Genomic DNA, 278,258 nt, shown 5'->3' with positions numbered 1-278,258 from the left:
AGGAATTTCCATCTTTTTTTTTTCCTAACCTGAATAAGGAAAAGTTTCCATACCTCATTTCATTTTCTTTTGTTTTTAATTTTTATTTTTCTTTTTCTTTTATTTTTTATTTTTTATTTTCTTTGCTTGTCACAATAAAAATAATAAATAATAAAATAATATAATATGATGTGATATCTCTTCTCTGTGTTTCTCGTCTCTGTGTTTGTCTGTCTTTCACCTGCAACTTCAACTGCACTGCAAGGATTGATCCATTGATACCGTCGTGTGTGATGGATCGGTGTTCCTGGTCGTGGATTCTCCGTTCTCTTTATCTGCATTCACTGGAGATCCTCCTTTAGCCGGTACTACAACTTGCGGCTTGGTTGCTCAGAAATTTTCTGAAAGTCGATATGTTTGCGACCTCGCTGCGAGCAGTGTGATCACTCCAGATTCCGAATAGAACTAGAATTTCCTCCTCTACTTCCCAACTCCATATTCTCTTCTTTTTTTGTGCCTTTCCGATTTTCCCGATCGATCTCTCTTGCGTTTCTCAATTCCTATACCGACGGAATTAGGTCAGATTTCATACGATTTCTGAGTTATTGTCTCCCCTAGGTGAATTCTTTGTTTCGATTATTTTTTTCCATTGAACCGAATACACCATCCATCGATTGATCGATCTATCTATCTTCTGCCGAATTTTGGTAAACAGAAGGGTGCAGAGAAAGAGAGAGAGAATTAAGCTCCTCTTCTCGTCTTTTTGTATTCTGATTCAGTTGCCTCCAAAACTCTGGCTTTTGAGGCCCAACTGTAGATCTTCCTCCTTTTTCTGCTGGAATTTGTACAAAAGATTCAGGAAGGTCCGGTTGATGAAATGAGCATCAATTAAATTATGGAATTTAATTATTTTTTCAGACCTGAAGCGGCTTAGATCTTTGGTTTCTTCAATATTGGTTACAGTAGTGCAGCTCATGCTTTTCTAGCTTAGAAACGATTCTGTGGCCTTTTATTCTTTTTCTCGATAACGAAATTCTTGTTCGGTTCAAATCTCGATCTGCAACGATATTGTTGAAGACGTATAAATTGAGGGGTTCCCATTTCTATGGGTGGGACGTTTTGAAGAATGCCCGGGGCGGGACAGGCCATCGCACATGCTGGTCTTCCAAAAATGGAAGCAAAGAACGCAGCTGAGAACGAACAGCGTTCGGGTAGCTCCAATCCTGTTAAGAAATCCGGGCCCGTAACCATGGATCATGTGCTTCTGGCATCACAAGAAACTAAGGAAGAAAGGGAGCTGAGGATCCGCAGCTTGTTTAATTTTTTCGATGTCGCAAATATTGGATATTTGGACTACACGCTGATTGAGGCAGGCCTATCAGCACTCCAGATACCAGCTGAATACAAGTATGCAAAGGAGCTCCTAAAGGTCTGCGACGCAAACAGAGATGGTAGAGTCGATTACCAGGAGTTCCGGCGATACATGGATGACAAGGAGCTTGAACTTTATCGCATCTTTCAAGCTATTGATGTGGAACACAATGGATGCATTTTACCAGAAGAGCTCTGGGATGCACTCGTGAGGGCAGGTATACAATATTTTCTGTGCTCTACTAATATTCTTTGTGGTATCTTTCTCTACTCTACCCATACATTGCCATAAGCTGTTCATTGACAAGAGCACTTATTGCATGATCATTGTCAATATTTGATGCAAAGAGGATTAATTGAGTGATTATAGGGTTTATGTTTTATATTCCAAAGCAGGGAATTATGGTGTATGTAGAATTTGGGTGTTAGTGTTATGGTTTAGGCTTTAAAAATAGGGTCTTACTGGAGACTGAAGTTGAAAGTCCATAGGAAATTGGGGGGGGGGGGGGGGGCTAAGATTTTCTGTGCTATCCAAGCATGTATGGTGATGGTTCATAAATGAGTTCAAATTGATAAGAGGTATGCAAGGGTTTTCTTAGGCGGTTATCTTTGTTCTTTGTTTAAGGGTTGTCAATTAATGTTTTTAGAGAGGTAATTATGATTTGAGATGGGAAATTTAGTGTTGTGTTGGTGAAACTAGCAGAATTATAGGTGGAGTACTACAGGTTCAGCAAATGAAGGAAAACTTAAAAAGATGAAAATATAGATAGGTAATAACTAATAAGTTAGCTTTACACTAGTCAGAGCTATAGGAATTATAGTAGAGGGTTAAAAGCGTCTTACATTTTAGAGATTGGGAGTATAGATTTAAGGTTTAATAAGAGACTGGATTGTTCTTGGGTGATGCCAATGCCTACCCCTGATAGATCAACTGAGCAGTGAGAGACTGGACAAGCATCAAAGATGGCATATTTCTATCAAAGTTGCTGTGACAGTTATCTTGCCCTTGGGACTGAGGGACTGGGCAATCCTATGTTGCCCAGCTGCCAGCTATAAGGATTAGATTATTCTTGTCCGTCCAATACCAATATGGATCATATGGGCCAACCACTATAAGTCTATAACCATGATGGGAGAAAATTAAAATCCATAAGGGGAGAAATAGTGAATAGCAAATTGAGTTGTTCAAGAGAAATATATGGGTCTGCCCACATCTTTTGGTAGGACTAAAAAGAAGATGTTGAATGGCATTTTGGAAAAGGTCCAAGCAGAAGCTGCAGGGTAGAAAAGCAAGATTCAATTTCTGGGCTGGGAAGAAGTTTGATCAAACCTGTGGCAACTGCTGCTCCAATAGATGCCTTGTCTGTTTTTAAGCTGTCGCCATTACTATGTAAAAAGCTACATTCCATAATCTCCACATTCTGGTGGAGTTTGGGGGAGAAAAACTAAGACATTTAGTGGATCAGGTGGTTGAAACTGTGTGAAAACTAGGACAACAGGGTGCATGGGGTTTAGAGATTTTGAAAATTTCTCAAAGCTCTTTTGGCAATGTAGGGGTGTAGAATAGTTACATAACCTAATGCTCTCTAGGTTAAGGTTCTCAAAGGAAAATATTTTCAAATACTGTTCTATTTGATGCTAAGCCAAAGAGGTAATGCCTCATGGGTATGGAAGAGCATATACTTGGCACATGATCTATTGAAGGAAGGTCTATGTTGGAGTATTGGAGATGGTAGTTCAATGAACACACCATGCTTGGATCCCATTTCTTCAATCCTTACCTATATGTTTGGTTGTTCAACAACTATCAGCTGTTTTTTTTTTAATTAATATATATATATATATATATACTAGCATAGTTGTCATGGCGGTTAGGCGACCCAAGGCGGTGGAGAGGGGCAAAGTTTAAGGCGACACCAACTAGGCGAACAAGGCGTCCAAGGCACCTGGACGCCTAGGTGACGCCTTGACAACTATGTATACTAGTAAAGTTGCACGTTCAAATGCACGTGTTTGCTTTTTTTCATTTATGAATCACCGAAATGAACACCCAACATTTTAGATGTTTTACTTAAATAATAAAATTGTTTATATAAACAAACATTATCTCTTATTTCTAATTTCTAATTAATAATAATTATCTCTTATTGAATTTATCTGAAAAAACGTGAGAAAACTGAGTAGGGAAACGATTGGTCCCTTAATATTTATAAAAGAATAATTAATGTAACATTGAGGGGGGGTTTATTAATGAAGTAAGAATTTAATTTAGCTGAAAATTATAATAATTAATAATTAATGAAGGGTATTTTCAAAATTATAACAATTAATTGAGGGGGGTTATCGATTGTTCAAGGAATAATGGATAATATTGTAAATTTTTTATTATTTTACTCTCTCTTTATAATTTATAATTTCTAATTAATAATTAATAATAATTATCTCTTATTGAATTTATCTGAAAAAATGTGAGAAAACTGAATAGGGAAACGATTGGTCCATTAGTTTTTATAAAAGAATAATTAATGTAACATTGAGGGGGGGTTTATTAATGGAGTAAGAATTTAATTTAGCTGAAAATTATAACAATTAATAATTAATAATTAATGAAAGGTATTTTTTTGGGCTTATTGATATTGTTGAAGGGTGTTTTTGGTATGAAAAGATTTGCCATGACTTTTGAGTTTCTACATTTATAATATAGTATGATAGTATGATAGTATGATAGTATGATATAGATATATGGGGTAAAGATCCCCCACGACGCCAGTGTTCGGGCAAAACTGCACACCCCCACCTGAAACACTGTAGCACATCACCTCTAAAAAGTCCTAAATACCCCCTATTTGATGAAGTTTCCTATTCTACCTCCCTCCTTTGCCCGAAACTGCGCACGGGCGTCAGAGGGAACCCTCTATATATATAATCTTAAAGTAACCTAAGGACAATCATAGCAACTGTATCCTACATTCCTACCTACTGCATAGCTCTACTAGCTAAAGTGAAAGTGGAGCGAAGGCACTTCCATGGGTAGGGAAGATTGAAGCTGTTCCCTTTGTCGACTATAGCACAACATTAATGACATTAGATCGACTAGTACACAACAATATCTCTACTAGTGAAGAGTGGCAGAGGTCGACTAGATTTTGAGTTGATTGATACCACCAAGAAGACAGGGAAGAAGGATTTATTGGGGCCTTGTGTCTTACTAACATCTGGAAGGTAATCATCTTTAGACATTAAGTCTTGTGGGATGGCCTGATAAGATTATGTGGAATTTTTCAAAAACTGGTGTGTTTTTGGTGAAACTGCATACTGCATACCATCATGCTCTGGGGAAAATACAGAGATCATAACTTCCAAGACAGTTGAGATGTCAAACAATGATGACAGAGCATTCTGGAAATCAATTTGGAAACTCCTTCTGCTGCCAACACTAAAGAATTTTATATGGAGATATGTTCATGATATGCTTTTTGGGGCTCCAGTATCCTGGACAGCCACCTAGGAAGACCTCTCTGTACAGCCCTATTGCAGATCAAGTGGGGCCCAAATTTTGTTGGCAGGTAGGGTCCAGTATCCTCTGTGCTCATATATCAAGTTTCATCCAAATAGAGATGGCCCAAGATCCCATAGAATCTTAGATGGTGCTTGACAGTGTTAGACCAAGTATGCTTGTCTCCATCTCCCATTTGTAAGCTTACTGACAAAAAGGTCTTGGAGTGGGAACACTGTTTAAGTTGCTTACCCCTTGTTCTGTTCTTCGTCACAGTATTTAGGATATTGAGTGCATGGTTTGATGGGTTTTACATTCTATTGAGACATTGATAGTGATGCATATGTATAAAATTGGGGTCTGCCAGATCATCTCTTTTTTCAGATAGCCCTCAACTGTAGAATTTTCAGTTGGTAGATCCCTTTTGATTCAGTTGTTTCAACTTATAAGTCATGGCAGTTTCTGTTTTGCAGGGATTGAAATTGACGAGGAGGAACTTGTGCGCTTCGTAGAACATGTGGATAAGGACAACAATGGAATTATTACCTTTGAAGAATGGAGAGATTTTCTTCTACTGTATCCTCATGAGGCCACTATTGAGAACATTTATCAGTACTGGGAAAGGGTATGTCTTGTAGATATCGGGGAACAAGCTGTTATTCCAGAGGGCATCAGTAAGCATGTCCATGCAAGCAAATACTTGATTGCTGGGGGAGTTGCAGGAGCCACATCTCGTACTGCAACGGCTCCTCTTGATCGACTGAAGGTGGTTTTACAAGTTCAAACAACTGATGCCCGTATTATTCCAGCTTTAAAGGACATATGGAGAGAGGGTGGTTTCGTTGGATTTTTCCGAGGGAATGGACTAAATGTCCTGAAGGTTGCACCTGAAAGTGCCATAAGATTTTATACTTATGAAATGCTGAAGAATTTGATTGCCGATGCTAAAGGAGAAGATAAAGGTGATATAGGTACTTCTGGGCGCCTTATTGCTGGGGGTGCGGCAGGTGCAGTAGCGCAGACTGTTATCTACCCAATGGATCTTGTGAAAACCCGATTACAGACTTTTGTTTGTGAAGGTGGAAAAGTTCCAAAACTTGGGTCTCTGACAAGGGACATCTGGGTTCAGGAGGGTCCTCGAGCCTTCTATAGGGGCATCATTCCATCTCTCCTTGGGATTATACCTTATGCAGGAATAGATCTTGCTGCGTATGAGACCTTAAAGGATATGTCAAAAACTTACATTCTTCGTGATAGTGGTAAGATCATCCATAGAGCTCTCTTGCTGATGTTTGCTTTTCCATTCAAATTTATTTTTCTGCTTCTGCTCCATAGCAATTGTTCTGATATGGTTATACATTTGTTGTTGAACCCTGAAATATATAATATTAAAGAACCTGGTCCTCTCGTGCAATTGGGGTGTGGCACAGTCTCTGGAGCCCTTGGAGCAACGTGTGTGTATCCATTGCAGGTTATCAGAACCAGGCAAGTCAGTGAAGTATGAATGAAACTTGCATTTTTTGTATATGTTGATGTAGTTCAAGTTATCCTTGCTGACACCGTGCATGGAGGCTAACTCATCTTATGTTTTCAGATTGCAAGCTCAACGTTCTAATACAGATGCTGCTTATAAGGGAATGTCAGATGTATTTTGGAGGACCCTCCATCATGAAGGTATTAAGGGATTCTACAGAGGAATTTTTCCAAATCTTCTTAAAGTTGTGCCATCTGCAAGCATTACTTATCTTGTTTATGAGACCATGAAAAAGAGTCTAGATCTTGAATAAAGATTTATGTAGCTTTACCATGATTGACAAAGCTGACTGTAAAGTTGACAATTCTGGTGACGACATTGATGATGATGATAATGGCAAGAATAAGGTCACTAATGGAGAAGTTCATATTATTATTTCGGTTATATGACACCTGGTGCTTTTCCGGTCAGAATATGAGGTACATGGTTGTGTAGTAAGAAGCTTTTGCAGGATCGTTTGAGGCTTTGAGCTAGTAAAAGTGAGAAATATCGAAAGTTACATTAAGTTATGGCAACTGATCATCTTGTGATAGGTATAATTCTTTTCTTTTCTGATTTTCTCCTTTTGTACTTGCATAGCACTATAACGAACAGAATGCTGCAGTGGTTTAGTATAATTTTTGGCTCTCATTATCTAGGTTAAGCATGTCAAACATTGCCATCTTATCATGGCTATTACTGGTAACTGAAATTAGTGGCTACTCAAATTGGTTATCTCCTGTGTTCGTCCTTTTTTCTTTAAGTATTTCTTGAGCAGGAAGGCCAAAGCCCATGGGCAAGAAAAGTATGACTACCAAATTGCAGAAAGGAGTATCTGAAATCCATTAAATAAATTACTAGTTCGCATATATATATATGAAATGAAACTAAAACCTAAAAAAACCTATCAATGATTACATCAATAAACTTCTTCTAGAAGGTCAATCTATTTATCAAGAATCATCTCAGTTTACTTTCTATCAATCCTAACGGAAATCAAGAAATGAGGATTATGGAGAAACTGACTTGACTAATTGGCCAGGGTTGATAGGGGATTGATTCAAAAACTAAATTTTTTAGTTCAAGAGCAAGAGGTTTTTGGATCAAGAAATTTAAGAATATGAGAACGAATGATTATTGTATCAAAGAGTTAACCAAAATAAATCAAGAATTGAAAGGCTTCTTTTCCCATTTGGGAACAATAAAAAAGGGTACGGAATAAAGTGTTGGATTGGTTCAATCCACTCTCTAAGCACCTGATAGCAGCAGTTCGACAATGTAAATGTAATTTCTTCAAGATTCCAGAGCTAAACGATTGATTGGGAGATATCCAGGAAAGACTTTTTTGGAGGGGGTGTGGCGGAGGAATTAATGAAAAGCACTGTGTCAAAAGTGTAACCGTGAAGAAAACCTGGTTTTCAAATTCTAAATTCTTCATAACCAGCCATCGTGTAATAGGTATATATAACTTCTACTATCCCATGTATTTGACTTTACAGAAGATATTAGACTATCTATGGTTAAGGTATCTCAAATCAAAATAATTCTTTTTAACTGATAAGAATCTTTTACTTGGAATTGTGAACTAGTTGAAGAAAACAGCTAAGATGTTTCTGATCCTTCTGGTCAAAAGAACACAAAGGAATGTCAAATACTAATCATCTGGTTTTTAGAATTCTAAATTCTCCAATCACCAGCCATCATATGATTCATAGATATAAACGAAATATAATTCTTACTTGTCCATGTATTTGACTTTTAAAAGATATTAGAGCATCTAATATGAAAGTGTATAATGTAATCTAAATATCCAGATTATTGATCTCAAATGTAAGAGGCCCCATGATGAAATCTGTGATCAGATCTAAGATAAAGGAAGTAACCACGTTGTTAAGGGAAGAAATCGGATCGATGGAGGGGAGGGAATAGAGATGATGTCAATCTGCTGGGGAGGAAGAAGAGAAGAAATCAGGTTTGGGATACCAACCTTGCATGCACTACTCAATGACACCAAAATCCTTAAAAAAATGAAAAACTTATTCTTTACTCAAATCATCTCTAATTGATGGGGATTGTATTACATATATAAAAACTTCTAATATTACTAAATTGACTCATAGAAGGACTCCTAATCACCTTAACACACTCAATAAAGTAAAACAAACTCAAAAAAAAAATTATTTAGTTATTAAGTATCTAATCTAACCCAAACTCATAACTGCTAATCCCATCATAGTTGTCATGCCTAGGCGACCCAAGGCGTTAGAGGGGTCTAGGTGCAAGGTGACACCACCAAAGCGACCAAGACGTCCAAGGCACCTGGACGCCTAGGTGACGCCTTGACAACTATGAATCCCATGTACTAATTTTATCCCCACTTTATGAGCTTATAAATTAGGCCCATTACAATGAAATCCAAAAAAATAAAAGGCCCAATCTATAATATAATTATCTAGAGTTCAATTTCTGCCCATTGGACTGCCGGCAGCACCTTATGAGCCTCCCAAGCTTTGATGTAGGCCTCCATACGGAATTAGTGCCAAATGCAACTGCATCAATTCCCCAAGTATTGAGAAAACCTCGCCCTCGAGCTTTGTAGAAGGGCAAAAATAGAAGAACTCAGGAAAATGTCTCATGCTCACTCGTATCACGAATCAAGTTCCAACGATGAAACTTAGATGTCGTATCCTCATCATGAAACATATGAGGAATAACAAACTCAATATGTAGAACATCCATCACAATAGTAATCTATTGTTTCTCCACCCATATTAATCATCCATATCGTCCCCCTTTATCGTTACTTGTTTTTCCACATCAAAGTGGCATTCTTCTTGTGTTGGCCCTTTCCGCTCTTCATGTGGTTGCACTATTGGTGTCGCCTCCTTTGGTTCTGAGGATACTTTGTCAACCAATTCTTTCAAAGCAAACGTCTGTCATAGATTAGAAGGCTTTAGGATGTACAAATTGCTATCGCAATCTACACCTCTTTGCTCTTCCAACCATTGCCGACTAACTTTAATGATGCATTCAAAAGATTCAAATATCTCATAATAAACACCATCACAATATTGAGAAATTGATAATTCGACGAAGACATCATTTTCAACTTCAATTATAATTTCGTTGGTCTTTGATAACATCTCCACCACAGACTATGAGATGAAATTGTCACTCTGCCCATCATCCATGAGTAAAATAGCAGGTTTTTTTGTTGGGCAAGTAAACTATGATCTTAAAAACGTAGGTATCTTTGGCCAAGTTTGGCTCTGATACCAAATAATGCAATCTAAAATCCAAATCATGGATCTCAAATGCAAGTAGGACCAATGATCAAATCTGTGATCAAACATGAGATAAAGGAAGTACTGCATTGTTAAGAGAAGAAATCAGATCGATGGAAGAGGACGTAAAAGCGATGAGGTCGATAAGGAGAAAACCAAAGAGAAGAGAAGAAATCAGGTTTGGGATACCAGTCTTGTATGTACTACTCAACAACACCAAAAATCTGGGGAAAAAAGTTTGTATTCTCTACTCAAATCATCTCTAAGGCTATATTTGGAAGGCAAGAAAAGAAAACATAATAGGACAAAAGTCATGATGACAGTAATGATGAGATAATATATCTATCTCTCTTCTCTTTTTCAAAAAAAGATCAATTTTTTCCTTTTCTTTTCTTTTCTTATCTTGGCTTTCAAACATATCCTAATTGATTGAGGTGTATTACATATATAAAGACCTTCTAGAATTCATAAATTGACTCATAAAAGGACTCCTAATCTCTGAGAATCCATTGTTATTATTCCTTAGCTTCTATTGGTGCATCATTTTATTTTGTTCTCAATTGGAGATTATAAACTTGTTTTCTTTTTCAGCAACTGCTAGCACGAATTATTCTGCTAAAACCAAATTTCATTCAAGTTACTAAAATATGGGTCCTGTTCTTTCCACGACCCGTCTTAACTAAGACGCAAATGCCTGGCTAATGCTTGTTAGATCAGATCAAAATCTTCTCGGTATTGTTTCTCATCTCAGAAACTTGGGGTTTCACTTCTCCAATTTCCATTTCAAATGCAGCATTTTGTTTTCTGGTGGTAGCCAGATTCAGGATGATTAAGTTCACACTTTAGTGATTACCAGCAACTAAAATTGCCCAGTTCTTATTGTAAGTGTATGTCTTTCACTCGCTCTTCACCTGTCCGTGTGAGTGTTCATCTGTGTTTCAGCAACCTGATGATGGAATTGTATAATTTGGCTTTGTTGGAATATGTAATCCAGAATACCGTGGGGGTATTCTGGTCCTTTTGGGGTAGTTTTATTCCTATGTTATTAGGTTTAAGTGGCTGCTCTTATAGAGTCAACTAGTTAGGGGTAATTATGTCTATAGTTGGCTATGTGGGTTTTAGTCCCACAACTCCTAGTTCAGTCCCTTTGTAATGTTCCCCTCTATGTATAATAGAGGGGCTTGCCTATCAATGAATACAAGTTATTATTCTCTCATTCTCTCCTTCTAGCCCACGATTCTGCCAACATGGTATCAAAGCTGGTCTGATCTCGGTTAGAAAAAGAGAAAAAACCCTACTCCATCTCTCCAATCGACCTCTCCTTCTCTCTCTCTCTCTCTCGGCTTCTCTTTCTCTGGTTTTCTTCTTCTTCTGCTTGTAAGGGGGCAGCACTAATGAGGTAAAATCCCTGACCAATGATTTAGTTGCTGCCCTCCTCCATTCTATCTACTTTTTTATAGTAAAATACTGTTGGAATCATCTTTGCGATTTGGGGTTTTCCATAATTTTTTGGAGATCGACTTCCTATTACTATTGAAGGCTGACCTTCCACCATTGGAGCTCCCTATGCACCCTTCTCCAGCCCCTTCCTACCCTATTCCATTATCCTCATTCCTTATTTCCTTTTTCTCCAAGTTTTAATTAATTCCAGCCACCATACCCTAATCGATCTCAACTTGTTAGGGTTTTTCAAAACCCTTACTCCAATCGATTTTGGTGTTTCCTTTTTCAGATGCAGCTAATTTTTTGGGGGTGATTCCCTAGAACTACAAGCCCTACTCGACCTAAGTTTGGACCCTTTCTGATGGCTGGATTTGTTTCTACAGCAAAATTCCTTAACCTGCTAATTTGGTTACCTGCCAAAAACCCTGACTTTCAGGTTTCAGTTTTTGCTAATTTTTTGAGGCTAATTACTCCCACTTCAAGGACCAATTGACCTCAATATTGCACCTATCCAAATTTTTTGAAAACCCCTACCCCAATCGATCTCTTCTTTTCAGGGTTTTCCAAAACCCTAATAAAATCGATTTGGGCTAGGGATGTTTGCTACTGTTCAAGTGCTTTGGAGGTGGTTCTAACATTAAAAGAGAACTCTCCTTCATCAGTTCAAGGCTTGAAGAAGGTCCTTTATGCTGGTGTAGTGCTGTAATGTTGTAATGCTGCCCTGCTCAACTTCTGCAATTTTTTGGAGTCTCTCCCCTTTGAAGATCGGGTCTCACTCTTACTAGAGATTGATTGTTCACCTTGGAGGTTCCATTCTAGCCATGGTATAAAATCTCGCGAAATATCGGCGATATATCGCCATATTTCGTGAATCTCGATATGTCCGAGATACGAAATACTTCCGAAACATAAAAATACAATATCTCGTCGATATATCGTGATATATCGACGATATATCGCGAGATATTGTAAAAGTGACAAATGGTGTCACACTAAGAGCCTTATAATTCCATATTTCGCAGCTCTTGGTCGATATTTCGACCGAGAGCTGCTGAAATTCAAATTTTCTCTCTTCTTCCTCCCTTCCAAACCTCATCCAAGCATTGTTGAAGCTCCTTGTCGCCGGGAAGACGTCGGAGGGTCATCTAAGTTCATCATCCAAGCCTATTTTCATTATTTAAGGTAAATTCTATTTCTCTAAAACTATTTTTTTTTAAAAAATTTTGTACAAATGTTGTTGGATGTTGATGATATTAATATATGTTAGACACCGGAGGCCGATCTACAGCCTCACGGTGTCAAAATTTTTTTCCCATATGTATTTTTTTTATTTTTTTTCTGGTTTTAAAAATTCATTTTCCTACAACTAAAATAGGAAATAATTACGGGTAATATGACTTAGATGGTAATGAATTAAATATATGTTAGACACCAATGGCCGATCTACGGCTTCACAGTGTCGGATTTATTTTTCTGCTCTTAAATAATTCTTTTAATTTTCGAAAATTAAGAAAAATATATAAAAAATTAAAAAAATAGAAATAAATAAGGAAAAATATGAGTTTTAAGTTTAAAAAATAATGAAAAAATATGAAAGTTATTTCTATATGTTTTGAGATGCATTACATGTATATTAAGTTTACTAATTTTTGGTTTTGTTGTGTTAGGTCAATACTTATATTAACATTATATATAAAAAATTGGTTTTAATTATGTGAAAAATATAAGGGTTAGGGGAAAAATATTAAATAACTATACAAGTGTATTAGTAATCTAAAAGTGTCAATTGAAGTGCATCTACATTAAGTTTTTTAATTATTTGTGTTACTTACATTGCAGTAAACAAGTATCATTATGGCGGATCGTGATAGACAACGTGCGAAGGGCAAGCAAAAGGTGGGGGAAAGTAGTCAACAAAGGGGGCGGAGGAAACAAAGAGAACAGAGGGAACAAGAGAGACCAGCCAGCCAGCATAGGGGTGACATTGCATGGTTACATGGTACTCCCATTGATGGGGATAAGAGAAAATCTATATGTAACTATTGTCACATGCAATTTATGGGAGGTGGGTCCAGTAGACTTAAACAACATCTGACTGGAGGATCTAAAGATGTTGTAGGTTGTCATATGGTCCCTACTGAAGTAGCCAGGGAGATTGGTGATAGTTTGAGGGGAAGAAAGAAGAGGAAGACTGACAAGCAAAGGATAAGAGAACAACTTGAGGATACAATGAGGAGTTCGATGGGAGGAGGAAGACGATACAATGATGATGATGATGATGATGATGATGACTCCTCTGATGATGATGACATTGTAGTACCTGATGACATACAAACAGCAGAGGAGGCTAGGGATTTTAGGCGGACTGTTTCAAGGAGTAGAGTAAGTTTTCAAGATGATCAGCAGAGACAGAGTAGGGGGTAGTGGAGGAGCTGGCAGTTCTGGAGGTCCTAGAACTTTGAATCCTTTTAAAAGATCACAAAGTGTGAGGGCAACCCCAACACCTCTACCAGTACCACCATCAACATCTGATCCTAAATTGCATAAGAAGAAAGGAAGCAGTCAACCCAGAATCAAAGGAGCATGAAAGGGGATGAAGGGATTGGTTAAAGAATCAATAGCTAAGTGGATGCTATACCATACCATCCCAGCAAACACTGTACAAGGCCCCCATTATGATACCATGATAGATACCATTGCAGAGGCTGGCCCAGGATTCAAGGGCCCCACCCCATATGAGGTAATGAATGTTTATCTACCTCAACAAAAGAGTGAGATTGATGAATACATTAGTGAGATGAGGAATATGTGGGAGACATATGGGGTGACTATAATGGCAGATGGATGGACTGGGCCTACAAGAAAGTCCATCATCAATTTCATGGTTTATTGTGATGGGAGGACAGTGTTCCTCAAATCTGTGGATGCATCCAAAGAGATAAAGGAAGCAAAATATATTTACAGATTGTTAAAGGAAGTAGTGGAAAAAGATGTGGGTATTGAGAATGTTGTTCAGATTGTAACGGACAATGGAAGTAACTTCAAGTTGGCCGGTGAGAAAATGATGAACAATAGTAAGTACCGGCTCTTCTGGACTCCTTGTGCAGCCCATTGCATTGACTTAATGCTAAAAGATATGGAAAAGTTAAAGTTGGTGAAGACTGTGGTTGAAAGTGCCAGACAAGTTACCAACTTTGTATATAACCACTCCTATGCACTCAATCTATTGAGGGAAAAATGTGGGGGTGATTTGGTTAGGCCTGGCATCACAAGATTTGCCACCAACTACATTGCTCTCAAAATCATTGAGACAAAGAAGGCCGGGCTGAGAAGCATATTTGCTTCTGAGGAGTGGTTTGAATGGAAGGGTTCCAATACTGCAAATGGGAGGGAAGCACAAACAACGATGTCATCTGAGGACTTCTAGACTAAACTAAGCAAAGTGGTGAAAGTTTTAGAGTCAGTAGTTAAAGTTCTACATGTTGCTGACTACGCTCTGAAGGGCCCAACCATGCCAGTCCTATATGCTGCAATAGACTTGATGAAAGATAGTGTCTATAGTGTGGCTCCTCGCAGTAGCAAACACTTCTTAGATATCATAAATGCTCGCTGGGAGAATCAACTTATGCATCCACTGCATAAGGCTGGTGAGTAAATTTGTTTTATGTTTACTAATTCATAGTATTATTATTTACTAATTACCTATGCATTTGACAATACCTCTATTCTATATGTCATATTTCAAAGATACTACTTGAACCCTAAGTATCAATATAACAATAGGCTTGGGTTGGAAACTCAACTTATTGATCTTTGTGAAACAAGTAGTGAAGAAGTTGGAGCGATGGTGCACTACAAGCAATTTGCAACAATGAAGTGAGTTCATTTGGAAACTCAACTTATTCATGCTTTCAAATAAGTAGTGAAGAAGTACTTACTAATTTTCCACATGGGTGTAGATCAAGGTATTTAGGGATGCATTGGGAAGTTTTGGAACTGAGACTGCGGTACAAGGCAGAGCACGTGGTGATGCTGGTAATTCTTTTAAGTTTTAAATTACATATGTATTGAAATTTGAAAGTTGAAAGTTGAAACAGCATTTGACACATTTTTTGTTGTAAACTTGTAATGCAGCTGAATGGTGGGTGTTGTATGGGGAATCGGCTGAAAACTTAAGAAGAATAGCAATTAAAGTCCTTGCCCAAACATGTTTTGCATCTGGTTGTGAGAGGAACTGGAGTACCTTTGCACTCATCCACTCCAAGAGGCGCAACAGATTGGGGTCCCAACGTTTATCTGACATGGTGTATGTGCACTACAACTTGAGGCTGAAATCGCAACATATACGCATGGGACATGTGGGACGAGGGGCACCATTGATCTAGTGACATCTTTCAAGTTGACTCGAGCGATGAGGACCCTATTGTGGATTGGGTGAGGGATAGAGGTGAGCCGTGTTGGATGAGGAGGGAGGTAGGCCCGACCCCATGATAGCTTCCGAGATTGGTGCCGATGTGGACGAGTATATGGTGACGAGGGTCGATACATGCAAGGGAAGCCTCACCCATACCATTCCAGCCCACTGGTGGCAATGTTGCTGATGATGAAGACTGGTCTAAGTCCTCAAATGATGATGATGATGATGGTGATGATGGTGATGCTGGTGGTGGTGATGGTGATGCTGGTGGTGGTAATGCTGGTGGTGGTGATGCTGGTGAAGAATTTGACGGCATGCGAGAGCGTTATGTGGTAGGCCAGGAGGCCCAGGATACAGCACCTGTAGAGCCACTCCGATTCATTAGAGAGACACAGTTTGATCATGCCACACAAGATACGGACCACGGAGCACGTGCCCCCGCACCCCCACCCTCGAGAGGCCCCCTACATACATACAACAGGAAGCGTAGGGGTCGACAAACACAGTTGCAACCTGATCACATGGACATTGATAACCTATCTAGCTCTGTTGGTGGTTTGAGTATGGGTGATAGGGAGGGAGGACCGACTGGACATTGGCGTGCCCCATCTTTTGACGCACATGCCACTCCATTGGCATCGGATTATGGTGCATCACAACCTTACGGTGGATATGGATATGGATCATCATCATATGGGCGCTTTAGTGGGGTAGGGGACTATGACTACACCCGATCCCGGGGACATACTTGGATCATCTTTTGTAGATAACATCTTTGCATACCCTAGTGGACCTAGCTACCAACCTCACCACCATACATGCATGCCAATACCATCGCCTCTTGCGCGGCGCCAACATCATATCACAGGATCATCTTCTTCACGGATGGATCGATTGGTAACCCTAGTTTATATCCTAGGATAGGTTAACTACAGTATGTTGATGATTCCATTTACGTGACACTTGTGGATGACTACACTCGTTTCTTCTCCGATTTTATATCGTGGTCCACATATGTCCTTCAAACAGAGAGCAATGGACGTCGACTCCAGCGAGGTATGAGTGGGATTGATCCAGGGGAGGCACAAAGAACTACTATTAGCGCTTTAGCACTTGTAATTTGTAACTTAAGTTGTGATTTCATTAATCTATGTGTATTTAACTATTTATACATTAGGGTCGGCGACCGTATGTCAATCAAGGGTGCAAGCCCAAAACACCAATTTGAATTCACATTTTTACAATTTTATGGTTTAAATGTGTTTATTAAGCTTAAATAAGGCTGTCCATGAAGTTTCAGGCCTAGATATGGCCAAATACCCCCCGAGATGGACCCCCGAAATGTTGCAGAAAAAATACAATATTTCGGGCATATTTCGCGATATCTCGGATATTTCGGATATCTCGGTAGGCCCGAGATACCGATATATCGCGAGATATAATACTATGATTCTAGCAACCTTGGTCAGCATCTATTACAGGTCTACATCAGCAATTACAGCCCCCTTTCCCTAATCGATCTCAATTTCAGGGTTTTCTAAAACCCTAACAACAATCAATTTTAGGGTTAGGGTTTTCCTATCAAGCTCATATTTTGAAGAGAATCTTATACATATTAGAGGAGTATTCAACCCATATTTCAGCATCATTCATCAGTTATTTTTGGAAACAATTCAGGTTCATTCTTATGGCTCGAATTTTCCAATTATCAACCTATTATCCTTGTTCTTATGTGGCTGGCTGCTTCAACTACCTATTGGATCTACTGAGTGATTATCTTATATTTGCTGGTTCTATTGAGTTTTACTACCTACCTTGTTGGTTCTATTGATTGGCTTCGTAAGCATGACTGGTTGACATGTTATCTGCTGCCTTTATGTGGACTCTCACGCCCTATTATTGAGACTGAGTATCCTACTATTGGAGATCGAATTTCTTTCATTATTGAAGACTCGAATCTACAACCCTGGAGACCAGCTTATTTGGGATTACAACAGTGTGTTCCATGGTTATTGGTTGCAACTACGAACCTATTCTGTTATGTGAAGCTTTTTTGGTTCATATCCGGCTTACTTTGAGAGCTTGATCCTAACCTTATTCACTAATTCAGATTTGATCCAAGTTTTTTGTTGAAGCTTCTTACATCCATTGCTGTCTAGATATCTTCGTCAATTCTATTTAGCATGTGGGAGTTTATGGTTTGGAATTTTGCACACTGGTTCTTCCTTGTGTGAAGATCGATCAAGTTTTTGAAGAATGGTGCCTTCTCCTTCTAAAAATCAGACCTGTTTTTTTATAATTCAAATCTGATCATTGGTGTTTTGGAATTAGTTTGATCGATTGAAAAAGGTTGAAGATTACTGTGTTGCATTGTTTTTGTCCATGGTTCATTATCCCATTGCTCTTTTCACTTCATCGCCTCCCAAAACATACCTTTGGCATATACCCATAACCCCTTTGGAAATTAATGGTATTCTCTAATTTGCCATTTCTTCCTTTTCCATTACCCTTAGCATCTCTTGAAAAATTCTAGAATATTATGTTTTTGCCCTATCTCTTACATCATCTCTGTTATGTCCACGTGTACTACACGTGAGGAGGGGATTATGTACAGTACACCTGCAGACATTGTAGAAGCAGAACTTGCAGGAACACTTGGTGCAAAACATAGAAGATCAGAGTTTTCACCATTGCCAATGGGTATCTACTTTGTTATTGGGTTGAGTTTGTTGTAAGGGGGAGATTGAAGTATTAAAGTATTGAAGATGTTTGGTTATTGCCTGCCTATATGAGGTTCTACAGTTGGGTTGATTTTTTCCATTGCTTGATCTTTTCTGTTGCTTGATTCATCTGCTTGCTGCCCTAGTTGCTTATCTTCAAGATTATCAGTCAGAGATTCATCACTGGACAGCTGTTAAAGATTGGTGAAAGTTTGCTGCTCAAGTCTGCCCAGTTTTTTAAGACCTATTTTTTTCAAGTTCTTGAAGATTTATTTGGGAGCTGCATTCATCTGTCAAGCTGGATTCTGCTACAACTTAATTTTTTCCCTTTGTTTGTTCAAGTTGGGCATTAGTACCTTGCATGCGCCAACTTGAGGGGGAGTGTTAACATTATTAGAAGTTATTTTTTCTTTAGTTCAAACTGGATCTTCTTTCTTTGCTTATTTGTATAATCCAGCTTGAGGGGGAGTGTTGGAATATGTAATCCAGAATACCGTAGGGGTATTCTGGTCCTTTTGGGGTAGTTTTATTCCTATGTTATTAGGTTTAAGTGGCTGCTCTTATAGAGTCAGCTAGTTAGGGGTAATTATGTCTATAGTTGGCTATATGGGTTTTAATCCCACAAAGCCTAGTTCAATCCCTTTGTAATGTTCCCCTCTATTTATAATAGAGGGGCTTGCGTATCAATGAATACAAGTTATTATTCTCTCATTCTCTCCTTCTAGCCCACGATTCTGCCAACAGGCTTTAAGTTCTAGTGTTCCCTTGGAAACTGAGGTTGTAAGCTCTTATTTTCTAACTTTGACATTCTTGGTTCTAGAGTTTGATGCTTCTGATAGTTTTTTTTTTTTTTAGGTAGGTGATGTGGATAAAACACAGAGGCTTGGGTTAGGCTATATATGTTTTGGGCCTTTGGTTAATTTTTATTTTTTTTTTTCGTAATTGGCTACTTTGATGAGCCTCAAATATGGGTAGGAAATAGGAATACATGATTTACTTTATTAGCTTAGTTTGAGTCTTTTATTTTTGATTAGTGTTTTAGTTAAGATGGATAGGACTCTTTAAGTCCAGCCTTATTTTAAGCTGTTCTCATTTGTTCTAGACTGAGTTTTAGTAGCAATAGATTACCTCCAATGTAAGCTATTGGCTAAAGGAGTTTTAAGCCTATTTAAGCATATGCAAGGGCTATGCCTTTTACATGAGTTTGAATGAAGCTTTCAACTAAATTGGTATGTGGATTTCAGGCTAGCTCTGCTGGATTCTGGAATGTTTGCATCTGTGGATTTAGGTGTGGTGTTGCTGTGGATTCAGTAGCATGTTTCTTGTTGTGGATCAGCAAGGTAATCCGGTGAATTCCTAGTTTCTATTTCTGTACTTAACTCTTACCAACTGAAACAGGTCAGTATATCTTCTCCTGTCCTGCACATACTTTCTAATTGTGTTCTTAGATTATATTATACTGGTGGTTGTGTTTCCAGTTCTGAAACTTCAGAACCGAGTTTGTTGATCATTGTTAGGATCCGTTTTCAAACGCAGTATTCAAAACCCCTTGTGTTGATTTCAAAGAGCCCTTCTCATAGCAGGATTTTATGAAATCTTCTAATTTTGAATCTGGTTTTCAGTTCTGATTTCAGATCTACCAATCGGATTACAATCCTTATCCCTGGTTTCTAATTTTTATTTTGATACTGTTCATCATGCTCCGATCCCAGGTCTGATTCTCAGTTTTTATTTTGGTGGATTGATTTATGGGTTGTGTTCACTGCTTATCCTTCTATTAGATATCCTTAAACCTGTCTGCTGTTTGATCCCTTTTAATTACTGATCTGATTCCTTAACGTCTGAGATTTATTCCCTGTTCTGGAAACCCTAAATCTTGAATCCTGTCTTCAGTAGGATACCCCCATACATTCAGATCAGGCCAGCAGGTTTGTCCCAAATTTTGATATCATATTCTCCTTCCCAAATAGAGGATCGACCAATCTTTTGACCAGATCAGAGCCCTTGATCTAATATATTTACATTCTTCTGAAATCTGGTTTCTTTACTGCGATTCTGGTAGGCTCCAAAGAAAGTTGAACTCATTATCTCATAGTTGTGAGGTGTTGCTCTTTGCCAACTGAGCTTCCCCCTTGGGGTGTTGCTTCCAATAGTTGGTCATAGACTTTGACCTAAAATTGGCATCTTCCTCTGCTTTGCTCTGGCTCCTTTCGGTTACAAGGGAAATTAGAGGGAAGGAAAGTGAAAATTTTCAAACATAAAAAAGGAACTTCTGTATTCATTATTCAACATAATTTTATAAACTCAAAATTCTTATCATATTTACTAGTGCTATGTTTTAGATGTAATTTTTAGTTTACTTTTTATTCTCAAGGGATTTGGATGCAAAGTAAAGTGAAATTTAATAACTAAATATGGAATGATTTGGAGTTAGTGATATAATCATGTGGGGTAATGATTGCAAAAAAAATTTAGGGGGATAGAGAACGTTACCTGGTCGTGTGCGGTGCGCAACTTTTGCGGCCAGACATTAGACTGTGAAATGACTGTCGTGCCCTCATGGATTTCCACCTTTTCATGTGTGCAAGGTGGTCATTTCCTGGGACCCTGTATCTAGGCGCAGGGGCTATGTATCGTATGTAACCAGGTAGCATTCTTTCTCCCTTTGGTTTTTTAGGATTGAAATTTTCAGTTCACTTCCCTTTTATTTCCCTTGCAATCAAACAGAGCCATTTTACTGGAGATGAGTCAACATGGTCAAACCCATTTGATCTGTACAGCTGCTTATCAAAACATGCAAATGCAGATAAGCATATTGTATGCTTTGAAGGAGTTGTTGATCAACTTATGATCAAGCTTCAGGGAAGGAAAGGGCTTGCATGTACATCCAACGGTCCGATCTCATTGATATGGACCGTTGGATGCAGCAACTGTTAGGTGTCGACATTTCCATCTAGCACTACCGCACTGCCACACTTCAGGGAATTGGAGAGGATTATTTTTCATGCTTTTTCATACATCATGTTAGTAGGAGCATGAGAAGTGGTGTCACACGGTTTCGTATATGGGATCGTCTACATGCAAGGGAAGAGAGAGAATATGAGAAAACACATGACACTTGTGAGTGCTGACCATCATTTTCCCAAAACATTATTAATACTTTGGGAAACTGTTAAAAATAGTATTTAATTCTAAATTGATTAATGGGAGAGGGATGGGTATGCTAGTTGTATACCATATGCGCCCCCTCGAGTAAAGGCTTCTACGGCCGGTTGACCAAAATGAGGCTCATAAATTGCATGAGCAGTAGGTGTTACATGTAAAGGGTCCTGTACCCATGACTCTTCTTTCTTTTTTGATTACCTTCCTCGCGTATGCATAAGACTGAATCCATTTTGATTTCTAAAAAGGATTACTAATCCTTAATTTTTCAAGGAATCCTTCATCAGTGGTTGTGAATGATTGCTTTTTTCAATCTTTTAGACCTTGGTTCTTTAGGAGCAAGTCAAAAAGATTGAGAAATATAACCATCTGATATGGTCCGGTTGTGGGTGAGGAGGGATTTGAACCCCCAACACCATGGTTCGTAGCCACGTGCTTTAATCCTCTGAGCTACAGGCCCCACCCCGGTTCCACTGGATATGTTCACGGGAGTACGTTCAAAAAGGAACTTTTCCTCTCCTTAGCCATTTCGGGTTAAGAAGATGTGAATCCGCCATTCTTATAGAGAGAGGCGTGTTCTGAGGCGCTAAGCCTATGTTACATGCAATAGTACCTAGAATTACTACTGAAAAAATATATCAAAGATCGTTGGACCACGCGGGTTCACCGTACATAGGGTGCTATCCTTTTCCCTTGATTAATACATGAGGATAACACATATGATCTGATACCATGTACAAAGCATGTCCAATCATAGTAATTGGGTAAATGGGGTCAATCCGATCATAACTATTTATCACTTAACCTATAGGATGTTGGATTTGGGTTGGATAAACTGAATGGGTTCGACTGGATCGAAACGCGTTTAAAACTCTGCATTTCCATTTTTTACCGGTTTAAACATGTTTTGTCGTATGTTTTCCAAACATATAGGAAAAAACAGCAAACGACAAGCACTCACTTTTCAAAATGCATTTAAAACACGTTTAATACACGTTCCTATTTTTTTTTGGGGGGGTTTAAGACCTTGGACTTATGTGACCGTATCTCTCTCTCTCTCGAACTCTGATGGACCTAATTCTTTCATCAACATAAAGATGACTCGAAGGGTTACATTTTTCATGATATCACCTTCAACTCAAAGTTAATGCACGGATAACGAAATTAGAAGCATGTATTTTAAATAAAAAATTCCTCAATGTATATGAGAGTACTGCTGTTTTTTTTTTAAAATATGAATGTTTAAAACCCGTACCATTTGGTTTCTGGGGGTTACCGTTCTCTTTTTTTACAGTCTATTTGCAGTTTTTTACCGTTTAAAACCCGTATCGTAAGACTATTTTTTTGCCATTATCGTTTTTACTAACTATGATTGAAACCGACCCCACTAAGTGGAGAACCCAGTGAGGCATCCGACAGTTGAGCCCAGCCATCGGATGCCTCATTAAGCACTCATTGGGCAGGATGCTCATTAAAGAAGTTCTGAATGGGAAAAGAAGCCCACTAAGATGGTGTGCAGATTCCTACACACCATTTTACATCCCACGGTACCAGTGGTTTCCATACTCTCTTTCTCCTTATTAAAGGCTTTCCCTATTGGACGATTATCACCCACCCCTGTTACAGGAAACTACAATTTGGTGTCGTATCGTTCCCTCTCCGTTTATTTGGTTTAGAGTGGGGTCGAAAAATCCATACCTTCTTCTTGTACTCCATCCCTCTCATTATCCCATTCAATTGGATTGGATTTTTGTGAAAATATCTTCCCTCTCTAGTTGGTTATGCTGCTTATGCCTTAATAACCAAAAAGGAGAGAATGCTTTGCGTATGGCCAGTCTAAAAAGGTAAGGAACTCTGGTTGTTTTATTGTTATCATGGTTGCAGGGATTTCAAAATTTAAAAAAAAGGTTATAAAGGTTGGGCACGCCGGCGTTAGACCCAGCTTGAATCTGTCTTTCTCCCTCCTATTATGGAAATGATCTCTTACGCTCTCCATCCCACCTTCTCCATTTGGCATAATTGCTGGCTCTAAAATGCTAATCGTGTGCCATAATTATCAAGGTGGCAAGGTAGATGAAGCGTTGGAGAAGGTCCAAAATAAAGGCGATACCAAAAAGGCAGACCAAGACAATCAAGGAGCCTGGACGCCTAGGTGTCGCCTTGATAACTATATTGTGTGTCCAACCCTCTCCCTTTCTTTTTAATTTTATTTACAAAGATACATTTAAAATGGAAAAAAAAAAAAACAAAATAAAACAAATAATGCACTAATTCATTAAAGGAGAAAGTATTCGTACACCGGAGATTACCCCCTATTAACTCCAAATAATGGGGCAGGGGATGTTTATGTCACTTTGAATGGGCATTTAACTGCATTTTCACAGCCGTGCATGAAAGCTTTTACCTTCATTAATGATAAAATAAAAATAAAAAAGAACAAAGAAACTCCAAAGCGTTTTTTTTTTGGGTAAGCAAAGCATGGTCTTTGAGAAACAAAATTCCTTGTATGGTAGACACCATTTGCAAAAGTAAGGGTGGTTGTTCCAAACATGGTATTAGTTTTTCGAAAATCGGATCACCCTAAATCAAGTCGGATCAGACGAAATTGTCCATATTTTTTCATAAAAAATTGATTTTTATAATCTTTTTATCCTTGTGTCATACCAATGGATCGGTATCGGATAAGACCAAAAATTAGGATCGACATCAGCCGATACCAATCCCGATCTGATCAGGGCTAATCTGCCAATCCGAGACAGATACTACGAACCCGGGTCCCAAAAACCACTTTCCATTGAACAAAATGGGATTGGCCAAGCACCATCAAAGACTCGCCCAAAACAAATGCAGTCAGACCAAGGCATGGCCAATCCCCCACAATATTCCTAATATACTGAAAGCCGCCTAATCTTACTCTAAACAAGGCCGTGTAATAACTAACGATATTAGGACCAATTTTCCTTCACTCACGGTGAAGAGAGAATCTCTTCATCATCACTTTTGATGGTTAGATGGAACTCTTTGGAACAATGTCCAGGGCATTTCAGACCTTCATTCGTTCATCGTGTAAGGGGTGGAGAGAATTTTATCAACAGCTGTAGTTTAGTGTATAATTTAGTGTTGGCTATAGAGTCTTCACTCTTGAACCCTGGCCTATTCAACCAAATTACTGAATTAGAGTTGTGAACTAGTGAATAAGTTGCTTGGTAATGCTACCAGGAGTGGGCCGCGTTGTGAAGCCATCGTTTAAGCCTACCCAATAACCTGAGGATAGATTACCTATATCAAAAAAACTCTATCCTGAATGTCAATTTAGAATCGAAACCAAAATCAACCGGAATCAAATCAAAGTAAATTGGTTTGATTTTGGTTTCCAAAGTTGGAAATTTTTGAGGTTTGACTTGATTTCGATTTCATGCCTAAAATTGTTAAATTGACCCGAATTACCTATTTTCAAACTGAATTAGGAATCGTATCAGTTATATTATTTTTTATTTTTAAAATATATTTGACGATAATTTTTTTTCTCATTTTAATGTTTGGAAAAAAATTAGTGGATTATGATCTTAACAAGTAAGGAGTTTTTAATTGGTGAAGATGTAAAAAAAATTGGCCCAACCATTTAAATAGGGCCTAAACTGAATATGAAATCAAATTAAAACCCACCACTAAAGAAGCTGAACACAAAAGCGAAACAGAACCAATCCGAATCATTTCGGTTTTGAAAATACATTATTGTTCTCGGTTCGGTGTTTCTACATTTTATTTCTTAAATCGAACCAAAACTGAACCGAATAACCCAAACCGAATCGTTTGACACCCTACTCCGTATGCCCTAGAATCTCGTGATTCCACTACATATATATCCTACTTATACCCTCATTGCTACCCTCTTACTTCTTTCTACCTTCGGCGCCAGCGCTCTGAACACAGCAAGTGATTGTCAAAGGAGTTTTAGGGTTTTCAAAGGTCACCCAGTCTCTCTGCAAACATGGTGAGTGCTTCTGTATTTACTTTCTTCTTTGGATCTGAGATGATCTCTAAAGATTTTTTGTTCCTGGATTGATTACTACTCGTTACGTAACATATGGTTGCATATTTAGGTTTATAGAGTCGTTTTGATGTTCACGCACCAATCTTACTGCGCGTGTTTGTGTTTTCTTTTTCTGATGGTGACTTTTTGCGCTGTCAGGTTCTCCCCAATGACATTGATTTGCTCAACCCTCCAGCCGAGCTTGAAAAGAAGAGGCACAAACTTAAGCGTTTGGTGCAGTCTCCAAATTCATTCTTCATGGTATGTACATGTTGTTACAGTTGAATCTCTCTTCTTTTTTTATGGTTTAAATCTGTGATTGATGGTAGATCTCCTTAGACGACAAATATGACTAATAACCTTGTTTTATCTTGAAGGACGTGAAATGCCAAGGATGCTTCAATATGTGAGTCCTTTGAATCGTCTTCTTCTTCTTTCCTTTTTATTTGATCTAGATTACTTTTTTTTCCCAAATCAACTTTATTTGATGAATATGTGCTTCGATCCTGTATTAATGTTCAATCGTGAATTGCAGAACTACCGTATTTAGTCACTCCCAAACTGTTGTGGTTTGTGGGAACTGCCAGACGGTCTTGTGCCAGCCGACGGGAGGACGAGCTAGGCTCACGGAAGGATGCTCATTCAGGAAAAAAGGAGACTAAGTGTTGTTCTGCTTTTTCCTTTCTCAGTTACGTGCTAGTTGAGATCGTATTGGTTAGTTTCGGGATGGAAAAGAAATGCTGAGCTTTTGATTTTTGTCCTATTATGAGATTTTGTTCTAAAAATTATTGACATTACTTTCAACACTTGGTGTCTCCTGTAGTCTTGTTTGGTACGATGGAATTGGATTTCACTTGAAAGTGCAATTAAATATATTTCCTTGATCCTCTGGTTTTTTTTTTTTTTTTTTTTGTCTCCATCTTCAACTCTTTTATTTATTATTTTGTTCTCTTCCGATAATTATTTAAATTTTACTTTTGAGTTTGCTTTAAATATGGAATCAGGATGCCGAACCTTGTTTGGGTTGGTAATTCTGCCAAAATGCCTTGCAGATCTCTTTGTTTGCACTTGAAGTTTTGGTACAGTAGCTATTTAGCCGGTACTAAAGCTTATGTTGTTCAAAAAGAAATACGTAGTGCTTGCTCTGTTAAAACGATTCTATGGTTGTCTGCCTGTAATATCATGGAGAAAGTTGCTTTACAAGTAACTTTGGGAAGTGTCATAGCAAGGCTGACACCCAAATTGTTTTTGGCTTCTCCTGTATTGCTTTACAAGTAACTTTGGGAAGTGTCAACCAATTCCATCTAAATTTGGGTATGATTGTTAAATGTCCTTCACTCTCTTCAGAGTTGGGAACTCTGTGTTTGTTATGTTGGGGGGAAGGAGTGGGTCCTTTTCTGCATTAATTTTTTAGGATTGAGGGTGTTAGAGGGATATCTTGTTATCCTCAAATGTTATTGTTAAGAATTGAGGTCTGGTGGAAGCTTTGATGAGATTGTTGTGCTCAAGTTGACCATATGAGGTTAACTGTCTTGACCCCGGGAAAGGGACATTTGAGTGACCTTATTAGGCTTGTTACAATTCTATCATCTATCTAATCATTTGTTCCATGGACTGCTTCAGTTCTCTCCATTCTATGAAGATGGATGGATGTATGAGTATTCCTCTCACCATGGAAAAAATGTTGCGTTATGTAGATAGTTTTTACATGAACCAAATGGTGGCTAATGTTGCCTAGCTAAGTACAAATTTAATTGTGATAGTTCTTTTATAATTCCAGGATTGTGAAACCAAAATGTTGTGTTAATTCAGCACTGATTGTAATGCACATTGGTAGATTGTAGACCTTTGTAGATTGCAGTTTACATATCATAGATGAAGTTAGGACTTCAGATGGGGAAGCATGCATTTTTATTTGGTTTCCATCGTTCTCCATGATGACCTTAAATATGGGCATTGCCCACAACTCAGTACAGAACTGGAATAAACAATTCAATGAGTTTCAGATGTTCTCATTTTGGATTGTGATTGTATTTCCATTTATTCTATGGAATTGACTTTAAATGTGTACGTAATGCAAGTATCCAACTTTGATGTTTTCCATTAGTTGACTGTACTTTTGTGGGCATACTATTTGTTTGAATGTGTTTGTCGCTATGTTAAATCAAATCAGTTACAACTTTCAAATGGTTGTGTGTGAACTGATTTATTAATCTAGGCAATTGCTGAACATTCTTAATAGGCTTATCTCCCTCTCCCCATTTCTCCTATTTGCCCGTTAAGCAGTTGAACATTCTAGATATATATTGGGATAGTTAAAAATATAGAGTTGTCTTTTCTCTCTTCTTGAGAACATCCTGTATTTCTTCTGCTCTGTCACCCAATTTTGCATGTGACTTGGCTAATCAAATCTTTGATTTGTTTATTTTTGGCATTGATGTGGGAAATGTCGGCCAAATGGTAGTGATGGCACCCATTTTTAACCAGCCGGACTTTGTCATTGACTCATTCTCGTTGACCTTCTGTCTTGGTTGTCTTAGATGTGTAGGGGGTGTGCGCATTTAACCTCTAGCTTCGATTAATCCCCTGCTTGTTAAAATAGAGTTAGATGGCGAGGATAAGCCGACTTAGGTCATTTGCAAGCATGAGTTTTACCCCTTCACCCTGATGTCTTTTTTGGGGTACCTGAACTGGATGAGTCAATTGTTGAAAATCTGTTAAATTTCTGCTTAAAGTCTTCTTTTGTGTCATGGATACCTGTTATGAATTTATATGGTTTAAGTTCTGCTTCCGCCCCACTTATGTAACAAAATTCCATCCAAATGTTGTTCCAATCAACCTTGACTGTAGGTTCCAGTAAAAGAAATTGGTCTCTTTGGCATTAATCTTAAGTACAGTTTTGGTCAAAATTTTGTCGGTTAGGGAAGAATTTCTGGTCATGTAGGGCTCTTTAGGGTTGGATTTATATCGTCTTGGTCCCTATATTCTCTTTCTGAGATGGCTCGCTCCATTCCGAATTTCTGTTGGCAGATCCAGAATTTTCTAACGAGGCTTGCAAATTGCAATCCTGATTTTGGAATATCCAGAATTATTAATATTATGTGATTTTAGGAGTTTAGGTTGGGAAGTATTGATAACCCCATTGACCAGTTAAAGTAGAAACTGAATATGCAGACCCCATTGACTCGTTAAAGTAGAAAGGGCAGACTACGGAATGAGATGGTTGGAATGTATATGCTATGAAGCTTTAGGCCAATTTTGGATAGCGGTGAGAAGGGTTGTAGAATTTGTGGAGTGTCAGTGAGCTAACTTTAAAAGGAACGAAGAGAATCATTGTAGCATCTCATTTTCATGTTGTTTGATGTTAGAGAGAGAGTTAAGTTGCAGATGAGAAGGGCAGAGTAGCTGTGGAGCCTATTCCTGGTTTCATATCCTTTGCTTGTAATTCTATTTCTGATATTGGTTTCTGTAAAATCGGTAATTTTTTTTTCTGGTTATCATAGGTCCTGCATTTTAAAATTTTTTGGTGAATTAACAACATATATCTTTTAATTAGAATAGATGATTCTTGAGCCTCGGTTGAATGGAAGGAAAGTGGTTCGGTTTGTTGGTATAAATGCCTGCTGGTGCAAGAATTGTTGGGGTTTGAGGTACTGAGAATAGACGTGTTTGCAGAGATTGAACGAGCTGAGCTAGCTAGGCTTGAAGAAGAGGATCTATGATTGGGGGATTGAGAGACTGGAAAAAAGATTCAGGTAGTGAGATGCTACTGGGAAGGGAGGAGGGGAGCAGCAGGGGAAATATAGGAATTTAGAATTAGACAGGGGAGGTCAGAAGTTGGGGAGTTTTGGTAAATATATGATGTATATAAAGGGAGTTAATAGCAATATTTCCTATTTTGGTATGTTTTGAAATTGCATGGAAAAAGGAAGGCTAAAGATTTAACAAGAATGTGGGCTTTCTTTTTTTCTTTTTGGTATGAGAAATTAATAATGTAGGCTTCCAAGTCCCTGTTAGTGTTAAATAGAAATCATATTGGCAACCCTATAATGATCTTTGTAGCCTTCGGATACCAGTGCAACTTGTGAAATGCGGGTGCTACTATAAGAGGGCCAGCTATCTGAGCAAGTAATATTGGGAGCGCACCAATAAGGTGGCTGAATTGCAGTGAGATCAATTCATGGGAGGGAGGTAAGAAGGGAGAGAGAGAGAGATTACTTGTTTTTGAACATTGGTCATTAGTTATGAAGATACAACTGGTGGTGGAACTGGGCTACAGATGTGGATACAGGTAGGCCCCAAGATCCCTCTCTACTCAGTTGTCAATTCTCATCCTGAATGAAGCTATCAAGTCGTAGAATTGAGTTGTGAAAAATCTATTAAGAAATCTACACAATATGATGTTAGAAGAGCGATGCACTCTGCTTTCTCCGCTTGACACCTTTTATTTTTTAAGATGAGATGGTGTTTCATTTTCTAGCAAAAGGATCCTCTGTTTTAGGTTTTTCTTTTGTTTGGTGGGAATAACTCCCTTCTATCCTTGTATCTCTCTCTATACGGGGAAGGAACTTCTCCCATTCCGATTTCTTTTAATAAATAGTTTTCTGCTCAAAAAAAAAACTGAGGGGTTCACAGAAATCCATAACTGCCCTGTTTTTGAAAAAGGTGGTGCTGAATGGGTTCTTTTTGTTCTTTTTGGTTTGTAGATTGGTGTGATCAGTAAAAATTGGATTGAACCAAAACTGTTTCCGTGTGATGTGCAGTCCAAGCTTAACAACGCCACTTTCGGGCATCAATTGGTCTTCAAGTTCAAGGATACAGTCAAAATTTCATTCGAGGAAGATCAATTTAGCAAAAGTGTTCCTTGAGAACCGGAAGCATAAATTTGAGACCATAATCCCACAAGGCCATAGCTATCTTGAAATAGGGAATTTTTCGTAATCTGAAGACCAAAAGTCCTTAAATACATAGAATAGGCGAGTGCTTCGTTTCCGAGGTGTAGGTGGCCGATGTTTTTTTTAACAAATTTTTGTTTTTTTGTGTTCACTGGATGCTTTATGCCTTCGTGTAGAAGGCAAATGAGAATGATTCGGGGTCAGAAATGGTAATTTCACACATAAATATGAACTTGCCAGTGTATCAAGGCTGCAAAACCTGAAAGGGACTTGTATGTCCAAGATTGGAATTTTGGGGTTGGAAGTTGTATTTTATGTACCAAATAGAGTTGGTTTCTTTTGTCTAACTAATTATTTGCGGATCATCTGGGCTTGGGACTAGTGAGTAGGGCTGTAAATGGATCGGATTCGGCTCGGATAGTGTTATATCCGCATCCGCATCCGATTAGCTATCGGATGGATTCGGATAGTGTTAAACATATACGGACACGGATACGGATCGGATATTTTATCCGTTTACATGTAAATATAGCTTTTCGGATAGCTATAGCCTATCCGTATCCGTATCCGCATCCATTTAGCTTTCAGACGGATTTGGATATTGCTAAACGGATACGGAAATGGATTTCGGCTATTCATTTACACCCCTACTAGTGAGATCACAATTTGCAACCATCTGATTCTTTACAAACTTAGAGCCCCAAAAAGGGAGACACGGGAGTGGGGGGTGGGTTGCTGTTGAACAACTAGGATCAAACTCATGAATTATGGTATAGGGAAAAAAAAATGGGAAAGAAAACGCTTCCTGGGCGCATGCGATATGTTGCACCTGCCTAAACATAGGGGTGTGGGGTGTGCAAAATGACCGCCACACCACTAGATTTTTCGCCTTTTAATGGGGGTGCAACGATCATTTCACGCACCCCCAATGTCTGGATGCAGCGGCAACGCCTAGATATGGCTAATTTGTATTGATATTGATATATCGATCCCAATATTGTGAACTGAAACCTTGAGAACACTCCAAGCTGATAGGCCTAAGAGCCAAATGTATTTGATTATTGATATGATAACAATGATATGGAGGAATTGGTGGGGTAGAATATTCTTTTTTTTTGGTAGATGAAGTAAGTGGAAGGGTGGAGTCTTCAATAAGATTTAGTCTTCCAAAGGAGTGGAAGTGATTAGTGGTTGAAGATATTAAGTAAGATGGAGTCTTTCAAGAAATGTATAGTGGGTTTTCTCTAAAAAGAGAGAAAATGAACCCTTGTTGGAAGAAAGAGAGTTAATGGGTTTTCTCCAATGAGAAAAAAAAAACAAAGTAGATAAGAAGTTCTATAAAAAGATAGAGGTGTTTAATAAAAAGAGTTAGTGTTATTCCTAATTAGTATCTAAGATTAGAGGATCCAAGTGAGAGTTACAGAGGTACAATGAGGGTGCAACATGTGTACAAGGACTAAGCGATGAGTTAAGATTTGAGGTATGCAGAGTGAATGGAAGATGAGAGAAGGGTGTACATGGGGGCTTGGGTTTGGATATCAAATCGCAAGGGTTGTACTATATTCTCTTCTCTTGATTCATAATGAAAGTGGAATCTCACTCCATGGACTTGAGCAATTTTGTTGAACTACGTAAATCTTTTGCCTCTTCTTTTTTGTATGTGCTTGTTTTCTTTGTGTTATGTTGATATTGCACATACTTTGATTTCGTGCGTTGTTCGCATCGCTAAAAGAAAGTTGGAAAAGTTGTTTGTTTTTTCAACCCCAACAAGTGGTATCAGGCCGATGGTTGGCGATTGAGTTTGGGGTTGATAGAGTAGGTCGTTGGTGAGAAAGCATGATGTTGTTGAAAATGGTGGAGATTTCTTGAAAAAAAAAAAAAAGAAGGGTATTGTTATTACCTTGTATTGCCAAGGGAATGTTGCATTTAGTAGAATAAAAAAAGTGTGGTGGGTTCTCGTACAACATGGTTTAAAGGAAGATGATGTCTTCTCAAGATGAAGACAGAGGTCCAAGGATTAAAGAGGTATTATTGATGAAGGTTCGACCATTCGAGGTACTAACACTAGAGATGTATTAGGTGAAGAATACGGCTAAAATGATGAGGTGTCGGTCATTCGAGGTACTAGCACTAGAGATGTGCTTGGTAAAGAATGAGATCGAAACGATGAGTGTTCCAACCATTCGAAGGACTAGCACTAGAGATATGCAAGGTGAAGAATGGGGTTGAAAAGACTTTTCAACAAGTCTCTAGGGGGCTATGATAAAAGCCAAGGTGGATATTGTTGGGTTTGGTGGCTTTTATCTAGACCAGTTGATGGGTTGGTTTAATGGTTTAATTTGGGTTGTCTATTTGAATGGAAGGTGGAGCCTTTCAAAGTGAGTTTTCGGATCTGACTCCTCTCCAATGCACTTGTGCGCCGCACGGCGTGCAACACGCATCGTGCGGTTGTGGAGCTTCAATCCATACACCAGCACACATCCCGATATGCTGGCATGTCGATCAAGGCCTCTCCAGTCACCCGATGTGCGCTGCACACCGTGCCACATGGGAAAGAAGCCCAATCCCGTGAGGTTTCTAAGGAGATGAAGTCTTCAATAAAGTGGAGTCTTCCAAGGGAGTAAAACTAATTAGTAGTTGAAGACATTAAGCAAGGTAGAGTCTTCTAAGAGACACTTTGGAAGAAGTATGTAGTGGATCTTCTCTAAGAGAAGAGAGTGAAACCTTGCCCAACAAGATAGAGGAGAGAGAGTTAGCAGGTTTTCTTTAAAAAGAGAGAAAACAACAAAATAGAGAAGAATTCCTATAAAAGGATAAAGATATTTACCAAAGAGAGTTAGTGTTGATCCAAGTGAGTAGCCAAGATTTGAGGATTGAAGTGAGAGTCCACGAGATACAACGTAGGTGCGTAGGTGCAACGTGTGTACAAGGACTAAGCGATGAGCCAAGATGTAAGGTATATAGAGTCAATGGGAGATGAGTGAAGGGTGTACATGGGGCTTAGGTTTGGGTAGGGGTGTCAACCGGTGGGGCTCAGTCAGTCTCGATCGGGCCTAGTCGGGCCTCACCAATTTTACAGGCTGCACCATGTCCGACAGTTTAGGCATTCGGGCTTACCTAGGGCGAGCATGGTACGGTTTCATTTCGGTCGGTCGATGTTTGGTCTTTAATCGAGGCAGTCTTATTCGGGCTAAACAGGCTTAAATCGGGTCTAAATGGGCTAATGAGCCGTTTAACTCTAAACAGTCTCTAAACGGTGTGGGCTTAGTAATTGACATACAACCAGAATTTTAAGTTCAAACCATCACACCATTGGGCAGTAGTTGTACACCTCAACTCAAAGTCAAATAAAACTGATCCCAACTAAAATAGCAGCACAACACCGAATAGAAGCACATCGAACAAAGTAAGTAGAAGAAAAATAATAGCAGCACAACACCGAATAGAAACACATCTAACAAAGTAAGTAGAGGGGATTAAAAAAATAGCAACACAACACCGAATAGAAACACATCTAACAAAGTAAGATCTAAAAACTAAAACTAAGCCTCATCTCACCTAGGTTAAGTGTATCTAACCAATAAATGTCAAAGACCAACAAAGAAACAAACAAAAAAAAAAAAGAAAATTGGAGGAAAGGGGAGGAAAAGTTTATAAGTTAAAGGGTTGGGCTGTAATAGGGCGGTCTAGGTCGAGCCTGGAATCGGTCGGTTCGATCAGATGCCCGACGGGCTAGGACCCACACCGGGACCGCCTGATTTAGTAATCGGGCTGGTCCAGGCCGGGCTTTAACCGGGCGGGTTAGGTCGGGCCGGGCCTGGAATTGACACCCCTAGGTTTGGGTGTTAAATCACAAGAGTTGTACTCTTTTTTCTTCTCTTGATTCAAAGTGAATGGGATCTCACTTCGTGGACGTAGGCGGTTTTGTCAAATCACATAAATCTCTTGCCTCTTCTTTTGTTTATGTGCTTTTTTCTTTTTTTTGGGTGTTTTGTTGATCTTGCACGTACAAATTTCATGTGTTGCTCGCATCGTAAAAAGAAAGTTGGAAAAGTTGTTTGTTTTTCAAACGGCAACAGATATTGATATAGTAGTTTATATAAATTGTCTGTCTAGGCATTGGGGTAGTGCACTGCACGTGCCCATGTAACGTTCTTTCTCTCTTAATTTTAATATAAATATTTATTTTTTACAAAAAAAAAACAAAAAACAAAAATCACTTGTTGACCATATTGGCAGATACATATCCGTGTGCAAATTCATGGAGGGCAGAGGCACTGGGCGTTAGGTTTGACAATTGTACACAGCAGGAGCGAGGCGGGGGGTGAGGTTATGTGACGAGTGGCCAAGTGATGACTCGTTCTCCTCTTCCTGGTCAGTTTCTACTTCATTCTCGTCGTTCGTAAGGCATTAATAAGTCCAAGCGAAACCTCAAATCGCTGGAAAAGACCGGGGGTGGATTAAGTGGGGTGGGGCGTGTTAAAGGTTAAAAGAAAGTTGAGAGAAAGGTAGACACTGACCATTGAAAAGGTAACTTACACCTCAGGAGTTCAGGTTTTCCGGTCCTTTCTGAAGAATCCCTTTATAATCATAGTCATCTTATATCTAATTTTATGGATTATTTGGAGCATTATGGAGCCATGGTATTATGATATAAAGATTCGTCTATTCATCTATTGGGGCAGGAGGGGTGGGGTGGGGTGAGGGTCTCTCCACTCGACAAGACAAGACAAGACAAGACTAGACTAACCAGACAATTCAATAAGGAACCTCATCATCTCCTCTTCCGATGGTTTTTAAGACTCTATTACTACATTAAGGTCGAAAGAGTCATAAAAATATGAAAAGAAATTACAAAAAAGGTGCTGTGTTAGGCAACTTGGGCAGTGGTGGGACTTTAACTGGGAGTTTGGACTAATTAGTTTGACTGTACTGTACTCCTCCTCCTCCTCTGTCTTGGTGTGTTGTGTTGTGGCGTGTGTGTGTGTTCCACTGCCACTGCAACCCCACTTCCAGTGGTGTAAGTGCTGTCACCTCTACCTTACGGGTCTCTCTTAATTTGTTTTCCTTTTTAACGGAATAAAGGGGCGTGGGGACTGATGAGGAAGTCTCCCTCCCCACTCCCCCAGTCCCTTCTCCCCTCTCCCCTCTCCCCTCTCCCCTCTCCCTGCATGTTATTTTGATTATTCTATCATTTCTTTTACTTCCCAATACCCAATTCTGCTTTCCACGTAAGTACTGCGTTTTTCCCTCTTTTCTGTTTGGGTTTTGGGGCCCTAAATGCCATCGATCCAAGATGGGAGATGGAAGATATTGGAGAAGTAATAGTGATTGGCACTGTGCCATGCATTGCTTTTGCCCCCATTCAATCAGTCCTCCTCAGCATCGTAATTAAGAAATGGTTAAAGAACAACCTAAGCTGATCAGGCCAGAGGTTAGCTTGTGACTTTGTGAGAGCTCTTACGAGTAACATTTTAATCTTGTCCACTACTCACTCTTACTACGTCGATCTGTGGTGTGGTGATCCTTAATTAGTGTCTGGGCTTCTTCATGCCTTCTTTCATCACTTGTTCAGTTGGCCAACTTTTAGATACACCGAGTCATGCTAATGCATGCTTGGGATCCAAAAGGCTAGCTTAGCATCTAATTCTCTCTTTCCCCCTTTTGATGATCACTACAAATAATTTATTAGCAATTATAGATTGAATGGAATTGTTTCTACCTATGTCCTTTCATCTCTTGTCCTCACATATCAAGTGAGATATTATAAAGATATGTGCCCTATTTGCTTTGCACATGGAAAAAGGGAGTTTATTTATCTAACACCTCCTCCCCCACCCCCCACCCCAAAAAAAAAAAAAAAAGAAAAAAAAAAGAAGAGGAGAAGTAAAAAAAGAAATTTGGATGTTTGAAGTCGCAAGTGAAAGTAGGTTCATGTTCTTAGGGTTTGGGTTTTTTTTTCTTCCCCAAAGATGCCTTCTCAATGTGACTATAGTGTAGTCCTCAATGGACACCTTTGCATTATGCATATGTTTTGTCCTAATCAAACCCCACAAAATGAATACTAACAATAAGGGATTGAGTTCCCTATCCGGCTGCGTAGTGTTCACTAGTGACTCCTTTTGTCTCTCCCCCCCTCCTACAATAGAAGGTGGATATGTCAATATTTCATAGGAGGGGAAGAGATTGAGAGAGAGAGATCTTTTTTCCTAATTATTATTATTATAAATCGAATTTGTCAACCTAACCATTGTGGTAGCAATAGATTTCCCTCCTTGAGGTTGTAGTAAATTCTTTTTCGGGAAAAAAGACTGTCCAAGAATATAGTTCCTATGCCCAGACACATGATGACCTAAAATGATTGTCCTGCCCTCTATCTTGTGTTCTCATTGATTCAGTGTTGGCACAGGGCCAGAGACCCTCGGACAGAAAACTCTTTCTTTTATTATTTATTAGAAACCAGCTGAGGATGCAGGGACATAGCAGAAACAGAAAAAGGATCCCACCACCAAGATAGTAGGATAAACCAAAAAAAAAAAAAGAAGAGGAAGAAAAACTGAGCAAAAATCATAAAAGCTGCCATGCATCAACTTCGTACTAAAATCCTAGCTGTCAATAATTCTCATGTGCGCAATCAGAATTAATTCCCATTTACTAATCGACCTGCAAAGGGCTTCTTCAAAAGATCGAGCTTTGGCTTCGAAGGCTCTCCTATTTCTTATCAATTTTTATTTTTTTTTAAAGAAAAATAAAAATCTCTTCTTGGTTCATGTTAACTTTACGGAGCTTTACTATCTTCCAAAACGTAGGAATGTCTTTTGACTCTTATGTTGTCCATCGCTCTCTCTCTCTTTCTTGTGTAATTAGTAGTCTTAGCTAGGTTACGCAGCTTTGCAAATAGGGATTAGGGACCTCTAATAATAAGAATCATTGACTAAGTTAACATTAGACAAACCCAAATTGACAGCAGGTTAATGAAGACAAAAGTCACAAATACTCACACTTGCACGCACATCCACACCCACGTACGCTTCCACATACAAAAGCTTAGTCAAAAGGGCTGTGTGCTAATAGTCTCTTAATTCAAATTCCAACAAAGCGCGCTTTCACTCATCTTTTCAATAACTTGGTGCCCGCCCATTACCACCCAATAAAAATAAATTTTTTTACTTGCCTAGCTTTTAAATAACCTAAATCTTTTTTTCTTCCTGTGCCACCACCACAAGACTTGCATGCATGCATGTTAATTTGACACGTGATGCCCAAAAAAAAGAAAAGAGAGCCATAAAAAATGAAATGAAACAGTGGCCAGCCGGGAATGGGATTTATCATTTGTTTCCTCTCCTGGGTGAACCACTACCGCTGATCGACCCAATTTCTTGGTCCAGGGACTCCAGACCCACTTTGAGGACTTCATCAGTTTAATTAAATAATAAAACCAGCTGACAAAAGAATGATAATTAAGGGGAAAATTAAAGCCGTGTTTGGTATTATGCATTCTTGAAATAGTCTCAACAAGAAAATTAATAGAGAAAAATCGGGGTTTATAATGCGTTCTTGGCCCATATATAATCTATTCAATGAATACATCATACCAAACATATATAAGTCTAAATTTGCACCTTATCTTATCTTATCTTAGTTATTACTTTCATGAAATTGATGATCGACCTGACTTGCTTTCTTAATAATTTGTTTGGTTTTTTCATGAAATTTTTCCTAATTAAGGCTGCTAGCTCCCATCTAATTCATTGTCAGATAAGAAATTGAAGTTCAGTAGAGGTAGGTAGGAAGAAAAAATATTTAAGTAAAGCAGCAGCAGCACTAGTACTAGTAACTAGTGTACGTACGTGTTGGTTTAAGTAAAAACCTTTAAACTAATTAAACGAGCCTCTCGGTTCGAGGTTTGAAAGACCTAGCTAGTAGACCTACTTCATCATCATAGTACGTACCAATATATATTACCATACAGTAGAAACCCATTTCCTGATGAAGTATAGCAAAAATTAAACTAAATAAAAAAAAATAATAAAAAAAAAAAAAAAAATATATATATATATATATATATATTATAAGGAAATATGGATTAATGCATGGGACCATATATAAGAATTGAAGAGGATGATCGAGATGGCTCTATTAATTAATTTGGTCTAAGGCTACGTTCTCAGTTAATATTATATTATAATATCATTAATTTGTATATTATGATGGATCATCATCGATCAGCAAATTAAATTAAATTAAATAGGTGTTGCGCCTATATAGTAGCTAGATAGAGTTCATCCATTCATGACACTAGTTTGTTGTTGTTGTTTCTTCAAGAAAAAGCAATGCCCTGGTCATCATGTGTTCCTCTGATCACATGCAACCCAATAAACCTTTTTCCCTCCCTCGCTCATTCCCGTACCTCTATAATATTTATGCTCCCCTTCATGTTAATAATATGTTCTCGATCATCGATGATGATGATGATGATCAGGAGAGCTAGCTTGTAGGACAACACCAAACACTGCAAAATAAATAATAAATAAAAAAAGAAGAAAAGTTATTTCCATGGGGGTACCTCTGGATTTTTGAAAAAGCTAGGTTGATCGATCAGTGAGAGATCGATAATGGTTTGTTTTGTTTTGTTTTGTTTTGTTTGTGGAACTTATCATTAATTCATTGATTTTTAGGGCTCAAATTGGATGCACATGCCTAGCTCTCCAAGTATATTATATTATATTATAATACAACCACGTACGTACCACACCATTTAATTACTAATATTAAGTAACATGCACATATCATCTAACTAATTGAAACCCTAAAATTAATAATTAAATAATCTCTCTCTCTCTCTCTCTCTCTCTCTCTCCCTCTCACACACACATTCCCTGCAAGTTAAAGTTCCCTCAAGGCTTGTCAAGATCAATTGGCTATATATCTCTACTAAATTCAGATATATTATTATTATTATTACATTTTAATTATATACATATATATATTGATGAATTGAAGCCATGCCATATGAGAAAGAAATGGATAAGAGGAGCTTGTGATGCAGGTTCGTCACCGAAATGGGCCTATTTCTTTAGAAATAAGTCTAGGGTTGAGTTATATGTATGTTGGGCCTTTGATCCCATGGATTTTCTATGTAATAGGTCACTTTTCTGGGCCTAAAAGAGGGATACATAGGTTGCATACGGGATTAGCCCAATATTTAGTCTATTTTTATGTTTTTAATTGAACCGGTTTAAATTGGTTGCATCCAATTGGTTCAATTGGTCTAATTTAAGTGAAGTGATCCTATTGGCTAAGAGGTTCTTATATCCTATTGGCTAGTAGGGAATCTTCTTTATTTTAAGTAGTTTAAGTTGTTTTTAAGTCATTAGGACTCTATTTTGAGTCTATTTTAGTTTCCTAGTCAGTTTAAGTTATCTAATAGGTTAGGGATAGGATTAGGCCATTCCTTTTTAGTGTCTAAGTCTATTTTTGAGTCTTCTATATAAGTTTGTAAGGGAGGCCAGCATTGAACACGAATTTGATTAATGAAAAGCTTTTTGTTTGCTGCCATAGCTGTTGCCCTGCTCTGTTGAGTGTTGCTCTGTTGAGTGTGCATCCTTGTGGTTCTATCAAGGTGGAAAGGGACTGGTGGAATCCGGTTGACTCCTTACGCCGTGACGGTTGGGAGGATCTTCTTCAATTCGAAGGTGGTTCTATCCTTCACATCTGTTCAAGCCGCCGTGGAATCTCCAGTAAGTTTGACACCCAATTTCTTCTTCTAACCCTCTAATCCTTTCCCCCAATTGATCCCCTTTATTTTTTGTTTGAATCCCATAAACCCTAACTCCATTAAACCCTAGATCTTGCTGTCCAATTTTACAGAATTTTCAAAACACTTAAATAATACCTACATTATTAGAGTCCTATAAACCTGCCTAGCCATACCCCCTAAGCCCCCTTTCCATTATCCTAACCTAAGCCCTAGATTTGACCTAAAACTACAATTCTGTCCTACTGAAACTGCAGAACCAGCAGCCCCTTTGTTTCTTGTTATTGGTCCTGGTTTAATTGGCTTCTAGTAGGGCTTTACCTTATCTAGAACTACATTAGCTTGTCTCTCTCTCTCTCTCTCTCTCTCTCTCTCTCTCTCATGCTCGATCGCATTGGGAGCTAGGGGGAACGTATAGTATATGCCCCAACACACATCACCGGCCGTCATGATTGGAATGGAAATTTAACAACAAAACAAATTAAGGGGAACGTATAGTATATGCCCCAACACACATCACCGGCCGTCATGATTGGAATGGAAATTTAACAACAAAACAAATTAATTTATGTATATATTGATCCGGCTTATTGGGGTTAATGGATTTCACATGATTAGCTAGAAGGAGGATAATATATAAAGAAGCTAGGATACAATTAAGGAAAGCCTAAATAAATTAATTAATTAAATAAAATTTAAGATTCCTAGTCATGTGTGAAATAGCCAGCTTTGATTAATTAATTTGATTATCTTTCTTAGTCATATACTTTTGAGGTAAGTGTGTAGTATAGTCACTCACTAATTAGTCATATATTATTATTATTACTATGTTTTGAGAGAAATAGTAGATATACCAAAGGGATTAAGAAGCGGAAGAGGGGAGGTCTTCTGCTTTTGGAGAATGGATCATCTGCACGTATCCTACAACAAGTGAACGTACATCTCAAAGTCAATCATATTTTAATTTTATTTTCATAAAAACCTTTTCTTCCTTTGTAAATGGTAAAAATAGGATAAGTGGTTGGTTTTCACATGTACATTCACCCGTCGATACGTGCAGAGGACCGAACTTTTTGTTTTTTGGTAAAAAAAGAGGAGAGGTCTTGTAAAGGGAAAAAAACGCATGCATGCATGCAGTGGTTGATCTGTATCATCCATACAGGCCAGGCCTGGCCTGGTCTAACTTCCTGATGAACTGGGTGGGTTCATGTACGTTCTGTATCATCCATACAGGCCAGCCTTGAGTACTTATGCCAACCGATTCCATCGACTTCCTTAATTTCCTAAAGGGACCTGCAAGGTGGTAAAAAGATCAATCGATCCACGCCCACCCGGCCCTCTCAATTGGCAATTTCGGATCAAATTCATCTCTATCCTCTCTAATTAGGAGATGATCACCCAATGAATGTTCAATGAGACATCCAATGACTGGGTTGCCTGGCACGTACACATCCCCGCGCGTGCTCAGTCAACTTTCCCATGTAGCCCTGCCGGATCCCATTTATTCACAAGATAAGGACATTGTTGATTGTTGATGAATAACGTTAAGTGGATGAGAAACAGAAAAGAGATGGTAGAAGAGGAGGTAACGTGCAGATCGTTGATATTAATTGAATCTATTCTCTCACCGAAGAAAAAGGAATTAGAGTAATTATTAAAGTAATCTCAAACGGATTAATTAAGAGAATAATTATGAGGAACAGTATTAATTAGCATTGAGACTAGGGCTGTAAACGGATCGGATTTGGCTTGGATAGTGCTATATCCGCATCCGCATCCCATTAGCTATCGGACGGATTCGGATAGTGCTAAACGGATACGGACATAGATACGGATCAGATATTTTATCCGTTTACATGTAAATATAGCTTTTCGGATAGCTATAGCCTATCCGTATCTGCATCCGTTTAGCTTCCGGACGAATTCGAATAGTGCTAAACAGAAACGGATTTCGGGTATTCATTTACACCCCTAATTCAGACTTGAGAGAACATGTTCCTCATGTCCATTTATATCGCTAATATATTGCCACCGGCCATTAGTACCTTTTCTTTCCCCCCCCCCCCCCCCCGGGCCCCATCAATTGAAACTCATTGTTAGGTAGTAGCTACTAATGAGAGAGAGAGAGAGAGAGGTGTTGTGTTTCCCTGAGAAATTAATTTCGTTCAGATAATAACTCAATTGCCCCTCAGAGTGAGATTATAGCTAAAACCAATTGAAAGAGGGTGGAAGAATGGAGTCCGGTGAATCTTCACGTACATGAGCGTATGTGAACAATTCACAGCTGTTTAGATGGAATATTCTCATAGATTAGATTCTATCTGAACGGTTGTGAGTCGTTCACGTATGTTCACGAATGTGAAGATTCCCCACTCACGGAAGAATGTAGATTGAACTTATCCCAAATTCCCAGTGAGTGATTGGTTTTATCGAGGGACAGAAATATAAAGCCCGGCCCAATCCCTCTTACTTGAAGAATAGGGGCCGAATCCACCCCTAAGTCCTTGGTTTTAGATACCGTTTATTCATACCTTGCACTTATCATATTTTCTATCTATTTTATATATTTTGTTTTCTTTTGCTTGGCATTAGACGCCCATGAATAAATAACCCTCTGTCTACCAAAAAAAAAAAAATTTTGTAATCTCCCCAACTCCCTATCCCTAGCATTTTATCAGCATAGTACTCGATTAAAGAGGAGAGAAATAGGAGTGCAACTGAAACTATGAAATTATTCTTTTAAACCTATACATTATAGAAAAAAAAAAAAAAAAAAAAAAAGGAAAAGAGAAAATTCAAGGATACGACTGGTACTTCTGGAGATCCAAGGGTATCTGATGTAAAAGATCATCAGGGGTATATTACAGGCTTGAGGTTCCCCATCGTATTTAAACGGCTAACGTGCAGCTTCGAAGGAACAATACCCATTGATTCCACACTCACGCAGTCTCTTAAAACTCTAATGGAGAGGAAGAGACTACGACGACAGTCTCTCTTCTCTTCGTTCTAGAAATCCCGACAACCCTCAACCACTGACTGAGATTACACTCTCTCTCTCTCTCTCTCTCTCAGAGAGGCACACACACAGTTAACCGACACACAAAACAGAGTCAGACATGAATTTTACCAACCCGTCTCAGCTGTCTCTGTTTTCGTCATCTTCTCCTAATACCAATAATAGTGATAATAATAATAATAACAATACAATGTTACTTCAGGAGGTGGAGAAGAAGAGCAAAAAGAAACAGCAGCAAGAAACAACGGGAAGGTTTCTTGGTGTTCGACGGAGGCCGTGGGGGAGATACGCAGCAGAAATAAGGGACCCTTCTACCAAGGAAAGGCACTGGTTGGGTACCTTCGATACCGCAGAAGAGGCAGCCTTGGCCTACGACAGAGCCGCCCGTTCCATGCGGGGCTCACGCGCTCGCACCAACTTCGTCTACTCTGACATGCCACCTGGCTCTTCTATCACCTCCATCATCTCCCCCCACGAAGCAGCAGCCCAGCACCACCTCCTCTCCACACTCTTCGCCCCTTCGCCATACAACAAGAACGACCCCACCACGCACCAACTCTTCTTCGATCAGGACTTCTCCTCCTCCTCCTCCTCTGCCACGGCTGTCGTCGGAGTCGGGGGCAGTGGTATTACGGGTGCGCCGGCTGATCAGTACTCCCCCCATGACTCCCACCCTTACCATCTCTACGATAGCACGGACCTTCCTCCCTTGCCTTCTCAGGTTTTGAACAATTCGAATTATTTCGGTTCCTCCAATTCCGTTAACCTACCAGTACTTGTTTCAGGTTATGAGATGGGACAGCAGGGGAATTGGTCCTCCGATTCAACTTCAACAGGTTTCTTTGGGTTCACAGATACACAACAGCAAGAAGAAGTAGTGAATAGTAATAATGGGTTTGAGTCGGTGGGGGTGGGGAGTTGTGATCAGACGTCGTCGTCGTCGTCGTCGTGCTTTGGTTTTGAGTCAGGAGAGCTGGTTCGTGACAGCCCAGTCTTGGGGTTTGGGAGGATGCCACCACCTGTTTGTGTTTCTGCTGATACAGATACAGTGCCCCCATCCGTCGTTACACATGATCATAGTTTCGATTTGGGTGGTTCCTCTTCTTATTTCTTCTTCTGATGCATTTAATTATAATAATAAATATTGTAACCTCATCATCGTCTGCGCTGCGGTTTAGGTTCTGTCTTTTCTCGTTATTGACCGACTCTGTCTGTCTGTCGTTACTCCTTCAGTCTATAATATTCGTCTTTCCCTTATCGTGTTTATTTTGCAATTTTGCTTACACCTCCCCCACACCCCCCCCCCTCCCCCCTCTCAAAAAAAAAAAAACACTCTTCTTTTACCTTCTTCCTGAAAGAATCAAGAGTTATTGGGTTTTGGCATGATTAATTTGAATTGGTGAGAGGTGGTGAGCTCATCGATCAGCAGCTCTAACAAACATTGCTCAGAAATGGGCTGATGTTTGATCGGGGATTAATATACTGCATGGCTGGCTTACTGTTTTCCTTTCTGTGTCTCATCCACCCGAAAAAAACAAAACAATTCTTTCTTTGTGTCTGTAGAGCAGCTTTACAGACTTGAGACAGGAATTAAAGATCATGGATTTCTTCGTAGAACGCCGCCAATCATTAGGCCTGAAAAATGAGTACTTGTGGAGCAGAGTTATTTTAAAGGGGGTTTCCTTCACTGTCAGACAGGATTGGCCGGAGGCAATACAGATCCTCTAGGGCGCAGCGGCCTGTGCGGCCAGATACACCATCGTTTGCAATGTCTGTCTTATCCCTATTTGGACAAGACGCTCGCAAAGGTAAGGCGAACATTGTGCACGGCGATGTCTCTGGCTGCACAGGCCGCGCGTAGTAAAAAATAACGATCCATTCCACTGGGAGGAGCTTGGCCCGTATTGTCCACTCTAAAATCTTATCATCCCTACTTTATATTATGTAGGGAGGGAGGGATCCGAGTAGCAGATCAGATCCTATGATGCGAGCACATTAGTGGGAGTCACTCCATTAGTAGTGGTCGTGGCTGCTGCGTAAGGATCTTTCTCAACTCTTTTTTTTTTTGGTGTGTGTGTGTGTATGGGGAGGAGGGGGGGGGGGGGGAGTTAGTTAAAAGAAAGATCTTTGCCAACTTCAAAATACAAATAGATTAAAGACGATGTGAAGAAAAAGCACAGCATCATTGGAAGTCCAGATGCTCGCAGGCACACCCGAAAATACCAAAGAATACCCATTTTGGGACCTAAACTGTTATTTGAAAACGAGCACAGCGAAGGGAATTCTAGGTAATTAAATTAAGGGCGGAAGTTCTCTGTGTAACAGTGCAGGTTGTGCCCAGACACATAGGCTGTCCATTTAGGGGGCAGGGTGGTCATTTGGCCCACCCTCATGTGTCTGGGCACAGCCTGCGCTGCTGCATAGAGAACTTCCACCCTTAGGGCAGCCCATGTGTTTGGGCACAGTCTGCGCTACCGGAGGTTCTCTATGCAGTAGCGCAGACTGTGCCCAAACACATGGGCTGCCCATTTAGGGGCAGAGTGGTGATATATATATATATATATATATATGGTTGTTGGGATGGATGTTTATTACTACCCCTCTACGGCCGAGCCATCTGGCTCTGGATTATGGATACATCCCATTTTTCCCCTCTAGTGGTTGGTCATCCTCATGCATGCAACTCTTCCATTCGGCCATTGTGGAAGTGACCTTTATCCCCTGAGGTTTGCTGACCGGTACGGTTGTGCAGTTCCTCTCATAGAAGGGGCTGAAATGATCATTTCACCCCTGATCGAACACACTGCCCGGGTGGGATCCACCCCCCTTTTATTAAAGGCACTAGGGAACCGTAGGTGATAAAAATTCGATATTCTCACCCTATTAAACCTCCTTTCAGCACCTTTTATCTGATGGATTCACACCCAACATTGGATCAACTTTGAAGGCCCATTTTTAGCCCAAAAATATATTTTGAAGGCCCACGTTAATGGAAACTTTTTTTTAAGCGGGAAAACACCCCCAACCCCCCTACATTGAGGGGGTGGGGAAATTTATTCATATAATCGTGGAGTATACACCGGGGGGTGGGGGGAGAAAGACACATCTCCCGAATCTATGGATTGAAGTTGGGCCAAGCCAAATTGTCTTACACGATACAAACAATGTCCTCGTGGCCAAGGAGTCAACAATGTTGTTATTCTCACTTAGAACAAAGCTAAAAGCACAAGATACAAAATAAGAAGACAAATGTATGATGTCCTCAAGGATAGGCTTCAAAGACAGACACTGCTGCAATACCACCTTGCAAGAGACAGATAACACCCTTGTTATCATTTTCAAAAATAACACATCCATAGTCTTCTGAGATGGCCTCTTACATATTTTGAAGGCCCATGTTACATGGAAACTAGACAAGCATTATCAAGTGTTTTTTTTAAGAAGAAAATGATCATAGACAAAAATTAAATCCTAATGAACGTTGATTTATGCCAATAAACGTTTTCTGGAACTTAATTTGTTTCCAGATGATCTAAAAAAGGCAGTACTGAGGAGAGGGAGAGCCTTAGAGTAGAAGGGGAAGAAGGGAGAAAGAGATCTCGATCCTAATGGCAATCGGATCCAAGAACGGATGGTTTAGAAGGAGGAGAAGCTTGATTGAATTCCTCCATTGCTACTCTAATTGCCTTAACCAACGTTTCTTTCTTCTCATTGTCTAGCCCAGAGTTGAGTTCCTCTGTACGTATGTGTCAAAGCCAACACCCGTCCTTTTATTAGTTCTATAAACTCCCTTCTTTGTACGTATGTGTCAAAGCCAACACCCGTCCTTTTATTAGTTCTATAAACACCCTTCTTTACCCTTTAAATGGTTGTAAGTGGGACAAGTAATGTTGGCACTAGACATGTAATGTTCATATGTGTAAAGGAACTCAACTCGAATGTTTCATCTCATTTCTTTTTTTGCCCGTCAGATTCTTCTCCCTCGCATAATATTCATTTCAATATCTATGACTCTATCAATTGTTTTGTGCATATATTTTAATTTAGGGAAAGAAAACACTACCTGGTCATTCATGTGCGGTGCTCGGCTCCTGCACTTAGACATAGGACCGCATGAAAAGACTGCCATGCCTTTGAGGATTTTTGTCTTTCCATGGGAGGCACAATAGTCATTTCACATGGCCCTGTGTCTAGGCATAGGAATGTACACCGTACACGATCAGATAGCTTCCTTTTCCCCTTTAATTTATTTCAGACTTAATTATATAGAGTTTAATATCTCAAAGCATAAGGGATTTTATTGCCTCAGTTGTCCCGCAAAACTTTCTGGCAATTTGACCAGCAAATCGGTCTGAACCCTAAAAAAAAACAGTGTATAATTCACGGTTCAAGTAATTGGAATCTGGCAAAATCCTAAAGAAGGTACTCTTGATCAGCCAAGATCCAATAGGCCAGAATCTGTTCCGATTCCTTGAATGGTTTGGATTTGTTTGTGACTTCAACGGACTAAACACAAATAATTGTTACGTACACGACCGACCAATCATGACCTATTTCCATTTATTATAAACTATTCAATAACCTAATTTTTTTTAGGCTAACAAAAGTTTTTCTTAATTATCTTGTGGGTCCATGATACATTATTGGTCATATATGCATACTTATTTAAGTCATTTGGAAGGTCATGTGACAAATTTGGCAATTAACATTTAAGGATTGATCTTTGATATGATATTAGATCACATATTAAGTTTCGTGTCTAAGTTAATTCAATCATATATATCTTTGTAATATAATATTTAGTAATCTATTCTTGAATTGCCATCACCCTCCCTCCCTGTACCACCATCATCATCATTATCACCATCATAAAATTTTCTATTCAAATCATAGTGGAGTCTTAACAACCAAGAAATTATTTGAGTCGCTCCTACAAGAATTATCCGATGAGCCCACTTTATAAATTGAAATATTTGTAATTGTCAAAGATATTCTTCACTTAGTTTCTTATTTTATAAACAACTCCTTTTCGTTACGTCTTACACGGAACTCCTGAATCTAACTGGCATATTTTTCTGTCTTACAACTTTTCAAAAAGAATATGGGCAGCTGGTCCTCTGGGCCTTCAAACTGAACTCCTCCAAGGACAGAAGAACATTAGGGAGGCCTTATTTTCTCAATTGATCCTTAACTCAGCCATTTCTAAAAGAGATGGGGACCGGTGACTTAATATTGCAAGCATCACTATTTATTTCCTTTGGCATAACAGGAACCGAATCATCTTTGAACATTAGAAAACCCATCCAACAACAATCATCCTATAATATCAATAGATGGGTTTTTGACAACCAACTTGGATGTAGCTTGGGTGACAAAGACTTACTTCCATAGGATGAACAAGACCCACACACCATACAAAAACATAGTCCACCATCTCTTGAGTTCTACTTGAACTTCAATACCCAGGACTCCAGCATCTTAATCACAGATGGTAGCTATAACCCAACCTCAAAACAGGAAGGATGGGGATATATCATAATCCGTAATCATGAATTATTTGCATCGTCTATGAATTATGGAAATGCAAGGACAACCCAGAAAATGGAGTTCAAAAGACTCAAAAGGAGGACTCCAAAATACACCTTTATTGGAATGTAAGAAACTGATGATCTGGACAGATTTTGAAGAGCTGAAGAATTGAGTAACTTGCCCCGATGCACATCCGTGGCCTTGAGAACTTTATCATCTCATTTTTTTATATTAAAATCCTTCATGATTTATCTAAAAAGTCTGTGACTATTATTAAACAACCGAGACATTTTATTGAGTCTGTAACTATTATTAAACAATCGAAACATCTTATTCAGTCTGCCCATAATCTGGCATACTATGCTAGGAATGTACAATTATCATTGGATTGTATGACAAAATAATATTGCTATTATGTTTTAATTTAAAATTTCTCTCATCAAAAAAAAAAAAAAAAAAACCACTGTTCACTCATTGGTTAGATATGTCCATCAATGTCGTATTACACTTTGGCCTCATTATATTAGAACTTTGTATTATTGAAGCTTTGATTTTCAAAAAAAAAAAAAATTCAAATTTTGAATTATATTATTACCTCTGACAATCACCCTCTACTTCCCCAACCTACTCTCAATATAAAATTAGAGAAAAGACAATGTACGACCTCTCACATTCTCTTTCTTCTTGACATGTGAAACCTCCTATTGACAAACATTACGACCCCACTCCCATCCCCCCATTGGTTGGGCGTGGGGATTCCGTCACATGTCAGTGTGTAGGTCCCCTTTCCTAAAAATTAAGATTATGATGTCATGAATTACAAGAAAGGTTGTAACTTGGATAGTAGTGGATGGACCTAAAGATTCTTTCTTTGGGCTTCCTATTGGTATTGACATACCACAGTCAACATTAGAAAACCCAGGTTTCACCTTAAAAAAAAAAAAAAATTTGGGGCATCGGTGCCTAAATGTTCAAACATCAAACATTAGTGCTCGAGTACAGTTTTCCACCGATGAGGAGGTGATAAGAAAGAATACGCATAGATTACGATAATCTTTTTCTTATGATTATTTTTAGATTCAACTTGTGGTTGAGTACACTATGACCCTCCCCAGACCTATGGCAGAAACCTTGTATTAGGTATGCGGTTTTTTTTTGGGGTGCTGTTCTTTATGCCACGGCACAGAAAACATTCTTCCTTTTCTTTATTTTATTTCGTGAGAATAGAATGACAAAATTACAATTAACACCACAAGGAAGGAATTATTGAGTGTAGATATGGAAGGTGCAGGGAGATGGGTTAATGAATCCGTCTCAAACTCTCAATTCACTAGGGAGGGAGAGGGACTGAGTGGCTAAGAGAGAGAGAGAGAGAGAGAGAGTGGTGTGGGGTCGAGTCATGAGACTCATGAGACTCACGAGATGAGATAATAATTTGGGAACGCGTGGGGGTGGAAGGTTCCAATGTTCATTCGGGAGGGACTAGAGAGGGGAGGTGAGAGAATGGATTCGCTTCACAAACCTCCCACTGCCAACCAAGGAAGTAGTAGTAGATCCTAAATCCTCCTCCTGATCCTGGACTTTACTTTTAACACCAAAGAATATTTTTTGAGAGTCTTGGAAATTAGTACAGTTTCCAGATTGGCGCTGGGCCAATGGATTCCGAAGCTGGAACTTCGACTCCTCGAACCCCTTCTCAGGTTAGGGTTTTCTGTATCTCTCTTTCTAACTCATACATGTTCTGATCTGGTTTCTAATTCTTTTTAGAACTTCTTGATTCGATCTGTTCTGTGTTACCTTTAGCCTGAATTGAATGAATTTGGATCCCTCGTAAACGCTCCGAGAGTTGCTTGGTTTCTTTCGGTCCCGCCCTCCCCCCCCCCCCACCCCCCCAAAATCTCCCTTCCGCATCCGCTCCTTTTAAGTTTAATGTGTTTCTCTTTATAACGTATAAGTTTTGAACCTAATTTATTCGGTTCCAGTACTCTGAAGACATTGATACTTCTACTTGTTGCTAATGATACTGAGTAAGTTTTAAAAATGAATTCGACGAGGATACTGGGGGGAAAAGCTGTAGAAGAATAGAAATCAAGAGGGGAAACCAAATGCAAATGAAGCCAATGTAGGGTACACCATCAATTGGAGAACGAGAAACTGAAATTTCAGTGTGATGATTTGACTCATGTAAATCAGTGTAACTACTAATTGATTCACTCCCTAATCATGATAGCATTTTCCAGTAGGGCATTGTCGAGAATGGCCACATGGCAAATTCCAGACTCGAATTCGATCATTTTCCTCCTATATATGTCCATGCATCCATTTGTTAATCATTTTATACACCATTTGGTAGTTTAAAAAAAACATAAAATGCAATGCTTCATTATGCCAGAAACTCCGTTTTTTGGTTGAAACTTGACATGTGAGTGTGGGACTATGGAGTCCACGTGTTGACCAAATTTCAGCCTCATACAACTTGCCATGCGACAAAAATAGTTCCACCAACCTGAGATTCCTTCCTGGTTGGACCAACTAGAAAACCTAATCCCATAAAGCAACCTGGGGCTTTCCCACCTCGTATGTGAATTTTGCTTACTTCGGCCCGCTCCAATTGTTCCTTTTCCAGCTTTTCCCAAGCAATTTGAATTTACTAAAATAAGTGATGAGTGGTTTAACAGTCACACCTTCATTGTGCATCTAGCGTTCTTTTATTGCATTAGAAGTATTCTTTTATAAAATTTGTTTTCAACTCAATTAAATTGCACAAAATATTTACCTTTGTTATTATTGTTCAGAAAATATGTTGGCATATCAAGTGTCCTATATGAACACTTCCTCTTGAACTAAATATAGATTCTTCTTTTGGTTTCCGTACAGTTATCATGGAGGCACATCTCCAGGAATTTGATATTAGCATACCAAAGCTTTGGTGTGGTCTATGGGGACTTGAGCACTTCGCCTCTCTATGTTTACAAAAGCACCTTTATTGGGAAGTTACAAAATCATCAGAATGAAGATGCAATATTTGGTGCCTTTTCTTTGATTTTCTGGACCCTTACATTGATTCCCTTGATTAAGTATGTCTTCATCCTCTTGAGTGCCGACGACAATGGGGAAGGTGCGTTGTAACTGAATGTCTTTAATAAATCTTGTTGTTTTGACTAAAACCTCTATTCGATCTGACAATCTTTCTATAATCAGGTGGAACATTTGCTCTTTACTCGCTTCTTTGCAGGCATGCAAAGTTTAATTTGCTTCCGAATCAGCAAGCTGCTGATGAGGAGCTTTCTGCATACAATTATGGGCCCTCATCACGGGTTGTAGCCTCCTCACCATTGAAACGTTTTCTTGAAAAGCATAAAAGGCTCCGAACAGCTCTACTTCTGGTGGTATTATTTGGGGCATGCATGGTTATAGGTGATGGTGTTCTCACCCCGGCAATATCAGGTACTAATTTATTTATTCTGAAATGCTCTGAAATGCATTAGCTTCTCATTTTGTACCTGCCATTTTAACATGATCCCATTGTCTTTGGCATTCTGATAATATGGTACTGTTTAAATTTTTAAAATTTGAACTTGCATAATGGAAAAGATGGGAGTGTGTATTGCCTTCCGTGAGCAATGTCACTCCATAACTTGGCATTTTCCATTAACTCATTGATCCAGAACTCAGTCATTGAAAATAACTTGGGAATAGACCAATGGTAGAATAGCTTATATATAGTCCCTGTCACATGGATCCTGTCAGTGAGGTGTACTTGGCATTTTGATCAGATTTTTTTATGAAATATGTGTTGATCAGATGGTTATGAATTATGATTGTCCCTTGGTCTCTATGTGTTTTCCTATCAAAACTATCCAATAATTGGAAGGTTTGGATCAACAATTGGTGGCATTAAGTACTGGAAAATCTTTGGCTGAAGTTACAGGATTGTTATAGTGGTCTGAGGCCATGATAACTTGCCAACAGTTTCATGATAATAGGATCAGGGACACTGTAGAATGGGCTTCATAGAAGAAATTTGTCAGACCAAAAGATAACTTGATTAGATGGCCAAAACATGCTTAAATGGAGTGAGAGAAGATCTGAAGAATTAGACAGAGATCAGACAGTCAAAGATTTTCAATGTAAGCTGATTTGTGTCATAGTTGTCAAGACATCACCTAGGCATCGCTTAGATGACCGCCTTGGCATCCAGGTGTCTTCGTTGCCTTGTTGGTGTCGCCTTGCATCCAGGCCCTCTCCAACTCCTTGGTTTGCCTATACGCCGTGAACCCGTGACGACTATGATTTGTGTATACCACCATTTATATGGGACTTTTACCCAAAAGAAAATGGGGAAGGGGAAGAAAAGGATGGTACCCATCCAACTGTAGTTCCAGATCCTTGTAACGCAATGTCTTTTAGAACAATCATTTTCTAGTTCGGTGCATATACCGTCAGGTATTGTGTCATCATGTACCATGATAGAAAATCATGTATTGGGTTTTTAGGTGGCCAGTGAATTCATTTTGCTTTGATATTCTTTTAACCTTGGTTACCAGTCCACCAGTCCACAGCTCCTCTTAGTGACTTCTATTTTAATGCACATACTGTTGCTATCTGTACAGAGAGAGTTCTACGGAATTTCAATAGTGTTGATAATTATGTTGTGCTTTTTAGACACTGAACCTTGGCTGTGTTTCACAACCTGCAGTTTTATCAGCAGTATCAGGGCTGCAAGATACTGAACAAAAACTAACTGATGGTAAGTAGTTATCCCAGCTCTTTACTTGTCTGGTTCACTGTTTCTTCTCTACAAATTAAACCTGGTACACCGAATGAAAAGCTATAAATTGAATTTAGCTACCTCTGCAACTTTAATAGTCTTCTAATGGTTTATGATGTTAATCCATCCAGGTGAGATGTTATTGATTGCCTGCATCTTGTTGGTGGGCTTGTTTGCTCTTCAGCATTTTGGCACGCACAGAGTTGCTTTTATGTTTGCACCAATTGTTATTATCTGGTTACTATCTATTTTTTCCATTGGCTTATACAACACAATACATTGGAATCCAAGGATTTTGTCTGCAATTTCTCCATATTACATCATTAAGTTCTTTAGAGAGACGGGCAAAGATGGATGGATTTCTCTTGGAGGTATTCTCCTTTCAATCACAGGTATGTAAGATCTGGGATCCAAGTAGAACTTATCAAGAGTACTGTGAATAAAATGAAGTCATTCTTGCATCTTGTAATAATCCGCACATGTGGCTGATTTTTTCATTGGTCCCACCAGGTACTGAAGCTATGTTTGCTGATCTGGGGCACTTCACTGCCTTGTCAATAAGGGTAGGTCTAACTTTGGCTTCTTTTTTGGCTTATCAAAGGAAACATGGGGTCCTCTGCTATATTATTTGAGCATATTTGCAGTACATGTTTCAATTATTTGACCACAAAACCTATTTTACTGTAATATGATGGACTGATTTCAAGAGGTCAGAAAACATTTGTTAATCAATGTGGAAGGAAATATAAATTTTTTTATATGACAAATGCTTATGAAAGCCCAACCAACTTGATTCTCAACACGGATCTCCTATAGGATTCATGTGTGCTTGGTTTACAGGGTCCATTATGTTAATTATATATGTATTCATTTTCCTGACTGAGATTAATCTCACCATTGCTTATGCAGATTGCTTTTGCATTTGTTGTGTATCCCTCTTTAATAGTGCAATACATGGGGCAGGCTGCTTTTCTCTCTCAAAACCTCACTTCAATTCGTATGAGTTTCTACGACTCAATACCAAGTCAGTTTCTTCTCAGTTAAATGGGTCTTCTGCCTACTGTTATTTTTTGCATCTATTCAAACATTAGATTCTTGATGCAATGTTTAATCTCTATCTGCTGTCAATGCTTGCTTTTTTTCACAGAGAGTATATTTTGGCCTGTCTTTGTGATCGCTACGCTTGCAGCCATTGTTGGGAGTCAGGCTGTCATTACGGCTACTTTCTCCATTATCAAACAATGTCATGCTCTTGGTTGCTTCCCACGAGTCAAGGTCGTCCATACCTCAAGACATATATATGGCCAGATATACATCCCAGAGATAAACTGGATCCTCATGATTCTTTGTCTTGCTATAACTATAGGATTCCGAGATACAACTTTAATTGGAAATGCATATGGTAAGTCCATTTTTAATGAAGCAGCAGTGTTGCATTTTAATTATTTCATTATTACTGTTGAGAGTATTTGCACCCGGAAGAAGGTGAGAGAGTTCATTGTATTCTCCTGGTATCTCCCTACTACTACTGTCAAACCAGGGTGTTTGTTTCTCCAATTACCCAGGACAACAGATCAATAAATTACTGGTCTCTGATCCATGTGCTTTTAAGACATTTGAGGGCCATTTGTCATTTGAGTCAATTGTAGCCCAAAGAAATTCTGTGGGATCCATCAATTGCCAGGTTCCTGCTCATTGATGTCTACCAATAGGAAGGACAGCTTCAAGTACCTCAACTTCATGTATCTGCTAATTTGTTTGGTTAGATGAAGTGGTATTATCCTTTGAGTTAGTTGTAGTGTTAAGAAATTCATTGTATCAAATGGTGGATTCCCAGCTGCAGGATGTCCATGCATATGACTGATATGACATAGGAGCAGAGAGGATAGCTTTCCATCTTCACACTCTAAATTTCCTCAACCACTTCGATTTGATTTTTATTGGTACATTTAAGCACTGATTCTCAATTGTCTTTTGTTATTCAGGCATTGCTTGCATGACTGTGATGTTCGTCACAACATGTCTTATGGCACTTGTCATAATCTTCGTGTGGCAAAGAAATGTTGTATTGGCTGCTGCATTCCTCCTCTTCTTTGGGTGTATTGAGGGGGTTTACCTCTCAGCGTCGTTCACCAAAGTACCCCAGGGAGGATGGGTTCCTCTTGTACTCTCAATCTTCTTTATGGTTGTCATGTTTGTTTGGCACTATGGGACTCGCAAGAAGTACAACTTTGATCTGCACAATAAGGTTTCTCTAAAGTGGCTACTGGGGCTGGGCCCTAGCCTTGGTATTGTCCGTGTGCCAGGGATAGGACTTATCTACTCGGAATTGGCAACAGGGGTTCCTCCCATTTTTTCCCATTTTGTCACCAATCTTCCTGCATTTCACAAGGTCTTGGTGTTTGTCTGTGTGAAATCAGTCCCAGTCCCATATGTCTCACCTGAGGAACGCTACCTCATTGGTAGGATCTGTCCGAGGCCCTACAGGATGTACCGGTGCATTATAAGATATGGGTACAAGGACATCCAACGGGATGATGGGGACTTTGAGAATCAGCTCATCCAGAGCATTGCAGAATTCATCCAGATGGAAGCAGTAGAACCGCAATTATCGAGCTCTGAGAGTTCATCATTGGATGGGAGGATGGCTGTAATAAGCACGAGATCTCTCCAGTCAACCTCGAGCTTGGTCGTTTCCGAGCAAGAGGACTATGGGGTGAACACCACCATTCAAAGCAGCAAATCAGCAACCCTCCAAAGCTTGAGATCGGCCTATGAGGATGAGAATCCACAGATCAGGAGGCGTCAAGTGAGGTTCCAGTTGCCACCAAACCGAGGTATGGATCCTTCAGTGAGGGAAGAATTGTTGGATTTAATCCTGGCAAAGGAGGCAGGTGTTGCGTATATAATGGGGCACTCATATGTGAAGGCCCGTAGGTCATCATCATTTCTGAAAAAGCTGGTGATTGACATAGGGTACTCATTCCTCAGGAAAAACTGCAGGGGCCCTTCTGTGGCACTGAACATTCCTCACATTAGCCTCATCGAAGTTGGCATGATTTACTATGTGTAGCTTTGATGGACACAATAGATTACAGTTAAAGACCAAGGAGTGGATCTCTATTTGTTTTTGGGAAATGAAGGATGTCTGGGGTTTTTGTAGTGGAGAAAGGGTGGGAATAAATATAACTCTGGATTCCGATCTTTGATAAAAAAAAAAAAAACGATATGCTCATTCCTCGATTCTCTCCGAAACATTATTGTATATATATTCACATAGCTCAGCACAGCCAATAAAGGTAACATCCGAATCAATCGTAGTTTAATTTATAGCTAGATGTGATATTTAGGTTGAGAATTGATCTCCATTTGTTTTTGTAATGTTATTGTCACTTTGAACTCAATCTTAGCTTAACATACATTCCCCCACGTTTTGAACTTGAAATGTCATCAACGATAAGGGTGTGTGTCACATGGATACGCTCTAACTGGAGGCTTGTCACAATCTTTGTGACATGAGTTGGTACCCATTTTTGTGAAAATGGTTCCTGGCCTAAGGTTAACTTCAAGTTTTGATCATTGACGTCAATTGAAATCATTCACTAGAGAAGCCTTTTCAGTTCTTTCCAGGAGGGCTTCCATCTTGAAGACAGTAAATCTTATTTAAATTTATACTAAAAGCAAAATACTTGACCGTAATGCTCCCCTTCCTGCCCATGTGGCTCATCTACTTAGCTCTATAGAGTAGGCTTAGTTGGCTTAGTTTTAGTCACCACATTCTTTGGATTAAGTTTTCTTTCACCCATTGTCTTCACCATTGGTGACATCATGATTAAATTGAAATCTTTTAAGTTCATCATTAATTTCCATTCCGTATTGGTATGATGTTTATGAAAATACCCTTAGCCAGTCCATTTAGAGGGTCAGATCCCAAGGTTGAAAAGAAACTGGGTTCACATTTTTTGATAAATTAAAACCTAAATTAGAAAATTTGATAATATTCCGTAGGATTTTAAGGTGGCAACTAGATAGATTCAGCTGACTGGAATTTCTAGTTTTCTCGCCCCAAGCTGCGGAGGTTCATTAACAAATAAAGTGTCAACACTTTCCTTGATTCCTTCACAACCGAACTTCACTATGTTCGATATTTTCCTCTCAAAAATCTACAGTTTTCTACAATTGTTGATGTGCTAAGTGTGGCTCCAGGCTTCAATTTAAAAAAAACGGCTGCACTTAACAGCAAGTGACGAAGAGGTGGCGAGCAAAGCACTTTTAGCAATTCAGAGATCGCACGTTGGTTTTGGAAGTTCACAGGTTCCCCAAGAATTTTGAAATCGGAATGGGGGGGGGGGGGTGGGGTTATGGTTCAATCACTTCTTGCCAATCCTAAACCGGATCAGAATCAGTCTCAACAACTCAAAAACCCTAGAATCAATAGCTACAAAACGGTCAGAATTAGGATCTATCACGGTCAATTGCAATTTCAATAGATCCAATTCCGGTTTTTGAAACTATAGGTCGCGTAGGTTCTGCACATATTACCGGCCCATGACCATTGCATCCACAGTTGGATTAAAGCCTAATCTGCCATTCACTGCCAGTTGGCATTTCCTAAAAATAAAATTTCTGATGTTGCCCTGATGGACCGAAACAACTTGCCAAATAAAGTGAGGGAAAAGGTTTTTTGAAACAAAGATGATGACACCCTCTCCCCTCCCTCTAAAAAAAACAAAACTGGCTTGATAGAAATTAGGTTAGGGGTCCATAATTGGCTCCGACAACTTTGATGAAAATAATAGATCAGTTACAGCTTTAGCTTTCTCCGTTTTCTGGTACAAGTCCAGCAGGTACATTAACATTTAGGTATGGGTACAGAAGGACCAGCAGATACATTAACATTTAGGTATGGATACAGAAGGACCTAACCAGGACAAAACCTTTGACTGCACCAGTATTTCTTAAAAAAATAGAACTTGGTTAAGGTCAAATTCACTGACAGCAAGCAATAAAAAAGATTTTATTAATTTAGTTTAGTCAGAAGCATACCTTGTTGAACTCTTGAGAAGAAGCTCAAGATCTGACACACGAAGCACTTACTAGGGTGGTAGCGGCCTTTCTATAGCAGACTGCCACTCATACACAGCACTTCAACTTGTGCAAGAGGGTATAGATTAGGTGGAAGGGGAAAAAAAAAGAGTTGATTTACATACAAGGGAAAACCCTGAATACGGTTAGCTGTCAGGTTGCTCAGATTTCAAGGTAGCAGCACCTGAAGATGAGGCACAACTGCCATTCTGGAAGTGAAAGCTGCCCATTACAAGAGAGTCACTTACCAAGCCGACTTTGTCATCACCAAAGAGTGCACCTCTGAAGACATTCCGGGTGCTGAAAAAGTTGGGGTTTGCAGAATAAAAGAAACCAGATCATCAGATATTGTATCCAGAAGGTTTTACTTTGGAGATTGGCAGTATCCAACAAAACATAATCACATACCCATTTAAACGATTATTAATTGCAGTCAGGTCCTTGGAAGGGCTTTGATAAGCATGAGTGCTCTCTCCTACGCATGCATAATAGCTTTTAGAGCTGTGTGAGATGAGAGCATCCATCTGTAGACAAAATTTAACAGCAAGCTGAAGCAAAATATGAAGTAAACAAAACGAAAACGAGAAAAAAACGATGGGGATGGCGAGGAAAAACTAAAAGGAAAAGAACTCGCAATTGAGAATTAGTTTTGTTGCGTTAGTGTGCACACACATGGCAGAAAGCTGATAGATGGCCAAGCACATCCATGGCAGGATGGAGAGATTTTTTTTAGACAACACTACACTGAGGCTTTATACTCTATTCTGTATGATGCATCAAGATTATGTAGTAACCAACATTTGCAGTCTCAAAATGCTTGTGGTCAATAACAAAGGTTATCAAAGAAGACATGTAAAGTTATAGTCAGGTAATCAAATAATGATGGAAGAACTTGTAAATATCAAACTGGTCAAAATTACTTGAAAAGAAAATCTGCCACGATAATGGCTGCCTCCAGTGAACAACCAAATGAAGTTCATCTGTCATTGCAACAAATAAGGATGAAGGTTTCTGACACACCAGAACCTGGAAAACTTTCTAGCATGCCAGCAATATAACTCCCCAAAGGCATTCAGTTAGAATCCAAATTCAGTGGATAAGACCATTTCATGATCCACTCATAAGTTGAATCTCAGACCAATGTGACTTCTCCATGTGCCATTGGAATGCTTTGAGAATTGTTTTAAAAAGTCAATTGAGATACTGAGATCCGGGACTGCTAATAAAAACGAGGGACAAAGGACAATAAACAATGGACCATGCAGTTTGAGATAGAGCACCGTATTTAAAAGGTAACCTATCCAAGGGATTTCCCAAGATCCAGTGATCAGACTGCAAAAATATCAGCCTGCATGACAGAAAATAGCCAATGCATAGAAACAGTTCCAGAAAAAGGTTGTTCCTGGAATCATTTCTAAAGGATTAGGTCCCATGGCCGGAAAAGAACCATTCCACTATGCTTTTGCTTCAGTTCTGGTATGTTTTCACTTAATTTCAACATGGAAGAACTCCAATACCCTTAACACATGCAGGCAACATGTTTAGACTGCATACATGACACTATTAGCATTAGTGCAGCAAAGTTTTCTTCGCACAATAAAACCATGTGAAGCAGCCATGCTCTGTAGAAGTTTGAGTTTGGCAATGGAGGACACAGAAAACTATAGCATTTAGTTCAGGGCGGTGCAGCCAGCTAATCTTAGATTCCAATCAAGGAATCAGAGATCAGATCCACTGCTCCACAGGCCCAGACCTAAAATATTTCATGATAAAGGCCGCTCACTTGGAATTGATCAGATCAGTCCTTTAGTAATCTTATACTTGTCTGATATTTTTTGGTTTCCCCAATCCATCATCAAGGAGTTGGAGTCCCTTATGTCCACCTTCCTTTGGAAAGCATCTGACTCCTATAGATTCCTTCACACTTCCAGCTGGGCCGCCGTCTGTCTTCTCAAGGATGAGGGAGGTCACGGCATGCAAAGAATCAAAATGGTTAATTCAGCTGGAATTCTGAAGCTGATCTGGCAGTTGTGGCTAAAAAGAAAAATATTTGTGTCGGCTGGGTCTTCTTTGCAATGATTCTATTTGGACTGCTCTTTCCACACTTGATGCTTCATGGGTCTAGCGCAAGATTCTATAGCTTAGATCTATTGCTCTGGGTGTCATTTCCAGTCACATTGATGACAGCGCCTCTACCTTCCTTTGGATTGATCATTGGCACCCTATGGGCGTCCTCCTTCACTCTATTGGTGCCAGAGCTACTTACAATTTGAGACTTCTCAAGTCGTCTATGGTTGCATACATCATTAGTCATGACGTTTCCCAAACCCCCTGGCCTTCTTCCTCTCCCCTGCTTTCTGCTATCTGGAATGCCTTGCATTGCCTTTCATTGCCAAAAGGCCTCGTGGTAGGGGATATAATGTAGTATGGAATTCATCTTCTTCGGGCCTATTCGGGTCTAAAGATGGCTTGGGACTTCATCAGATCTCATGGCCCCTTATCTGTGCCCTTAGCGCAAGTTAGTTTGGTTTAGAAGCCACATCCCTTGTCACAGTTTCACTATCTGACGAGGCCCTCTCCTACTGCCTCCCAACAGTCTTTTCTCATCCACCATCAGATCCTGTCTCTCCTTCATGCTTTGGAAGATGTGGAACATCTCTTTTTTGCTCTCCCTTTTTCCTCTTATATTTGGAAAGGGCTCCTCCCAGAATGCTGACCAAGAAGTCAAAGGATTCTTTCATTTGTGAGGGAATGGATTTGGGTGGATATGTCATTTGCCGGTAATTCTTCATGTGATGTGGTGGGTAAGCTTGCCTTTAGTGCCGCTATTAACCATATTTGGATGGAGTGTAATCTCAGGAAATGGTCCTCCAGTTCCAGATCCTTCCAGTAGAATTGGGACACCATCTCTTGCCATGTCAAGAGCAAGCTAGCTAAGGTCTCCTCTAACCTCTCATTGTCTTGATTCCCCAAGGAACATGCATATTGTTGTATCCTAGGGTTTGCTTCTCCCTCTTCCTCCTCCCTGAGGATTGGGTTTTGCTTTGTTTGTATTGCAGTTGTATTTTGTTTTTTCTTCGTCCCCTTTTATAGGGCAAGGTTCAAGAACTCGGTTTAGGTACAGGTTCCGCCCAGCCTAAAAACCGAGTTGGTGTAATTTTTTTTTTTTAACTTGAAGGCTGATTTTGGTGGGTTTTAGACCTAGTTTGGGCCTGAAACTTGGTACTCAGCCTACTTTAAGCCATTTAAACAAGATGGCAATATCATATTTTGCAAAAACAATGTCCAAATAGGAGTTTTACTTCGGACCCTAGGTTGGTAGGCAACGACGTACTAATAGGCCCTATTCTACCATAATTTAGTAATTGAAAGCAATCAAATTATACAATTAATATAAAACAACTTAAATAAACAATACAAATATAAAAGTGTACAATACATCAATCTTAACATATTACATATATCTCTATCATAAACCACCATCGAAAATCCTAAAAAATCAGGTCAAATGCATACTTCTCTGTCGAATTCACCGACACAATCGAGTTCTGGAGAGATCTCGACTGTCTCAGTCTTTTTTTTTAACCCGAATATTACCTAGGACGGGGGGGACGTACCGCCTTACCCCAAACCAAAGGAGCAAAACTCTCACCTCAACTCAGAACCCGACCCATACAATCAAAGACTCTAGAAAAAGAACTAATTCCGTAAGACTGGCAAGCCAGCCCTGTCCTCTCGTAGGATCCGCTAAATCTCCCCCAGTGGCAGGCTGCCACCGTGGTAGGAGATGGAGGAACTGGAGTCGCAAGCTAGGTTGGCCATCCAATCAACCGTCCTGTTACTCTCCCTGAAAGCGAAACTGACCACAGCCTGAGTAGAACCAAGCAAGGCCAAGACTTCCTAAAACCAATACCAGCCTCTCCAGAGGTTACACCTGTGGAGTCTAAATATGTACATTATAAAGGTAAGTTTGGTCCAATTCGGTCGAACCGAAATCTCGAACAGAGATCTCGACCGAGTTGGGGTAATATTTCATTTCGCCTTAAATCTCGACTAGCTTTTTTCAAAAAGAGAGATATTACCAACGATGAGTTCTTGAACTATGTTATAGGAGCTCTTATATCTCATTTCCCTTTTGGTAATGAGTTCTTTATTTCACCTAAAAAGACTGGTTGATTTCCTGGTTTCAATCCTAGTTAGCAAATTCGGATTCTAGAATTTTTCGAACAAAGAATTATTCGGAATAATTCGTTTTGTAAATTTAAGAATTTGGTCAAAAAAAGGGTCAAAGAAGCGGACAAAATAAAATTCAGATTCGAGAATTATTCGTTTTATAAAAAAACTAATTTGGACAAAAAATTTGGATGTTATTTTTAATATTTGTAGTACATGTTTAACATTATCAACCAATTATCATATGTGCATAACGTATAAAATGATATAAAAATTGGGATAACATTTGTTTCATTAATCAAAAAGCATAACAAAGATTAAAAATCATAACCAATAGGATCTCCCTGTAAGGATCTCAAGTTAAACTTTGGGATGACATGCTATTCTTGACTCTATAATTTTTCTTTGATAAACCTTGACTATATGATTATGATTAAAACATTAGGTCATTTTTTTTACCTAAAATTAAAGTTGAGACCTTTGAATTGCTCATAGATATTTTATTGAGTCAAGTGTGCCAAAATGTTTGTTCTTAACGATTCTATGGTTTTAAACCATCAACAAAAAAAAAAAAAATTACAGTTACTCGACCATTTTTTCTGCTACTGACTCTACAAAGTTCTAACCAAGAATTTCTAGAAAAAAAAGACTTCTAACCAAGAATTACATACTGGATAATTAATTTTTATCTTTTTTTAGGCAGTCATAAGTTTAGTTGTTTAATTCGCTGAATAATTCCCGAATCCAAATCTCTTTTTTTTTTTTTTGTTTACCAAAAAAACAGATATTTTTTTAATTTTTATAATGGCCGAATAATTTGGATTCAGCGAATAATTCGGTAAGTCTCTATATATTGCGACTTTTTCCAAATCTTTGAGTCCAATTCAGATTCAGACGAATAATTCATAAAATTCGGATTTGGCAAATAATGCAGCGAATGAAACAATTAGGGTTTCAATAGCTTGCATTGGGGAAAGGAAGAGAGAAGAAAGAGAAGAGATAGGGGCTGTTATGGGACTGTAAACAGTACCCATGAATAGTAACTGAAGAAAAGGAAGAGAGAGAAAAGAGGAAGACTTCTAGTCTACACAAGTCAAATCCAAATTCTGTATTCTATTCCATCAACCATCATGTAGGGGGGAGGGGGGAGGGGGGAGGTTACATATTTAAAAGAAAACAAGAAAATCTCCTAAATCTAAAACTATTAAGTAGCAAGACTAACTTAACTACTAAGGGCTTAAAATAATTAACTAAACAGAATTACTGAAGCACAAATCTTTAAGATAACTTGGGTCCCACACAACAAACCACAATAGGACTCTTTAATGACTAAACTAAAGCCAACTAAATCCCCTAATGGATCTCACTACCAACTAAATATCTATTTTTGTACTCTTTTAGACCCCCCCCCCACTTATAAGCCTTATACTTCAGCCCATTACAAATAAAATCCAAAGAATTAAACGCTGTATTAAAATAGGACTGATGCAATCCCAGGGTTCGAAACCTTGTTGGGGTCGAAATGTGCCCACCCAAGTAACATACAACACAAATGATGAGGTAGATGGCAATCACATAATTAATTGCAAGTTTAAAATCCTTCTACAAAGGAACAAATAGTCTTGGGACAATAGTAATTAATTAGAGGGAAAAAGAACTCTGTCCGGGAGCACTGTCGTTTATCTCTCTCCTCTCCTTGTGAAAAGACATTTCTACCCCCTTGGTTGGGGGTGGAGATTGATAGACACTGAAAACGCTGGCATAGGTCGCGCTCCCGAACAGAGAACCACTTCCCTTAATTAAAATAGAAAAGGATGATCTTAGAAATCTATGAGTGGAAATAGAAGTGGAATAGGGTAATAAAGGAAGGGCATAATGGAAAACCAGCACCAAATGCCTTTATGTAAATCAAAAAACAGTGTCATCTTCCCCATTTGAATGGTTAATATCAGCGGTAAAACCATTTCCCAAGCAAATCGACACTAATCCCTTATGAGACCTCGATTCAACCTGGGATTTTGGACCTTGAGTAGTTACTCACTGACTTATCAACTCCGACCAAGAAGATATGAGATAATTAACAAGAGAAGGGTTTATCCATTCTTGAAACTGCATGGTGGCAAGAGTATGTCCAACTGAAATTCCAGATCAAGTCCATACAGGAAAGGAGATATTTGAGGTTGAAGTTCTAGGGGATGAATCACCCTAAAGTATGACTCTAACCACCAAAATCTGAGGGGAAGGACAAGGGATGAGGGAGATTCGAAACCAAGTTGAAGGAACCAATTGGTACCGTTAGGGCAGGGTACTGTGGGTATGGGTTAAAGGAACTCCAAAAGGAAAGAAGATAGAGGGAGGGAGCAGGTTATATCCTAAATAGAAGAACTAAGAAAGTAAGAATGAAGAGATGAGAAAAGAGCGCCTAACAGGAGACGTTCCAGATTCGTAGGAAAGTGAGAAGAGAAAGAGGGGAGGGCGCACAAGCACAGGCCACACATGCATTCAAACAAAAATCAATTTCATTCCATTATCAAATCTGGAAACTTCATTGTAATTACAGCATATATAAGAAGTTAAAACTACTAAAAATTAGAGACCGACTCCAAATATGAACTCTAATAAACTAGGAAACTACTATCTCCCTACGTAGCTATCTCCTACGAAATAAAAATCAAGTAAAACAAGGGGAAAAAACGCTACCTGGTCGCGTGGCTCCTGCGTCTAGACACAGGTGGGCATGAAATGACAACCCTGCCCTCATGGAAAGGCAGAAATCTTGCTGCCCATGATGCTTGCACGCATGCTCCTATTGGCCCCCACACTGGTGCAGGGGTCACACGACCAGGTACGTTCTCTTGCCCATAAAATAAATAGAAGATTACAATACATATCATCCTAATAAATATCTAATTTATCCTCCTAGACCCAACCAGATCTGGATCCGGTTCTTGGTCTGGGTAATTTGATCGGATTCGGCCAATCCATGAAAGTGATACTGCATCAAGGACCAATTTTTGGATTGGGCCTGCAGTAACTACACGATCAAGCTGCATCTGCATAAAATAGAAACTACTGCACACTTTAAGCAAAGCATTACAGGTGCATGTCCTTAAACTTTAATCGAATCAACGGGATAAAAGTATGGGACAAGAAAGTACATGCTGTCAGTGTATAGTTCCCTCTTAGTCTCTCTCCTCTCTCTCCCCACTTCCCTCTCCTCATTAAATATGTGGGACCTCTTCTCCCTCATTAAATATATCATTTGATACCCACTATTGGCTTGGTGTGTAAGATGTCAATATAAGCGGACAGCGTGTAGATCCCTCTCCCTAAAAATATTCAAGAACTTAGCAAGTTCTTTTGGACAAAAGAAAAAGTTGTCTGGTAAAGACAATTATTAGATAGTCATAAAAGTAGCCAAATAAAGCAATAGCATACCTTTGATGACCGCAGCGGAGAGACATAGACATTATGTGCTGCAGACACTTTCTTCGGGGACATATCAGGAAGACTTGGGAATTGAGTTAACCGAGGTGAACCAGGACATTGACCTACTTGACAAACAAAGAGGCAGTTAAGAACTTTCTTTTCTTTGATGTGTGACTTTGTTGATGCATGGAGAATGACATGCAAAGGAAAGGATAGAACATAAACTGACAGAATCCGAGAGGGTGTACCATCAGCATTATTGTTAACTTCAGGGACCCGGTTAGCTTTTGGTGTTGCACCAGCAGGACCAAGCTCCACCAGCAGAGGCTTTACAGCCGGAATAAATACTTCATTATAAAATGTGATAATATCAACATGCTCCTGCTCCATTTTCTGTTTCCAAAGCATAATAAGGGTTAGAGTTTACACAAATTGAAGGTTAAACAGTATTGGGCCAGCAATATACCCCACAACGGCGTGTTGATGACCATTCGACAAATACACTGCGAAAAACTTGAGTTTTACATTGGGGTTGCTTCCTATAATTGTAAATGATTTCCTTAAAGGTCAGGTTTAATTGAGAGATCTGCAAGCCACCAAAATGAGACCAATTATAGCAGAAGCATAAATTTGAAGAACCCAAGCTCACACAAGCACCCATGTACATACCTTTGCAACTCCATAGAGACTACAGAGGATGATCTGGTCAATGTGCCTATTAAAGAAAAGAGTTGTCCGTTGATTAAGGATTTGTTGTACAAGACAGTAAACACTCTCCCTTATTTGTTGAGACAGTTGTAATCTTTCAACCAAGCCATTGATTCTGACAGCTGCTAACTTTACAATCTGAGCACAAGGTCAAAATACATAAATATCAAATAGCAAAGAGATGGTATTTAATGGCAAGATAAAGTAACGGATCCAAGGTCAGTGAATGAAGTCTCAGAATATCAGTCAACAGTGTTTTACTTGGCTCCTCCGTTGTCTCAGAGACATCTGATACTGAGACCCGGCACTTTAGCTTAATAAGGACAGCACTAATATCATAATCATTAAATGTGCATATTGGCAGCTCACAAAAGGTTGAGATGACATCTGTAAAGCGAGATCCTCACTATACATGGCAGCATGCTCATTTAACATCCATTAAATAGCAATTTTCAATTGCTAAAATATGGTTATAAGTTGGAAGCTCTGCAAACAAATAAAACAGGAATATAAGATCTAAATTATATGAGTGATGTGAACATGGTCAAAATACCCTATTGGGTTCACTATGGACCCACACAGATACCAAATACCCAAGTTACAAGGAAACGGTGGCAATTCTGTAATGAACTGAAGTTATCAAGAGGGAGTGGCAGGGATGCAATGAACAAATAGGGGAGGGTCACTTGATAGACTAAGGCAAGGACACAAGGGGAACTAGTATTTATTATGTAGGGGTACGCTTGGAAGGGGAAACAAAATAAAGGTAGAGGGTAACAATGGAGCAAGGGGGAAGTAACATGTAATGGTCCTTAAGGAGTTATTTTGTGAAATAGGAAAAGAGAAGGTATCGTCTTCTACCTCAAGACGATACAACAAGGAAACGGAGCTGGACTCAAGAAAGATGAGAGAACTCTCTCAAATCAAATCTGCTTGAACTGAAACTTCAAAGGCTGATTCACACCTAATAATCCCCTTGAATGTGATCATTAGCAGGACTCAGAATCAAGGAATAAAAAAGGTATTTATTTCGGCAACATGTTTAGGCAGTAAGACTGAAACGAGGTGAGGTATTGAGTTGATATCTTACATGCAAGTTTTCAGCAACCAGACTGTATAGGTACTTTGGTAGGGTCGTCCCTGGGATGTCTACTATCATACCAAATACAAAAAAGAGAAAGTTGGGGATGAGGAAGATCGTTAAAATCCTATTCAGCCCAACAGGTTCGTTTGCAGCAAGGGAAGAAATAAAACCACAATAATATTGAAAGAATAGGAGGGAAGAGAGATAGAGATAGAGATAGAGCACGAAGAAAGGAGGGGGGGGGGGGGGGAGAAAGCACACAACCAGTCACACAGGCACTCAACAACTTGCTATTCAATTCATTCTCCAATCTACTCCCACGATGGGGATTACAAGCATATTTAAAGAGAAATAAAAGACTCCTAAAAATAAAAAACCAACTCTCAAGTAGAAAACTAACTCAATATGGAAATTAAAGCAATTATGAAACCTGAAATCCAACGTATGTAACTCTAACTAAAACTCGTAATTAAAAATTACAAAGAATCCCAAAATATAATAAAATCCTAAGATATTCTACTAGACCAAAACCCAAATTGGACCCGGTTCTCGGTTGCAGTTCTCAAACGGTTCGGCCCAGTCCAAGATAATGCTCCTGCATCAATGCGGAGTCTAAACTATATACACTTGATGCAGAATCAAGGTTCAAAGTGCAGCATCACAGGAAGATTTTACCAGAACTTAGCTTGCAGTTACGGTTTGGACCTGTTTTCTGGTTTAGTACTCATCTATGGTTCATACCTGGTTCACCCAATCATTGGGTTATCTTAAGAGTCTTATTCTTTTATTCTCTTATTAGAAAGTTGTTTAAACAGGATAGGATATTGCTTATAAGTTCCGTCCTGTTTCCTTCAGTTTCCTTTTCAAGTCCTAGTAGTACAAGGACTCTTCCATTACAGCTTGCGATAAGAGGGGTTTCTAGTCTAGGTTTTGTTTTAGGATTTTCCTCTTCTGCCCAACAATGACTATATAAGCATGTACTGGGCTAAGCCCTGCCAACGATTTTGACTTTAATTGGCTTTAGCCTTTTGGTTCTATGAGATTCAGAGCATACTCTGCTGTTGGAATCAGTAGAAGACCTGGTGGAATTCCAGGTTGGGTTACAGGTGGGATTCCTGATTATATCCTTCTTCTATTCTCTACCTTCCTCTCCAATAGTTTATGGTTCTTTCTCATTCCTGCAACTTAATATTCTATAAGAACTCTTCAGTTTCTTGTTAGTTTTTATTTATTACTTGATCTGCTGAGTTTCTTTTCATTATTCTCAAGAATACTGTCATCGGATTACTGATCTTGTGCTTTAATTTCAATTCTGTTCCAATTTTCAAAACCCAATTTATTTCCGGTTTTCCTACTTGACTTCCAATTCTTCAATTCTCAATTTTCTGATTTGAAATTTTGATTCTAAAGCCGACCCCATTTAGTTGAGATAAGGCTGAGCTGTTGCTGTTGTATATTTTGATTCTGAGATCAGTTATAACATCAGTAGACTAATCTGAAATTCTAGAATGAAAATCTGTTTTCAAAATCCTAAATTTCTAGTCGATTTCAGAAGCGTCCTTCAATTACACTACTACAAATCATTATTTTCTGATCTGGTCTTCTATATCTGATTTCAGATTATTGTTTTGATTCCTATTCTCTGTTATATCAATCTTGAATCTAAATTTTTGAACCTTATTTTGAATCGGATATTCTGCTTATTGAATTCTGCTTTCTGTTTGAATTTTAGTTTCCTGATTCTGATAGGAAACTTGCATATCTCAGTCGCTGACCATCAAACTCAGCCCAAACTTAACGGGATTATTCACGCAGTTGAGACAGGCCTTCAACCAGAATTATACTCAATCAGACCAATATTTACTGAGTTACACTTCTCTTAAATCTGGTTGTTGTTCCTATCCTGAGATTTTGGGTTTTCTTCTGGTTTTCTAAAGCACAACACTTAAAAGGATAAAATTCCATTAGCACCCATTGTAATAGTCTGGATCATTGTAACAGATTTTTTTTTTTATTTATTTATTTTGGGCGACAAATAGAAATTTTCAAATACAATGTTAGACTCTTTTGGCCTTGAATAAATTATTCATTTTTCTTCTTTCTAGGTAAAATATATATTAATGAAAAATAGTGCTAATATGGTTTACGTTGTACATTTCCGGAAAGTAAATTGCTACGCATCCCACAACAGCATATCTAAACAGTGCTCAACAGTCAAGTAGTGAACCAGATAATACCGAAGATGTCCGTAGTTATAAAAGGCATTTCTTCTTTTTTTTCTTTGTAATAAAAGCTCATGTTTCTCTACGAAAGAAAAAGAGTTGTAAGCATCAACTACAACAGTTTTTTTTAAACAAGGGATTTTCTTATTGACACCCCTCAAGGTGTCAAATAATTTGTAACCTAACTTTTTTGCCGTTTTAGTATAATATACAAATTTCCCAATGAGGACAAATATTGTCATTTCACATGTATACTCGAGAAATGTGCATGGCAATGACTCCTTTTGATAATGACATAATGATATGCCACTTTCATATTATTTTTGAAAACCCTTTATACCCTTAACTTAAAGAACTTGAATTAAGACAATGAGAAATTAAACGAAGGCATTATGCTCTAAATACACCTATAGAGGTGTCATTCAGACACACCCTTTAAATCATTACCTTACTAAAGAAAACATTGATCCCTGTCTCAGCACATGTCTCCTCTCCTCCTCCTGGATTTGGCCGAGTCGGACTGCAAATAAATTCCCAAATTCAAAATACCCATGAGGGTAAAAGGACTTCAGAAAAAAAGAAAAAGAAAAAAGGATAGATTAGTTTTCAGATTGCAATATGAAACCTTTACCTGGCAAAAGCAGATTGTAGAGGTGGTGGTAACTTTGATTTTAGACTGTTGAAGGCTAGCAGACGTTCCTTCACAGGCGATGTGAAGGAATTGCGTTCTACCAAAACATTACGATAATCACTACATGCTCTTTTTGGAGACCGGATGTCCCCATTCTGACCTGGGGAAAAAAAAAGAGCGATGGATTGGAGGAGACCTGAATGAGAACTTTAATAGTTAATTTAGCAAATCAAAATCCTAGCTATTGCATCAGCCTTTTCTTTATTTTGGACACTCTACCAATGCAGAAAGCAACAGAGAAAAACATTAAAAAAATCCACTCAGGATTTTATGGTGACAGCCTTTAAAATCTAAGGGCCTCTTTGGTATCACTTTTCATTTTCATTTTGACACAAACATTTTTACAAGTGTTTGGCACAATTTATGGACTCTATTTCTATTTACAAAACATCAAAATAATAGAAAACACCCCCAAAATGATAATGGACTCAATCCATTATGGATTATGGGCAAAAACCATTTTCCATCATTTTTTCGCTCAAGTAATACGCACGTGCTTGTAAGGCAGAATAAGTGAGGGTAAAATAGACATCTTGTTTTGATTTTAGAAAAACTCTTCCTTCTCCTTCTTCACCTTCTCCGTCTGTGTGCCGGTTCTTCCCACATCACACACACCGTCACCATTCCATTTATACTCTCTCAGTCCCCTCTAAAAGATCTCTCTTGCTCTCTACCTTCTATAAAGACTACAACTTTCTTTAAAAAAGTCTCTTCTCTATAGAAATAAGTAGTAAATAAAATTCTCCATCTCTCTCACTTCCTTCCCCTCTTTAAACGGTTTTACACACTCGAGACCTTTCCTCTTTTCCAGGTTTCCCTAATGGCGACAAAACCAGCAGAAGAAGCTTCGGAACCCCTGAAATACCAGGTAATGGATAACTTGTTCTCTAGATAACCATGCTTTTTCATGTTCACCAATCTCAACATCTTTTCTGTTTCTCAAACACAGGTTGAGATTTTTTTTTTTTTTTTTTTTTTTTTTTTTTTTTTTTTTCCGGACATGGGTTTTGAAAGTATCGATCCACTGTGAAGGCTGCAAGAGAAAGGTGAAGAAGGTGCCTCAAAGTATCGACGGCGGAACAGTGGTGCCGCAATCGATAAGAATGCCTGAATTTTAAGAGAGGACGATGGGCTGATCAGAAACTGAAATTGAGATTGATGTTGAAGCGAGATGAATGAATTGAATTTAATCCAAAAAAAAAAAATAAAAAAAAATGAAAGAATTGAGATTGGAGGAGTACCCTTGGGAGGTGACGGTTGGGAAGCAGCGAAGAGAGGAGAACGAAGGGGGAGACATGGAAGGAAGGGGAACAAAGGAACAACACTGGCGGCACAAATTAGGAGAAAATCGAAGAAGAATTGATTCCACAGTTTCGAGTTGATTTGGGAAAGAACATGGATGATGGGAGAATTTCTTCACCTATCTATTGTGATAATTATTTACACATAGATAGTTACCAAACTCATTTTTCATTCTACAATCTATTGTGTTTAGTAGTTACCAAACAGTTTTCATTTTTTATCAAAATGGATTTTAGTATTGATTTTTTTTAAATAGGCCAAAATGAAAATGAAAAGTGATACCAAAGAGGCCTTAAGAGAAGATTCGCTAATTCACAGAAAAATATGCACCTAGTTAGGGACAGATAACAGGATCTTTAGATGAAAAACAAAATGAATAGCTACCTGATGAAGTTTCATGCTTCTGTAAAGAAGGCAGAGGGGGCAAACCTCCACAGGAGATATTATTGAGCATCGCAATTGCATCCAATGATGGCATGGGTTCTGCTAATAACCCCATTCGGATTATTTCTGCAGAAAGGGCTGGCCTTGCAACAGTTAGAGAATTGTACATTGAGGAACCCTTCTCCCAGACCATGCTCTCCAACAGTCTTTCTTCCAAAGAATTAAGATGTCGCCTCAACTCTCTCGGAAGAGACTCTTCATGTCTAATGAAACTCTCAATCACTTTGCTCAAATCAAAAGCTGTAATGCCAGTCCTCTCCAAGACTGCAGGAAACAACATGGTAACTGTCTTGTGTGTAGCTAATACCAGTTCTGCCGAACATGCAAGCATGCATCTATGAAACCTCTCATTGGTTAACAACGAGGTTAAGTTACAAGCATGCAATATTTGAGATTCTGCAGTACACATTGCTTCCAAAACCCTATAGTATAACTTCAAAGCTTCCATTCTTCTCTCTTGTGCCCATATGCTGTCCATCAGATTGGCACTTGGAAGACTTCCAGTACCAGGCCGTTCTGCCAGAGAACTACTTGGGAAGATGGCCTCCAATATTAAGTGGGCCCGCCGTGTTACATCATTAGTTACATCCCTATCACAGGATGAAAGAAAGCGCTGCAGTTCTGCTGAGGGAGTTGAAGGAAGTTGAGAAATGACGGTTCTGAGCCACTTTGCAGTTGTCATTGCTGTGCTTACTGGCGTAGGTGCCATCTTCAAAACACCAATATTACTAACATTTGCAGATGACGCAGCAGGAGAGCGTGGAGGAGAAAGTGGACTAGTTATAGTCTTTGATGGGGATGTCATAGAATCAAACTTCCGCTGCGTAAATTAGACACAGTAGCTTGGTTAACTAAATTGAAAATATTTTAAAGTAATATTTTGTAATGCAATGCTTTTGCAAAACGCACCTTGAAACCACAGATATTCACTGCACCCCCTGACAAGCTCCCTGTACCCAGTAAACTGTCATCCTGGTTAACAAACATCCTCTCATCCAGTTCACCCTTATTACGTATTGCATCATCATAATCTTTCTCTAGAATGATTAAACTTGATGACAGAGAAGACTCCTCCATTAGATCTTCAAAATATGTCAATCCATCTGTGCATTCAGAAAGGTAAGAGCTTGAGCAAGAGGCAAGGAAATTCTAACATCCCCTAATGAAATAATCAACTGTTCAAATTAGAAACAAAAAAAAAATAGTACAGAATGACCTGTATCAATATTTGCTAGATTCTCAGATTTACATTCTGATGCCATAGTGGGGTTTTTCTTCAAAATATCCACTATTAAATTATTGGCTTTGTCCATTGTTCTCCTCAACTCATCTTCTGAGGTATCATAAATGTTGCAAAGAGATGCAAGAAGGTCCACACCTTTGTTTCCTTTTCTAACTGCACCAAATATTTAAGGTAAGCACCTGTATAAAACTTAAAAGAAACAACGACAAAGTCTGGGAAGGAGGGAGGGACATATTTCAAATAGAAACTGCCAAAATTTCATGCATATTTTGAAGTAATTACCGAATCGAGGGCAATCATGGATAGAAAAATTCCTCAAGCGTACAGGTATGTGAAGAATCAAGATAGCCTGCCACAAATTTTCCACAGATATTAGACTTGACTTCTTTTACTTCTGTTAAGTAACAAGATCAGTTAAGTGCGCCCCCCCCCCCCCCCAAAAAAAAAAAAAAGGCGAGAAAGATCTTACTAAAATTAAGATATGGAAGATTCTGTAGAAAAATTTTACGGATTCCAGTGATTAATGATGTACAATGCAAGAAAGTAACTGACCAATATAGCAACCAATCCATTTGTACAAGTCACAAGGTCCTTGAACCGGCTGAAAGCATGGACACGGAGTGCCAAGAACAGCAACCATCCAAACCGATGATAATCTGACACATAGCTTGTAGATATCTGCTTACCTTCACTTTCCTCTCTTGTCAGGAAAAACTCTCTATAAGCACGTTTGTAGTACCTATGTAGCATGAGATAAACATTAAAAGATGTTACTAGGCACAAGCTTCAAGAGCAAACCAACTAAGATAAAAGGTAAGTGTATTCTTGAGAGCAGAGCAACAAAGTAATGTTAATAATATAAAGTCAATGCAATGCATCTTTTGCCAAAGCAGACGACACAACAACAGGATTTTCAAAGACAAATGTAGTAGTAGCATTGGGATGCTCCTAAGGTGTTTGGTTGAGACACAACAACAGGATTTTCAAAGATAAATGTAGTAGTAGCATTGGGATGCTCCTAAGGTGTTTGGTTGAGTATTTATAATCATGCCAAATTCCAACTCCTAGATGTTCTTTTAAGTAAAAACCATGAGATTTCTTGAATTGCAGCCCATACACACACAATATCTCAAGTATGAAACCATATATTTCATTTGATCCTTTGTGTCCCACCAAATTAGACATGTCTACGTACTACAGGTATAGAGCCACACAAAAGACATCAGTATAAATAGGGTGCAAAACAAGCAGGGGTGCCAAGTTAAGCCTAGACTAAAGTAATCCTCACAGTAATAGTAATGTAGATCAGAAGAACAGGAGAAAGAGCAGCAGACCAGCAGGCCTTTGGCTGTCGGTTGTGTCAGAACTTGATCAAGAGAATGAGCCAATCGGCTAGACCACTACAGTGTCCAGTTCTGTTGAAACACTTTAGTTCCTTACTCTATGAGGGCACTTCAAGCTAGCCAATTGATGGGACAAAGTTGGAGTCTTAAAAGTTTCTCTTTATTTTATTTCTTTATAATTTTATTTTATCCTTAGCTGGAATAGGCCTAATGTTAGTAATCCAGCTTAACTTTATCTTAACTCTTTATCCCTATCTTATCCTATCTGTAAGAGTGACTTGTATTGAATTAGGGACCTTCTCCCTAGCTATTTTTATCATTTCTTTAGGATAAACTTACCTGTAATTCAATCTTTATGTTATCCTATTACTGGCTAGCAAAGGCCATAAATACATGTACAGGTGATGCGACCATGGAATCTAAAACCCCAATTTCGGGTCGCTATGGGCCCATCCAAGTGTACAATAGCCAAGAATTAAAGAATGATGGCAATTCTGTAAATAAACTAAAGATTGCAAAGGAGGGTGCAAGGGGCAGGACTAAAATCACCATAGGAGAAGTTGTAAGGAAGGACATGCATAGTCTAGGTCTTGCACCAAGTATGACCTCGGATAGAGCCTATTGGCGGGCAAGGATCCATGTAGCAGACCCCATTTAGCTGAGATTCTCCTGACTTGCTAGGCTGTGCCTCTTTCCTCTTACTTTTATCTTGCTTTCTTTCTTTCTTTCTTCCTTTTTCTTTTTAGTTTCCATCTTTCATTTGTCATTTCTCATTTTGCATTCCTCATTCTCATTTCCAACTCCTCTTTTCTCTATCTCCTCATTACCTCTTTTTTTTGGGTAAATTACACGACACCCCCTGGTTTTCAAACGAAACTCAACTCACCCCCTGGTTTTTGAAAAAACTCCGTCCCCCTCTACAGTAACAGTGTTACCTTAAATCAAACCAAAAGGTGAAATGACAAATTTAACCTCAGCCAAAATAAGATAAACAATGACATTTGAGGTACCCAATGTTTGTAGAAAATGCATTTGAGATACCCAAACCCTTTGAAGGCCACAATCGACCGAGAACCTTCTAGTATCGCCCTGCCGCTGCCACTGCCTAAAGAATCTCTGCCGGTGAGCTCTTGCACCTTAGCCCTGAACTCAGAGGCAGTGGTCTTTACCATTATAGGGTTTGAGATGTACACAACCTTGATGGGTTTTGATTTTTTCTTTGGTTTGGCCCTTTTGCAGCTCTTGCTGCTTTGATGAACACTGATTTTGAAAGTCTAAGAAGTTCTTGCTCGAGTGTTGTAGCACCGCTGCCTAACTTCCATCTACACCCAATGCTCTTACATCTATTGTGCCTTCTATGGAGATTTATCTACAGGAATCAAGTTTTATGGCTGGTGTTATCAAGTTCCGAAACTGTATTCTAGCATCATCGATTTTTGAAATTAATTTCAATCCAGCCAGCAGATCTCTTTCTATCTGTCAGGGACTTATTCATCTACTTGGTAAGGCTACTCGATCAAGATTGAAGCTGGTCTGAGCAACTGATTATGTACTATAAGAAATATCCAAACAAGGTTTGTAATACTCTGTTTTCAAGTTTTTTTTCCCAGATCGATATCCTCTATCGTTTATGATCTGACCAGAAGATCTATCTCAGTTTTTAGGGGATTATTACCCCTTTCTTGAAGGCCACTCGATCCGAGTTTGGTTTCCATCTGAACCCCAAATCTTATTTTATTGCAAAATCACCAAATTCTGATTTTATTTACTTCAGATTTGCAGTTTTTGGGCTGCAGTTTATATCAGTTCTCTCTATATCATTGAACGTTTGTGGGGTTTGCATTCCCTACTACTGGTCTTCATATTTCCAGCCTTGAGATCGACAAGTGGCTGGGGAAAATCCGTTGTTGCAGCTTCATTCCATCGCTTTTTTTTCTTTCATTTTATGTTCTGAAATATATACCCTAAATCCCCCTCTTTGGTCGCCAGAACTTGCAGTGTTTCGGCAAAGGGATCTCAATTCTACCCAGAAAAACAAAGTAGCGTCAATTTTTAGATCTTCTTCTTCGATGCATGGCTCGACTGCACTGGCGGAGATAGAGTTGCAGGTTATGTGAGGAAGAGAGTGGTGTGGGGAAGAGGATAAATTTTGGGGTTTTTAGATCCAAGGGTAAAAAAGTAACTCTACACTGGTCAAGGGTAGTTTAGGGATTTAAATTTATTTAACTTGTTGACATCATCATTTAACAGCATAAAACTAATGGTTGGGACTAATTTGTCATATTGGGGTCTAATACAGCGGGTGATTTGAGTATTTTCAAAAACCAGGGGGTGATTTGAGTTTCGTTTGAAAACCAGGGGGTGACGTGTAATTACCCCTTTTTTCTATTTAGTCTTCCTTTTTCTTGTTTGTTTTGGATCCATGTAGCCGACCCCCTTAAGTTGGGATAAGGCTGTGTTTGTTGTTGTTGTATTGCAAAGGAGGGTGCAATTTGGTAATAAAATAGAATCTTAAAGGGTCAATATGGTAGACAAGAAGGAATGGCCATGGTAGGAATTACCAATTAAAAAAAAGGGCAATCCTGACACTAGAATGAAATAAGGACAGGAACAAGAATTAAGAACAAAAGAGGGGGTATTCTAGGAAAGAAAAGAATTATGGCGGCATTTAAACATTAGCACCAAGTCATCTTCTTCCCCACAATATCAAGAAGCAACTAGCGGTAAACCAGCATAGGAATAGGTGTAAGATCTCAAACAAATAGGCTTGTATTGGCTCAAAATTTCAGGGAGGGATTGATATCTCAATGCTCTATTGATTCCAGTCCACAAGCAGCTAGAGATTTGATTAAGAAATTCTGAAACAGATTCTAGCAGACTAATGAATACAAGACCTGATAGTTAATGTAGTTCATACACTCCATGCGGATACTGATTACAAGACTCCACAGGATGGGTCGCCCAACCTTAGGGTAAGTAGTAAAATGGCATACCCAGTGCACGAGGCTCCCACCACTGCAGGATGTGGGGTGGGCATTTCGGTTCTCTTGGGCTGCAACTACCTCCAAGATCATGGAATCACAGGAATGGACGAAAGAAGGATGTTATCGTGAATGGTGTAAGCTCGATATTAGCTCCTTAGGCTAATATCGAGATAGGTGAGAAAGGGTGGTTCTGTCTAGCTTTAGAATTTATTTTTTATTATGTTCTTACTGTTTTGCCCTTACCACTTGAATATAATGAAGTTTAGTGGGAGATTGCACATATCATGTAACTCCCAAGTTGCATCTTCTCCTCTCCTCTTTCTCTCGATTCCTCTTCTTCCTCTTCTTCTTTTTCTTCAGTTATTGACATGGTATCAGAGCTGAAGTACAACTACAGTAGTGCTCTCACGAGAAACACGAGAACCATAGAAAAAGTTTCAGACAAAGTGGCAACCTTGTTACCATCAAGAATTTGGTAACGGACTGAGTCAAATTCCTTCCCAAGTCCTCCTAAAAACCCCATAACAGCAAGTTGCTCCAGCTGAATTTGCATTTGTTCCACATCAAATGTAATAGGAAGTAGGGAATTAAGCCCTCATACATCCTCTTAAAATCAGCAACATATTGGGTCAAAGGACGACCCTTTCTATCAACCCTGTAGAACTCTTGGGACAAATCATAAATACGGGAAAGGTTGTTTTGTCCAGAATACAAAATATTGAGGTACTCCCACAACTCCTTCACTGTATCAATGTGTGTCACCAAATCGACTATTTGGTGCTCCATAGAATTCAGCATCTGTCCCAAGATCCGAGCATCAACTGTGTCCCATACTAGATCATCATCGGGCTTAAGTTTAAACAGGTGATCCTGTTGATCACGTCCCGTCAACACCAATTTAACAATTTTTTTTCCATTGTTGAAAGTTGGTGATCCCCTCCAATTTCTTCTCAGTGATACGATTGGAGGAGGAAGAGAATATCTCTTTAGTCATTACAGATTTGAAACCATCACCCATCATGTACTATCGGATTGATGAAGTGAAGAGAGAAGTCCCAAAAAATTCTCGAAAGGTGTCCAAAAATCGATTCTCTAAAAACCTAACAAAAATCGACTTTCGTTTTTTCTCTCTCTAGAAAAATTGATCTCGAACCTTGACAAGTGCTGCCGATTTGAAGCTTGAGCCTCCAATGTAATCTTCACTCCATCCAACTCCTTCAAACACTTCCACAAACAGAAAAGGAGACCTAGTTCTTAATTTATGCCACGAACTAGTCTCTAAACAATCCCAAAATATAGCATATGGTGTTGCACCCCTTCAAACAAAGAGTAGAAGAAACCGCAAGGCCTTTAAATCCTCTAACACACTTCAATCTTGGTTGTAGACTGTAGAAAAGAAAAGAAGGATCCAACCGAAGACTGTAACAGTACCTACAACTCTGATACCATGTCAATAAATATTTTTCTGCCCCTTTTGCTGATTTTATGACTCAACGTGGTATTATTCATCAGTCCTCTTGTGCGTACACCCCACAACAAAATGGTGTAGTTGAGAGGAAAAATAGACATTTAATGGAGGTTACCCGTTCTCTTTTATTTGAGATGAAAGTAGCTAAATCTTTTTGGGCAGATGCTGTTTTAACTTCATGTTACCTCATTAATCGCATGTCTTCCTCTGTTTTACATTGTAGTATTCCCTTTTCCTTATTGTTTCCTTCTGTGCCTTTGTTTGTTTTACCACCACGAGTATTTGGCAGTGTTTGTTTTATTCATGATCATCGTCCTAGTGTTTCCAAGTTGGATCCTAAGGCTCTTAAGTGTATGTTTGTTGGTTATTCTTGCACTCAAAAGGGTTATTGTTGTTATTCTTTTGAGTTGCGCAAATATTTTGTTACTGCTGATGTTTCCTTCTTTGAGTCCATACAATATGATAGTTCATCTTTTACTGTGTCTGATTCTATTGTTCGGTCTATTATTCATCCTGTTTCACAGGCTGCCCCATCATCGGCACCTCAACCTGTTGTGTTTCAACGTCACCAATGGAAAGTATGGGCTCCCCCCACTCCTAAGAATTCTGCCATGTCTACTTCTTTGCCGGCAGATCCTGCGATAGGTAATGATCCTTCTCCTTTGGCACAATGGCACTTCCTTCTAATCTTGATGTTCCTATTGCTCATCGTAAGGGGGTTCGGGCTTATACCCAACACCACATTTCTAACTTTGTTTCCTATGCTGGTTTGTCTTCCACCTTTCATTCTTGTTTACACACTGTTGAAAATCATCCTATTCCTAAGTCTATCACAGAGACATTATCTAGTCCTGGTTGGAACGCTGCTATGAATGACGAATTGTTGGCATTAGAGGAAAAACAAACTTGGGATCTTGTTCCCTTACCTTCAGGTAAATCTGCTATTGGCTGTCGGTGGGTGTATATGGTAAGAGTGAACCCTGATGGATCCTTGGCTCGTTTGAAGACCCGCCTTGTGGCAAAGGGCTATGCCCAAGTTTATAGTGTTGATTACTTGGATACATTTTCTCCTGTGGCAAAGCTTACCTCTATACGAATTTTGATATCTCTTGCTGCTACTTACCATTGGCCTTTATATTAGCTAGATGTAAAGAATGCGTTTTTGAATGGAGATTTGAATGAAGAAGTTTATATGGAGCAACCTCCTGCGTTTTTTGCTCAGGGGGAGTCTGGTTTGGTGTGTAAGTTGAAGAAGTCTCTATATGGGCTAAAACAGTCACCTAGAGCTTGGTTCGACAAATTCACTGAGGTTGTGTTATAATTTGGCCTGATGAGGTGTGGTAGTGATCACTCTGTATTTTTTCGTCATTCTGATGTGGGAAAATTATTTCTTGTGGTTTATGTAGATGAAATAGTTATTACAGGAAATGATGTTTCTAGCATTGAAAGTTTGAAGGTACACTTGTAGCAGAAATTTCAGACCAAGGATCTGGGAAGGTTGAAATATTTTATTGGTGTGGAAGTTGCTCAGTCTAAGAAAGGAATTTTGCTCAGAACGAAAATATGTTCATGATCTTCTTTCAGAGACAAGAATGTTGAGTTCTAAACCTCTAGATACTCCTATGGATCCTAATTTGAAGCTTACTATTGATGATGGTGATGTCTTGTCTGATCCTGAGAAGTATAGGAGGCTTGTTGGGAAGTTGAATTACCTAACAGTGACTAGGCTTAATATAGCCTTTCCTGTTAGTGTAGTGAGTCAATTCTTGTCTAATCCTCGAACATCTCATTAGGAGGCTATTGATGCAGGTTCATCATAGAAATTGGCTTATTTCTTTAGAAATAGGCCTAGGGTTGGGTTATATACATGTTGGGCCTTTGTTCCCAAGGGTTTTCTATGTATTAGGCCACTTTAATGAGCCTAAACTAGGGGTACATAAGTTGCATACGGGATTAGCCCAATACTTAGTTTATTTTTATGTTTTTTTAATTGAACTGGTTCAAATTGGGTTGCATCCAATTGGTTCAATTTAAGTGATCATGTGACTTGGTTAAGTGGTCATGTGACAACTTAAGTGGTCATGTGATGTAAGTTGGGCTGGATTAGGACTCTATAAGTCCAGCCATGTTTTGAGTCTATTTCCTTTAGTATTCTAGTTTCCTAGTCAGTTTAAGTTACCTAATAGGTTAGGGATAGGGTTAGGCCATTCCTTTTTAGTGTCTAAGTCTAATTTTGAGCCTTCTATATCAGTTTGTAAGGGAGGCCAGCATTGAGTACGAATTTGATTAATAAGAAGTTTTTGTTAGCTACCATAATTGTTACTCTGCTCTGTTGAGTGTTGCCTTGTGAGTAATATCAAGGTTGTCTTGTGAGTAATATCAAGGTGAGGGATTGGTGGACTCCGATCGACTCCTTGCATCTTGTAGATCGGGAGGTCCTTCTTCTAGTTCTTCAATCTGCTACTGTTGGAGATCAGTGTTAATTCAAGTAAGTAGTTTTATAATTCTGCAATTTCATTCCTCTTCTTAATCCTCCACTTAACCCTAATCGATCCCCATAACCCTAGCCTCACTCTAAAATCTGTCCAGCCTTATCCCTCCACTCGATCTCAGTTGCAGCCCAATCTATCCATCAAAACCCTAAATCCAATTCTGCCCTAAATTGCAGAATTTTGTAACTCATCCAAACCCTAACTTCTTTATACCAAAATAACCCCCTAGACCTGCCCATTAATACCCTATAAACCCCTTTCCCAAAATCCAACCCTAAACCCTAGATCCTGAAAACACTCCATTTTTACAAGGCCGCTAACCCGAAACCCTAGATTTCCAACTTCATCCAAATCAATCCAAACCTACACCAATAGACTCCTAAAAACCTGCACATCGTTACCAAATAAAACCCTAGCTCGAAACCCTAACCCTAACCCTAATTTTGCCCTAATTAACCTGAGCTGTCCCAATCGGCCAGCCTTGTTTGGTGATCCTATTACCCTGGTTCCTAGTGGGACTACTGCTACCTAGGACTTCATTAGCTATTATGCATGTAACCGAGTATAAATGAAGAAAACCAGAACCGAGAATGAAGGAAGAAGCGAGAAAGAGAAGAAGATGAGGAAGAGGAGAGAACTGTTAAATTGACCAGTCTCCCTCATAATTCTTGTATTTATAATCTCAAATTACAATAGAAAGGGGAACTCCTAATCAGATTAGGAATTCTTAATCATGATAGGATTCCAAGTTACAATAGGAAAAGAACCATGAAATAAAACTAGAACTAGAACTAAAAACTCAAACTGAAACTAAGACTAACAACTCACAGTAGAATTAGAACTTGACATGGTTAGAAACTAGGACTCCAACTAGGACTAGGAAAATGGAAGATACACATATCAACCAAATCACTGTTCATGTGAATAGTATCACGTGAACAGTACTTCAACACTCCCCCTCAAGCTGGAGCGTACAAATCATCTAGACCCAGCTTGGTACAACTTCGACGAAAAGCAGGTCCAAATAGAGCCTTTGTAAACATATCACCAAGTTGATTGGTAGTAGAGACAAACGGAGTAGCAATTAACTTCTTCATAACAGCATCCTGAACAAAGTGACAATCAACCTCAATGTGCTTGGTCTTTTCATGAAATACAAGATTACTTGCAATACAGATGGCGGCTTGATTATCACAAAACATTTGCATAGGCTGAGTAATGGGAAATCCCAATTCTTGGAGCATGGATTTTACCCACATCAATTCAGCTGTAGTATGTGCCATTGCTCGATATCTTAGCTCTTTGTTGCTTTAACTAATCCAGATTAGTAGTCAAGGGTTGGTGTATCTGCAGTTCTTCAACCATGCCCTTATAACTGGCAAAATACTCATTCAAGATTTTATCTCCTTGTTGAAAGGTAAAAAGTTTCTCATATAGATCATAGATACGGGAGATATTCCTTTCTTGAGAGAAGCTTTCACGCAAGTTATTCCAGACATCCTTAGCAAGAGTGTGAAACATCACATTGGAAGCAATAGCAGATTCAACACTGTTCCAAAGCCATATCTTTATAAAAGAATTTTCACGCATCCACTCCTCATGAGCTGTAAATGTGGTAGGATCCTTAGGATCATGATTAGGAAGATTATCTGTAATATATTTCAGTTTGCCCTTGGCATGTATGTAAGCTTGTATTGCTTGGGCCCATAATAAATAATTTGAAACTCCAGATAGTTTAATGGTGGTAATCTGTACTTGGACATTGTCTGATGGTGGTTTAGGATCAGCCATCAAGTCCAAAAAGTAATAGCAGCAGCAAAGTAATCGGCTCTTGAACAGAACCTAGTTAGGTTTAACAGAGAAACCCAAAAAAAAAAGCAGTAATATTCCAACCAGCAAAGAGCAGATAGCAGAGAGCAAAACACAAACAACTCTTACTTAGGTTCTCGATTAGGGTTTGAAAATCTGAGAAGAGTAGCAGAACCAATCGGCTGCAGTAGGGTTTGTAAACCAAAAAGTAGTAGCAGTAAATAGGGGTTTGAAAACCCAAAAGTAGCAGCAGTAAATAGGGTTTGAAAACCCAAAAGGAAGCAATAGAGAAGATGAACTGCAGGGTGAATCTGTAAGAGAAATCAGATTTCCCAAATTAATGGATCAATTGGAGATAAAATAGCACCTGATATAAAAACCCTCAATCGGTTACTGCAGGAAGTAGTAGAGAAAAAATTAAGTTGAATCTGCAGTTTTCAATAGTAGAGAGGATCCACAGATTTGGATCAGTATTATATGTAGAAGAAGTCTTCAACAAAGGCAGCTTCAACTTAAGGATCTCCAATTGACCTAAGAACTCAAGTAGGTAGTATTAGTAGAAACCCTAGTTTTCACTTGAAAACTCCATCTAGGGTTTAACCCATAGCGATATGCAGCAATGGGTTCTGCACCCCTTGAAGAGAAAAGGCTTTAGAAGACCCTCAAACCAGAATCGCAGATCACTTCCAATCTAAAGATGATGCTCTGATACCATGTAACAGAGCATAGATGAAGAAAACCAGAACCGAGAATGAAGGAAGAAGAGAGAAAGAGAAGAAGATGAGGAAGAGGAGAGAACTGTTAAATTGATCAGTCTCCCTCATAATGCTTGTATTTATAATCTCAAATTACAATAGCAAGGGGAACTCCTAATCAGATTAGGAATTCCTAATCATGATAGGATTCCAAGTTACAATAGGAAAGGAACCATGAAATAAAACTAGAACTAGAACTAATAACTCAAACTGAAACTAATACTAACAACTCGCAGTAGAATTAGGACTCGACATAATTAGAAACTAGGACTCCAACTAGGACTAGGAATATAAAAGATACACATATCAACCAAATCACTGTTCATGTGAATAGTATCACGTGAACAGTACTTCAACAATGCATATTTTATGCTATCTTAAAAAGGCATCAAGACGTGGTCTTCTCTACAGTGATCATGGCCATGGGTAGATAGAAGGTTTTTCAGATGCTGATTAGGCAGGGTCTCCAGTTGATAGGAGGTCTACTACAGGTTAATGTGTGTCTGTTGGAGGGAATTTGGTGTCCTGGAAGAGCAAGAAACAGACAATAGTAACTCATTCCAGTGCAGAGTCAGAGTACAGGACTATCGCACATGTTACCTGTGAGTTGGTGTGGGTGAGACAGGTGTTGGCTGAACTTGGCATTGTTGATGATTCTCCAATGAAACTGTGGTGTGACAATCAAGTTGTTGTCCATATTGCTTCAAATCCGGTGTTTCATGAAAGGACAAAACACATTGAAGTTGACTGTCATTTTGTTCGAGAAAAGCCACAACAAGGGTTGATTTCTCCTGGTCATGTTCGTACAGGAGAACAACTTGCAGATGTGTTCACAAAGTCTTTGGGGAGTGCAAGAGTGGATTATATTTGTAACAAGCTAGGCATGGTTAACATCTATGCTCTAACTTGAGGGGGAGTGTTATCGTGAATGGTGTAAACTCGATATTAGCTCCTTAGGCTAATATCGAGATAGGTGAGAAAGGACAGTTCTGTCTGGCTTTAGTATTTATTTTTTATTATGTTTTTACTGTTTTGCCCTTACCACTTGAATATAATGAAGTTTAGTGGGAGATTACACATATCATGTAACTCCCAAGTTGCACATCTTCTCCTCTCCTCTTTCTCCCGATTCCTCTTCTTCTTTTTCTTCAGTTATTGACAAAGGAGAAGGAAAAGAAGAGGAAAATAAATAAGGAGGGAGAGAGGAGAACTCAACCAAGGGGGAATGAGAGAGGAAAGGAGGGGAAGAAGAAACAAGAGACTAAGAACAACAAAAAAAAGAGAAAGGGGAACCAGTTTGCAGAGAAGAGGGAGAGAGGGAGGGGAGGGCGCACAAGCACAGGCCACGCAAGCAACACTCAAACCAACTTAACTTTTCCTTCTTCAAATCTAAGTCCCAATAGTAGGGTACATGGATATAAATAAAAGAAGAAACCCACCTTAAAACGAAACCCATTCTAGTTTGGAAACTCAAAACAATTATGAGACTAAATCCTACGTAGCTATCTCCTACTTAAACTACCCAACTACATTAAAAGATAAACTGTCAACCCCAATATAGAAATAAATAAAATCCAAAAACATCCTCCTAGACCAAATACCCAAATTTGGACCCAGCTCCCAATCTGAGTTCCCAAACGGGTTCAAGGCGGTTCAACCACGTCTCTGAGTTCAGCTGTGGATTCAGTGTTTGCTTGGTGGATTCCATGTAAGGGGGCTCTGGTGGATTCCTAACCTGAAACTAGGTGGATTTCTGGTCAATTATCGTGTTTCTTTCTTGTTTCTTCTGTCCAACTTCAGTATAGATCTATCCCTTTCTATTGTCTGAGATGGTATTAAATTGCTATTCTGATTCTTTGATATTCAGCTTCAGATATGAAAGTTATCCAGTCGATGGATTAGTTCTGGGCTGCTATTAGCTTTCCTAGTAGCTAATGCAGGTCAAAAGAAGGATCAGCTATGGTGGACTTTAGAGACAGAATAAGAGAAGATAAGGGGCTGTTCCGGGGTTGCAAACAGTACCCATGAACAGTAACATAAACAGTAAGGAGAGAAAAGAGAGGGGGTGAGTCAGTAACATAAACAGTAAGGAGAGAAAAGAGAGGGAGTGGAGGGAGAAGACTACAAGGCCAGCATTCACACACCAAACTGGTAAGGTGGAGGTGTACCCAGTGCACGAGGCTCCCGCCACTGCAGGGTCTGGGGAGGGTCATAATGTACGCAGCCTTACCCCTGCTTTCGCAGAGAAGCTGTTTCCAGACTTGAACCTGTGACCACTTGGTCAGAATGGAGCAACCTTACCGTTGCACCAAGGCCCACTTAATTCATACCATTAGTTCAAACTAAACTCCGATGTAGGGCTACATGCATATTAGTAGGAAATAAAATTCTTGAGAAATAATAATTCTTAAACTAGGAAACCAAAATCAACTCAAACAAGGAAACCCAATATTCTATTAAATGAAAGATTACATGATTATCCCATAATAGAAATAAATCTAAAGTATCCTACTAGATAAACGCAATCTAACCTAATTCTTCTAGAAAATTTAAAATAGAAACAAATAAAAAAAGGTGCCAACTTAAAAGAAGCTGGCTTAAACATTCAGACACAATATACTTAACTAAGAAAGACACTTTCTATACTAAATTAACTTCTTTTTTTTTGGTAAGATACTAAATTAAATTACTTAACAGCATATGGGACCCACACAATCTTATCTATATATTTAATCTCATATACTCCCTTAAATCCTAACTTCTGGACTTATAAAAGAGGACAATTGGCCCAATTGGTCCGATTTGACACCATTAACTGTATTAGTAGAGCACAAGGACTTCTCCATAACTCCATATTCTGCTGCCAGAATTTTTTCCATTTCTGCAGGCTATACAAAAAAATCGGAAAATCCAGATTATGGATCTCAAATGCAAGCAAGCCCAATGATCAAATCTGTGATCTGAGATATAAGAAGCAACTGCGTTGTTAAAGGAAGAAATCAGATCGATGGAAGGGGAGGGAAAAGAAATGAGATCGATCTGCTTAGAAGGAAGAAAAGAGAAGAAATTAGGTATGGGATACTAATCCCATATGCACTGCTCAAAAACATCATAACTATTTAAATAGAAGTTAACTCACTCACCAAGGGAAGACAGGTACACAAATAATATCTCTGTCCCCGTCCTTGTTTGCTATACTTATCTATGCAAATCCTCCATATGCAAGGACTTGTAAATCTCATAAGTTTCTAAAAACAATATTCAGGGAAGAATAACATAAAAATAACAACTGAGGAGTTGAACAGGAAGTGTTTGAATAGTTTATGAAAATTGTACAAGAGGCATGTTCCCCCAAATCCTAGAAAAAAGAAAGGGTAAGTGTTGCACTGTATATTTTAGTAAATAAAAAATAGAAAAGTAGGAATACAAGGGTACTCACTTGCTTAGAAGGCTCAAGTGCACAAAATTGGCCTGCAACTCCTTTGCCTGGTTCCAAAACAAAAAACGCAGAATATGAGAACAATCCTGAGAAAGAATTACACATAAACATGCATTTTTTCAGGTAAATAATATCAAGACCCTCTAATTTCTATACAATACCTCAAGTCTCTTCTCCCAATCCGCACCATAGTGATTACTCAGAATTGGACCAACCTTGAGAAAGAACTGTGGCATCTCTTTAAAAAAATCAACAACACTACAAAGCAAGAAATGAAAGATAACCAGAATAAAACTAGGAAATTTATTGATTAAAGTAATGCCAGTGAATATGAGAGGGTAGCAGTAAGATACTTCAGCTTAGCAACTCTTAACATCTGGCATAGAGTAAATCCATCTTCATCGCTCTCCTGCTTCGCTTTCCCAGCGTTCCCTTCACCCAGTCTCTTCACAGAGTACAGAATGAAGGCAAACCAAAATCGTTCAATTTCTTCCGGCTAACAGGAAAACAGAAAACAACTCTCGATTTGAGTGAATATGAAAACAAGTACAAATTCAAAACATAAAAAAACACATGAACTATTTTATCAGGCGAAGAAGAGATGATTAGTCGACCGTAATGTTAGGCTATACCGTTCCACTCCCAACGGCTGAAATGTTTGCTAACAGAAGGTGCTTGCTTTCTTTGAACAATTCCGTAGCCTTTGTAAGCGTGTATCCGTCCAGTGATAATCCACTCTGTATCCAGATCTCGAAATTTAGGTCATTGTCAACGTCAAGGGGAAAAAAAGGCAGTTAGAGTGAATAAAAGACGCGGTTCATAGTATAGATACTGCCTCTTTAAAGTGATATCTTTTGGGGGGGGGGGGGTGTGGGGAGGCTACTAATTATAAAAAGAAAATAATTAACCTTGCAGAGCTCTGTAAAACGAGCTTCCATGCCACCACTGTCATCGGAATGCAAATTAGCCGTAGAATTCATGGGTTTAAGGTCTTCCATTTTTTTCACCACAGTTAGGCAGATAGATTCAGACTAGCTCTCTCTCTCTCTATCTATCTCTCTGCATCTTTCTGTCTCAGTCCTCTCTTGAATCCTGTATCATCTATCACCATGTCTTGATTATAACAACGAACGATCACCAACAAAAAACCATGAATTTGAGGAAAAGATCAAAGCGAAGAAAGGGCTCACAATCTGAATGTAATGAACCAGTACAGATCTACGATCTGTTTAAATCTCTCCTTTCTAGATCAACGGACGAAAATCTGCGAGGAAATAACAGCAAAACCCCAAACAATAAGACGAATTCGCTATCGGAAGTCGGCGTCTCTGATCGAATAGAGCCCAAAGGATGAAATAGGTCCAAAGCTTTTCAGAGTTGGAAACACAAACCCTCCTCTCTTCCCTCCCTTTTCTCTCTCTCGAACTTTTTTCTATTCTCTCCTCCACCTTTTGGGAAACCCTCCGTGTGCTCGCGCGGGAAAAAACCAACATGACATGGCATGCATCTCATGTCATGGCTCCAGTGATATGAGAAGCACCACCGCATTTACAGTCCCAATGAAAGATGGACACGTGGTTATGATTACAGTTGTTTTTTACCGCCAAATTTCCGGCTTCCTCGCCTATCGCTGTGAAATCTATCGTTACGCTACGCCCTTATGCACGATAGCACGAGGGAGTGCAACCGGAAACCCTAAAACTGGGGCCGGGGAACTCAAGAATCTCGATAGGAGCGAATCTCCTGAATCCTGATAGGGTTGGGCATTGTCTCAGGGCCCACCAGTCTCGCATGTGTACTTCTCTTGCTTGATTGACACCTGTCGTTTTCCATCCCTTATTCGTAGTCGTATGGTTCTGTAACTTCAGTTCTTCACACCCTAACCATGATTCTTCTAATAATCGGAATCGGAATCAGAGTTCGTAGGTTGGATCCGATTCCTGATTCAAATTAAATTTTTATTAAAAAAAAAAAAAAAAGAGTCAATTTATAGGGTTTAGGTCGATTTCAGCCGATTTTGACCAATTTTGGTTCCTCGATTAAACAATGGAAGGAAATGATGCATTTAATTAGTAGGGAAATCGAAACCAGCATTTGAGGAATCCAAGATAAGTTGTTGGATGGCCTATTCAAAATAGAATAAACATCACCCGATCCTGATTCCCATCAATTTTCTACCTCATTATGTAGATCAGAGGATCCGAACTACGAGCGATAAGAATTGCCCATTAATCCACCTCATTGTTACGGTTATATGATATTATTGTGTCAGTAATTTGTATATCTCACTCACAGTTAATGTTTTAAATGCTTATGTATCGCACTATTATGCTTTAAATGCAATTAATCATCCTTACAAAATGTGATCATGACTAATATTTTACATATTTTTTTCCCCTTTAGATATATATATATATATACATAATTATAAATTGCCTTCCCTCTTTACTAATAAGTTTAAGTGCAAATTTTTATGTCAATTATTAAATAATCTATCATTTTGATCTTGGGAGGAGATGAGAGAATGACCGTTTAAGCAACATGGGCAAGCTATAACTGTCATGTGGCTGTATATTTAATTTGGTACTCAAATTTTAGCATCATGTAGGATCCTATTTCTCTTTTTTCTATTACTAGCATAACCGCTTTGGATCCATGTCATATTTAGTTGGGATAAGGTTATGGTGTTGTTGTTGTTGTTGTTGTAGGATCTTACATGATTACAGAGAGAGCACATATGTTCTCATATTCATTTAAGTGCTTAAATTTTAACTTCATGTAGGATCCACTTACCCCTATCTATATTTAAAGGGGAAAGGGGGGAGGGTGGGGAACTGCAAACTAAACAGATTATAGAGCAAGATATATATATATATATATATATATATATATATATATATATATATATATAAACATGCCTTTTAATATATAGATATAGATCTTAGTAAAAATAATGCATGGTTTAAAGCTTATAACAATATTTAGCCAAAATATAGGAAAGCAACTTCCAACCATATGAATAGGTAGTGCTCATCAACATATTAAAATATAGTGGTTAAAATTCCAAATGTGAAATACGGTGGGTTATTCTTATTTCTAACTAACTATTATTATTCTCATATAAATAAACCTTACTTTTTTAATGATAGTGATGCGACATAGAATCCCCCAACCAACCAAAAGCTGCCATGTAAATGTACTGGGACTGAATCCGAGGACCAAGCCAAGCTATCATAGAACCGAGCCAAACTCAAGGACTGAGCCGACCTGATCGAACCGAGCCCAGGGACTCCAAACCGAGCACCGGGGGCGAGCATCACATTCGTCGACCACTGAGCCGAGCACATCAAGCTTGGTTGAAAGGGCAATCTTCACTGAGCATGAATGTCTAGTCAAGCCCCAATCCAGTCTAAGGCCCGAGCTGAGCCAAACGGTGCGGCACCAAACACGGCCGAGCACGGAGGCTGAAGGAGAAGGCCATCACCCTGATCACCAACACGGTCGAGCACTGAGACCGAGGCCTAGGCCGAGCACTGAGGCCACGGCTGCCCGAGGCCGAGGCCGAGCACTAAGGCCGTGATAGGGCATAAAATCACCTCACCAATTAGAAGCTGCCATGTGACCGACCTGAGGTCAGTCCAAGAACCGAATTGAGCCGAGCAGGAAATCGGGCCGACCCAGTCTCTGATAGATCACCTGACAGAGCCGAGCTCACACAAGTCAGCCGGAGCTGAGGCCGAGCTCGCACAAGTTAGCCATAAACTCCTTATCGAGCATACACAGGACAGCCTAGGCCGAGGTGACTGCCGAGACCAACCTACCAGGCCGACCTCCCAGGCCAACCTCCCAGGCCGAGCCCTCCACCAAGGTCATCATAATGACCCACCAGGAATTGCGGAGCCATGTCAGCGCATCCCAAGAATCATAGGATAAGGATCGAGTCACAATCCCAAAGCGATACGAAATCACGCCAAGTATGGACTCTTACCTTAACAAAAGTTCGACCCCGAAAATGACTCTCCACTTCGCTCTACGCGAGAGAGCCTTCCAAAAGAAGAACTCCTACCATACTAAGACTCTCCCAACCGCCTCACCCCATCCACACTCTATAAATACCCAGGTATGGAGCACAATTCCACATCTTGCTTTCACTATGCAGTTACGCTGTTGCATTGGAGACCTGACTTGAGCGTCGGAGAGTCCTTGGCCGGAGCCACACCGGCTCTTTTGTGCTCATAAGTTGGTTTTTGTAGGCTCATCCGTGGGCAAACTGGGCATCGGAGGTTTTCACCCGCAACAGATAGATATCGATATACCAAAACAAATTCATTACTTGTCTTTTTAGGAATATTGGTAGAATAAAATTCATTCATTTCAATTACTATTATAATCCTGAGTGCAGTTTCAAGTGAATGAGGAACCCCCTCTTTGGAATCTAACAATAGGTTGAGGGGCATTTATGACATATCACCCCTTCACATGAACAATGATACGTAAGGAAGTGTGCAATTTCATTTTTGAGCTGATATTGCACACAACTTTTTCCTTATAAACAGTATGTAAAAACCATTAGGCAAAAGGTTTCATGCACAGCCGTGCATGGTGCACGACCATACCTACAATCATTGGATGGGAATGAGAAGCTTTGTACTAGACATGATCATGCCCATCAAACGGTTGAAAATACGACCATGCACCATAAAAGGCCGTGTAGGAAACCTCTCCCCAAACCATTATACACATACTTTTTAATGATATTTCCTCAGAAAAAGTATAAATTATGGGAAAGAGAGCTCTAATTGGAAGCGTGTGGTGCGGTGCCTCTATGCCAAGACACGGGGGAATGCAAAATGACTGAAAAGATGGAATTTTTTTAGGACAGAATGGTCATTTTGCATGCCCCTATATTTGGACTCTGGTCGCAAGGGCAGTGCACCCAAGTAGCGTTCTTTCTCCATATGAATGTAGAGCTTCACAGATTTATTATGACCGTCTTCATATTAGCTGCATGTATATATTACTTACATCGGACACACTTTAAAGGCACTTCAATCACATGTTTGGGCCAAAATTCATCTCGCCTAAGTAAGTATATGCTGTAGCCTGTACTGTACCGCAGGGACTAAGGACGGCCACTGATATAGACACGAATTTTTATCACCTACAGTTCTCCTGCCCGGTACGATTCTCTAGTGTCTCTAATAAAAAGGGGGGTAGACCCCATCCAGGCAGTGTTTGATCAGGGGGTGGAATGATCATTTCAACCCCCTATGAGAGGAACCGTACAACCATACCGATCATCGAACCTCAGGGGATAAAGGTCCGACTGAGCGATACCGATAGTGCCGCAGAGGCTGTTCTAATCGGCATTAAATTCGCTGCTAAAAGAACACACTTCTCCCTCACATGCAGCTTCTGCCATAGTATACAACCAGGGTCTAGTGGCGGTCTTAGAGGTGCTTGAAAAAGAGTCCACCGCCAAAAACACAGCCCTCGATCAATTCCACAAGATCCTAAAAAGTGCTCAGACCTGAGGTCACAAATCCACTGTCCCAACGTTCAAAAACAATTCTGATTCGCCTCCTCTCAAGATGGACGTTTTTTGGTGCTCAAACGGATGAACATCATTCCAGATTATTGCTAAATTGGTTTCATTAGTGCCCATCCGTTGTAGAGAAAAGGGCTAACATGGTAGTCCCAGGTTTAATGAGGCCGGACATGACGTGAAATCAAAGGAAAAAAATCCAAACACACCAATAATTTATCCTAAAAAGCGCTTGGTGCACTTCCTTTCATGTACATCCATGCTCCTTGAAACGAATTCACCGAATTTAGCATAGATAACACTATCAAGGACTGATTGCTCTAATAAATTTTATTTCTTTGAATCAATTAAGCTGAACAAAACTTGAATAACTGGAAAGGGAAATTTACAGTGGGCGCTTCATCCAAATAAAAAATTAAATACATCAGTCAACGAAATAATGCCTTCCACACGCTTGCTACCAGCTTCAATGACGATGAGCCGCCGCACCACTGAAGAAAAAGCAAACGATGTTACATTCAAAGAATGCTCTCTAGAAAAGAAAATGCAATAAAAAAAAAAAACAAAAGAAAAAGGATCTTTTCTAAATCTGCACAGAGGAATATGCTATCACAGCTAGAGGGTTTCCTTATGAGCACCCGGGAGGGGGTTCCTTATGGAACCATATGTGCCTGCCTGTGCTTTGTACATATGCACTCTAAAATTTGATCTCCTATTTTCAACTTTCCAATATCAACGCGTAGCTAGCTAAGCTAGCTGGGCTGTGTCTAAATAAATAACGTGCTTGGGTTTCTAAACCTCCTCTACATACAAAGGGAGTTATTTCAAGTTTCCAACCAACTTTCTGCATTATGAAGTAATATCAAATGATTGCTTTTGAAATGAAATAAAAAAGATCCATGTGTAGGAGCAAAGGAGGGTTACATAGAGATCGTACAAGAAACCCTTTGTAGTGCTGACATTCCTCACAAGCAAATTCATATTATTAGCATTGTAAGAGATTCATATTACATGTAACTGTACAAATTTTCCGGTGTACCTGGATCAGATAGACGCTCCATAGTGTCATGCAGCAAATCAGTACGCAAACATGTTTGACATCGCCTATGAGCATTGAGGGGACTATTCGCCTCGTACACCAGTTGTAGTGCCTGATATCAAATTCCCACAAAAGATATCCTTGGTGAAAAACTGCTTTGCAAGACCCTGAGCCTACACTATAGGGTATTAAGCTACCAAATATGTTTTTTTTTGATTGGCTGCAGCAACTGAAAAAAGTATTGTGGACGCCAGCTCGATATACAAATAATCACAAATTTAAACCTGCGGAAAAAGCCCTAGGCCTCCCCCCCCCCCCCCCCCCCACAAAAAAAAAAAAAAAAAAAAAAAAAAAAAAGGGGCACTAGCTTTTATTTTATACATAAAAGGGGGAAAAAGATCCAGCACACACCCTCACCCAGAAGTAGACCCCCGCAATTTTTTTTTCCATGTGGAAAGGTGATCTGAAAATTCTGACCCTTGGATGTTTAGGAAATGAAGTGGATTTTCCACATCTCAAATTTCAGACCAAGATTCAATGTATCCTCTCATATGTAGGCAGGCCCTCCCATGTATATCCATGCACCCCAAGGTAGTTCTTTGGTAGTCCTTGATTTTTTCAATACCTAGTTTTGCCATTTGGCAAATTCGGAATGGACTGAAATTTGACAGATCCAACCACTCCTGAACTGCCACATGCCAGTTACTGGAGGGTGTGCAGACTGCTGAGACCCCGCTCTAAAGGGTCAATTAAGTGTGATATTTCTTTTTCCCTTCTATGCAAGTACTCATGCAAATGTAAGCAAACACAGATATTCACAAGTGTGTCACTGAAAGAGAGGCAGTTCAGGCACAGTTGAAACCCACTGAAAAACCTATGTACTGTCGAATTTTTTACTAAACGTTGTATATAATGCTCTGCGAAAGCTAGGGTAAGGCTGCATACATTATGACGCAGTGGCGGGAGCCTCATGCACTGGGTACAGCCCTTTGTTGTATATAATGCTAAACAAAGCATCATCTATGACGAAAATTTCCAAAACTAAGAGAATGCAGGCAAATCAGTTTCAGCATCTCTTTATCTAAAATATATAGTCTAATGAATGTTGTTTGTATTATTTATTATCGCAGTGTTTTAACCCTGTTTGTTTCCTAGTGAGGCATGCACCCTAGTGACAAATCTTGATTGACCAAAAGATGACATTAGTCATTTGCAATTTTTTGTCTTGTGAGTTTATGTAATATTATTTGCATTTTTTTGCAAGGGCAGTAAGTGGAATATAATATTTTCCTGTTAAAGCATGTCTAGTTGCACACTGTTGAACCCTAGAACCGAGAGAACAACGAATAAAGTTGAGAGCGTGGTTGAAAGCTTGGAGTTGGAGCCTGAAGGAACAGGCTAGAGCTTAAAGGAAAGTTCAAGGTAGGGTGGTTTTATTTCCTCTTTTCTTTTCTTCTGTCACCCTCTTCCTTGTCCTCCATCTCACACTCCTTTTCTTCTTCTGCCACTATAGATGCCATTCACAGGTCCCTCCTTCCCCTTCTTTTTCTTCTTCGATGGCTCTGTACTCCAGGTCACATCTTTGTGACTGGTTTTCATTCCCTCCCCCCTTTCCTCTCCACCTTATTCTCTCTCCCCCCACCCCTCAAAAAGAAATAAATAAAAGGAAAATACAAAATCCCTTCCTCTTATTTATTTATTTCAGCAGGAATCAACTGCAATTTCTGTCTCATCTCTTGGTTTCAGGGAGCAAGAGTTCTCTAGAAGTGTTTTCAAGAACTCTATCAGTAAACATTTCTACAGAAGTGGAACGCGTTTGGTAGCATAGAAGTGTTTTCGAGATCCTTCTCCTTCATTGTGTCATTCCCTCTGCAGCAAAATTATATTGTTACTTAACAACGGCTGCTACAGGGGAGGTTCTCCCCTTTGGCTGCTGCTGTTGTTGTGTGCTTTGATGCTTGCTTGCTGTTGGAATATGTAATCCAGAATACCGTGGGGGTATTCTGGTCCCTTTGGGGTTAGTTTATTTATTATGTTATTAGGTAAAGTCGGTTATGTGGGTTTTAGTCCCACATCGCCTATTTTAGCCCCTTGTAACTTTCCCCTCTATTATAAATAGAGGGGCGTACCTATCAATGAGAAAGTAACATTCTAAGTCATTCCATTCTCTCTTTCTAACCCACGATTCTACCAACATGGTATCAGAGCTGGTCTGATCTAGGTTAGAAAGAGAGAATGAGAGAATGGAGTGACTTAGAATGTTACTTTCTCATTGATAGGTAAGCCCCTCTATTTATAATAGAGGGGAAAGTTACAAGGGACTAAAATAGGCGATGTGGGACTAAAACCCACATAGCCGACTGTACCTAATAACATAATAAATAAACTAACCCCAAAGGGACCAGAATATCCCCACGGTATTCTGGATTACATATTCCAACACTCCCCCTGGGGGTACAACACGAGGACTTCCTAGGAGGTCACCCATCCTAGTACTGCTCTCGCCCAAGCTCGCTTAACTGCGGAGTTCTCATGGGATCCTAACACTTGCTTTCTGCAAGTGATCGACATTGTCTCTTCTTTCTCCTGTTGCCATGGCCTTGACACTGTTCACATTACATCTACTGGTAGGTCTAAGAAGGGATGGAGTTACGTTGGTCTAGGGAAGTGCAGAACTAGTGCTTCTCTTTGGTGCAAAACCGAGGGGAGATGCTGAGGTTTAAGAAAAATGACACAAACATGATAACCTATTCCTTTATCTTCCTTTTGGATTTGGAATTGGTTTTCTAACAAATTGTTGGAGCTAGAAGGTTCCATTTATATGTTATGAGTTTTGGATATGAAAATCATTGTGTGATGTGTGTTTGGGTGTATTAACATGTGTGTTAATATGGTAAGTATTTGATGTAACCCAAATTATTGAAGAGGTACAGTTGAAGAAAGAACAAGGCATGCTGATTGAATGAAGAACTGTTGAAGAAGGTCTTCCAAGTACAGGTGACGGTCTTCCGTGTCTTGAAAGATCAAGGAGCTAAAAGCTACATCAAGTTGAAGGATTCTTTTAAGAGACACCATTAGGATTGGATTATATTTGGAATATCTTTGTAATCCTAATGTAATTGATCAACAAGATGTAGAAAGCCTAATGAACGACATCAAAATGGACCTAAATGGAAAAACCAAGAAACTAGGTGATTTAATTTAGAAAGATGTCTAAGTCTGTTGTACATGGTCTTCCGTGAACAGGGACAGACGACTGAGCTTAATTGGCAGACCAAAAACATTCTAAATCTAAACTCATGCACAACCGAGGCTTACAGGTTTATGTCTGCAGACGACCATCGTGGCCTTCTATGCGATCTTTCGTGAATGCGGTCTTTCATAACCATCATCCGTGCATGTCCGAGAGTGACTATCTCGAGTCTCTACAGCCACGGTCTTCAGCGACTGTCATGCGGTTTTCTGTGTGATAGTGTTTAATGATGCATGATTAAGAATTTGGAAGTCTTTGACTCGTCATTAAAGACCACTTGGACTCTAATCACTTAAGTGGAACTCTTAAACATCTTCACTAATGTTCAGCAGCTCCAACAGCTAGTTTTTCTTAGAAATCATATGTTGAACATTGGAGACAAAAATGGTTTAATATTTCCAACCATATTGAATTGAAAGTTGTTCTCCAATAGCTAGTTTTTTTTTCTTTTGGGTGAATAAGAAATTCATTACCAAGAAGGAAAAAAGAATTACAGTGCCCTCAAAGGGGAGCAATAAGACAAAAAATAAGAAAGGCCCCTAGCCTCAACTTGGCGGGCCAGGGGTAACAAGGGAGACAGAAGAGAGGCCCCAGGAGACAACAATAAGCCTGTTCCTTGGGATGTCAAAACAAAAAGAAGGAGGGGCTGACGATAGCTTCGCCTTAATATCAAAGGAAATGGAATCCCAAATCTGTTGGTAAGATCTAGAGTTGGAGGTCCATTTCCTAATATTACGCCCCATCCAAATGTGGTTCAAAGTAGCACAAAAAACAAACTTCCCGACAGTATCACATAGAGAACGGCAAGCAAAGGTCATGTCGATCCAAATCCATTCCCTGGAGAAAGGGAGAATTCTTCTAGGGGAAGGCCAACATTTAGCTAAGATGCTTTCTAGATTGCTGCTGCAGTAGGGCACTCGAAGAAGAGGTGATCTATGTCTTCCTCATTGTTCCAACAGAGGCAACACGAAGGGGAAACTGGGATGTGCCGATACCAGAGAAAGGCTTGAGTAGGGAGACAATTGTTGAAGATCCTCCAAACAGTAAAGCAGTGTCTAGGAATGTGATGCTTGAAACAGAGCAGCTTTCTCCAAGAGACGAGAGGACCCTTGTGCCGAATGATGTCCCAGGCCGATTTGGAGGAGAAGAGGGAAGGGTTGCTGGCCAACCAAAGAACGCAGTCCTCGCAGCCAGGAGTCCTTCTGGAGATGGAAGGGAGATCATTCCAGATGGTGGCAAGGTCCGGAGAGGTAGTGGGAGGGGGGGCCCAGCCGGATTGATCTAGAATGTCAGCCACCAGAGAGAGTCTGTGAAGGCCAGAAGCATAAATGGTCCGAGGAGTAATCAGGGGGAGAAGGACTCCCTTCGGATGCCAGTGATCCAGCCAAAGATAGGAAGAGAGACCATCTCCAATCTGAGATTTGATGACATGGCCGACCAAGTGGCGAGAATCTAGGAATTTGCGCCAAATCCAATAGCTAGTTTCTCTTGGGAATGAAAGTGGAATTCAAATGTTCAAAAGAGAAGCTTAGCTTGACTCTAACGGCTAGTTCGGTTTGCCTATTTAAAGGTGGAGCCACTTGATGTCAAGAATCAATACAATCTACAGCAAGCTGCAAAGTGTGCAAATTGATCTACCATTTTGAGTAAGCTGTTTGCTCCATTGCCAACATCATCTTGAGAGTTGAGAGACTACTACTGCTATAACTGTGCTTAAATGCTTGATCATCTTGAGAAAGGGCTGAAAAAAGAGCTATAACGTGTTCAAGTTGTAAAGAGAAAAACATCTTGTATTGATTTTTTTTTAAAAAAAGGTGTGCTTAAAAGTATTACAGTTATCAGGCTTGAAGAAAGAAACCATTTTTGTTGTAAAAGTTAGCCTATGTGGCTTGCAAAGGAAATCCTTGGCCTGTGTGACCTGGGTGGAAATCCTTGACCAGGTGGTCCGGGTGCTCAATCTGAAACAATGATTGGGTTGGTGTAAGGGGTTGATTCTTGTCTGGGAAAAGAATCGGATAGTGGAGAAATCCTTGGTCCGTGATCGAGGTAGTAGACGTAGGACAATTGGATCCGAACCACTCTAAATCCGAGTGTGCATTGTTCTCTCTCAATCTCCCTCTTGCACTTAGTCTGCATCGAGCTACTAGTAATATCTTCCATGGTACTTTCCTTGTTTGTTTCTTATTTGTTTTGTACGATTTGCCATTGTGTGATGTCATTAGGATTAGTATTGGGTTTAAGTTTTACAGATTATATTTGGTTTCATTTGGTCACAACTTAATTCACTCCCTTCTTGGATTTGCATTCGATCCTACACAAATGAAACCAGAATCTCATAAGAACCGACAACAATCGTAAGGGAAGCACAACACGACTGGTTATCAGAAAATACACCGTGGAGGTAATAATTTAAAGGAAGCTGTGGACATCTCCAAAAATGTGAATATTCTATACAACCAAAAGCCACACGTTTGCCTTCTGGTGTAATCCCAAGTTCACACACCCTTAATTTGGATCGCTTGGGCTCCCAAAGTGATAAATTTCTAAATATAACAGAGTTGCAAGTAGTGGCAATACTGTAAATTATGGTAACAATTTAGGCCCCTTTTAAGAAGAAACAGAATCAAGGATGTGATAAGAAATAAAATTTGGAAGTGAAGGGGCTTTCTGGAATTTTCAAATAAGAACAGGGACAGATTAAAACAACTTCAGCAAGTCCTTTTAAGAAGAAACAGAATCAAGGCTGTGATAAGAAATAAAATTTGGAAGTGAAGGGGCTTTCTGGAATTTTCAAATAAGATCAGGGACAGATTAAAACAACTTCAGCAAGTAACGGGCTTTTAAGTAAATCATAAGGATTCTGTCCTTGTAATTTTTCAAAGTTTGGGCAATCTTCAACCTCTCGTTAACACAAACCAGTGGAGGCTAAAACTAATGGAAAAAAAGCTGGACTGAATCCAGATTGGGCTGAAACTATAGGGATGGAATCGCCCTGCCCTGGTGATCAGTCTTCAACCAGAAATTATTGAACTTATAGGGCTTTAAGAGCTGCAATGGAAAAAGTTGCAGAGATTTCAAGAAAACAGAGAAAGAAGTAAGAGGGATGATAAAACAATAGAAAACCAGTAACCAAACAATGGAATTAAGAGAAATCAGTGACAGACACTTATGTACCAGATTTGAGTTCAGTCAGATTACCAGATAAGCAACTATGACGAAAACTAAGTTTCAGAATAATAGTGAGAAAACAGGAGTCACCTATAACAAGCAAGAAAGAACAGCAGCAAGGATAAAACAAAAAGAAGAACAGGAATACCAGGGAATAAGAATGGAAGAGAAGAAGGAAAGGGGGAAGGGGAATCGTACCAGAGAGGAGAAGGGGAAAGGGTACCTGTCGGCCAAGTCGGCAACTCACCAAGCACACACATACACATACAATTCCACTACCGTAGAACCAACTCAATCTCTAAATTTCATTCCTTTCTCAAATCTGTCTTTCCAATCATTGGGTAGAAATATATAAATTAGAAATAAAAGGAAATAAAGACTTCTATTCAAACTCAAAAACTAAAATGGAATGGATCTCTACCACTTTGAGTAAATAAATAAACTACTACAAGCCCTTATTAGACCAAAAACCTGGTTGGGCCGGTTCTGATTGGGCTTGGGTTTCCAAACTCATTCGTGTTGGTCGAACTACTCTAGTGCCACCGCATCACCTTTGTTTCTGGGTTGCACAGAATTGCAGAGAGAGAGAGAGAGAGAGAGAGAGAGAAGCTACCTCTGGCATAGTTGTCAAGGCGCCAAGGCAAAACAAGCCAAGCGAGGAGATAAAAAACCAAGGTGACAAAGCGCCGCCCAGGTGACCAAGGCGACACCAGAAAACAAGGCATGAGAAAGGCGCCTGGACGCCTAGGCAACGCCTTGACAACTATGACCTGTGGTACAGATGGTCGTTTTCGTTTCATCATCACTCAAGCATACGTGAGATAGTATCGAGTTGTATTGGGAAAAACCTGGATTTTCCCCCTTTTAAAGTGTCCTTCGAATAGAGAAACAATATTATTTTTGTTTCTCTGTTTCTCAAATTTTGTGTTCAAGATGTCCAGTTCGTTCCACAAGAACAGAAAAATGAACAGGCGTTACAAAATGTGTTTCTGTTCTATTATTGTTCCTGAGGAACAAAAGAAGAGCAGAAACACATCGCAGGAATGTTATCAAACGCAGCAGTAGTGGCTTGAGAATGGCAGGAAAAACATAATAGGCTTTGGAAAAAAGATCCAACCCATTCTCCAAGCCCAAGGGCTTACATCTGGGTCCAAACAAGGCCTAATGATGGTAAATATGTTAGTTGGGGAATTATATGTCTTCAGGGGTATATATGCACTTTTATTTTTTCAAATATGATATTTAAAGGTTGTCAAATGTGGGGCCCATTGTCCAAAACCTGTGTTAGTCTATTAGGAAGTAACTGAGTTTTATTAGGAAGCTTATTACAATAATTCATGGCAGATCCAAGGAGTCCAAATCTGGTAGAACTCAAGTTCTTTTTTTTTTTTTTTAAATTTAAAGAGTTGTTAATCCTCCCCCCCCCCCCCACTTCAATTATGGAGTAGAATCTGATTTTGGTTTTTGAAATTGAGATTGTTGTCTCTCTTCTTGCTCTCCTCTCTCCCCACCCCCCAAGATTCTGATTTCACTCTCTTCAGATTTGTTTTTCCTCTTCCCTCTCCCTATGATCTCCTTTCTTTCCCTTATTCCTGTGGCACCTTGCTAGCAAGTTCTTTTCTTTTCTTTCTCTTCTAATCCTCCCATCGATCTCCCTTCCACGCTTTCTCTTTTATTTTCTGTTTCTGCAGTATTTTATTGGAAATTCTCTCTGCCCGAATCAGGACTGCCACAAGCATTGAAGGGTTTTTAATGTAGTCCTAGATAGGTAGGAGACCTACTAGGAGCCAGATAACAGGATCAATAGCACAAGGGGTTGCTGGTTCGAATGGACAACACTAGGTTTTAGGTTAATTCTAGGGTTTAGGATGGGAATTTGGGAATGGGTCTTATATAGGTTTAATATGCAGGTCTAGGGTGCTTTTATGGCATATAAATAATAGGATATGGGAAGGCTTTAAAATTCTGCAATTCTGGACAGAATTGAGTTACAGGTTTTGGGTTTTAATGGAGTGGAGGAATGGAGGCTGTAGGGATCTGATTGGGTCGATGGGAAAGGATGGATTAGGTTAGAAAATGAAGAGGGGAAGGATATATGCAGGAAACTAAAATTACTTACTGGTTTGATCTCCTTCAAAGGCAGCAGCAACAGCTTGAAGAAGCTCGATTGAAGAAGAAGAAGAACCTCTTGGTACTGGACAGACGCAAGGAGTCACAGCAGTCCACCCACCCTATCCACCTTGAGCTCCACAAGGATATACACTCACAAAGAGTAGCAGCAATGGCAGCAAGCATAAGGCCAATTTTTATTAATCAAATTCGTATTCAATACTTAGCCCCCTTACAACCTTATATAAAAGACTCAAAATCAAACTCCTACATTAAAAAAAAAAGGCCTAACCCAATCCTTAACCTATTGGGTAACTTAAACTAACTAGGAAACTAAAATACTAAAAGAATAGACTCAAAACATGGCTAGACTTATAGAATCCTAATCCAGCCCAACTTACATCGCATGACCACTTAAGTTGTCACATGACCACTTAACCAAGTCACATGATCACTTAAATTGAACCAATTGGATGCAACTAATTTGAACCGGTTCAATTAAAAAAACATAAAAATAAACTAAGTATTGGGCTAATCCCGTATGCAACCTATGTACCCCTAGTTTAGGCTCATTAAAGTGGCCTAATACATAGAAAACCCTTGGGAACAAAGGCCCAACATGTATATAGCCCAACCCTAGGCCTATTTCTAAAGAAATAAGCCAATTTCTATGATGACCTACATCAACTCTCCCCAACTTGAAAAAATTCGTCCTCGAATTTTGCAGTGATGGGGGAGAATCAACATGTGATCAGCAACTTTGACCATCCCCAAACAAAATTCCGATGAGGCAGGAACATTGGGGATAAAGTCTTCAATGCATGGAGCTTGCTCTTCGAAGAACCATGGTGGCATAACAAACTCTATGTGTTCTTTCTTTGAATCAGCAGCAACTGTCAATGTCTCGTCCATAGAGCCTTTAGTGTTAGCAACATTCTCATCAAATGCATGAGACACAAGCTCCACCTCTTCAAGAATAGCATCTTGAAGGTCATTGTTTTCCTTTGGAATGCTCTCAATCAACTTTTCATCTTCTAATGTTTCAGCTTTGTCTACTTTGTTCTCTTCAATGTATACCTCTTCAGTAGAATCTTCTACAATTGTGTTTTGGACCTCCACATCAATTTGATGGCCGAGCTTCTCAATTATGATCTCAACTACTGGTGCAGCTTGGTCTACTTGAATTTCTTTAGCTATCGGTTCTTAAATCTCTTCAACACAAACTGCCTTAGTAGAATCTTCTGTTGGTACATCCGTCATTGGTGAAACTTCAAACACAGTCGATGCGACTTGTGTTTGAGTTGACATGTTCGGCAGTCCCTGTGGCTATACAGTCGATGTGGTCACCTTTGGTTGTAACCCTTTTAGAGTAAACAAATGGTATAGACGGTGTCGATCAGGTAGGACACACGACTTGTTTTCAGGTTCAATCCAACCTTGTCGCTCGTCCAACCAATTACAACCTACTGCAATAACGCTCCTTAGAGATGGTACCGGCTTACACCAAGCACCGTCAGAGTATGAGGAACACTCAAATTCAACAAAGACTTGACCGGTAGGCATGATGCAAATCTCTCCTAACTGGGACAACATATCCACCACAGATTGTGAAATAATGTTGTTACGTTGCCTCTCATTAACAATTAATATGGTTGTGCTCCCATTGGGTAGACGAACTCGGGTCTTAAAAATGAATGGAGGTGGGTCTTTCGAGGCTTGGTTGGAGCTTCCCTCCACCATAGCTCTGATACCAAATAATGTAGTCCTAGATAGGTTAGAGACCTACTAGGAGCCAAATAACAGGATCAATAGCAAAAGGGGTTGCTGGTTCGAATGGACAACACTAGGTTTTAGGTTAATTCTAGGGTTTAAGATGGGAATTTGGGAATGGGTCTTATATAGGTTTAATATGTAGGTCTAGGGTGCTTTTATGGCATATAAATAATAAGATTTGGGAAGGCTTTAAAATTCTGCAATTCTGGACAGAATTGAGTTGCAGGTTTTGGGTTTTCATGGAGTGGAGGAATGGAGGCTGTAGGGATCTGATTGGGTCGATGGGAAAGGATGGATTAGGTTAAAGGATGAAGAGGGGAAAGATATATACAGGAAACTAAAATTACTTACTGGTTTGATCTCCTTCAAAGGCAGCAGCAGTAGCTTGAAGAAGCTCGATTGAAGAAGAAGAAGAACCTCCCGGTACTGGACAAACGCAGGGAGTCGCAGGAGTCCACCCACCCTATCCACCATGAGATCTACAACGATATACACTCACAAAGAGCAGCAGCAATGGCAGCAAGCATAAGGTTAATTTTTATTAATCAAATTCGTATTCAATACTTGGCCCCCTTACAACCTTATATAAAAGACTCAAAATTAGACTCCTACACTAAAAAGGAAAGGCCTAACCCAATCCTTAACCTATTAGGTAACTTAAACTAACTAGGAAACTAAAATACTAAAAGAAATAGACTCAAAACATGGCTGGACTTATAGAGTCCTAATCCAGCCTAACTTACATCACATGACCACTTAAGTTGTCACATGACCACTTAACCAAGTCACATGATCACTTAAATTGAACCAATTGGATGCAACCAATTTGAACCGGTTCAATTAAAAAAACATAAAAATAAATTAAGTATTGGGCTAATCCCGTATGCAACCTATGTACCCCTAGTTTAGGCTCATTAAAGTGGCCTAATACATAGAAAACCCTTAGGACCAAAGGCCCAACATGTATATGACCCAACCCTAGGCCTATTTCTAAAGAAATATGCCAATTTCTATGATGAACATGCATCAGTACTTCCTGCACTGATTATCATTACAAGTCAGTACATATTAAGATTAATTCTGCTAGTAGAGATCTGAAACCGTGCATTCTGAGTTCTGTTCACTCATCTATTATATCTGTTATGAATTCAACATCATAATCAGTTTGGTTCTGCTTTCTTTTATTGCTTCTTCTTTTTCCTATTAATATTCTTTAATTCCTGGTACTGTGATAGAACCAATACATCAGATTACGCTATTTGACAGTTAACTCAGATTTATCTTATCTGCTAATAAGCTTCATAGTTCACAGTTTTCCTTGCTGAAATCTAGTTCTGTTCTTCAGATCCTGTCTAGTAATCAAGCCTTTGCATAGCCATCACACTTTTCCATCCTGGATCTGTCCTGCAGTTGGGATTCACATATTCCTAACTGGGATTTGTGGAACTAGACTGCATTTACTGTTGTTTTGATGATTGGCGATGTCACTGTAAAAAAAAAAGTTGAAGTATCAGAGAAAGAAGGGGAACAAGAAGAAGAGGAAGACGGGACAGATTTATGAGGAAGACAAGGTTTCTTAGGAATATTTCTGATACGTAAATTTTTGGGGGAGAAGGAAAGCTTGCTCTACTGGGGATATGGAAAAGAAGATCTTCAATAGGAGATTTAGGAAATTATAGGATGAGTGTAGGGAGACAGAAATCACCCAATTATATATTTGTTTGATAAGCAGTGTGCCTCATGTCACTAAGGTGTGCCATGTGTGTCTTGCCTTGGGCCTTGAGTTTGGAGAGTTGGAGTGCACTTCTTGCCCTTAATTCTGTATTGTTAAGTACTTTCAAGTTATTTAATTACCTTCTTTTAAAATTTGAAGAATGCAATGACTTCAAAATAAAAAGTTGCAAGGGAAAATTAAGCTGACCATACATTTCAGCCAAGAGAACTCAACTTAGAGAATAGTCAGAACTCTATAGCTACAGATGCATGGAGAACTGCATTTCCCTACAAGAACCACTGTCCTGATAAAGTGATAAACAATGACAAAACACAAGAACTAATGGAAGACTTCTCTCTCTTCAACATGAAGCTACTTAATACCTTACGAATGGGGTGTGCAACTCAGGCTGGCTAGGTTTTTGAAAACCTAGGCCCAGTTTGAGGTATCTTACACCCAGCAAAAGCATGGCTTACTATCAGAAATACCTGAGCAACTTATGCGAATCTACAATATCATAAATACATGTACAGCATTCCATAGTTCTCTAGGCGGGAAGGCGACCATGGCATTTTAGAGGGTAAAAAATCAAGGCGACATCGCCATGGCGCCCAAGGCGACCAAGGAGCCTGGACGCCATGGCGACGCCTTGATAACTATGCAACATACTTACACGTAAATCAGGTTTGGGCTGAGCCTGCCAAGCACAAGGCCCCAACGTTAACCAAGCAAACCCTGACCTTGGGCTGAGATTTCTCAAACCTAGCATGGTCTATGTGCTGAAAATTCCAGCCTGCACAACCCCAACCCCCCCCCCCCTCCTGATGCAGATTCATCACCAAATAGGGCTTGTTTGCTTAGAAATAAGTCTAGGATTGGGTTATATACATGTTGGGCCTTTGATCAAATGGGTTTTCTATGTAATAGCCCTACTTTTATGGGCCTAAAATATGGGTAATTAGGTTGCATATGGGATTAGTTGTTTTAATTCCATACTTAGTTTTCTTTTAAGTGTTTAGTGGTGCTGGATTAGGACTCTGATTTGAATCTATTTCAGTTTCCTAGTCAGTTTAAGTTATGCAATAGGTTAAGGATTGGGTTAGGCATTTCCTTTTTAGTGTAGGAGTCTATTTTTGAGTCTTTTATATAAGGTTGAAAGGGGGGCAAGTATTGAGACAAATTTTGATATTAATGAAAAGTTTTTGCTGCTCTTCTTCTCCATTGAAGATTTTTGGCTTGTGTTTGATCAAGGCTGGTGGGATAGGTGTTTGATCCGATTGACAACTTGCGGTAGGAAGCCCAGGTGGTTCGTTGGTATGATTGGTGTTTGATCCAATCGACACCTTGCAATGTGAAGCCCAAGTGGTTCTTTTGAAGCTCTCCTTCAAGTTCTTTGAAGATCTCCTTCAAGTCCTAGTTAAAGATTTAATTTTTATTCAAGCTTCTCAATCAAACAAGCTGCTGCCAAGGGAGTTATGCAACAGTAGTAAGTTTGATTCATCCCAACCCTTCTTCTAATCCTCTAAACCACCAAACCCTAACACCCCCCTCCATCTTTGAACATCATTCCCAAAACCCAAATTCTGCCCAGACCAAACCAGCCATCAAAATACCACCATATTTGGATTGAATTTCCCTCACCCCCCCCCTTTTATCTGATCGTTCCTCAGACAACCTATTGTCATCAATTAGTTCCAATTAAATGTTAATAACCAAATATTCTCAACATACAGAGTGCAGATGTTTATAGTATCTTGACAATGGATCTAACTATTGGAACTGAAATTTCCCTCCTGTAATCCTTGTGAGCAACTCAAAGGCCGATAATTGATTCCTCCATTCTTCAGGTCATCTATTCTGGTACATTTAAGGGAAGAAACACTATTTTTCTGGTCATCAATTCTAAAAGACTTAAACGACTAAACATGCAACATTTTTAACAGCTCAAATGTCATAGTTTATGGCAACAACCAAAGTTTTCCAGTGAACCTTCGACGGATAGCATGGAACACACCTATCACCATAAAAAAATGTATAAACTGACTCTACAAATGGGGTCTGTTCCTTGCATATTTGTCACCCAAAGTGATCTATATTTAGCAAAAGTAAAATTGATAGTGTAAATTTAGGCTATCTTGTTTTTTTTTTTTTTAATAATTCTTCAGATTTTTTATTCCTATTTCTCCTAATAAAAACTTGTTTCTAGTCAGATAACTAAGCGAAAAGCAGAACCAGATCCGATGCTCACTGGTTCGATGGACCTTTGGGTGAGAATGTCTTTCTTGAATCAGGAAAATTATCGTAACTGCCTTGTTTACATCCCTAACAGTACTTTCATATTTTAACTTGCTCAATAAGCTATCAAGTAGCTTACATAAGAAGCTAACTTAAACCTTACACTCACATGGCTCCCAAATAAAATAATTGGACAGAGTTATCCCACTCAGAAATTGTCTGGTGTCCACTACTAATAACACTATGACTTAACAATAATGAAGAAGAAACAAAGAGAGAACGACAAAAACTCTTTTGTAACTTTGCAAGTCTTGATTTTCTCCTGCATCATCAAAGCTACTCTCCTGTTCTAGTTCTGGAAGAGAATGAACTTCCCACATCCTTGAGCAACACTCCGAGTCAACAAGTTACGGCCTAGCTCCTTGACTAAGAGGTTGAGTGCAGCTAGGAACAAGCATATGTAATCTCAGATTAAAACCCATCCCATCATCAAAGAAATTTCACAACTCCAAAATTCTATCTGAGTCACAAGAGTCAACTGATAATAATTGGGAAAACTATGGAAGAACATCTAGGAAATGCAGAGAGTATCACCCGACACCCAAGGACAGGAGGACTATCAAAACAATGAAGGAATCTAGCAAAGAGGTGCACTTACTTGATGCATGCTTGTTTGATCGAGCTGGATATGCGCATATGCACTGCCTTTTGCCAATGAGGTAATATCACTGCAAATAAAAAATAAAATAAAAAGATGCAATAGCAATGTGGCTTAGCCATGCTGAATCTCAACTCAAAGTCAAAAAGTTATCCCAACAACTAGGGTAGGCTACAAGAATCCTATGCTGCCATTCTACTCTTTAAGTCCGTACTCAATAAAAGCTGCAATATGGGAAAGAATAAGGATTAGATAACCAAAGTAGTAAAGAATCCATATCACCTTCGGGAGAATAGATCCAAAAGGCAGCCGTTAGCATCAACAATAGGTATGGAACTTACTTGAGCTGCAAATTGAGAGGAATAGAGAGTCAAGTCCTTACATAGTGGTTCAACTACATAAAAACAAAATAATTGCTAAAATATACTAATTACCAACAATTGCAGACATGACTTGAATTAAAAGAATCTAGAGCTGGACAATCTATATTTTAAATTAATGCTCCAAAACACTCAATTTATAAGCAAGATTTAGATTATAACAATGAACACTCAGATTTTGTAGCACAAACGTCAATATCCATCTTCTAGATTTATGCATGGGCTTTAAGAAAAATTACAACTCAGCATATTTATATGCTCATATGCTCAGAAGGATGTAAGTAGTTAACACGCACCTTCTATTAAAAAATCAAGTGCAGAACTTAGAGGGGCATTAGGCTGCAATGTTGTTAGTTGGTATGCATTCGTTGTCCTAATATCTGGTGCCCATGTTCCTAAAGGAAGCCTACCAACAGGAATTTGTAGAAGAGGCAGAGTTCCAGGAAAGTGTCTAAAATGCCTGCAAATATCTGGAAGTTTCACAGAGAATAGAAGACATAAAAACCAAAAGGTGACAATGACAATTCTGAATAAAAAAAGAGGAGGTGATATTATTCAGAAGAATGAGTTAGGAAGAGCTATAATGCACATTTTAATATTCCAGGAAGGCAGGCAAGATGAAGTAATTGTTGGCACAACCCATCTTGCGACGAATGAATTATGGGAACAGTTGATATCTTATTCTGCAGAATCTTCTGAGCCACATCTTTTAGAGACTCTTGTGGACTAGCCTGGAGATATCAATAGATTAGATATACTGACAAAGACCAAGAAAAAAGAGATAACAGTACAGGTTTGGGAGCCTCCAAAAACACTAATTGAACAGAAAACTAAAATAACATCTTTGAAGCATGTCAATTTATAGGACATCGTTTTTTATAGGGGGAGCTCCAAAGATGAATGATAGTTTTCAGAAGAAAAAAAGCTGAAGTCTGCTTTTAAAATTTGTTTATTAAATACACAAAGAAGAGATCAACAATTCAGCTTGACTATCAACAAGCAACAACACAAACATCATACAAAGTATGCAATTAAATGCAGATTTTCCAGCAGAAATACCATTCTGGGAGGGAACCCTTACTTGGATCAAAGGCTTCCTAAATGGTGGCTGTATCGACTCATCAGATTTCCTGTGAAGCTTGAACCTTTTTCCTACTTTCCAAAAGAAAATTGGATGCATTTCAAGCTCTTCATTAGCAAGCATTGACAGATCTTTATGTAGCTGCAAAAAAAACAAAAGGCCAGCCAAAATTCTATAATGAAAGCTGATCAGAAAGAAATTCTTGTCATATAGACGTGAACATGAACAGTTCAGAAAACTAGGGGGGAAAATCATTTTCAAAAGCTGAAGTGCTCAGGTTTTAAAAAGCCGATGCAAAAAATTATCAGTTAAGCAAAAGAAACCAACACCACCATGAATATGACTCTCGACTAGCTGTGTCACAAACAAAAATGGTAGTAATTATGTCGCAGCAAGGCTTAAATTTCGGAATTACAGTTGTTTTAAAATCAGGAAGGATACAGGCTTCATCCTCAAGGCTCAATTAGTAAGAGAGCAGGCTGAGCTGCACCAGCAAAGGTTCTGGACTAAAACTGGGAGAATGGTTGTCAAGATGTAACCTCCATGAAAGGCATGAGAGAAACATGGAACAAGAACACGCGAGATCTCGGTAATATCTCAGTTTTTTGAAAAACTGAGACGAGATGCTAGGCGAAATGAGAAGATTGCTTGTCTCGCCAAGATCTCGGTGGGAAACCTTGGTATACAAACACTTATTTATAGCTAATATCATTTAAGTAAATGAAATAATATTTGTTATTTCATTTACTTAAGGTATTATTCATAAATAATCAAATACCCCCTATTTGAATCCAATAAAAATAGTTAAAAAATCAAATTCTATAAGGATAAAAAATCAACCCCTCAATTCAAGAACAAAAAATGGATTTTCGGTGCTAGGTGCAATTTTAAACTTTTAAATGTTGGGGTTTTTCTTAAATCTAAAAATCTAAAAATCTTAATATGGTAAAACATTGCTAAAAACGAGAAGTACAGTAAAATATTCATTTCTTTTGATGTCTAAAAAAATATTTTCATTCAGGGCGACTTTGACAGCATTAGCGCACGCCAAATTAAGTTTGACCAAAACATAACTCCTTCAATATAAATCAGATTTAAGCAAAATATTCATTTGTTTGAAAGCTTTGTTGGAAATGGCTATCTCAGCCAAGGGTATCACACCCAGAGGGATCTCACCTCACATTCTCTCACCGGTTCATATTGCACAAAGCAAATAAAACATTTATTCAGAAAATCGTGGAGAGGACCCAACAAGTCCATTACATATATAGTGGAAACTTTCCAGCAATAAAAATTTACAGATAAGGAAGAACTAGAAGCTTGTCCCCCAAGTAATTACATAGTCAGCTAAGTAATAAAAGACAAACATAAAAGGAAACAAAGAATGAAATAATAAGGAGATAACTAGGTCAAAATTATAGCTTGCAGCCCAAGCTAACTAAGTCCCACAATTTGGCTTTGAGTGAGCCACAACACCTAACCTGATTGGGCTGGCCCAGCCTAAGCTAGCTGCCCGAAGGCCAATGGTTCTGCCCATTGATTAGCTTATGGGCCAAGTCCCTTTTGACACTCACCGCTATATTTCAAGCCCAAGAATCGATCTACATCATTATTATGTATCAAAGCTACTCCTAAATCAGCTCTAGTTTGATCATTCCTTATTTTATCCTTTCTAGTTTTACCATACATCCATCTCAACATCCTCATCTCAGCTACACTAGGTTTATCTATATGATGTTTCTTTACTGCCCAACATTCAGCTCCATACGGCATTACCGGTCATATGACTATCTTATAAAATTTGAATTTTAAGTTTTAAAGGAATAATGACACAACACTCCAAACGCACCTCTTCATTTCATCCATCCTATTTTAATTTTGTGTGTAGCATCACCCTCTATTTCCCCTTCTTTATTCATGATTGAGCCCAGATACCTAACACAATCACTTTGAGGTATCTCCCTCTCATCATTCTTCACCACCTCATCATCAGTCTTATTGTTAGTAAAGTTACACACCATATACTCCGTTTTTGTTCTACTTATCTTAAAACCTTTAGACTCCAAGGTTGATCTTCATAATTCCAACTTGGTGGTTATCCCTGCTTTTGTTTCATCCACCAAAACAATATCATCAGCGAAAAACATACACCAAAGGATCTGATCTTGAATGTTTCTAGTCAATTCATCTATGATTAGCGCAAACAAATAATTGCATAAAGCTGACCCTTGATGTAACCCAATTGTAATTGAGAATTCACTATCTTGTTCCCCTGATGCAGATATAAAGACTTATATCCGTAAGAAGAAGAAGAAGAAGAAGAAGAAGTAATGTAGTCTTAGATAGGTAGAAGACCTACTAGGAGCCAGGTATATCAGACCCACACAAATGTGCAGGCCGATTGGGACAGATTGGGGTGTTTAGGGTCAAATCTAGGGTTAGGTTTATGAGAATGGGGTTAAATCTTATATGGTTTTAATGGGCAGGTCTAGGAGAAGCTAATAGTGTAGGTTTGAACAAGGTTTGAACAAAATTTAAAAATTTCAGAAATTAGGGTTAGGGTTTCGGGTTTTGGGTTTTAGAATTTAGGTTGAAATTAGGGTTTAGAGTGGAGTTTTGGGGCTGGGCTTGGGATCGAGTTTCCTAAATAGTGAGGGGAAGACTCGATTGAAGTTTGATGAGGAATGGATGGCTGGAAGTATGAATTCTTTGTTTTAGGGTTTTTTTGGGTTTAGTGGGAATGAGGGGATTAGGGTTTTGATGGACAGTTGGGGCTGTAGGTTAGGTCGAGTGGCGGAGAGTTTGTAATGGATCTGTGGTTGAAGTTTGAAACTTTGAATGGATTTGAGTGGAGGGATAAGGCTGGACAGATTTTAGAACAATTAGGGTTTATGGGGATCGATGGATTTTTATGGAGGAAGGTAATGTGGATCGATTAGGACAGATCAGGCTTGGGTTGGAGGATTAAGAAGAAGATGGGGAATGCTGAAACAGTCAATAACTTACTGATTAAAGATCTTCAATGGCAGCAACCTTGAAGACAGCTTTGAAGAAGAACCTCCCGATCTACAAGGAGTCACTGGAGATCCACCAGCCCTTCACCTTGATGTTACTCACAAGGCAACCTTGATGTCACTTACAAGGCAAACTCATGTAGAGTTCAACAGCAGCAGCAATGGCACTATGGCAGCAGCAAACGAAGTATTTTTGAAAATAAACTGAATTGTATGGGGGAGCCTCCCACGTTTTCTATTAATAAGGGCCAAAGACCAAAATCCTAATACAATTAAAAATCCCTCTTTCTTCCAAAATCGTGGAAGGAAAGTGAGACTAATTAACAACTTAAAACACTTTAAATAACTAAGATTCCTAATTAACCAATAGGATATAAGATCCTACTAGCCAATAGGAACACTTAATTTAAATTAGACCAACTTAAATTGAACCAATTGGATGCAACCAATTTGAACCGGTTCAATTAAAAGCTTAAAAATAAAACTAAGTATAGAACTACTCTAAGGCTCCCACTATGACCCTATGCCTAGGGTGGTTTCTTCAACTCGAGGAGGCTTGGATCTACATCAAGAAGTCCAAGTAGTAGTCTTTAGTAGTTTTCTATACTTAATTTTATTTTCATTTTTTGTGTTCTAAATTGAACCAGTCTAAAGTTGGTTTGAACCAATGGTTCAATTTAAGTGAATTAAGTAGTTTTCTTTTAATTTGTTTTAGAGGTCATGTGACAACTTAAGTCATTCACTCCTCCCCATGGTTCAAAGAGAGGATGTGCTTTGTAATAGAGTCGGCTAGAGAGGGGGGAGGGGTTCCCACTCCTAGGCTGAATAAGAATTGGCCTTTAGGCCCTTTAAATAAAGAGAATCGTGGGGCTCCTCTTTACCTCACAATTTGAAGGGAAAAAAAAACTCAACTACAAGTTGTTGCCTACAACTTTGTTCTTCTTGCTAAAGACTTGTCTTGTATTTGATCAAGGCCGATGGAATCGGTGTTTGATCCGACTGACACCTTGCGGTGGGAAGCCTTTGTGGTGCGTTTGGTTACGTTTATCCTCTCCATTATTGTTCTATATTCAAGTTCTGGTTTCAAGGTTGTTCATCATACACAAGTAAGTTTGAAACCCCCCAAACCCTAGATTCCCCTTTGTTCTTAATTTTCCCATTCCAACCGTAGGAATCCCTCCAAAGTTTGATCGAGCCTTCCTCTACCCCCTTGGAGAACTCGATCCAAACCTGGTCCCATTCATAGTTCTAAAACTCGTCTCGACTCAACGAGATCTCGACGAGTTTCTTGGTTTTCTGAGAAACCAAGACGAGATGGCATACGATTCTCAAAAGTGCAATACCTTGCCGAGATCTCGGATCTCGGTTTCGACCCAGATTTTTACCCATCTACCACTTAAATACCCCACCTAACTCAACAGAACTCGCCATATCTCGGCGAGTTCTGTCCAAAACCCCCAAAATCCTCTTTTCTTCCCAAAACCGAGACCTCTTCTTCCCAAAACTACTTTGTTACTTCATTTTTTGGATGGATTTCAAGCCTTGAATTGTGATTCAGCTGTACATTTGAAGATTCAACTCCATTTTTGCAAGATTCATCACAAATTTGAAGGATTTTTCAAAGATAAACTATTTGGATGATCTATCATTTGATGGGGGCCGAATTTTTTTTTCTGTTACTATATTTTCTGCAAAAAAAATGATTTTTTTTAAATAAGAAATTGAAAAAAATAGGATGAATAGTGATTGTTTGGAAGTGGTTTTCATGTATGTTGGACAACTTTGGATGCTCTACAGCCTCATGGAGTCATTTTATTTTTTCACCCAGTAAAAAAATTATTTTATTTTTCAGAATTAATAAATATATTATTAAAATTGTAAAAAAATATATAATATTAAGGAAAATATCTGTTTTTGTTGGAAAATTATGCACAACATATGTACATAATTTCTAACTTCAAATGCACAACATATGTATAAATATTTTTAATAAAAATTCTAAATTTTATTTTTAATTAAGAAATAAATACTAGGTTTAGGGGATAAATAAGGATTGTTCTAGTAGCTTAACATTATGTTTAATAATTACGAATACAATACTTTAAGTCTTTAATACATTACTTCAAGTCTTTAATAGTTACTAATATATGCTTTTTTATGTAACAGTGTAAAAAGTAAGACATTTCGTACACAATGGGGGATATAGCATGGCAACATGGAGTCTCCGATGTCTGAGGATAAAAAGAAGTCCAAGTGTAACTATTGTGGAAAGTTGCTATCTGGAGGAGCCACTAGGTTAAAACAACATTTGGCTGGTACAGGTAAGGACGTTGCCTCATGCAGAAATGTTCCGAGCCAAGTGAAAGTGGCTATGGCCCAACACTTGAGTGGAGGACGAGCAAAGAAAGCTAAGAGGGAAAGACAGCAAACAGAGTTTGATGAGGCAGTGTTAGAGAGGCCTGGTGTAGAGATCCATGGAGGAGATGATACTGAATTTAGGCCTACATAGTGAGTTTGAATCAGAGGCTGAGTGGAGAATTTACCAGCAGACTTTGGAAGAGAGTAGACAAAATTTGCATTATGAGAATATGAGAAGATATGAGCAGGCAAGAGGAGCTAGTGGATCTGGCTCAGCTGCACCAGTGGAACAAGATGAGAGGAGGAGAAGCACTAGCACAAGACAGATCCCACGGCCCCCAACCTGACCACAAGCACATTCCCCAGATCCCATTTTTGAGCAGGATCCATTTACTTTTAGGCAACTAGATGCCTACCAGCTAACCATCCCGCAAGTGTTTGGTGGTAAACAAAAGAAAACATGGAAAGCCATAAGCAAGTTCATGTTATACAATGGCATTCCAGCTAATGTAGCACAAGGAACATACTATCATACATTCCTTGACAATGTAGGGAGAGCTGACACAGGATGGAAGGGGCCGTCACCACATGAGTTATATGTATATTTGCCTCGGGAGGTAGAGGAGCTGAAAGAGTACATTGAGGGTCTGAAGCCAAGGTGGGAGATGTATGGGGATACCCTTATGGCTGATGGTTGGACTGAACCTACTAGACAGTCCATTATCAATTTCATGGTGAGTTGCAATGGGAAGACAGTATTCTTGAAGTTTGTCGATGCATCGAAGCATATAAAAGATGCATCATACTTGTATAAGGAACTGAAGCTAGTGGTGGATGAGATAGGACCAAAGAACATTATCCAAACTGTGACGGATAACGGTTCTAACTTTAAAAAGGTTGGAGAGAAGTTGATGAACAAGAAGAGTAAGAGGATCCGCCTCTTTTGGACGCCATGTGCAGCACATTCCATTGATTTAATGTTAAAAGACATGGAGAAGAAAACTTTTGTATATAACCATGGTTATGCTTTAGCCATGTTGAGGGAAAAATGCAATGGCGATTTAGTAACGCCTGTTGTCACTCGATTTGCCACCAATTACATTGCATTGAAGAGCTTTTAGACGAAGGTGGTAGGTCTGAGGTCTATATTTGCAAGTGAACAGTGGTTTGGTTGGTATGGGTCTAATTCAGAAGAAGGGAGGGCAGCATAACATACCATTGCAAGTGACTAATTCTGGAAGGACCTGCATAAGGTTGTTGCCATATTAGAGCTAGTGGTGGCAGTACTAAGGATGGTTGATACAGAGAAGAAACCTACATTGCCCCACATTTATGCTGCCCTTCAGAAGATGAAGGAAATGGTCAGAGCTGCGATACCCCGGAGTACAAGGTCATACAAGAACATCATTGATGCGCGGTGGGAGAAGCACTTGAGTCATCCATTACATAAAGCTGGTGAGTTCAAGTGTTCAACACTTCAACATACTTTACACTTTATATGAGTTTTTACATTTACATATTCAAACTCAAAAGCATTAAGTCACTAACAAGTTATATTCTTGGTTTCCACTTTACCAGCATACTATCTGAATCCAAAGCATCAGTACTCACATAATTTTGGGCTAGACAGAGAGTTGTTAGTGGCAGTTCAAAATGTTATTGAGAAGTTGGAGTCGAATGCCAAGACATAGGCTAAGTGCAATGATGAGGTGAGAGTATGGGACTTGGTACTTTGGTAGTAAGTAAAGGAATGTAATTACTAAGTAGTAAATACTAATGCCTCTAACAATGTTTGAAATTTGAAATGAAAACAAATCCAAAACTTCAGAGAGGCCTCAGAAAGTTTCGGTCGAAAAGTTGCAGTGTAGGGTAGACAAAAGTCAGATCCTGGTAGGTGGCATGACATTACATTTATGAATTATAATTTTATCCCTTTAGAATGCACATATTTTTAATATTCTATATTTGTAATGCAGCCGACGGGTGGGTGCTTTATGGTACAAGTTCACCCAACCTGAGGAAAATAACAGTGAGAGTGCAGTCACAAACTTGTTCATCCTCCGGATGCGAGCGCAATTAGAGTACATTCTCATTGATCCACTCGAAGAGGCGGAACAGATTGGGTAGCAAACGACTGGAGCAGCTGGTGTATGTGCATTACAATATGAGACTAAGGATGAGACACATAAGTGAAGGAATGGAAACCAATGATAAAGAACCCATCGAACTAGCCAACATTTTCCAGGAGGACTCTGATGATGATGAGGATCCCTTATTCCAGTAGGTGAGGGATCGTGATACACCAGATATGGATCAACCTGGGGGTAGGCCCAACCCCATCATTGCGTTTGTAACCGGTACAGATGTTGAGGACTATATGTCGCAAGAGGGGCGTGCACATTCAGAGTCACCGAGACCTTTTGAGGCTACAATAGGAAGTGCTGCTGATGATGATGATGGTGGTAGTGATGGTGATGGTGATGGTGATGGTGGTGATAGTGATGGTAATGGTGATGGTAGTGATGGTGATGACCCTGCTGGTGGTAGTGGTATGCGAAGTGGTGATTGTTATGATGATCGTCAAAAGGGGATGCGCGAGCAGTACCACTATGATGTGGGAACGCAGGCGGACCCTGTGCGTTACACAGGTAAGTCTCAGTTAATGCATGCCACACAAGATCGAGACCATGGTGGCCACGCTACGTACAAGAGAAAGAAGGGTCGCAAACAATCACAGGCTTAGGATGATGACATGAGTATGAACACCATGCTTGCAAGTTTCGGAAGCATGAGTATAGATACTACTAGTGAGCGACAGTCGTGGCATTCATCTCAGCCTCATCATGACTATGATTATGACCAGGAGAGCACCGGTTCCAAATATAGTGGCTATGGTCAGTTTGGGCAGTCAACACATGAGCTTGACAATCAAAGCACTGGGTCTAATTTTGGGCCCATATTCCCAGTCCCAAACTAGCATACCCATACATGCCTCAATATGACAGTTGTAGTGATCTCATGCCTCAAACCAACCCCCTCTGCCTCTTCTATACCCTAGGATAGGGGAGTTGGAATATGTTGATGATAACACTTATATGAGTGCTAAGGCAAACTATGTGCAAAACTACAGCAACGCTATGACATGGGAATTCTATGTGGATATGGTTGGGGTTGAATACATTAACATATCACATTTTATGTAACCTTTGTTTAAAGATTGATGTATTGTACACTTTAACATTTCCAATGCTTATTTAAGTTGTTTTACATTAATTGAATGTTTTGATTGCTTTCTAATACTAAACTATGTGTAGAGTAGGGTATTTTAGTACGTCGTCGCCCTCGACGCCTACCAACCTATGGTCCGAAGTAAAACTCATATTTGGAATTTGTTTTTGCAAAATCTGATAGTGCCATTGTGTTTAAATGGCCTAAAATAGGCTGAATACTAAGTTTCAGACCCAAAGTAGGTCTAAAACCCACCGAGATGAGGCTTCAAGTCGGAAAAAAAAAAATGCACCAACTCGGCACGATCTCAACTCGACTCGGTTTTTCCAAGGACCGAGTTGGTACCGAGATCCGAGTTTAGAACCTTGGTCCCATTCTGCCCAGCCAAACCCTAGTATCTCTACTCCTCTCTCTTCTTGATCCTAACCCTAGTTCATCCTATTTTCCCTTGCTGCCAATTCTGTTTAGACCCTACTGTTTGCTGATTTAAGTTTAATTCATTATTGATATTAGTAAACCAAAACCCTAACCTTAACCCTAATATGTAAACCCTAAACCTAATTTTGCCTTTTCCATTAGTTTAACCTTACTCGAGTCATCCTTTGAGACAGATTCTGGTTTTGGCTTCTAGTTTGATTACTTTCAATCTAGAACTACATTATTCCCCCCACAGTCCTTACACTAGTCACCACATCATTATACATATCTTTAACTATGTCCACATATTTACTACTTACTAGAAACACTTCTCTTCTCGAATACATGCCAAACCAACTCTCTAGGTATACCGTCATAAGCTTTTTCTAGGACAATAAAGTCCAGATGGAGATCTGGCATGTACTGATGTTGTTTCCTGCAGGAACCTATGTTGCTGGGATAAGATTAGAAAATAGAATTGGTTTGATTGAGAAAACCAGGACCTCTAATGTATACACATCTGATTGATAGATTCAAGATACCCTTCTCATTTATTTGTTGTCTTTAAATAGAGATTACAACTGGTAATAACAAACTACAAAATTAATAGAAACTAAGCTAATGACTAGGAAACAAAATAACAAACAGAGACATTATGCCAACAGCTCTCATGACTTATTCAAATAACAACTAACTCCTAATATATTGGAAATTCCAGGTCTTTGGGAAAGTGTAACATTCCCTCCCCCTTAAAAATTGCTCTTGTCCGCAAGAGCAGCATCTGGATATTGTCTGCAATTGAACTCCTCCCATGTAGCTTCTGTTGGAAATAACCCTTGCCATTGGATTAGAACCTCGCTTTTCTTCTCTCTCATTCGACTGTCCAAGATAACTGGATTTGGAATTAAAACTTCATTCTCAGCATCCATGGTAGGTAGTTGGGACTGTACAGCAGCCTTAGCTCCAATGTGTTTCTTAAGAAGTGACACATGAAATGTTGGGTGTATTTGAGCATCCACAGGCAACTCCAACTTATAAGCAACAGCTTCAATTCTCTGTAAAACTTTGAATGGACCATAATATTTAGCAGACAGCTTGAGATTCTTACGCATCAAGAGAGAGAGAGAGAGAGAGAGAGTTTCCTATATGGTTGCAACTTCAAATAAACCAGATCTCCCATCACAAACTCCCTTTCTTGGTGCTTTGCATCATACACGTTTCATTCTATCTTGAGCTTGAGAAATATTTCCCTTGATCTCCCTGATTATTGCATCCCTCTTCATTAACTCTTGTTCCACAGCAGCCACCTTAGCCGTACCTGGAATACATGTCAATAAAGTGGGTGGTGCTCTACCATATACCACTTTTGAAGGGAAACTTCCCAGTAGGCAGTAGCTGAATGAACACTAGTATTATAGCAGTACTCTGCCCATGTTAGCCACTTAGCCCACAACTTTGGTTGAGCTTGTGAAGCATCTTAAATACATCTCGAAAGTTCTATTTACCACCTCCGTATGGCCATCGGTTTGTGGGTGACAAGGTGAACTAGAATTAAACTCGGTGCCATACAACCTAAATAATTCCTTCCATAACAAACTTGTGAAAGTGGGATCCCGTCGCAAACAATGGACTTCGGCATTCCATCTAAGTGAAAAATGCTGTCAAAGAAAACTTGAGCAACACCTACAGCAGTATATGGATGGGAAATGGCATATTTCGACATTCTATCTACTACCACATATATATATATATATATAGTAGATTTACCACCTTGAATTTGGCAAGCCATCAATGAAATCCATTGAGATATCTTCCCACATTTTGTTTGGTATTGGCAGAGGTTGAAGAAGCCCAGCTGGTGCAGTTTGCTCAATCTTGTGCCTCTGACACACATCACACTCCCTTATAAAATCTCAGACTCCCTTTCTTAGTCCCTTCCAATAGAAATTGGAGCGAATTCGGTGAAGAAATTTAAGGAAGTGCTAGCTGAGCCAATTGGTCTTCCTCCTCCACACATACAAGACCAAAAAATTCCCTTGAAGCATGGAGAACCAGTTTCAGTTAAGCCTTACCATTATCCTCATTTCCAACAGTTAGCAATTGAAAAGATTGAGTATGAAATGCTGAAGACAAGGGTTGTACGACCAAGCAACAGCCCTTATTCATCTCCTGCGATTTTAGTAAAGAAGCAAGATGGTTCATGGAGGATGTGTGTCGACTACAGAGCACTGAACAAAATCACAGCAAAAGACAAGTTCCCCATTCCTGTGATTAACGAGTTGTTGGATGAGTTGAATAGTGCAGAGTATCTCTCTAAGCTAGACTTGCGGTCCGGATATCATCAAATAAGAGTTCATCCGCAAGACATTGAGAAGACAGCCTTTCGAACACACCAAGGCTATTGTGAATTTTTGGTAAGGTCGAATCATCCCCAACCTTCCAATCTCTCATGAATGAGGTATTCAAGAATTATTAAAGAAAATTCGTTCTTGTATTTTTCATTTTTTTTATGATACCTTCATTTATAGTAGAAATTGGGATGATCGTATAAAGCATGTAGAGATTGTTTTTTCTATTTTAGAAGCTCATAAATTATTTGTAAAGTAAGGAATGATCATATTAGAGCTGGGTTCGGAGTGGCTCTGATACATGATAAACTTAGAGAGAGTTGTTTGAGGTGGTATGGTCATGTTCAACGAAGGCCTCCAGATGCCCCAGTTTGGAGGAGTGACCTGATCCTAATACAGGGAACCAAAAGAACCAGGGGCAGGCCTAAGATAACCATAGGAGAAGTGGTGAAGAAAGACATGCTTAGCTTAGGCCTTGTTCCTAGTATGACCTCAAATAGAGCTGATTGGAGAACAAAGATCCATGTGGCTGACCCCATTTAGTTGGACTATGATGATGTGATGTTGTTTTCTGTTTTACACTCCTCCATTTTGAGACCTAAAGCAGAATGGTGGGTTGTTAAGAAGCGGTATGTAGCTATGATTGATGCCCTAGAGTTTGTGTTGTTGGTATCGATGTTGTATGCCCTATCCCCTTTACTTCTTTATTATTATTCTAATGTCTCTTTTAGGATCCATGTAGCCAACCCCATTAAGTTGGGATAAGGCTATGATGTTGTTGTTGTTGTATAAATTATTTGTAAAGATAAAAAAATGTCAATTTGGCCAAAGAGAAGGGAGAGAAAATAGGAAAGAAAAGATAACATAGAAAGATACAAGAGAGAAAATAGGGAGATAGATTGGCCTTACAGATGAAGCATGGCGTCTTTGGCTTCTAAGGAGGCGGCTGGTCTCTTCTCAAGATAAGATCTAGAAAGAGAAATTAGGATTTTTCATTCTTCCTTTCCTTCTAACCTAATAAATAGGGGTTTACAACTCAACAACTTCACAACCCACGAACGTATAGGTATCGTAACTGGTGATAACTCCTAATATTAACCCCACTAATGGATAATAACTACGCATAATTATAACTCCATACTAACTACTAACTCTTTGTTACAGTAGCACCCTACTAACCCATCTCTTGGAGATAACTATTCCCGCTCCCATGGTTTAAAGTATCGCACCGTCTTATCTTGGCCAATACATATCAGTATCGTAGGGTATCGATACGATACAATGATATACATCTCTTTTTTTTTTAAAAAAAAAATAATATCGATCAATATCGCATTGTATACTGTGTGATACGATACATACAGATACGATTGATACGATTGATTTAGGGGATAAAAAAATTAAAGTATCGGTACGTATTGCATTGTATCGGCTGATATGGTGCAATACAATGTGAAACATTGCAATACATTACGATACGCACATTAAAAGGCACGTCACTATAGAATCATGATTCTAGAAACATAGTTGTCACGTTGTCATGGCGATCCAAGTCGGTGGAGGGGTGTCATGTCGATATATCGACATGTCGCCTGCCATGGCGTTGCCATGGCGATCATATCGACCATGTTTTATTTTTTATTTTCTCTATTTTTAATGTCATTTAGTATGCTATAATATATATAATATATACCCTATAACATCAAAAATTAACATGAAAGTGTACTACTAATCTACTATGGTTTAATTCATGCAAGTGTAATGTTAAAAAATTATTTATCCACCCGTGTCCCCCTTTGGATAGTCCGCCGTGTTAGAGCTCCTGTATGATATACAAATTGTTTCCTCCCTTTCCTATAAGGTCGGCCTTTTAGAGGAAGCGGTTTCTACATGTAATATCCATTAGTGTATATGAAATCATGGATTGTCAAATAATTGATAGCAATAGTCTTGCTGATAATAAAGTTGAAAAATCATGAGAGTTGAGATATGATTCATATGAAAGTGACTACAAAAGTAACAAAACAAAAAAACAATTACAAGAACGTAATTTATATTGAGTGAATAAAGCTAATAAACAACCCATCTAAATAAAAAAAAAATTTGCTAATGTGAATATGTGATTGTCTATTAGTCAATAGTGTATTAGTGTTTTTTGTTTGATGTTTTTTTTAATTTTTTTTATGTTATGGAAAAAACATTAAAATAAAAAATGGTTAAAAAAAATTATTGTTTAAAAATTAAGTTTTATAATTTAAAACAACCATGTCGCCCGATATGGCCATATGTCGTGGTATGGCGTCCATGGAGGGGCCATGGCAAAGACATGGAGGCCATATCGGTGGTCGATATACCCACTTCTCCAGCGATATGACGCCATGGCGTCGAAGCCATGACAACTATGTCTAGAAACCAAAAAGCATCAATAGAACCTAGACTGACAAGTTTTCACCCAAAACTTCAATTTTGTTACATTTTCTTTCAAATTTCATGTTTGGGGCTTTGATTCCTTGCTGAAAAACAACTCAAATCAAGGAAACAAACTACAATATTGCTTATTTATATTGTTTTTTGCTCCAAAAGTGTAGTTTTATGTGTATCTTGACCATTTCCACGCGTATCCGTAATGTGCAATACATATCTACGATACGTCTCTTAAAATCACCCACCAATACAATACGTGATACCGATACTTTAAACCTTGCCAGCTCCAATAACCATGCATGCATGAGAAGACTATGCATGTAACAACTCCTCCTCCCTAAAAAAAGAATCTTGTCGTCAAGCTCGGGTTTAGGGAATTGTTGCTTCCGAATTTCTACGTCATCCCAGGTTCCCTCCTCTAGAGATAATCCTTGCCCAGTCAATTAGCATAGTGTCTTCACCTCCATGGACACTTGGAAGAATCGTATGTAGTAGATGCATGGAAGAAGAACTCGACCGAATCCTGTCGAAACCACCGAGTAAACTCGGTTTCGCAGATTTCCGAGACGAGTTGAAGGATGATTTTAAAAAATCCAGGGTTTCGACATGTTTCGACCATATTTCGGTAGTTTCGACCTGAATACCTATATAAGCGTCACTTGAGGAAACCTGGCTGACAAGTAGGGCAAACACTTACATGTGCCAGAAATCAGGCCAGACACTTATTTATGCCTAATATCATTCAATTAAATGTTTTTATATTGGTATTTCATTTGTGTTTTTATATTGGTATTTCATTTACTTAAGGTATTATTCATAAATAAGCAAATACCCCCTATTTGAATCGAATAAAAATAGTTAAAAAATAAAATTCCAAAAGGATAAAAAATCAACCCCCCAGTTCAAGAACAAAAACTGGATTTTCGACGGTAGGTGAAATTTTTAACTTTTTAATGCCGGGGTTTTTCTCAAATCTAAAAACTTCATAAATCTTAATATGATAAAATATTGTTAAAAACAAAAAATGCGGTAAAATATTCCTTTATTTTGATGTCTAAAAAATATTTTACTTCAAAACGATTTTAAACAACATTCGCACACACCAAATTAAGTTTGACCAAAACATAACACCTTCATTATAAATCAGATTTAAGCAATCTTGGATTTGTTTGAAAGCATTGTTGGAAACTTTCAAAAAAAATCAAAGATTGCTTAAATCTGATTTTTATTGAAGGAGTTATGTTCCGGTCAAACCTTATTCGATACCATGTCGAAGAACAATATACAGTATCAAACTTGGATCAAAACCACAAGTATTATTTTTAGTGTTCTTTATGTGAAACTAATGCATGGATTGGGTTTAAAATGTCAAAAATAGGCAGCACAACAATAATCAGGGCAAAAAACCAACTTCTGGGCCTCGAAACCAAGGTTCGAGTTAGCCTAGAGAAATTCCCAGGTTTTAACTGAGATATGGTCGAAACCGAGACGAACGTGATTCCTGACTGGTCGAAACCTACTAGAAACCCGAGTTTTAGAACCTTGAGTAGATGTCGCCCGCCCATTGATCTTGTAAGTAATAACACATGGAAAGGATGAATTCAGGAATCCACCGTTAGGGCCTGGCTCTGATACCACTTTGGCACGTACTGATGTTGTTTCCTTCTGGAACCTAGTTCAACCTATGTTGCTGAGATAAGATTAGAAAACATAATTGGTTTGATCGAGGAAACCAGGACCTCTAAAGCATACACATCTGATTGATAAATTCAAGATACCCTTCTCATTTATTTGCTGTCTTTAAATAGATTACAACTGGTAATAACCATCGTTATCAAGTTGGCAAGGCAACCAAGGCGTTGGAGAGGAACCAAAAAAATAAGGTGACACCAACAAGGCGGAACAAGGTGCCCAAAGGTGCCTGCCTAGGGTGACCAAGGAGCCTGGACGCCTAGGCGACACCTTGATAACTATTGTAATAACAAACTACCAAATTAATAGGAACTAATGCTAATGACTAGGAAACAAAATAACAAAGACGTTATGCCAACAGCTCTCATGACTTATTCAAGTAAAAATTAACTCCTAATATATCGGAAATACCAGGTTTTTACGAAAGTGTAACAAGATCCTTCTAACTTTCTCGAAATCTTTCCATGAGTCTCCTGAGTAAATAAATAGCTTTTGATGTTGATCTTCTTGGCATAAAACCAAATTGGTTATCCGTAATATGAGTTTCTTGTCTCAAGCGAGTTTCAATAACTCTCCCATAATTTCATAGTATGACTCATAAGTTTTATGCCGCTATAGTTGTTACAGCTCTCAATATCACCTTTATTTTTACAGATCGGAACAAAATGCTTCTCCTCAATTCTTGTGCTTATAATCGTATTAAACAGCTTAGTTAACCAACATAAAACCACAGATTCCTAAGATCTTCAACACTTCCATTGGAACCCCATCTGGACCTGGTGCCTTACCTGCTTTCGTACTCTTTAAACTTCTTTTACCTCAGGCATCCTAATTTTCCTTATATACCTAAGACGTGGTATCTTGATGGGTAACGCAACCTTCCAGGGCACTATTACTCAAAGTGTCTCCCTCTAGTAAGGAGTAAAAATAGTTTTTCCAACTCTTTAATGTCCTCATCCATCAGTAGTACTTTTAATGCATCTAACATAGCTAAAATTTCTACTCTTCTTTTCCCTCATTTTAGCTATCTTATATATCTCTTTTTCCCCTTCCATTGTGCTTCAATTGTTATAAAGATCCTCATATTTCTTCACTCTTGATTTTCCTACAATCTTCTCTGGTTCATTTCTAGCCAATTAAATCCTCTTCATCCTTAGTCCTTTGCCATGTTTTAAAACAAGATTTCTTAACCTTAATGGTTATTTGAACCTCATCATCCCGCGATCAAGTTTCCCTAGATGAATGATGTTTTCCTTTAGATTCGCCTAGGACATCTTTAGCAACCTTCTTTTTACAAGTGGTCATAACCGTTCCACATCATATTAGTGCCTCCATCCAAGTCCCACCTTCCTTGTTTGACACATTAGACCATGAGGAACCCCCCTTAAATGATGCCTTTATTATTCTGGATATAATTTTGCAATGTTGCCTCTACAATGAAGCCACGGTTACTAATAAATAATACACAATTACATCAATTAAAATTAAGGGCAGTGTTCTAGCTTTGACAGCCAGAAGCCACTCCAGCTCTTTCATCATCTAATCATTTGTCGATTCTCAGTCTCCTCTGACATCGCTACATGTAGTATAATGCTTTCAAAACCATTTGAGAAAGTCGATTCTCTATGAAGCTTTTCAACTGTAAATTTGAAAAGTGGACAGTTCAGAGATTTCTCCATCCAACAGTAAGAATGGCCAAGTCACCCTTCCATAGAGCAGAAATAGCTGATGGAGCCATAATGGCTTCCAGCTCTTGGAAAGCGAACAACCTTCTGCGTTTCCTTTTTTTTTTTTTTGGATGAATAAAAATTTAATTACGAAGAAAAAAGAGGGAATATACAAGCCCAAGGGCAACAAAGCCTAACTAGGGACTAGTTAGGGTGCAAAATAGATGTAGGGAGGCCCCAGGAGACAACAATGAGCCTGTTCCTTGGGGAATCCTTCACATCACAAAGGGGGAGGGAGCTAACTTTAGATGAAACATCAAAAAAGATGGCCTTCCAAATCGTGTGGAAGGAGCGGGAGTTGGATGTCCATCTTCTAAGGTTGCGTTCCATCCAAATGTGGGAGATGGTGGCACAACAGGCAATCTTGCCAACCGAGTCGCAAATCGATTTCCCTCCGAAAGTCATGTCAATCCAAATCCATTCCCGGCTGAGGGGAAGAGGAGTGTGCCGACCAGGTCAACAATGGCGAATGACACAGGACCAGATGGAGGAGGCAAAGGGGCAGGTGAAGAATAGGTGATCGACATCTTCAGTCCCATTCCAATAGAGACAGCAGTTGGGATGGACCTGAATATGCCGATAAATAAGGAAGGCTTGGGTAGGAAGGCAGCTAGCAAGGGCGCGCCAGGCGGTGAGGCTATGGCGAGGTATGTGACCACGAAACCAATTCTGCATTAGTTACATGTAACAAGATAATTCATGACATTCACCCAAAAAAAAAGATAATTCATGACATATATCAATTTCAAACTTTTATAACAACCGAACCTAAGATTAAACAAGGAGAAAACATTGGAATTAACCTCTTTTAAGATTAAGATGAAGTCGGAAGCAGTAAGCATTCCTGAAATTTGTCCCTTGGAATTATCCCAAATAGGTACAACAGCAAGTCCCTGTGAAACAAGATGATACAAACTTTTAAATACTTCCAAATTCTCCAAAGGCCAAGCATATCAAGAAATGCGATCTTATAGAATTTCTACATATATACTATATTTTTTAAAACATCTACATGCAGATCAGTAAATCAATGATCAGTAATATATGACATAATTAATGTCAGTGTATCAACCAAGGGTTCAGGTATCAGTACTTGATATTGGATTGAGCATGACTAACATTGAGACGGGTTAATCTGGATATATGGCAACCGATACCAATAGGGACTGACCAATCTGCCCAATCAGATACCATATCTGAAATCTTGATACCAACTGTCAGCATCTTAAACCAGCATCCATAAATTAGAAAGATACAACAGGCATCCAAGAATATTGTCTTCATATTGTAAATGGTATAGTTAGGGCCTCCATATTGCTCTTTAGCACATGAAAGGGTCCCATCAAACTTCCAGAGGGGCAGAGTTGAATAACTTGAGCAATCCAAATGAAAGATGGAAGTAGAATATCATCCATCAAGGGTGTGAAAAAACATAGTTTCACACACACACACACACACACACACATGTACTGATAGATAAGAAATTTGTACATGCTTTTTCTATAAGCATTTACACATCATTCATAAAAATAAAAATAAAATGCATCCTTACCTGTTCATACATAATATGAAATGCTTGTTTCACAGGCAATTTATCGTCTAACGCAAAGACCTGAAAATTTACAGTACCATTACAATCAGTAAACCCACTCGTATGAAGGCACATGATGGAAAATAGAAATAAAAATCCAGTGGAATTCGTTGAGTATGCAAACCTTGCCCGAGTCGGGAATCAACTCATATGCTGTATATCTTGACAATAATAAAGAAAGATGACGACGCAAAACATCTATGTCACTTTCTGAAATTTGAAATACTGGCTCCCGTTGCATGCCACCTGACAATGAAGCCTGATTGGTATGACAGGAATAGACAACACATATGCAATTAAAATGCATGAATTAAGATAAATGAAAATGATATGCTTCTATTAGAAAATGAGGAAAAGAATAGGGTCAATAAATTAACCACAAGATGGTTTCTAAACTAACCGGTTGTTGAAAGGTGCCATTATCCACATCCATGCCTGATTTAGAAGGTAGAGGCTCTGAACGCAAAATTGAAGGGGCAAGTTCCGGTTCCTTTACAAGTATAATATTATTTACCATCCCATATTCATCAGTAACATAAGGCTGATTTTCATCCAGCCGCCATACACCATCAACCAGGAACTTGTACTGCCCAAAAAAAAAAAAGTATGTCACCAAAGGAAACTAACTAATCAATAAAATTGAGAAAAGAAAAAATTTTCATCAGCCAGACCAGAGATGATTAATACTGAAATCCTGTTAGTAGGCGACCTAAAATCAATGCCAATCCCCATGTCTGTTCTTTTTAAGTGTAAAATGTGATGATAATTGGAAAACAACGCTGCCTCCGTAACAAAACCATGTAACATAGCTAAAAGCATGGTGATAAAGTGCCATCAGGAACATTGATGCACAAGAGGCAATGCTCAACTCATAATACTTAAGCAGACTAATCCACTCAAATTTACCTTAAACCCAATAACAGAAACAAGATCTGCAATCTATTATTCCCATGCACACATGGGGAAAGTCAATGAACTACAAAAGACTTTGACAATGTTTTCACCGTTGGGTTGGGGGGGAGAAGGAGTTCCAAAACCAAAAGTATCTGTTTTTTGCCAATTATAATCTTTTATTTTCTTTGGGAAGCAAGGGCAGTTTCTGTATTTTATGCTAAATAATTCATTAGAATTACATTTGAACTCAGTCAATTTAAATACACTTTGAATTAGCTTTGGGTTATCAGCCTATGTCCAAATTAAGCCGAGTGGTTTTTATATTATTTTTTAAACTATAAATTATCTAGGTACAATTTCATATTTTATTGCGGCCAATATCTTTGGGGTCAAAGGCCCGTTTTACATGATTTTGGTAATCAATAGAAAGATTGTGCAGTTACCATCCACCGAGCTCAATATAGAATGTATCCAATTTGATTAGGGAAATTAACACCAAAAGATTAATAAATGTCAGTCTACGATGGGACTTTTATTCAAAATCATACTTTAGTTAGGAACCAAGAGTTTGTATATATACTCACTGTACAAGTGTACAGTGTACATAACAATTATGGTGGTGAATGAAAATATTTTGCTACTGCTTTTGAAATGATTTTATGCTTTTAAGGTGTGATGATTGCTTGCAATCTTTAAGTGTGAAGTCATTGCCCAAATAGGTATGATTGACTAGGTCTGTTTTCTTCTCCCCTCGTTCCTACTTTTATTGACTGACTGTGAAAATATCTAACAACAACAACAACAAACTCAGCCTTATCCCAACTTATGGGGTCGACTAGATGGATCCAAACAAACAAAATAGGTAAAACTGAGGTCTAGAGTCTAGACAAAAGAAGAGGAATGAATAGATGGGAAATGAGATGAGAAGTGAAAAATGGAAAATGACAAATGAACGATGGAAAATAAAAGAAAAGTGACAGATAAAAGTAAGAAGAAAGAGGCACAGAACAGCAAGTCAGGAGAATCTCAGCTAAATAGGGTCTACTACATGGATCCTTTCCCTCCAATAGGCTCTATCCGAGAGGTATTGTTGTGATTTGGGGAATGATGGCTTATCAGTGTGACAACAGTAATGCCCCTCAAGGACAACTCTACCCTTGTACCCATATTACAACATTCCCCCTCAAGTTGGTGCATAGATGTCAAACATGTCCAACTAGCACACAATAGGATGAAAGACTACTACTACTAAGACCTTTAGTGAACACATCAGCTAACTAACCACCGGACTTAACAAAGGAACACAAATAACACCCTGCTCTAACTTCACCTTGGTGAAATGACGGTCAATCTCCACATGCTTTGTCCTATCAAGCTGAACAGGATCATGAACGATGCTAATGGCTGATGTACTATCACAAAACAGCATCATAGGTAATTGAACAATAACACTGAGATCCTGGAGAAGACTCTAAAGCCACAACAGTTCACAAATACCATGGGCCATAGCATGAAAGTCTGCCTCAGCACTTGATCGAGCTACCACAGCTTGCGTCTTGCTACGCCAAGTGACAACATTGCCACTAACAAAGGTACAATAACCACATGTAGACCTCCAATCATCAGGAGAACCAGCCCAATCTGCATTTGTAAAAGCCTCAACACACATGTGACCATGAGAAGAGAAAAGCATACCCTTACCTAGAGCTGACTTCAGGTATTGCAGGATACGACACACAGCATATTAAGTGTTTAGAATAGGGGCCTTGCATGTACTGGCTAACCAAACTCACAGCATAGGCTATACCTGGCCAAGTATACTGAAGGTAAATCAATCTCCAAACAATCTCTGATATTGGCCTTTATCAGCTGGTTCACCATCCTTACTCTTGAGACGGCATTAGCCTCAAGAGGTGTATCTGTAAGTTTGCAGCCCAGCATCCCGGTCAAATTTTAGTTGTACTCTATCAAATGGCAGCATGAAGCATCCATTGGGGCCCAAGTTTTGTAAACATTGTTGTCCACATCATCATCAAACCACAGGTCAAATTTCAGACCAATTTTAGTTTTCCATAGGTCATTTTAAAAGCCTAAAATGAGAGTCATCTTCTGTTTAGAGTGTTCGTAGCATAGGAACTGTTGAAAACCCATGGGAAAAAAATGTCATACATGGAGGGTGATTGATGCAAATCCACAAATAGCACAAATTGAATGAGTAATGGCAATTTTGTAAATGTTCAGAACTGTTTAGCACCCCTCTTGGAAGTGAGGAATAGGAGGAGGGACAAATCAGTAACTAAAATTAGGGAACAAGGATAACTATTGAAATTAATTTAGTGAGGAGTTTAAACGGAAATAAAGTTTCAAAGTCGGGGGTTTAACTGTAATAACAAGAGGCAGGGGCTTAAGGGTAAACAGAAGAAACCAGTGAAGACCCATACTGGTTTTGAGTGAGAGAACTCACTCAACTAAACTTTGTTCTTCTCAAAGTTTCCGGCACCAGTTCTTAAGACCTAAGGCTCTTAGAAACACCCAATAGCAGTCCCGAGAACCAGGTGGGTGCTGATAATAACTGGCTGCAATACATATGGGCAGTGATTCAGAAACCAGATCGGATTATGGTTTCGATTCTCATAGTGCGGGAAACATTAGAGGCCAAGGTTCAAGGGTTCGAATCGCCTAAGGGTAGGCAACCTTCGATCCAAATTCCAGGGCCAATCTGATAGTACCGCCCAAAACAAAGTATCAATGGCACACACAAAACAAAGAGATGAAATAACCAGGGAGGAAGGAATAATAAAGAAGATCAAAGAAGAAATAAAAGATGAAGAAAATACAATAAGCAAGAGTAATAAAGGATATTACCTGGAATGAAGAATCAGAGAGGAGAAAGATTGAACTTGTGAGAAAGTGAGAAGAAGAGGGAACCAGTCTCACAACCAGCAAACCCAGAGAAAACGAAACTCAATTCAGTTCTTCAAATCTGTCCAATGATGGATTACACGACCGTATATAAAGACCCAAAATAATCTGATTCCTATCTTGAAACTCAAATTGAGTTGGACTCAAAACTGAAACAAACTTTGGACTCGACTCTAAGATAAATATTTTTTAAAAAAGGACTTACCCAGTGCACAAGGCTCCCACCACTGCGAGGTCTGGGGAGGGTCATAATGTACGCAGCCTTATTATTTCTACATCTAACTGCATCAGCGATATGGTTGAGACATGCTCCCAAATTTGACATGTACCCAATCCAAGTCATTCCTCCTCTATTCAACAGTAAAAAGACCAGCTGAATAACCATTTTGGCAAATCTAGGCGCTGTAGATGGAAAGTTTCAAACCAAACTTCAGTTAGCAGCATTTTCCCCACATAGTAATCATAGTTGTCATGGCGTCGCCATGGCGTCATATCGCTGGAGAAGTGGGCATATCGACCACCAATATGGATGATGTAAGAATATCGACCGATATGGCCTCCATGTCGTCGCCATGGCGCCGCCATGGACGCCATACCACGACATATGGCCATATCGGGCGACAAGGTTGTTTCAAATTATAAAACTTAATTTTTTAACAATAATTTCTTTAACCATTTTTTATTTTAATGCTTTTTCCTTAACATAAAAAAAATTAAAAAAAACATCAAACAAAAATCACTGATAAACTATTGACTAATACACAACCACATATTCACATCAGCAATTTGTTTTTTATTTAGATGGGTTGTTTATTAGCTTTATTCACACAATATAAATTACGTTCTTGTAATTGTTTTTTTGTTTTGTTACTTTGGTAGTTACTTTCATATGAATCATATCTCAACTCTCATGATTTTTCAACTTTTTTATCAGCAAGACTATTGCTATCAATTATTTGATAATCCATGATTTCATATACACTAATGGATATTACACTTTCATGAAGTAAACCATAGTAGACTAGTAGTACACTTTCATGTTAATTTTTTATGTTATAGGGTATATACTATAGCATACTAAATGACATTAAAAATAGAGAAAATAAAAAATAAAACATGGACGATATGTGGCGGGCGACATGTCGATATATCGACATGACACCCCTCCAGCGACGACTTGGATCGCCGTGACGACGTGACAACTATGATAGTAATACGGGATGCCCAGGGCTCTGGTCAATGAGGTAATTGCTGCTCCCCACTCGCAGGGGGGGAGTAATGGGTTATTGACATCAGAGCTGAACCTGAATGAGAGATTCTGCCAGACTGACCCATCAGATCATTCCTTATCAATCAACTCACAAGTATGTTTAGTGTTAAAGATTACGGATTATTATCCTCTCCAATTCCTAAAGCTCGGCAGTGCGGCAGTGCTAAGTGGAGATGCTGACACATGGCAGCTTGGAGATCCAACGGTCCGAGCTCAACATAGTTAATGAGCTCGGACCGTTGGATGTCTGAGCTGCCACGTGTCGGCATCTCCACCTAGCACTGCCACATTGCCGACCTTTAGGGAATTGGAGAGGATAATTTTCCTAAAGATTACACGATAGGGGGAATGTCCCTATCATGTTATGTTTGCTTTGTGATGGTTGAGTTGTACTTCTTTCCTTCTTTGACTTAGATTGTAATCTGAGTTGTACTCTAATCAGGAATTCCTACTTAGACTACAACTCTTTGTTTTGGTTGATTATAAAGAAGATATAGACCATGATAGAACTTAGATTGAATCCATCGTGGTTCAGCCTCTTCTTCCTCCATCGCCGCCTTCTCTTCTCTCCTCTCTTTTCCACTTGCAGGTACTGGTTCCAGGTTCTGGGTTTGTTGCATGCTATCAGAGCAATGAAGAAGGAGGGGGAAAAATTATATTAAACCATAGTTGAAGAACTAGGGTTTCCGCTGTTTCAATGGTACCTTACTGTTACTGCGTGATATGATATAGATCTGCCGCCTATTTCAATAAATAAAAAATGGTTTGATCGAAGATTCACTTGCGGAATAGGGTTGTTGATATCTCTTCTGTCGCTGCCCTTTGGAACTTGATTTCAGACATCGCCTTCTCTGGTTCTATGCTGGTTCTCAATTGCAAGAACTAGGATTGCTGAGTTAGTGTTACTTGACCGCCAGAGTCTTCCACCTTGCAAGATTTGCTGGTCTCAATTTCTGGTGAACTGAATCTTATCTTATTGTGATCGGGGATTTGCATGGTAAAATCTTATCGACATGGTAGCAGATCCGGAGAGGGCAGACCTTGGCGCAATGGTAAGGTTGCTCCATTGTGACCAGATGGTCGCGGGTTCAAGTCAGGAAACAGCCTCTCCACGAAGCGGGGGAAGGCTGCATACATTATGACCCTCCCCAGAGGCCCAGACCCGCAGTGGCGGGAGCCTCGTGCACTGGGTACACCCCTTATGGTCATAGTTGTCATGGCGTCGCCATATCGTCGCCATGGCACAGCCATGGTGTCCTGGCACTGGAGATAAGTGCATATCAACCTACGCCATGACGTCTTGTCTCTCTTTCCCTCTTCGATTTATTCTTCTTTAATTTTTTGTTTCTTCTCCAACCTTAGACCCACTCCCTGTTTCCTAAATCTCCTATTTTAGCCTTGGTTTCTGAGTTTTTTCTTTCTATCGTGTAATTGCAAGGTTGAAGAAGACATATTAAGTCTTTAAAATTGCAAGTAAGGACAACTTATATTTAAATTAAACCCCCTATATTCTCTATTTCTATTCTGTTTAGCCCATTCCGTTTTCTCTTTAACTCCATTAAATAACAGTTCTGCCACTCCTTTACAACTTCAGATTAATTACAATTCTGCCATTGCTCTTATAAATTTTGATTTATCTACTAGTTTGCCATTCAACTTTGGATTTAATTACAATTCTGCCATGGTCGACATGATCACCATGGCAACACCATGGCGAGCGACGTGTCAATATATCGATCAGACACCCCTCCACCGACTTGTATCGCCGTGACGCCGTGACAACTATGCTTATGGTAGCAGATCCTGATCGTGTTTCTGCTGATTTGATGATCGAAGTTTATCTGATTTGAGAACCTGCTGGAGTCGATTTGCTTGTTTCTACATTGAATTTTGCTGATTTGCTTGTTTCTTGGTTTGAGGTTGAAGAAGATAAGGGGCAGGTTCTCCCCTTGGTTACCACCCGCTCTTCACCCCAATCCCTTGGTTCTCTGTTGCAATCTCTAGTTTCTCGTAAGGCAGCGGGTATCATACTGGTTCTCGCAAAATCCTTTTTCTCCTTTGGTTCTCGATAGTTGCTGGTAGCTTGACCATCAAAGGTAGGAAAAGTCACCTTACTATTACTTTTTTTCAAGGTTTACTTTCCAGGTTTGCCCCTCACTACTTGTCTTATCCTCATATGTCCATACTTTATCATTTATCATATCTTCCAAGACTACCCCTAAGCTATAATTTTTTAGTACAACAACCATGTCCTCTATCTTATACCTACCAATTTAACCCTTGAAAGATCTGATTCATTACAAGTTTACCATTACCTTTTACCTACCAGGTACCACCTTGAAAATTTTTGGTTATTTACAGCCATGCCATTCAGCTTTTGATACATTTTCAGAACCACCACTATCTATTGTTAGTGACATATTTTTTATACATTTTCAGAACTGCCACTATCATTACAAGTTTACCATTATCTTTTACCTACCAAGTACCACCTTGAAAATTTTGGTTATTTACAGCCATGCCATTCAGTTATTGATACATTTTCAGAACTGCCACTATCTATTGTTAGTGACATATTTTGAGTATTTTCTTGCTTGAGTGGGCTAAATAAGTGTGGCCATAATTTACAGAATTGCCATTGGTGGTACATTTGCAATTTAATTGCTTTGGTGGGCCCTAGATCACATCATTTTGGGGTTGCAATTTTTTGAAGATTGGTACTTGCATGGTGTGATGGTTGTTATTGCTATTATTAGAGACTATTTGCTCAGATTTGTTTAAATCTGGCCTATCTAGGGGTATTGGAAATTATTATTGGGATATTATTCACAATGGCTCTTGATGATGGGATTTTTTATTTTTTTTGTAATGCTCATCCTTCGTGATGTTGATTTTTTGTTGCCATATGATGGTTGAATATTCTTTATTGCATCCTATGCATTATTTATCCACGTGTAATGCTACATGTGAGGGAGAGATTGGAGGTTCTTATCTGCTTAAATCATCAATTAAAGATTATTTGTCCATATCATCTGCTCATCAATTGAGGATTATTATTATTTATTCGTTCGTGTCATCTGCTTGTGTTCTCAGCAACAACTTTATGCATGAAGATAGTTATTTGTGTATTCAGCAACAATGCAATTTATTAGCGGTTCACAACAACCCATAGTTGTCAAGGCGCTAGGCGATCCAAGGCGTTCAAGGTCCTCCTTAAGTGCTTAAGCGCTTAGGCGACCTAAATCGCGTTCCAAAATTATTTTTTTAATATATCAGTTATATGTGTGAAACAATCAAAACGCACATTTGGTGTATATGTTCTTGGAATTGGTCATTTTCAGGTATACCAAGTCCCAGATTTGGTATATATTGTTCTTAAAAAATATGATGTTATCAATAAGTAATTAACCTGCTCTTGATTTAGAGAAATGTTCTTGTACTCCAAGAAATTTGATTGATCAAATGATTTTATTTTTACATGAGACTTTTTGTATGAGGTAGAGCACAAAACCAGCTTCCCAACAAATCCAAGATTGCTTAAATCTGATTTATATTGAAGGAGTTATGTTCCGGTCAAACCTTATTTGGTGTGTGCGAATGCTGCCAAAATCGCTCCGAATGAAAATATTTAGATATCAAAATAAATGATTATTTTACCGCAATTTTGGTTTTTAGCAATGTTTTACCATATTAAGATTTATGGAATTTTTAGATTTGAGAAAAACCCAGCATTAGAAAGTTGAAAATTTCACCTACCGCCAAAAATCCAGTTTTTGTTCTTGAACTGGGGAGGGGGGGTTGACATTTTATCCTTTTGGAATTTGATTTTTTTAACTATTTTTATTGGATTCAAATAAGGGTATTTGCTTATTTACAAATAATATCTTAATTCTTAAGTAACAGATTTTCATTTACTTAAATGATATTTGGCATAAATAAGTGCCAGAATTTGGTTCGATACCAATTAAACCATTGCAAGGCAACAGCCGCCTAGGCACCTAGAAATCCGCTTGGACGCCTAGGCGACGCCTTGACAACTATGCAACAACCTTATGTTGTCTAGTTCCTAACAACTTTATGTTGGCTGCTACTAACTTATACTGCACTTTTACCAATGGTTCATAGCGACATGTTGCAATTTTATCTATGACCTCTATTTGGTGCTTATAAGTCCATTGATATTTGCACTTTTATTTGTGTTCTTTGTGAAGCTTACTACCTTGCCATGGTTTAAAGTATCGCACCGGATGATACGTATCAGTATGTCACGGTATCGATATGATACGATGTGATAGTATCTATTTTTTTTTTTCAAAAACATTATGTATCGATAAGTATCGCATTGTATCAACCGATACAGGTTGATACGGTACAATACTATTGATATGTGTTGATACTCACCGATACGCCGATTTAAAGGGTTTTGGGGGGGGAAATAAAGTATTGGTACATATAGTTAACATATCTACCGATATAGCTCAATACTATGTGATACGGTCGATACTTTGCGATACGGTTGATACTTGGCGATACAGCCATTAAAATCCTCGTGTGCACATTCCAGAACTCAAAAACGAGTTCTGAAGACAGAAATACCCACCTGAGACTCCAAATCCTTGCTCTCAACCTCTTTTTTCCTAATTTTTTTACTTGGCGTTTACATCCAAGCATCAAATACGACTCAGATTCAACTAACAAACACTTCTTTCGAAACACTTCTTTCGATCATTCAAGTGGCTAAAATCAGAGATTGAAGCAGAAGTTCTCAGAAAAATGTACCTTTTTAAAGAACTTGATTTTTTTTGGGGGGGGGGGGATTAAATAACTTAAATTCACAAACCATGTTTCTGCTATAAATCCAAGGATTTATTGCAGGGATTTGTACTCAAATCCATGAAATTTCACTCAAAAATGAAAACTGTTCATCATGTTACACAACATCATCCTAGTCAATCCTATTCCAAAAGACCCTTCCAAATATGACTTTGAACCACCCCAACACTCTTCATGGCAATAGACTACTGCTACATGTAAGAAACCTCATTGTTTATAACAATTTCAATTGAATGCACTTGTCTAGTTATACGTTGTTCTCCATTCTAGTGTTTATGCATGATACATGTCATATATTGCTTATTTATACTTTTTTTGCGCCAAAAGTGTATTTCCATGTGTATCTTGACCATTTCCTTTCCTATCTTTAGCATATCTTGCGCATCTTTGATACGATACGAAATACTAATATTGATACTTTAATCCTTGTTACCTGCCTTGAGAAGGGCTTATGATGTAGTTGTTGGATATTGCACTTTTATTTGTCTTCTTTAGGAAGATTACTACTTACCACCTACCTTCTTTGAGCAGGGCTTGTGATGTTGTTGTTGTTGTTACTGATATGATACTTTGGATTGCGCTTACCAAAACTATTGTATTGTTTGCCCGAATGTAGATTGGTGTACACCACCACGTATTTTGTTCATCACTGATGGTTATGTTGGGTTTATTCGACATGACAATTTTTTATCTTTTGATGTTGTTGATGATTGGTGTGCTTGGAGTGATATTGATACCTAAATGAAGTTTTCTCCGTGCTAACTAGCGTTTACAATTGCTATTCAAAACTGGTGCTGCTTTTAATATCTGTTCTTATTGTTCCAAGCTGGAGCCTTCTGTTGTACTCCAGCTTGAGGATGAGTATTAAACGTTACACAATAGGGGGAATGTCCCTATCGTGTTATGTTTGCTTTGTTATGGACCTATGGTTGAGTTGTACCTCTTTCCTTTATTTTTTTCATTCTTTCACTTAGATTGTAATTTGAGTTGTACTCTAATTAAGAATCCTACTTAGACTAAAAGTCTATGTTTTGGTTGGTTATAACTAAGATATAGAACACGATAGAACTTATATTGAATCTATCGTGGTCCGGCCTCTTCTTTCACTATCTTCTTCTTCTCTTCTCCCCTCTCTCTTCCACTTGCAGGTACTGGTTCCAGGTTTTGGGTTTGTTACATTTAGAATACCTTAATATAAAGCATTCACATGGTGTCATGGTTCATTAGAGTAACACATCAGTGTGTGCCCGCAAGTTCAGAAACCACCAGTTGCAGGTGCAATAGTGTTTAAGGGGCGAGACAATTCGGTGTATTGGCTACTGAAATTTAGAACTGACCCCCATTAAGATGAAACTGTGAGAGTTCATTCCAGTTCTCCACTAAAGCCTAAACAATTTCATCTGTGTAATCGCAGCCATCTATCAAATTAACCAACAGGTGTGAAAAAAGGAGGAGAGTGGCCAAGGAAAAATGAATCCAAGTGTAAAGAGAACGGCAACTAAAAAAATTACAGGAATCTCTCTTTCATTGCAGAGTTTAATATGGATTCCACGTACTCCAAAAAAGGAAACAGGAATCCACTAAGTACGGTGTTTTTCTATCACTAATTGGACCAGAAAATAGCGTGTGGGGGACTGGAAATATATGTAATTACTACATATGTAAATTGAAAATTTAAATAAGACTCCACATACCTGATGATAGCCCGGTGCAAGATTGCAAATTGCCTGAAAAATCATTGACGAACCCTCCAATGGAGTCATTGGCAAGTGCTCAGTCCACCTAATCAAATCCAATAATTCAATTGAAAGGACAAGAAAAACAAAAACAGAAACAGAGGGCCTAATGTCCCTCCAAAAAAAATTCATTATTTTCTTAAATAAAGTGAAAAAAAAATATAGGGGGAGGGGTGGTATATGAAATCTACCTGGTGAAAGAACCACTCAGAAAGACCTGTAGACCACCATATGGCCATGCAAACCGTATCGGAATCATTGCAATGGGGACCGGCCAAGATTCCCCCGCGACAACCAGAAGATTAACGTAATTCGAAATACCAACCAATCACATCAAAATCTCTCTTCCTGCAGGTGGAGGTGCACTGATACACACACAATGTTCCTAGCAAATTGTTGAGATTAACCAGCAGAAGCAGAACGGGGGAGCCTCCAGGAGCTGGAGGACCCCGGACGGAAACCTTGACTTTCAGAAACCCGGAGATGAAAGGACCGAAGCTGACGAGTTATAAGGACCAGACCAAAACCCTATCAGCAGCGACGGCATAAACAACAGCAGGCTGCCTTGGATTTTCGAGGGCTAGCAATCCCCAGAGCCCAGAGAGAAAAAAAGCAATTCGGAAGATTTAAATACCAAGTAAAACGTTGAATCGACTCAATTTCTCTGAAGTGGAACCGGAAATCTATAACAAAAAAACACGGAGGGGAAAAAGGGAGAGACTGAAGAGACAGATTCTCGTTATCCTCTTCGCGACGTGGGGGCGGCGTATTTTAGAAGCGTTCCGACTGTCTCTGACTGAGAATCCGGCATTGCATTAGCGAATTTTCTTTCGAACAGGCTCAATATGTAACCCCCTTTTCCTATACCTTTTCCTTCTTCTCTATAATAAAGTAATGGGAAAATATCATCCCCCTCCCCTCTAGGTTTGCCTAATATCAATCCAGTACCCAAGTTTTGAAAAATATCTTCCTCCTCCCCTACTTTATAAAGTTACTATCAACCGTACCCTAACCGTTAAAATACACCATTAAATGATGACGTGGCATGTATAAAAATTTTAAAACCCCAAAATACCCTTCATATAATAATATTTTCATTTATTCCAATTTTGCCCTCCCCTTCTTCTCCTTCCTCCGCCAGCACCACCATCATCACCACTTCTTCCCAGCACCACCATCATCGCCACCACTCTTCCACCGCCAGCACCACCGCCACCACCGAAACCCCTCTCTGTGAAACCCCTCTGCGAAACCCCTCTTAGGATGAAAGAGGGGTTTCTGTGACACGAAAAAAGGTTTTCTTAGCGGAAACCTGGGACTGGGACTGGGACTGGGACTGGGACCAGGGGGTTTTTGGGGGGAAGAAGACGCATAAGGGGCTGCAGTGGTGCTGGCAGGGTTCCTGGCGGTGGTGCTTGCAGTGGTGTTGGTGGTGGAAGAGGATCGGCGGCGGTGGTGTTCATCGCTTGTGCGAAAGAGAAAAAAGAAAAGGGCGATGTTGCAGGGGTGGGGCGTGCGAGGAAGAAGATGAAGATGAAGAAACGAAAAAAGGGTTTTTAGATTCAATTTGTGAAAATTCTCCATTTCTCACCTTCCCAAGAATGATCCCAGAAACTTGTAATGAGAATTTGCAACTAATTCAAAACGGCTTGGAGAGATGTTCTGACCATGAGAATGGGCTCCCAAGAATACCACAAAAGACTAAAAGAAAGAGAAGAAGAATATCTCAGAATCATTCTCGAAAAGAAAGGTGGAAGAAATAATACAGAATGCTTGCTTGCGTTTTCGATAGCAAAAGTGGGTTTCTGCAACATGGAGAAAAGCATGTAACCATGAAAAGAGAAAAAAGCCTCGAAAACCCCATCATCTCCTTTATACTTGCCATCTGAATAGGGGATTCAAAATATGGAATGGGGATTCCGACTGAGAAGAAGACGCCTTCAGTGGTAGTTATTTGGGGCTTTTGTTTTTGGGGATTTAGATGGATAAGCTCTATTTGGGCATCCTCCTGCAGGGGTGGGGCGGCGGTGGTGTTTATTCGAAGTTATTTGTCGATTAATGTTTAGGTGGCACTAGTATTGGCTCGAATGATCGATCCTTCACTTTTCAGACCTTGCACCAGAAGGTAGGTAGGGGTTGCAGAATGATTGCTTGCTTCTCTGCTTCCATAAAGAATTTATTTTCCTTGAGAAAGAGAGAGAGAGAGAGAGAGAGAGAGAGAGAGAGAGGAGAGGAGAGGATGAAAGAGGGGTTTCGGTGCTGGCGGAAGAAGAAGGAGGAGGGGAGGGCAAAATTGGGAAAGTAAGGGAAGGCAAAATTGAAATATAATTATATCAAGGGTATTTTAGGGTTTTAGAAATTTTATATATGCCACGTCATTATTTAATGACATTTTTAACGGTTAGGGTACAGTTGATAGTAACTTTATAAAGTAGGGGAGGGGAAAGATATTTTTCAAAACTTAGGTACTGGATTGATATTAGGCAAACTTAGAAGGAAGGGGGATGATATTTTCCCTAAAGTAATTCGAGGATGGTTTTTTTATTTTCTGGCAAAAAAAACTAAAAAACTCAAGGATGGGTTAACAATTTTTTTTTTTTTTTTTTTTTTTTGGGGGGTTCGAGGTTAACATATTACATAGCAGTAGCAGAGGTAAACCCGGCTTAAATTGCTAAATTAAATTTCCTCGCAAGTTTTCACTCGTGCAACTTCGTCCTCTTTGTTCTCTCAACTCACATGCATAGACGAGCACGGGACTCGCGCATTCAGATTCAGGTTTCGATGGTGCCAGGCCAACGAGCCAAATTATTCAGGCCCAAGCCCACTATAGTAGCCCATCTTCACTGTGCAACGTGGAATGATAGATAATGTGGTAATTTTGAGTATTGGATAGAAACCACAATGGTACATACTAATTTTTTTATTTTTGTTTTGGACGAATGGTACATATTAATCATGATTTCAATTTCAAAGCAAAATTTATCATCCAAGAAAAAATATCAAAGGCCAACTAAATCAAATACCCTCTTATATATTCTAATGCATGTATGTCCATGCATTTTTATTTTATTATTATTTTTTTTAATAGGCAATGTATGTCCATGAACAATCATACCACTTATGCAATATCTCATAGTGCTGAATTTTTAAACCTAAAAAATTAATTTGGAAAAACTCCATTTGAAGTGAAATTTTACATGGAAGAACGTAATGTTCGTAGCTTCCCTCTAGACCTAGCTGCTAATGAAGCTCCATCCATAAATGGATAAGACTTAGATCTTAGTGTATACAAGTTGTTGAAGAAGCAATACCAACCCTCTTGATTTGGGGTCTATATGTTTACAAAATTTTGACCCATATAATTAACCAATTAATAGATACTAGGCCACCGGTCATTCACAAAGGTTTAACACTTATGGTTACTTAAATGCTTTGTTTGACTACACGTATAGGGAAGGGAATGGAAGTGAAATTGATTTAAAAGAATAAGAAATAAACTCTTATAATCCTGATTGGGTAATTTACTTAAAGCTTTTATCCCATTTAAAAATTATTTTCAAAATAATTTAGAAGTGTATTTGCCATTATGCCATTGTATCATGCGGGCTTCAAGCACACATGTTAGATGACAGTTTTACCAACGGGCAAAAATTAAGAGTACAACTTATTTAACACCTTAAATGATGTCAATAATTCAACCAAAAATAAAAAATAAAAAATGATGTCAATAAGAAAATCCCTTAACAAACTGACATAACTTCTTATCCTTGCTTCCCCCTTAAATTTAAGGAGTATGATAATCTCACCCTTACCTTCCAAATGGAGGGGCAAAAAAGTACACAGTTTGGTCGCTCTCTCTCTCTCAAGGCAAGAAGTAACAGTTCTCGAGTTGAACAGTACCAAGCTCATCAAGACACTTCAGTCCACCAATGTGGCACTTCCTGCTGAGATATCAACTTTCGTTGCAGTAATAAGATTAATCTTATCGCAGTTTCTAGCTAGCAACTTACAATCATATCAGAACACAATCGAATAGGAGTTTAGGACTGCCATACCCTTGCTACTGGCTCAGCTTGCCACAAAATCATCTATCTTTAATTCCTTAATCCCCTCCTATTCTCATTCCTTCTGGTTTCTGCTTGTAATGGTTCAAGTACCTAAATCTTAATCCAGGAAAATCTTCTTGTGATCTATAATGGTTTTACTTTTTCGGGTCCATTGAATAAAACACACTTTTCTTTTCAATGAGGGTAACATATTTCAATTTACATGTGTATGCAAGAAATGTGCAAAACAATTATAGCTATTGAAAACGACATAATGGTAAGTCACTTTCAAATTATCTTGAAAACCTCTTTTTAACACCCCCTCCCTTAAGGAACTTTAGGAATAAGATAAGGGGCAATTAAAAAGAAGTTGCAATTTTTCAGTTCCAATTTGGTTACAACAAAATGCATCCTTTTAAGTATATAGCTTCTTTTTTTCCTTTTTATTCTTTGGTGGGGGCGTGTTTGGAGAACAAGACTGATATCGTGGAACTTAATCATGCATCAGCTCACTCAGACATGTCAGGAATAAAATAGAAACATAAATAAATAAATAAATCACCTCAGTTGGATAATCTTGCAGGCGCTCCTTTCATTGCATTTAAAAGTATCAGTAGCAGTTTCCAACCAAGAACACCTTTGTTCCAGCATATACCAATGTATCGTACTGACAACAGTTGAACCTCATGGAAGATGTTATATGTGGTGTGGTTGGTGAAGGTAGCAGCGACATGCAGAGACTAATTATATAGCCAGTTACCATGCTTTCCAGACTCCAGTGTCTACGCCTCATATCACTCCTTCCAACAAGAATATCCCCCATGCATCAGATCCTGCCAGAGTGACATCAATTGACAACACTAGTTCTTGGGGGGGATGAAAATTACCACACCTGTAAAGTAAGAAAACAATTGAACATATCATCTAGAGGGCCCAGCTCCAATCCATTAACTAACTGGAATGTTCTAGTTCAGTGAACAGCATGAAATCTCAGCAGAGACAACCCCTATATTTGCTGACGTTTCATGCTCTCTGCACTTCACTGGAGATCTCAAGTTACCGAAGAGGAGCCAGAGTTGGATTCTCCTTACATAATATGTACCAATTGAGAGACAATTTGCTGCTGAATAGTCTCCACGCTCTCTGAAGCAATAGGTTTTCAGATGTCTATTAGAATTAGACGTGTCATACATCTTTACACAGTCTGAACAAGCACAAATCATATCTGGAATCTGCAGAGTAACATCTCAGGAACTTTGATACTTGACAAACTGATGCTCCTGGTTTGTAAATTTCTGCTACCTGTCCCTGTGCTGGTATACAAAATATTGACACTTTCTAGGGCCGAATAAAAGAATAGAGAGAGAGGGCATCATAAAGGACCAGCTCTCCCATGAAGAGATTCAGTATTTCACGAGGGTTGGTAGAGAGGCATGAAGTTCAGCCAAGCACTGAAAAATCCAATTGAGAAGTTGCTCTATTGGTAGCTCCAGTAGCAGTTCTGCCTGCCAGTCAAAGGAAGAAAACCAGAAAATCAAGAAAGAACTTCCTACATCATCTTAACAACTCAAGAAAAAAAAATGCCAGAGAAAAATTCAATTTGAGTTGACCGTGGGTTAATCTGAGTACACGTAAGTTCATTGAATAAAGCATACTGGTGTCAGGACTTTAATCCTCGCACTGTCTATATCCATACACAGTAACACATAGCAAACATGCAAGAGCATTGAGAGCTGATACCTAAGAGTCCAACCAAAACGACAATGAGGTTGGACATTGAAAACCATATAAAATATGGAGAAACACTAAATGAAAGTAGACAAAGTTATCATCACAAAGAGATAATATACTTGACATAACAAATATGCAATCCCCCCCCCCATAAAAAAAAAAAGTAGAATAACAATAACAATACACAACGATCAATCGAGTTCTTCCGTTTGGTGGCAAATATTCCACTAAGCCATCATAAGGATAAGATAACGATGACATCTTCATTTTTCATTAAAAAAAAAGAAGCAAAAATGATAATATTAACATCTGTACACTTCAGGTTCTTGTTCAAGCACAAGCCAGGCAACACTTCATCGAAAGCACAGCAATAGATCATCAAGACAAGATGATCGAGAGAAATTACAAGCAGAAGGAAATATTGAAAAAGGCATCATCCCAAAGTGAAAGACAAACAGATCGCTTTGAGATCACAAGGATTGATGAAAATGACTGCTTGGGTATCGTTTAAAATGGCATCATAAAATCAAAAAATGTGATAGTGTTTAGAGCCCCTACTATTAAACACCTTTCAAAGGTAATGGCCTTGATGAAACCATGACAGGGGCTTTCAATTAAAATAACTCTGTATAACGGGCTGCTTCATTTAGGGAACTGATTTGTCATTTCAATAACCAAGCAAAAGAATGTGCTAGAACAGATGAGTAGCATCAAATGACCTGGTCAATTTTTTCTGTGACAAAGATTTCTAGGTTCGAAGTCGTTGAATATATTCTCAACCTTGTGCATGCATTAATACATAATGTGAACAGAAGTGTTCCGGCCAATAATAAGTTTTTGCAGGGGACCATAATTGCATCAGAATGCTACTTATAAGATCAAGATATAGTTAGAACTTAGAAGGGAGTGATACCGTAATTTGATTTTCCTTCAAACCCAGAGAGTTCCGGTGAACATCAGATGTCATTGACTCTGTCATCAACTTGAAAACCTTCCTACTCATGTTTGTTTCCATACCCACCATCTTGCCTAAGGCATATATTCTAGTGATCCCAAGATCTGCAGCCATCCTCCTCACATAAAGCTTCTTCAGTAAAATTTCCATGGAGGGTGGTTCTTTTCCATATTGGCGACGAAGATTCTCAGTGAACTGCATCAAACTCCAGATGTCTTTCTCAGCAGCTCTCTCCGCCTTGCTTATTATTTCCATGGGGTTTTCTAGATAGTTTATGTATTCTGAAGGAAGGTGAGGACTTATCTTTACATCAAGCTGTCAAAGGAGAAAAGCAAATAGGGTAGTTATTGGACAAAGTACTTCACAGTTTGCACTATCACATCACAAATTGCATCCGCAAGTTAAATGTACTAAACTGCAGATAAAGAAAATAAATCACATTTCAGTTGAATATTGTCTGTACCCGATGGTGCCAAACAGCTAGGTGTCTATAAGAAACACTAAATTGTCAGATGATTGCAACCTTTAACTCAGATTTTTTTCAGAACCTCAAGCCAGATTTCATGAGCATATGAAAGAGATTTTATGGGGATGGTTACATTCAGGTAGAGGTGAGACATAAGAAATACTCCAGGTTCCCTTTTTTTTTCGTTTTTCAAAACAGATGAATGTTCTTCATCTAAAAACATTTTTGATAGCACAGTCATTTTGGAAAATAGTTTTCAAAAGATCTGTTTTTTGAAACAGAATTTGGTTTGCTATTGAAAACCCCAAAAAAAAAAAAACAGAGTTTGAAACGCAGTTTTCTTGTTTTTGTGCATAACACTCAAGTGACAGAATTTAACACATGGAGAAATATAAGGATATCTCTGTCATTTTGATCTAAAACTAAAGCTTCTTCTATCCCTGTATCATCTCTCTCCACAACACTTTTACGGCAATCATCCCAGGCTTCAGGGGCTTTGGGCCAGGCCTAGGCCTGTGCTGAACCCAAGCCTTTTTTCCTTTAGCGTTTGTTTTTTAACTCCAAACTATTTCTGTATAGTATATTTATTTTATTATGGACCAGGTTAAGGCTATAAAATCTTAACTTGAGGTGGGGCCAAGTTGGGCGTGAATTGCAAATATAAAATACTTGGGCTGCGGCTGGGTTTTAAAGCCGTAAAATCACTTTCCAATTCTAAGTGGTTATCAAATGCATTATTTTTGTTATGGGAAACAATAAAAAATGATTTGACTGTCAAACATGTTTTCTTTTGACAACAAAAACAAAAAAGAAAGAGCCTCGAAACAGATTTTCTGTTTTTCTTGGAAAAACAGCAAACATTATCAAATGGGGAATGCCTTATTTTTGTTTTTGTTATGGGAAACAATAAAAAATGATTTGACTGTCAAACATGTTTTCTTTTGACTTAAAAAAAAATAAGAAAACCGAAAGAGCCTCAAAACAGTTTTTCTGTTTTTCTTGGAAAAACAGCAAAAACATTATCAGATGGGGGCCTTAGTTGGTTACAGCAGAGTTGTAAGAATTCTCCAGAGTCACATTAATTTCAAACCCTTTGCCATAAATTACATGCAATTACCTAGTAATACCAGTGAGACTCCATTTACATCTAACTCTATTTTTCAGGGTAATAAACAAACACCTGTACACTTTGGTAAGGAACTGAAACCAGACGATGTTCTTCAACCTGAAAACCGAACAAAATAAAGTTAAACTTACGAAACAAAACCCTAGATAAAGGATATAGTGAACCAAACATATTCATCATAAAAGAGGGAAATAAATCTCCTTATTCTAGTGCAGAATGCAAACCAGCGAAGACCAATGATGCAAGTAAATCACGGAAAATGACTTATTTAAGCAGTTTTGCTCTCCAACGGCTAGTTTTTAAATGCTAGTTTCCCCAACGGCTATGATCCGGTCGACCGGATCAATCTTCAGGTTGACCGGATGGGATAAAAATAGATCCGTTAGAGCACATTTTGCACATGTTCTAAAGGCCATTAATAAGCCTATAAATAGAGAACATGTCAGACCTTTTCACCTATCCACTACAATCCAAAATACAACTTTTGTGAAAGGTGAAAAGTCAATTCATGCTCTAATTATTGAAGTCTTCTTGTCCACATCTACATCATTCAAAGATTGACTTCAAAGCTCAAAGGACCTTCACATGCTTGCATTCTAAATAATAGTCTTAAAAAAGGTCATCATTACAAGCATTCATTCTGCATCATTTGACACTTGCAAGGAGTACACATCACATTCCTTGCCTAGGTAATCTTTACCTTTATTTTCTTGTATTTGTTTATGCTTTTGAGTTTATAAAGCATTGTTGCATTAGCCTAGACTGTACTTAGGTTTTGTAAGGATCCTCTTATCCTCAAAAGATTTGGATTCTCTTATCCTTAAAAGATTGAGATCCTCTTATCCCGTGGAAAAAGATTGTAAAGGTATTCTTCCCACCTACTGTACTGAAAAGAAGTAACTAGTGAAATTCTCTCAAGGTTGAGAAGAGTGGACGTAGGCTGGTTTAGCCGAACCACTATAAATTTTGTGTCCTCTATTTGCGCAATTTATCTTTATCTATCTTGTCTTAATTCAAGGAAATTTTTAAAAAAGACATTATTTAACTAGTGATAACCTATTCACCCCCTCATTCAATTTATATTTTATAATAGTGTTCTGATCTATTAATTCAGTCCCTTTGAATTACTCAATTTCTTTTACTGCCTAACTGACTAGGGTTTAGAAAACCAGAACCACAGGATTAGGAATTACCAGAACTGGATAATTTCAATAACAAGTTAACAACAAATGTGATATGGCCAAAACTCTGGTCAAGTGGTCTATTGTTAGGGCAGATTGTGCCAATTAAATTTGATCCGGATCTGACGGCTGGATATTGAGTTATGGGCCTTTCTACTGCAACCATGAGACTAGCAATCAACTAGGAAAGTCAGAATCAGCAAGGAATTTAATCAGTTTCAGAAAAACAGAAATTAGAAGCAGTTGACTTGAAATAGGATTGCTGAAATCGGTTAGAAATTTAGGGTTTGAAATCAGAAATATAAACTAGAGCTCAGATGAGTAAACTGATATTGAAGACAGAAATAAGAATTAAAAAATCAAACCAGAGAAGTGAGATTCGAAAATTGGAGTGCAAGTAGGAATCCAAAATTTGATCTAGAAACTGAACTTCTAAAACAGAAACTAACATCTTGAAATCAAGAGCAAATCGATGGAAGAGTGGAGCAGATCAGATTCAGTATTCAGTTTAGTAATGGAAGTTCTAATTAATAGCAAAGCAAATCTGAAATTGTAACTAGAATAGAAATTGCAGGGTTTAGGATTAGAAAGATCTGACCTGATCATAGTTGTCAAGTCGTCGCCTAGGTGGCGCCTAAGGTGGATTTTTTGGGTCTATCCAGTTATCTCCTTAGTGATATCGAATGCCTTGGCCCTTATTTATGCCAAATATTATTGAAGTACTTAAGATAGTATTTGTAAATAAGAAAATACCCCCTATTTGAATCCAATAAAAATAGTTAAAAAATCAAATTCCAAAAAGATAAAAAGTCAACCCCCGCGTTCAAGAATAAAAACTGGATTTTCAGCGGTAGGTGAAATTTAAACTTTCGAAAGCTTGGGTTTTTCTCAAAACAAAAAATTCCATAAATCTTAATAAGGTAAAACATTGGTAAAAACCAAAAGAGTGGTAAAATATTCATTTGTTTTTGTTGAATTATTTATCCACCCGTGTCCCCCTTTGGATAGTCCGCCGTGTTAGAGCGCTCCTGTTTGATATAAATATTGTTTTCTCCCTTTCCTACAAAGTCGGCCTTTTAGAGAAAGCGGTTCCAACATGGTATCAGAGCAGGCAGGGGTCACAGTATCGAGTCCCCCTGGGAGAGAGCAAGTGTTGAATTATTTATCCACCTGTGTCCCCCTTTGGATAGTCCGCCGTGTTAGAGCTCCTGTTTGATATACATATTGTTTCTTCCCTTTCCTACAAGGTCGGCCTTTTAGAGGAAGCGGCTCCAACAGTTTTGATATCTAAAAAAATATTTTCATTCAAAGTGATTTTGACAGCATTCGCGCACACCAAATTGACCGAAACATAACTACAACAACAACAACAAACACAGCCTTATCCCAACTTAATAGGGTCATCTACATGGGATCCAAATAAAATAAAGAAAGGAAAATTAAGGTCTAAACAAAGACGGGGGGATGAAGAGATGGGGAATGAGATGAGAAACGCAAAAATGGAAATGACAAATGAAAGATGGAACATAAAAAGAAAAATGGAAGATGTAAGTGAGAAGAACGAGTCACAACGCAGTACATCAAGAGAATCTCAACTGAATGGGGTCTGCTACATGGATCCCTACCCTCCAATAGGCTATCCGAGGTCATACTTGGTACAAGACCTAGGCTATGCAAGTCCTTCCTCACAACTTCTCCTATAGTAACTTTAGGCCTGCCCCTAGCTCTTTTAACCCCTTCAATAGGGATCATATCACTCCTCCTTACTGGGGCATCCCTAGGCCTTCGTTGAACATGATCTAACCACCGCAAACGCCTCTTTCAGAGCTTGTCCTTGATTGGGGCAACTCCTAAGTTAGCTTTAATCCACTCATTTCTTATTTTATCCTTCCTCACATCCATCTTAATATCCTCATCTCTGCTACACATAGTTTCTCAATATGACACTTCTTAACTGCCCAACATTCTGGCCCATACATCATAGCCGATCGTACACCAGTCCTATAGAAGTTTCCTTTAAGCTTTAAAGGAATACAAACAACACAACACTCCAGACACACCTCTCCACTTCAACCATCCCACTTTAATTCTTTGTGAAACATCATCTTCTATGTTACCTTCCTTATTTATGATTGACCATTTGACCCCACATATCTAAAATAGTCACTTTGCGGAATCTCTCTTTTCCTAATTCGCACCATGTCAGTGTCCATCATAATCTGACTAAAATTACATTTCATAACCTCCGTCTTCGTTATACTAAAGAAACATAACTCCTTTAATATAAATCAGATTTAAGCATTCTTGGATTTGTTGGAAAGCTGGTTTTGTGCTCTACCTAATACAAAAAATCTCACGTAAAAATAAAATCATTTGACCAATCAAACTTCTTAGAGAACAGTAACATTTCTCTAAATCGAGAGCAATTTAAGTACTTATAGATAAGATCATATTTTCTAAGAACAAGATAAACCAATGTGAGACTAGGTATACCATGACAATGACCAATTCCAAGAATACTATAAACCAACTGTATGCTTTGATTGTTTCAAACTTCCAATAGTTTGCTTCTTCAATTCTACTGTCTTCTAGATCTATATTGATTTTTTATGACTTCTAGTGGCTTATTATTGATTTTTAATGACTTGATGTGACTTAATGTTGATTTTTGATGACCTAATGTGACTTAATGTTGATTTTTTATGACTTGATGTGGTTTAATGTTGATTTTTTATGAGTTAAAGTAAAAATGGAATTCATCCTTTGTTTTTCGTTTCCATTCACTTGGATCTCTTCCGTTTCATGTATATTGTATGGATCCTCCTTTTCTTCCGAACAAAGAGAAGGGCAAGGGTTTTCTTCGGTGGATCCCTCTTGTTCCAGTTTAGTCCCCTTCGTTTCGGAAATTCTTTCTATTTCTACATTTGTTTCTTCCTCACTTTGCCCCCTTTCTTCCATTTCTGAGTTTTTTTTCAGTTTCTTAGTGAAAATAGGTAACGACATTCTGCCTAAATATTAGACACAGGGGATAAGAGAATACTAATTATTCGAGCCATAGAATTTCTCAATTCTGACACAAGGTCCTTCTAGATCGAATAAGGACATTAAATCTGATAAAATGATTTTGGCGTATCCAGAATAATACCAATCCAACCCATTTCATGAATAAAATGTGACCAATTAACCAACCAACAAAACTACTTGTTACAAATAAGATCTTGTTGTTGTATTGAAACGTATAAATGTTGACTAATCTAGCTAACGTTGAACTTGGTAAAACGACGGCTTCTCGATACCAATCTCGCACTTGATGCGTGCAATACACACTGTTTCTTTATGACTTTTTTTTTTGGTAAATGAATATATTACCGAACCCCAGGAGGGGGCAAGGAGAAAAGGAGGGGGGAATATACAAGGGGAAACAAAAGAAAAGGGGGAGAGGAGAGGGGGGAAGAGCAATCAACCCGGCCTACGCAAAGAAGGGAGACTGCAAAAGAGACAAATCAAGACCCCAGGATACAACAATATGCTTGTTCCTTGGGGTATCCAAAAGATACCTATGACGAATGCAATTGAGCTTGGAGGACACGTCAAATGAGATGGCTTTCCAAATCAAATCAAAAGATCGAGAGTTGGAAGTCCATCTCCTGAGGTTCCTTTTCATCCAGTTGTGATTAATAGCGGCGCCAAAAACAAGTTTCCCAATAGTGTCACAGATAGAGGTCCCAGAGAAAGTCATGTCCAGCCAAAGCCATTCTCGTTCAAAGACAAGGATCCTCCTGCTACGAGGCCAGATCGAGGAAAGGGCTTTTTTCCAGATGGGGGAGGTAAAAGGGCAAGCAAAGAAGAGGTGGGGGATGTCTTCATGGCCATTCCAACACAGTAATGTAGTCCTAGATAGGTAGAAGACCTACTAGGAGCCAGATACCAGAATAAATAGCAAAAAGGGGCTGCTGGTTCACATGGACAGCCTAGGTTTTAGCTTAATTCTACGGTTTAGGATGGGAATTTGGGAATGGGTCTTATATGGTTTTAATATGCAGGTTTAGGGGATTATTTTGGTATAAAGAAATTTAGATTTGGTTAGGTTTTAAAATTCTGCAGATTTAGGGTTAGGGTTAAGGGAAACTAACAAAACTAGGGTTTCAAGTGGGCTGTGAGAGCTGGGTTTGGGATCGAAGGTAGGGGACTGTGAGAGGAGGGTTCGAGCAGGATATGGTCCAATTCTGATGGTCAGAATGGGCTGTGGGCAATTTAGGGCATATGGGGCTCTTATGGAGAAGAAGGATTTAGGGTTTTGGGGGATGAATATGGGCAGCAACTGGGATCGAGTGTAAACAATGGTGAGGGGGGGGGGGGGGGCTGTGATCAAAGTTTGGATGATTTCTGATGGGTAAACAGATCTGGACAGAACTGAGATCCTCCTAGGGTTTATGCAATTAAAACAGAAAATTAAAGGATCGAATGGGGAATGAAAGGAAAGATAAAAACAGAAAATTAAGATTAAAACTCACACTGGAATCCACCGGCAGTAGCTTGAATGTTTGAAGGATGAAACCACCTTCGAAGAGAGATCCTCCCAGCCGTCACAACGTAAAGAGTTGCAGGAATCCACCCACCCTTCCACCTTGAAGTCCACAAGGATGCACACTCACACAGGGGAGCAAGGAACAGCATCAATGGCAGCCACGAAATCTGTTTTTTAAATTCAAATAATCTGTGGGGGAGCCCTCCACGATCTACTTTATTTATAATAAAGGCCTAAGCCAAATCCTATTACAACTTAATGTCTCTTCCTTCTAAAATCGTGGAAGGGAGAGTTCTAATCTAACTTAATTAAATTAAAACAGTAAATGTCCTAACTACCCCTACTAACTTAAAATAAAAGAATCTAACTTAAAAACAACTAATTTAAAGTAGATTCCATATTAGCCAATAGGATATAAGAACCTATTAACCAATAGGAACACTTCACTTAAATTAGACCCATTGAACCAATTGGATGCAACCAATTCTAAACCGGTTCAATCTAAAAACAAGAAAATAAACTAAGTATGGAAACTAATAAATCCTAATCTATGGCTCCCTATTCAAACCCTAAGTTCAAGGCCTCTTCTTCTTCTTCTTCCTTCTTGGAGCTGCATGCCTGCATCACACAGGGTGCAAAAAGGGGAGACCGGGATATTGCGGTGTATGAGGAAAGCTTGGGTGGACAGGCAGGATCTAAGGGATCTCCAGACAGTGAAGCTATGGCGAGGGATATGACCTTTGAACCAAATTAACTTGTGCCAGGGGACAATGGGGCTAGGGCCACGAACAAAATTCAAGGCTGAGCTGATGTGGCTTAATGTTGATTTTTTATGATATAAGGTATATATTGTAACAAACTAAATAATGTTAGAATAGAGGGGAAATAAATAATAATAATAACACTTCGGCGCCTTGGTCGCCTAAGCGCTTAGGCACCCCTCCACCGCCTTGATTCACCTTGCCACCTTGACAACTATGGACCTAATTTCGATTGGAGAGGAAAGATGGGAGAGGAGAGATAACCAATCCAATTCCACCTGAAATGCAGACCTGGAATCCCATCAAGGCCTAACCTAGAATCCATAAGGGCCTCTAATGAATCCACAGTAGAAAAGGGTTTGAACTCCACAGAACCAAAGTGCAGCAAAGCTTCTTCATTCAATAAAATTGTGGGGATGCTGTAGCCTCTGACACTTATTTATAGACTGCTATAAGACTGACACAGACTGCTCATAGGAAAGGCTAGAGCCAGCAATCCTGGACAGAATAGAAAAATAAAACCATAACAAAATCTGAAAACTCGTCCCAATCGCAAACTAAAACGAGTCCTAAGGACCTAAACAGACTAGGACTCTGAAAACTTAAGAAAATAGACTCAAATATGGACTGGTTCTTCAATTCCTTCTTCCAGCCTGATTATTACTACTTAAAAAATAAAATAAAATAAAGATTCTAAACAAACCCACAATTTGAAGTTCCAAGAGGAACCAGATTGTAAGACCACAGGCTAGAAGTTGAACCAGAAAACTGGACCAAAAGTGGAACAGACTGAACCGCAGGCTATTCTGGCTTGTTTTTCTTCCTTCTGTGAGTATACTGCAGCCTGTACTTGATTCTACATCACTGGGTTTTCTGATAAGCCCCGTTACTGTTTGGTACTTCCACATTAAAATTAGATCTGTTTACCAATCTTCCAGTCTTAGTTTTGTCCTAACCTCAATGGAGAACAGATTCCCAGTTCCTACTAGGATTCAATTTCTGCATTAACCATGAACCTACAGTTGCTTACATCAACTTTCAATGTACATCTTACATTGAACAAACCACAAGAGCGCACCAGAGCCATAAAAAGGATCCACAAAGCATATTAATCAAGGGAAAAAAAAACAAAATCAATTTTAAGAATGTATATAAATGGGGCAAGTCCATGTTTGTAACCAATGACAAAATTTGCAAACCAGAACAAACCTTTGATAGGCTTTCAAAAAGCATCTCAAAGAACAGATCAATGCCCACATTTCCAACATCTCCTGTCTGTTGCTCGCCAAAGATATTTCCAAATCCTCTTATACCCATGTCTCTCTCTGCAAGTTGGAAACCTTGGCCCAGATCACGGCAGTCCTCAAGAGCAGCAAGTCGTTCCTGAAATTCAAGTAGAATAGGCATTGTACTTTAAACCATAGCAAGATAAATATTCAAATCCCTCACTGAAACAGCTGCAAATGAATGCACTTTAATTGAGGTGATCATTGTACACTACAGCTAAAAATCTAAATAGCTTATGCAGCACATAAAGATTGGGAGGACGAACTCAAAGTTCTTTGATACAAAATCTGAAACTCTTTGCTCACAATCCATACTCATGGAGAATCTGATATAATGACGCACCAATGCTTGATCAGACAGAAGTGACTTATCGGGGTAAAATAAGTGTGCATAAGCTTCCTTATCTGCACGTCCCACCCGTCCACGCAACTATTTTACAACAGTTGAAGAACCAGTATTAGTCCCTTGCCCATGATTGATACCTCCGACAGAACATACAAAAAACATATACCAAGCTTACTGCATGAAGCATAGAAAACAAAATCTTATATTCAGAATTCTGTAATGAAATGAAGCAAGTAAACAAGCAAAGCAGTAATTCCTTTTTAACAACTGTATCATGTGCATGCTCACATAACAGGCATATATGCACACCCCAAGTCTAAGAAACATTATTTTCGCAAAGCCTACATACAGATAGCAAGATAATTCCTTTGATATGCTCTACACCATCTGCTTCAACTTTCACTCTTAAAAAATGAAAGACTCAAAAACATTTTATCATCCCCGTATATTTTTTGTCTGAAACTAACTTGAATGAAAATTTTAATTATTGCAAGATGCAGAAAACTTCTTTTCCCAATTCAAAATACAAAGGAGCTAGATACAAAATCCACAACAAATAAATGACGTTAAATAGCATTTTATATCAAACTAGTGTTGGAGAAAGAGGTCGTCAATATAATTAGCACCTACGCACCCCAAGTAGGATTGGATGAATGTAGTCAATTACAATTCTGGGAAGACATGGATGGATTAATGCATGGCCTTGGTCAGGGAGGATTATTATAGGGGGTAATCTGAATGGCATGTTGGGACTTGGGAGAGATCGTAGAGGATATGAACATATACGTGGAGGCTATGGGTTTGGAGAAAAAAATAAAGAGGGAGTATCAGTTTTAGACTTCGCAATAGCTTATGATCTTTCCATTGTGAACCAAGATTCAAGAACTCAGTTTCGACCCTGGTTTCGATCAGCCAGAAACCGAGATATGGTCAAAACCAGGGATTTTTTTCCCAGCCAATTCGAGGTGGTGGTTTCGAGGCCCAAAAATGCTTTTTTTACTCTGGTTTTTTCTATACAACTTTTTGACATTTTGAACACAATGCATGAACTATTTTCACAGCAAAAAAAACATTTAAAATGGTACTTGTGGTTATTGACCCAAGTTTACTAGTGTCCGCACAATGTACTAGGAATCATAGTTGTCAAAGGAGGCACTTAATTATGCCAAATATCATTTAAGTAAATGAAATAACAAATATTATCTTAAGTAAATGTTTTATATTTTGTTGAGATATGTAGTTATAGGGGCAAAACAGTCTTTGTTCTTATGTTTATTTCTGCTCTCAGCTGAGTTGTTTATGTAAGGGCATACTTGCTTTTGTTATTTTTTAGATTTTATTATTAATATATAAAGAGCAGACCTGCTGCAGATTATTCAATTCTGTCCGTAGGTCCTCACCCCTCTTGGGACTTGCGAGATTCTTCTCTCTTTTCTTCTTCTCTTTCTGTGTTCTCTGATCTGATTACAAAGTTCTGATTTACTAACATATTTGTTATTTCATTTACTTCAGATAATATTCGTTATTTCATGTACTTAAGATATTATTCATAAATAAGCAAATACCCCCCTATTTGAATCCAATAAAAATAGTTAAAAATCAAATTCCAAAAGGATAAAAAGTCAACCCCACCAGTTCAAGAACCAAAATTGGATTTTCGGCGGTAGGTGCAATTTTCAACTTTTAAATGCTGGAGGTTTTCTCAAATCTATAAATTCCATAAATCTTAATATGGTAAGACATTGCTAAAAAACAAAAGTTGGGGTTTTCAACTTTTAAATGCTGCTGGTAGCTTACCTTTCCCCCTGTTTTGGGGTTGTTTTATACTCACTGTTGGGGTTGAGCTTTGGCTCGTCTCCGTAGTATTACCTTCTCTTTTCTTCTGATAAAATTGTTATTTAAAAAAGAACAAACATTTTCCATACTTAAATAGCAAGATAAGACGTGTAATTTCCCTCTTAACTACAGAATTTAATAAGAACCAAGCATAAGAAGATCCCCATATATTCAACCAAAAAACATAGATCAACACCTTTTCTGTGAGGGATCATAATTCATAGGTCTCCTAGTGGAGGAACAATGCAAGAAGGGGCAGTGGATGGTGTCCTAATAAGTAATAATTAAGGCATGAAAAGCATACTCTTGCGAAGGTTTCTCAAACTGGGCATGAGTGTCAATAATGAGGATCTTGTCCCAAGTCACCATCCAAGTAAAGGATACCTTTACTTCCATATCCAGACTCTTTTATTAGGTTAATCGAGTAAAACAGGCATGTCATGGTCATCAATCTCTGTATACAATTCAGGACACCAAATTTACGCCATGACTCTTTAAGTTGTTAAGAATCAGGACCACAGCCATCAAACATGACAGCCAGTGCTAAATATCCTCCTTTTTTGCACTACTCCAAGTCTCCAACATCAACTACATTATCCCTAATCTCCATTTTATGTTATAAATATATTCCTGCAAGGATTATTTGTTAGAGTTGTTAGAATATCTTGTATAGGGGTAGTTCTGTCATTGTCTAATTATAAGACATGACTAAGTTGTATTTTTACTTTATTGTCTTATTTCTCCTTACCTCCCTAGGGAGGCTTGTGTAATTTGGAAGACTTAATGAATGAAGCTAATATGTGTGTTGAGAATCACTCTCAACACACACAATCGATTCTCCCATTCTCTTCTCTTCTTCTTATCTCTGCTCTCCTTCTTCTTCTTCTTGCTATAAACTTCTTCTCTTACCAGATTCGATCTACCTTTGAGTTTCAACTTGGTATCAGAGCCAACATCTCTGGTTTGAGAGTCGGCTGAGCTCAGTCCTCATCTTCTCCTCTCTTTGGAACCCTATAAATATAAAGGGGGTTCCATTGGAGGCTGTATATGTGAAACCTATACTCCTTACAGTCTTGGGAGTGGTATTCCCTAAGTTGGAGAGAGTTTCAGAGCTGCTGAAGGTGACTTGAAGCTATGGAGGAAGACGCAGTTACGCCGACTTGTGAAGCTTCTTCTTGGTTCTCCTTCTCTTCTCCACATCTTGGCATGAGACCTATTGGAGTTGCATCGCCTAGGGGTGTTGTTTCAGACCCCAAAGCTCTTGTTTGTTGAAAAAGAAATGCTGCCTTGCTGCTAGATGTTTTGAAGACTTGAAACCAGGCTCTGTTTTTCCGCCAGCCTAGGAGTGTCTCAGTTTCGATTCTGCCTTTGGCAGCTTGGATGACCTTGGAACTTGTCCCATTTGTGTCGTATGGGAGTGCTTTTTGAAGCCCTAAGAGCCTGCCCTTGAAGATGGAGGGTCGAGGACTGCTCTTTTTTTTTCTCCTACAGGTATCATGCTCTGTTTTTTGTCTTCTCAAGGTCTGCTGTATTGGATGGCTGAATGTGATAGTATTACATCTTGATACACTTATTGGGTGTTATGGACTAAAGGTTCTTGGCTACTAGCAGAATTTGGTTTGAGTTATACAAGTTTTTGCTCTTCATATGCTTGCTGTTTTTTAGGCTTGGCCTCAGCCTTGTGGTTTGGTTGATTTGGGACCATTTTTTGTATTGGTCTGTCTCCTTGTTTTGGGTTGAGTATACTCCCCACTTGCGCAAACAATTTATATTGATTGTTGAAGTATTTGCCTATTATGTCCACTGTATCGGACAAGATTCGAGGTCGATGGACCAATTACAGCCGGCAGCCCAAGTGGTGGTTTCCCAACCATGGCTTCCTTTGATAACCCCAACACCCAGATCTCAGTTGTGAAGTTGGACAATACCAACTATTTGGATTGGTCCCATTCCGTGAAGTTGTCCCTACGTAGTAGGGGGAAGTTGGGGTACATTACTGGGTCTATCACAGCTCCTGCTACTACTGATGCAGGCTATCTCAAGTGGGAGACTGAAAACTCCACTGTCATGACTTGGCTGATCTTTTCCATGAAACCTGAGATAGGTCGGAGATTTATGAGTAAGGAGACTGCTAAAGATATTTGGGACGGTGTATCCAGAATTTTTGATAGAGTTGGAGATTCCACGAAAGTGTATCAAATTCTCCAAAAAATCATTCATATGAAACAGGGTGATAGGAGTATATCTGAGTACTACAACTCTGTTATTAGCTTATGGGAGGAGTATGATCATTATACCAATCTCCAGTTGTCCAATGCTAAGGATCAGGCAAAAGTCTACAGGAGCCAAGAAAAGGAAAGGATCCTTATTTTGCTTGGTGGTCTTAACTCTGAATATGAGCCCCTTCGCCTGCAAATCTTAGGGAGGTCTCCATTTCCATCTTTGGATGATGTGTGCAGTTATTTGCAAAGTGAGGAAACCCGGAGGACCACTATGGATATTGTACCATCAATAGAGAGGTCTGCTCTTATTTCCAGTTCCCAAAAAGACTGGAAAAGTGGGGGGAAAGGCCGTGAGAGATACAAATGTGACCATTGTGGCAAGCTTGGACATACCAAGGACCGGTGCGGGGATCTTCATGGGCAGCCCCCTCGGATGCGTGGTAGTTCATCTCATGCTCGTGGAGGCAAGCGAGGGGGAGCTAAGGCTCATTCTGTGACATCTGAGTCCGAGCCACCTGGACCGCAGCCTGCTCCTGATTCCCTCTCACAGGATGATATTGCAGCCCTACGTCGGTTGATGTCTCACCTTGGAGGGTCAACTACTGGTTCTAGCTCTGGAGGGTTGACTACTTCTGCCTCAGCTCTGCAAGTCTCATCTGCTACCCCTACTGCATCCACTTGGATCATTGACTCTGGAGCCTCCGATCACATGACTGGTATGTCCCAGTACTATGATTCCTATTCCATTTGTTCTGGCCGGGACAAGGTAAGGGTTGCTGATGGTTCCCTTTCCTCTGTCTTTGGTAAGGGTAATGTGCGGGTTACTCCTTCTATTTCCCTTGAGTCTGTCCTTCATGTTCCCGACTTTGCTACTAACCTATTATCAGTGAGTCACCTAACCAAATCCTTACATTGTTGTGTCACTTTCTTTCCTTCTTATTGTGTCTTTCAGGATTTGGAGCCAAAGAGGGTTATTGGCAGTGGGACTGAGAAAGGAGGACTCTATCTTCTTGAGCCACAGTCACCTGCTCAATCTACTGCTGCAGCTTATGTTTGTGGTCGGCATGACCGGAGTGCTTTGGAGTCTGTTATGCTTTGGCATCAACGTTTGGGTCATCCCTCTTTTGTTGTTATGAGGAGACACTTACCCCACTTGTTTACTTCCTTTCTTGCATCTTATGTTTTTCAGTGTGAATCTTGTATTTTTGCTAAACATTGTCGCACATCTTATCCTTATCGTGGTAATAGATCTACTGCACCTTTTTCCCTTGTTCATACTGATGTTTGGGGGCCTTCTCCTACTACTTCCTTATCTGGTTTTCGTTATTTTGTTTCATATGTGGATGACTATTCTCGGTCTACTTGGACTGTTTTGTTAAAACAAAAGAGTGATGTTTGTGATGCTTTTAAGGAGTTTTATCACTTTATCAGTACTCAGTTTGGTACTCACATCAAAATTGTTAGATCTGATAAGGGGGGTGAGTACATGTATGGGGGGCTCCAACGCCTTCTTTTCGATAAGGGCATCATCCATCAATCAGCTTGTGTTGACACCCCACAAAGAAAATGGGGTGGCTGAACGCAAAACCGCCATTTCTTGGAAATCACCAGGGTCTTCTCTTTGGTATGCACGTGCTAAGACCTTCCGTCCGATGCCCTTCTTACCGCTGCCTTTCTTATTAACCGGATGCCAAGTCCATCCTTGGCTCCAAATCCCCTCGCTCTTCTTTCTCCTCAATCCTCAGTTTTTCCTTGTCTCCACGCGTCTTTGGTTGTGTTTGTTATGTACATGTCAACAAATCAGCCCGCACCAAGCTTGATCCCAAAGCTCTCAAGTGCATCTTCTTAGGCTACTCTGATTCCACTAAAGGGTATAAGTGCTACCATCCTTCTTCCCGAAGGCGATTTCTCTCCAAAGATGTCACCTTCTTTGAGTCTATTCCTTTTTTTTCTTCTTCCCCTCGCCATTCTGTTCAGGGGGAGAGTATTAGCAGTGAATAGAATGCGGATGTCATTCTTAGCAGTGAACAGAATGCGGATGTCATTCTTAACAGTGAACAGAATGCGGATGTCATTCCCTTCCTATCTCCTTTGCCTACCTCCACTTCCCCATTCTATTTGATATTGGAAAGTACAAAGAAGTGGATGTTGTGGATGATGCTGATGTTGATGGTATTGGTGATGGTGATGGTGATGGTGATGCTAGCAGACAAAAGGAATACAAGGGGATAAGATTCAAAGAAGATGGTGTATTCACAAGAGGTGAATGCTTGTTGAAGGAAAAAGGGAAGCAACCATGGTACAAGCGACCCTACCAAAACCCCTCTTTGGATCCACATCCTCAGTCTCATCCTCTTCAGTCAGGTAATCCCTCTCCTTCTGAATTAGATCTTCCCATTGCTATTAGAAAGGGGAAGAGAACCTGTACTAATCCCATAGCCCAGTTTGTTTCCTATGACTCCATTTCTCCTACAGGTGTTGCTTTTTCCACTGCTCTTAAGTCTTCTTCTATTCCCAAAAATGTCACAGAGGCCTTATCCAATCCAAAATGGATGTAAGCAATGACTGAGGAAATGGTGGCTCTAGAGCAGAACAATACTTGGACACTTGTTGATCTTCCCAAGGGGGAGAACTCCAGTTGGATGTAGATGGGTTTATACAATCAAGTATAGATCCGATGGTACAGTAGAAAGGTACAAAGCTCGGCTGGTTGCAAAAGGGTATAGTCAGGTGTATGGCATTGACTACCAGGAGACTTTTGCCCCTGTAGCAAGCATAACTCCATCGAGGTTCTTCTTTCGATGGCAGCCAATAAAAGATTGGCCTATGTACCAATTAGATGTGAAGAATGCATTTCTTCATGGAGATTTAGCAGAAGTTGTGTACATGCAGCCTCCACCTGGTTTTAAGTGTCCCTCAGCTGAAGGGAAAGTGTGTTTGTTGAAGAAAGCTCTTTATGGCCTAAAGCAGTCTCCTAAGGCCTGGTTTGAGAGATTTAGACAAGCCATTCTGAAGAATGGGTATTCCCAGAGTCAAGCTGACCACACCTTGTTTATCAGGAGAGGTAATGGTACAGTTACAGCTCTCATTGTCTATGTTGATGACATTGTAGTGACTGGGAATGATGTTGCTGAGATAGATAGATTGAAGTCTTATCTAGCTAAATAGTTTGAGATCAAAGACCTTGGAATCTTAAAATACTTCTTAGGTATTGAGGTATCTAGATCAAGGAAAGGGATCAACATTTGCCAAAGGAAATTTGTCTTGGATCTTCTGAAAGAGACAGGGATGATGGGGTGCAAACCAGCCACTTCCCCCATTGATCCGAATCATAAACTTGGTGATGAATGTGGTTCTTCTCTTATAGATGCAAGCAAGTACCAGAGGTTAGTTGGGAAACTAATCTATCTCTCCCTAACTCGACCAGACATCTCTTATGCAGTTGGAGTGGTGAGTCAGTTCATGCATGCTCCCAGGGGTGGACATCTGGATGCAGTATATCGCATCATCAAATACTTGAAATCCTGTCCAGGAAAGGGCCTTCTATTTGCCAGGCATGACCATTTGCAGATTGAAGGCTACACAGATGTTGATTAGGCTGGTTCAGTCTCTGACAGGAGATCTACTTCTGGGTATTGTACTTTCCTGGGTGGTACTCTAGTTACCTGGAGGAGCAAGAAACAACCAGTTGTTGCTCGATCTAGTGCTGAGGCCGAGTTTAGGGCCATGGCCCATGGAGTATGTGAGCTTATATGGCTAAAACGACTTCTTCACGATTTGAGCTTTGAAACTGAAGGGCCAATGAGACTTTATTGTGACAACAAAGCTGCCATAAGCATTGCCCATAATCCGGTTCAACATGATCGAACCAAGCATATTGAGGTCGATCGTCACTTCATCAAAGAGAAGTTGGATTCTGGGTGCATTTGTACTCCCTTTGTGAAAACAGGTGATCAAGTAGCAGATATCTTCACCAAGGGTCTCTCTTCTAGTCTATTTAGTACTCTATTGTGCAAGCTGGGAATGTATGACATTTATTCTCCAGCTTGAGGGGGAGTGTTAGAGTTGTTAGAATATCTTGTATAGGGGTAGTTCTGTCATTGTCTAGTTATAAGACATGACTAAGTTGTATTTTACTTTATTGTCTTATTTCTCCTTACCTCCCTAGGGAGGCTTGTGTAATTTGGAAGACTTAATGAATGAAGCTAATATGTGTGTTGAGAATCACTCTCAACACACAATCGATTCTCCCATTCTCTTCTCTTCTTCTTATCTCTTCTCTCCTTCTTCTTCTTCTTCTTGCTGTAAACTTCTTCTCTTACCAGATTCGATCTACCCCCTTTGAGTTTCAACTTTATCCCCATGGGACACAGATATCAGTCTACTTTCCCCAGCAGAAGACACATACAGTAATATATTGAGACAAATCACAGAGGGCATAAGAACTTCTAGGAAAGGTAATAAATAACAATACAAACACATCCTTGGAGGGTGGAGACCACTCCTCGTTACTTAATGAACCAACAATAAATTCAACGAAAACATATCTTCTAGAATGTCTACCCTACTGATCTGCAATCACATCCATGTGCAATTTTACAAGTAAATCACATTCTTCTTCCAAATTGAACAGGTCTTCTCAAAATAAATAATCTATTGAAAAGAAAGAAAGAATACAACAGTACCTGATACAGTTGTGCTAAGCCAAATTGCTGAACATCTTGAATTATTATAGTGTTTGCATTCTGAATGTCAAGCCCACTTTCAACGATATTTGTGCATATGAGGATCTTGATTTCTCCTTGGGCAAACTTTTCCATAGTTTCTTCAAGCTGCTTCGAGTATTGCTGCGAGAAAGGGAAAATACAGATAAAATGATATACTCGGTACAAGAATTCTCATTTTATTTAGAATCAGTAATTCAATATGAAATAGAAGATGTAAATAAGGGCGTACCCAGTGCACGAGGCTGCCGCCACTGCGGGGTCTGGGGAGAGTCATAATGTATGCAGCCTTACCCCTGCTTTCGCAGAGAGGCTGTTTCCGGACTCGAACCCGTGACCACTTGGTCACAATGGAATGACAAATGTATATGGAAAAACATGTATATAAGCACAATATGTTAGGGATATAGCAGTCGGTGTTGTCATTCTTGTCAACATAGTTAGGATCAACACACACACACAGTGTTACAGTGCTCAACATAGTCAGCGTGACAGATAGACTTACACAGTGGTGTACAGTGATAGTGGAGCAGGCAGAGTGGTGTGACACATGGTGGCAATGTCAACAGTGTGACAAACACACTCACACTGTGTACAGTGAGGTGACAAAAGTGATGGTTCAATGACTTGTCCTATGGATCACTTCTTTGGTTCTATATAGTTCAGCTCAAATTGAATTGGTTCAATGGTGTGGTTCATGACTAACTGGTTTAACCAAGCCACAATTACATTTCAGCAACATGTGTACATGTTGGGTTTGGCCAAGGCAGCAAAGAGATTATGGTTCAACTGTGAGTTGTTCAAGGGCAAGCCAGCTTTCTTTTTGGTTCAATTTGATAACAGCATGTTGGTTCAATTGGTTCAGCCACATTAAAAGTGAGTTGGGTAGTTATGGTTCATGATGTCATCAGCCCACTCACTATGTTAGCAACTCATACATGAGGGACTATATATTGCTAACTTAGTTGCCATCACATGAATTATAGAAAGTGAAATACAGTTGGTTGAGAGTTGATATAGTGTAGCAACTGTACTCTGGGATGCTTTGTTCATTACAACTGGCCTGGATGAGGATTTGTAATCCAAAAAATTTAAGTGTTTGGGCAGCATGTATTACAAGTGGCTGTTCTAGAAGATGTTCTTTCTACCAGTGGGAGTCCAAGTGAACTAAAATTTATCTTAGCTTTCTTGTAATCCAATACGTGGACAGCTACAAGGTTTATGTGTTGGCATAAAAAATTAAAAAGGCTTTATAAAAGAGTTAGACTCAATATGTTCTCTCTCACGATGCACAGCTTGCAGCTCCTATATGTGTTAGGATAATTTCATAGCTTGAGTAAAATTTTCTCTGTGCATGGAAGCTTTGGAGATTCCAGATTACATTCTCTGATTGTGTAGTTGAGATGTTGATAGGATAACGGTCATGCAAATAATTAGCAGATTTCATTACAAGTAAACCTGAGAATTTGAGTTCTATTAGAACAATTAAGGTTTCATGCATGGACTGATAACACTTGTACAGCAAGGATGGACTTCTAATTTTTCAAAATAGTGGAATTTTGATGATACAGATTTCTTGGACAACAAGGAGTTACTATTTTCTCTTGCATAAGGAAGCTGCTGCATTGGATCTTCACTCAAGGAAATAAAAGGAAAGAAGCCAAAAAAAAAAAAAAAAGTGAATCCAAGAGGGATACGATTCCTTCCTTATGCATGGCTTGAGGAGCCTATTGTAACATGGACCACTTGATGAGTTTCTGCTGACCTACCTTTATATGAAGGACCTTCCAGCGGGCAAAATAACAGCTCTTCTCATTGTAGCAGAACTGAGTGAGGGATAGAAGAAAATCAGAGAGGCTCGATTGCTGCTGCAAATAGAATAAGAAGATAGCAGAGAGACAGAGAGAGACAGATGGTAGCAAAATTGAAGAGAGAAAGTGAGATGCAGAATTAATAAAAAGGAGATCCGTGAGTTGCTGCTTCCATATGATGAGATTTTAAAGGGAGAATGACTGCCACTATTAGTGTGGTCTGAGGATCTAAGATTTTGTTATTGTTGCTGCTATGTGCAATTCAAGAACATAGAAGAAAGAAGGAGAGAAGAAGGATCAGAATTCACATTGCAGTTGCTGCCACTGCTCGGTGTAGGAAGTACATGCTCCCTTCTTTGATGTTGCAGTAAAGATTAAGAGAAAGGGAGATATTTCTGTTATTGCACACTTTGACGCTGCCATAGTTTGATTTGAAAGGTTTGTACAATTACATCTAGAAGGGCTGCTGCTATACATCTTCAAGCATTGAGAATCTGAGAAGCAAAAGGAAGTTGAATGAAGATAATGCTGTTACTGTGGTGCTGGTTGAAGTAGAATGAAAAAGAGCACTTAAGTTGATTACGACGCATCAAGGGAGCAGTCATCAGTGGGATTAAACAGGTTGAGGTAATCTGTATTCGCAAGTCCCTATTTTTGTTTGTCTAGTGTTTGGTTAATGTTGATAAATCTAGACCATTGACGTATTGGAGGGATTTGTAATTTTCTGATTTATATTGTAAACCTAGCAAGTTGGGACTTGTCTAGGGTTTGGGGAATGTTGTCCTAGCCTTTGTGTCATCAAGGGTTGAAACAGGAGAGGGTGCTCTTGGGTTGTTGTTGCAACTGAAACAGACCATTCGGGATTGTAACCCTTGCACTTGTGTAGGCAAGTGTTGAAGCAGGATAGGGTGTTCCTGAGCTGTTGTTGTGGTAAAAAATCACTAGTGACTGAGTAAACACTGAGGTCAGTTTGACCATTTCTCCGTGGATGTAGGCACATTGCCAAAACATGTAAACCCTGTGTCATTGTAATTGCCTATTTTTGTTTGAAAATATTGGAGTCCTATGGTGATGACAGGATGGGTGTGCACTATCTGGAAGACCTGACCACTTTGTGGTGATGAGGTGGAAGTGCATACGACAGTGTGTTTATGCTACAGTATGTAGACTAGTAAAATTGGGTGCCCCAGCCAGTTGGTGTTTTGTGCCAGTGCATATCAGCCCTTATGTGTGTGAGACAATGACGTCAGTGTTTGTGCAACTGCATGTGTGTGTTGCAAGTGAGACAGTGTTTGTGTGCAAGTTGTGAGTGTCGTGCCATCAACGCTGCTTGACATATTGCCATCAGTGTTGGGAATACCAAGGAAGTGTAGTAACATGTGTTGGGCAAAAAAAATTTTGAAGATTATTTGTGACCCTGATTCACCCCCCCTCCTCAATGTCAACCTGGGAATATCACAATAAAACAAGAACATGTGTAAATCGTCTACCGTCAACAAATAAAAGTCTGTAAGTAATTATGAATATTGGGTTACCAAATGTAAACCACTTTTGGTTATAGAGCTACTGGTTTCTTATCATGCATAGAAACAATTTTTTGAAGGCCACCATACTAATGAATATACATGACAGAATGATATAGCATGGTAAAGAACAAAGTTGATCATACATGAAAAGCTTCAGGAAGATATCATCTAAAATGTTTCTCATCACAAACCTTGTGATAAGGAGTACCAAATGATAAGCATAATCTATTATAGTGGTAAGCGATATTCATCAGATCGTGTTATAAGGAATAACAACGTGATAATCATTGCCAGTTGATGATGTTGCATGTCTGAAATAGTGTCATACGATGATCGCAGCACTTCACAATAAATTTTGATTTTTGCCAGATTTTCTTGACATTTTTACATTATTAGGACACTCCATATAAGTATCACTACACAAAATATATGCCAATGTTTGCCAATGTTTCAGATTTTCACACAATTTTACACACTACTATGCTGTTTGTATTGCCTAGAGAAACCAACAAATCCACTGAGTCTTGAACTGAAGATGAAGCTACCTTTCCATGTGCAATGGCTATTTCAACATTTTGGAATGACTGCTCAAGAAACTGCAACACTTCTTCGAGTCCTGTGAAATTAGAATGACGAAGAAACTGAAATAAATTGAGAGATAAAATGACTGTACCAATATAATCTATAAAACTCGTTAAAATTGGAAAAATGTACATAAGGATGCCAAGGATTACTGACAATGGATATTAGAAGCTTTAGAATAATATTCCCTTGCATTTTTCAAGTGAAAGGAAAATCAGAGAAATACAAAGTGTAAATAGTACTTGAAACCACAAATATGGGCCACAACCACCACAAGCTCATTTTTCCAGATTGTGATGGTTATGCAGGAAGTTGCAGTACATGTCCCTCAGTACTCCAACAGGCCATGGCCTACCCTGAATCTCTTGGGACTCCTATACTCCGGCTTTACATACTATTATTTCATATTTTTAAATTTTGTTTCATGGCATATTTCTTTTTCAAATAAAATGAAATCTGACCTTCACTCCTTTAGATTGTTGTAAAGCAACATATAATGTCTAATATGTGTTTGCAAATGACTTCAACTGGGAAAAAATATTAAATCTGACCAACATGTATGTGCACATGTTGAGATACCTTTAATACGAGGCAAAACGTAGAAAACTTGGCCACCACGATCCAGCTCAAACTTGATTGCTGATAAGACTTTTTCTTCACAGTATGCAGAAAGATGAGTTTTTATAGGAACTCTTTCTGGAGGTGGTGTTGATATTAAACTGAAATAAAAGCAGACTAGTGATTAGGGGGGCTTCAAAATTCACAACACATCAACTAGCAACTCAGCTGTACTTAACATCTTGGGGTTAGACTGTTGTGCCATATTGGCCTGGCATGAATACATGCCTAAAGTGAAGTCCATTTTACAGAACAGTGATAAATATATTTATAGCTTATAAATACCATTTCCTTAATAACAATATGCTAATAACATTCATCTACTATGAAGGTTTAATCTCAGTTTGGCATCAGTTTCATTCAATGTCAAATAGAAATTAAATCCCAAAATTCCAAAAAAAAAATCCAAAAGATTCTCAAAATACTTCAAATTTCTCATGGTATTACAGAAAATTGATGAAGAAAGAGGGGACAAGTACAAACTATCCAGTAAGTTCCCATGCAGAAAGGATCTAAACAAGTTCACAATAGATCCATAATTGGTTGGAACATTAAAATCCATGTTTATGAAACATCACAGTTGGGGTTTGGAATCATCAGGTAAACGACTCAGAATTATTGAAGAATATTAAAAATAAAAAAAGTGAAATCATCAACATTTATGTATAGAGTCAGAAACATAAATAAATTATCAGTTAAATATGGATGAAATTGCTATCAATTTGAAGATTATTGAACATTTGGAAATTGCTGAGATAGAAACAGCATCCAAAAAAAATTCAAGATTCCACGGATATTAAAACCTTGTATTCTATTTATATTTGCTGCAGTGGACAAATCCCACTGATAATGTCACAGTTGAAGAAACATAAGTTAACACACTTAAATGCATGACGAGCAACAGAGCAAATACCTAGCATCACGAAACCCAGTCAACGCTAAGTAAAGGGTTCGAGGTATAGGGGTTGCAGAAAGAGTGAGAACATCAACTGAAGTTTTAAATGAAGCAATCTTCTCCTTCTGTTTGACACCAAACCTCTGTAACAAAACCAAAAAGATATTTAAAAGGGGCAGCACATGCAAGTAAAACATTTTTTAGAGTGTTGAGCATGAAAACCAAAGGACGAAAATAAAAGGATTTAATTATATCTGGAAATATAAATATTTCAAGATACAATTGTTTCCTTTCTTTTCGTATTTATCCTTTCAAGGGACATGGTGGTTCTTAATCAAATTAAATATAAAAGCACAAAGTTTTCATGCAGGTTTCAAGATTGCAAGATCTGCACATATTCTTTTCTGATCAGTCATCACCCAACTACTCCAGTCCCTTTTCCATTCCTACAGAATCAGTGTTTGCATTAATAAGAAAGAAAGACAACAAAGCTATATATAATTAATGGAAAATTTCCAATTTATAAAATACCTGGACCTTGTCCAGGAGAAAAGAATTTGTCATGAATGAATAAACTTGTGTAGACGTTTCTTTGCTAACAGGAAGGGCCGAAGGGGCACAAACTCCATCAAAGACTTGAACAACAACGTTAGTTTCATGTTTCAGCTTGTTTTGGAAAGCTCAATGATAATTAATTTATTGGTAAGAATCTGCATCAAAAGGCTAAATTAAGCTTCTGTTTGTTTCGGGGTAAAATAGTAAAAAAAAATAAAATTTTACTGGAAACTCAAAATTCCCACTGTTTGTTTTGAAATTTGTAAAATTCTCATGTGGGACAATTTTACAAGAAATCACAAATTTTCTGGATTAAGGCTAGACAAATTTTACGCCCGATTTGGCCGTAAAATACTAATTCATAAAATTTGCAATTTTCTCGTCACTGTTGCTCACGATCGCAAAGGTCCCTGAATCTTTGACCGAGAAAACCAGAGTTATCATTGTTCCTCTGCTCCTACATCTGCGATCAATTTTCTAGCGACTGTCTGCAACAACGATGGAGAGACTTGAATACTCTACATGTATGTCTACCATTTCTCTCCCTTGAATCGATTCCTATCCATTGCTTCCCTCCGCTCCTATACCTGAGGATCAATTTTCTAGCAACTCTCTGCAACAACGATGAAGGAGAGACACGAATCCTCTACATTTACGCCTACCATTTTTCTCCCTTCAATCGATTCCTCTCCATTGCCTTCTTTCACCTCTTCTTCATCTCTGCAACCAGATCAGTGAAGGTGAGCAGAGTTATCAAGGCGACACCTAGGCGTCCACATAGTTCAAGAACTCGTGAGATCTCGTTTTTTTTGAGAGGTCGAGTCAAGTTGTCATACGAGTTAAAAAAGTGCAAAATCTCGGTCGAGATCTCGACCCAAAATCCTTTATATAAGTGTCAGATCTCGAGATCTGGGTGAGATCTCGGTGGGAAATCTTGGTATACAGACACCTATCTCTTGGTATACAGACACTTTTTTATGCCAAAAATCAGGACAAACACTTATTTATGCCTAATATCATTGAAGTAAATATTTTTGTATTTGTATTTCATTTACTTAAGATATTATTCATAAATAAGCAAATACCCCCTATTTGAATCCAATAAAAGTAGTTAAAAAATCAAACTCCAAAAGGAAAAAAGTCAACCCCCCATCAAAAACAAAAACTGGATTTTCGGCGGTAGGTGCAATTTTCAACTTTCTAATGCTGGGGTTTTTCTCAAATCTAAAAATTCCATAAATCTTAATATGGTAAAGCATTGCTAAAAACCAAAAGTGTGGTAAAATATTCATTTGTTTTGATGTTCAAAAAAATATTTTCATTCAGAGCGATTTTGACAACATTCGCGCACACCAAATTAAGTTTGACCGGTACATAACTCCTTCAATATAAATCAAATTTAAGCAATCTTGAACTTGTTGGAAAGCTTTCAAAACAAAGTTGAGTACCAAGTTTCTGGCATAAGTAAGTGTCTGTCCTAGTTTCACACTAACTGAAACTCCTATTTGGACTTTGTTTTTGCAAAATCTGATAGTGCCATTGTGTTCAAATGGCCTAAAATAGGTTGAGTACCAAGTTTCAGACCCAAACTAGGTCTAAAACCCACCGAAACCAGGTTTCGAGTTCAAAAAAAAAAAAAAAAAAAAAAAAGCACTGACTTGACTGAGATCTCGGTTTTTTCACAAGGTCGAGTTCCGAGTTTTAGTACCTTGGACGTCCAAGCTCCTTGGTTGCCATGGATGCCTTGGGCGTCTTGGCCCGCCTTGCTGGTGTCACCTTATATTTTGACCCTCTCCAACGCCTTGGTCGCCTTGCCGCCTTGATAACTATGAAGGTTAGTTTGCAGATATGTGGAGCTTTAATGGAGTTACTGATCGTTTTATAGCTGTTTTCCGAATTTAGACTCTGTAAATCAGTGAGTATCTGTTTCATCAATCTACATATCTTTTGTATGACTGTTACTCAAGGATTGGTGTCCTCTTTGTTTTCATTTTTGGTTAGAAGTTGAAGAACGGGAAACTATGTTTACCGTTGGTCTCCGTCTTTCGCACGATGTTGATCCTTAGGTGGGATTCTGAATCTGTTGTTGTTTGTGATCATTGTATGCTTTAAGTCCTTCAATATTTTGTATGCTAGTGATAAGATTTTCTTTTTCCTGTAATAAACAAACTACCAGAGAAGAGAAGACCTCAAAAACAAGAAAAGCCAGGCTTGCACAGATGTGGACTATTTCCTGTAATAAAGTTCTCAAAAAGATTTTTTTTTCTCCCTATTTTGAGTTGGATGGTGCCCATAAATTAATCAATTTGCTATTTGCTGAAAATATGGTGAGATTTTGTAGTACGGTGGTATTTTAGTGTTAGTGGTGACATTAATAATTTGTGGAAGTATTAAGGTTTATGTTTATGAGTCATGGTGCTGTTTAGAAAGCGTGGTGGTGTTTTAAGGTAGGTGTATTAGTGTCATTCACAAGTTAGGGATTATTATTAATACACTACTACTCACGATTGGACTGACTAGCCAAACAATGAGCCGCTTTTTCTCCCCATTCAACCTATCTCTCTCTCTCTCTTGCTTTTCTTCTTCTTCCTCCATCTTCTCTTCCCTTCTTCTTTACTGATTCTGGCTGTAATATTTTGATTTCAAAACATGGTATCAAGGCGATGAAGAAAAGAGAAGGAATATATATATATATCTGCGTGTGTGTGTGTGTGTGTTTCTTTTTTCCCCATCTTTCATTTGTCATTTTCCATTTTTCATTTCTCATTCCTCTTTTCTCCATCTCTTCTTTCCCCTCTTCTGTTTAGACCTCAGTTCTCCCTACTTTGTTTTGTTTTGGATCCATGTAGCTGACCCCATTAAGTTGGGAAAAGGCTGAGTTTTTTGTTGTTGTTGTTGGTGTGTGTGTGCATATATATAACCCTAGTTAATCAAGGGTGAAGAAGAACTAGAGTTTCTTGTGGTCGTTTATTGCGCAACTGGTTGCTTCCCCTTTGGGATTTTATTCCAGACTTGCAGCTGAAGATTCTAATGACCTGTGATACTTGAAAGTGGCGGCGGAAGCAGTACGATACCAGATACATAACACTAATTGAGCGATAACAGGATCTCGATGAACACATGTGATAACAATCAATTCCGGGTTTGATAGGTTACCTAGAACGCACACGGCACATTCCTCAAAAGGAATGCAGTACGAGGTCACGAACTTCGTTTGATTGCACCAATTCCAATGGCAGAAACCCTAGCTTGAGGAAGAAGACTTTCTTTTCTTTCTCAAGTTCTCTCTTTCTCTTCTCTAAAAAAATATTGCGAAGACAATAATTGTAGTGCAATTTAGGGTTTGTACCAAACTTCTCATAAATAGAAGAAGCCTACTTGGGAGATTACAATCTAACGAACAAGATCGTGCCAGGTGATGTGATCCTTTTTTTTTTTTTAACCCAAATATTACCTGGGACCCGAGCCAGCCCCTAGAATATTATTAAAATCCAATCAAGGAATTAAATGATACAAGGGGGGGACGTACCACCTTACCCCAACCCATCGGAGCAAAACTCTCACCTTAACTTCGAACATGACCCATACAAACATAAGGGTAGCTTCTTAAGTTATCCTTAATTGCACAAAAGGACATCTCTACAAAAGGCGTACCTGAAAACCCCATGTGTTAGATATTTTCATTACACTTCCTCCCCACCACAACCAACATCCACAGTGGACTTGCAACCATGATACAAAAATCACTGCCATGCAAACGGGAGGAGAATTTTTTTCGTCTTACGGTTTGGCCAGATTGGTCTTTTTTATTCGCTGCTTCTTGTCTTCAATTGGGACTGTCCGTGCATTCTGCCCCTCGGTGCCTGAGGTTGGAATATTTCTTGCAATATTGTTGCCCTGCGAATGGAGTTCGTCTATAGGTGAACAGTATATTATCTGGGTTGATGTTTCTTCATAATATTATCATGCATAATATTTGTTTGACTAAACACTACACATGGTCAGAAGATCTGCCAAATCAGATTAGTTTTCCTTGGGTTTCTTGGTAACCTGCTAAATTTTGTGGTGTGCTATATATATTGCAAACCAGCCATTGCATCATCTTCTCATTTTTGCAGTTCTATTTGGCATACTCCCCTCCATTATTTGTCAATGTGTAGTGCTACACATGAGGGTGATGCAGGAGCATTTCCTTGGACCAGGCCAAACCTATTTGAGAGCCCCAACCGAGAACCGGGTCCAAGTATGGTTGTGGTTCAGTATGATATTAGGAATTTATTTTGAATTATCTTGTAATCTTTTTATTGGAAGTTCTAGATAGAGTAGATAAGTAGGAGTCTTATCTCAAGTTTCCTAGCTGTTTTTTGTCGTTGAGTTAGTTTCCTAGCTTGATAGTAGTTTCTGTTTGTAGGAATCTTTATTTTCTTTAAATATGCTTGTATCAATGCATTGGACAGAATTGAATAGAATGATAAGTTGAGTTGAAATCTCACGGTTGTGACTGTAGTGCATGGCCAGTTCCTTCTTCTTCCTGTTCGCTACTATTTCACCTAAAAGCTCAAACTGTTAGGGAAGGACAGCATCAATGTATACATCAACACTCCCCCGCACGTGCAGGCCAAGATCCCATGGTCCTTGCACGTGGAGCTCACGTGGCATTTCCTTCAGGCGGCACCGAGGGAGAAGAAATGCCAAGAAAACTCTTTCGATGAACTTCCTAGGAGCTCACGCGGCATTTCCTTGTCACTAAGAGAATCGAGCTTGGTATCTCGGTTATTATCGCTTTACCGACAGAGCCTTCCGCCTCAATCTATTGCTTGGTTACCACCCTTCCACCTCTTGCTCATGTTCATGCCGAAGGATGAAGACAACCCTCATACAGGTTGCCTATTACAGTGGCTTTTATTCTTCTTCTAATATTACCCTTACTTCTCGAGTTAATTACCTTTTATCCTTATTTCTTGACCGACCATTCCAAGTTTACCCCTCCTTTGGCTTTGGCTTGTAATTGAATTTCTAATAAATTACGGTACTGCACCCTATTGTAAATTTCAGTTTATTCACAATTCTGCCATTACTCTTATGAACTTCACAATATTTACTATTTTGCCACTAATCTCTTGATTTGGATCTTCTCTTGCTTGGGTGTGTCCGGAATTCCAGCAAAGGCACTAATAAAGACAATTCTTGCTCATCCCCAAATGGAGATTCATTACATCAACCACACCTTCCTCTGTCTCATCCCCAAATTCCCTGGAGCTTCGTCCATGTCTGACTTCAGACCCATCTCCCTTTGTAACCTTCTCTACAAATTCATCGCCAAAATCCTTGCCAACCGGCTCAGCCTTGTCATCGACTCCCTTGTCAGCCCCAACCAGTCTGCCTTCATTGCTGGGAGAAGCATCTCGGATAACATCATCCTTTGCCAAGAAATTGTCCGCGGCTTCAACCTCAAGTCCCACTCTCCGGCTGCCCTTTTGAAAATCGACATTCACAAGGCTTTTGACTCCATCCATTGGAACTTCATCTCCCAAGTCCTCCTCAATATGTCCTTCCCCCCCATTTTTGTCAACTGGATCCACTCTTGCATCTCCACCCCCCGTTTCTCGGTCCTCTTGAATGGCAGTCCTATTGGGTTCTTCCCTTCCTCTGTTGGTATCCGGCAGGGTTGCCCCCTCTCCCCCTTTCTCTTTTGCCTGTCCCTCGAGGATCTCTCCCGCTGCATCCAATCCAAAACTGACCTCCACCTCATCTCCCCCATCCCTAAATGTAAGCCCACAAACCTGACTCACCTTGCCTTTGCTGATGATCTTATGATCTTCTCCAAGGCCGACCCTCTCTCCATTGAGTCCATCATGTCTTCCCTCCACCTTTTCCAAGGCCTTTCAGGGCTTCGCATCAACCTGGCTAAGTCCCAAATCTTCCTTGCCGGAGTTCCTGACACCACCAAAGCTGCCCTTTCCTCCTTCACAGGTTTTACCATCGGCACCCTCCCAATCCGCTACCTTCGCCTTCCCCTTATCCCTGCTAGACTGTCTGCCCACCACTGCTCCCCCATCTTGGACCTTCTTCACAAGAGGTTGCAGCTTTGGAAAGCCAAACTCTTATCCTACGCTGGTCGTCTCGAGCTGATCAGATCGGTGCTTCAGTCTTGCTATATTTATTGGAGCGGTATTTTTGGTCTTCCAAAGGCTACCATCAAGGCGGCGGAATCTATTATGTGTGCCTTCCTTTGGAAAGGTGCTGACTCTGCCAGGTTCCTCCACCCTATGAGCTGGGCTTCCCTTTGTGTCCCCAAATCTGAAGGAGGCCTCGGGCTCAGGAGGATAAAAGATGTCAACATTGGTGGTTCCATCAAGCTCATATGGAAGATCCTCACCAACAAATCCTCCATCTGGACTTCTTGGGTGTATACTGGACCCCTGCACAGTGACTCTATTTGGTCCGTTAGCCCTCGGGCTGATTCTTCTTGGGTTTGGCGCAGAATTCTTCAGGTAAGGCAGCTAACCAGAGATGTCATTTCAAGCAGGATTGATGATGGTTCGACTACCTTGCTTTGGCTTGACAAGTGGCACCCTTCTGGTGTTCTCTCTTCCATTGTCAGCCCCAGAGATATTTACTCCTCCGGATTGGACAGATCTGCCCCTGTTGCCGCTATCACCTCCAGTGGCTCGTGGTCCCCTCCCCTCTCCCCTCCTCCCCTTGCCGACCTCTGGAGCTCCCTTCCCCCCATCCCCCCTGGGCATAGAGGCAGAGGCGACACCATCTTATGGCTTCCTTCCCATCAGGCAGATTCAGCTCTCACTCCGCTTGGGATTTGGTTAGACATAGAGGGACCCCTTGTCCTTGGTACAGAGTTGTTTGGTTTCGTGGCCACATTCCTCGGCATAGCCTCACTGCTTGGCGCGCCCTTGCAAGCTGTCTTCCTACCCAAGCCTTTCTTCTTCATCAGCATATTCAGGTCCCCTCCAGCTGCTGTCTCTGTTGGAATGGGACTGAAGACGTCGATCACCTATTTTTCACTTGCCCATTTGCCTCCTCCATATGGACCCGAGTTCTTCGCCATTGCTGGCCTGGTCGGCGCACTCCTCTTCCTCTCAGCAGGGAATGGATTTGGATCGACATGACATACGGAGGGAAGTCGATTTGCGACTCGGCTGGCAAGATCGCCTTTTGTGCCACTATCTCCCACATTTGGTTGGAACGAAACCTCAGAAGATGGACATCCAACTCCCGCTCCTTAGACATGATTTGGAAGGCCATCCTTTTTTATGTTTCATCTAAAGTTAGATCCCTCCCCCTCAAGGATGTTAAGGATTCCCCCAAGGAACAGGCTCATTGTTGTCTCCTGGGGTCTCCCTTCTTCCATTTTGCGCCCTAACTAGTCCCTAGTTTCGGCTTTTTTGCCCTTGGGCTTGTATATTCCTTCTTTTTTCTTCGTAATATATTTTTATTCATCCAAAAAAAAAAAAAAAGACAATTCTTGCTTATACCATGAAATCGCACATCATTTCGACTAATAGTTTCCTCTTTCCATAACAAAATGTTAAATTATTAAAAGGGGGACAATGGTCTTGCAGCCATCAAACTGAATGAATGATAAAAGCATAAAGCAAGCCCCAGGATTCACAACAAACAAAAGGAAAGAGAAGCAATCAAACCTGTTCCTCGTCAACAACAAGAAGCCCAAGATTATTATAAACAACTCGATTTCCAAGAAGCGCGTGAGTTCCAACAATGATGTCCAAATGCCCATGTTTAATCATTGAAAGATATTCTTCTTTCAATGCCTTGGTCTGCATATTGTAACAGCTTCAGAATAACAATATAGGAATATTTAAGCAGTATCTGATATAGAACAGACTAGATTTTCAAATATCTACAGTTGAGGCGCTGAACTGCTAGGAAATCATAGAAGAAAAATAGGCTTATATCAGGTTAGTGTTTAACGGAATAAGAGAAATTTGGGAAAGATCCGGGACAGGTGCTATCCTGGGTCTGTGAATTGTACCCTAAACAGTAACTTTGCCAACAGGTAGAAGAAATAGAATTAAATAATATAAGAAATTAGCAACAATTAGCAGCACAGAAGTAATAGCAGCAGCAAACTAACAGCAGGAGAACTTGTGCACAGCCAAGAGGAAGAAAACCTGCATGTTTCTTTTTATAATCTTCATAACTTAAATTTTTTTTAAAAAAAAGGCGTACCCAGTGCAAGAGGCAGTTTCCCAACTCAAGCCTGGGGAGAAACTTACCGTTACACCAAGGTCTGCCCTTACCCAACCCAACTTAAAAACCGAAGACCTAAAATACCCCCTACTGAGCAGATCTTCGAACTGCTTGCCCAAGTAACTACTAGAGACTCATGGCCTTCACTAGTTGCCTAGTTACAAATAAAAGACTCATAACAAAATAAACCCAGCACATTACAAATAAAACCCCTACTAATAAAGCCAAAACCCAAATAAAAGAAAGCCACTAAAGAATTTGGCCCACTATATTACAGTTTTTTTTTTTTTTTGGGATGAATAAAAAATTCAATACCAGGAAAGAAAGGGGGGGAAACAAAGACCTAAAACAGAATTTATCATGGACCTTTGTGCGAGCACATTTTAGCAGCCTCAAGGGGCTCCCACATCAGCCTCACTAAAACTTATCCAAGAAATAGCAACTAAAGGCATCCAACTACTTCATCACCATCACCATCAATATATAAGTATAAATAGGGTTTTAACATGTTTGTTTCTACAAGGTGGACTGACCTGGCAGATCTACACCATCTTCCTAAAGTACCCTAGGGATTAGTAAAGTTATGCAATTGCATTAGGTATTAATCCTGTATGGAGGCCTATATCCAAGCTTGGGAGGCCCATAAGGTGCCAGTGGCAGTCACTGAGCTGAAATTGACCTTTGGGTAGTTATATTATAGGTTGTGCCATTTATTTTTCTGTGTTTCATTGTAATGAGCCTAATTTATAAGCCCATAAAGTGGGGATAAAGTTAGTACTTAGTACACAAAATTAGTAGTTAAGTTTAGTGTTGAATTAGATTAGGATACTTAATAGCAAGACAAAGTTCTATTTTGACTTTATTTATTTTAAGTCAATATAAGAGAGTGATTAGGAATCCTTTTATGAGTCAATTTAGGAATTATATATATAATGGGAAGTAGTTTTCTGTCCGGGAATGTGTTACATCCGTGCCCAAAACATGTCTAATTTGAATTTATTCGTAGGTACTACTCCAGCAACTCTCAGTTCTATCAGTGTGTAGGCTGCAAATGTTGAGTATCCACGTAGGATTGTTGTCAAGGTATCGAAGAGATACTTGGATCGTGGTATATGGGTGACTATCGGTATCCTCCAAGCCTGTGAAGATGGAAATCCGAATCCGCCGCTGGGTATCCAATCAAAGGTAACCATTCTTGTCAATTATACCTTTGAATACATGGTAGTGCATTGACTTGAAACCTTGCACAACCCCCCCCCCACAAGTACCCTTGAGAGTGGGGGAAAGCACTGCTGGATTTCAGCTGGAACAGGGCTGGAATTGGCCAACCGGCCAATCACCACAAGCTGATCCAGATCTGCCGGTTGGTCTTGCTGTCCAGAATCGGACTACTGGCTGTGGGAGCCCCATGGCCCGTAATAAACCCTCTCCCTCATGTCCCATCATGTTGTGCTATCCTCGTACGACTACACATCCAATGTGGAGTCAAGGTGGTGGGCCCAAGTGGTCCAATTGGGAAAATAATCAACTTGACTGATTAAAGTCACACAGGCAAACGGGCCCTACCGGCCTAAGGGTATAAATAAGGAGTTGTGAGTTTAAGAACTCATTTCTCATCAAAACACCAGTCGTGGGAGGGAGAGAAGAAAGAAGAAAGGGAAAGGAAGAACAAGAAGAAGAAGGGAGGAGGAAGAGGAGGCTCGGACCCGCGGTGTTTGTTGTCTCTGCTCCATCTCAGGTAGGAGAATCTACTCTTTGTTCCTCTTTCCATTCCTATTGTTCTATACCTAGAACTAGGGTTTTTAGCCAGGCTTCACTTGGGACTCAGTGTTGTGCTTGGAAGCCAACTTGAGTGTGGTTGAATGAGGACACATGATCCCCTTGCACACTCTCAATCCCCGTTAGAAGTCAGTTCCATCGAGGTTTGGGCAAAAATGGCCAAAACCTAACTTTAGGGTTTCGATCGGAGATTTGATAGTACCTCCGGTTTCAACTGGTGAAACCCGATGCCAATAGGCTTAAATCGTAGGTGGACCAATCCCCTACAATCTCTATGGAACAGAAATGGTCCCGGCGCGACGTTGAACGAAGCCTAACTGGAAAACCCATTCTCAGACAGGCTACCGGTAGAAGTCCAGACCAGCCAGTTGGTAAATTTTGGGATCTGAAGCTTCTGCTTCAAGTACCAGTTGATCATATCGGCTAATCAATGGATCAACCGCCTACTTCTACCGCCTAGTTCCCAGAGTTGAATTTGACTCTATCTTTTTGGGAATTTTTCGGGCGTCCCTCAACACTTAGTCTAACTTAATGTACACCTAATTAGGTCAAAGACAAGTGGAACGGTGAGGCGTATCGGGGATTCTATCAAGCTTTGATTTTGGGATTGAATCACCTAATCACTTGATTAGGTGAGTGGGTTGGATTAACTTTGTTTTAAGGAGTGTTTTGAAGCTTGTATAATTGTATGTTGCACTCGATGCTTGCCTAGCTATTGTATACTTAAAACTCACTAAGTATGTTTTAAATTACGTATACTATGATGGATGTGTGCGTTATGTGGAAATGGGATCTGGGAGCCAAGGGGAATGTCGGGCCCGTGATCGCCTTAGCTATGAGAATTTGCTTGGCGCATTTCATTCTTAAACTGGATGCGTGCGTAACCTTCACTACATATGCTTTAAAACTGCAAATTGATAGAATATTGTGTTGTGTGAAAATGGGATCCGGTGAGGCCGAGGTGGTTTCGGTACCGTGATCGCCTTACTAATTACTGTCATGTTGCATTGAGGAATCATGCATGGTGTGTGATTGTGAACCGGACTTGATGTACGAGTCATCCTAGTGGTATGGGATACTAGGGATTCATTTATCACGTTTGGTTTGTCTTCGCTTGAACCAGTCGGATCTCTGATCATTCGTAGTAGTATGGGATGCCCTGGATGTCTGTACATCAAATTGGTTTGCCCGGAATAAGTACGCGTGGCCCATGTATGATCCCGATACTCATATTTATTTCACATCCATATTGCATTAGATCTAAGCTTGGAAATGGGTTGTAATGTGGACGTGGTCCATCCTGTATTCGTCATACTAACTATATTTACTTTCCTTAACTGTTGTACTAGAAATATATGATGCATTAGGCTTGGAAATGGGTTGCGGTGAGGCCGATGGTAATTCCGATATTGTATTCGCCATACTCGTTGCACAGGTATATGTATATTAGAGGAGACAGGAGGATGGTGTGACTGATGGTGATTCCGGTACTATGATCTCAGCTTTTGACATATATGTACGCGTGCATTTCGTATATATACTAACATGCTTGAAGATACGGGAGGACGGTGTGGCCGAGGGCAATGCCAGTACCGTGATCTCGGCCGCATGTATATATGTATGTATACAAATTATCATATAGTTAGGCATGCTAGCTAGAATAATTGAACTTATACATGCATCACTATTGTTGTGCATCAGAGATTATGTGTGTATGCTTATGTGTTCCAATTCTGCTCATTAGGCTCAATGGAGCTCATCCCTCGTGGAAACCTCTTTTTAGATGTTGATGCAGGTTGTGCGGTGTCGATAAGCAGAGATGCAACTGCCCCGTGACGAATTGTGCTAGAGACTGGTAGACCCCAGAACCCGGTGTGCATGAAGTCGGTGGTGCTTATGTTGGTTGTGCTTATGATATATTGTAATCGAGGATGTGGTGTCCTCCATTTTGTTTTCTGATAGGTGTATACTACTTGATGTAATTATTATTATTATTTACATTGTGGATAACTGTCGGGTTACGAATAAATCTGAAATATTTAATATTTATCACATTTAGTTTCCCCAATTATGAGAATAAGAATTATTATATTTTAGTCTTCCGCCATCTTTAATTATTATTATTCTCTTAAGTGTGACTGTGGCCTTAAGATACTATGTCAGAGATCCTGGCAGGTTGTGTAGGATGATGGTAAGCATCCTAGTCGCATTCCCAGTGCTTTTGGGAGCGGGGTGTGACAGAATGTGGCCTATGCTAGCACTCCCATGTGTCTATCTCTTCCTCAAAACAGGGGGGCAGAGGTGTCTTCATTTGGGGAGGAGAGAGATAGACTCACTCCTGGACGAAGTTCTTTTTCCCATATATAATATACCTAATGATTTAAGTATCAGTATCAAGTATCGTATCAGAGCCGTGATTTTAAGAGACATCGTATCGTAACAGAGAGAAGCAAGATACGCATGAAAATGATCAAGAAATGCAAAGATGTGCTTATGATACAAATAAAACATAGTTTTGAAGCATAAAACACCATATTATAAAAAAGGGGTGTATCCAAGGTTTAAAGTATCGGTATCGGGTATCGTATCGTTTGGGCGATTTTAAGAGACGTATCGTATCGGAGATACGTATTGATCGGTGCAGTAACGCATGAAAATGATCAAAATATATATGGAAATACATTTTTTGACACAAAAAACAATATAAACAAGCAATATACGTCATATATCATGCATATATCCTATGAATTGTGAATAATGTATAGCCAGACAATTGCGGCACTTCTAAATTGTTATAAAAGATGAGATTTCTTACATGCAAAGTCACTCTATTGCCATGAAGAATATCGGGGCGGATCAAACTCATGACTGTAAGGGTCTTCAAGAATAAAAGCAACTAGGATGATTGTCTGATGCAGGTTCATCATGATATTGGCTTATTTCTTTAGAAATAGGCCTAGGGTTGGGTTATATACATGTTGGGCCTTTGTTCCCAAGGGTTTTCTATGTATTAGGCCACTTTAATGAGCCTAAACTAGGGGTACATAGGTTGCTTACGGGATTAGCCCAATACTTAGTTTATTTTTATGTTTTCTAATTGAACCGGTTCAAATTGGTTGCATCCAATTGGTTCAATTTAAGTAATCATGTGACTTGGTTAAGTGGTCATGTGATGTAAGTTGGGCTGGATTAAGACTCTATAAGTCCAGCCATGTTTTGAGTCTATTTCCTTTAGCATTTTAGTTTCCTAGTCAATTTAAATTACCTAATAGGTTAGGGATAGGATTAGGCCATTCCTTTTTAGTGTCTAAGTCTATTTTTGAGTCTTCTATATAAGTTTGTAAGGGAAGCCAGCATTGTACACGAATTTGATTAATGAAAAAAGCTTTTGCTTGTTGGCTGCCATTGTTGCTGCTCCTGTGCTCCTTGTGAGTGTGCATCCTTGTGGTTCTATCAAGGTGGAAAGGGACTGGTGGAATCCAGTTGACTCCTTATGCCGTGACGGTTGGGAGGATCTTCTTCAAATTCGAAGGTGGCTTTATCCTTCACAACTATCGAAGCTTGCTGCTAGTGGAATCTCCAGTAAGTTTGACGCCAAAATTCTTCTTCTAATCCTCTAGTCCTTTCCCCTAATTAACCCCCTTTATTTTTTGTTTGAATCCCACAAACCCTAACTCCATTAAAGCCCAAAACCTGCAACTCAATTCTGTCCAGAATTGCAGAATTTCAAAACTCATCCAAACCCTAACCTTTTTATACCATATTGACCCCCTAGACCTGCCCATTAATAACCTATAAACCCCTTTCCCAATATCCAACCCAAACCCTAGGAATTGACCTAAATCCTAGTGCTGTCCATTCGAACCAGCAGCCCCTTTTGTTATTTGATCCGGTTGTTTGGCTCCTAGTAGGTCTCCTACCTATCTAGGACTACATTAATTGGTATCAAAGCTATGGCGGAGGGAAGCTCCAACCAAGCCTCGAAAGACCCACCTCCATTCGTTTTTAAGACCCGAGTTTGTCTACCCAATGGGAGCACAACCATATTAATTGTTGATGAGAGGCAACGTAACAACATTATTTTACAATCCGTGGTGGATATGTTGTCCCAATCAGGAGAGATTTGCATCATGCCTACAGGTAAAGTCTGTGTTGAATTTGGGTGTTCTTTATACCATGATGATGCTTGGTGTCAGCCGGTACCACATTCAAAGAGTTTTATTGCAATAGGTGGTGATTGGTTGGACGAGCGACAAGGTTGGATTGAACCTGAAAACAACTCATGTGTCCTACCTGATCGACACCGTCTATACCATTTATTTACTCTAAAAGGGTTACAACCAAAGGTGACCACATCGACTGTACAGCCACAGGGACTGCCGAACATGTCAACTCAAACGCAAGTGGCATCGACTGTGTTTGAAGTTTCACCAATGGCAGATGCACCAACAGAAGATCCTACTGAAGTGATCTATGTTGAAGAAACCAATATAGATAAGGCTGAACCAGTAGAAGATGAAAAGCTTATTGATATGCTGCTCTTGAAGAGGTAGAGCTTGTGTCTCATGCATTAGATGAGAAGGTTGCTAACACTGAAGGCTCTATGGACGAGACATTGACATTCTTTCTGATTCACAGGCGAACACATAGAGTTTGTTATGCCACCATGGTTCTTCAAGAGAAAGCTCCATGCATTGAAGACTTTATCCCCAATGTTCCCGCCTCATCGAATTTTGTTTGGGGATGGTCAAAGTTGCTGATCACATGTTGATTCCCCCTCATCACTGCAAAATTTGAGGACAAATTTTTTCAAGTTGGGGACAGTTGATGCAGGTTCATCATAGATATTGGCTTATTTCTTTAGAAATAGGCCTAGGGTTGGGTTATATACATGTTGGGCATTTGTTCCCAAGGGTTTTCTATGTATTAGGCCACTTTAATGAGCCTAAACTAGAGGTACATAGGTTGCATACGGGATTAGCCCAATACTTAGTTTATTTTTATGTTTTCTAATTGAACCGGTTCAAATTGGTTGCAACCAATTGGTTCAATTTAAGTGATCATGTGACTTGGTTAAGTGGTCATGTGACAACTTAAGTGGTCATGTGATGTAAGTTGGACTGGATTAGGACTCTATAAATCCAGCCATGTTTTGAGTCTATTTCCTTTAATATTTTAGTTTCCTAGCCAATTTAAATTACCTAATAGGTTAGGGATAGGATTAGGCCATTCCTTTTTAGTGTCTAAGTCTATTTTTGAGTCTTCTATATAAGTTTGTAAGGGAGGCCAACATTGTACACGAATTTGATTAATGAAAAAAGCTTTTGCTTGTTGGCTGCCATTGTTGCTGCTCCTGTGCTCCTTGTGAGTGTGCATCCTTGTGGTTCTATCAAGGTGGAAAGGGACTGGTGGAATCCTGTTGATTCCTTACGCCGTGACGGCTGGGAGGATCTTCTTCAAATTCGAAGGTGGCTTTATCCTTTACAACTGTCGAAGCTTGCTGCCAGTGGAATCTCCAGTAAGTTTGATGCCAAAATTCTTCTTCTAATCCTCTAATCCTTTCCCCCAATTGATCCCCTTTATTTTTTGTTTGAATCCCATAAACCCTAACTCCATTAAAGCCCAAAACCTGCAACTCAATTCTGTCCAGAATTGCAGAACTTCAAAACTCATCCAAACCCTAACCTTTTTATACCATATTGACCCCCTAGACCTGCCCATTAATACCCTATAAACCCCTTTCCCAATATCCAACCCAAACCCTAGGAATTGACCTAAATCCTAGTGTTGTCCATTCGAACCAGCAGCCCCTTTTGTTATTTGATCCGGTTGTTTGGCTCCTAATAGGTCTCCTACCTATCTACGACTACATTATTGTCACACCCCGACACCACCCCCTAGGAGGATTCGTGGGTTAACCCGAATACCCGATGTATTCGAGGACCTCTAGGATTACAAAGCTGTATTTACAAGTCACAAGCTAAACACAATGATAAAGCAAAGAACATGTCTCGAATCAAAGTGCACGAAATGTAAGTGTTTACCAGATAATTTACAAGTTATTTACATTGTCACAAAACACCCAAACTACCAGAAGGTTCGATGCCCATCCGTCGGGCCAGAACAAGGTACTAAAACTCGGGTCTCGGGACCAACTCGACTCTTAGAAAAACCGAGACGAGTCGAGATCTCGCCAAGTTGGTTCATTTTTTTTTTTTTCAACTTGAAGCTTGAACTTTGGGTCAACCCGAGATCTGGATCCGAGATATGTCGAGTTTTGTCCAATTAGGTAAGGTATTTAAGTAGTAGGTGGGTTAAAATAATGGTTCGAAACCGAGATCCAACCGAGATCCGAGATCTCGCCGAGATATTGCACTTTTCAGTTTCGGATGCCATCTCGACTCGGTATTACAAAAAACCGAGAATCTCGACGAGATCTCGCGAGATTTCGGACTATGGGCCAGAAAACTACCAAACTATACAATATATACAGTGGACCACGTCCACCAAAAAGACTATATACATCAAAAGATAAACAAGCTCCTCGTCATCAATCCCTACTCTCCAGGGAAACCGTGATCGTCTATGTCAGAGGGATCACACCCCTCTGAGTCCAAACCAACATGATCACTATAACCATCAGCCTCCACCTCGAAATAATCCTCCACGCTGCCATCACATCTATCTGCAGGATCATCTAAAAAGAAAAACATTCCACAGGGGTGAGCTCCACCGAGCCCAGCAAGTAAAGGAAAGACCACACACAAGCATTCGCACATACAAAACAAAAATCCTAAATGCATGGATTGATTTTAAACCTAATTTCACCTAACAATCAATGCCTAAGTCCCTAAGTAGGTACTACACCAACAACTCGGGAAAACAGACTTGGGTCCGTCAACTCAACCCAAGCCGTAACCTCAATTGTTGCATGGAGCCCACACCGGTCGTAATCCCGAGATCCCCCCGTAGGTAGACTCCGATAATCATAGCCTGGACCCCACCCCGGCGTTCCACACACTCCTCAGCGACAGGGAGCTATGATCACCCAGCACCTGGACCCCTGCTGGTAAGGGTTGTAGTACCAAGGAATGCCGTCCCTAACCATGTGCAGTCTAAATGGCATAGGACGAGGTGTACAGTGCTCCCACATCCCATACTACGACGCACCATACCTCTCGTTTCCAAGCCGTCTACGGCATCTATTCTAACATACAATTTACACCTTTAAACATATTTCACGATTTCATCAAAATTCCACAATTTCATAATCACAAGCTATGAATGAAATAATTAATAAGACAGGTTCTAACAAGGATAATTTCACACATATGCACATCCCTAATAATTAATTTAAAACGCTAAACACTCCAAAATAAAATCAAGGCCTATCCCCACTCACCTTGCTTTAGTTGATTTTGCACTGCCGGGTTAGTTCATGAGTCGTTTGCCGGTAAGTTCAATGATCCAAGAGTTAGGTCCTAATATTTATAAACCAAACATATATGTTAGGCGGTATCCTAATGTTTCTGGAGTTTCAATATATGTTAGGTTAATATAAAACAGGTCTGGAGCTAAGAGAACACCTGACAGCAACACTGGTCTGTGTCTCTGGTTTACCAGTGACTTCCACCAGAGACAAACAGCAAACAGAAAATTGACTCGAGAGTTAGGTTTCTAAAAGTTATCAACTAAATATGCATACTAGATGATATTCTAATGATACTGAAATCCCAAGATAAGTTAGGGTCGATTCGGAATAGATTTAGAGTTAAGAAACACCTTTCAGTAACTCTGGTCTATGTCTCTGGTTGACCAGTAGCTTCCACCAGAGACAACCATAAACGAAAAATAAAAAGAAAAACTGAGTTTTAATGGAGGTTTTGGGTTGGCTTTCCCCAATTCACATCAGGGATGATTTCTACATATAAGATTGAGTTCTTGTGACTCAAAATAGGCTAGGGAGGTGGGCAATTTGGGGAATTGGGGTTAAGATAATGACCATGGTTCAGATATACAAGAAATATTCAGAGTTATTTTTACATGAACTTCACCAATTGGAAACTAACTTATACAGCATGGATTAGACTCAGCAAGGTGCTATTTGATGGTAGCACAGTCAATCAATGACCTAAATGAAAACTTCCTAATAAAGTCTAGCATAAATGGGAATAACTTGACTGAATTTAACAGCCATCTAAGTAAACCCATATCCATGAGACTGGGGCTTAGGTTTCCCCAAATTAGGGATGAACCTAGCTCAGGAATCAGGGTAAGGAATGAAATTAAAGAAGAATTCATGGAAGAGATGTGATGGGGGATAAACCTTTTACCAAAACCGAATATCAGTCCTCGGTCTTCTTCTTCTCTTCTTCTTCTTTCAATTTCACTTGGTTTCTTTCGTTCAATTTCAAAGAGAGGTGAATAGTGGAGATGTTTCATTTTATATAAATTGTATTAGTCGGTCTCTGAAACCTTATCTCTATTAATTAAAAATGAAATATTTACCCTTTTTGTGTACGAGGGTTAGTTAAACGAGTCCCACATACCAACGTTGTTGGAGAGACACTCCCAGAAGCTAAATGGGACGCGGCAGCAAAATCCCCGACTCGAGCTACCAGGTCCCACACTCCCGAGATAGGAATCTGCAGTAACAATACTCTGGTTGATATGTGTGGTTGACCAAAAGATCCTCCAAAGGTGTTTTATGTGCTGTCCAAGTGTCGAAACGCCCCGAGTTTGGTGGTTTCGCGTACAAATACATTTATAACAATGTTTTCATGCCCTACACCTAAAAATATGGTTAAAGTCGCTTACCCAAAATTGTACATTTGTTTGTGAACTTTACAATAGCACGGGGGAGGTATGCGTCGTTTTATCGGCAGGTGACGTATTGATGCAAGAATTCCATCTTCCGTGTCTACTCGCTCAAACACCCAATCCACGTTCCACAGGGTACACGGGGCTACAACTTCGGGTTCCGGGCCTACAATCGGACTCGGGTTAGGATTCGGGTCAAATAAGCCAAACTGTAACAATGATGTTGTGTACTGACCGAACTTAAACACAATACTGACCCTTAAGGAAGCCATTTTCAATTTTGGGTGAAAAATGGTGGATTTGAGTTCAAATCTTTGCAAATGTATACAAAACATGCATCTAATAGTTAGTTGAACCTATTCTCCTTGAATCAGAGCAAAAAAAAAAAAAAAAAACTAAGATGCAAGATTTGAAGCAAAAGATCAAGTTTTTTGAAAAAAACTTACCTTTTCCCTTTCAAGTGTTGAGTATGTCTTGTATTCCAAGGATTCGAGTGCGATGTGGATCCGACCCGACCCGACATATTTTATGGCACGACCCGAAGGGAGAACAAGTTGAGATTTAGTTCGTGACACGGAGGGATGCCCCCGAAAAAAATTTGAGGTGTTTTGATTCGTGTTTGGTGTAAAATATGAAAAAATGCATGTGTATCGATACGTATCAATATGTATCGACCGATACATACCGATACATTTAAAAAAATAATACAAAATTGAAAATAGTACGTATCAGCTGTATCAATACGTATCGACATATATCGGTTGATACATATCGATACAGTCGATACATTATTTTTTTTTTTAAATAGATACGTATCGGTATGTACCGTATCGACACCGACTGATATCGAGACGTATCGGCCAATACGGTATGATACGCACCGACACTTTAAACACTGGGCGTATCCAGTGCACAAGGCTCCCACCGTTGCGGGATCTAGGGAGGGTCATAATGTACGCAGCCTTAACCCCCGCTTTGCAGAGAGGTTGCTTCCAATAATATACTATATTATGCAAGGCTTGGGAAAATGAATCTCTGTGCCATGAGGATATGTGAAGAAACACATGGATTTTTGGGCTGCCAAATTTCAAAATCATCATGGCAGCCAATTTTGCCGAATGTGCTTCACCATCAAATGTATATACTGGTTTTGATATTTCCAATCTACTTTTATTGTTCAATGTGTCACCTAGATCTCTTCACTAGGTTAACCCTCCTATTTTAGCTATGAGAAGAGACAATGTGGCTGATCAAAAACATCCACTGGAAGGGGACCCTCCAGATTGGCCATGTGTTTAGCTGCTCTGTCCATGGGCATGGCCACTAATACTAGAAATTGAAATTTCAAAATTTAATCCAAAATGTTAAGAAATGAAGGATTCACTTTTCCACATGATGTAGTGCTTCAGGAATCAGGACGGACAGCTACCACGTAAGGATATGTGATATGCAGAGCCCATCTGGGCTGTCAACTGAGCTGCCACTAAAGATTCCTGTATCGCCTAGGTCACATCAAGAAGCGAGAACATTTATGGTCTACCAGAAAAACCTCCAAGGCCATCAGGTTAGACTGATCACATTTTTGTGAGATCAATATTTCTAGTGCTTAAAGTGCACAATGCATGCTCTACCTAAGGTATTTTGTGCTGCCAAAGGTTGGTTGCCCTCAGTCGACATCTAATACGGTGTTCTCTGAAACCTTATTAAGGAAATTTTTGTACAAATCAATAGTTTAAGTTGGAAGTAATTTTCAATGATGGAGCCCAAATAACTAGGACCTTGGGGTGGGGCTTTGGATAAGAAAAATAGCAGCAATTCAGATTGATTTTTTTTTTTTTTAAATGATCCTAAAGAACAAACCAAGAGTCAACGGGAGTAGATTATACAGGTTCGATTCTCAATATTCACATTGAATTAAGCAACTTTCCGGCTCATTGTTGTCTCCTGGGGCCTCACTACATCCATTTTGCGTCCTAACTAGCCCCCTGCCCTTGGGCTTGTATTTTTCCTCTTTTTCTTCGTAATTAAATTTTTATTCATCCAAAAAAAAAAAAAAAAAACAACTTTCGGGGCTTTCAACAAGAAAACTTTACATGTTTCCAGGTATATATCTTACGCATAGTTCACCATGAAGAGGAATTGAGGAAATACACCATTTTTTTTTCACAGATTAACTGAGATTCAAGCAATATCCATGAAAATTTTGGTTAGTGTAGTAGGAAGAAAGCCTTTCATACCTGAAACCTGCTCAAGAGTCCAACCTTGATGTAAGGACACCTGAAAAAGCGCTCAGAAATGACATCAAAATGTTGTTTCGCTAAAACAATAGTTGGAGCTAGAACCATAGCTTGCTTCCCTGTTGAGACAACACAAAAAATGGCACGTAGGGCAACTTCTGTTTTACCAAAGCCAACATCTCCACATATCAGTCTGTCCATTGGAGTTCCCCTCTCAGTCAAATCCTTTTCAACATCAATGAAAGCCTGAAATAACATTGCACCACTGTAACAAGGAGGTGAAGATACAGTAATTGAAAAGAGAAAACTTTGAGCTAAATTCACTATTGTAACATAATTAAGAGTTGAAAGAACCTATAAAAATCAAGTAGAAAATACAACATTCAAACTCCAGTTCGTATTACCTAAGATGGTATGGGACTACATTTGTGCACATCATCTCAAGATCAGGATTTCTGAGGATATCAATGTAAATGTATGGTACAACCACAAGCAGTACAAAAATAAAGTGTGTTGAATCTAACGAGAAAGAAACAACCAACAGAACCTAGAGATGCTTTCAGTAAAAGGGGATAAACTTTTACCTGTTTCTGATCAGGAGTGGGCTCATAAGGAAATTGAGCAACAAAATCAGCCATGCCAGTACTCTTTGGGTATGGCGTCCTCTTTTGTTTCAGTCTATGTAAATATAGCTCCATCAAGTCAACAACCATTTTCTGGATGGCAATCTTCCCTTTTATCCTTCTCCTCTCCCAGGCGCTGGTATCACTTAATTTGCTCAATGTCCTTGGCTTTTTTGTTTCATTTGGACTGGAAAGAAGAAGAAATATGACAAGGTAGTTAAGCCATGTGAAAACAGAACTTTTTATGTGCATACATATCAATGTCAAATAAATGAGTAGGAATTAGGCACGTATATTAAAAGTATATAAAGAGTCAAGACAACACCTACACGTTTAAACTCAACCTGACAAACCCTTGACTGACCATTAGGAGTCAGCTATATAGATCCTATTCCACCATTTTACACTATCCAAGGCCATAACTTCTGTCAAATCTATAGTTACCTGAAGAAGAAAAAAAAGGTCATCAACCATGTAGACCAAACAACTCAGCTGCCCAGGCACAGATGAAGAACCCCCTAACACCTTTGTGGTCCCCAGGATGAGAATAACTTCCAGGTAGGCATTCTTCTTCGAGATGCCAAATCAAAATCAGAAAAAGGAAACTGCATTATTCACTTTTAGATTCAAAAACTGATTCAGCAACAACTAAATATAGCTCTCTCTAATCTTCTAGACCAAGACATGCCACAGATCTTCACTTGGTCCTAGAATAGTAAGGACATTTAGTATATACGCTATCCAGCTACAGGCCTGATGTTAAAACAATGGTCCCGGTGAAAAACCCAATTTGAAGTGCAACTTTAGCCCCAGTTTGGGCTCAACTGGTGTCCAATTTCAGAGTTCAATTGATTTTCAAATCGAGGGTCAAGGAGGCTAGAACAATGATGTACAACGGAAACCTATCCAAGCAAATATCTTAACACCATACGGAATTTTAGATAAGCCATAGCACCAATCCTATGAAGATTCTATGATATGACCCTATCAACTTACACCCTCCTCTGGTTCATATGGCGACAACTAGGACTTGATTCATCTTCATATCTGACTAGTTCTTAGTTCTACAGCGCCACATAAAGCTCTAAAACTGCCAGAAAACATGTATCCTTCTGCATCTTTTTCTTGTGTATTGCTTGTATCCTGAAAATCAGTCTAGAAAATCCATAAACATTTTTGCTCAGTCATGTAAGATATTTCCAATATCATATTAGGCTTAATTAATTATACCCTAGCTATTAGTGTGGGTCCATGGGCTTAAAACCCGGTTTGGGACTACTTTAAGGTTAATGGGGATATACTAGTCTTTTCCATTGTGGGTGGATTGGATTAGGGTTTGTATTTATTATAAATACATGGTTAGGGTCCCTACAGTCACTTGATCTCATTCTCTGTTCTTCCCACCAAGAATGTGAGGGGTGTGTGAGGCAAGGAGACTGGAGAAGATCCTAATCAAGGTTTCAAGGCGAGGGATGGCGACACAAAAGGGGGTTATTCTTCTCCAACATACACGGGTGCAAGGTACATATTGTTTCCTGTTCTTTTTATTCAATCATGTTATAGTTTACTGTATGGAGATGGATTGGAGTTTCACAAAATTCAAAGATTTTCTAACAAGTCAATCTCTCACTCCTTCGCAATAACCTCTATAATTCATGAACGACAATCATTTCCATTCTAATAAACTAGTGAAAGTCGTGAATTGCGCAAATGTATTTTACACTATTAAAAATAATCTACTGACAACAGGGACTCGACATTAACCTTAATTGCAGAGGGAATTGAAAAAACTACGAACAGAAAATGTAGAATTCCAAAAGAATAGGATGGATACACCTACAGATTATATCGATATAGGAGACGTGATGCTTGCTTAACAGGAAGCTTCGCCATTCCATCCGCATAGTCTATAAAGACATACTCAATGGGCTCCGTGGAATCCTTGGAAACATCATACTTAATACCAACAAATCGTCCAACTCCCACTTTCTTGTGAACAACATAATCTCCCGGACGAAGTGTGTAAGGATCGACCTTGTAACTAAACCCCTCTGGGTTCCCTTCTCCATCCCCCTTCAATTTCTTCAGTCCCCTCTGCTGTTGCTCCTTCACTAATTGAATATATTTCTCCGCTTCCTGCGAATCCATGACAGTTCTCGAAGAATCTCTGTTTCCGATATCACGACGAATCCTCTCATTCAGAATAGATAAGGCGTCCGGCTCGGGTTCGAGCTTTTCTTTCCACTTCGTTGCTTGCGCAGCTCGCGATTCTGAAATACCTTCTGTATAAACATTAGTGGTTAGAGATAATCGTCTCTTCCCGTTCTGGCACAGGCACTTGGCCGTGAAAAATGGCAGCGCACCAGTACACGAGATAAGTTCCAAAGAGCGTGAAAAATTAGCCACGTATTCTGATGCAAATATCGAGCCAGCAGAAGCAATAGCAGGCGCCATTGACGAACCTCAATGAACTCGAGATGATGTAAGAACTAACTGAATTCCATTTCTCTATTCGGAGTTCCAACAGTAGAGAAGCATGAATTTTTTTCCTTTCTTTCCCCCCTTTTCTGGTAGTCTATCAGAGAAGTTTAAGAAGATATTTCCCGGAAAAAATACAAATTTGAGGTGGGCAGAGCAGGACTGCCAGGCGCCAGATAGAAAGATATTCCGCGGGAATGATAACGTTTCCCTTTTGGCTCACTTTCACCATGACGGTAGTAGGTGTTCTGCTAGTGTCCGTTTGATAACAGTCTAGGAAACGCGTTTTGCGTTTTGCGTTTTGCGTTTTGCGTGTTGCTGTTCCTTTTTACTGTTTCTTTTTTTTTTATGAGACATTTTTACTGTTTCTTAAAACATAAATTAAAATTAGAAAAATATCACGTACCTTCCCTAAGGTATGACTTATGTACATTTTCACCCGTGAGGTTTGAAAAATCCCACGTACCTCCCCTATTTACCAAACTAAGTAACAAAAACACCCACTCCGTTAATTGTAGACGTTAAATGTTATAATTTTTATTTAAGTGACCAAATTGCCCTCATCTTCTTCCCCAAATCGTTTAGGGTTTCAAACCCTTCAATCCTAAACATGAAAGCAGGAGCTGATTTGGGCAATTAAGGAATTTGACGAAGGATCCGAATGAGGCAGAGAACCGTGATAGTGGTTCCAACCTCTATGCCACAACCCTCCTTTCACCCCTTTTTTTTTTAAAAAAATCTGCAACTTGCTACCCACTATGTGGCAGTGGCCAAAACAGGAATTGTGAAAAACCCTATCGCAGGTCTTCGGCCACCATTAATCCGGGAACGTGTACAGTTACCAACATCTCAGGCCAAGGTTTTAATCACCGGACAAAAGGCTATCACTCTGTCGCTGCAGCTCCAACATGTTGCGCACTAACAGTACCCTCGACAATTCCAACCCCAGATCTCAAAGGCCTAGAATTCTGTTTAGCGTATTCGTAAAGATTTGATACGCATATCAAGGTATTAATAGTAGGAATCTTGATAAACCCCAGATGTTTCAAATGTCGATTCTCCGATTCGATCTACACAAAAACATAAAAGGATGCAGTAGTCAGTAATTGAATCAATTTCAATTGGAGAAATGAACTACGAAAAAAAAAGAGAAATTATCAACGCCACCTCTTGACGTGTGCCTATATTTTAAAGCACACCCACTAACTACCATAATATCAACTGCCTCCGCTATTTTACCAAACTAATTACACACAGAACCCCTACCATTAGTTAAGAGTTGTTAAGTGATGATGTCAGCAGCTTAATATTTTTTAAAAGACAATTCTACCCTTCTGAGTGGGTGAAGTACCACCCTTTCAATTAAAACACCCACAAACCCTTATTCTTCCTCACACTCAGCTGACGATCTTGGGAGAGAGAGAAGATCATCTTCATTCTCTCCCTCCTTCACACCAAGAAATCTTAGGATCGCTGTGTTTTTTTCTGGTCGATGCTATAGTTCTTAGGACCATTACCGAAAAAAATGATATGGTTCTTAGACTGGAATCAGCAGTGACCCGATTCCGTTAAAACCTTTATACCGTAGTACTGTACTGATTGAAGTTGGAGGCGCTAGGGTGTCATCGATGGAGGGTTTTAGGGATAACTCTTGCCGGCTGCTCATTCTAGAGCTTCATCTTCAGCGTCCAAACTCCAAAGTGAGAATCAATGATGCTTGGTTTGCTCTTCATAAGACTTTCTCATCTGAGAGGTACTGGAGATTTATTGCCTAATCTCTATCTCCTTCGAATTTCATCTTTCAAATTCAATTCAAATGCCACAAACTAACCATCTTTCACAGTAGATTACCTCGTGAGCTCATGTGGCTCCCCAGAATCAGCTCTCAAAGCCTCAAAATTTATTGCTCTCAAGACTACCACCAAAGCAGACTTTGTTCTTGCCCTCTTCAGAAACTACGGATTCTCACAACCCGAAATCGCGAATTTCCAACTATCCACCAGTTCTTAGGGCTGATCCAGACAAAATCCTAAATCCCAAAATCAAATTGCTATGTACGATTGAGATTTCAGGCTCAAACCTTGCAAAGATCCTCTCCAGATACGTTAACTTCTTGTCGGTAAGTTTAGAGAAAGAACTCTTTCCTTCCTTGGATTTCCTCAAGAGTTTCGTAAACATCGATGCAAAGATTGCTTCGACTCCGAGTCCTTTGAGGTGGAGCAGCCGTCTTCCTGAAATAATGGGACCCAACATTGAAATCTGTCGAAATCTGTACCGAAGTCCAGCATTTCGAAACTGATATTCCTGCAACCTCGGCTACTGACTTGGAAAGCTGAACGGTTTAAGCAAATTGTTGTTGGAGTTGAGCAGTTGGGTTTGAATCCTAAGACTTCAATCTTCGTCCATGGCGTTCGCACATTTGCACGCTCAAAGAAGCCTTTATGGGAAGCAAAATTTGCGGTTTTTCGGAGTTTTGGATGGTCGGAGGATGTTATTCTTAAACTTTTTCAGAAACAACCTTGTATTTTCTCTATTTCAGAGAAGGTGATGAGGGAGCAATTGGGTTTCTTCATGAACAAAATTAATTAGACGATTGATGATCTATTGAAGTGCCCTGTCACGTTATTGTGTAGCATGGAGAAGAGAATTCTGTCGATGACTCGTAGCGAATTTCATTGAAGAAGACCCTGTCGGTAATCACGAATGCCATAAAATGGCCAGGGGAACCACTGCGATCTGAGCAAATATGGCGGTGATGGTGAGTGGCTCTGTCCTGTACCAGAAGAACTGGTTCAGGAACGACACGAGCACACATGACAGTATGACACGATACCCAGCACCCACATTTTAGTGTAAAAGGTATTTTGGTCAAAAGAATTTCAGAGGTTAACATCGTTAAAAAATGGATAACGGTTGATATTATGGTAGTTAGTGGATGTGCTTTAAAATATAGGCAAACGTCAAGGGGGTGGCCCTGATAATTTTCAAAAAAATAAAGATCACCAACCGTTTCCGAAGCAATGTTCTTCAGAACTTCACCTAAGTTGTCCCTTCAAATCGCTTACGAGTTACGGAAGAAATCTCAAGAACACATCAGAGTAGGTTAGTTTATAAAGGAAGTCGGGACATGGTTGATCTAGTGGCATCACCGTTACTGTCCACTTTCACGGGGATCTAATGTCGGCATCGCAGTTGTCGGAGCATGGCAACCCTTCGCCAATAACATCCAGGCCGTCGGTCCTCTGGTTTGGCCACCGCTAAAGGCGCCAGTGGGGTTTTGAAACTCTAAAATGGGTTTAAGGTTTTATGTTTTGGGGAAACAATTTGGGGAAGAAGATGAGGGCAATTTGGCCATTTAAATCAAAATTCTAACGTTTAACGTCTACAATTAACAAAGTGGGTGTTTTTGTTACTTAGTTTGGAAAGCAGGGGAGGTACGTGGAATTTCCCAAACCTCACAGATGAAAGTGTACATAAGTCATACCTCAGGGGCGGTACGTGATATTTTCCCATTAAAATTTATGGACCAAAGAATGGGTTTGACGAAACAAGTATGACTTGTTTTTTATGTTTTTTTAAACAATTTGAAGCAAACTCGTGCCCGATAAAATAAAAGGGTGGGGGGAATAGTCGTTCCTGATAAAAAACCTCAAGCGTCGTCGATTCTCCTCCAACCTCAAGCTCCATCGTCTTCTCGACTGTCCTCCAACCTCAAGCTCCAACACTATATCGACTCGAGGACTCTCCTCCCACCTCAAGCTCCATCGCTCGAGAGCTCCTACCGCCTGGAACCATTTTCTAGGGGTGTCAATTGGTCCAGTTCTGGGCTATCGGTCCGGATCCTTAGCAGTTCTAGCTCTAAAGTGTCAAGACCCTAATCGGACCAATAAGCTTACCGGATCCAAATCTGAGACCCATGACCGTTAACTAATGGGTGGTTTGGTTCTTAATCAGTTCCACACATTATTGAGTCCAAAACAAGGATAATGAAAGTTCTCTAGGAAAATGGGAGCTTCTCCATACATAGATATAACCGTGTAGAGCCTAAAATAAAGACATTGATGCATATAGACGAGGAGACAGTTTTAAAAGTTCATGATTTCCATTTCAAACTCAACTCGTATAGTGATGAATTAAAGAGCAACAAAAGAGCGCCACTTAAACGTCCCAAGCAATGTAGAACTATTAATAAATTAGGGTTTAAAGCCTTTTAAGGTTTCAGGTTTCTAATTTCCCATTCAATTTGTTTACATATCGTTCGGTTCCGACGGTTCCAGTGCTACCAGGTCCTTAATGGGCTATCGGTTCTGGAACCGTTTGGGAGACCTGAACCAATAGTATATCACTAGGACCAGATCCGTCCCAACAAGCTATTGGGTGGTTTGGTTCTGGTTCCTGTTGGTCCAGATCGGTTCTGGTTTCCGGTTCTTGTCCTAAATTGACACCCGAAACAAGTTTATCAAGCGCTTTGAACACCCCAAAACTGTTTATCAGCACAGAAACAAAAAAAGTAGTTTATGTAAATTCTCAGCACAAAAACAACAGAAAACGTTATCAATTTTGAAATCATAACCAAACCATTTATTAAACAGTTTCACGTTTTGGTTTAAACGGTTTGATTCGCTTTCGGTAAATGGTTTTTGTTTGATTTTGACACGTTTATGTACATCTAAGAGTGTCAAAACGGTGTCTTTAAGTCAAACAATCCAATTCGATTTATACTATTTAATTAGATAATCTCACTTTTGAAACTATAAACAAACCATTTATTAAACAGTTTCATAATTTTCAGTTTAAATGGTTCGTTTCAGTAAACAGTTTCGGTTTGATTTTGACACCCTTTTTACAGTTGTACTCGATGGCTGAACCTCACATGGTGAGAGTTATCAACTATTGCATTTCTGGTTGGATCCGTTGGGCTTGGGCTTGGGGCTCTAAGGGCAGCCCCAGCTCGCCCCGATTTATGTATTACATAACCTGTGCCCAGTTTGTAGGGAGATGTATGTTAACATAAAATTAAAATGGAAACTTTATAATTATTTACCAGTATAATTCTGATACAATTTTAAATTTAGTTATTTAATCTTGTTTTACTTTAAAATTCAAGTTTTTATTTTTTGGTCCAGGACGAAGAAAAATTTTATTAAAAGAAATCGGCAACAGAGAAACTCTGGCCGGCTGGAAGATTTACAAGGATAGGAGGTGGGTTAGACCACCAAAAACGAGACAAATCAAACCTAAAAGCCCCCATAGTAAGGAAATGAGCCCCTTTAATACAGTATCGGGAAACATGCAAAAAAGACATAAAGGAAAAAGTATTACAAAGAACTAAAATATCTTCAACTACTAACTGTGATGCCCAATCCAAAGTGGCTGACGACCTCTAAAGCGCAAGGACAACCAGGAGGCAACTAGAACAAATCTGCAACTGAGGTAGCTGAAGACTGCTGGCAAGAGTAACAGCGTCGCGAATGGCTAAAGCCTCTAACATAGAAGCCGAACATCCAAAAGATGACCTGCAACGAGCTACCATAAAGACTCCTGAAGAATCGAACAGAACAATCCCACACCCGCCTTTAGAAGAACTGGCAGACCATGCACCGTCAGTAATAGCACAAGCACAATGCAAAGGCACACTCAAGGGAGGGCATGGATCAGCCAAGTGTACAATCGATAGCGAGTGAGAAGATCTAAGTCCAACAATGCTTTCCTCCAAGAACAAATAAAAAACAGATATTAGAGTGTGAGGATTAGGCTGAATAAAAGAAACAACAAATCTATTCCTGCTTTTCCAGATTTCCCAACAAAGGGATGTCCAATGTAAAGCAAAATCATTCGGGTTTGGATAATGCTGGCCTATTGTGTTTAAAAATGCAATCCAATCTTTAAAGGTTGAACCATTAAACAGATTGGTATCAATTAGAAGAAGAGAGAACCGCCAACAAGTGGAAGTAAATGGGCAAAGTACTAAGGAGTGGACTATAGACTCCTCAATATTATTACAAAAAGGGGTTTGAGCCAAAGATCTCCTAAAGAGGAGATCATTAACAGCCAAAGCATTAGAACATGCTCGCCAAAGAAATAGTTTTATCTTGGATAAGAGCTTCAGGCTCCATAACCAATTCCAAAAAGGGTCGAAGGACGAGGAGGGAGTGCTAACGTGATTGTGAAATATAGTATGATAAGCTGATTTGACTGAAAAAACGCCCACTCTTAGAATAGGTCCAAATCCAACTGTCTTCTATATCCGAAATAGGCAAATGGATACGCCTAATGGCCATTCCTTCATTAGCTGAGAAGAGATTAGAAAGGATAGAGGAATTCCATTCTTTAAGAGGCTGATGAAGAAGGCTGGAGACCAAATTGTATCCAGGGTTTGGAAGACAACTAGTAATATGCCCTCCAGGGAGAAAAGGGATCCATGAGTCCTTAAAAGTTCTAGTCGTACACCCATTACCAATACGCCTTCTTAAACCAAGAAGGAAGGATTCCCTTCCTTTAAGAATGCTACGCTAACCCCAAGAGCAATTTTGTCGACCCTTCGCTTCAAGAAAAGAAGAGGATGGAAAATACTTTCCTTTGAGAACACGGACCCAAAGCGCATCACTATGATGCAAGATAAGCCACCCTTGGCGAGCTAACAGAGCTAGATTAAACGACCCCAACTCTCTAAAGCCCAAACCACCCAACGATTTATGGGAACAAAGAACATCCCATTTTTTTCAAAAAACCCCCTTCCCATTCCTATCCTTCCACCAGAACCGTCTGATAAGGCTATTGATATTATCATTGATAGAGGTAGGGAAAGAGAACATGGACATAGCACAAGTGGGCATGCTAGTGGCAACAGGTTTAATGAGAATCTCTTTGCCTGCCAGAGATAGAAGGGATTCCTTCCAACCCGAGAGCTTAGCTTGTATCCTATCCGTAATGCTAGAGAAAAGCAATCTCTTGGAGCACCCAAAATCAATTAGGAGTCCCAAATATTTCCCATGGTTATGAACAATAGGAAAACCATAAGCTTGAGATATGGCTTATTTGATTTGAGAAGGGACACCTGGACTAAAAAATATGCTAGATTTACGAACATTAATAGTCTGGCATGAAACAAAACAGTAATCGGTAAGTAATGACAAAAGGGTTTTACTCTCATCAAGGCTAGCTTTTGAAAATAACATGCAGTCATCTGCAAAGAGAAGATGGCTAACACGGGACCGGCTCTACTTGTCTTTATACCTTGAATGTAATTATTTAACCCTACTTTCAACAGATAAGAGGATAAAGCTTCTTAACACAAGATAAAAAGGTACAGGCTAAGAGGGCATCCTTGGCGAAGCCCACGATAGGGAACAACTTTCCTTATGACAGATCCATTTACTTTAATATGATAAGAAGCAGTGGAAACACACTGTATTATCCAGTTAATCCACTTGCCCTCAAAACCAATTTTACCTAATAAAAGTTCTAAAAAAGTCCACTCAACTTTGTCATAAGCTTTACAAAGGTCAAGTTTAATAGCCATAAAACCAGACTTAGCTTTGGAACTACGCATTTGGTGCAAGATTTCATGAGCAACATAAACATTATCAGAAATAGCCCTTGAAGGGATGAAAGCGCTTTGATATGGGCTAATTAGGGAATTTAGAATTGGTTTAAGCCGATTGACAAGACACTTCGCAATGATTTTGTAGAAGACAGAACAAAGGCTGATCGGTCTAAAGTGGGTGATGTTCTCAGGATGCTTCTGCTTTGGAATCAAGACAATTGTTGTACGATTAAAATGTTTTAGCATGTGTCCAGTTTCAAAAAACCATTGTACAACAGCAATAACATCACCACCTACAATATTCCAATGAGCCTGATAAAATTTGGCAGGTGAGCCGTCAAGGCCAGGGGCTTTGAAAGCCCCTATCTGGAAAATTGCGCATTAATTTCTTCTGCAGAAAAGGGGCGGCAAAGTGCCATGTTTTGGGTATTTGAGACATGAGGGGGGACACAATCTAGAAATCCATCAATACCAACCAGGGTTGATGTTGAGTAGGAATCAGAAAAGTAATCCACAATATGCTCGAAAAGCTTAATATCATCACATATCCAAGCTCCAGTAGAATCGCGGAGCCTAGATATATGATTATATTGCGTTCTATAAGCAGTGGACGTGTGAAAAAATGAGGTATTCCTATCCTTGGCCTAAAGCCATTTAATCCTAGAGCGTTGAGCCCAGTATTTCTCTTCTTGAACTAAAAACTCTTCTAAGCGCTTGCAACATTGTTGCTCTTCAGCTTGTAAGTTAGAACGAGAGACATAATTTCGGATCTTTGCAAGCTCAGAGCTTATTTTATCCATTTCAACCAAACTATTTTGAAACTGGATCTTACTCCAACGCCTGAGCCTAAATTGACACTCTAACAACTTCTTGGATAAGAGGAAGGAAGGGGAGCCTTGAAAGTGGGAGACCCAAGAACTATAAATCACATTTGGAAGGTCTGGATGACCTTCCCATTTAGCTTCATAGGAAAAGCATTTACCTTTTTTCTTTATGGGCAAAAGATTGACCACCACATGTGAATGATCTGATCCTACCATAGCCTGACATTGAACCTCAATATAATTGAGAGCACGAAGGCCTTCCCCATTGCAAAAGACCTTGCTTATGATTGATAGAATCAGATCAGAACCTGTTCGTTTATTAGACCAAGAAAAGGAGGGTCTTGAAAATTACAGTTCAACCAGACTACAATCATTGATTGCGTCCTGAAAATTTTGAATATGAGATGGGTTTTCTAATTTACCACCAACTTTTTCAGATGTGGATAAAGCCTCATTAAAATCTCCAACACAGATCCAAGGACCGCCAACAATGCGTCATAAATTCCTAATTGAGAGAGTTCTCTCCAAGAACCAGCTCTTAACTCAGCTGGTGGTTGGTCATAGACAAAAGATATTCTAAGAGAAGTTGGTAGGAAAGCTGCAGTGACATGTGTATCAACTATCCTAATTGAGGCGGATAAAATGGAGATGGAAATTGAATTAGTCCATAAAAGAGCTAAACCTCCCGATCTACCAACTGGGTTTAAAAAGCAAAATAAATATTATACATGTAATGTATAATTACTATAAAAAAATAATAAAAATAAGAAAAACTCCCCACTCCGGGATTCAGTCCATTCTATTCAGATAAAACGCCCCAAAGACATTAATGAACCATACACGTGCACGCGCGCGCACACACAAAAAAGAAAAACTACGACTTGAAAAAGGAGGGAAACCAAAAAGGGAAGAACCCTAAGGAGTTGCCCTGTGCAGCTTTGCTGACTCCGGTACGCTACTGCTCTCGTGTGTGGTAAGTGGTAACTGGTGACTGCACGGCAGACGGGTATGTATGTTGGAGGTTTAGAATCAGCATTTTTTGGTTTCCGTCGTGGCTGTGTTTCGTGGGGATTCAAATCTTCGCCTGCTGCCAATGGCGAGGCTTGTTCGACATGCTTCTTATCTAAACCGTTCTCTCTTTCCAGCACAGGTTCTCTTTTTCCCTAACCCTCAGAGCTCCCCTTATAATTTGTTTTTTTTTCTCTCTCCCCCATTTTGGAAGTTCCTTTTATCTTTAATTCATTACATGATGTGAACGTGTCCTTCTGTAGCTATCTGTGACCGAGAGAACTGTTTCTGGAATCGATCCATCTTGTTTAAATCACATGCATCCAGTCAATTAATGCGGGAATCATCTAGAAAACTTCGATTTTGTGAATCCTATCTTTTCAGCAGGAAGCGAAACCGCTCGTTGGTGAAGCTTTTGCCAATTTAAGATTGCCTTGAATCTTTCTTAGCAAGAGTCTTCATTTGTTAAGGACATGTTGGATAAAACTTTCTGAGGCAGTAACTTTGTTCCTTATGTTTCATACCGTGAGTATGTTTACTTATCAAATTAAAAGAGGGGGGGGGGGGTTGGTGGTTACGAGTATTTTTAAGTAGTTTGTTACTCATTATTAAGACAATGATTTTACTTCCCTGTCATTTAAGTGTTTGTTATTGTTTTAATTCATTGGTCTTTGTCTAGCTTTTCATTCTAATTCATGCATTAATTGGTTATTGTCTGGCTTTTCGTTCCAACTCATGCATTAATTGGTCATTGTGATGCATGGCTGAACCATTTTGCTTGACTTTGCCTTTTCTTGTCACACATTTCTTTTTCTCCCAAGTTCCCTTGAATTCATTTCTGATTCTATACTTCCTAGGCTGGTCACTCGTCCATCTCAACATCCTTATATGCTTTTTTTTTATTTTTTGTGGAGGGGTGGGGGAGGGTGGGGGTTTACTATGTGAAACTTGTGTAGAGCTACTTAATGAGGACTGTCTAGTCTCTGCAGAGATCTGTATTGTACTGTCAATGCCATTATATTCTGAAATACATTCAATTTTATGTTGAATATAGTTTACTGAATTTAATGAGAAAAAGGGTTTACTGATGAATCACTATATTGTGTTTGGGGTGGGTTTAACCTGTAAAACTTTGTACCCATTATTGACACGAGCACACACATCAACATGCAAATTACATAAGTTACAAGTATCCCTTCTATTAAATACATACTTTTCTTGATTAGACACAGCCACTGTTCAAAATATGCTTAATTTCCAGTTTTGAACCGTGGTGCTCTTCTACAGCTTCTTCTGCATAGGCTCCTCAACTTCTAGAATTGAGAAAGACACCTTTCCAAGCCTGCGGAAGAACTGATCGCTAAAAACTATAACCAAATAGGTATCTACTAGCCATGTTTTGTTTCTGTGAGAATGCTGTAGGACTCCAGGAATTTTGGAAGCTGAAATGCTCACAAATGCCCAAAGCATTTCGCTTTGATCACTCGACTGTCCGCCAAGTGAAACAGTTCCTCGCTAAAGAAAACCAAAGTTCCACTCCAACCAAGGAAAGAGATAGATCATGTCTTTGCCAAATGCCAATCCTCCTAGTTTGAAAGAGAAAAAGAGTTGAGTTTTGAGAACGAGAATCATCTATTTTCGTCTTTCTTTCTCGTAGTAAGAAGACACTAGGACGCACCCGCTATACACCATACACTAAGACGACTGGCGTGGTCCGTCCACTTGTAATTCCTAAGACAATACAATTGATCCCTACAATCAAATCTGGAATGGAACTATACCATCTCGAAGACCATCGAATGCCCCTTTAGCCCAGGATGAGAGTATGCGCCCTTGGTTTTTTCTGCTTAATTTCTGAATTGTATATTTTATCTTGGTCAATACTACATTTTATCACATATTTTGTTGACGAGGGTTATTAATTACGGTGGGTTATTGTTGAAATCTTACAATTTGGTAGCTTGTGAAGAATATCATTCATGACAGATGGCCTTCCTTTTCCCCCCCTAACCTTTAATTTCTTTGCAGGGTAACAGACAAGGGATTTGGGGGCTCTCTTTCCAAATTTGCAACTTTTCTTCTAAAGGTTTGAAGGTTCTATCCCGGATCCTCCTCCCCAACGACTGGGACTTTTCACTTGTCTTCTTATTTTCATTGCGCAAAAGAAGAAAACTCATATATTATTGGATTTCTATAATTTCTTGGTATTCATTTTGGGAAGGATAATTGATCGAAACATTAATTTGATAACTAAACTCAATAAAGGTTGCGTACATTATGACCCTCCCCAGACCCTGCAGTGGCGGGAGCCTTGTGCATTGGGTACGCCCTATTAGTTTGATAACTTTGTTTTGAAGGAATCCATCCATGTACCATAGTAGATGTTCTTGATTTATTGAGTTTAGTTGTTGAGTTTTAGATATTGGTCAACTAAGATAGTTACCTAGAAAATAATGTTGGAATAAATCCTACAAGTTTCCCATTCTTGTTCGAAAAATTAATTATATAGACTAGGTTATGGATCACTGCTCATACTTCAATTTGTATAATATTGATTGGTAGAAATAGTAAAATATATAGCATGCTAAAGTACGTTGCATTGTAAGGCACGCAAGATCTTTTTTTTTTTTGGGTACTGAAGGCAAGCAAGATTAAGATGTCATATCTCGACTTCAGATTATCCACAAAAGTATCAAAGGTTTTTAATGTAAGGCTAAGTCACAAGACCTAACCCCAGGCAGGATCTCAGCAAGAAAACTTGAGGAAACAAATTGCAAACTCTGTTTTGAGTATTCTATCGATCAGCAGTTCCAGCAGAATATTCCTTCACTAATCTGATGAAATTCTGGCAGGATGGTTCCCTTTGATTGGTATAGATCAGTAGTTTCCATAATAGAATGCCATTACAGGATTCAATAGGAAAAAAAAAAATTGAATATAGAGGGTAGAGGAAGATGGATAAATAGGATTGAGTCTCTCACTCTCTCCCATGGGCCTCTCACCCCTCACAGGTATAGGTATCTCACCCTTCCCACTGCATCTCACAGCATAACATGGTTTCAAAACCAATTATCTCTCTCTCTTTCTCTTTTTAATTTGTTGGCTATAGAATCCAGCCACATCCTTGTATTTATAAGTTTGAAAGTCAATTACAGCATTATAGACTTTTCCTAATTAAAATCAACTACAAAGCAACCCAATCTAAATCTAATTAGTTAACAAAGAATCCTAGAAAAAATTAAATTACTAATAACCTATATAAGAAACTAATCTATAGCTAATAAACCTCCACGCAAGATATAAACATCTTCCTAAACTGTAGGATTGCAGGTCGGTATGACTGGTTGACTTCTGAAATACAATTTCTTGTGGGTTATGAGCTGATTGCAGGTGGCATCTTTTCTCCATTTGCAGTTGGAAGGAAGTCTAAGTCTGATGGAAGTGACTCAGGTGAAGAGAACATGTCTAAGAAAGATCTGGCCCTACGTCAAGCTCTGGATCAGATAACAAATGCCTTTGGAAAGGGTGCTATCATGTGGCTTGGTCGTTCTGTTTCTCCTAGACATGTTCCCGTGGTTTCTACAGGATCTTTTGCTTTGGATATGGCATTGGGGATTGGTGGACTCCCAAAGGTAAATCTGTCTGTGTCACCTGGATTGCGTTCTGTTGCTACCCAGTGGTGAGTTTTTTCAGCGATCATAACATTTTTCATTATCTCCATTCGTCATCAGGTTGGATGCTCTCCATTTTGAATGAACGTATCTTTAAGTATTTTTAAAGAGAACCTTTCTCACATTTTGTAGTTATAAAATGACCAAGCATTTGTTGTTGATCATAAGCAAGTACTATTTCCTAGTTTTGCCTCCCATGTTTACACTTATCATTTTCTCTGGCTAGTAGCAAACCTGAAACCTGCAGTTGTTTCTATCTTATATTGAATACGTAGGGTTAGAATAATTAATGGGATAATCTTTACCTCTTACCATTTCAGCGTTTATTACTGTATTGGTTTGCTAGTTACATGTTAGTTTTGTCATTTTGCAGGGACGTGTTGTGGAGATATATGGCCCAGAGGCTTCTGGGAAAACAACTCTCGCTCTTCATGCAATTGCTGAAGCACAGAAACATGGAGGTGACTGTTAGGCTGTTAACAAGTATTCTGCCTGATTTTTCTGGTTTAAAGTGATTGTAAAGAAGTTGATTCTTTGGGTGCGCAAATAGCTTAAAGAAAGTGTTACAATTTCTGCTCTAAGCTGATTAATGATACAACCTAGGACAAAGTACTTCATTTATTTGTGCTGGATCTCTTATCAGTATCTTTGAGGTTGCTTAATAATGCATTCTCGTAAAAGTTGGTATAGGTATTGTAAGTAAGGATGCAAATTGCAGAAGTCTAGCATCTGTTCCATGTACACAGTACCTACAAATTGATCTGGACAATTTGATTTGCCTGCCATCTATTGGAGGGAGTGTAAAGTCATACAAATACTACCATCCTAAGATTTATAGCTTGCCCAATCTGTTGCATCTTTTCTCCCTGACTGATTAATTGATTTTTAAAATCCCTTAAGTGTATGGTCCCATCAATTAAATACTAGTCTTACATGTTGATCATAGGACCCAAAAAACAAAGAAATATATGTCTATAGCAGTCCCAAACATGAAACATCTTCACATAGAGGTGTTCTCAATTTATTTTAAAAATATTTATTAAATAAGTTTGTATTGAGACAAGCTCATGCATTTGTTTTTTTTTCCCTAATTGAATGGAATTTCTTCTCTTTTCTCCAATGACTTCAAGGAGGGGATTACCAATTATAGTTTTTATTTGCATGCATTCAGGTTTTTCCAGTATCTGATGCTCCAATTTATTAACATGTTCTATGAATCCCCTTCTTGTAGGCTACTGTGTATTTGTTGATGCTGAGCATGCTCTTGATCCAAAACTGGCCGAGGCTATTGGCGTAAAGACTGAAAATTTGCTTCTGTCACAACCGGATTGCGGTGAACAAGCACTAAGCCTTGTGGATACCCTAATCCGCAGTGGTTCTGTTGATGTTGTTGTTGTGGACAGTGTAAGTAGTTCAAGTAGAAGGTTTCCACTGTTGTGTGCGTATATGTACTGTGCATGTATTGCAGAAGGCTTGGTTCTTATTTTCTTCCCAAGCTTTTGCTTATTTTCCTGCAATTGTGGTTTTAATGAAACTATTTTCTCTAACCACTACGGGTTGTGCACGAACTCATTAGCTGAGCTGAGGGCCTTGAGAGACGGTTTTAGCTTGTGCCAGGAGCTGGGGTTCAAAGATGTAGTGGTGAATTCAGACTCGGCCTACACGGTTAGATTGGTGAACCAGAAGAGGTGTAGTCTATGGAAAGGGTGGTATTGGTTTAATGAGATTCTGGTGCTGATTGCTGCGATTCGGGCCACGGTTGTTTTTGCTTACAGAGAGAGCAACAGGGCTGCTGATTGGTTGGCCAAGCGGGCTTGGGAGACTGGGTCTTCTGTCACTTTCCAGCAGGATGATTTACCCTTGGGGGCTTTTCAAGGGATCATTAGGGAGGATAGGGAGGGTCTGCCGATCCTTAGAGTATAAAAGTTGGTGTTGGTAAGGGTGAAAGAGGTTCTCTTGGGTTTGGGGTAAGGTGGAATGTCCCCCCCGTATTCTTTATTCTTTGATGTTTTAATAAAATTTTGGGGCTGGCCCGGGTCCCAGGTAAGTTCGGGTTAAAAAAAATAATGATAATAAGAAAAATAATGAAACTATTTTCAAATTAGGCCCCTAACATCATGAGAGGAGATTGATGGTTTTTGTGGAATGCATATCCTGCTTGTGCCACGTGTTTTAATTATGCAGAATTTGGGGCCAGACATATCGGGTCCAACAATTTCCCTAGACAGAGTAATTAGATGGTTTGGATTATCTCCTTTATAGAGGCATAAAACTAATGAGTCGTACAATGAAATTATGAGAGAGTGCTATTGAAGCCTACTTGAGAAGAGAAACTATTATCTCGGAGAACCAATTTGGATTTATGCCAGGTAGATCCACGACGGAAACTATTTAGTTATTTAGGAGGTTAATGGAAAGATTTAGACTTTGCAAGAAGGATCTTTATATGGTCTTTATTGACCTAGGAAAAGCATATGGCAGAGTCCCTAGAGGGTTAATATGACATGTACTAGAGAAGAGAAGGGTGTTGAGAAAGTAAGCAGATATAATTAAAGAGATGTACGAGCGCGTGGTTACTACTGTGAGGACAGTGGGAGGTCAAGGTAGTGATTTCCCAATCACAATTAGGTTACATCAAGGATCAGCCCTAAGCCCTTATTTGTTTGTGCTCATCATGAACGATTTAATCAAGAACATTCAAGAGGAGGTTCCGTGGTGTATGTTTTTTGCGGATGATAGTGTTTTGTTGGATGAGACAAAAGCATGGATTAACGCTAAGTTGGAGTTATGGAGATCGTCCTTGGAATCAAGAGGTTTTAAGATAAGTATATCAAAGACGGAATATATGGTGTGTAACTATAGCTCCAGTAAGACGGATAATGAAATGGTGAATATTGAGGAGAGAGAGATACCATTAAGTGATTATTTTAGAAATTTGGGTCAATTATAAATAAAGAAAGTGGTATAGAGGATGATGTTTCATACATAATTAAAGTGGGATGGTTGAAGTGGAGAGGTATGTTCGAAGTATTGTGTGACCGTCATATTCCTTTAAAACTTGAAAGGAAAATTCTATAGGATAGTCGTACGACTGGCTATGATGTACGGGCGGAATGTTGGTAGTTAAGAAACATGATATAGTTGAACTAAGCGTAGCAAAGATGCGAATGTTGAGATGGATGTTTGGTAAAACTAGGAAAGATAAAGTAAAGAATGACCATATTAGAATCGAGTTGGGAGTTACCCTGATACATGATAAGCTGTGTGAAAGTCGTTTGAGGTGGCATGATCATGTGCAAAGGAGGCCTTGGGATGCCCCACAGTACAGAGGAGTGATCTGATCTAGATCAAAGGAACCAAAAGTAGGGGCAGGCCAAAAATTACCCTAGGAGAAGTAATGACTAATGAGGATAGACATGCATAGCTTAGGTCTTATGTCAAGTATAGCCTTGAATAGAGCTTAGTGCAGGGCAAGGATTCATGTAGCCGACCCCATTTAGGTGAGATTTTGCTGAGTTGCTGTTGATGTTGTTGTGTTCCTTATATATATATATGGAAAATGTTCTCTATGCCAGGGGCGCAGGCTGTGCCCAGACACATGGGAAGTGGGCGCAATGACCGCCCCGCCCCCCTAAATGGTGGAAATGCCATCCCATGTGTCTGGGCGCAGCCTGCGCTGCGGCACAGAGAACATCGACCCACACACACACATATCTATATATTATTTTTTTCTTTGGCTTTGCATGGATCCATGTAGTCGACCCCATTTAGTTGGGATAAGGCTTAGTTGTTGTTGTTGTTGATGATCTCCTTTGTCAATGTTGAATTTTTGATCTGTTTTTACTTACAGGTAGCTGCTCTTGTGCCTAAAGGTGAGCTTGATGGTGAAATGGGGGATGCTCACATGGCAATGCAAGCAAGACTGATGAGCCAGGCACTTCGCAAATTGAGCCATTCTTTATCCCTCTCTCAGACTATTTTGATCTTCATAAATCAAGTAAGTCTGACCCCTCCCCCCCCCCCACACACACACACACACACACACGCACACACACACACCACCCCCCCAATAAAAAAGTCTTTTTATCCTCTTCCCCTTTTGGTGGATAATGGTGAATCAAAGAACCCCAAGAAAGAATTGCAAAGGGATTATGACAAAAAACCAGACACTATACAACTTAATAACCTTCGATTTTGGAATAGACTGAACTGCTGTATAATATATCTCCTGAAATACCATATCTGGCATGACCATCAGTCCATAACCTTTTATCATTGTTACTTGTTAGAAGGCAGCAAAATTATATGAAAATTATGGCTTTTGAATTTACTAATTGACCTCATACAAGCCTGGTTATTGTAGCGTCGGAAGAGTTGAATTGAAAATTTTGGGTTAACCTTTCATAGAGAAATTCTTTGTACCGATCTAAGGAATTCTCATAGTTTGATCCAAAATATTCATATAATACATGTTGTGATGGGTCCCAACAATTCAGCAATATAATGATTGAGTAAGCCAGTGCGAGGAATCTGAATTCTAGGGAGGTCAATTCATCTTAGCTGGTTACTAAGGGGAGCAGGTTCCTCCAAGAGCTGGGGAGCCAGCTTGGAGGAACTCTGCTTTGAATATTGATCTATTTCATGATTCAAAAATTTTTCTCACATGTTTTCAGGTGAGATCAAAGCTGGCCACTTTTGGAGGATTTGGAGTTCCAACTGAAGTTACTTCAGGAGGTAATGCTTTGAAGTTTTATGCATCAGTCCGCCTAAATATTAAAAGAACCGGGCTTGTCAAGAAGGGAGAAGAGGTAATTACTTTCAAGTTTCAACCATTTATCTATTAAAAAAAAGTTAATGCTTAGACTTATTGCATAGAAACATGGTATCAGGGTTGTCTGTTAGACTGAAATAATACCCATTTACATTTAACCACCAAGGGGGTGTGCAAAACATTGCTTTTCAGTGGGTCTTACACATATTTAGTTTGATACCCAAATGCACGTATTTTTGAAAGAAAAATTTTCTTCCTTCTTCAATCCTAAGTATGTCGAAACATACCTGATTATGTATTTCAATATTTAAAACATGGATTTAAAAAAAAATAAAATTATATGCGTATCTTATGCTCCCTCAGTCCTAAAAATGGCTGTCTTACTTGATGTATTTATACTGTCCCAAAATGTTTGTCCATTATGGTCGTCTTGGCATGGAAACTGTTCACTTTCTCTAACAGTATTTCTGTTTGACCATTTGGTGATCTAGGCATTGGGGCTATTATTTGGGAAAAAATGTTGTCGTAGTAGCCTTCAATAGTGGCCTTTAATGCTTTTGGAAAAGCCTCCTTAAAATGTGTGTTTCTTTTTCTCTTCTCCAAATGAAGCAGTCAAATTTCGGATGGAGTATATTTCTTAAAAAGTCATAATATACGTAAATTGAGAAAATTAGTGTATCATACCCAAGCACATCTTGCACCATATTTTTCCTTGGATTAACTATAGTCCCACCTATGTAGATCTGTAGGATAAATTTGAGCCATTTTCTTTTTGCCTTTTTGGGTTGGTCAAAATTATACGATGATCTTCAAATGTAATTGCTCAATATATTGGAGTTGTCGTTCATGCACCTGTCCCCAATGAATAGGGTCTACTCCCATGGATTAAAGTATCGGTCAGTATTGTATTGGCCGATACGTATCGGTATCGGTCGGTATCGATACCACCGATACCGATACGTCTCTTTTTCTTTTTTTTTACAAAAAATGTATTATATCGGGTGTATCGATATGTATCGACCGATACGTATCTATAGACTCGATACGTACTAAAAGTTACCCTTTTTTTTGGTTTTTAAGTGTCTCGATACGTATCGATATGTACTGATACATATTGATACACTTGACTTAAATCACATTTTACACAAAACACGAACCAAAGTGTACCTACAGTGGAAAAACTAGGTTCTAGCCAAGGTGAAAACCAAGAATAATTGGATTATAAGCCCTTTTTTCACCCAAATCTTGTTAGGGATTCCATTCCATAATGAAAAATGATTCAAATAGTTGTGGAACTACATCATTTGGAGCATCTAACATCCAAAAATTGAAGATTGAAGGAGTTTTTGAAGGGAAAGGTAGATTTTTTTTCAAAAAACTGTCTTTTACTTCAAATCTTGCATTTTAGTTCTTTTAATTGCTATGATTCAAGGAGAATAGGTTCAACTAACTATTAGATGTATGCATTGTATACATTTGCAAAGATTTGAACTCAAATCTACCATTTTTCACCCAAAAACGAAAATGGATTCCATAAAAGAACCTATGTTTATGTGTATAATATATGTAATACATTATGTACAGATCTATCACCTACATGTAAGAAATCTCATCTCCTATAACAATTACAAAGTGCCGCACTTGTCTGGTTATACATTATTTACAATTCTTAGTGTATATGCATGATATATGACATATATTGCTTGTTTATATTAATTTTTTGTGTCCAAAAGTATATTTCCATGTGTATTTTAATCATTTTCATGTGTATCTGCACCGATCAATACATATCTGCGATACGATCCAATATGATACGGTACGTCTCTTAAAATGGCCCGACCGATATGATACCCGATACCGATACTTTAAACCTTGGCTACTCCCTGCTACGCTCTAATATGGTTGTTCCTAACTTTATCTTTCCTAGTCTTGCCACATATCCATCTCAACATCCTCATTTCCGCCACACTGATTTTATCAACGTGCCGCTTCTTTGCTGCCCAACATTCCGCACCATACATCATGGCAGGTTGAATGGCAGTCCTATAAAAATTTTCCTTCAGTTTTAAAGGAATACGCCGATCACACAGAACGCCGCTTGCACCTCTCCACTTCAACCATCCTATTTTAATTATCTGGGAAACATATCCTTTATATTGCCTTCTTTATTTACGATGGTGTCCGGGTATTTTAAAAATTCACTTTGAGGTATCTCTTTATCTTTGATATTGACCACCTCATTCACCGTTACCATGTCCTCTGTCTTTGATCTACTTAAGACCTTTTGATTCCAAGGTAGGTCTCCAGTCTCCACAACTCCAGTTTGGCGTTAATCCATGTTTTTGTCTCGTTCAACAAAATCAATGAAAAGCATACACCAAGGGATCTCATCTTGTATGTCTCGAGTTAAATCATCCATGATAAGCACAAATAAGTATGGGCTTAAGGATGATCCTTGATGTAGCCAGGGTTCTAAAATTCGGTTTCGACCAGCCAGAAACTGAGATATGGTTGAAACCAGGGATTTTTTCCCAGCCAACTCGAGTTGGTGGTTTCGAGGCCCAGAAATGCTTTTTTTGCTCTTGTTTTTTGTATACAGCCTATTTTTTACTTCCTAAACACAATGCATGAACTATTTTCACAAAACAAAAAAACAAAAACTCAAAATGGTACTTGTGGTTATTGACCCAAGTTTACTAGTGTATGCACAGTGTACTAAGAATCGTAGTTGTCAAGGGCGACGTGATGCAGGAGCTGTTCTATGGGCCGGGTCAAACCCGTTTGAGAATCCAAACCAAGATGAACTGGGTTCAATTGGATCTTTGGGTCAAAGTAGGATATTTAATTTATTTATTTTGTAGGGTTTTATTAGTTGAGTTTTCTCATGTAATTTTCTGTTTCAGTTTTAATTGGCTATTTAGTGGTAGATTCTATTTAGGATTTAATTTTAGTTATGAGTCCCAGTTTTAAAGTTTGATTAGGAATCTTTAATTACTTTCTTTAAATACCAGTGTAATCAATCAATAATCAGATTGGAATGAATTAATTTGTTTGGTTGAAACCTCCGTGTGGTTGATTGCTCGTGTGAGCCCTCTCTCCCTTTTCCCCTTATTTCTTGCTGATCCCTTTTTCCCATAGCTATGGGTATTCTGTTCAGCAGTACCATAGTTCCTCCATATTAGCTTCTGATCTCTCTCCTCCCTAGCCATTTTAGCCTGAGATTTAGGGCGAAGGAACCCCTCTCAAAGGCAACCTGAACCCTAAAACTTGATCTTAATAATACCACGGCTGTGAGTTGGAGCTCTGCACATATTCCTGTGGTGAGAATCAAGCTTATCTTCATACCTGGACCTATGCTTATCACCTAGTGTAGTTGCAGGGCTTGAGACGACTCCTTTCATGATTGTTAGTGTTTGTTGGCGCTGAATCTATAGATCTACTGTGGTGAGTCGAACTCAAAATCCCTCTGCTAATGGGTTGCTCATGAGGGAGCTTCACTGCAGAATTGTTTCTCTTTGCCGCTGTCCTGTTTTCCTGAGGTTGAAGACAACCTCGTTATTCTCCTCCCACAATTTATTACCCTTTTTAATCCCTGCTTCCATTAATACCCCCACCTTTGCATTGTATTCCCCTTTAATTTTTATTTTTTTCTTCCAAAATTACCCTTTCCTCATCAAATGTGCGATCCCACTTGCTGGTTTATTTTCTATATTAAATCGACTTCCATTATTTACAATACTGCCATCCCAGTTACAACTTTCAGTTATTTATCAGTCTGCCATTGCTCTTATAACACTTCAAATATGTGGTATCAAAGCTGAAGTACTTAAATCTGAATGATGTTCGACCCTGAACTTATTGCTCTTGTGGAGAGGCTTAAGAAGATGTTTGATGATGTATGTAGCCCAAGTGTAATTGGGAACTCACCATTATGATCCCCTACAGATCTTACACTAGTCACCACGTCGTCATACATATCTTTAATTATATCCATGTATTTACATGGCACCCTTCTCTTCTCTAAAATGTGCTAGATTGGCTCTCTAGGGATTCTATCATAGGTTTTTTCTAGGTCAATAAAGACCATATGAAGATCCTTCTTACCCTCTCTATACCTCTCCATGAGTCTCCTAAGTAAGAAAATAGTTTCCATCGTGGATCTACTAGGCATAAAGCGAAATTGGTTCTCCGAAATAGTCGTTTTCTTCCTCAGGTGGGTCTCAATTACCCTTTCAGATAACTCCATCGTGTGGCTCATTAGCTTTATGCCTCTATAGTTATTGCAGCTCTGAATTTTACCTTTATTTTTATAAATCGGGACCACTATGCTTCTCCAATCATGTGGCATTTTCTTTGTACTCAAAATCTTGTTAAACAGCTTGGTTAGCCATGCTAGAACACATAACCCTATGCTCTTCCACACTTCGATAGGGACTCCGTCTGGGCCTGGAGTGTTGCCTACTTTCGTCCTTCTTAAGGCCTCTTTAACTTCAGACACCCTAATTTTGCGTATATATCTATGACAAGTGGTGTCCCGATGTGTAGTACTATAATTCGTAAGGGCAGTAATGCAATATTACTCGACACGTCCCATGTAGGAGGCTACAGAAATACTCATTCCATCGCTTCATAATGCTATTCTTGACTAGTAGACTAATTTCATGTTTTCCTTAAAATAGGAATATATTTATTGTTGATAGATGATTTTTTTTAAGGTCATTGGAAGTCAAGTTCTTGTGAAGATAGTAAAGAACAAACATGCTCCGCCATTTAAAACTGTTCAGTTTGAGCTTGAGTTTGGCAAGGGAATATGCCGTGATGTAGAGATTGTAGAGTTGGGTTGCAAGCACAAGTTCATCACAAAGAAGGGAGGGGCATTCTACAGCTTTAATAATCGAAGCTTCAATGGCAGGGATGCTATTAAACGATACTTGGCTGAGAATGAGGATATTCGAGAGGGATTAATAATCAAGCTCCGGGATAAGATAATGCACTTCGAGACAGAGAAAGACCCAGAAGTTGATGACCGGGATGGAGATGTGATGGAAGAGATCATCTCATCTGATACAACTGATGAGGAAGCAATCACTGCTGCTGAGGCGTAAAGTTGCAATCTGCTGAATGTTGTTTACCAAGTTGGCTACATTATTCCAGCAAAAGAATGAGGCTTCTGGGTGTGCAAATGTGTTCTGGTTTCAAGTATAGACACGCACAAATTTGGTGGGATAGAGTTGGGGTATCCTCAGATCTATATTGGCTGGCTATGGGTACTCCAGAATCAGGTGCAATGGATTCCCAATTGGCCGCAGTCTTTTCTATTTTATTTGTTGATGTACAAAGTTGATATAAATATGTGCATAGATAATATACTAGAGCATGGCATGGATGAAAGATGAAGGGACAGGATGCCTTTGTTGTGATATCCAACTAGTTTTCATTGTAGCTGCCAAAATTTAATAGAAAATGGATGTGTTCCTTGTTCATTTGTTTCTGTGTCTTAATGTATTTCAATTTCTTATTTTTCTATTATGATCATCTGAGGTATTGATGTAAAGTACATTATGATTATTCTAGTGCGGAAGCGTTCACAAGTGACAATGCCAACTTTGTCCATTCAGATCATAGTTTGAGCTATAGATAAGAAAGGACTTCTGGTTGGATGCTTTGGATTTCCCCCCCCCCCTTATTTTACACTGTTTGCTGGGTGTCAAAACCTCATTGAGGATTCCAGCCTTTTTATGTTTTCTTTTTTCTTTCAACATAAAAAGAAAAAAGTCCATAAAAACAGAGGAGTATGATTTGCTAAAATTGGCATGAAAATGATATATAGTCTGTGAATCATATGATCAGATTCGTAAGAGTTTTGGTAATTTCGGTTGACATGAGATGGGCAGCCAGTCATATTTCCAATGCAAACACGCCACTCACAATCATTTGCACCAGGGATCCCGTAAAATAGGGGTTTAAGAAAATGACATATTTGTCTGGGCATTCATTTCGTGTTTGTGTTTGAACCGTTGAGTTCATTCTCACTTGTCTTCTTGAGGAATGGATTCAGAGAAGACCCAAACCAAATGGAATAGGAAGGAGTAGTGAACCGACTCTGTGTTTGTTGGAAAACAAAAGTGGTAATCCATATGTATTCTCAGGGGTGAGAAATCACCCCACCAGTTGATATTTCAGACATTACTGAGAAATATAAAAACGCACACCTCTTGAATAATTGCAGGACCAGAACTATTCTCAGATGATCAGTTCAGTCAACATACATCATAAACCAGTCGTCCTTCACCTGTGTAAGTTGGGGGTGAATCCTCAATCCTTATTCTGCTTTAGACCAAAAAAATTTCAACTCTAAGAAGTATCAAAAGATGAGAGAAATTGGGGACTGGCTTCAAAGGAAACGATAAAACACCCACACTGCATGCAAGACACAATGTAACCATCAACTTTCCTTTTTACTACAAAAACAGTTCCAGTGTACAAAATAATTTGACCCAGGGCGCCCCCAATCCCTCCCCTCACACACCCCCCCCCCCCTTCAAACCCAAAAAAAATAAAGAGGAAATAAAACCCCACGGGCCATCTCCTTAATCGCCAACACCTCCTATATGAGGCGATTAGTATAAGTTAAAGCTCCTGTGCCAACTCTCAGAACAAGACAACCCCCTTTCAATCAAGTTGGTCTTTCTATACAATCACCTCAATGGCCCCCGTGGATCTTTTCTCTATCTGTTAAGCCATGTTCCATTCCAAACTCGGCAGACAATGCATGTAAATCAGGTGTGATCTCCCAGTTGCCTTTTTGGACCCAGCTGGTATGTCTTGGTTGAGTACCACATCTCTCTAACGCAGCTACTCTCTCAATTTGATTATGTATATCTTCAAACTCTTCCGCAGCAACAGCCTGACGCTTCCCACCCATCTCTATGTCGAAGCTTCTTTTAGGCATCTCTGGGCTCATGACATGGCCAATTGAGAGCGATGTGATGAAGGCAGAAGATGAGCCCTCTTTCACCTTGGCCCTAAATTTATTTTTAGAACTGGGAATCTTAGAGAAGAAGACCTCCCTCACATTCCAAACCCATCCAAGATTATGTGGATTCATCTTCCTGTCATACCGATATCTGAAATTTTCATAAGTTGTCTGCATATAAACAATAGAAAGACTTGAGTAAAATATGAGCAAACCGGTAAGAATGGCGGATGCTTGTGAAGGGTGAAAGAGGAAGTAACCTGGTTGGTGCAAATTAAGTAAATATGAAATGCTGTCAGCCCTCCGACAAACCAAGCAGCTATGAATGTGTATAATATGAGGATGCCTGAAACAGGGGATTTCAGAAAAGCTTTCCAAAGATTACAATGATAAACTTCCATAATTTTCGTGATGTTTACCCAGCAGAATACAAAAACATATAGACACAGCATGGTAGTGGAGGACACGAACATGAAAAAGTATCGGTAATTCCTCTGCATCAAATGAACAATTGAATGAACAGTTAAGTCCAATGAAAGAACGAAAGCATCTAAAATAACAGCCTGTAGAACTAGGACTAATCCAATATGATTTCAAACAACGAGAAACCTACACTCAAAAGAAAAGGGTGAAAAAGTCCAGATCGACTAGTGCAATGATTCAATATTGTTTGTTTCTTTAACCATATAACCATATATATCCAAGGGAGTGATCCACCAGAGGAACTATTAGCTTTGTCATGTTTCTAAAAGAATCTATGTTGCACAAGTTTGCTTCACCCAGCACTTCCAATCAAATGCACTATAAACCCCAAAAATTTTGCGTGTGATGCTACAATTCTATCCTACGACGACTTTTGCACATGATAAATGCATGTAAATGACTAAATGTAAATAATATGTAGATGCTACCATTCTGCCATGTATCTAATTTACTTTTTAAGTGTCCGTCAAAGCAGACTACTATGGTCTGATAGTCTGATACGAATGGGTAACCCGAAGGTTCTAAAAAAACCTATTGCATCCCAAACCAACTTGCACAAGCACAAAGAGGTCAAAAACTCAATTTTTAAAAGAATATGCAATGAACAAGATGTTTAGAATTGGAGCATACCATCCCAATACATTGCCCTACCCAAGGGCAATGGTGATCAAACCGCTCAACACAGTTATTGCAAATAGAACAATGAGAGCATCGTGGTGGTCGATATAACATGCATGTCTGACAGTACTTGACCTTGACCACCATCCCATTGACAAGGACATCTTTTGTGGGAGGTATACTTGGAGCACCACTCTGATTTCCTGCCCAGTCTGTGGATAAGCTAGAGGCACCAACTTCATCTTCCAGCTCAGGAGGGTGAGGATTCCGAGGAATAATTCCTGGATCTCTTCCAGACGTAAGGAACAGAAGAATGACGATCTGCAAGTTGGCAAGCCAGCAGCATCAATAAGCCATTATAAACAATCAGCCAAGGAAATCGCCAACACATACAGCCAAAGATCCTAAAAGATCTCTCATAATTGTAATACCCAAAACTACAGTTATTGTCCTCCATCTGGTGGGTAGTCAGTGGGATCATGCATTTTGGGTTAATGCATAATAGAGAAGGTTCAGAAACACAAGGAACTTCCCATGAATGAAATTAATTGGAACTTCCAAATCCAAAAACATGTTGAGATTGAGCAGTCCAGCTATTAGGATACTCACTGGGTTGGACTATAGATGAAGAATCTAGCAGACTTAATGACCCTGTCAGACAAGCAGTCATCATTTTAACAATGGCAACAAGAAATTTCCAAATTCAATAACCTCACTGTTTAGTTAATGTCATCCAAATGGCCCGAGTTCCGGTTATGTATATCTACTGGATGACCTAAGATTTTTAGATGATCCAAAATGAAGCAAATGTTAGCCCTTGGACATTAGGTCACACAAGGGCGAATTTCTGATCCTGGATTCTAGGCTAGAATAGAATCAGGTTGTTCCACATTTTATTTGGGTAGGATCCTACCACCCTAATTCTTGAATCTAACATGAATTGATGTAATTGGGTCTTCTGTGCAAAAGATGCTTCTCAGATTCTCACAATGATTCTTGAGTGAGATTAGCAAATTGACGTAATTGGGTCTTCTGTGCATGGATTCTTAAAGACTTGTTAAGCTAGAATCTAGAATCCCTTCAGAATCCCATCAAATGAGGCATCATATGAATAATATCACCATAGTAGTTTCAAATAGAGGAAGTTACAATCTATCAAGGGAGAAACAAAGTTACCAGAACTGCAACAAGAACAAAGCTTTAAGCTACTCTTAAGTGGAAAGATATTAAAAAGGGAAACTCACATATATTGTGAAGATAGCAGAAATTGCTACTATAAGACTGCCAAGATGGTGTGAAAACTCATTAACCAGCCTTTGAGAAACAAAAGCACCAAACAAGATCACTGGAGTTACAATTAGAAATACTGTAAAAAATAGTGACCTAACATCTGGACCGAATATAAGTCTGCCTCCAAGAAAGAACCTCTGCAAAAATGTTAAAAAAAAAAAAAGGGGGATTAGATCCTTTTGAGCTAGTACAGGAGTGGAAAAGGTGTAATGAATATGTGGTTCTTTTTCCACAATTAGGGAGATTTTACAATGAATGCAAGTTCTTCAGGTCAGAACCATGAGAATAAAAAACAAGATTTGCTTTAATTGAACTACCAGACGTTTTCATTAACCAGAAAGTATCTTATATTATCAGGTAGAAAAAAATTATTCTTGACCAAACAAGACTATTCCCTACATCCCACAAAGATTGTCAAGTATGACAAATCTCACTTTTTAAGGAGAACTTTGATTGGCTTAACTCCCTCAGTATTTTCATTAAACTTCCAAATTACCCTTCATAGATTTCCTTCAACTACATTAAATTCTTATTCCTCCCCCCCCCCCCCCCCAAACCCTCTTAACGCACAAATGTAGTGGTAGCATTAATTAGCACTACATGCTAAAGGTAATAGGGAGAAGTTAGAAGCTTTCAAAGCATTTAATATTCTAATGGATTAACAAATTGGGACATTGGAGAACTCCAAACCAGACAGTCTTTGTGCGACGGAGGGAGGATTAGATTACAAGAATAGAAATGTAGAATTAAAGAATAAAAAATGTAACCCGCTGAGTAAAGAAACTAGATGTTCCAAAAAAAGGGAAGGGGGAATTCAGGAGGAGGAATAATAAAGGCGTCTAATCATGATTCAGGGAAACAAAAAAAAAAGGGAGAAGCTAGTAGAAGATTAGAGGAGATGGTACCTTGGAGAGGGGCTGACAAAACTTTAAATATGGGCAGATCGGTCAGTTTTACTGCCTTGGTTGCAAGATACAGTTCATAGTAGAAGATGAAGATGATTTTTCGACAACCAGAGGAGAAACACATATTTTCTTAACTTTCCAAGCAGAAGAAGATTGATGGATAGCAACAAACTAAATAGCCACAAGATCTTGTAGAATAATTTTAAAAAGTCATGACCTATTATAAAAAAACCGAAGCATCCATTTAACTTTGGGGGGAAATCATAATTTTCATTAATAGGATAAATTAACAACTAGTAGTTGTAAGAAAACAAATTGAATTGAAGTCAAGACCATTGTGGAGAATTCACATCCAATATAAGTGGACCAATGCCAACCTAAACGGAGGGAAGAGGTTTGATGTAAGTCAATTGCCTGGGATAACACCGTTAAAGAAACAGAAAAGCAATCATGGGAGAAGCAGAGCCTGATAGCATCATATACATGGAAGGTAGAACATATTTTGCATTTAGTGGGCATTTTACTATCCTTCTGTCTCTGTTTCTGAGGCATCCACCGCCTACATTTTTTAAACAATAGACCTAATCAGTGGTTGCCAACCCAAATGGAGAACACATTTTAAGTCAATTTCCCAAGAACAATGTTGAAGAAACAGAAAGATCATGACAGAATATACCAGGAACAAAAGAATATTTTGCATTTGGCAAGCATTAGTTCAGTCTTTCTGGCATTTTCGTATTATTGCTCCCTCTAGAAGAATAATTTAAGTTTTATCCAAAGTGTGCATTAATGCCACTTGTATCATTGCTCCCAAAATGCTTTGATACTTTGATTGAAAAAGGTGAGCGAATTTAATCCCTTCATTTATTATAGAATAGCTTTCTATTGAATAAACTTTCTCCAGCATTACATCTAACTCCTTACAGCATCCTATTATAGGACTTCTCAGTGAATTAACTCCCTAAAGCATTCAAAGTATAGATGCACCAGCTGATGATATAATCGAAAGAACCTCTTGAGCAGGCTTTTGAGACAAAGGTTCAAAAGTGTGTACCTCAAATGGAGAAAATACCCAAAAAATATAAACAAGAAGCATTTCACATATGGTGATAACAAGATGGGAAGGATCCGAATGTTATTTCCAAAAAAAAAAAAACTGTAGAAAGAGAGAATGTAGTACCAGAGAAATAAATATATGTATAATTCTATAGAAGAAGAGAGAGAATGCAAGGAAGCTTACGTTGCTTCCTTTCCAGACTTGATAGACTTGCTTAGATGGGCCATTAGGGTCAATGATCCGCCGATTGGAATCGGAGAATTGAGGTGGTGGAGGAGGTGTTGTGTATATCTTTTCTTGCATCCTCGATAGATCTTGGCACAGAAGACGCCAAATCTCAGCGTGAGCAAGACATTAACCTCTAACCTCGCGATCTGCAAAGAAATGAAGAGGAACGTCACCAGAAAACAATTTCATCGAAATCGATGGAGAAGAAAAGTTTCCCTAATTTCCCTCACAATGAGGTTGTAATGCCCCAATAAAATCTCAGCCAAACCCGAGGAAAATTTTAGATTTCTTTTCTTTTCTTTTTTTGGTGGGGCGGTGTGGGGAAGGAAAGAAACTATAAATGATTAACAAGAAAAATGCAGAAAAGCTTAACACGCAGAGATGTAATGAAATGAAGGAAACACGGGAAGAAAAGCAAAATTGGATAAAAATAAAAAATGTTAAGGGGAAAAAAAATTAAAGCAAGAGCTTCTGCTATGGAAGAAAGAAGGTTAGGGAATAATGCAGCAAAAATGAGGGGGAAGAATGTGGATAAAACATGTAGAGAAGAAGACAGAAGCTGTGGGGAATGTTTACTGTTTAGTATTATTACCCGAATTCGAAGAAGGGAATGAGATTTTAAAGGAGAGGTAGAGAAAACCGAAGCTGAGCTTTTAGAGTTTCGACTTCCAAGGAGTAAGAGCTGTGTTAGTGAACGGATCTCGACTTGGTTTGGGTCTCTATCCGACTCTGAGCTCACCGGAAAGAGAGAGAGAGAGAGAGAGAGATTAGTGGGTGGACAGCAGAGGCGAGTATAGGAGGAGGAGGGGAGGGCGGAATTCGGTGGCGAGTTTTCAGGCAGAGGCGGATCGGATCGCCAACCCGTATGGAAAATGTCGGAATTGTTAAACATAGTAAACCTTTTCCTTACTTTTTACCAATCAAAAATTAATTAAAAAAACAAAACACTTTTTCTACAGCAAATAATCTATTTCCTAATAGTATTCCCCCTTCTTTTATCTAATGCAATTATTAGAATCTAATTGACCATTTTAACCACGATCGCCGTTGCTTGCAAGAGTGAGTGAACACGAAAAAACGGGACTACAGTAGGGGTAAAAGGTAAAAAAGAAAGGCGGGAAGGGAGGAGTGGAGGAATGAGTGCTTTTCCATTTTTGCTCCTCTTTGGGGGAAAAGTGAGAGAGCCAGAGAGGGCGCCGAAGGGGAGTGTGGTCAAAAGTGAGGTAAGGGTTGTTATTCGTTTTTGAATACCTGTCCGACAATCATTAACTACTCCTGTGAAGCTGTGACTGTGAGAAGCATACAATAAACGATGTCTGACCATGTATTGCCTGCACCACCTTCGTTTAAGGAGTAGGATTTCCGCCTTGCATGAGATGGGGTGGGGCTCCTTCTGTATCTGGAAGTGGGTGGTACATTCCCTAATCCCCACAAAACTTTTCATCAAAAAAAAAGAAAAATCCAACCCAATGTGGTTCTCTCTTTGGATCATTTAAGTGCATATGGTTCTAAGTATAGGTATCGGATACTTACTAGTTTTGCACATTGCTGATATCGTATCGGTGTCACACGATACATACAATGGGTAAATCGATTAAAAGTTTTATTTTTAAAGAAGAATCAGGGACAAATTTATCTGATACATTCATCTTTGTCAATATTGATCCGATACCCATTCTGGATACCATAACTCTAAAACAATGTTTAAGTGCGAATCCAAAAATTAATTGAATTCATTGCAACAAATTTCTTGTCACTAAACTGGGAAGAAAATTAACAAGATCAAGAAACCCACATGTGCTTCCTAGAATAATTATCACCTCCAATTTGCTGCCACCTTTAATTTCTCTAATAAGAGAGAATGGACCCCACTCTTACAATTCCACGATTCGTGCTTCCTATAATCTAGTAAGGGACAGTCGGACAGAGCTCGAATTAACGTTGGTAATTGCAAGAGTGAATCTTGTGTGTAGAGAAGGAAGTAGAGATGTCGGTCTCTCTCTCTCTCTTTCCGTTGTGACTTGTGACCATCCCGGATTGTCTATTACTCTATTTGGTCCATAGGGGATGGGAGGCAGGGAGGGGGAGGAGAGCCAAGGAGAGGGGGAGGGGGTTGCACTGCGGTATGTCATGGATAGCTTTAGCCAATGAAACGCTGTGCCCACTTTTAATGGAGGTGTTTGTAAAGTAGTAATATCAGAGTCCCATTCTCCCCACCACCTACACCTAGACCTACTACCTAGGTACAAAAGTGAGCCCACCCACCGGTGTACGTAAACAAGTAGGCTGTAGAGAACGTGCATGCTAAATACATAAAAATATGGGTAAAGCACACGTATCCCTTATCATGCACCCAATATTCCTCGTACCCCCTAAATGACTCAATATTCCACGTATTATCCTCTAAATGGCTCAATATTGCATGTATCATTTCTGTTTTACACCCCAAATGCTAGATAGGTCCAATCCGTTAAATACCACCGTTAGATGCTAATATTTTGATCATTTTACCTTTTGTTCTATTTTCTTAAATTTAAAAAGACTTAATTACCCTCATTTATTTGTTATCCTAAACTAATTAAAATGATCATTTTATCTTTTGTTTTATTTTTATAAATGAAAAGACCTAATTGCCCTCACTTAAATGTATTACCTAATTTAATTGAAAAAGACTATTTTACCCCTAAATATTTATTCCTAAAAACCAATCCAACCTAACCGGTGGAGAAAGAATTCAAGAAACGAAAAGCTGGGGAGGACCTGCTGCTCCGGCTAGGCGTCCAGCTCCCTGCTCCGGCGACTTCCCAACTCTTCTTCGCTCGGTTCTGCTTATTCCCATCGACCGAATTCTCCGAGACGAGAGACTCTATATCTTCTACACAGACGTTTCTACAGCAACCGCAGAAACCCTCGGCTTTCTGCTTCTAGGGTTACATAAGGTGCTAAGTTTAACTAACTCATCAGTTCTTCTCCTGGTCTGAATTAGTGAAGCCACAATTCGCATAGAACGAGGTTGGATACTGGTTCTTCGAGCATCTAAAAGAGCTGAACCAGTGAAGAAACTCGATCGAAGACCAACGCATTGAATCTTACTAGCTAAACCCATGTTCTCTTCTCGAACTGTAGCAGCAAAAGAGGCTAGTCCCAATTTCTCGATAAATGCGGGAATTGAAAGATAAAAAATTGGGATTTTTTTAAGAGCAATGAGGATTGAGACGTGAAAATGAACTGAGAGCAAGAGAATCTAGAATATACAAACGAAGGTGAATTAGGGCATATCGAATTTCCCTCTTTACTCTGTGAGAGAGTCACGGAGAAACTCTCAGTACACTAAGCACCATGGAATAACGAAGAAGATACATATAGGTTTCCGTATTTATAGCAACGGATCTGAATTCTGAAATGAGGTTTTTTTTATTTTTGACTACAGAAGAACCCTAATTTTGGATTGAAATTACGAAATTTTAGAGAAGAAAGAGCATAGAAGAAGTAGAAGAAGGAGAAGCTGAAAAGAGTTACCTGCAGGGTTATCGTAGCCGGAGAAGGAAGGAAGTCGCCGGAAAAGGGCTTGGGTATGCAACGGTTAGGTTGGGTTGATTTTTAGGAACAAATATTTAGGGGTAAAATAGTCTTTTCCAATTAGGTTAGGGTTAGGACGGTAAACGGATCGGATTCGGCTCAGATAGTGCTATATCCGCATCTGCATCCGATTAGCTATCGGGCGGATTCGGATAGTGCTAAACGGATACGGACACGGATACAGATCGGATATTTTATCCGTTTACATGTAAATATAGTTTTTCGGATAGATATAGCCTATCCGTATCCGCATCCGTTTAGCTTTCGAACAGATTCGGATAGTGCTAAACGGATACGAAAACGGATTTCGGCTATTCATTTACACCCCTAGTTAGGGTAATACATAAGTGAGGGCAATTAGGTCTTTTCATTTATAAAAATACAACCAAAGGTAAAATGGTCATTTTGAATTAATTTAGGGTAACAAATAAGTGAAGGTAATTAAGTCTTTTCAGATTTAAGAAAATAGAGCAAAGGGTAAAATGGTCAAAATTTTAGCATCTAACAGTGGTATTTAACGGAATGGACCTATCTGGCATTTGGGGTGTAAAACAGGGGTGATACGTGGAATATTGAGAGGTGGTACATGGAATATTGAACCGCTTAGAGGGGTACGAGGAATATTGGGTGCATTATAGGGGGTACGTGTCCTTTACCCTAAAAATATTCATGCCACTACTTTGGAGGCATATAACAATTGATTTTTTTATTATTTCCAAATTTGACAATTAATTAATCCAGTCTAAAGTTTCTACACCCTATCTTGTTCAATATTCAGATTCACCACTTTATCCTGTCACATGGCCAAACCTTTTTTTGAAGAAATTTTTTTTTTTAGTAGGGTTCGTACATCAATACATGGATGGATCACCCGGAGAAGTTTCTCTACACTGAACAATGCAGAGGAAACTTGCCTTATATATTTTGAAGTCGAAGGTTCACGATAGGGCAGAGCCAGACTTGGCTATCCCTCTGTGACTCATATCCATCCCAATAACAATGGCACATGCCTATTTAATCAAAGGAAAAACTTAGAACACCCACTACCCAATTACCACCCATTACTCAATAAATTAAGGAAAATCTTGTTGTAATCAAAATTGATGAAAAAAAGTTACTCTTTATTATTTATTTATTTATTTTTGTCCTTTTAGTCTTAACACACTTTTTTCTCCCTTCAATGAGGGTAAATCATGTCATTTCACATTGTTCACTTAAAAAAAGTATAGCTTTTTAATAATGATATACATTTTCAAATTATTTTGAGAAACCTTTTTTATGCTTGTGTTAAATATCTTTTGAAAATAAAACAATGGAAAATCAAAAGAAAGTTACAGTTTCACACTTCACCATTTTGGTGACAACAAGATGCACCATCTTGGGAGTTGGGATTGAGCTTGTAAAAATGTAACAACATCAGGCTTTCAGCCATTCTTGAAAGTAGGACTGCATCTGATTTCGGTGAGCAGCATTGCCAACATTAACTGTGGGGATTATCTTGTCAGGCTTCAAGAACTGGAAAAATAACAAGAATATCAGTTATCAGATGCTGCACAACATGGAGATAGGATTCATGCACACACGCTAGAGAGATAGGAGCTATACATAGATCATCTGAATGTAATCCAAAAATAAATACCCTCAATACCTGCACAAATTCCCTGAGTTCCAAGAAGCTGGAGTGCTCACTATATGGGACACCTGATGTCAATGGCAACAAAAGAGTCTTGATCATTCTTGAAAGAGCTACCTCGAAGGGATTGAAATATATACACCATACATATGATATGGTGGAGGTCATAAAATTCACATTTCAAACAGAAAATATTATACACCCATAAAAAGGTAGTTGGTATTCAGATTTAAATATGGAGTTTGGGATTTACAAAGTGCAAACTATAGGAAGCACATTGCAGCCCATGTGCAATGCATTTGATTGTAACCTGTGACCTCATTTGTATGAGCATAGCTGCTTCAGCACAACAACTAGAATTCTACAATAACTTACCGTAGATTGTGACATTGCCACTAGAACGGGGTCTGATTAGATTCAGGTGGTTCCCAGTAACCTCAGAGTAAGTCCAGCCTTGAGAAATAAATTAAGAAAATGAGTTGGGATTACAAATCAGAGAACAACTTCAAGCACTTCACTTATTCATCTTCTTATATTTAAAGGAAAATAAAATGCATTAGCACAAATTGAAGCCCCATTCATCAAGGGAGGGGATCAAGATAGAGGGAAAAAAAATGTGAAAATTTCAATAGACAGCTATAGTAGAAATTTTGTTTACCTGTCGGCCGAAATGCCAAAACTGAGGTATATTGATGCATGTAGGTCACTAAGTACTGCTTCAAAGTCTAGAAGCGAAATATCAGTAGATTAAATAATGGGAAAAGTTTTCATACACGACTGTGTAAACCGTGTATGTGAGAGGGTCTCTCACAAAGAATTGGAAAAGTCATAAATCCCCACCCATTAATTAATTCCTTGAAACTCCCACTCTCTCACATACACGATTTACACTACCGTGTATGAAACCTTTCCCCTTAAATTATAACAATTAAATCATTCAATCAAATAACAAAAACAAAGCTTCAAACCTCAGGTCTCAGCGATGACATAGGTAGAATATGAAGAGGTGTCTCCTCCCCATGTGAACAGAGTTTTCCTGACAGCTCAGGCCAACTAAATGACTTTAGAATCCGCCTCCTTGAAGAATTTGCATATATCTTGACCTAAACAAGTCACAGAATTTTGGTTATTATGCCCTTATCTTTAATCTTAAAAATCTTAATCTTGGTACCATATCACATTTCATTTTCTTCAAGGGAGGGGAAATCAGGTTTTGAGTTCAGGTTTTGAGTTTCAGAATAACTTTAAACAAGATATGAAATAATAGACCTAGAAAGCTGCGACAATCATAACAAAGTAATAAATCTCTTAAATCATTGCAACCCGATTGACATGTGTCATGAAGATAGACTCAATCCTCTAAATATCCAAATGCCAAAGAAAACGTTAAAATATTCAGCTGCCTCAGTGAAGTCAAGTACTTAAAGAATCCGAAAAGTTAGCAAAAACATTTCAAAGTTCAAACAGAGAATTACTTGCTCAGACTATTAATTAAAGAATTGGTTTTAAATTTTAAAATTTTTAACAGAAGTTACCAACTTTAGTTTTTCAATGGAAATGGCCAACTTGAACAAGGATCATGTCCAGGCCAAGCAAACTTCTCTTAACATTAAACAGAGTTAACTTTGCAAAGTATAAATGTATAATACGAGAATGGATCTTTGGAGAACCTTCTCCATAAAAGTAAAACATCTTCCCATAAAATGTATATCGCTTGGCTCCCAACGACTTGGATGGCTCATCAAGCACAAAAATAGAACGAATGTTAATCAGCATACCCCTAATGCCTTAGAAATAGCAAGATAAACACACTCTTTCCCAATACTGTATGCTCCAACAACGATAAGGGTTTTCGGCTGCTTTGTGAGACTCTTTTTAGTTATCATTACAACAAAATCCAAAACATCTTCCTTGGAGGGGAACCTGAAATGAAAGAAAATACAACCGCATAATTGGAAAGAAGAAGAAAAATAAAGCAAATAATGAAGTGTTAAGTTGAAGCAACAGGGCTACCTAGAGGAGGTATTACCTGTATTTTGGGTTGCAATAAGTGGTGTCCAGGTAAAGCACATTAATTTGATGGTTTGCAAGAAGCGGATGCAACTGCATTGATCTACAGGCCCTGAAGTCTCCAGTGTGCAAATAGCTACGTCCATCTTCCAGACGAAAATGAATAAGTGCTGCACCAGGACAATGATTAGCATCCAGCATTGTCACTTTGATGCCTTCAATAACATGTTCAGTCTCTAGTTCCAAAGGACAGATGAATCTGCAAACAGAGAATCATACTAAAATAAATTTAGGGTAGGACAAAGATAACAGTGGTTATATTACCCACAGGATGATAGAACCCTCAACCTTCCTGGGCCTAAAAGCAAAAGATGGCAAACAATAGATGGGGAATTTGGCACCTTCAATGAATTTTATAACATTTTTTTCTGCACTGAGTAGTGACTGTTTCAACGTTACATGTTTCCCAGCATTCAAATAATTGGGAGGATAAATTTTCATTTCTCCCATGTCATAATGCAATTTTCTGCAGTTTATTGCATTCCAAGTGATACAAAAATTTGAAGAAATTTTAAGACAAACAGGAACTACTTGCAACATTTTGCTTAGGGGAAGTATTAGGCATAGAGTCCTTACGAGGGATTTACTAATAGACACATTCTCACAAGGCGAGCAGTGAGAGGAGTACAATAGATGGGCCCATGTGACCATCCCTTGCTCAAGCCACCGTAATGATCATGGTGGAAGTGGCTAAGGAAGTATGCAGCACATCCTTCAATAAGACCATAACGGAATGCATCTACGGTGAATGGAGTTCCTGAAAACATAACAATTAACAGGGCCCTTTAAGAACAAGTTAAATATACAGTTAAACTCTATTAAGTAATATATAATAACACAATTAGAGTATAGAGTCTTTCATTCTTTTTCTCTTTTTATTTGGCTCTGTTAATTAAAGTATATTGAGCTCTAGGGTTAGGACTATCTCGATTAGAATAGTCTTATTCTAATCAAGAGGCCCAACTCCTAGGTGTCTCCTTTTATACTTGTAATTAGAGTCAGTCCGTCCTAGTTAGTCTTGTCCTAGTCCTAGTCTGGTTTCCTACTGTAATTATGTTTCTTTTTCTATTTTGGTGATTCCTAGTAGGATTAGGAATCTTTGCTTGTATTCTGATTCTATTTAAATAAAGATCTGTGGGAGGGGACTGACTAGTTCGATCCAACACAACTAATCAGTCCCCTTTTTCCCTTCTTCATCTCTCTTGGTTCTCTGGTTTCTTTATTGTAACCTGTTACATGGTGTCAGAGCACTGATATCAACAATTTGCTAAAGTATTCACTGCTGATTTGAGAGTCTTTCAAGGGTTTCAAGCTTTTCTGATCACAGCCTTCATGCTGCCAATGTTTGGTTGATTTTGCCCTAGTTGATGATCTAATAACAATAAGCTAGGGCATCTTACTTATTATTCTGCATCTATAGGAAGCACTTCATTCAAGATTGACTCTACAACTCCTGCGAATTCAAGTTTTTGGAATTTTTTAACACAATACCTAATATCTGTTCAGCCATTCAAATGGCTACATATTTGAAGCTCAATTGCTCCATGTAGAAGGTACATTTGATCCATTGATTGGATTACTTTGTTGCATTAATTTTACTCTTCTATTGCCCGGTTACCATACCCATACCATCCCCTAAACCAGTTCAGGTCTATCACCGACGTTGACTACTTGGCTTACCATCCACCAGTACTACTGTCTCGGACACCACAATACCCAATACATTACCCTCTGCTACCAATGTTCCATAGATGCCATCCACTACTGTAGATGACGCGCCTCCATCCACTCAATTTGATTCTGATGTTGAAGTCTCCATCGACTTACCAGTTGTTGTTCGTAAAGGTACTCGCTCCTGTACTCAAAAGTCCCACAAATCCTTAATTGTTTATCCTATTGAGCAGTATGTCTCCATTTCTCATCTTCCATCCCACTATCACCCACTTGCTTTTGCCTTATGTATTAACTTTGTTCCTAAAACCTACCGTGAGGCTTTTTCTCACCCTGGTTGGCAGGCAGCAATGGACACAAAGATGGATGCTTTATTATCTAGAGAAACTTAAGACTCTGTTTCATTACCTACTGGGAAGGATCTTGTCAAGTGTTGATGGGTTTATACTATCAAATACAATCTGAATGGGTCTGTTGAGCAGTTTATGGCTAGATTAGTTGCTAAAGGCTATACCCAAACCTATGGTGCTGATTACTTTGAAACTTTCTCGCCTATTGCTTACTTAAATTTTGTTTGTGTTCTTATTTCTCTGGCTGTCAACTTAGAGTGGCCCATGTATCAGATGGATATCAAAAATGTTTTTCTCTATGGTGATCTTCAAGAGGAGGTGTATATGGAGCAACCTCCAGGGTATATTGTTCAGGGGGAGAATTCCACCAAAGTATGCAAGCTTTGTAAGGCAATCTATGGGTTGAAACAATCTCCAAGAGCATGTTTTGATAAGTTCAAACCATGCTAACTCAGTTTGGGTTCTCACAGTATTAAACTGACCATTCCGTATTTGTTCGTCACCAGAATTCAAAAATGGTTGTGATGGTAGTTTATGTGGATGATATTATTATATCTAGTAATGATGTTTCTGGTAGTGCTCAAGTTAAATCCTATCTTCATCAGCATTTTCCAGATGAAAGACTTGGGTGTTCTCAAGTATTTCCTTGGTATTGAAATTTTACGAAGCAAGAAAGGTGTTAGCTTATCACAAAGGAAATATGCCCTTGACCTTCTGTCTGAAACTAGAATGTTTGCTTCCAAACCGGCAGATACTCCCATGGATCCCCATCAAAAGCTTGGTTCCAGTGAGAGAAGATTTTATAAATATCTATTGGTATAGAAGATTAGTTGGGAAACTCATTTACCTTATTGTTACTCGACCAGATATATCCTTTGTCGTTGGAGTTATTAGTCAATTTATGCAAACTCCAAAGAAAATTCATTGGGATGCTACTTGTCGTGTGTTACGATACTTAAAAGGTGCTCCTGGTAAGGGACTCATTTATTGACCTAATCAAAATGTTAATCTGGTTAGGTATCTAATGCTGATTGGGCTGGTGTTGATGGTGATAGGCGTCCTACGATCGGTTATTGTACCTTTGTGGGTGGTAACTTAGTTACCTAGAAAAGCAAGAAACAAGCTATTGTTGTTAGATCTAATGCTGAAGCTAAGTATCGGGCAATGGCACATACTACAACTTCGTTAATATGGATAAAATCATTGCTTCAAGAGTTGGGATTTCCTATCACTCAACCTATGCAGATGTTTTGTGATAATCAAGCTGCTATTTATATTGCAAGCAATCCAGTGTTTCATGAGAGGACCAAGCACATTGAAGTTGATTGTCCCTTTGTTCGGATGTTGTAATGAAGAAGTTGGTTTCTACTCCACTTGTTTCAACTACCAACCAACTCGGTGATATGTTTACCAAACCGCTGTTTGAACCTGCTTTTCGAAGAAGTTGTTCCAAGCTGGGCCAAGGTGATTTGTACGCTCCAGCTTGAGGGGGAGTGTTAAAATATATCAAGCACTAGGGTTAGGGCTGCCTCGGAATATTCTAATTGACATGCCTAACTCCTACGTGTCTCCTTTTATAGTTGTAAGAGTCAGTCTGTCCTAGTTAATCTAGTCCTAGTCCTAGTCTGGTTTCCTACTGTAATTATGTTTCTATTTCTATTTTGGTGATTCCTCGTAGGGTTTGGAGTCTTTGCTTGTATTCTAACTCTATATAAATAAAGGCCTGTGGGAGGGGACTGACTAGTTTGATCCAACACAACTAATCAGTCCCCTTTTTCCCTTCTTCATCTCTCTCAGTTCTCTGGTTTCTCTATTGTAACCTGTTACAGGCTCCATGATGCCTAGCGATTTTTGTTTATTTCTTTTCGTTTTCAGATGAGTACAAGGTCAAACCACCAAGCTACACACCTTAATAAAAGTAAAAATAAAACCACAACAAGGACACCTTGTTAAATAAATTGTGGTGCTGGCTGGAAGCTTCTTTGCCTTCAGAACAAAATCCTAGAGGTTCATAACTCACAACTTTAACCCTACCCATCGCTAAACTTGTCAACTTATATATTATAATACATTAAGAGAACCCATCTTCCTACTTATCCTGGGGAAGCCAAACCTTGATTCTGTAAATTCCTGGAAATACCCTTAATATACTAAGGTAGAGATGAAAACTAAGGTGAGAATAGTAAATTAAAAAAAAAATGTCCATAAAATGATAGCCACAAAATGGTTAAGAAACTGCAAGCTCTTGGTCTTGTTGGATACTTGGATCTTTTCTCTGTCTCCTCCTCTTAAGCACAGCACCCCTACATTACCCCACTTACATATCTCTCTCTTACTTCCTACACCAAAAAAAAAAATTTAAGAAAAACAAAAGACCAATTTTACATGCATGTGCATAGCACATGGCCAACAGTTCTTATAAATTGAACCACCAAGGGATGAACCTTATCTGCAGGAATACTCACCATTATACAACAATGAATCCATTTAGATAGCTAAAAATGACTGATATCAAAGTCTATACAATGTCAGGCTTCGGATTAGGTCCTGGTTTAATTCTGCATGTGTTAATATTAACATATTTAATACAAACATATACTTTGTGTATGATATATAGGTCTTCTTCTTGATAATGTTCTGTTGAGTGCATTTGTATATCAGTTGGAGGTCTATGGGTGTCCATAGACCTCTACCGTGGGATTGGTATTTGTTTCTTTCTATGGTTATGTTAGACTTTCCTATTATAACTAGGTGAAGTTTCCTAGTGTGACTAGGATCAGTTAGGATTAGCTAAGTTAGAGTCTGTTTTGCTTTATGATTGTAATCTGTAGTTTTATATATATATATATATATAACATTAGTTGCCGGATTGCTCTCTCTAATCTATCACACATCCTTCCTCTCTCTCTCTCAGTCTACAATCTTTTTCTTCTCTCTTCTCCTTCATTCTTTTAGTTATCTGGCTGGTTAAGTTCTGATCTCATTACATGTTCTATTTATCATTTTTTTTAAAATTTAATATCTTATAGCTTTGACAATTTATAAATCTTTCTCCTGCTATTATTAGATTGTAATAAGTCAAAATAAAAGATAAACCATATCCATTTTATCCTGCTTTTGTCTATGCCCATCGTATATCTATGCTTCTATAGTTTGTACCCAGGAAGTTTTAGATTTGTCTTCATCTGCTAGTACTAAAATATGCTGTGTGTATGCCATATAGGCTTAACTAAAATCGAGTATGACATATAGGCAGCTTCTTGAGGAAATTTCTGTTTTCTGAAAATATGACATCTAGAAGCTCCGGTAACTAAACCTGCCTTTTAGATGAGAATTTTAATTTGTTGTTTGGTTAAGGTGCCCTCTAGCTGAAGGGGTAAAACTAAAATGAATTGGGAAGAAGTTGTAAGAAAATATATGAACAGCTTTGGTTGACAATAAAAAATGGCTTTTAAAAGAGTTGAACAGGGAAACAGGATTCACGTAGCCAATCACATTTAGATGAAAGAAGACTTAGTTGAGTTGAGAGAGGTGGGAGGCTTCTTGTCTAAACTAAAATCAAAATGTAAATTATCATTGTTGCCTTCAGTATATACCTCTACCACATGGGAGTTCAAAGTGAGTGCATCACCCTTTGTGATGTTAAAATTTCAGTAAATCCAAGCATGCAGAAGCTAAGCATGATGTTCTATGAGAATCACCTACACACTACCAATTTGGATCCACATAGTATAGTAATCTTCTATTCTTTATTCAGTTTACAGATGAACAACATGGAACGACATTTATGTTGATGATGGGTCAATAGGATTTTTTTTTGTTTGTTATGAAAATTATGAGATTATCTTCGTAGCCAAAATAAAAAACTTTTATAAATCCCCTCCCCTTTTGCATTTTATAATATATATTATATCGCCCAAAAAAAAAACTTGAGGAAGATAGATTGAACATACATGCAAAGTAGGACGTCGGAACTGAAGAAAGAATTAAAAGAGATAGACAGAGAAAGCGACCAAGTGTAAATCCATCAAATGTAGACCTCAAGCAACACATTCAAATTATCGAGGGCTACATTCAAGCCATTCGTAATCTAATCATTTCTGGACGGAACCGATACCTCCATAAGTAATTCTCCAAAGATTTTCAAGTTTCACCCCCGACATTTAGAGGGAGAACTGAACCCAGACTGAAATTTCAAGTACAAACTCACCAGGGATTTTCTTATAGAAGGGGCAAATACGCCGGCTATTATCGCCACCCCTATTGCTCATCTTCCCAAAAGAAGGAACTTTTGAATTCATATGGTCGTTGAGCCGCTCAGGGGAGATTGATTGCATCGTATTCTTCTCCCTCAAAGGTAAAGACGATACCTTAGATCCGGAATTCGATCCAGTGGTCTTCTTGAAACCCCATACCTGGAACAGGTCTGCTTGCTTAAGCCTTTTCTGTTTCTGCGGATTCCTCTCCAACAAGCATGACCAATCTGTTCCACTGCGATAAAAATCAGAAGCGAAGCCCTCTTGTGAAGTTCCAACGGATGGATCTTCAACTCCATTATTTTCTCTCGTTTCTTCTTCTTCTTCCGAAACTAGCTGAAAAGAAGGAAACCCGTTCTCGTCGATGTCATCGTCAATCGATATATCCTCAGCTTCGTCTGTAAGCATCTTCTGATTAACAGTCAGAAAACTAAAAGAGGAGCTCATTTCGCCCCCTCTTTTAATTTTCTGTCATCATTTTATCAGACGGCGTCACCGCGGGAAAACGAAAACCTTCGTATTCGAAAGAGATGGCGTGAAGTGAACTAGTATTGGAAATCGGATCGGACATTCGGACCTCGATTCCAGAATCCAGATACCTGAAACGGATCAGCTGTTCCATCCCGATTCGATCTGTCGTGGCCGCTCCACCGAATTTCTCATGATTCCCTTTTTAACAATGCACGGTGAACACGTGTCATGTCTTACATGCATCAGGATCACCTGTCAATTGCATCAAGTTCTAATTTTCCAGGGTGGAAAAACATAGTAAAAGGAAATCTTTTGAGAGAACCGGGGGAGAGGAAGAGCATACTAAGAATTAAAATTTTGGGCAAGAGATCCCTACTTGGTGGTGTTTTCTACACTTTCTTAGAGAACACCTTGAGATGACACTTCGGCCCCCTAGGTAGATACCCAGGCGTGCTCACCCATAAGAGAGCATAAGAAACACCATCTGTTGCGTCAAGAAATCGTCCGGTGGTCCCTCGAGTGCTGTAACCTGCAAAAGGACCTGGGTGACAAAAGAGAACCGGTGTGGTTTCGGCCTAGGACTCTCCGATTCCTAAGTTAGATCTCTCTGAACAAACAGATGAATAGTTAGAATTCAAGATTGGTTGATGGGGTAAAGTACCTTCTCTTTTATAGTGGAACGTGGCGGTGTGGATAGTCCCAATCGATGACGAACAGTTCTCGTAGTTGATAGAATCCCTGGGTAGCAGGGTTCTTCCTAGGTTGGTTGCCTCCTGCGGGAGGTAGTGTCCCAGTAGAGATGTGCTTAATAGATAGATGTTGGTACGTGTTAGATAAGGTCCATGGTGTTCGGAGTCCGTATGGGTCTGTGTGGCTGGTAGGCGGCGGCCTAGTGCCCTTGAGACAGTGTATGTCTTGTGGATGGCGGTGGTTGTAGGCTGGTCTTGGGTCTCGGTCTACGTCCAAGGTCCGATCTGTGCCCGAGGTCCATGCCCGTGGTCTTGCCTGGGTTCAAGCTCGTGGCTTTGCCTGAGGCAACGCCTGGGAGGCCGCTCCTGGTGAGGCTGCTCCTGTGAGGTCGCGCGTGTAGGCAGTGCCCATGAGGCCATGCCTGTGAGGCTGCACCTGTAGGCTGCGCCCGTGAGGCCGCGTCCGTGAGGCTACGCCTGGGGGGCCGCTTGTGGTTCATGTTTGAGTTGGTTCTCCGTCGGGCCTGGGATGGCCCACCTCTTTGGGTCGGGACACGTGGCGGCTCCCGATTGATCAGTGTGAATTTGGGTTCATTACCACCCAATAGAGATTTTTTTTCTTTATTTTTTTTTTATCTATACTCGAACACTTGTATGGGGAAAATAGGACTTATGGATGCAATCAAATATTTAGTATGGGAGAGGGTTCTCTAAGCAAGCAGGTACTCTACTCTCTATCATATTGATTTGTAAAATAAGAAATATGTCTGCTTTGTAAAAAAAAAAAATAGTTCACAGGGTATCCCAAATTTCACTTTTGAAACTTTGGGTACCCAGACCGTAGAGTGTGGGGAGGTTCATCAAATGGGATCTACTCTGTGAAGGCTGGATATCACTTTCTTTGTAACCAAAGAGACAGTAAAGAGCATAGAAGAAAAACTCGACCGAAACCTATCGAAACCATCGAGTTAACTCGGTTTCGCAGGTTTCCGAGATGAGTTGAAGGGAGATTTTATAAAATCCTTGGATTCGACCGGGTTTCGATGGTTTCGACCATATTCGGTGGTTTCGACACATATGCCCATTGAAACTAGGGGAAACTTGGCTCGAAACTAGGACAGACAGGTATTTATACAAAAAATTGCCAGAAACCAGGCTAGAAATATAAGAGTCAGGACAGACACTTAGTTATGTCTAATATCATTTAAGTAAATGGTTTTGTATTTGTATTTCATTTACTTAAGTTATTATTCATAAATAAGTAAATATCCCCTATTTGAATCCAATAAAAATAGTTAAAAAATCAATATCCAAAAGAAAAAAAAAGTCAACCCCCTAGTTCAAGAACAAAAACTAGATTATCGATGGTAGTTGTTAGGTGCAATTTTCAACTTTTTAATACTAGGGTTTTTGTCAAATCTAAAAATTCCATAAATCTTAATATGTTAAAACATTTATAAAAACCAAAAGTGCGGTAAAATATTCATTTGTTTTGATGTCCAAAAAAATATTTTCATTTAGAGCGATTTTGACAGCATTCGCACACACCAAATTAAGTTTGACCGGTACATAACTCCTTCAATATAAATTAGATTTAAGCAATCTTAGACTTGTTGGAAATCTATCAAAACAAAGCTTTCTAACAAATCCAAGTTTGCTTAAATCTCATTTATATTGAATGAGTTATGTTCCGGTCAAACCTTATTCGATACCATGTCCAAGAACAATATACAGTATCAAACTTGGATCAAAACCATAAGTAATATTTTTAGTGTTCTCTATGTGGAACTAATACATGGATTGAGTTTGAAATGTCAAAAATAGGCAACACAATAAGAATCAGGGCAAAAAAAAACAACTTCTGGGCCTCGAAACCAAGGTTCGAGTTAGCTTGGAGAAAGTCCTAGGTTTCGACCGAGACAAACTCATTTTCTGGCTGGTCGAAACCTAGCCGAAACCCGAGTTTTAGAACCTTGGTAAAGACAGAACTGTTGCAGCTTCTTCTTCTACAGCTTTGCCCAATGACATTCCAGATGAAGTTTGGAAGAATATTTGGAATTGCAATACCAGCCCAAAAGTCAGGAATTTTTTATGGCGTGCTTGTTCCTCTGGGATTGCTACAGGGGTAGGTCTAATAAGGAGGAAATTCAATATTGATCCGGGGTGCCCAAGATGTGGTGTCTTAGAAACGACCGATCACATTATCCTTGACTGTCCCTTTGCAAGATCAGTTTGGTTTGGGTGTCACCTTTCTTTTATTCCCCCTCCCAATCCTAAGCTCCAATGCTTTATTCAGCAATGGCGATCTCGCTGCCCCTCCAACAAGAAGGCAGGAAAAGAAATGTCCAGTTTGGCAGCCTTTATTTGTTGGGCCCTGTGGAAAGCGCGAAATGAGATGTTGTTTACTGGGAGACTATTCTCCCCTCTTGAAGTTATCAACAATGCTGAAGAAAGGCTTCATGAACTCCAATCTATCACAACTGGCTCCACTACTGCTCCCTCTCCACAAAACAAAAGTTCAGCTACCTAGTCTCCACCTCAGTCAAAGTTCTACAAGTTGAACTCTGATGCTTCAACAAAAGGGGTTGCAGGGGGCTTGGGTTATGTGATCCGCAATGATGCCGGTCTCCCTATTGCGGTTGTCTCGTCTTCGGCTTCCTTCTCTTCTACCCTGGAAGGAGAAGCGTTGGCCCTTAGATCTGGTTTATTGCTGGCCATCTCGGAAGGTCTTGAAGACTTGGTTGTGGAATCGGATTGCCTGCAGCTGGTGACTTAGCTTTCAGGTTCCCCCCCCTCCTCAACCACCTATCAGAGTGGCTAGTGTTGTTGAGGATATCCTTCATCTGGCCTCTTCTTACTTTACCTCGGTTAGCTTCAACCACATCTCCAGGGAGATTAACAGCGTGGCTGACTCCCTGGCTCGGAAAGCCATGTCTTGTGCGTGTGAGATAGCTTGGCACCCTTCCACTCACTGGCTATTTGATGCTTGTAACTCGGATATCTTGTGTTTTTTACGCTTAAAAAAATAAAGTATCTTTCAACCCCCAAAAAAATAAAAAAACTTTGGGTACCCCAAGTCTCCTTTTTTTTAAAAAGTTGGGCACCTCTCGTGTAATTTACCCCCTTTTTTTTTTAAGAAAAAAATTCAAATAAAAAATAGGAAAAAGTTTTCATACACCGTGTATGTGAGAGGGTGGGAGTTTCAAGACATTAATTAATGGGTGGGGATTTATGACTTTTCCAATTCTTTGTGAGAGCCCCTCTCACATACACGGCTTACACAGCCGTGTATGAAAATTTTCCCCTAAAAAATAATAAAAAAGATGAGAAGAAAGAGAATACTGTGATTGTTTTGTGTTTTTTTTTTGGGAGGGGGGGGGGGGAAACAACGAAAACAGTGATTCAAGAACCTACACCATAACTAAGAAATAAGAACAATACAATAAAGGGAAAGTTTTCCCTTATCGCATGGTGAAGGGACAATACAATCATCAATGGTCATAAATATCTACCATTGTTTACGAATGATAGAAAATACATGTGTGTTGTTTGATACCCTATGGACACTGATTGAAAGCCTATTGATGTGTCATTACCTTGACCATGGTTGATGAAGCAAAACTTAGACGTATTTTTTACACGTGTAATTGTAAAAACGGTCCGCACTATAATAACTCTTAATATGACGGTAAGTCATTTTCAATTATTTTAATATATATTTTTTAGTTTTGTATGTGGCTTAAAATACTCTTGAAAAGCAAGAAAAAATCCATCAAAAGAACATGTTTTAAATACACCCTACTGGTGTGTCATTCAGGCAGTTCTTGAATTAAATAAGGGAATTGACCGGCACACTGCCAAGGTGTCCAACATATGTCATCTTCTCTTTTACCTTTTTGGAAAAGATCCCCTTGTCCTGTCATGTGTAGCCTTGTGATTGGTGTATACTCAACCCTCTCTTATTAAATAAATATAAGAAAGGAGGAGTGTTCTACAATCCCGACATTAAAGGAATAAAAAAAGGCGCAAGTTTTCTGGATGGGCACACATCAAACACCTATGTGAAAATTTATGGACAAACATCTAGTTATGCCGGTTGATAGGTTGTATGTAATTAAAATTTTGTAGATTGGTAGGCCATGATCTTGGATTAAAATCATTTGTTGTGCGGCCTTGAGAGCTTGATATGTGCAAGAAGCCTCATCCAACAGTGTGAGCTTGATGCAAGGTATTTTTTTTTTTTCTTTCTTCTTGAACTCGGTACCATTGGATATTGCATATTTCACGTGTCAAGCTCTCAGACTTGCAGTACTATGCATGGTCAGATTAAGGCAATGCAGAGGATTTTTTCCCTAAGATCACCCAAATAAAATTGATGAGAGCAAAACAAAATTATGAAAAATACGATGGATTTTTTTATTTTAATTTGGCTTAGAACACATACTATAGGATGATGGGGATTAATAATTCAATTAATGTGTAAGAAATTTTAGTAATTACAGCCGGGGAGAAGATATTCTCCAGAACGTATCGTCCAAGTAAAGGAACAGAGGACTCGACGGTTGAGTGCGGCGAGAGAAGCGGTCGGTAGATGTTGTTTGAGCGATTGACCCTGTAACTTCAAAGGTTTCTCTATCTCTCTGTCTCTCTGTCTCTCTGTCTCTCTCTCTCTCTCTCTCTCTCTATATATATATATATATATCTATCTCTTCGCGGTTGGACCATAAACTTTAGGATGTTTTCGTCGATCGGTCATTATTCTTGTCTCTTGGATCTGTCAGCTCTTTGGCCTCTGATATTTCCTTATTGGAAGGATTTATCAGCTAAACTTTTTTCTCACTCCCGTTTCTATTTATGAACGAGCAATCACTCGGTCATATCCCGTTATCATATCTTCCAATGCATCGGTAGATGGCTCCCATTGTGTGTTACAGCTGATGAATCAGATTCTATTTTCGAATCCTGGGTTTGAACTTTTCTTTTTTTAATCTAGATAACCTGATTGGGTCTGGAAAGCTATCCCGCTTGAATCTTATTTGAATTTCGTTTTTCGTTTGCTCTAACTGTTTTCCGTCGTCAACCCCAGGGTGTAATGCCGTTGGCCGGGCTCTTTTGCTTTTTTTCTTTTCTCGAGAAATTGATTGAATCAGCACGAGCTATTGTGGTTTGTTCGTGCATAGCTGAATATTTTTTCTTCCATTCAGATCTCTAGTGGATTAGTGCTGGTATCATTAGATAAGCTGCAAATCAGTTGTTGGAAATTCTTTATTTCAATACGTGTCCTTTGATACTCAAGTGGTCGACTAATTCATCTCCTGTCTGGCTTGTTTGAAACTTTTGGTTATATATGTGAAAAAGTCCATCAAATATTTTACTTCAGGGAAAAAAAAAATAAGTGGTGTGTTGGATTATGAATCACTTCACTTTATTATCCGAGGATTGAGGAGATATCTTATCTCTTGGTATATTTTTTGTCATTCACAACAGTGATAGACAACTTAAGACCTTTATTTTTTACTTAATCGATATACCGTCCTCTTGAGGAAATAGACCCCCTCTCTCTCTCTCTATATATATATATATATTTGTTAGATTTTTATAACTTCCTTATGATTCTGTTCGGACCCATTTGAGCAGTGAGCAGTAGTCCAAAACTAAGGGTCCTGATCCCAGCTTAATTGGAATCTCTTAGGGTTCTCCTGAAGATGTGATGGATCAAGGAAACCTTGTTGGCTTTCTGGGAGTTGTACCACTAATTGAAGATTATTTGATGATCAGTAAATTCCCTGAGATTGGATCAGTTTTCATCTGCACCTAGGTTCTCTTTGATATCTGCAATCCATGGGGGAGTGGGTTATTGGGGCATTTATCAACATCGTTGGTAGCATAGCCATAAACTTTGGGACAAACCTTCTCAAGTTGGGTCATGACCAGGTACATGCTTTTTGACTAAACCATGCTGTCAGCAGTCTTGCTTTATCAAGTTTTATATGTTCTCTAACATCCTTTTTAGTTTACTTGATTTATGCTGCGTTACTCTATATATTTAGTTTTTACAATACTGTGGTGATGTGATAGGTAAATTTAATTTCATCAATTATCAATTTATATTTAGTTGACGGTTCTCCCTAAACCCATGGAGCTTTGATACAGTCACAACCTCTTGTATAGAAAGATGTCTACTGTGGATCATGTCCTCACTGATAACACCTGATTTAAGTGTTCCTCCAAAAGCCAGGTTCAATTTGTAACCATGAGTGAACATGGCTCGGAGAAGCATTTGTGAGAGAATAACCTTTTCAGAATTGTCTGGAGAGATTTTCCCCTCTGTTACTTTGTGCCTTTCTTTAGGGCCCGTTTGTTTGCCGGATAAAAGTGGGATAGGCAAAAAGGGGTGGGAAAAGTGTACTATTTCCCCACAAAATACCAAGGATGTGTGTGTTTGGATACATGGGATGGGAAACTTCCAGACAAGCTCATTATATGCATTTATTCTTGTCTAGTGAGGTGGCACCCCTTTTTTCCCACCCCATTCACTTTCAAAGTCCTACCAAAATTGGTAGGACGACTTTGGCACTATTCATGGAAAAGTTACTTTTGAGTCTCTCTCTCTCCTCTTCCTATTTCCTTTCTTTCCCATGGAATCCCAACCCATGTCCATGTTCTCTCTCTCCCACTAAATCCCGCTCCACTACAAAATGCATTTTCCACTATTTCCTTTCCTTTCCTTGTCAACCCAACCCACAACATATGGGTCCCACCCCTTTTTATCCGGCAAACAAACGGGGCCTTAAAGATTATTAATGGAATTTTAGTTGTTCATTCAACACAGTAAATTATGCACATAGTTCTTTATATTTTTCTCTTTTTTCTTGATATCTTGAACAATTTCTTTTGATTGAGGGGAACCGGGGGAGGGGGGGGGGGGAGGAGAGAATAGAATGCCTTCTCAACGAAAATGTTGCCTTAGGGTTATCCACTGTTTTTTTTTTGGGATTAAGAGCTTGTATAACGGGGGGGGGGGGGAATTAGGGGATGGGGATAGGCCCCAAGGTGGTTTGAACTCATGACCTCTTATTTGAGGAGTTGGCCTTTTGCCAATTGGGCTGACTCCTTGGGGTAGTTATCCACTGTTTTGATGCAAGGCAGTAAGGAATAAGTTGGCCAAGAAGAGTTCAATTTATAATTTATAGTTTTTGGCACTTTGGAATTTCCATCTCAGTTGCTTTCCAATTAGCATTGGAGACAATTTTCTCATGCCATTAATCATTGAGCAATTTTGTTGAACTTTCTAGATATCAGTTGTTTAATAGATCACCTGAAGAATTTTAGCTTGCTTATTCATGATGCTTAATAGTGTTAAACTTTAGCATCTAAAAAAGTACTTCCCATTGTTTGGCCACTTTCCGACATGCATGTAAATTACTCTCAGATATGCTTATACTTTAGGGTCTGACAAATACTTGAAGTTGGACCATGTGGATGATCTCCACCAGTCTTAATGATTCATACATGGGCTATCAATTAATGTAATTTGTTTGTGTTTTTTAATATAGTAGTTATTGTAGTGAGGTGTGGCTTGTAGGGTTGCTGAAACTCCAATTTTCATGGTGAACTTTTATTTAGTGCCATTCAGTATGGGATATTTTTGTAACCTCAATCTTTTCAATCTTTTCATGGCAATAATCTTTTATTAGTTGAATATTGCTCACAGTCATTAAAGCTGGTGCACCTTTTTTTTTGTTTCTGCTTCAAACAATGTTGCACTTTCTTATAGCTCTGACTAAATTTCTTGCAGAGAGAAAGACTTTCTATGCTAAACAATGATGGAACCACTAGCAAAATTGTCTCAAAGCCAATCATATACTTTCAGACTTGGAGAGTTGGTAATTTTTGTTAAAATAGGTTCCTAATTCTTTAGGATCTTAAATGATGAGAAAGGACCTTTTTGCAAGCCACTCTAATTAGGTTTTTAAGTACTAGATTTTATTGTGCAGGTATTTTGTTTTTCGCACTTGGGAATTGTCTTAACTTCATTTCCTTTGGTTATGCTGCACAGGTCAGTAACTCACATGTGCCTTCTTTTCGAATTTCATACATTGAGCTAACCTTCATCATGTCTCCTTTTGTTTCAAAATAATCCCAGAAGTAACTTTCCCTACTTAAATTTACAGTTTTTGGGCATAAAATAGTAGATCACCCTGTAAGATTTTTACATTCCCTTTGTAACTTCCAATGAAACAAATCCTTAATTGAAGTTATATTTTTTATTATTTTTTTTCCTTCTGCCTATTTTAGTTGAAACATACAGAACCTAAAGCAAATCCTGAATTACTTTCATGAATGATTAATGCAGGATCGTTTAAAAGGATTTTTACAGCAGTTGGTTTGGTTTTAACTGGTTCAAACCAACCCCTGCGGTGTAAGAGTTGGTTCAATTATGGTTCTTCTAGAAACCAGAAACCGTGGAATAGTTTTTAGGAATTTTATCTTCTTATTTTCTTGTTATTATAATGTTATAGTTTGGCTGGATTAGGACTTTATAAGTTGAGCCTCAATGGGTTAATTTGTTAAGTTGTTAAGATAGATTAGGATACCTAATCACACCCTACGGCTGGGAGAAGGTTCCCTTTTTTTGTTGGGTTATCTTTTCTTTATTATTATAGTGTTTGAGTCGAGGAATGACTCTCCACGACAGCTTGTGATGGAGAAGAGTTTCCTGTTCTGTTGGGTCTTTTATTCTTTTATTCCAACAGTAGCCAGCGATTGGAGAGAGAGAGAGAGAGGGTTTTGGCTTTATGGACGAAGCCAGACATCTTGGCTTGGGTGAGGAAGCCTACCTCATTAGAGATATTTTAGGAATTCCAAACTCTATCACTTCATTAGGAAGCTGCTAATTTAAAGAGTTACAAAGCAGTTGAAATAACCATGGTTCGAGAAATCGCAAGATCTCGTCGAGTTTCTTGGTTTTTCGAAATCCCGAGACGAGGCTACCTACGAGTCTCAAAATGTCAATATCTCGCCGAGATCTCGGATCTCGGTCGAGATCTCGGTTTGACCTAGGAAAATGCCCATCTAGGTCCTTTATATGAGTGCCAGATCTCGAGATCTTGCTGGAAAATCTTGGTATACAGACACCTATGTATGCCAGGAACCAAGACAGACACTTATTTATGCCTAATATCATTTTTCCATTTACTTAAGATATTATTCATAAATAAGCAAAGACCCCCCTATTTGAATCCAATAAAAATAGTTAAAAAATCAAATTCCAAAAGGAAAAAAAGTCAAACCCCCAGTTCAAGAACAAAAACTAGATTTTCGGCGGTAGGTGCAATTTTCAACTTTCTAATGCTGGGGTTTTTTTTCAAATCTAAAAATTCCATAAATCTTAATATGGTAAAACATTGCTAAAAACCAAAAGTGCGGTAAAACATTCATTTATTTTGATATCCAAAAAAATATTTTCATTCAGAGCGATTTTGAAAGCTTTCCAACAAGTCCAAGATTGCTAAAATCTGATTTATATTGAAGGAGTTATGTACCGGTCAAACTTAATTTGGTGTGCGCGAATGCTGTCAAAATCGCTCTGAATGAAAATATTTTTTTGGACATCAAAACAAATGAATATTTTACCGCACTTTTGATTTTTAGCATTGTTTTACCATATTAAGATTTATGGAATTTTTAGATTTGAGCAAAACCCCAGCATTAGAAAGTTGAAAATTGCACCTACCGCCGAAAATCCAGTTTTTGTTCTTGAACTGGGGGATTGACTTTTTTTCCTTTTGGAATTTGATTTTTTAACTATTTTTATTGGATTCAAATAGGGGGGTATTTGCTTATTTATGAATAATATCTTAAGTAAATGAAATAGGCATAAATAAGTGTGTTTGTCTTGTGTCTGTCCTGGTTTCTAGCATAAGTAAGTGTTTGTCCTGCTTTCCCATTAAGTGAAACTCCTATTTGGACTTTGTTTTTGCAAAATCTGATAGTGCCATTGTGTTTAAATGGCCTAAAATAGGCTGAATACCAAGTTTCAGGCCCAAACTAGGTCTAAAACCCACCAAGATGAGGCTTCGAGTCGGGGGGAAAAAAAAAGTGCACTAACTCAGCAAGATCTCGACTCGACTCGGTTTTTCAAGGGTCCGAGTTGGCACAGAGACCCGAGTTTTCGAACCTTGGAAATAACGACTCCGATTATAAAAAACTACACCCACTACCTTTACATGGCACTACTTCCACGTACACTAACATAACTCCATTTAGTTACAACCTCTAACTATAACTACGTTACACCTCATATTACCCGAACTACTATTCCACTCACATTAGAATTCCTACTCCTTCGTTACTCTCAAACACGTAACATTCTACCCCCCTTAAAATTTGGTCTTGTCCTAAGACCAATTGTAGGAAACGAAAGAGTGCACAAAAAAAAATTTAAATAATTCCCACTAAGATCCCAAATCATGTTGGGTTAATTCCCAAGATGCTTCTACCGATGGCCAATGGATATAAATTGGATGTTACGCCCATGACCTCGTCGGCCCAACAATGCTTGAAGTTTGAGTTTTGAGATGTAACGTGTCACGAACAAATGAAAAACCTAATGAAAATCTCGTACGGACCCGGGACGGTCTAAACAAATCTCTTCCATTCACCCTTGTTTTAAGCTGTTATTCCTGTTAAACAAAGGAGGATATTCCCATATAGACCCGAGACAGTTGATTTCCTCCGTCGTGCTTGGCTCTGATACCATTTGTTACGTGTAAGGATAACCTAAAGAGAAAAAAAAAAAGAAAAAAGAGAGAAAAGAGGGAGAGAGAGAGAGAGAGAGAGAGAATAGGATAGGGGTTTGGCTTACGGACGAAGTCGGACGTCTTGGCTTTGGGTGAGGAAGCCTACCTCATTACTTCAGAGATATTTTAGGAATTCCAAAGTCTATCACTTCATTCGAAAGCTGCTAATTTAAAGAGTTACAAAGCGGTTGAAATAACGACTCTAATAATAAAAACAACACCCACTACCTTTACATGGCACTTCCTCCACCTACACTAACATAACTCCATTTATTGACAACCTCTAACCATAACTACCTTACACCTCATATTTCCCGAACTACTATTCCACGCACATTAGAATTTAGAACTCCTACTCCTATGTTACTCTCAAACACGTAACAAAGAGTTGAAGTCAGTCTTTGATTTTTTTTTTTTTTACAGTTTTATAAATAAAGTAACGACTAGACAGGCCCCCACGGTTTGATTAATGAAAATATTTAATTCTTTTGAAAATTGAGGTTTTTGCCTCTTTCTCTCTCTCTTTTCTCCAAATTACCATTCACGGATATTGTTCACAATCCTAGAATCCCCTATCTCTTCTCTTTCTTCTTTATTCATTTCTCTCTTATGCTCATCACTTGCAGATCCATTGAGATCCATCAATGGATCTGCATTGATGGTGCCAATATAGATAAAGATTCTATAAGCAGAAAATTATATTTATCATGGAAAAAGGTTTTTGAGCTGACGTCGGAGGCTATGCTAGCGCTCACTCTCTCTTCCTTCTTTCTCTCCTCTCTGCCCCCTATTAACAAACCATGGTGTGTGCCCCTCTGATTTGTGCGTTCTCCAAGCAAGAACCCTCTCCCATTTATTATTGTCAAAAAAAATAAAAATCTTAAACAGTTTTTTAAGGGCAAAGTATATCTAGTTGGCCCAGTAATTTGTCAGCATGTAAGATGAAATCTGCCTAGTGTCAAAATAGAGCTCTGAAAATCCAGGATTATGGGAGAGTGCACAGTAGTGGTTAGAGTACCATTGGTGTGCAAGAAATACTTGGAGATGGATGCAAATACACTCGGGAGTAAATGGTTGAATTTGAGTCTGAAACTTGATGAGTGGTCTATCCAAATCATTCTGCCACGTGGAAAAATTTTGTGGATCGTCAAGGGAAGCTTATCTTGACCAGTCTGTGAAGTGGCATTTTTTTTTTATTAAATTAATTTAAAAAACTTGGGTGAGGTTAATTTGAACATCTCCTTTGTAGAGATTATTTTAGTTTTTTTTTTCAAGATTCATAAAAGTGGCAGCTTAATGTAATAATTCAACTTGGACACAATTGTATGGGCAAAATCCTGAAAACCAGCAGCCCTGGCATTTGTCCTTTTTGAAGATTTTATTTCTAATCTTTTTACTTTCTTTCTTCAACAGTCACTTCTTGCAGCCCTTGGATCTATTCAGTTCATATCAAATATTGCCTTCGCATACTTTGTTTTGAACAAGTTGGTGACTGTGAGGTGGGTTAAAAAACGGAAGCTAATACGTGTTATTTTCTGAATTATGACGTTTTCGATTTCTTTTTCAAACTCAATTATCACAAATGTTTCTCTTTTCAGGGTGCTTGTTGCCACAGCTTTTATTGTTGTTGGAAATGTCTTTCTTGTTGCTTTTGGCAACCATCAGTCACCTGGTATTTAACTCACACTCACCGTCTATGACTAATCGGTGTTAGTCCCATGGTTTGCCTAGGGATGAAAAGCAGATCACATCATTGCTGCCAATTTTTCCCCCCTCGCCTTCTGATGGATACGTCTTAGCATTAATTAACTTGATACTTCAAAAATGTCATATTATTATTATTAACGGTGAAAAGTCTAACTTCATGACCTGTCATGGAAGCCTTCTCATGACAGTCCACCACTTCTGTCCCACATGAGGTCATGGAGATGACTTTTACACCCTCTAGATTAGCCACATGTTAAATTTGGGATCCTATCTCAACCTTATGGCCACATTGCATCATATTTTTTTCCTTGTGTTTTCAACCATTTGAAAGAGAACTGCTAAAGTTGAATTTTTAAACCCCCTTTTGGAGCTTTATATCTCCATGTGGAAAGTTTAGACCGGGATGGACTTACCAGACTAATTGATGATGATCTGGACAACCAATCCATGAAACTTAAGCACCAACAGAAATTCCATGCGAAAGAAATCTGGTGTGTTGGGAGAAGCTTGGCCATCCAAGGGGACTTTGCCCCCTGGACAAAGTGACAAAACACTTTTATTATAAACATATTGGAGGAAAATGGAGCCTGATAAATGAAGAACTGGTAAAGTTTCAGCTAGTGCAGATGTCCAAGGATGGTCTACCAACACTCTACTAGTATGTGGGGTACTCATGGATGGTTTGGACCAACCATTCTGTGGTTCTCTTGGATGGATATATTGCACAAGATTAATTTGATTTTATAAGCATGACCCTCTGATCCATACTTTTTTGCTTTATCCCATTTGCCAAAATCTGTTCCCTTGCCAGAAAAAAAAGCTCATAAAGTTTTGTGGTTCTAATCCCTTAACTGGTTAATTTGGTGTGGCAATGTTCTCTCATAAACTCATGATTGGGTCCTAAGCATGTGTGACAAATGTGCTTTGTGGGGTATCATTTATATTTGGGTGGTGAATGTATGGCCTCTTGTTGGTTTCCTCAATGGTCAAAGAAATTATTTCTCTCAATCTCATTATTATAATATTTTGGCAGTTTACACTCCAGAGCAGTTGGCAGGGAAGTTTAGCAATGTAATATTCCTTCTTTATTGCCTGTTTTTGATATTGGTGGTTGCCGTGCATCATTTCATTTACAGGTGAGTTCCCTCTCCCCTCTCTTCCCCACCATTTGTAAGTATGCTAAATCAGCTTGGCAATATGCCACTTTTAAAGAGCCGATTGGTGTGCATGTCCTGCTTGAGTTCTTTTTTTTTTGGGCTTTACTAATGATTAAATCAGGCATTGACAACCAATACATGATTTTTCGTAATGATCAATAGATGAAAAATGCAGGCGAGGAGAACTTCTGCTTGCCGTTTCTGGACTTGACTTGAGCCATTATTGGCATATGTTGCTGCCCTTTTCCTATGCTGTAGTTTCTGGTGCTGTAGGATCATGCTCGGTGTTGTTTGCAAAATCCCTGTGAGTAGGCTACTTCAGTTTCATTTATCTGATGCATGATCATGTAATTTGTTGACTTCTTTTTGTTTCTGAGATGCATCTTCTTGCATTTTCTTTTCCAGGTCCAACCTTCTCAGATTGGCAATGTCCAATGTTTATCAGTTGCATAGCTGGTTCACATACTCCATGCTGCTTTTGTTTCTTAGTACATCTGGTTTTTGGGTAATGATACATGCATGTATCAGATATGCTTCTTTTTGCAACAACTACACTGAAAATGCTGGTTTCTCATGCTTTCTGAATTTCGTTTCCTATTTCAACAGATGGCAAGGTTGAATGAAGGATTGTCAATCTTTGATGCAATCCTGATTGTCCCCATGTTTCAAATAGCTTGGACCTTCTTCTCCATTTGTACAGGATTTGTGTATTTCCAGGAATATCAGGTCATCCTACAGTAATGCTTACATCAGTTCTTTACTCTGTTAGGCTGGATCATTAGTCTTACATCTCAGGCTTATTACTAGATCTATAAACAGGTTTTTGATGCATTAAGGACAACAATGTTTATCCTGGGAATGATGTCTGTGTTCATAGGCATTTCTTTGCTGGCGCCTGATGAGTCAAAAGGTATTTCCAGTAAGCTTCCCAGTTTCTGGCTTAAGTTTAAGATTGTACCACTGGTAAACTAATCCTGATCTTTTCCACATCAGTTGTCGAAGCCAAGGATTCTTCTTTTTTGGGTTCTTCCACATCTGCAAGCCTTACCCCTGATACGGACAGGTGCAATCCTTCATTTCTTGCAAACATTACTGATCTGATCGTTGCTTTGAAATTTCTAGCAGGAGGCTTTTGTGATATTAAACTATCTTATGGAGGAAAAATTGGGGCATTAGGAAGAGAAACATAACTATCTTTTTAGATTGAAACTTGAAGTTTATAAATAACTTATTTTTAGAAAAATTATCCTATGAGGAAATTATGAACTTGAAATCTTGCCAGATGTATATCTTAACATGAGAGACTTTTGTCAGTTTATTCAGACAAGAGTATAGAATGTTTTAGTTATTTTAGAATCTCAGGTCTTTAATTTTTCTCCTTGTAATAGGGCACATTTCCCCCCTCCCCCCGTTTTTGGGCTCAGATTCAGATATTTTCATATGAGCTTTCCATAAGTTCCTATGTTTTTTTTTACCACCACAGGCTGCTCAAATTACCATCTGAGGAGGTAGAACATAACGGCTTGGATTCATTTGGGGAAGCAATTTTGACAAAAGCTAGAACAATAGTAACAAAGGCAAAGGTACTGCAAGCTGGAATGAAAATCTTACATTAAAAATATATGTTTAAGATGTATAAATATTGACTTTTCAAAATTGGCATCCAGACTGCTTGTACACTTTCATTAGGCCTAGGAGATGATTCAATGAATGCATCTTCGGTTCTTGTAATGCCCATGGTGTCCTCAAGGATGACGGGATTTAGAGGAACTGGTATTGAACGGTCTAAGCTTTTCTTCTCAAAAAGTGGTGGTTGGAGTAAGATTTCAATGGATGAGGAGGACATGGAATTGCTGGAGACGAGTTCTATTATCTCACAGAGCCATGGGTAGAGGTAGCAATACTTCTTAATGTTCATCGGGGACATTCATTTTTTTTAATTGCTTACATTCTTGTATATAGAAAATGGTTTCTTTCTCTCTCCTTTGACTTTTTTTTTTGCTCCCTCATTTTTGGAGCCTTGAGGTGTAATTGATAAAATTCTTGATATCATACTCTTTGAACTTTGAAGTTGTTTCTATTTCTGGGATCCCATTACTACCTTACATTCCATTATTGTTTGTTTGATCCAAAATCCATTTTTTAAAAAAAAAAAAATTGGCAAATGGAAAACAAAAACAATTTATTTGGTTTAATGAGTTCAGTTGAGTCTTAAAAAAAAAGCAAATACTTTTGCAAAACTTCTAATTCAATTTACATCTTGTCGTGGAACAGCAATGTTTTTGTTTAATGGTCCACTCATCAGGAAATGGTTATTTTTACAAACATACTCCGATAACTGGATGTGAATGCTTCTTGGATTTGAACATCATACCAGACACTTTCAGGACATTACTAGATAGAGATGGGAACCGTAAATGAGCTGAAGCTTTATCTGTACTTGAGGATCCAAGGATTATACTATCCAATATTAAAGGTATCTCCAAGAATGATCATAGTGGATTTTGAATAAGGATACACCATTCTTGGTAGTCCCTTTTTATTAGAGAGAACCATGAAGAAGTTCCTGTTTTGAATGCCTCAATTTTTAAATTCTTTGATTGGCTGGTGATATGGAGGAGCCCTGTAGCAAGGGGTGATTCATGAAACATGTCCAAAGTTGTGTATATGCTGAAGTGCCCTTTCCCCCCTGCTTTATTGTACTTTTTCCCTCTTGGGCTGCACAGATTTTGCTTTTTGTTTTTCACCTGTGAGAAAGAACAATGCAATTCAGCATTCAGCTCTTGGTGCGGGAGATGCTCACTCAAATCTAGTAAGTTTGTTTTTGGGACTACTGTTCCTTCATTTTCTATTGGAGCTAATACATTTTCAGGTCAATGGATAGCGAGCTTTTGCACTTCCTGGAAACATTTTTTGGCTTCTTTATGGTGGGAAAACTGGAACCTGAATCAATTTGGGTAGATGTAAAAGGTATACTTGAACCATTTTGATTCATGCTGATGCACTGATTACTTGTAAGAAACACAGCATAACATGAGTTTACAAGGAGCCTTTCTCTTTGGTAGGACCCATTGAGTACGCACAAATCCCTGTATGTTGGCAGATGTGCTGTAGCCAGGGACAACTTCTTTAGGCCTCTGGCCTTAATGTGAAGATCAATATTTCCTGCAATCCTTTGTATGCTATAGGTAGCAAATGATTAGGTCATTGGAACTCTTTGTATTTTCTCTTATGCACATCAGCACATGTAGGGAGAAAGACCATCCAATTGAGCCCTCAATCTTGGAGATCTTGTCATCTCAAGATCAGATGGATGTTATCCTAAGAATTCTATAAAAAAAAAAAAAAGAAAAGAAAAGAAAAAAATCTGGGAGTTTTCCCTTTATATTTTTTAATTGTAAAAGTATTTATCACACAACAGGATCATCTGTTCAGCCCGAAATCTGAACTAGGAGAGGTGCAGGTGGGTCCTTCTCAATGATGTGCGTCACATGGGAGCAACAACCATGACATAAGAAATTGTATTATGTCAATTTGCATTTGATTATCTGGAAGTCTAATGAAAATGCTTCTGGATATTTAAGGTTGGATATTCTTTCTGCTGCTCATGTCAAACTCCCAATAAGCAAAAATATTTAAACCTGGATGTAGAAGAATAAGTAATAACTTCTCAAACTCGTTTATTCCCAACTTTATTTGATTCTCCAAAAACCATAGCAGGTTTGGATTCTGAATGCTACTTATAGTCCCTTTGTTTGTGCTCTTCTACACAAAAAGAGAAGGTAGAGTTTACTGGAAGAAAGGTATGGAGGAAGCTGTTGCTCAAAGGATACCTTAGATCAAACTGTGCAGCTGGCGAGGTAAACTATCCCTTTTCTCTATTCTTCCCTACCTCCCCTTCCCTTTCTCTCGATGAATTTTCTCTTCCTGCATTTGCTTGCTAGGTTCGTTAGCTGTCCATATGATTATTTAGATGGTATGGTGTTGGGACAGAAATGAAGACCAATCACAGGTGGCTTATGACATTCAGGCAGCCTTATACCCTCCAAACTGCTCTTAAGCTTAAATGTTGTAAGCAGTCGTACATAACTCTTGATCGAGGTAAAGTTCTTCTCGTTCAAAGAATGTCGTGATTGAGCCCAAAAGCGTTGTCCACTTTTTTCTTAAACTATTTATTTGTTTTTCCTTCATTCATGGTTAGCTGGAGTCAGCATGTTACACCTAATGGTCCCTGGGCATATATCAATCGATTGAATTGCAGGCTCGATCCATAGTCATCCTTTCTCTGCTGCAATTCTATACGCATCTGAATATATAATGTGAGCCTTGTTTGAAAAGGGATGGGGAGAGCGGTGCAGAATAAATATGATGAATAGGACACACATAAGTGCGCGTGTGCACACAGTCGACGCACATTTACGTGTGTGTGTGTGTATATATATATATATATTTGTCTTTGATATATATGCACAGGCATCAATAATTCCTGAATGATATGAAGGAATGATCGATGTATTTTTTTATGTCTTCTTAATCCATGTTCAGCATCCAGCGGACCCCCAATTGCATTGCACTTGATATCCCCTATTTCACAGCCCTTTGTAAGAAACATTTTATTCCATGAGTTGCAATCCACTTGGGGGGGGGGGTCCTGAGGTCGTCTAGATGGCTGTCCCAAGGATCTTGTAGATGTCCCGGTCCATTTGATCTTTAATGACGATGTTTAGTTACCCTTATTTGATTTATTTATTTATGTATGGATCGAAAAATGGTGAACTCTTGGCATAAGGATCTTTTGACAGGCGCATTATGTGGTTGGTGAATTAAGATTTTAGACAGGATACGAATGGGGATTTATTTACTCTCTTAGGAGGAAAGAAAATCCCTCTATTATCGGGAGCGGATACTGATCCTCTATTGTTCCAATACAACTAGGAACTGCATCGGCCGTATCAGCCAATCCAAGTAAGAATGTATGTTTCAAAAAATCAGGAAAAATGGAAAAATCATATTATTTTTTGTAATGAAAAAGGATGGAGAAGATTTACACCTCTTTGGCGCTCTTGGGCACTTGAACTCCGATACTCCTCCTCGCCTAAGAAACCTTTTAGGCAGCTCTTTAGTGTCTTTGAGCTCTTAGTTAGTAAAGCCTAATTCTCCGAAAACTGACTGTTGGGTGAGAAACGAAGTAGGTATTCTTTAGATCTTTGAAGAAGTTATTTTTAAAACCCAATGGAAGAGGCGCGGTCTCTTTAATTCGTAAAAGGGTGCTTGAGATCATAAAACACTTGTTATCTTGGAGGTTTATTTAGTTGGAGAGGATTGATTTGAGGGAAAACTCAAACTCAAACTCAAACTCAAGAAACATGAAATCGTACTTCATTAACTTAAAAAACCTGAGTAAACAAACGGTCGATTCCAACTTTACATACATCAGTGAACTTATTAAGATTGAATATTGCTGATCTAACAAGTTAATTCAGTTGCCGATACGGCTGATCCCTATTTACAACAGCGATCATGTGATCCCCCCAAATCCATGCTTTCATTTGTGAGGAATTGAGGATCCGATCAAACCTGAGTCCGGGCATTTACATCAATAAATTTAGCCTTTTTTTACCAAAAAAGAAGAGAAATGGGGGGATGGGGGGAAGCAAAAGGAAACGATCAAATGGGTCAGAAGACTTAAAAGCAGCATGGTTCTTGAAGGCCGATTTCGACTGATTCCAATCCAATCGTCACTGTCCGATTCTGCATTTTAAAAAGTTGCTTAAAAGAGGTTCAGTGATGTAGCTGACTAGCTTAGTCTCCCGCCGTGTTTTGGCCTTTTGGGTAAATGCAATGTGAATGGGATGTGGGGTGCTCAGGGGCAGCTTATTCGGTAAGACAAATAAGACGGTCTCATTCAAAAGTCACAAACTCTAGAGTAGAGTGGAGTGGTACGGCCACTGGAATAGACTATCAAGTGTTTCAAAAAAAAGTTCAAGTTCAGACCTCTTTATAGTAATAATTCTCTTGTGAACTGGATCCCGATGATCACCTCCTTGGTACTCCGCCGCTTTTTAAATCTCAATAATGTGGAAAAGTTAAGCTCTGAATATTTTCATCGTTCCATGGGCATGCAAAGATCGACTACCAAGCTAGACAGTTTCGACCGATCTCACTTTGTAGAAGTAGATGGCCAAAGCCTACCACTCTCTCGCGAGCCTCGCCGGCCTGTTGAATCAGATACTTGCATCTCTGTGATCAAGCAATGTGAGACCCTGAAAGCCCTCAACTCCGTTCATGCCTCCATGCTTCGAACTCACCTCCACCTTAATTTGTTTTTCTTCACCAATCTCATTTGTCGATACGCCTCCGTGGGATACGTGGCTCATTCTTATGCTCTCTTCTCTGCATGTGAAGCCCCCGACGTTTTCCTCTGGAACATCATGATCCAAGGATTCGCCGAGAATGGCCCTTGTCACAGCTCTGTCGTTTTCTACCGTCATATGAGAGATTTAGGCGTTTTACCCGACAATTTTACGTTCCCTTTTGCCCTCAAGGCATGTGCGCAGCTTCGGGACCTCGAATCAGGGAAAGCGCTTCACGGGGACATCGTGAAGTTCGGGTACGATTCTGATGTATTTGTGACGAATTCTCTTGTTGCCATGTACGGTAAATGCGAGCTGCCCCATGTTTCACAGGAACTGTTCGACAGAATGCGTGCAAGAAATGTAGTTTCATGGAGCTGCTTGTTAGGTTCCTACGTACAAAACGGGTTTTACGAAGAAGGTCTGTCCCTCTTTTCGAGGATGTTGGACGAAGGGATCAGACCCAATAGAGCCACGATTTTGAATGTGATACCTAGTGTGCATCGAGAGGATGATGCTCGTGGCATTTTTGAGGTTATAGTAGATTGTGGACTTGATTTGGATCAGTCTGTCCAAAATGCAGTAGTCGGAATGTACTCGAAATGTGGAAGAATTGACATTGCTAAGAGATTCTTCGATGTAATCCTCGACAAGGATCTATTGTCTTGGAGTTCAATGATCGAAGCTTACGTGAGAGCTGATTTGCCAATTTATGCTCTGGAACTGTTCAAAGAGATGGTGCTACTTGGAACTCGGCCGGACTCTGTTACCTTACTTAGTGTTGTTCGTGCTTGTTCCAATTTGGCATCCCTCCATCAAGCACGTTTTGTTCATGGTTTGGTAATTCGGAGATCCTTCTTCAAACATGAAATAGTACTTGAAACTGCATTGATCGATCTCTATGTGAAATGTGGGAGTTTGGATTATGCTCGCAGAATTTTTGATAGACTTCAGGGAAGGAACTTAATTTCCTGGAGCATCATGATATCAGGATATGGAATGCATGGACAAGGAATAGAAGCACTACATCTCTTTCATCAGATGATGAAGGATTCCGTGAAACCAGATCTTGTTACATTTGTCTCAGTGTTGTCAGCCTGCAGTCATGCAGGCTTGATTGATGAGGGATGGAGATGCTTTTATTCAATGACAAAAGATTTTGGGGTTGTACCCACATCGGAACACTATGCTTGTATGGTTGATCTGTTGGGTCGAGCTGGGCAATTAAATGAAGCTCTAGAGTTCATTGAGGTTATGCCAATAAAGCCTGATTCTGGTGTCTGGGGTTCTCTATTGGGGGCATGCAGAATCCATTCAAATGTAGAGCTTGCAGAATTGGCTGCTAGATATTTATTTGAATTGGATGTTGATAACTCTGGGAGGTATGTTTTATTGTCCAACATCTACACATCCTCAGGCAAGAGAGAAGAAGCCGATCGGATTAGAAGTCTAATGAGATATAGAAGGGTGAGAAAAATTGCTGGCCACACTATTGTAGAAGTTAAGAACAAGACTTATAAGTTTGTGACAGGGGATCAATCAAATCCACAAACGGATTTGATCTATGAAGAGTTGGAGAAATTGATGGAGAGGATTAGACAAGAAGGGTATGAACCAGATACAAACTTTGTATTGCATGATGTAGAAGAAGAAACAAAGGAAACGCTGCTGTATTCTCATAGTGAGAAGTTAGCAATTGTGTTTGGACTCTTGAATTCTGTCCCCGAGACTGTAATTCGAATCAAGAAGAATCTTAGAATTTGTGGGGATTGTCATACTGCGACGAAGTTTATTTCTAAAGTCACTCAAAGGGAGATTGTTGCGAGAGATACTCACAGGTTTCACCATTTCAAAGGAGGAGCATGTAGTTGTGGGGACTATTGGTGAAAGAGCAAAGAAGTAGATAATACCAGATGATCAGTGATGCCATTGAGCCTGTTGATAAATTGTGGGACTCAATCTAAGCTGCCTAATAGATAACATTGGAAAGCACCTGTACTCATACTGTAACCAATGCCTTTGGATTCAGGGGATTGCTCCAGAGAATGGGATCGAGCGGAAACCCAATTCTGTGTTTTTAAACCCCTGAGGTTGGAGGGGGGGGTGTTGGAGAATAGAATTCTCTGAGAATCCAGGTATGAGGCAAAATCATAGAGATCTTGATGCAAATCCAGATTCCAGATACAACTGAAGGTACAAGATTTCAGAGAAGAAAAGTGAGAAGAAGATTATCATTCATCGGGCACTGAGACAAACTGCATTCCGGGATGTTAACAAATTAGGAGACAGATCCATATCAGATTCACTTTTCAAATACAAAATCCAAACATATGAGTTCTAGCCTTTCTGTGTCCTGCTGAGATGGGGGTGAAAAGAGCAGTGATGGAAGAAAAGAAGTGTCCCATGACCCTTTATCCCTGACAAGAATTGGCCAATAGACCAATGTATGACCTAGATTAATTACCCTTGTAACTAATAATCATGGTAAGAAAAAGAGGGGGGGGCGGGGGCGGGGGGGGTAGGCAAATTTGGAGAAGGGATTTTCTTACTGATACCCCTTGAAGTTGAGGTGTTAAAATAATTTGTTATTTTACTTTTTAACCTTTTTAGTGGTACACATTTGTTTGTTAAATGCTATTTGAGTTTGTATCATCTGTTCCTACTGAGAGGTGGGAGAGCACAAGTAATATCTAGAGGTGCACGTACGCATAATAATATCTAGCGTATTGGTACATTGGCATAAGAGTTGGGAGGGTGTATAGTATTATCGAGAGCGCTAGTGCCGTTGGTGCACAAACATGGACATACATGAGCTGTGTACAAATACAAAAGGGCGTACTTGATTAAAGGGAAAAAGAAGGTTGTGTGGCACTTGCATCCATAAATAGGAAGGGCAAAATGACTGCCTTGGCCCGGTGAAATGAAAAAACTCACCCATGTTAGATAGCTCTTGTGTGTGCTCTCATTAGTGTAGGGTCACGCAGCGGCCTAGTGGCAATTGTCCTTCCTTTTTGAATTAGACTGATAATTGACATTATGTTCTTCTATCCAGTGGTTGCAATGGACACATCATTTGTCCATGTGGCATAATAGATGTCTTATGACATTTGAAAAAAATAAAAGGTATTTAAGGCAAGGAGAAATGGTTTCTGTGGGAGAACGGGGGATTGGCTCCTCTGCAGCGCGGGGGTGCGTTGGAAGATGTCTGTTGCAATGCTCGGGCTCGACAAGTGGCTAAGGTGTCGTTCCAATGGTGGGGATGGATGCACACCACTGAGCTGGGTGCACATGCAATGGAAAGAAGGATTTTCAGTTGGGTGGTGCTCATCCATCCCCACCGTTAGACTGACACCTTAGCTATGTGTCAAGCTTGAGGGCTGCACCACTACACCCCTACGCTGCAAAGGAGCCCGATTCGAGGGCAAGTCCTTGTGCCAGACACAAAGGGGGCAAAATGGTGCACCCCCCCCCCCCCTCCCCTGAATGATAGAAATACCTACTCTGTTGAAGCTGTCACACATGTTTCCATTTGCCCTTGCATGCAAGGTGGCATTCCCCATAGAGAACTCTTTTCCCTATAAATAAAGGGCATGTTTGTTTGTCAAAAAAAGGGTAGGATAGTAAAAGAGGTGGGACTCATCTGTAATGGGGAAGGGAAAAAGGAGAGGAAAGGGAAGGGGGGATGGAAAAAGTGATTTTTATGGGTTACACATTAATAAGATAACAAATTTCTTTCTCCACAAAATCCTACCTAAAAGAATGGGATTTTGGAGAGAAATGGGGTGGGAAAATTTAATTGCCATGTGAGTGCGACCAGTCCCTTCTCCATTTTCTTCCAAACAAACAAACAATGAGTTTTGATGTTTTATGGATTTTTTTTTTCGTTCAAGCTCTTTCACTTTTTTCCGGCCCACAAACAGGGCCTGGGACATTAATAATTCGCCAACATTATTCAGTTGCCGAATTTTATTTTTTTTTTAAAAAGAAAAGAGTTAAAATATCAGCTTGTATTGGAATTAGGTGTGTACCGATTTCTCAAACATTCGAATAGCTGGTAGGTTTCTACCCCAAAAATAAAAAACTGGTAGGTTTTCTTCACCAAAAAAACAAAACTGGTAGGTTTCCTTTGACACGCAATTTGTATTACACAATACATTGGACCAATGATCCTTACCAAACAATAAAAATGATGAAGGACCGATGATGATGATGAACGATGGTTTGGTTTGAGTAGAAGAAGAAGGGATATGGCTATGGCTATGGCTATGGCTATGGCTATGGCATGGAAAATCAGTTACAACCCTCGCACTGCACAGCACAGCACAAACTCTTTGACTCTTTCTTTCTTAAAGAATCTTTGATACAAACAAAAATGTCCTTTTCTAATAATGAATGATAATTTCTTTCCCATGCCCGGTTTACCGTTCAGATTTGGAGAAACATCAACGTCAATACTCTTCACTAGTCTCGCGATCGAGGAGTTCGACTCTATTTTCCATTTTCCATTTTCCTTACGTTTTGTTCCGCGTCAGCTTAAATACGAAGCTCAGAAGCTGTTTCAAGCAAGCAAGGTCAGGAAAGGAAGGAAGGGCTTCTTCTATTTTAAAATAACAATAATAATAATGTATTGCGAGAAACATGTTCTGCACTCGCGAGTCGTGCGACTCGGGGCGGGAGTATGTCGATCAGTCATTCTCACATCAGCCCTCTCAATTCCTCATCCGTAATGAATTAATTGTCTCAAGTCTATTCTCTAATGTAATGGTGTCTCTTAATCGATACGGAAGCGCATCCATCGACTGCAGTGGCTGGCTGTGTGCTCTGAATCTCTGATTTGATTGATTAAGCAGCAGCAGCAGCAGGAGGAGGCAGGGGATTGATTTCATAGGAAGGAAGACAGTGGATAGTCAATGGATGATCAAGGCAAAGGCAAAGGCATGGAATCGAGCTCCAGCTCCTCCTTAGAACTCAAGGTGATGTCCTGTAACGATCTAAAAGCCTTCAATTTCTTCCAGAAACTATCAGTCTACGTCGTCGTCTCCCTTGTGAAGGTGAAGGACGGCAACATAAAAAATGAGAAAGAGAAACAGCAGCGCCAGAAGACGCCGATCGACAGAGAAGGAGACAGAAACCCTCGATGGAATCACGTGATGCGGTTCGATCTGAAAGGGGATTATCATCCGCTTCTTCTTCTTGATGTCTCTTCTTCTGACCATGACGTCTTTTTCGAATTCGATCTGCGTTGCGAACAGATCGTCTTCGGTAACAAGACCATCGGCGAAGTCCAAGTGCCAATCAAGGATTTGATGACTGGGAATTCCAAGGAAGAGGAGGTGACCAACTCCAACTCCAACTCCAACGGAAGAACAGCCAGGTTCGTCAGTTACCAGGTGCGTGGCCCCGACGGGAAACCTAACGGTGTCCTCAACTTCTCTTATAAGATCATCCACAACAACAACGTTGATGCCAGTGGCAAGTTGTTGAATAATAATGATAACCAGATCGGGGGCACCGCCGCTTCTCCTTTGGATTTGGCTTATCATCCCCATGGAACGCATCTCTCAACGGGAGTGGAACTTCATTATCCATCTGTGGAAGTTGAAGTTCAACCCCCATCCTTGTCATCTGGAGTTCACTATCCGTCTATTGAATTCGAACCACCTCCTCCTCCTCCGCCTCCGCCTCAGGAAGCTTATTATTCGGCACCAGAATTTTACTGCACGGTGTACCCAGCACCACCTCCACCGGGAATGCAACTACCGTATTATTATTATCCACCGCCTCCGCCTCCGCCTCCTCTTTATCCGCCACCGCCTCCACCTCCTCTTTATCCACCGCCGCCACCGCACTTGCTCTACCCTGGGCCGCCGGTTCCGTATGGATATGGGTCGGGGAGCAATGGTTACGAGGAATTAAGGAACGATCATTCGGCGATGGATGGATACTACTAGCTAGGAGGGAGGAGAGTGATGACTTACATTACATTGCTGGTAAGGTAATCTTTGTGGTAGTTGTGAGTTGTAAGTAGATAGATCCCTTTTTCCACCAATACACTTGATGACTTCCCTTCCCCTCAAAAGGGGAATATTTTAGTTTCAGTTTATAAAATGATCAATTATGATGATGCTTATATTCTTCAATAAATTTAAAGTAAATTATAATGGGATGTACAAACAAGGCTATAGAAAGTTCCAAGTTTGTTAGTGATAAGAACAGCCACTACTGCATAATGATTCTGCTGGTTAAGGATATTTCTTTTTATTACAAACAAACAAACAAACCAAAAAAAAAAAAAAAATACAAATCAGGAGTTTTAATTACAGAAAGGACTGATGTTCTCTATACTGTAACCCAACCTACGCCCCCACACACGATTTTACAAAGATAGCACTTTGCATAACGAATCCCTCTCTCAGTCTTATCATTTAAGTATCGGTTGAATCAGCTAGCTGGTATTGTTTCGATTCAAAATCAAAAAATCACTTCACTTGTTCATTTTAATTTTTTTTAATATAAAAGGTGGAATCCACCACTACTTCTTCCACCGATCCACGTACATGAGTAAAGCTTAAATTCCATTTAAACTAGCTACAAGTTTCTTATTAGAGAATGTTTGAAGTTAATTAGTTGGAGACATTGTCTAAAGTAATTATTAGTAGTAGTAAACAAATATGATGAAAGGGGATCCATTTGCCTCGGCCCTTGTCGAAGTTGGGAAAAAGAAAATGGAGAGCTTTTAAGAAGAATTGCCATGGGGGAGGGGGGGGGGGATTGAAGTGTCATATGCATACAATTTCATTTAATTCTATCATAAGCTTCACTTACATAGTTTTTAAAATTTTTTAAAAAAAAAAAAAAAACCCTCTACTTAATCATTTACAATTTTTTGATAGTCATATAATCAAATTTATCCTTTCTCTTTTCATAAAATATACTATTTCATGATCCGCTATTGGTTTGACAAGTAAAATTCCAATATAAGCCGACGTTTATATCCCTCTCCCAATTATCTGAAAACACTTTTCTTCCCCACCTGCCTGCCAAATGACTAGTGGTGAGTCTGATCTCTGATGACCTATTTCAAACCTATGGCATGAACCTATTTCCAGAAATTGAGCCCCCTGCAAGGCTATTAAAGTTAGAAGACAAAGTCACAAAAGGCCAGCGGTTAGTGGAGTACCATTTTTTTTGGTCCATCAAAAGACCTTTAGGCGCCCAAACAATTTATTGAAACAAAGAAGAAATGTTCCTTCAAATCTCCTCAGAAAAAGAAGGGGTTTACAACAAACAAAACTAGGGAGTAAGTGTAACTCACTAAACAGAGGATATATAGAGATAACAAAGACATGAGCTTCCTTGTTTAGCAGCCGAGCTAGGAATATACAGATCGAAAAGCAACTGAAGTAAATGACGAATCTCATGGTTTCTCCAATTGGGTGGGTATGACACTGTTTTTTTGCCTAGCTAGCTGTTGACTGTTTTTGGCACTAATAAATCGAGACTCAGCATTGGATGCATCACAGCTCAAACATATTCTCTATTATGAAAAAGAAAAATTAAAATCAGCCTGAGATATAAAATCAAGATTATTTTTTTATTTTTTTTAAAAAACGTTTTTTTTAACGGTTATGAAAAAAGTTTAGCGAAGCAAAATAGTTTTTTTTTTTTGTCCTTTTTTGAATGATTGATTAAGAAAACAGAGTGAAATTAAAATAGTTAAGAGTATAGATGATGGTGGAATATATTGGGTATATTCTATAATCCTAATAAATGTTCTAATATAAGTTTACTTGAATAAGGAATCACGGTGTGGTGGGCCCTATTGGATAGAACCCATCTAATCTAAAAATCCTAGTTTTTTCTATAAATACTAGCTGGAGGCAGCAACCTACACTATTCCAAACTTGATATGCATGATGTATTGCTTTAAACAAACTTATGCTTAAACCCTAAACCCTAACAGAATATCATCTGATCATGTTGAACTTCAACCCACCAAATCTTTGAGATATATAGGATGTACTGAAAGGAGGGACTTGTGTCCCAGACTCATTGTACATGTCTATGGTCATATGACCATAGCTACTGTAAAGCATATCATCTAAATTTGAATCAAAAGACATGTTTCAAATTATTAATTTACCTGACAACTATAAGAGAGAGAGAAATTTGAGGCAAAGCACATTAAAGCCCAAGCTGGCTTCTAGCTTAATTTTTTACAACCTCTTTAATTTCTTGAATTTTTTTGTTTCAACAATATCTAACAAGCAAAGAGATGGGGAAATGCCTTATTTTAATTTAGTTTCTTAAAAGCGTAAGTATAAAAGTTTCCTATGTGGATATTGCGGAAATGCTTTTCACATGTACAACTTTTCTATCGTATGGATCGAGATTTTTTGTGGCATTTTGACATTAGATAAATGAAGAATCCCTTGGATATTTTGCTTGTCAAATTTGGTAGCTTATTTCAATATATATATATATATATATATATGTATCTTTCCCTTATTTTTTTAATTGTCTATTTTCTTAAATATTTTTCGACACGTTTGACCTTTCACACAATTTTGATATATTGACACGTGTCAAAGTTAGATTAGCCAAAATATAATTCATAATGAAATTATGACATGGACAATCTGTCTAAAAAATTTGAACTTTAAGAAATAACGTTATGCGAATAAAATATCCAATCCTTGTGGAAATGGCTTCCCACACTGTTGGTGTAGGAAACCTACTCGCAATAGACAACTAACATATGTCACTTTAGAAATAATTAATTAATCCAATACATGGGACTCGCTCCCTTGCATGCTCTCCTTCCCCACCCCCCCCCCCCCACCCCAAAAAAAGAAAAAAAACTTCTTAATGTGAAGGATTATCAAGAGGATGGCAATAAACATGTTGACAACTAGGGGAAGAGACTTTGTCTGATGATCAATTATAACAGTTTAAGGATAAACTAAAGAACTAGTAAAGTTTATATAGGCAAGAGATCGTTGTCTGGTCATGTAATGTCTGTACTAATGCGAGGGCCAATGGAAACGTACACAGGAACATCACTATAGGTGCACTTTTTTATTTCAAATATGAGGGGTAAGGCAGTACTTTCGTCCGCTCTTGCATCTAGACGTAGGAGCCATGCGACTAGGTAGCGTTGATTTTCCAATATTTAGACCCTTTTCCTCAAATTGTTAAAAGGGGAGGTGGTGGTATTCCTTTTTTATTCCATAAGTGTCCCAATCAATTGTTTTAAAAGTAAGAAAGTTTTAGTTATTTTTCTAAAATAGAAGGATCAAGGTAGGCTATCTTTGGTATAGTTTTAATTTTTTATTTTTGTCTATTTAACAAAAATCATTAATGAAAACCATTTTTGATCAAAAACTAAAAATCATTTGGTAAACATTAGACATAATAGAATATAAAACTGAAAAACAGTTTGGTATGATCATGTGCAGAATGGTTTTTTGAAGAAATGGTGTATGAAGATATTCCCTCTCCACCCATCTTCCTTTCTGGAAAACGGAAAGGGATGAGAAAAAATTCAAAAATTTTTTTTTTTTCCATTGTTATGCTTATCAGATTTGCTACTACGAAGCAATGAATTGAAAAATCTTTGGTTTCTTCCCTTATCCCTTTCTCATGGATTCATCGGATCGATTGTTCAACAGACAGAGGACTGTGCATCAGATCCTCGGTGGAGGACTCGGTAACACTCTCTATCTCTCTTCTGTTTATTCGATTGATGATGAGTTATAATGTTAATTCCAATGAGATTCTCGACTCGATCTATTGTTGTTCCACATATTACTTTTTCTTTTCCAATTCCCCTTTGTGGACTTCACTTTTCACCTCTGATTATCCTTTGGTGGCCTTTGTTTGATTACTCGGATATAAATTGATTTCTCTGTGACAACCTTAGATCTTGTGGTGATAAAAATTTGCCTTTTTTCAGATTGAGCGATTTCCTCCAAGTGTTACCCTCTTCTTCTCATTTCTTGAGTTGTTGGAGCAAACCAAACCCAAAACCAAATGGGTTCGTTAATCTTTTCATTTACTTGTGGCAGGGATGAAGAATGTAACAAAGAATCAAACATCAGGTAGAGGTCCAGAAACCGATTTAATTTATCCTACAGGAGGGGAACCGAAGGAGACTGCGCTGTGTGAAGATAAACGAAGACGATGCATCAGAGAAATCCAACTGTGTGATTAGGAAGAAAATCACTTCTCGAGTTGATCGGCGTGTCGTCGGAAGGGAGAAAGAATCTCCTCTCCCTCCTCCGCAACCCAATCCCATTAACCGGTAACCTTCAAAATAACTTCAAGCAAATCGACTGCGAGAGCCCATCTGATCAATAATTTTGAATTGCAGAATCATCCATTAAATTATAGTTTTAGACATCTGTGGCAAATGAAGTTTAAGGACGACCTGGGCTTTCAAAATCTTTCTTTATAGTGTGCTTTTTTTTTTCTAATTAACATAAGGGCTTTGGGCATAGTTCAACCACTAGCTGAATTCACCCCAAAAAAAAAAAACTTCAAGCAAATTGGGTTGCAAACATTGAAAATCCGAAGGGGATCGGCATGTCATCAGACTTAATTTTTTTTTTGGTTCTGTTTGGTTTCAGGAACTCCGAGCCAGCGACGCTACCATCTACTGCAAGAGAGAATAGAAAGTCATCTTCGTCGGAGAAATTTCTTGAGAGGAGGGAGAAGAAACCAGCGACCGGTGGTAGTGCTGCTGGCGCCGGCGGTGTCGGCATTAGCTGCGATCATGGTCTCCTCAATCTCTCTCTTGATCGATGAAGGAGGAGGAGAACGAGTCAGAGACTTGCCATTTTAAAAAATAAAAGCAATTTACAATTTTAACCTTCAATGTTGGGGGTATATGAGCACATGCTCATTAAAGAGTCCGAACAAATAGACTTAAACAGTTTTCAACGAAAAACCATAAATGACTTTTCATCTATTTTTGGTTTTTGATTTTTTTCAATCATTTTTAAATAGAAACAGATTCCATAAACAATACCAAACACAACCAAAAATGTTTTTAAAGGCAAAAATCAAAAATAAAAACTATACCAAAGATAGTTTCACTATAATGTATTATCTAAAATCAAATTGAACTTCATCCCCCTCCTCCATTCATTTCTAAAGAAAAAAATTTGGTTGAAGTATACTAAGTAAAGGCCGATTCCAATTTGAATGGGTTAGAATTGGCCCCAAATTTTGAGTGGTTTAGATTGAATATATTTGGGGATCTTACTACAAGAGTAAGTTTTATTGATTTTATGCTATTTACTAATTAAAAGAAGGAAACAATGGCCAAAATATAGATCATTTTTAAGGAAACCAGAGTGATCCAAAAGAGGGTTCACAAAAATCAATAGGATTCAGTATCGGATGCCGTTGATTCCGATTCACCTGATCCAATCCCAATTATTACTTGAACCATGGGTGGGAGGAGGAAAAGGGCGAGGGGAAACCTTCTTTCAAGTTCTTCTTTGTTTGGAGTATCCCCTTCCAACTCTCTAAATCACTTGGGACTTGAGAGTTACAGTATACAAAGTGTGCTAAGTGTGCAAGTTTGTGAATTTGGTGTTGATTGGGATGGGTTAGGTCTGATAAACGAAAAAACAAACCGGATGTATTAGTTCATTAGATCTATCCGGTTCATGCATGCCCAATCCCAAGCCCAAGCCCAGCCCATTTACTAATCATATAAAGGGAGTGTTGAATGACATCTTGATAAGTGTATTTAAAACTTAACATCTTGTAATTATTCCATGTCATATTCCCAAAAATTCTTTAAGATAGGAGTATGTTTTTCAAAAATAAAGTTAAAAATTATATATCATTATGTCATAAGACTCTCTGGTGATGATGATTTGTTGGTTGTCTCTGATCGTACAGATATTATCATTCATCTTCAACAAGGTGGAGGTATCGTTGCTTTAGAGGTTAAGCCAATCTTGGATGATATTATTAACTTATCATCCTAGTTTTCTTCTTGTATGTGTTTTTTCTTATGTTCCAAGGGAGAAAAATAGCTTTGCTGACTTTGGTAAGGAGGGCTCTGTTGCCTTCTGTGTACAATAGTTGTATGATCTATTTTCGATCAATGGATTATGGAGTTTGTTTCATCTCCAACCATGTGTACTACACGATGATTATATAAAGAGTACCGTTTGCGGTACTAATACAATATAAAACAAATCTTAAATTCCATTTATAAACAATTTATCATAAACGTCGCAAGGCCAAGAGAATATAGAATTGTGATCCCGGCTAGAAAATTCCATTTTGATGGTTTCATGTAGCGACTTGGCATGCATGCGAGAATTAATGCGCTTCATCAATAATCTGCTTTAATTGATGATGAAGAGAGAAAAAGAAATGATCGATCGATGTTGGAATTGAGGATAACCTAGCTTGCTTGGATGAGTTTAGCTAGGCAATTATAACCTCAGTTTTAATTTGTTCAATTAAGATTAAACAACAAATTAATACATTGTATATATTAGGGGATTGGTTAGGCAAAATAATTTGTCTGTAAGCGGCGAATTAAGCTTTACAGCCCACAGGGTCGATCGGAAACCAAACTTTTGTATTTCTGGGAAACTTAATTAAAGCCCAAATGCTTTACGTATGTGAGCAGTGACAGACAACTAGAAAAGCTTTTGGCCAAAAGAACAAACGTACGTAAAAAGTCATGGCCCATGGAGTGGAATGAATTAAAGCCGGCCGGGCCGCCCATATGTTTCTCACCAGTCCATGTATGCTTCACTACTAATTAATTCAACTTCTTATTACTGCATATGGAATATAAAAGTCCATTGTACAATCTGCACGTTTGTTGGAGAGGGAGAAGAAGCAGAGAGTGTAAAGATTAAAATTACAAAGTTACCCTTCATTTTCAAAAGAAAAAAATAAAAACCCTAAATAAGAAAATCCCAATGATAAAAGAACTAGGTTCCACACTCATATCAGTGTTCCATAATTCAATTACATGTGTAACTCTTTCCTAGATGTTCCTTCGATAATTATATAACCAAATAGGAAAAGAAGTCATTAATGCCCAAATTTCTTTTTAACAAAACTCTCTGTAGCTGCATAGGTAGAGTTATCTCAATGGAGATACTATCTGTCTATAACATCGGAGGATTGTCTTTGCCAATGTTATCACCTTCTCAACGTACCTAGAGCTAGCATTCCTTGAATTATTATTAAGGAAGCAGTTTTTTGTCTGGGATTGTGGTCTATGCCAGCATTCCCATATGTCTATTCTCTCGTCCTCAAAACAAGGGGGCATGTAGATATATCTTTTCATATGGAAATGAGAGAGATAGACTCATCTACTCCAACACTCCCGGACAGAATTCTTTTTCTCTTATTATTATTATTTTTTTTTTTTGAGAGGGGGGGGTGGGAAGGGTTAGAGCTAGCATTCCTTAGGTTACCCACATGTACCTAAGGATCCAAGAACTTTAATCACGAGAGCTAGCATGCATTAAAAAGAAGTACATGAGGAGGGTCTCTATTATTACGAAAATACCAATATATACTTTTTCTGTTTTGATAATTTAGATAGGAGTGTAGCTTGTTGTCAACAAATTGGTGAAGTGAGATATTGTAACCTTCTTTTGGTTGTCATTTATCTTATTTTCAAAGGTTATTTAAGTTATAAGCAAAAAAAATTTCAAAAAAATTTAAAATAATTTGTAAGTAATTTATCATTATGTATTAAAATTGTCACAACTGAAAAAACAGGATTTGCACTCATTGAAAAAGTATCTTATAGGAAAAATAAGAAGCTTATAACTACTTTTCCACCAATCATGACTACAAGCATAATTGGAGAATTAGGTTTTAAAACAGAATGAGCCATCCGAGTTATAAAAAAAATAAAAAAAAACACCTTGAAACCTTGTCAATAGTCATAAAAATGGACCCAGGTTTAAGAAATTATCAAACCAAATCCAAGTCATTCTAAGTTTTCATTGATTCAATATTTCTACTTGAATCATGTGAAACTCATCGAGTCTGGGTTATTTTTTTTTTCGGATTCTATATTATTTAGGGGTGTCAATGGGTCGGGTTGGGCCAGGCCTGCCCTAAACCCTAACCCAACCCTGGAGGCCTTAACCTAAACCCTGACCCGACCCTGTCAGGGCCAAGAAATCCTCAACCCAGTCCCGATCCTGCCAGGGTTTTTCTGACCCGACCCGGCCCTAATTGACCTTGATAGGGTCGGGCAAGGTCGGGTTGGCCCTGATTGACCCTGTCTTGACCCTGACCCTGACCCTGATTTTGTCTGTAATCCCATGTGCCTTTAGGGCTTTTTTTGTCTTTTGTTTTTTAATTTTTTTATTAGACTATATATATAAATAAATATTAGACCAAAAAAATTATATATATATAGGCTAAGCCCGGGATCTAAACCCTGACCCGACCAGACCCTGCCAGGGCCAGACTATAACTAAACCCAAACCCGCCCTCAGGGTTGAAAAACCAGGGTCAAGTCCGGGCCGGGCTCAGGGTGGGTTCGGGCCAGCCGGGCTTTATTGACACCCCTAATATTATTCATAGACCATAAGTATGGTCTACAACTAAACAAAACCTAACAATATTTGTTGGTTGTCTTAAATATTAGTCATTTTTTTATTCACCCCTATGAACCAGCCTAGACTCACTCCATCCTCACACAAAGAAGAAGTAAAATATTAAGGAGAAAAATGACTCGTCTTGATCATGTTTAACTCATCCGAGTTTGGGTTTTGAAAAGGGCAAGATTTTTTTTCTTATTTCATATTATCGGGTGAATGAAGACGCAATTGAAATAAGAATGGTAAAGCAAAGATGCATTGGATTTCATGGGAGTGTTTATGTCAATCTAAAGAGAAAGGAGGGCTGGGTTTTTTAGATTCTTCTTGCCATAACAATGCTCTATTATGCAAAATTGCTTAGTGATTATGGACCGATGATGAGTGCTTGTTGTCTCGCTTGTTGAAATCTATCTAATATCCCAACTTTTCTTTATTTGATGCAAAGGTGGGTAACCAGCCAAGTTGGGGATGGAGAAGTATTTTGGAAGGAGTTTGTATCCTTAAGAAATGACTAGTTTGGCATATTGAGGATGGCCTCTCAGTTAATATATGGAATGATAGATGGGTTCCTACAAATAGAGATTTTAAGATCTCTACACAACACCTGGACTATTGCTATATTCATTTAGTGGCTGATTTAATAGACCAAGACAACCGAACATGAGACACTCACTTAATGTACTCTCTATTCTCGTTTTCTAACATGGAAAACATTTTGAAGATACAACTTCTGCTCTTTCCTGTATCCAACCAGTTTGAATGGAGGGGTTCAAAGAATGGAGATTTTCGATCAGGTTAAAAAGTGCTTACAATTTACTTAAATCAAAATTAATGGCTGATAGAAGCTTGGCAGCGCACATTTTCATCTTGGTCCCTTGGTCATATATATATACCAGGTGATATATGGAAGAAGATTTGGTACTCAAAAACCTTACCAAAGATTCAACGTTTTTTATGATGGAAATCTTGTGCATCAGAAGTTGCTATTGGAGATGCTCTTCTACAACGGAATATACAGGTGGATGGTTGTTGTAACATGTGTGGTTCTAATTAAGAAAACAATCTCTCATATTTTATTGGATTGTTCCTTTACAAGAGCAGTCTGATTTGGAAGTAATCTATGATTGATTATGCAATCGGGAGAACATCCTTCAATATTCTCTCAATGGATCCAAGACTAGGATCATATTGCACCACATGATAAGGTGACTCGTCAATTGATAATTATTAGCTATTGTATTTTCATTTGTTGGATGCTTTGGAAGTCAAGGAATGATGTTGTCTTTGATCGGTGTGTTTGGACACCTTAGGAGGTAATACAAGTTTTCAACTCAGCCTTTTTGGGATCCAAGATGCACAAATTGCCACCTCCATGGAGCGTGTTCCAAACACTTCCTCATATTCCATTGTTAACGGTTGGATGGCCCCATGTCCAGGTATGGCCGTATGGGGAAAATAAATTGTGAAGCAAGTTTACCTCCAACTCAAATGATGGGGGTCTTGATCTCAATTGTCGGGATTGCAATGGTCATCCGTACGTTACATGTTGTTTCTATTCCTATGAAGTTTAATGACGTTGCAACTGGAGAAGCCCTAGCCATTCGTTCTTCTATATTGGAAGCAATTTCGAAAGAATATGAGTGTGTGATTATTGAGTTGGACAACAAGAGTGTGAAGCAATTTCGGAAGAGTATGAGTGTGTGATTATTAAATCGGACAACAAGAGTGTGATTTCCTATCTCCAAAAAAAAATCACAATGCCCCTCTTCATTTGAGATTTATCCTGGAGGATATTGTTTATCTACTTCTTATTTTGAAACTTGTAATTTTACCTTAATTTCAAGAAAGTACAATAGAATGGTCGACTCCCTAGAAAGAAAGATCCTATCAATAATGTCTCCAAATAGTGTGACCTGATTTCAATCCATGGCTTATAGAGTTATGTAATTCACGAGATTAGATCATCTGCACGTGTATGTACTACATGTGAAAGGCTTTTATTTCAAAAAATAATCCTCCCCACCATGTAAATGACAATAATAGGACAGGTGATAGCGTCTCACATGTACAAGACGTCTAGATGATCAAATTTACAGCTCTCACGTTTCTTCGATTTCCTTCTAACCCAAAAAAACAAAACAAAAAAAAACAAAGAACGAAAGAAACGCAATTGCGTACGTTTACTTTTGAATTAAGAATATGGGGCTCACCGCATTTTAACGTTATAAAAACGGATCTAAAACACCACCCTCTCTCTTTTTCCGGTAAAACCAAAAGGCAAAGCAGGTTTCTCCAGCACAGAGAGGAATCTTCGATGACAACCAACAATCCACCACTCCACGATAACACCAAAGAAAACCAAAACCTGGCCTCCGGAGTCCGGACCACAGCCCATGCCCAACAAGTTTCTGCCACGTGTCCAACCTGTTAACAGCTTTTTTTCCTTCTACTTTATCGCTTTTTTCACTTTTACTTCCACTACTTTCATACCTTTTCTTCGCCCCTACTCCTCTTTCGCCTTCGTAGTTTCTTTCCTTCCTTCATTCTCTCTCTCTCTCTCTCTCTCTGACTGAGAGTCTGAGTGTGGTGAGAGTGTCTCTCTCGGATCTCTCTTCCTTCTGTCGAGTGTATTCCCACTTGGAAAGGAAAGAAAATAAAATTTTAAAATAAGAAAAGCAAAAGCATCCATCTCTCTCAACTCAACTTTTTG

The 278,258-nt window shown here is 39.0% G+C and overlaps 13 protein-coding genes across 27 annotated transcripts; 8 read left to right on the top strand and 5 right to left on the bottom strand.

Annotated features, from left to right (window-relative positions):
• Positions 1–220: 220 nt before the first annotated feature.
• Positions 221–13,392, top strand: LOC122671245 (calcium-dependent mitochondrial ATP-magnesium/phosphate carrier protein 2-like). Of its 6 annotated transcripts, none has more exons than XR_006334320.1 (5): positions 222–1,568; positions 5,320–6,105; positions 6,241–6,331; positions 6,441–6,705; positions 13,355–13,392. XR_006334320.1 is itself a non-coding variant. In XM_043868368.1 (4 exons), the coding sequence occupies exons 1-4, from the start codon at positions 1,106–1,108 to the stop codon at positions 6,459–6,461; spliced, it is 1,374 nt and encodes a 457-aa protein (XP_043724303.1). In that variant the 5' UTR covers positions 221–1,105; the 3' UTR covers positions 6,462–6,599. The 6 variants fall into 6 exon arrangements, 3 of the variants coding, with proteins under 3 accessions (XP_043724303.1, XP_043724302.1, XP_043724304.1); XR_006334319.1 differs by having other exon boundaries at positions 13,352–13,392; XR_006334321.1 differs by having other exon boundaries at positions 13,349–13,392.
• Positions 10,885–26,303, top strand: LOC122671246 (40S ribosomal protein S27-2-like). 2 transcript variants are annotated; one of them, XM_043868371.1, is made up of 5 exons: positions 19,549–19,563; positions 25,364–25,379; positions 25,578–25,679; positions 25,796–25,824; positions 25,954–26,303. In XM_043868371.1, the coding sequence occupies exons 2-5, from the start codon at positions 25,377–25,379 to the stop codon at positions 26,078–26,080; spliced, it is 261 nt and encodes an 86-aa protein (XP_043724306.1). In that variant the 5' UTR covers positions 19,549–19,563; positions 25,364–25,376; the 3' UTR covers positions 26,081–26,303. The 2 variants fall into 2 exon arrangements, with proteins under 2 accessions (XP_043724305.1, XP_043724306.1); XM_043868370.1 differs by lacking the exons at positions 19,549–19,563; positions 25,364–25,379 and adding an exon at positions 10,885–10,893.
• Positions 26,304–43,186: 16,883 nt separating this feature from the next.
• LOC122671100 (ethylene-responsive transcription factor LEP-like) lies at positions 43,187–44,206 on the top strand. Its single transcript, XM_043868199.1, has one exon. The coding sequence runs from the start codon at positions 43,187–43,189 to the stop codon at positions 44,204–44,206; it is 1,020 nt and encodes a 339-aa protein (XP_043724134.1).
• Positions 44,207–46,770: 2,564 nt separating this feature from the next.
• Positions 46,771–56,557, top strand: LOC122670860 (potassium transporter 4). The gene is made up of 11 exons (XM_043867871.1): positions 46,771–46,782; positions 49,460–49,464; positions 50,238–50,315; positions 51,493–51,733; positions 51,817–52,062; positions 53,315–53,365; positions 53,518–53,778; positions 53,897–53,949; positions 54,296–54,410; positions 54,534–54,788; positions 55,372–56,557. The coding sequence occupies exons 3-11, from the start codon at positions 50,271–50,273 to the stop codon at positions 56,457–56,459; spliced, it is 2,355 nt and encodes a 784-aa protein (XP_043723806.1). The 5' UTR covers positions 46,771–46,782; positions 49,460–49,464; positions 50,238–50,270; the 3' UTR covers positions 56,460–56,557.
• Positions 56,558–58,379: 1,822 nt separating this feature from the next.
• On the bottom strand, positions 58,380–89,124 carry LOC122671458 (retinoblastoma-related protein). Of its 4 annotated transcripts, none has more exons than XM_043868670.1 (18): positions 88,966–89,124; positions 88,690–88,794; positions 88,411–88,553; positions 88,219–88,315; positions 88,058–88,104; positions 74,320–74,506; positions 74,050–74,116; positions 73,741–73,920; positions 73,434–73,627; positions 72,465–73,344; positions 70,719–70,878; positions 70,535–70,607; positions 66,743–66,919; positions 66,540–66,659; positions 66,322–66,466; positions 66,083–66,195; positions 58,880–58,995; positions 58,380–58,771 (listed from the first exon to the last, which is right to left on the bottom strand). In XM_043868670.1, exons 1-18 carry the CDS (start codon positions 89,053–89,055, stop codon positions 58,618–58,620), a joined length of 3,048 nt encoding a protein of 1,015 aa, XP_043724605.1. In that variant the 5' UTR covers positions 89,056–89,124; the 3' UTR covers positions 58,380–58,617. The 4 variants fall into 4 exon arrangements, with proteins under 4 accessions (XP_043724605.1, XP_043724607.1, XP_043724608.1 ...); XM_043868672.1 differs by having other exon boundaries at positions 66,322–66,454; positions 88,966–89,123; XM_043868673.1 differs by lacking the exon at positions 66,540–66,659.
• Positions 89,125–93,896: 4,772 nt separating this feature from the next.
• Positions 93,897–141,789, bottom strand: LOC122671042 (sucrose nonfermenting 4-like protein). Its single transcript, XM_043868134.1, has 13 exons — positions 141,658–141,789; positions 141,425–141,512; positions 130,212–130,397; positions 129,936–130,070; positions 129,773–129,832; positions 129,024–129,113; positions 111,013–111,153; positions 110,521–110,662; positions 110,228–110,401; positions 109,834–109,897; positions 109,552–109,621; positions 94,642–94,753; positions 93,897–94,093 (listed from the first exon to the last, which is right to left on the bottom strand). The coding sequence occupies exons 1-13, from the start codon at positions 141,723–141,725 to the stop codon at positions 94,002–94,004; spliced, it is 1,422 nt and encodes a 473-aa protein (XP_043724069.1). The 5' UTR covers positions 141,726–141,789; the 3' UTR covers positions 93,897–94,001.
• A 4,605-nt stretch (positions 141,790–146,394) lies between these two features.
• LOC122671041 (ATP-dependent DNA helicase At3g02060, chloroplastic) lies at positions 146,395–196,829 on the bottom strand. 2 transcript variants are annotated; one of them, XM_043868132.1, is made up of 13 exons: positions 196,190–196,829; positions 194,311–194,536; positions 193,727–193,972; positions 180,323–180,457; positions 172,125–172,249; positions 171,173–171,312; positions 170,557–170,627; positions 166,636–166,797; positions 157,890–157,976; positions 157,470–157,643; positions 149,845–149,889; positions 148,157–148,513; positions 146,395–147,017 (listed from the first exon to the last, which is right to left on the bottom strand). In XM_043868132.1, exons 1-13 carry the CDS (start codon positions 196,801–196,803, stop codon positions 146,916–146,918), a joined length of 2,484 nt encoding a protein of 827 aa, XP_043724067.1. In that variant the 5' UTR covers positions 196,804–196,829; the 3' UTR covers positions 146,395–146,915. The 2 variants fall into 2 exon arrangements, with proteins under 2 accessions (XP_043724067.1, XP_043724068.1); XM_043868133.1 differs by lacking the exon at positions 180,323–180,457.
• Positions 196,830–206,193: 9,364 nt separating this feature from the next.
• LOC122672886 (DNA repair protein recA homolog 3, mitochondrial-like) lies at positions 206,194–220,130 on the top strand. 2 transcript variants are annotated; one of them, XM_043870391.1, is made up of 8 exons: positions 206,194–206,347; positions 208,234–208,291; positions 209,620–209,837; positions 210,250–210,337; positions 211,108–211,280; positions 213,727–213,873; positions 214,550–214,684; positions 219,363–220,130. In XM_043870391.1, the coding sequence occupies exons 1-8, from the start codon at positions 206,291–206,293 to the stop codon at positions 219,750–219,752; spliced, it is 1,266 nt and encodes a 421-aa protein (XP_043726326.1). In that variant the 5' UTR covers positions 206,194–206,290; the 3' UTR covers positions 219,753–220,130. The 2 variants fall into 2 exon arrangements, with proteins under 2 accessions (XP_043726326.1, XP_043726327.1); XM_043870392.1 differs by lacking the exon at positions 206,194–206,347 and having other exon boundaries at positions 208,131–208,291; positions 210,250–210,342; positions 211,106–211,280.
• Positions 220,131–221,265: 1,135 nt separating this feature from the next.
• On the bottom strand, positions 221,266–226,897 carry LOC122672782 (probable protein S-acyltransferase 7). Of its 2 annotated transcripts, XM_043870272.1 has the most exons (6): positions 226,804–226,897; positions 226,160–226,351; positions 223,969–224,151; positions 222,737–223,045; positions 221,884–222,117; positions 221,266–221,794 (listed from the first exon to the last, which is right to left on the bottom strand). In XM_043870272.1, the coding sequence occupies exons 2-6, from the start codon at positions 226,277–226,279 to the stop codon at positions 221,351–221,353; spliced, it is 1,290 nt and encodes a 429-aa protein (XP_043726207.1). In that variant the 5' UTR covers positions 226,280–226,351; positions 226,804–226,897; the 3' UTR covers positions 221,266–221,350. The 2 variants fall into 2 exon arrangements, with proteins under 2 accessions (XP_043726207.1, XP_043726208.1); XM_043870273.1 differs by lacking the exon at positions 226,804–226,897 and having other exon boundaries at positions 226,160–226,467.
• A 4,296-nt stretch (positions 226,898–231,193) lies between these two features.
• On the bottom strand, positions 231,194–240,207 carry LOC122670520 (DNA cross-link repair protein SNM1). 2 transcript variants are annotated; one of them, XM_043867429.1, is made up of 9 exons: positions 239,718–240,207; positions 234,063–234,243; positions 233,446–233,685; positions 233,195–233,339; positions 232,385–232,519; positions 232,075–232,141; positions 231,792–231,869; positions 231,432–231,484; positions 231,194–231,298 (listed from the first exon to the last, which is right to left on the bottom strand). In XM_043867429.1, exons 1-9 carry the CDS (start codon positions 240,169–240,171, stop codon positions 231,200–231,202), a joined length of 1,452 nt encoding a protein of 483 aa, XP_043723364.1. In that variant the 5' UTR covers positions 240,172–240,207; the 3' UTR covers positions 231,194–231,199. The 2 variants fall into 2 exon arrangements, with proteins under 2 accessions (XP_043723364.1, XP_043723366.1); XM_043867431.1 differs by having other exon boundaries at positions 232,075–232,129.
• Positions 240,208–246,550: 6,343 nt separating this feature from the next.
• LOC122671500 (probable magnesium transporter NIPA8) lies at positions 246,551–256,688 on the top strand. 2 transcript variants are annotated; one of them, XM_043868749.1, is made up of 13 exons: positions 246,551–246,857; positions 248,722–248,809; positions 248,921–248,982; positions 253,139–253,224; positions 253,324–253,397; positions 254,466–254,568; positions 254,765–254,893; positions 254,995–255,094; positions 255,196–255,315; positions 255,409–255,499; positions 255,583–255,652; positions 256,073–256,172; positions 256,257–256,688. In XM_043868749.1, the coding sequence occupies exons 1-13, from the start codon at positions 246,765–246,767 to the stop codon at positions 256,479–256,481; spliced, it is 1,341 nt and encodes a 446-aa protein (XP_043724684.1). In that variant the 5' UTR covers positions 246,551–246,764; the 3' UTR covers positions 256,482–256,688. The 2 variants fall into 2 exon arrangements, with proteins under 2 accessions (XP_043724684.1, XP_043724685.1); XM_043868750.1 differs by lacking the exon at positions 253,139–253,224 and having other exon boundaries at positions 246,552–246,857.
• A 3,933-nt stretch (positions 256,689–260,621) lies between these two features.
• On the top strand, positions 260,622–262,934 carry LOC122671099 (pentatricopeptide repeat-containing protein At3g26782, mitochondrial-like). The gene has a single exon (XM_043868198.1). It carries the CDS (start codon positions 260,622–260,624, stop codon positions 262,827–262,829), a length of 2,208 nt encoding a protein of 735 aa, XP_043724133.1. The 3' UTR covers positions 262,830–262,934.
• A 2,918-nt stretch (positions 262,935–265,852) lies between these two features.
• Positions 265,853–266,893, top strand: LOC122671098 (arp2/3 complex-activating protein rickA-like). The gene has a single exon (XM_043868197.1). It carries the CDS (start codon positions 265,853–265,855, stop codon positions 266,891–266,893), a length of 1,041 nt encoding a protein of 346 aa, XP_043724132.1.
• The last annotated feature ends 11,365 nt before the right edge of the window (positions 266,894–278,258 follow it).

Source organism: Telopea speciosissima, chromosome 8 (genome assembly GCF_018873765.1).
Source record: "Telopea speciosissima isolate NSW1024214 ecotype Mountain lineage chromosome 8, Tspe_v1, whole genome shotgun sequence".
Taxonomy (NCBI): Eukaryota; Viridiplantae; Streptophyta; class Magnoliopsida; order Proteales; family Proteaceae; genus Telopea; species Telopea speciosissima.
This window is presented reverse-complemented; position numbering and strand designations above follow the sequence as displayed.

Coding starts and splice junctions, on each gene's coding strand:
- LOC122671099 (XM_043868198.1), top strand. CDS start 260,622: ATGATCACCTCCTTGGTACTCCGCCGCTTTTTAAATCTCAATAATGTG.
- LOC122671041 (XM_043868132.1), bottom strand. CDS start 196,803: ATGGCGCCTGCTATTGCTTCTGCTGGCTCGATATTTGCATCAGAATAC. Junction 193,973..194,310: donor CCACTCCTGATCAGAAACAG/GTAAAAGTTTAT, acceptor ATGTTATTTCAG/GCTTTCATTGATGTTGAAAA. Junction 171,313..172,124: donor ACTGGGTTTCGTGATGCTAG/GTATTTGCTCTG, acceptor CTTTTATTTCAG/TTTAATATCAACACCACCTC.
- LOC122671100 (XM_043868199.1), top strand. CDS start 43,187: ATGAATTTTACCAACCCGTCTCAGCTGTCTCTGTTTTCGTCATCTTCT.
- LOC122671098 (XM_043868197.1), top strand. CDS start 265,853: ATGGATGATCAAGGCAAAGGCAAAGGCATGGAATCGAGCTCCAGCTCC.
- LOC122670520 (XM_043867429.1), bottom strand. CDS start 240,171: ATGCTTACAGACGAAGCTGAGGATATATCGATTGACGATGACATCGAC. Junction 234,244..239,717: donor CTTCTATAAGAAAATCCCTG/GTGAGTTTGTAC, acceptor TTATGTTTTCAG/GAACTCCATTCACCGTAGAT. Junction 231,299..231,431: donor AACTCAGGGAATTTGTGCAG/GTATTGAGGGTA, acceptor TTATTTTTCCAG/TTCTTGAAGCCTGACAAGAT.
- LOC122672886 (XM_043870391.1), top strand. CDS start 206,291: ATGGCGAGGCTTGTTCGACATGCTTCTTATCTAAACCGTTCTCTCTTT. Junction 206,348..208,233: donor GTTCTCTCTTTCCAGCACAG/GTTCTCTTTTTC, acceptor ATTTCTTTGCAG/GGTAACAGACAAGGGATTTG. Junction 210,338..211,107: donor TGAAGCACAGAAACATGGAG/GTGACTGTTAGG, acceptor CCCTTCTTGTAG/GCTACTGTGTATTTGTTGAT.
- LOC122670860 (XM_043867871.1), top strand. CDS start 50,271: ATGGATTCCGAAGCTGGAACTTCGACTCCTCGAACCCCTTCTCAG. Junction 50,316..51,492: donor CTCCTCGAACCCCTTCTCAG/GTTAGGGTTTTC, acceptor GTTTCCGTACAG/TTATCATGGAGGCACATCTC. Junction 54,789..55,371: donor TTTAATTGGAAATGCATATG/GTAAGTCCATTT, acceptor TTTGTTATTCAG/GCATTGCTTGCATGACTGTG.
- LOC122671500 (XM_043868749.1), top strand. CDS start 246,765: ATGGGGGAGTGGGTTATTGGGGCATTTATCAACATCGTTGGTAGCATA. Junction 248,810..248,920: donor CTTTCAGACTTGGAGAGTTG/GTAATTTTTGTT, acceptor TTTATTGTGCAG/GTATTTTGTTTTTCGCACTT. Junction 255,653..256,072: donor CTTACCCCTGATACGGACAG/GTGCAATCCTTC, acceptor TTACCACCACAG/GCTGCTCAAATTACCATCTG.
- LOC122671042 (XM_043868134.1), bottom strand. CDS start 141,725: ATGATTCCGATACGGTTTGCATGGCCATATGGTGGTCTACAGGTCTTT. Junction 110,663..111,012: donor TTAGGAAGCCTTTGATCCAA/GTAAGGGTTCCC, acceptor TGATATCTCCAG/GCTAGTCCACAAGAGTCTCT. Junction 109,622..109,833: donor TTGGATCTATTCTCCCGAAG/GTGATATGGATT, acceptor TTTTATTTGCAG/TGATATTACCTCATTGGCAA.
- LOC122672782 (XM_043870272.1), bottom strand. CDS start 226,279: ATGCAAGAAAAGATATACACAACACCTCCTCCACCACCTCAATTCTCC. Junction 224,152..226,159: donor AAGTCTGGAAAGGAAGCAAC/GTAAGCTTCCTT, acceptor ACATTTTTGCAG/AGGTTCTTTCTTGGAGGCAG. Junction 222,118..222,736: donor TAGGGCAATGTATTGGGATG/GTATGCTCCAAT, acceptor CATTTGATGCAG/AGGAATTACCGATACTTTTT.
- LOC122671246 (XM_043868370.1), top strand. Junction 25,680..25,795: donor CTCCAAATTCATTCTTCATG/GTATGTACATGT, acceptor TTTATCTTGAAG/GACGTGAAATGCCAAGGATG. Junction 25,825..25,953: donor TGCCAAGGATGCTTCAATAT/GTGAGTCCTTTG, acceptor CGTGAATTGCAG/AACTACCGTATTTAGTCACT.
- LOC122671245 (XM_043868367.1), top strand. CDS start 1,106: ATGCCCGGGGCGGGACAGGCCATCGCACATGCTGGTCTTCCAAAAATG. Junction 1,569..5,319: donor GGATGCACTCGTGAGGGCAG/GTATACAATATT, acceptor TCTGTTTTGCAG/GGATTGAAATTGACGAGGAG. Junction 6,332..6,440: donor TTGCAGGTTATCAGAACCAG/GCAAGTCAGTGA, acceptor TTATGTTTTCAG/ATTGCAAGCTCAACGTTCTA.
- LOC122671458 (XM_043868670.1), bottom strand. CDS start 89,055: ATGGAAGACCTTAAACCCATGAATTCTACGGCTAATTTGCATTCCGAT. Junction 88,795..88,965: donor GTTTTACAGAGCTCTGCAAG/GTTAATTATTTT, acceptor ATCTGGATACAG/AGTGGATTATCACTGGACGG. Junction 74,507..88,057: donor CACTTGAGCCTTCTAAGCAA/GTGAGTACCCTT, acceptor CATGCTACATAG/GTACTACAAACGTGCTTATA.